Source organism: Nerophis ophidion, linkage group LG13, assembly GCF_033978795.1.
Source record: "Nerophis ophidion isolate RoL-2023_Sa linkage group LG13, RoL_Noph_v1.0, whole genome shotgun sequence".
Taxonomy (NCBI): domain Eukaryota; kingdom Metazoa; phylum Chordata; class Actinopteri; order Syngnathiformes; family Syngnathidae; genus Nerophis; species Nerophis ophidion.
Genome location: NC_084623.1, coordinates 34,014,565 through 34,251,830, shown reverse-complemented (window position 1 = coordinate 34,251,830; position 237,266 = coordinate 34,014,565). Strand labels below are relative to the sequence as shown.

Here is a 237,266-nt window from a genome sequence, read left to right as displayed (position 1 = left end):
TTTTTAAAACAAAGTCAAAAGGTAAAATGTCATCATGGCTTTTAAGTCCTTTTTAATATAAAAAAAAAGTTGCACCTAAAAGCAGTGTGCAAAACAACATTATACTTATTTGATGTTAGAATAAAGTTATATTTCATATTTGGTTGATCAAATAAAAAAAATAAAAAAACACGAGTTCAGACCTGCACGTGCGTTATAAATGGAGTCAAATGTGACACCCATGTAGAAATTCTAAGAAGCAGACACTAGTGAAGGTTTGGCAGGTCACGCTGGAACATCCACTGACTGAAAACAGCTTAGTCCGCAAAATCGTGCAGGGCGACACCTAGTGGGAGTCTGCGTGGGCCCTGGAGTCTGCACACATTTTTAATTCAATATATAATATAAATGACCATATAAATTAAATAAACCATTTCATCTTTGCAGTTAAACCTTTTTTATTAATATTTTATTCATCTAAAACATATATTTGTTTAGTTTTTATATTTAAATTTGAATGTGAATGTTGTCTGTCTATCTGTGTTGGCCCTGCGATGAATTGGTGACTTGTCCAGGGTGGACCCCGCCTTCCGCCCGATTGTAGCTGAGATAGGCACCAGTGCCCCCCGCGACCCCAAAGGGAATAAGCGGTAGAAAATGGATGGATGGATGGATAGTTATTTATGGGTTCTTTAACTTGTAAGATTTTGCTTGTAATTGTTTTCATCTTGTTTTGTGGACTTTTTATATACCTGCACTACTGCCACACCATTTCCCCCATTGTGGGATGAATACAGTATAAATTATCCTAACTTTATAAAGTATAAATAATATTTATTTTTAATGTTTGAAATATTTTTATTTATAATTTGAACACAGGCAACAATGCATTTATTGTACACTTTTGAAGCATATTTTTTTTAAATAATAATAGTGAATTATTTGTTTTTTATATAGCGCTTTTTCTCAAGTGACTCAAAGTGCTCTACATAGTGACACCCAATATTTAAGTTACATTTAAACCAGCATGGGTGGCACTGGGAGCAGTTGGGTAAAGTGTCTTGCCCAAGGACACAACGGCAATGACTAGGATGGCGGAAGCGGGAATCGAACCTGCAACCCTCAAGTTGCTGACACGGCCACTCCACCAACCGAGCTATGCCGCGATATAAATCTAATAACTTAGATTTATGTCGCGCTTTTTAAACACATTTAAAGCACTCACAATTTAATACGTAGTATTAACGACCTGCGATGAGGTGGCTACTTGTCCAGGGTGTACAACGCCTTCCGCCCGATTGTAGCTGAGATAGGCACCAGCGCCACTTGGCCCCGAAAGGAATAAGCGGTAAAAAATGGATGGATGGACGTAGAAATAAATTATTTGTCTTTTTAAATGTATTCATTTAAGTATGTTTTTATGCATTGTATAATCATATATATTTGCATTAAAAAGTTGTGCATTTTAATGTTGTATTAATTTATTTGAAAGTAATTAGTTACTTTAATACAATTTAAGTACAGGATGTCCTACTATACATATGACTTTTATCAATTTTATTTAATTACAAGTAATGTATTGTTTTCTAATGTTTTAATTCAGTTTGGAGGCAGAGACGTGCTGAAGATGACTACAAGAATAGAATCCACTTGAAGTTATAATGTGTCCCTCGAAGCTTCAGTGGGTCACCTGAGGGGGGAAAAAACACGTGTCCGATACAGCTGCTGTCGTTTGACTGTGAAACGCCAAACTGTGTTCATTGGGAAGCACTTCTTTGTGACCACAAAGTATGCAGACCTGGCAGTGCGTTGAGGCTGGCTGAGAAACTTGCACGCGACCCCTCGTATTGGGATGTCGGTGCACTTCGCCAGGTCCTCGACCATCCGCCTACTATCCAAACACCATTAGAGACCTGGCTGAGGAGGCAGAGAAGGAAAAGCTCCATGGCTGTGGCTAAGAGTTAGGGGCTGAATAACAGAGGCGTCAAACTCATTTTCATTGAGGTCCACAGGGAATACTTAAGAATATAAATATAATAACTTTTTACAAAGAATCTGTTTTTGATTATGGTACTGATAGGCTCCAGTGCCCCCCGCGACCCCGAAGGGAATAAGCGGTAGAAATGGATGGATGGATGGATGGATGGTATTTTTATTAATAGATTAGTGATAACTTGCTTGGAAATTGTAAGTCAAGTTGAAAATCAGATGTTGAAGTAGTTTATTTTTGATAACAAAAAAAAATGCTTTGAACATCTTTGAAAATATTTTTCTGTCGAAATTGTTAAGCCAGAAAGTGATTTTTCTCATTGCCAGCGTTTTGCAGGCCACATAAAATCATGTGGCGGAACACCTTAAAATGAAGTTGATTTGGCGGGCCCTGTAATGATATTGCAGACCTATTTAAATGAGGTAGCGGGTCACTTTGAAATGATGTGGCTGACCACGATAATATGATATGAAAAACCTTATAAAAACATGTGCTTACAATAACATGATGTGGGAGCCCACAATCTAATTATGTGGGTGGCCACTATAAAATGATGTGGGTAGCCACAAAAAAATTATGTTGGTGGCCACGATAAAATTATATTGCGGACCACACAAAATTATGTGGGAGCCCACAATAAAATGATGTGAATGGCCACTATAAAATTATGTGGGAACACAGAATAAAATGATGTGAGTGGCCATCACAAAATGATGTGATAGCACACAGTAAAAATTATGTGGGTGGCCACAATAAAATGATAAAGCTGGCCACTATAAAATCATATTGCGGACCACACAAAATTATGTAGGAGCCCACGATAAAATGATGTGGGTGGCCACGATAAATCATATTGCGGAGCACACAAAATTATGTGGGAGCCCACAATAAAATTATGTGGGTGACCACAATAAAATTATGTGGGTGGCCACAATATAATCATATTGCGACCACACAAAATTATGTAGGATGTTGTAGTCGTAATGATTTGTGCAGTCCTTTGAGACATTTGTGATTTGGGGCTATATAAATAAACATTGATTGATTGATTGATTGAGTCCAAAATGAAATCATGTGGGTGGCCACTATCAAATAATGTGGGAGCACAAAATTAAATTATGTGGGAGCACACAATAAAAGGTTTGCGTGTCCCAATGATCCTAGGAGCTATGTTGTCCGGGGGCTTTATGCCCCCTGGTAGGGTCTCCCAAGGCAAACAGGTTCTAGGTGAGGGATCAGACAAAGAGCAGTTCGAAGACCTTTATGAAGAAGAAAAAACATAGACCCAGATTTCCCTCGCCCGGACGCGGGTCACCGGGGCCTCCCTCTGGAGCCAGGCCCAGAGGTGGGGCACGATGGCGAGCCCCTGGTGGCCGGGCCTGTTCCCATGGGGCCCGGCCGGGCAGAGCCCGAAGAGGCAACGTGGGTCACCCCTCCAATGGGCTCACCACCAATAGCAGGGGCCATAGAGGTCGGGTACAATGTGAGCTGGGCGGCAGCCGAAGGCAGGGCACTTGGCGGTCCGATCCTTGGCTACAGAAGCTAGCTCTTGGGACGTGGAACGTCACCTCACTGGGGGGGAAAAAGCCTGAGCTAGTGCGCGAAGTGGAGAAGTTCCGGCTGGATATAGTCGGACTCACTTCGACGCACAGCAAGGGCTCTGGAACCACTTCTCTCGAGAGGGACTGGACCCTCTTCCACTCTGGCGTTGCCGGCACTGAGAGGCGACGGGCTGGGGTGGCAATTCTTGTTGCCCCCCGGCTCAAAGCCTGCACGTTGGAGTTTAACCCGGTGGACGAAAGGGTAGCCTCCCTCCGCCTTCGGGTGGGGGGACGGGTCCTGACTGTTGTTTGTGCTTACGCACCAAACAGCAGTTCAGAGTACCCACCCTTTTTGGGAGCACTCGAGGGAGTACTGGAAAGTGCTCCCCCGGGTGATTCCCTTGTCCTACTGGGGGATTTCAACGCTCACGTTGGCAACGACAGTGAAACCTGGAGAGGCGTGATTGGGAAGAATGGCCGCCCGGATCTGAACCCGAGTGGTGTTTTGTTATTCGACTTTGGTGCTCGTCACGGTTTGTCCATAACAAACACCATGTTCAAACATAAGGGTGTCCATATGTGCACTTGGCACCAGGACACCCTAGGCCGCAGTTCCATGATCGACTTTGTAGTTGTGTCATCGGATTTGCGGCCTTATGTTTTGGACACTCGGGTGAAGAGAGGGGCGGAGCTTTCTACCGATCACCACCTGGTGGTGAGTTGGCTGCGATGGTGGGGGAGGATGCCGGACAGACCTGGGAGGCCCAAACGCATTGTGAGGGTAGCTGGGAACGTCTGGCAGAGTCTCCTGTCAGAGAATGTTTCAATTCCCACATCCGGAAGAACTTTGAACATGTCACGAGGGAGGTGCTGGACATTGAGTCCGAGTGGACCATGTTCCGCACCTCTATTGTCGAGGCGGCTGATCGGAGCTGTGGCCGCGAGGTAGTTGGTGCTTGTCGAGGCGGCAATCCTAAAACCACTTGGTGGACACCAGCGGTGAGGGATGCCGTCAAGCTGAAGAAGGAGTCCTATCGGGTCCTTTTGGCTCATAGGACTCCGGAGGCAGTGGACAGGTACCGACAGGCCAAGCGGTGTGCAGCTTCAGCGGTCGCTGAGGCAAAAACTCGGACATGGGAGGAGTTCGGGGAAGCCATGGAAAACGACTTCCGGACGGCTTCGAAGCGATTCTGGACCACCGTCCGCCGCCTCAGGAAGGGGAAGCAGTGCACTATCAACACCGTGTATGGTGCGGATGATGTTCTGCTGACCTCAACTGCGGATGTTGTGGATAGGTGGAAGGAATACTTCGAAGACCTCCTCAATCCCACCAACATGTCTTCCTATGAGGAAGCAGTGCCTGGGGAATCAGTGGTGGACTCTCCTATTTCTGGGGCTGAGGTCGCTGAGGTAGTTAAAAAGCTCCTCGGTGGCAAGGCCCAAGGGGTGGATGAGGTCCGCCCGGAGTTCCTTAAGGCTCTGGATGCTGTGGGGCTGTCGTGGTTGACAAGACTCTGCAGCATCGCGTGGACATCGGGGGCGGTACCTCTGGATTGGCAGACCGGGGTGGTGGTTCCTCACTTTAAGAAGGGGGACCGGAGGGTGTGTTCCAACTATCATGGGATCACACTCCTCAGCCTTCCCGGTAAGGTTTATTCAGGTGTACTGGAGAGGAGGCTACGCCGGATAGTCGAACCTCGGATTCAGGAGGAACAGTGTGGTTTTTGTCCTGGTCGTGGAACTGTGGACCAGCTCTATACTCTCGGCAGGGTTCTTGAGGGTGCATGGGAGTTTGCCCAACCAGTCTACATGTGCTTCGTGGACTTGGAGAAGGCATTCGAGCGTGTCCCTCGGGAAGTCCTGTGGGAAGTGCTCAGAGTATGGGGTATCGGACTGTCTGTGGCGGTCCGCTCCCTGTACGATCAGTGCCAGAGCTTGGTCCGCATTACCGGCAGTAAGTCGAACAGATTTCCAGTGAGGGTTGGACTCCGCCAAGGCTGCCCTTTGTCACCGATTCTGTTCATAACTTTTATGGACAGAATTTCTAGGCGCAGTCAAGGCGTTGAGGGGTTCCGGTTTGGTGACCGCAGGATTAGGTCTCTGCTTTTTGCAGATGATGTGGTCCTGATGGCTTCATCTGACCGGGATCTTCAGCTCTCACTGGATCGGTTCGCAGCCGAGTGTGAAGCGACCGGAATGAGAATCAGCACCTCCAAGTCCGAGTCCATGGTTCTCGCCCGGAAAAGGGTGGAATGCCATCTCCGGGTTGAGGAGGAGACCCTGCCCCAAGTGGAGGAGTTCAAGTACATAGGAGTCTTGTTCACGAGTGGGGGAAGAGTGGATCGTGAGATCGACAGGCGGATCGGTGCGGCGTCTTCAGTAATGCGGATGTTGTACCGATCTGTTGTGGTGAAGAAGGAGCTGAGCCGGAAGGCAAAGCTCTCAATTTACCGGTCGATCTACGTTCCCATCCTCACCTATGGTCATGAGCTTTGGGTCATGACCGAAAGGATAAGATCACGGGTACAAGCGGCCGAAATGAGTTTCCTCCGCCGTGTGGCGGGGCTCTCCCTTAGAGATAGGGTGAGAAGCTCTGCCATCCGGGAGGAACTCAAAGTAGAGCCGCTGCTCCTTCACATCGAGAGGAGCCAGATGAGGTGGTTCGGGCATCTGGTCAGGATGCCACCCGAACGCCTCCCTAGGGAGGTGTTTAGGGCACGTCCAACCGGTAGGAGGCCACGGGGAAGACCAAGGACACGTTGGGAAGACTATGTCTCCCGGCTGGCCTGGGAACGCCTCGGGATCCCCCGGGAAGAGCTAGACGAAGTGGCTGGGGAGAGGGAAGTCTGGGTTTCCCTGCTTAGGCTGTTGCCCCCGCGACCCGACCTCGGATAAGCGGAAGAAGATGGATGGATGGATGGGATCCCACAATAAAATGATGTGGGTGGCTACAATAAAATCATATTGCGGACGACACAAAATTATGTAGGACCCCACAATAAAATGATGTGGGTGGCCACTATCAAATGTGGGAGCACACAATAAAATTATGTGGGAACCCACACTAAAAGGTTGTGGGAGCTCACAATAAAATGATGTGGGTGGCCACAATAAAATCATTTTGCGGATCACACAAAATTATGTAGGAGCCCACAATAAAATTATGTGGGTGGCCACTATAAAATGATGTGGGAGCCCACAATAAAATGATGTGGGAACACACAATAAAATTATGTGAGTAGCCATAATAAAATGATGTGAGAGCACACAGTAAAAATTATGTGGGTGGCCACTATAAATCATATTGCGGGCCACACAAAATTATGTAGGAGCCCACGATAAAATGATGTCACTGGCCACAATAAAATCATATTGCAGACCACACAAAATTATGTAGGAGCCCGCAATAAACGTATGTGGGTGGCCACTATAAAATGATGTTTGTGACCACGATAAAATTATGTGGTGGCCACAATAAAATCATACCGCGGATCACACAAAATTATGTAGGAGCCCACAATAAAATGATGTGAGTGGCAACTATAAAATGATGTGGGAGCCCACAATAAAGTGATGTGGGTGGCCATGATAAAATGACGTGAGAGCACACAGTAAAAATTATGTGGGTGGCCACGATAAAATGATGTAGCTGGCCACTATAAAATCATATTGCGGACCACACAAAATGATGTAGGAGCTCACGATACAATGATGTGGGTGGCCACAATAAAAACATATTGCGGAGCACACAAAATTATGTGGGAGCCCACAATAAAATGATGTGGGTGGCCATGATAAAATGATGTGAGAGCACACAGTAAAATTATGTGGGTGTCCACTATAAAATGATGTCGCGGGCCACGATAAAATAATGTGGGAGCACACAATAAAAGGATGTGGGTGGCCACAATAAAATGAAGTGGGAGCACACAATAAAATGATGTCACTGGCCACAATAAAATCATATTGTGCACCACACAAAATGATGTGGGAGCCCACGATAAAATGATGTGGGAGCCCACAATAAAATGACGTGGGTGACCACGATAAAATTATGTGGGAGCCCACAATAAAATGATGTGGGTGACCACAATAAAATGATGAGGGTGGCCACAATCAAATGATTTGGGAGCACACAATAAAATAATGTGGGAGTTCACAATAAAATGATGTGGGTGGCCAATATAAAATTATGTGGGAGCCAACAATAAAATGAAGTCGCTGGCCACAATAAAATCATATTGCAGACTACACAAAATTATGCTGGAGCCCACAATAAAATGATGTGGGTGGCCACTATCAAATGATGTGGGAGCCCACAATAAAATGATGTGGGTGGCCAGTATCAAATGATGTGGGAGCCCACAACAAAATGATGTGGGTGGCCACTATCAAATGACGTGGGAGCACACAATAAAATGATGTGGGTGACCACAATAAAATGAGGTGGGAGCCCACAATAAAATGATGTGGGTGACCACAATAAAATGATGTGGGAGCACACAATAAAATGATGTGGGTGGCCACTATAAAATGATGTGGGTGGCCACTATAAAATGATGTGGGTAGCCACAATAAAATGATGTGGGTGGCCACAATAAAATCATATTGCAGACCACACAAAATAATGTGGGAGCCCACAATAATATGAAGTGGCCGGCCACAATAAAATATGTTGTACCGCATAAAAAGTGGTGGGCCACATTTTTCCCCCGGGGCATTGCGTTTGACACCTGTGATCCTAGGACACCAGCGGGGGTGGCAGAGAGAGACACCTGCCGTCGCTCTTCCACCAGGAGATGTACTGGCATTAAAGCAGCGCAGCATCAATGACTGGTGGTCCCCAGCTGATGACCCCGTTAGTGCCACAGAGGTGTGTAAGGCACCAATGCTCCCCAGGCAGACCATCAACCTGTATTTTCTTAAGATGACAGTTCAAACTAAAAGACGAGTGTCAGGCCACGTTTGGCATCAGTTTTCGTCATCATCGTTGTTCGAAATCTAAATGTTCAGGGATTATTTTGATCTTGTAATGCCAAATAAGTGTTTTTCCCGTTTACTATTTAGCTCATTGACCAGTGGTACGCGTGTTACATTCCTTTTGCGCCATATTAGTACAGCTAATGAGTGTGCCATACACTCACTGTGGCTTCAATAATCCATCACTAACATCCGTATTGTCAAACATTGAGGTGGAAACATTTTGCTTTGTGGCTTGTTCCTCTGCTAAGGCTGGAACTTTGTGTTGCCAAGCGACAGCCTCAAAACATTCAGGATTCGGAGAGAATCTACAAAGAGGAGTGGACCAAAATAAAAAGTGTGCAACTCTGGTGATGAGCTAAAGTAGTAGTGTTGGTGGTGGAGGAGAGGAGGGCATCACAAAAGTTTCACACAAAAAAGGTTTGATAGAAATTATTATTTTGACTTTACATTTCAAATGTATTTAATACAACTATAGCATCTTTGGGTTCTTAGTGTGTTGGCATAATTAATTCAATTAGAATACTTGGATTATACAATGATCAGAAGAGAGAACAGAAGTTTTTGGTAAAAAAAAAAAAAAAATAAAGTCTTAGGATTTTGTTTGAATAAAACTGTTACACAGGGAAAAAAAACTTTTTTTTTTTTTTTGGCAAAGCAGTGAGAAAAACATTTTTGCCAAGGAGGTCTCACTCTGACGAACAAGGCACATTAACACAAGAAAACAATTCTTAATGTTTCTTCTTCCCAAATCATCAAACTAAACTTGGTTTGGCTGTCTCATTCATACCAGTACACAAACTATACACACGTTTATATATACTGCTGTAATTATAAATGTATAAGTCTCCATTCAGAAATAAAACAATATCCCATCATTTAAAAGCAAAAAACTATATCAAAATCATACAACAAATAATGATCAGAAATCAAATGGTTCTTTGGCTTGTTAGTGAAGCAGCAGTCTCGGCATATTGCACCCACCTCACAATCAGTTTAAAAAAATAATAATAAAACAATTTTTTGCTAATCCACAAAAATTGCAACTCTGGAAGCAATATTGGGAAACCGTCTACATTAAGAACGTTCATCGGTGTCACAAGTGTTTTTAAGGGTTAGAAATATATTATTATATGAGCTGCATTTTTATTATCATTACATGCCCTGCTGTTCAATGTAAAGTACGTACGTCCAATCTTTTTTTGTTATTGGCCTGCAAAATAATAAAAAATTTAAAAAAATCCTACTGTTGATCCTGTAGTCTAAACCCTATCACTTTTTCAACACATTTACAATTCAATTTTACAGAAAAAATAAAAATGACAGGCAAACAATGTATGGTAGTTACAAAACAGTTACGCAACATCAAATCATGTCTAAAGCATTTGCCTGCTTGAAAATGTTGAGTGAGTTTAACTATGAGATAGGACCCTCTTCTGGATTAATATATGCAGCACTCTTTTAGACCCCGCAGATAGCGTCGTCAATCCAAAATCCGCGAATATGAGGGGCAATGAATGCCAAACCGTACATTTGCGATGGGGTCAACACAAAAAGTACCTCGCTTTTGGATAGTAATCTGCTCCAAAAAGTCCGACAAAGACTGACTCAGACAAAATCCCAAAGCAATTTTTCCAACAAGAACTAAAGTTAATCAATTCAATCAGTTCAAAAACCTAAAAATATTAACACAAAATTGTTTTTTTAATACAATTTACAAACTAAGGTGATATACATATACCATATTTTACGGACTATAAGCCACTACTTTTTCCCCAAGCTTCGAACCCTGCGGCTCATACAAAGGTGCGGCTAATCTATGAGTTTTCCTTCGCTAACAGCTAAAGTATTGAATGGATTAAGCAAATAAATCAAACAATGTACTAAAATAATCTACTTTAAAAAACTGCTAAAATCCGAAGTGTTAAAGTACAAAGAAAAAGAATCCTGATAAACATCTTGAACGTTGTTAGAAAAGGACAACATCTTATTAACCTCATAAAGGATGAAAAAAAACATTGATGACTTTTCTGTATAATTAGTTGTGTTACAGGCATCGTTTGGAAACAATTAATATATGTAAATATTTCATTTCACAATGTACCTGTATATATATATATATATATATATATATATATATATATATATATATATGTGTTAGCCTCTGTGTTTTTTCCTACCTATTTCATCGCTACAAGCCTGTTTCGCAGGGAAACCTGCAAAACAGGCTTGCAGGGATGTATATATATATGTATATATGTGTGTATATATATATATATATATATATATATATATATATATATATATATATATATATATATATATATATATATATATATATATGCGGTTCATAATCCGGTGTGGCTAATATATGAAAAACATTTATTTTTTCCCCAAAATTTGTGGGTGCGGTTTATATACTGGTGGGGCTTATAGTCCGGAAAATACGGTAAATAACTGATTGACCAATGAGGACGGCGATGAGTCAAGAGGGAGGAGGAGATCCCTCCTTCGTACTGTGCTAAAAATTTATTTTTTTGGCGTCTTCGGCCCCACGGTGGATTATTTTGCATCATATTCAATTAAAAACAGAGAGACTGAATCACCAACACGTGGCATTCTCGATTTAGGTATTCGATTACGCAAAATGATAGGCAGGAAAAAAAGTCGATTGTCCTTACGATAACTGAGATGGTAAACAAAAACGTTTGGCTAAACCAAAAGTTGGTCACAAAAAAAAAACAACTACCGTATTTTTTGGACTATAAGTTGCAGTTTTTTTCATAGTTTGGTCAGGGGTGCGACTTATACTCAGGAGCGACTTATGTGTGAAATTATTAACACATTACCTTAAAAAATCAAATAATATTATTCACGTAAGGGACTAGACGTATAAGATTTCATGGGATTTAGCGATTAGGAGTGACAGATTGTTTGGTAAACGTATAGCATGTTCTATATGTTATAGTTATTTGAATGACTCTTACCATAATATGTTACGTTTACATACCAGGCACCTTCTCAGTTGGTTATTTATGCGTCATATAACGTACACTTATTCAGCCTTTTGTTCACTATTCTTTATTTATTTTAAATTGCCTTTCAGATGTCTATTCTTGCTGTTGGGTTTTATCAAATAAATTTCCCCCAAAAATGCGACTTATACTCCAGTGCGACTTATATATGTTTTTTTCCTTCTTTATTATGCATTTTCGGCAGGTGCGACTTATACAGCGGAGCGGCTTATACTCCGAAAAATACGGTAAGTACCATCATTTATAACTAGCCTATTTTATTTTTAACCCATTTAAAAAAGATCAAAATCTACGCCCGCATGCTTTCAGTTTGTTCCCTGTTGGAAAAAATTTGGACACTCCTAATATTTCTGCTTTTTTTTCAGCATTTTCCAGATAAAAATACCCTTTTACTAAAAAAAAAATATCCCCTTGAACTTATATTACTAACAATTGTGGGTTGGAAGACTTTTTAAGCTAACACGATCCAAGCTAACACGATGCAAACTGTTTTATATCCTGGTGACTGCAACAGCAGTCACGATCCTTTCATTCGATTTAAAAACAAATTTCATTTGAAAAGTTAACTTGCGACTTATAAGGCTTTTCAGCTCCATTCTAGTCAATGTCAAATAAAAATGGCTTATTGAAATATTATTCAGACTACTTTGAACTAGGCACCGCTTATGATGACACCAGTTTGGCTAAACGCGACACAAGCTGCAATAAAGAAGCACAAGCAGCCAAGCAGAAAGACGTGTGGAAACATAGAGAAGGTGTCTTTCCGTGTTTAGGATGCATTTAGTCAAAGGGAAAAGCACAATCATCTCTTTTGTCACTTTCACTCATCCATTTCAAGTTTTTCATGCGCTTACAGTAAATGTAGTTGTTCCCTCATTACCGACACCCTGCGTATCATGTGAGTACACACCTGGCTGTATGAATATGAATTCAGTAGTACGTATATAGCCACCTACTTGTCAATAGCGTTGTCCACCATTCACTCAACTTTGTCTACATGCAAAAACAGGCTCTCTCACCTATCAAGAAATGTTGGCAAGGAAAAAAAAAAAAAAAAAAGCACTAAAAAGAGGTAAAAGACAACACCCTGACTTCTGCACAGGAATCCCATTCAGTTGGCTGTGTTGTCCTTCTTTGGTTTGCTTGGTCATGTTCCCAAATAAATCACAAGAAAATGTACAAAAAAAACAAAAACCCACAAAAATATTTGTTATTCGTTGGCCGCACGTATAAAATCACAATATTTAAACAGCGGCAGTATTATTACCAAAAATATAATATATAAACATAAATATTTCCATTAGTATTGCTGCATCGTTTATCTTTTAATTGGCAGCGAGCGCCAGCCGGGTGTGGTGGATGTGGACAGGCTGGTACCGGATTGGCTAAAGCGAGAGCAGGGTCTGAGGTCAAGTGATTGCATAAGGGAAAAAGCACGCCGGTGTCCTTGAGTGCGTTATTTCGTGTGCGTACGAAAGAGTGAAAATCATCTGGAGTTGAGTCTGGGAGCAGTCTGGAAAAAAACGTAAAGGAGAAAAGGCGTCATGGAGTGGAGCAGGAAGTCAAACTTTAATGATTGGTGCCAAACAGCAGCTTAATACGTCTTGACACAAAATGGACACTACACTGAACACAGAAGGTATTGGATACTAAAGGTGACAATTCTTATATATCATACATCAATATCAGGTGTGTGTGATTAGATCGATATTTTTTATTTCTATCATCCGTTCATTTTCCATACTGTCTGTGTTTTTTTTTTACATTGTTGATGGTTAAATATATTGGATATCAACAGAAAAAAGTAAGTATTGGAAGAAGCGCTCCGATACCATCGGTCCTGCAGCGCGTATACTTGTGCATGACTGGACAGCCGGTTAACATCTAAATGTCCTCCATTAAGCACACAAGGTTGGTATTTTCTTGTATTTTAGTGAAGTTATTTACAAAAAGTAAACATGGTAAGCTATACAGTAGGCTACTAGGAGCTAGCCGCTACAAAACAGTTAAACACAAAATAGCACACAAGCTAAACATACATAATACGTGTTCTTAATTAAACAATATGGCAGTCTGAAACACAATATTTATTTTCATTTATAAATATCAAACAATTATGGTTGCATATTCCTTACAGATACAAAGTTCCCAAAGCAGAAACGTAATAGAAAGTTTCCAGTAACAAACGTGTCCGTATCATTTCACTTACTGTACGTCATAGGGATGTCACGATATTAAACTTTCATATCACGTTATGTTGACCAAAATTATCACGGTTATTATCATCAATGTGCTCAAACGGTACTTACACACAAAACATTTTTACCAAGTTTTTAAAATAAATAAACAGTCAAACAATGTACTTTCATTAGCAGAAGAAAAATTCAATCGTTAACATTCAATAGATTAGGGGTCCAGTAAAAGGACCTCAAAACGTATACAGGGATGGAGTGGGGATCCCCTACTTATGTATCTTGTATGGAATTGTGTTTTAAATTAAACTGGTCCTTAAGGCACCTTGTTAAACGTCAGTTTCTGAAAAGGAGAAGGTAGATTTATATCTCTACTGCTTGTTTTTTTGTCGTGTTACAAAATGATGCATTTTTTCAATCCAAACATAAACTAGCTAATCACAGGGAACCTGACTGAGCCTTTAACAAAAAAATATTAGTGTTTTTCATGCTTACCAAGGTTCTGTTTTAAGTAATTTTAACATGATCAAACCTTTTCTAACATTCCAACCTACAAAATAAAAAAGGTGCCGGTATTGTGTCGGATCAATATTAGTAAAGGCAATATCGGTAATGGAAGGGAAAAAGTTGTCACAGGACACCCCTCATAAAAAGTATCAGTGTCAATAAAGTATTTTCTTGGTGTCAGATTGATACCAAAATTTGCAGAAGGTCAGTGACTGTATCACGTCTGGTCGGCCATTTGTGACAATCATTTGGTACTTTAACTTAAATTTAATAATCTATGAAACAGTCAAGCTTTGAATATCGCAGGAATACAGTATAACCACTACTCTTAGGGTACGCTTATCCATCAGCTATTACCTCGCACATTTCAATTATGTAGAACAGTGGTCCACAACCACAGGGCCGCAGCCCGTACCGGTCCGCACAAGAAATACAATTTAAAAAAAATCAACCAAAAAATATATATATTTTTTCTTAAATTATTAAATCAACATAAAAACACAATATATCAATATATACATTATATATCAATATAGTTAAATACAGTCTGCAGGGATACAGTCCGTAAGCACACATGGTTTCAGAATTTGATCACTCACCACAGAAAGATGTCCGTTCTTAGCTTTGGCCACCAACAGTTCGGATCCAGGTGTGAAGTCGATGCACCCTTCTTTTCCTTGACCCACGGTAAATGTTATACTGGAGGGGAAACACAGGACTAGTTAGCTGTCACTAAAAAGGCAAACTGATGGAACATTTGTGAAACAACGAGCTATTAAAATGACAGGGTTACTTCTTTGCATTTTTTAAAACTGTTCTGACGATTCTTATTCCCAGAGACTTTCACGTGTACAAAACATTGTAATATCCATGATAAGCCAATGATGTTATATACTGTAAACAAACAGCCAAAATGAAACAGTTTTTGTCTTTTCAGTAAAAAAAAATGTGGGTAAAAATATTATGAATTTAGAATAGAATAGAATAGAATGGACTTTATTGTCATTATATTTGCATATAACGAGATTAAAGACTCCAACTTAAGGTGCGGTAGTGGGAACAAATATGGGGTAATATATATAACAGAAAAGGTAATAAAGGAAAAAACTAACAATTGAAATAAAGAGACTACTATCCCCAAAAAATTTAAGAAGGGTTGAAGTGTTATTTAGTATGTAAAAACACACTAATGATGTACATTATATGTGTTTAAAAATGGTCCCCTTAAAGTTGGAATATACTCTTGCGTCACGTAGCTTGTGTCCCCTCCGACAATGTCAGAACATCTTGTTTGATTTATAGTTCTTCCGTGGGGGGTGGCGCCAGACGTGTAATTCACTTCCGAAACACCAGGGGTAGTGTGTCCTGAAGAAGCAGCTGAAACTGTCGTTGAATAGATATTAACTTTTTGTAAAGAGTGATGACAACCGCACTATCAACATCTTTGTCTGCACTGTTTATTTGAAACTCTATTAGGCTGTTCGGGACATGGGACAAGAGAGAGCTATCATGTAATTGTAAATAAACAAAAGTGTTCTGTAACTATTTTATCAACATGCTGGTGCCATTGATGTTTGGCAATAGAAGTTAAAAAGAGTGTCTTATTTTGTGACTTCTTCTAGACACAACAACACAATAGGCTGAAAAACTTTATATTTAGAAATAATTTATTAGAGCGCACAATAATTTGTATATGTCAAACACAAACTCCTCTCTTATGTGGTCGAGGACCCATCTTAGCAAAAACTGACCAATCACAGACGCAAACATAGAATTTTTGAGAGGTGCACGCAAGGCTTGCAGGAAGGTACGCAAGAGGAGGGGGCAAGACGGCGGCACTTACGCAAGTTACGTAACGCGAGAGTAAACACCAGGCTTAAGTTCTTACCTGCCCTGGTTGATGTTGATGCTGTTTACTTTGTTGCCACAGATGGCAATCTTGGTCAACGTCTCTATCACATGCTCACTTTGTAGAACCACATCTCCCTGGAAAGATGGTGTAACACCCGGATATTGAGGTATTGTGTTGCACAAAACGCAATGTGGTTGAATGGTATCCGTCCTACCTTCTGTTTGTTGTCGTCACTGGGCACGTGCAAAACAAACAGGCCATCGCTGAGGGAACTGACAGAGATACCTGAACAGGAAAATTGAATGAGTAACGGTATCCCATTCATAGGAAATGAGTAATCTGTCAGTCGTCCTGCAACCTTTAAGAGTATCGTAGTCAATGCGTTGCTTGAGCTTGGCATCCTCGACAATAATGGCACTGCTTGCGGTCAAAAGCAACTGGCGGTGACGAGGCTTGTAGCCCTTCCTGTCATACTTGGTGACTGGCACGCCATACTGCAAATACAATGGAAGAGTAAATAGACCTTGTAGTAACCTGCGGGTCCAGCTAAAACTAAACTCTAACTACTAACCTTCAACTTCTCGTTTCCCAGAGCCTGCAGGACCTTGGGATTAATGTTCTCACCATCTGAAAGGGGGTTGACACGTGAGTACAGTGGGTAGGGCACGTAATAACGATTCGATCCCATGCTAATTTTTATAGGTTAACACCATTAGACATACATTAAATGTCTAAGAATAATTATTTGATGCACTACGAACCAGCACGATTATTTTATGCACACACACCAGCCATGTACTGTAAACGATTTTAAAGCATGAGTGTCAAACTTGTTTTTATGTAGAGCCACATTGTAGTTAAGGCTGAGCTCCGAGGCGCTGTAACAGTAAATTTATATAAAAATGTATGTATAATGGGCTCATTATATTTTTACACAATTGCCTATGCATTTGATTATTATATTACACACAAATTGATGGATAACTTCTTTTGAAACCATACGCCAGGTTGACAAGCAGACCATACTTTTTTTTTTTTTTCAACAAACATTTTTGGAATATACAATATGTTACTACTATGTTTCTTGAATGCTCAGAAAATATAAAAATTAAAGGCACATGCAATATTTCAGTCCAAATTGAAAGAACGAGTAGAAAGATGATGTATTTTATTGATGCACATATTTTCCAGGCTTTTGCGGGCCACATAAAATGATGTGGCAGACAAACTCATGCCCAATGGACTTGGGTTTGACACCAGTGGGCTATATATTCAATAATAGCTAACGTTAGTAGCTAAACCTTGCTAAATCGCTATTATTAGCTTACTAAACACAAAGGTAATGTTCATGTGTGTGTGTACGTATCAGCGTAGTTATATTACGTGCTAAAACCCGGAAGAGGGCGGGTTATAATCCTATCCTTAACAACACTCTGTAAAGTTAGCGCCCTCTAGGCATTCGCCGAAATGTTGCAACAGCCCCTTTTAACTAAATACCTTTTTTTTTAAAAAAAACAAAACTTAATTTAATGTTTTTTTAATGACATTTGTCAATATTCCAACACAGTAAAGGTGTAAACTTACAAAATCAGCAGGAAATAAAATATTTTTCAAGGCTATTAGAGAGGACTTACCAAGTCTTGTGCTGACAAACAGCTTGGGCACACTTTGTGGGTAGTTATCCTTCTTTTCCTTAAAGATCTCACTCGCAATCATCTTCTGCTCCATCTAGCCAAACACATCAAACAGGGAAGCAACCACAATGAAGCTGATAGATGAGAAACTCTATAGACCTCAAACATTACATTTAGAATTTCAAATCGGAATGTTCATCAATGTCAAAAGATCTGGTACAATGTAATCCATAAATGTGCGTAGCAATTAAAAAAAACACTAACCAACACAATGTTTCTATTAGGGATGTTCCGATACAACTTTTTTCACTTCCAATTTGGCATAGATGGCCTTGCGTTTTAGCCGATACCGAAATTTATCTGATAACATATCTGCATGAATCATACATACTATTATTATTTTATAGTGTGGGACATTGCCAACGTCAAGGCCTTTTTCACATTTTCTGGAAGACTTTTCCAGATTTTAGGAGCATAAAACTGAAAGCCTCACCATGTTTCGTCCTGACTATTCAATTTTTTGTATTTTTTTGTATTTAGTGTGTTAGATTCTGCAACTAGTGTTTGGATCCCACTGTACGCAATATCTGAAAAGCATGGAAAAAAGCATTTCACCGTGGTGTAGTCTGCATGTGACGAATAATGAATGAATGAATGATCTTTATTGTCATTGTGCATGTACAGGTACAGGTCCAACGAAATTTAGATAGCTTCCCTAAGGTGCTTTGCATTTAAAAAAAAAAAAAAGAAGAAACCACACAATATACAGAGAAAACACAATATACACAATATGCAATATACAGTATGGCCTAAGACCACGCTAAGAGGCAATGTAAAAAACAAGACAATAAAAAGTATAACGTGACAAGTAAACTGACTAGAGAGGAGTAGTGCTGATTCCCAGTGTGCTGAGGGGGTGGGAGTCAGTATTTCCTATTTCCTATGCTGTGCAGGCTTTTTATTGTGGATTAAATATGTGAATAAATATGGTAAATATTGTCCAGTTGGCATGTAACCAGTGATTGCACATTCCCTTGTCCCGAATAAACTTTGAACCTTGAACCTTGAACCTATGGGCACCACCAGGAAAGTATCCGCCTGAAATGGATTCATGCTGTCTTTAAGTTGTCCATGAAAGTTCTAATTCATCCAGGTCATTGTCATCTCAGGGCATTCAATAGATAGCAAGTGGACTGTTTGTTTCGTCTTCGAAGACGTTTTGCCTCCTATCTGAGGAGGCCTAACACCACCTGTCTCCCACATAGAACGCTGTCCTTTCAACCATTCAATCAATCAATCAATACCTTTATTGTCACTGTCATAAATAACACTTAAATCATACATGTCAATGAGATTTCGTTTGAGCTTTGTCCAGCGGCATAGAAACTGCATTGATGTGCAGGTTGACCATAGTTTCCAGTTTAGTTTAGCATTTGTCTATGAGAACGCGTATAGAGTGGTGTGGGGGAGGGGGGACCGTCAGATGTCTAATGGGTGTTGCGTTGATGCTGCAGCAATGCAATGTCCACAGCACAATTATTGAAGTGGTGAAGAGTGAGGTAATAAGATGGTCGGGGGCAGTAAAGGGGCATGCTGTTCATTTAGCAGTCTCACAGCCTGGGGATACAGACTGTGAGACATTCTGGTGGTCCTGGCGCAAATCGATCTGTACCTCCTTTCAGAGGGTAGCAGGTTGAAGAGGCCATGTGCTGGATGGTATCTGTTCTTCAGGATGTTGTGTACTCGCTTTAAGCAGCGAGCTGTGTACATGGCACTCATCTCTGGGAGTATAGTCCTTGTAATTTTCCCTGCCATTTTAACCACTCGCTGGAGGGCCTGTTGGTTTGCTTTAGTGCAGCTAGCGAACCACACTAAAAAGCCGTAGGTGAGGACACTGCTGATGGCACAGTCGTAAAAGTTTACCATTGATTTCTGCGGAATGTTTGCACATTTTAGTTTCCCTAGAAAGAAAAGACGTTGTTGGGCCTTTCCCACTGTAGAAGCAGTGTTAATGTCCTGCTTCTACAGTGGGAAAGGCCCAACAACGTCTTTTCTTTCTAAAAGAAACTAAAATGCGCAATTCCTGAAAGACTGCAATTTAGGCCACAACAAATAACAGGAGTTATGTGTACTGTTTGTTTACAACTGAATGGAATGCTTACGTTGGGGATTTAAGACTATTTTGGACTGGTAGTAGTCGATCCACAATGATCGTTCTGCCACACAATACCTCAACGCTAACGAGGGGAAATTACACTTCAGCGACTGTCGTTGGTTTTGACAGTAGGATTGCTGGTTTGCATTAAAACAGTTGTTTTTTTCACTACAATAGCGCGAAACCTTCATTGCCAAAACACACCCAGCTTGTATTGGATTAGATTCGACCAATCTAAATCTACGAGCACGAACTGATGAAGCCTACTTGGATGAGAGGCGAAAGGTCTTGGAAGACAAACCAAACAGTCCAGTTTCGATCGATTGAATGCCCTGAGACTTCTTTAAACTGAAATGCAGAAGTAATTGCTTTTTTGACAGTGGCCACAATAATTAATTAAGTAAAGATAATGTTCCAGTAAATTGAATTATTTACTGTGTTTCTGATACAACTATAATTATTTGATACTTGTTTATATTAACAAATGTCAAGTTTTAGACTGCAATTCTTCATTTAAGGACACTTATTACACATGTCTAGCTTGTGTGCCATTCTGTGCCTAGCTGCTAGTTTACCATGTTTTACCATTTTGTAAATAACTCCCTTAAAATACAAGAAAAGACCAACCTTGTGTGCTTATTGGAGGACATTTAAGTGTTACCTGACACAAGTAAACACGCTGCAGGACTGCTCTAATTGGAGCGCTTATGTTATATAGATTTTAGATGCAAGTCAATTTATTCTGATACTTGTTTTTTTGGCTGATATCGACCAATATCTGATGTCAATATCAGATTGTCCTATTTTCTTTTCAATGCACAGTCAATACGTTTCTGAGCATTATTCTATGAACATCACAAGCCAAAGCACTCTATTATAAATTATGTTTGTTTGTTCTTTGAAAATTCCACTTTCCAAATCTTCAAAACAGCTTTGTATTGGATCAGGTCAAAATGAACACATACCTCTGAAAACAAAACAAAATATTTTTTGTCAGCAAAAGAGCCAGCCAAATAGCTACATACTACATACTACCAAAAACTGCAATTATTTTCAGAACAATGAATGCCACTAAAATGTGTTCCCCAGCGCAACCTCAGTTGACCTAATGACTCAGTTAGGGGTGAGAACAGTGGTTCAAAAGAATATAAAAAAAATACCATCCGTACAAATATTTTCCACTTTTTTTTTTTAACTCTGTTGATTACCTCATATATTAACTTATCTTCCCACCATTAATACACTTCTGCAGAGCAAGTGTGTTTTTTATAAGTCAATATTAAATCACACAAACTGAAATACAGATTACTAAATTATACAAACAATTGTGTGGTCTTACCACTTTTACAATTTAAAATATATAATTGAACAATTTATTTCCCATTAATTTGTTTAAGGTCCAAAACATGCATCTAATTAGATCCAGGTAAAATATAGTATAATAGTTTCACACAAATAAAAAAGTGTGAAAACATTTTCTGCTTAGGGCGCTAATTTAGCCAGGGTAAGACACGTGTGTTCTGTTGTTTTTACTTCTTCTTTCTTTTACAGACAAACGATACATGTGACTTCCTGTATATTCTGCTAAGAAGGCAGCCAAGGGTTTTCTTCACTATTCTTAACTTCCACAGGGGGAGATCAAGGTCAAATGCAGAGGACAAATTTCACCACACCTAGTGTGTGTGTGACAATCATTGGTACTTTAACTTGAACTTAGCAACTGACGTTGTGGTCAGAGTTGTAATTGCCACCTTGTCATACAAAACCAACTTTTCCTACTTATTGGTACCTGTTTTTGGAGGTGATATCTATAAAGCAATCTTGCCTTCCTTCATACTTCCTCCAAACAAGCTGTTTGGAATTTGCCCAATTTGTGAGGATTTTCCAAATAGTGACGTCAGCAGATATCTCCATGCACGGTAAAGTTTTACCCAAAGAGCTTTGTGCGAGTCCGCCACTGTAGTCGATAAGTTCCTTTTTTCTCTATCCTCTTGTTGTGGGGCAGACCGGTTCGTACATGCACATGCATCCTTTGCTGTTTCCCTTTCTTATATAAAATAGCGTACAGTTATAACTTGTATCTGTCAGTAGATTTGATATGGAAGCATTAAAAACATGGCTAAATGGGGAGAAGATACAGTCGAAGTGGGGACAAGTAAATGAGACAGCCCAGAAAATGGTATATCCTGAAGAGATGGTCAAAAAGCGGAATAAACAATAAAACAATCTGTAAAACAATATATCCAAAATGTTGACCACAGAACAACCTTACATGTTACATAGACGACAAGGAAGTGTTTTGAAAGTGAAAATCATACTAGGACCCTTTCAACAATGTTTCAAGAGCTCTGCTGCCATCTAGCGGCTAAAATGGCTAAACCCCCCTAAAAAGGACACAATGGCAGTAACTCGGATGGCAGAAGCTGGATCCCTACAAGGAACCCTTAAGTTTCTGGATGGGTGCTGTACCATCTGCATAGTTATGTGGCTGTTGTTTTACGCTGCTTGTCGATAGTGAGGAATACGAAGTACAAGGTGGACCAGGACTTGATAAATTGGTCGATACAGTTAGATTTTTCAACGTTAACAAGATCAAATGAAACGGATTCCACTGTACTTAATTTTGAATGAAGAAGACTAGTTGCATCCAAAAACAGATAAAAATATACAAGTATGTAATGTTTTCTCAAAAGTAGGTAATTCATACTGTACGTCTAATCAGTAACATCCAATAAGTGCTTTTTAAATTTTTTAGCTTAATACGGGCTGCTACTAAGCTTAATATTGTGGCTCAAAAAGTCTCACCTGGTGTTTCCATTCAGGACTGATTTTCTTGCAGTAGATCCACACCATGTTCTGCATGTAAAGCTTGCGCAAATGTTCCGAGGCCTAAGTACACAAAAAATGTAATTACATGTTTTTGTTTGATGGCAATGTCATTGTATGCTTGTTAATCCTATTAGCCTGTAGTGAATGTGACACTGTGACCTTTCGTCTTCCAAATAATTTTCTATTGGGTCCTTCCTTATGGGGTATGGGCTTTATGTGTCACCAAAGTGTAGAGCTTCACTATGTTGTTAAACTGTGGGTAAGCCCTACCTCTGTAAGAGCTGCTGGAGGTGTTGGCCAGCTCTTGTCAAGAACATTCTTTGGCAGATTCCTTCGCAGTGTCATGAGGAAGGAGTACCGCACATAATCCAGAAAATACTCATTCTCCGGACAGCGTTCCTTGTGGCGATAAATGAATCCTTTGATGAACCTAGGTGTAATAATAAAGATACAAAATTACATAACACATTAGGGGTGTGATAATTTGGGCACCAAATGATTCGATCCAATTCCTGGGGTCACGATTCTTGCAATGTATCTAAAACAGGTTACAGGTTTAAAAAGCTCCTTCTGGTTGCATTGAGATGGCCTAAAAACACATTTTTTAAATAGATTACTATAAAAAAAAAAAAAAAAAAGGAAATTATGAATCGATGTAGAATAGGGATCAATAAGAATCGTAATTCGGATGTAAATCAGTTTTTTTGTGCACCCTTATAGCAGACACCAAAACCTGATTTCAATATGGATTATCAATAATACTTCCAAAAGGTCTGTAAAAGCACAACATTGGAACCTGTTTAATTAAGTTAGGGCTGTTTATTTTGACCAACTTGTCAAGGCGAGGTCCAGTGTTCTTTACGGTACTAAAAAGTACATGCTTAAAGGCCTACTGAAACCTACTACTACCCACCACGCAGTGTGATAGTTTATATATCAATGATGAAATATTAACATTGCAACACATGCCAATATGGCCTTTTTAGTTTACTAAATTGCAATTTTAACATTTCCCGGGAGTTTGGTCTTGAAAACATCGTGTAATGATGACGTGTACGCAAGACATCACAGGGTTTTTTAGGAAGTATGAGCGCTGCGCACACACACAGCTAAAAGTCGTCTGCTTTAACCGCATAATTACACAGTACTTTGGAGATCTGTTGTTAGGATGTCGCATGGCTGCAGTTGTGTGACCTCAAGTATGCAAAAATCCAGGAGAGCAGAAAGCAGGTAAGATGATTTTAATTTCATCAAAGTAAAATATATAAACAGAAAGCAGTCTTGCATGGAGATGTTCCCAACATAGGTTTAACTTCGAGCACTGAGGAGTGCTCGAGTGAAACATAAATAGACCTATGTTGATTGACCGCAGCTGAGGACCGCTGCCAATCAACGGCGAGTGTGACAAAAACAGTGCTCAGCGGAGTAAACAGGAAGTATGACAAAATAAGAGCACTGAACAGGAAACAAAGTACAAAACACGAAAAACTATCAGAAAGTAAGTGACAGATCGTTACAGGACCTCCCCCTCAAGGAACAGATACCAGATGTTCCCTGGAAAAGAAAAATGGAAAAAAATGTCCACAAAGTAAGGGAGGATGGAAGGAGGATTTGGTGGAAGGTCGCCAAACCTCGTGTCCCCGCAGCCAGCGAGGGAAAGTCAGGTGGCGACGGCGCGTAGAGCGCCGCTGGAACTGGCGGGGCGGGCGGCCACGGAACAGCCACATCATTGGCCGAAAAAGAGACGAGTGCATCCCGCGAGGAGGACGCCCAGGGCACGGCCACATCCGCGGCTGACGTGGAGGCGGGCGCGCTGAAGCAGGCCCGGAGACAGCAGACAAAGCGGCGGGGGCTGCAGCCAAAACAGATACCTCTGCAGGAGGCGGCTGAGGAGCCGATGTTGGTGCCGGCGTGGAAGCGGCAGACGTCATCAACGGCGTGGAAGCGGCAGACGTCATCAACGGCGTGGAAGCGGCAGACGTCATCGGCGGCGTGAAAGCGGCAGACGTCATCGGCGGCGTGAAAGCGGCAGACGTCATCGGCGGCGTGAAAGCGGCAGACGTCATCGGCGGCGTGAAAGCGGCAGACGTCATCGGCGGCGTGAAAGCGGCAGACGTCATCGGCGGCGTGAAAGCGGCAGACGTCATCGGCGGCGTGAAAGCGGCAGACGTCATCGGCGGCGTGAAAGCGGCAGACGTCATCGGCGGCGTGAAAGCGGCAGACGTCATCGGCGGCGTGAAAGCGGCAGACGTCATCGGCGGCGTGAAAGCGGCAGACGTCATCGGCGGCGTGAAAGCGGCAGACGTCATCGGCGGCGTCAAAGCGGCAGACGTCATCGGCGGCGTCAAAGCGGCAGACGTCATCGGCGGCGTGAAAGCGGCAGACGTCATCGGCGGCGTGAAAGCGGCAGACGTCATCGGCGGCGTGAAAGCGGCAGACGTCATCGGCGGCGTGAAAGCGGCAGACGTCATCGGTGGCGTGAAAGCGGCAGACGTCATCGGCGGCGTTGAAGCGGCAGGCGTCATCGGCGGTGTTGAAGCGGCAGGCGTCATCGGAGGCGTGATTGTTGCAGATGTCATCGGCGGCGTGAAAGCGGCAGATGACGCCGGGCGAGGAGCAGCAAATGCTGGCCGAGGAATAGCGGATGCCGGCGGTGACGAAGCCCGGCGTGGTGCTGCTCTTGGCGGCGTTGGGGCTCGGCGTGGAGCCGGCGTTGGGGCTCGGCGTGGAGCCGGCGTTGGGGCTCGGCGTGGAGCCGGCGTTGGGGCTCGGCGTGGAGCCGGCGTTGGGGCTCGGCGTGGAGCCGGCGTTGGGGCTCGGCGTGGAGCCGGCGTTGGGGCTCGGCGTGGAGCCGGCGTTGGGGCTAGGCGAAAGCCCGCCAGGGACGTAGATGTCTCCGTGGAAGGAGACGCTGGCGGGGATGACAGCGGTGTGTGCCTGGCTGCACCGCAGTGTATAGTGGGCCCCCCTCCACTAGGTGGCTGCCAGACACCGTTCACACATGCGGGAAAACGTGCCTGCTCGTCGGAGTCCCCCGGTGCGAAAACCAGGGACGGGCGGGAGGGGACCAGGAGGAGGGACGAAGACACGTCCCGTGCCGAGTCCCAGCAGGAGGACAAAAGCGACCTCACTGTGGGCTCCACTGGAGCTCTCGGCGAACCAAAAAAGAGAGCGGGAGCTGGCAAAAAGAGCAGCCGGGGAGCAGCCGCTGGAAGCTGCGTAGGAGCAGGGAGAAGCAGCTCAGCAGACGACGGGAAGGATGGCGGCGGCGGACGTGCCGGTCGGAGAGCCGCAGTCGGCGACGGAGCCGCAGGAGCCGCGAGACGTGAAGGAGGAGGCGGGCGCGCCGGTCGGTGAGCCGTAGCCGGCAGCGTTGCCGAGAGGAAGGATGGCGGCGGAGGACGCGCCGGTCGGAGAGCCGTAGCCGGTAGCGTTGCCGCGGGAGCCGCGAGGCATGCAGGAAGTGGCGGACGTGCTGGTCGGAGAGCCGTAGCCAGCCGTTGAGCCGAGAGGAAAGATGGCGGCGGGGGACGCGCCGGTCGGAGAGCCGAAGCCGGTGGCGTTGCCGCGGGGAGAGGGTCCGCGTCTGTAGGCTGGGACCGCACAAACCTGGCCTTCAAGTCCTCCAGGAATTGTGCGGTCCAGAACGTCGGCTGAGGATTGCCGACAGGGATTCTCGCGAGGTCACAATTTTCTGGCTCGAAGTTACTGTTAGGATGTCGCATGGCTGCAGTTGTGTGACCTCAAGTATGCAAAAATCCAGGAGAGCAGAAAGCAGGTAAGATGATTTTAATTTCATCAAAGTAAAATATATAAACAGAAAGCAGTCTTGCATGGAGATGTTCCCAACATAGGTTTAACTTCGAGCACTGAGGAGTGCTCGAGTGAAACATAAATAGACCTATGTTGATTGACCGCAGCTGAGGACCGCTGCCAATCAACGGCGAGTGTGACAAAAACAGTGCTCAGCGGAGTAAACAGGAAGTATGACAAAATAAGAGCACTGAACAGGAAACAAAGTACAAAACACGAAAAACTATCAGAAAGTAAGTGACAGATCGTTACATCTGTGTTGCTAAATCTTTTGCAATTTGTTCAATTAATATTGGAGAAGTCAAAGTAGAAAGATGCCACACAAACACACGGTGATTGCTTGTTTAAAATTCCTGGAGGTATAACTTTACTATGGATCAGAGCGCGGTCAAGCGAACATGAATCACGACGGAATGTCGTCCATCGCTATCAATATCCTCAAACACGAATCTTTCACCCTCGCTCAAATTAATGGGGAAATTGTCGTTTTCTCGGCCCGAATAGCACTTTTTGTTGAGGGCTCCCATTAAAATCAATGTGAATATGTGAGGAGCCATCAACATGTGACGTCATCGTCTGCGACTTCCGGTAGAGGCAAGGCTTTTCTCTTAGCACCGAAAGTTGCAAACTTTATTGTGGATGTTCTCTACTAAATCCTTTCAGCAAAAATATGTCAATATCGCGAAATGATCAAGTATGACACATAGAATGGACCTGCTATCCCCGTTTAAATAAGAAAATGTAATTTCAGTAGGCCATTAAGTTGATGTTGAAATGCATGGTCGCCACCTTTTTGGGTTATCTCCCAGAAAAAGATCTTTATTGTTCATGCCGAATGTGTTGTAGTATTTAGAAATATGCACAAATGATGGAAAACCATGTCAACAAACTGCCTTGGGTTAGAAAAAAATCCTTTAGTATTGCCCATTTTCCTTATGTCTCTCTGGCCAAAGTCACAAGTAAATGTGCAAGGAACTGCTAGTTTGGGTTAAGTTGACAACTGCTTCAGTCAGCCAGTTCGAGAGGTTTCGACATAAAAAGGTTCCACTCTAGACTATTGGTTTAACTTAATGGTATGTACCTGCGGATGGTGTCAGCAGCTTGCCGCCTACGCCGAGCCCTCCTCCGGGCCAAGATTCCCCTCCACCATGCCTGGATGGCAATAGCTGATCGAAAACATTTTTTTATAGTTGTTAAAAACATTACGAAAATGCAAAGCACTCAGGTGACGGTAAAAGAAAGTAAACTATTCCTCACCTGAAGTTCTAAGCTTTTGGTACTTGGATTTTTGGCTGTAGCCCCTCCATCCTGCCTGCAACTTTGTGGCTGAGGGATTACAATGGGATAAAATTATGGATGGATTAAATTAGAGGGGCAATATATTCATTTATATCAGCAGCAACGTCATGGGCCCTCACCTAAACTATGCTTCCTGATCTCTAGGGCCTCCTCGGTGGAAAATAGGGTCTTTGGGAAACGGATGAAGATTTTTGATCTGTAAATTGATTCGATGAGATGCACTTAGTCTTTGAACTAAAATAACTTAACAATAATGTGTGTTTTCCTTATAGAAACATGTGTGTTAATGACCTGCCCAGCTTGTAGTCTTCAGGCCTGTATCCAAGGTGCTTGACCAATGTCGCAACTCCATCAGACAGTTTACCCTCCCAATTTGGCCAAGTTTCGGGGCAAAGGGACTTGTACCTAAATATAAACAAAGATTATTGGTATATTATACTATGTAGACATAATTACACAGTAAAATTTACATTACACGCATCAAAACACTATTATTGTAAACAGAAAATTAATTTGCAAGTGAAAATTGTTTGCAAGTGCCTCATTATAGCCTCGATGTAATCAGCAGGAGACCCTGCATATTTGTTTGTCCCTGTTAAATGAAAAACCTGAATTTTAATGTGATCTTCTATTAGTCCCACTTGTCTAAAATACCAACTGTTGTTTTTAACAACTGTGTCAGTGTGTGGGGTGTGAAGAAGGCAGGGTTCGTTCAACTACAGTGGTATGTCGGTTTTTGTCATTAATCCTATCCAAAGGGTCTGTTGAAAGCTGAATGGTGTGAACATTTAAACAACTTTACCCATTGGAAACTGTGAATCCAAATAATTTGTTGGACACCAAAACATGTGAACACAAAACAGTTTTTATAGTGAATAATTATTGTTTTAAAAACATAAAAGACAAATTAATTGGGTTAAATCAACATTTAACATAACTTTTAACTTTATTGAAAACGCTATACAACAGAAAGTGGCTAACGAAGAGAGGAGTGAGGAGGGAAAGGAATAGAGCCCCACGAACGCCACCTATGTATGTACTGTGCTCAAACTTCTTTTTTTTAATTGAATATGTGTATTCAATGTTTCTTACCTTATTTAGGCTTGTGTTTCGAGCTGCTTGCCTATACAATACCTAATCTGCAATAGCAGGTATGCGTGAAACTGGTTTAAAGCACAACACGTCACATTGTCGTGACTGGCAATATTCCTGGTTTCCCCTTCTCCTTCTATTGTATATCAGCAAGGAGACTAGGAGGAACTAATATTCAACATACTTTGAGCAGTGCAAAGTGGTGGAGCACAAGCAGCATTTCTTAGAATAAGTACCGTATTTTTCGGAGTATAAGTCGCTACGGAGTATAAGTCGCACCAGCCGAAAATGCATAATAAAGAAGGGAAAAACATATATAAGTCGCACTGGAGTATAAGTCAAATTTTTTGGGAAAATGCATTTGACAAAACCCAACAGCAAGAATAGACATTTGAAAGGCAATTTAAAATAAATAAAGAATAGTGAACAACAGGCTGAATAAGTGTACGTTATATGAGGCATAAATAACCAACTGAGAAGGTGCCTGGTATGTTAACGTAACATATCATGGTAAGAGTCATTCAAATAACTATGACATATAGAACATGCTATACCTTTACCAAATTATCTGTCACTCCTAATCGCTAAATCCCATGAAATCTTATACGTCTACTCTCTTACGTGAATGAGCTAAATAATGTTATTTACGGTAATGTGTTAATAATTTTACACATAAGTCGCTCCTGAGTAGAAGTCGCACCCCCGGCCAAACTATGAAAAAAACTGCGACTTATAGTCCAAAAAATACGGTAAATCATATCTCTGCCATCAAGGTGACATTGCATTACCAGGCCCTCTACAAAACTACAACCAGTAAGCTCCATATTACTGTTGATTGTTTGCCTTGGCTTTCCATATGGTGCATTTAATGACACTTTGGAAACATGTACTCTAAGGCTCTTTGTGATTGTGATTTGACAATTACTGTGTGCCAGGTGTGTCCCAATTTTTTGACTGGGGGACCGCATTGGGCCCAAAAAAATTTGGGGGATGGGGGGGGGGGGGGGGGATGTTGTTGCGAAAGTTCAACTCCTACATTGTTTACTACATGATGAGCTCTTTATCGATCCAAAATATCAAGCAGCTAAAAGTCAAACATGGGTAAGTGTAGAGACAGTGTTTTTGCATTTTTCCTTTAATGCCTTACAATGGATTTATATGTACCGGCAATTAATTTTTTTTTATGGTGATGGGACATTTTTTTAAATAATATCCACAAAGTTCAGTGAGTAGGTTTTGTTATGTGTGATCATGTGTGTTAACTTTTTGTGCTGGTTAAATTTTTTTTTCTGCATCATGAAAAGGAAAGGTTATTTTGATTGGGTCATATAGCTAAATGCGCCAAGAAAGTACACATCATGGTCAGTGACCAGAATTTCATACATTGTCCACAAGACAGTGACAAATGTGTATCTGTCAAACCATTTGATATTTAAGAAAGCACCCCACACACCAGGTTGCTTATTGAAGTTGAACTCAGATTGAAGATGCCAGCACACCGCATTTGGCCCGCGTGCCATGGTTTGTAAACCACTGTGGTATGCTATAACTTTTTTTGGCTTTATGGTGGCTCATTGTGCAATTGAACTAAACAAAAAAAGAAAGGAAATTGATAACGCATGTCTAGAAAATGTCCGCCTAAAACGATATTTTAAACCCAGGCATAGGAAAACCGAGGTATCACTGTATTCTAAAGTAAAATGTGCAAACGTTCCAGGCAATTTTCCCTACAATTTTTCATATGTATGAGCAAACGCCAAAACTCCTTGAGCATTCAGTGGTGCACATGTGAGCGACGGCAAACGTGCACAGTTATGCGCTTATCTTTTTATTCAATTTTGTGCGCAGCCTAGATTTGCCGTGCGCAGAGGACGCGTGAGCAGTGTGCAACTGCACAGGCGCGTACCTCAGAGGGAACGTTGGTTCCAGGTGCTTTCCAAATCTATTCTGAAACTTTCCGACCTTTTAATTGTTCTGCCATATTATGTATTTATGCATTGATCAATCAATCATCAATCAAAGTTTACTTATATAGCCCTTAATCAAAAATGTCTCAAAGGGCCGCACAAGCCACAACGACATCCTCGGTATCCAAATTTACATATTCACAGATCTGTCATTAACACATTCAAAAACATGATACTCTCTAATCAACCAAAATATATTAGATTTGATGTTTTATTTTGGTAGGTAAAATAAAATCCTATGTGATGTTTATACAGTGATACCTCAACTTAAGAGTGTTTTGAGATGATAGTTGTATTTTGGGTAATTGTTATGCTTTAAATTGCAATCAAAAACTAGAGTTACAAGCATCCTCACAATTAGTTGGCATAACAAATGTCACAGTAGACCTTGTTAGACCTGACCCAAAACATCAGGTCTCACTGACTAGCATTGGCTTATAGCTACAGGTAGACATAACTTTGTTTGCCAACCGGGGAAGGAAATATGTGAGTGTGAATGAATGCGCGGAGAGGAAAAACTGAAAGATATTCAATAAATTAAAGAAATAAATCATCAAAACCATGATCGAGCATGTGGCTAGCCAAGCAGTTGGAGCATAGCACTTTTAGTCAGCTCCATACTAAAGCAGAATGAGTTGATAATACTAGCCAAAAATGATAAAATAACATCTAAACGGCGGACATTTATCCATGAAAATATGAAAAAGCAGCTGGTAGTGTGTTTGATGGCGAAGCAGCTGGAAGGAGATTCTGCAGAAGTGTACTCTCAAAGGTAAATACATTAATTGAATGTACATGATTATTACATTATTTCACAAAACCATAGTGGTTCGGCTTGGGGGATCTTTTCAGCAGGTAGCTTGTTTTTTTTATTGGCTCTTAAGGCATATCTAAAATTTGAAAAAGTAATTACTTCGATACATTATTAAATACTACACAAATAACTATCGGCTTTATCAACTACAACACAAGATGTCACTGTTTTCTACAAAAAGCTTAGCATGTACAGAGGAAGCGGTTGTAACTTTTGAAACATTGACATTTTCAAACCATCAAAACGCACATAACATAACTAAAGGATTAAAGAAAAAAAAGTATAATCTTGTCACCTCTGCAGGAACACCTCATAACGCCGCCTGTAAGCAAAGCCCGCTCGCCTCACCCTCAGATTTTCCATCAATCCCAGATACTTGACTTGGTGACGGATCAGAACATCGTCAAAACGACCTGCAAACAATAGGGGGGTTGAAGAAGGCTGAGTCAGGTTAAAGTCAGTCTAAGAAAAAACTGTAAAGACTCTCAGAAAGAATGAACAAGCAAAAATCAGGCGTAGGAGTGACGACGGACAGAGAGACATTGTTAAAGAAACAAAAGGACAACTGTAGGGTCAAACAAAGGCCAGTAAAAATATATTGACGAATACAGAAGAGCTTGTATGGTATTCAGTAACATAGTGAAAAAAGTGTTTTAGTTGGAATTAGCAAAAGCACAGGATTAACATGACGTCTATGAAGAAAATATTAGCCATTGGACGTGCTAAGCTGCCTTAACGAGAGGATTTAAATAAACCTGACATAACACTTATTGGCTATTTCAGCAAATAGTTACTTGAAAACACCAACACTCTGCTTCTCACTCCAGTTAACCTCCCTATAAAATGCACAATTGAACATGTGTACTTTCTATAAAACGTACAGTTATCATCCAATAACATAGTACAGTAAAACTCTTTTATGTCAACATTCCTTTGACTCGCTGTTACAGGGGTTGTCGACATTTCAAAAAAACAAAAGTAAAAATGTATTATTCCTAGAGCTGGCCGGCGGTGTAAACTGAGAGCGCGGGGATAAGGGCCCGAGTCAGGGAGCTGACCAAGAACCCAATGGTCACTCTGTCAGAGGGACAGCATTCCCCTGTGGAAGGAGGTGAACCTTCCAGGAAGACAACCATCTCTGCAGCAAACCACCAATCAGGCCTGTATGGCAGTGGCCAGACGGAAGCCATTCCTTTGTAAAAGTTTGCCATAAATCACCTTTTAGACTGTCACACCATGAGAAACAAAATTGTCCTGTGTGATTAGAAAAAGATTGAACTCTTCGGCGTGAATGCCAGAAATCTGGTTTGGGGGAAACCAAGCCAATTGCTTGTATTCCGGAACGTGACTTCTTCCGGGAAGTGAAAACCAGTGGTGGGTGACTAAGCTAAGATGGCTGTTGTACAGCAAGCAGCGCACAAACTATATGAGTACACAAGAAGCTTAAATCCTCCTGCAAAAAGCAGATACAAGCAAAAAATACAACCATACAATAGAAAAGATCCCTATACTTCATTAAAAAAAAGGATTTGTCGAGTGATGAAGATTACGTCGGTCGCGTTCCCAGACATATCGAATGGTTGTGCTCCAGACACCATTTTACACAAAAAAACAGATGGAAACTTTGAAAAGCATGGAAGTCTGCAACTTCTTTGTGTGTGTCAAGGAAATTGGTATCAAGACTCTCCCAGATAAATGTGCATTGTTTTTGTTCGGGTAAGGTTGCATTTCATGATTTAACTTTGCGTCTAAGCTGCCATGTTTGATGCTGTTGAACATGCTGTTGAGAAGTAGCGAGTTTTTCTCCGTCTTTATCAAAATATAACTATAGATGTCAACATTGCGTATGTGCTGAAAACTTCATACATGATTGTTTCCTTTGGTTAAAGCTTAACTCTTTTATTAGCTTTGGCTCACATTAGCTTTCTTTTATTTAGTCACATCGAGTTGGTGTTTTTCGAAACACTTGTAGCAAACGTGTTTAAGAAATACAAATAATATCAAGATAATACTTATATGGGAAGGAACACCTATTAAAAGTACCATATTTCCTTGAATTGCCGCCGGGGTGCTAATTAATTTAAAACCTCTTCCCACTCCTGCGCTTACCAAAGGCATGCAGTAAAAGTAAGCATGCGCTAATTATTTTAAAACATCTTCTCACTCCGGCACTTACCAAAGGTATGCAGTAAAAATTTGAGTGTGATGTAAGCTTGGACCTTAAATCCTACAGAATAGCTCTTAATCTTCTTCCCTTTATGCGATTTCAAATTACCGGTATTGAAATTAGCCTCCTCCATTTTGAAAATGACGACAGGGGAAGTGTCACTCGTGACGGCACAAGTTTGACCAGGCGGTAATACTAAGCATGCGCTAATTATTTTGGGAAGAGAGTTTGACCCGGCAGTAATTCAAGGCAGGCGCATACAATATGCCCGGCGGCAATTCAAGGAAATAAGGTATATCAAACAAACCTTTGACGAAGTGATCAGTGTTCCACTGATCACTCATGCATTCTTCGACTATGCTCCCTTAGACAGGACTGTGAGCTGCATGCTTTTCTCACCGTCGTTTCAACAAATTTTACACTTTTCCGGCCTTATTGATAACCTTTCAAGGTTAAGAAGAAACGTTTATCCTATTAGCAATTTGAACGGTTCGTACAGCAGAAAACAACACAAGCAAAGGGAATGTTTTCTTTGAGAACGCACACAAAAGGGAAAGACGTGCTCTTGTCTCATATGAAAATTGTGAATAATGGTAAAAAATCCAAAAACATACAGTTATCCTTTTAGATACTGTTTGGTAGCAGCCCTAATTTATAGTAATAAAAGAACACGCTGAACCAAGACTCCGTGAACAGGTCGACATAGTTGTCAACATAAACCCAAATTCAAACCCTAATTCTTACAGATTAATCCAGTTGTTAACATTTTAGATTTTTGCTAAAATCAAATCAGTTTTATCTCTTAACAGCAATACTTTTACACTTACTTGCCAAAGGTATTTGGCCACCTGCCTTGACTCACATATGAACTTGAAGTGCCATCCCATTCCTAACCTATAGGGTTCAATATGATGTTGGTCCACCTTTTGCAGCTATTACAGCTTCAACTCTTCTAGGAAGGCTGTCAACAAGGTTACGGAGTGTGTTTATAGGAATTTTCAACCATTCTTCCAGAAGCGCATTGGTGAGGTTACACACTGATGTCGGTCAAGAAGGCCTGGCTCTCAGTCAATGTTCTAATTCATCCCAAAGGTGTCCTATCGGGTTAAGGTCCGGACTCTGTGCAAGCCAGTCAAGTTAATCCACACCAGACTCTGTCATCGATGTTTTTATGGACCTTGCTTTGTGCACTGGTGCACAGTCATGTTGGAAGAGGAAGGGGGCCCGCTCCAAACTGTTCCCGCAAGGTTGGGAGCATTGAATTGTCAAAAATGTTTTGGTATCCTGGAGCATTCAAAGTTCCTTTCACTGGATCTAAGGGGCCAAGCCCAACTCCTGAAAAACAACCCCCAACCATAATTCCTCCTCTACCAAATTTCACACCCACCACAATGCAGTTCAAAATGTATCGTTCTCCTGGCCACCTCCAAACCCAGACTCGTCTATCAGATTGCCAGATGGAAAAGCGTGATTCATCACTCCAGAGAACACGTCTCCACTGCTTCAGAGTCCACTGCCGATGTGCTTTACACCACTGCATCCCACCTTTTGCATTGGACTTGGTGATAGATACTTGGCTTAGATGCAGCTGCTCGGCTGCGGAAACCCAATCAATGAAGCTCTCTGCGTACTGTACGTGGGCTCATTGGAAGGTCACATGGAGATTGGAGCTCTGTTGCAACTGACTGAGCAGAAAGTCGGCGACCTCTTTGTACTATGCGTTTCAGCATCCGCTGACTCCTCTGTCAGTTTGCATGGCCTAGCACTTCGTGGCTAAGTTGCTGTTGTTCCCATACTTTTGGCAATATAGTGTATTCCATCAAATTTAGACTACTGAAACACACTTGGAGTGAACCAGGCCTCTGTGACATTTGCAGTTACTCCAAAATGCTGCTGCTGGCCTTCAGTGGGGCGGTACTGTATAGCTCGGTTGGTAGAGCTATACAGAACTTGAGGGTTGCAGGTTCGATCCCTGCTTCCACCATCCTAGTCACTGCCGTTGTGTCCTTGGGCAAGACTCTATACCCACCTGCTCCCAGTGCCACCCACACTGGTTTAAATGTAAAAATTATATATTGGGTTTCTCTTTGTAAAGCGCTTTGAGACACTAGAGAAAAAGCGCTATATAAATATAATTCACTTTATACTGACGCAAAAAACCCACACCCCTATTCAATATATTAACCTATCACTTGCTACTAGTTCACTTTAAAATGTATTTGAAAAATGTATTGCTTGTTTCAAAACTCTCTTAATGGCTCAGCACCTCCATATATTTCTGACTGTTTAAAAATCTACACCCTACCAAGACCTCCAAGGTCTGCTGATCAATTTCTTCTTGTCGTCCCCAAAACTTGATTATAATTCAGAAAGGATCACTCTTTTCTGGTCTCCCTCGTTAACGACTTTTACATCACGTCTTAAAACATAGTTTTACTCCTTGGCTTTTAGACGAACTTGAGAGTTCTGTGATGTCGGTCCATTTGGTTTTCTTTTATAGATTTACTTTTATAAGTTGAATGTTTGTTTTTATTACAGACTGTCTCTAGTTTTATCTTGGTTTTAAATGTGTATTTTTAACTATCGTGCAGACCTTTTGTGAAAGTTTTACTGTTTTTAAATTGTGATATCAATAATAAAGATTGGATAGCATTGGGTAAAAAGCATTGCCTTGTGTGTATTTAAAGAGATTTTTTAACCTTATTTATTCCACAATGGGAAAATGCGAATTTTTAAATACAGTAAGAAAATAAAAAATAAAAATGAGTAATAAATAGTACATATTGTGCGCTCATGATTGCAACATGTATATATAAATAATAAAACAAAAACACTATCTCAACACACATATTGCACACCAAGTAAAAAACAAAAAATGGTGTGTTGTTTTTTAAGTAATAGGAAGAAAAAGGTGGACTGGTCAACTTAGATGGGTTGTTGACATAAGCGAGACTGAAATGAGCGGGTTTCATTGTAAAAAAACAACAAAAAAACTGTAATGCCAACAGTGTCCTCATGTCTAGGTTAAACACAGATGGTTTGTCACATATATTTTACTTGAAAATGGGTAGAAATAAATACATTACTTAGGAGAAAACCACTATATTAGCCACAGAGTAGATTATTTCCTGAGGGAACTATCCTGAATGAATCAATAAAGCACAACCTATCTATCCAGCAGTTGTAATTTGAGCTGATTATTTTCAATCCAATTGTTTGTTTAAAATTGGAGAAAAAAAACCAAGAAATTACTTCTTACTTGCTTGCTTGGAGTCATTGGGCTTGATGCAGCGGACATATGACGGCTCCTTAGACATGAGGATCTCCATAAGTTTCGCCAGGCTGGCCTTGAACTGGGTCGCTGCCTGGGAAGATGGACACAAGCAAAACGGAACGATGAGAACAGGAGTCTAAATGAGTTAGTGACAGGTCCGTTCGCGCATGAGATTAGCGAGTAAATGGAAGTCTTAGATGGGTGGATAGCAAAGACTGTATTGCTCATGTCAGCAGGGTGGAGAGTGTGAACACTGGCTATGTAGAGTGGAGGAGAGGGACCAGCCTGTGACAGTACCCTGTTCAAGCCACTCTGAATGTGTGTTAAGGGCATTCCTCAGCAAGAAGGCAGCAAGAGAAAATCCCACTCAACAACGAGAAAGGGAACAACACGGCTGCCTGTTCTGTTGTGGGAAAATATGCCGAGATGTACAAGAGTGTGGAATATTACTGTGTCTGGACGTTTTTTGTCACTCAGCTCCTCTCTGTCGAAACACTGGTTTAGGATCTTGTTCTCCGACATGAACATAACCTTAAAATAGAAATATAAAACAACTGTTAACCCCCAAATCAGACAAAAGCCATTCAAGTCAGATATCGCTTATTGTTTTCTCAATCATTCTTACCTCCTTTAAGTTTCTAAAGAGCAGGTCATTGTTCTTGTCCAGAAAACCTGAAGAGAAGATGGATTGATGAATATCAAGTACAATGTGTCAGTTTGTTAATAATATGAATAATACTATGTCACATCTGCTTATATTTAGTTCTACAGCAAATTATATTTGTCATTTCTCCTTCTGTCATTTTCTCAAAATGACATACAGTAACATGTCCCCAACCGTGCTTTCCTTCTCAGTAATGTTTTATTTTTATTTTCAAGGACTAGGATTATATAAGATCTGCTTCTTCCTGCTCCTTTTTGGACACATTGACTTGTTTAAGTATACAACTGTGATGCTTTTTAAATCATGTTAGAAATCAACTAAACCCTAACTATACTCTTCAACACACTACGCCAGAGGTCTTAAACTCAATTTACCTGGGGCCCACCAGAGATAGATCCGGGGTGAGGCTTGGCCGCACAAAGTATTCACTTCTGAACCTCGTGACTAAATGTGTTAACTACTTCTACCAGCAACTATGGTGACTGACAGCTATAACAGTGATTGTAAAAGTACAATTTTATGTAAAAATTTTACATTTTCACACTGGTCAGAGACACTTCCGCTTGGTTTCTGATCTTGGTGGTGCCCAATGTGTGTTTGTTTCTTTGTAATTTTGGTTTGGACCGTTCTTTATATTGGTATTCAAGATTGCTATAATATATTCAACTGTTAGCTGCCGAGGGTGTGCAGGCCGCAATTAAACTAAACCAGCTGTGTCAAACTCGTTTTCATTGAGGGCCAATTTGCAGTTATGCAACAGTGAAATTTAAGGTGTTTTTTTTACGGCTCATTAATGTAAACAGGAAAAAATGTACAGTAAAATCCTGACGACTGAGCTGTCAGGGCTTTTTTTAACTGTAAAATATATGGTTGTTGGTTTTAGTGTATTATTGTAAATTTAAGATGGTACCACTGTTTTTCTACTGTAAAATGTAACCATAAAATCTATTTTCATTTTTACAGTGTATCATTTGATGGATAACGTGCTTTTAAATTATAAGTCAAGCAAGTATTTTAGTATTTGTTTTCATTTTGACCCAAAAAATTTGAATGTTTGATAATATATATTTTTTTTTCATCATTAAATAATATATAATAGTTTGAAATAGTTTACTATATATATGTATACATATTTTTTTCTGTCTGGATGGAGATAGAAAGTAAAATACTTTATTGAGGATTATTATTTCTAGGCTTTTGGGGGCATTATAGAATGATGTGTCAGGTCAGATCTGGCCCCCGGGTCTTGGGTTTGACACCTGTGCCCTAAACTATGAAGTTAAGTACGGGGCCACAAAATATGGGCCTGAGGACCGCAAATGGCATTTGGGCGCCAGGTTTGAGACCACCGCACTACACCTTTGGATTACTGCGACACAAGGTGATGTTTACACCTTTTACTGTAATATCCCATTTCTGGTAAAAAAAAAAAAAAAAAAGTTATGTTATTACTAAAAAGGATGACTTTGAAAAAGTACTTGAAAAACTTTACATGCTAAGTTTGTCATGCAATACATTGCGTTCTAATTGTAGCCTGGTGAAATTGGATGTTTTTCTATCTTTTTGTTTAAGGCTGCGCACATTGGCGCATATGTACCATTGACGTTGTAGTTGACCTCTCCGGCATAATGCAGCAGTCGGAATTCATCACGACCCATTACCTTCCGAGTCTTTGCATCAGCCAGCTTGTGACTGCAGTAAACCACAGAAAAATACATCATTAACATAGCTTAAATCAGGGGGTTGTACAATGTGTGCAGTACCACAGTGATATGAGACCAAGCTTGAGGACATTTGGTAAATTGTGCAATTTGGGAATTGAACTGACGTGACAAAGTGCGGATGACCTCCTACGGTGTCCTCCAGCTTCTCTAAGAAGGTGATGTCACTGGCATCTCCAGGTCTCAGACACTCTTCATCCTGAACAGAAAAAGCATAAGAGCAGTTGGCCAGACACTACAGCAGTGGAATGAAATTAGTGCTGAAATTCTAACATGATAATGAGTTGCTTGTTATCCCTCAAGTATATTGAGAGTTTACCACAATTAAAAGGCTGACACAAATGAACACGACACTAGCCGTTGCTTGCACAATAAATTGTGAAATTTCAAACCTAAGGCAGTAGCGTCATCAAATGTTGCCTTTATATTGAAAATATCAAAACAATGACAACATTTCTTGAAATTTTTGTATTTAACAGAGCTGTTGCTGTTAACTAAAACTACAAAGCTTTCATGCACGCACAAAAACTGTCTTCCCATCTAAAAAATAAAAGGTTGTTATTAGTTGCTGTAGTAGAATCCAGGTTAACACTACTCAGCTTTTATTTTGAATCACTGAAACAGAAGTCACTGTGTGCATGTTTTAATGCTGTATAACTCGGCAGTATTTATGTTGCTGTTGTCATTTCACACTGCGAAACAAAACAAGTTTGCATTGTTCAGTTCACTATGTTGTGAGCTTAATTTAATAGCTTTTGGATAAATCCTGTTAGACCAGTTGACCTGCCGCTTTGCTTTTCTGTTCTGTCCTCTCCCTTACCAGGTAGTCACAGATAATCTCTAGAGAGGTACCAGTATGGAAGATTCGCTAGCTGTTCCAAGTCGACACCTAGAGTGAACCACTATTCTATGCATCAGCTGGTGATGTCTCTGCATTGTCGACTTGCGAGAAGATCCCCCCTACGACCCTCTTCTGGTTACCCAATGGACTGGACTCTTACATTATTTATAATTTCACATTACCGTGAAATATCAAATAATATTATTTAGCTCATTCACATAAGAGACTAGACGTATAAGATTTCATGGGATTTAGCGATTAGGAGTGACAGATTGTTTGGTAAACGTATAGCATGTTCTATATGTTATAGTTATTTGAATGACTCTTACCATAATATGTTACGTTAACATACCAGGCACCTTCTCAGTTGGTTATTTATGCGTCATATAACGTACACTTATTCAGCCTGTTGTTCACTATTCTTTATTTATTTTAAATTGCCTTTCAAATGTCTATTCTTGGTGTAGGATTTTATCAAATACATTTCCCCCAAAAATGTGACTTATACTCCAGTGCGACTCATGTATGTTTTTTTTTCCTTCTTTATTATGCATTTTCAGCAGGTGCGATTTATACTCCGGAGCGACTTATACTCCCAAAAAAACGGTAAATTACTCGTTGCTGAAAAAAATAACGCCGTTAAACTCTAACGCCGTAATTAAAAACACTCTTGTCGACTTAATTGGTTTCCACTGTATAACAAAAATCAAGATAAATTGTATTAAATATTAATGCATTCATTTCAAATTGAAACTAATCTGGCAAAACACACGATATAGTATATTTAGTAGAAATAACTTGAATGTGACATGAACTAATTTGATAACTACAAATTCACATATGCCAATAACGAGCAATCCAAATTAGGATCAGCAACAAATTGCACATCCTCACTGGAAACAAGATGGAAAGATGAGCTCTGTGGTAAAGGTAATGAGAATGGGAGAATTCCTCACCAGAATGGAGATGATGCCTTTAAACTTCTCCTCCACCAAGTCACAGATGATCTTGTTGTTGAAGTATTGGACGGGTTCCCACTGGAAAGACAGAACCAAACCATTCCTAGGAGTGTGAATTGAAGTGAATAAAACGTATATAGTGCTATTCTCTAGTGACTCAAAGCACTATACATAGTGAAACCCATTATCTAAGTTACATTCAAACCAGTGTGGGTGGCACTGGGAGCAGGTGGGTAAAGTGTCTTGCCTAAGGACACAACAGCTGTGACTAGGGTGGCAGTAGCGGGCATCGAACATGGGACCCTCAAGTTGCTGGCACGACGGCTCTACCAACCGAGCAACGCCGCCCCAGGAGACCATGAGTCCATGACACAAAAAACCTAATTGGACTGAATTGTGCTGGCTGTATAAGAACACTGAAACAAAAGAAGCCGATCAATGGTTTCAATTAACATGATTTTCCTGTATGAGTGGGACCGAGATTTACAGGTGGAATGTGGCACCAGAATAAAAAAATAGTTGCTAATGTTACACTGTTCATGCAACACACAATACAGCAATGCTCAAAACCAACACAGTGTAATTGTATGTACAGCACACCCAGCAAGCCAGGTAACCAGGAACACCCACTTGAATGAGAACTGCAGCACAAAAAAACATGCAGCCCTGTTGTACTGCATGTGCTTTTGTGTATGTTCTGATATATACGCCACATGGTGACACTTTTTTTAAAGCTCAATATTTGACTACATAAATCAGATTGGCTTAGCATGTTAAGAATCACCATGAAATTTGGTACACACCAACTGGCAAGCCTGTGTCAGTCAATTTGAGCAAGATTACTTATAAAGATGCCCGCCATCAAACAAAAGATTTTAGCAGGGGCACAAAAGGCTGCAATGTCCATAAGTAATTTTTAATATTTGTTTAATGATTAAAAAACTTTGAGAAGATCTGTAGTACTGTACAAGTATATTGTCTAAAGCATTTGGAGCACAGCACATAAATAGCGCCACAGATACGTGTTTTTTTGTTAGAACTCACTAGTTCAGTCTCACTAGAAAATTACTATTCCATGCTGTACATCCTCCGGTCTCTCTGCAGGGCGCAACAGTGAGTCGTACGCGTTATAATGAAGTAACAGTTAAAAAAAATGAATTGAAGAAAGAAGACATAAATTTGGACTCCCCTGAATAGATTTGGCGATACGTGTTAGTGGCGGTATGTATCGCTTTGTATTCGCACATGATACACACAATAAAAGTAAAAGACAGAAGTCTTTCTTGCATCATGCATTTACTCGGAAATTGGGAGCAAAGATCGAGGGCACTCCCACCAGCTTGTGGGAGAGTTCATTACCGTGGGTAATGAAAGGCAAGATGTGGATGTGTGCAGCCCAGCGTTTGACTAGCAGAGGTCATAACTAGCGAGTGCTTAGAAGATGTACAATTACACCTGTACACTCACTATACAGTATTACTTAGCGTGCAGATACACAATATCACATCTTGTCTCAGCATCGTCCGACCAGAAAAGGGGTGAGTTAATTGACTAGAGAGACAGCGCCCTGTGCTGGATTCAGAGCAGCAATCTCTCCCCTGTATATAGCGTCATCAAACCACTTTCTATTTAAGTGACCTTTTTTATAAAATGGTAAAGGGTAACAGAAAGGTAGAGTACAGTCATGTAAACGGTATGTACACACATTGACTGAGTGCAGTTGTTCATAGCTGTACAAAAATCGCAACACCTTTTGTCATGGTAGAAAACAATTATTCAATAAAAAGCATGCTGCCAAACTGAAAGAAAGAAAAGACTCTGTCTGACCGTTATGCCTTCTGCCTCGTACTCCTCCTGCTCAGACTTGAGGGTGAGCTCAATGAAGAGCTGCTGCAACTTCTCATTACAGTAGTTGATGCAGAACTGTTCAAAGCTGCAACATAGCAACAGCAGCAGAGGTGTTAGTTCAAATGCAGAGCGTTGGATAATCAAGTTTAAACATTCACTCGCTGTTGGGAAAGTGGGTAACTGATTTCTAATCAAATCAATTAGAATGCTATATATCAGTGGTTCTCAAATGGGCGTACGCGTACCCCTGGAGGTACTTGAAGGTATGCCAAGGGCTACGTGAGATTGTTTAAAAATCTTCTAAAAAATAGCAACAATTCAAAAATCCTTTATAAATATATTTATTGAATAATACTTCAACAAAATATGAATGTAAGTTAATAAACTGTGAAAAGAAAAGCAACAATGCAATATTCAGTGTTGACAGCTAGATTTTTTGTGGACATGTTCCATAAATTTTGATGTTAAAGATTTCTTTTCTTGTGAAGAAATGTTTAGAATAAAGTTCATGAATCCAGATGGATCTCTATTACAATCCCCAAAGATGGCACTTTAAGTTGTTGATTACTTCTATGTGTAGAAATCTTTATTTATAATTGAATCACTTGTTTATTTTTCAACAAGTTTTTAGTTATTTTTATATCTTTTTTTTCCAAATAGTTCCAGAAAGACCATTACAAATGAGCAATATTTTGCACTGTTATACAATTTAATAAATCAGAAACTGATGACAAAGTGCTGTATTTGACTTCTTTATCTCTTTTTTTCAACCAAAAATGCTTTGCTCTGATTAGGGGGTACTTGAATTAAAAAAGCTGTTCACAAGGGTTATGTCACTGAAAAAAGGTTGGGAACCACTGATATATATATATATATATATATATATATATATATATATATATATATATATATATATATATATATATATATATGTATATATATATAAAAAAATGTATATATATATATATATATATATATACATTTTTTTTTTTTTGTCCTGTCCAGCTTCTCAGGCAAATCATATAGTTGATGTAGATGCCCATATCGGCTGTTCAGATTTACTTTACAAAAGAGAAGTGTAGGATACTTCTCTTGTTGCCTTATTTGAATTTGACTTTATTAAATGTATTTATATTATCATTTGGTGCAGCTGGGCCGGAGCAGGAGGGGATAGAAAAAGAAAAAAAGGAAGACAGAGGGAGAAATTGTGGGGATAAGAGGGGGATTAGACAGAGAGACAAAAACAACAACAGCAAATACAACAATAACAACAACAACAATAGAACAACACCAGCACATACAATATGTACAAATATGATTGTAAAAGTGATAGCAAATAAGCAGTTAGTGAAATAAATAATATAGTAATGACAATGAGCATTTTTACACTAAAACTGGAGCAATACAAATACCAATAGAAAAAGCGCTATTGATCATGAACAAAACCAATAGTTTACCTCTATTATCAACAATACAGTTGTTCAAATGCAACAATATGTATACATAATGATAGCTAGAAAAATAATAAAAATAAATAAATAAATGAAAAAAAAAAAAAGATGAAAGGGAAGAGAGAGAGGCGACCTATATTAATATTGTAGATTACATATAATAGCATACTATATTTTATGTGGGAATTAACGTCATATTGGTTAGGGCAGTGTTTTTCAACCACTGTGTTCCATGAGATACAGTCTTTTGTGCTGTGGGAGATTATCTCATTTCACCTATTTGGGTCAAAAATATTTTTTCCCAAACCAGTAAATATAGTCTGCAAATTTTGTATTGTTGATGAGTGTCGGTGCTGTCTAGAATTCGGCAGAGTAACCGTATAATACGCTTCCATATCAGTAGGTGGCAGCCGGTAGATAATTGCTTTGTAGATGTCGGAAGCAGCGGGAGGCAATTTGCAGGTAAGAAGGTGTCTAATGCTAAAACCATAAATAAACAAAAGGGGAGTGCCCCTGAGAAAAGGCATTGAAGCTTAGGGAAGCCTATGCAGAACAAAACTAAAACTGAACTGGCTACAAAGTAAACAAAAACAGAATGCTAGATGACAGCAAATACTTACTCTGGAGCAAAGGCGGCGTCCACAATGTACATCCGAACATGACATGACAATCAACAATGTCCCCACAAAGAAGGATTAAAACAACTGAAATATTTTTGATTGCTAAAACAAAGTAAGTGCGGGAAATATCGCTCAAAAGGAAGACATGAAACTGTTACAGCAGTGGTTCTTAACCTGGGTTCGATTGAACCCTAGGGGTTCGGTGAGTCGGCCTCAGGGGTTCGGCGGAGCCAGTCGAGACACACCCGACTCATCCATACTTGCCAACCTTGAGACCTCCGAATTTGGGAGATGGGAGAGGGGGGGTTTGAGGTGCGCGGGGTTTGGTGGTAACGGGCGTCTATATTTTTGATCCCGGAAGAGTTAGTGCTGCAAGGGGTTCTGGGTATTTGTTCTGTTGTGTTACGGTGAGGATGTTCTCCCGAAATGTGTTTGTCATTCTTGTTTGGTGTGGGTTCACAGTGTGGTGCGTATTTGTAACAGTGTTAAAGTTGTTTATACGGCCACCCTCAGTGTGACCTGTATGGCTGTTGACCAAGTATGCCTTGCATTCACTTATGTGCGTGTGAAAGCCACAGAAATGATGTGAATGCGCCGACACGCCGTTTGTATGGCAGGAAATCGGACATGACGACAGGTTGTAGAGGACGCTAAAGGAGAATGGTTGCCCCGGGAGATTTTCAGGAGGGGCACTGGAATTCGGGATTCTCCTGGAAAAATCGGGAGGGTTGGCAAGTATTGACTCATCGTGTAAATAAAAACTTCTCCATATCAGCGTATCGTTGATACGGCAACTGCAGAAGTCACACTGATTTGCAGGTGTGTAATTTGTTGTGAGTTCATGCACGGTTCATTTTATAAACCAGGAAAAAAAAATAACTTTGTCTTGAATTTGAAAAAAAATAATAATGAAATCACAAAAGAAGGGTTTGGTGAATGCGCGTATGAAACTGGTGGGGTTCGGAACCTCCAACAAGGTTAAGAACCACTGTGCTACAGGAAAATACCCCCCAAAAAAGAAAAAGCCATCAAAACTAGGAGTGGAAGACAAGAATTAAAACAATACACAGAGGGAAAAAGCATCAAACTCAAAATAAGTCACGGCCTAATGTGGCAGGTCGTAACAGTACACCTACTTTGAGACAAGAGCTATATTGATAATGGTTGGTTATTGTTTAAAGTCATATCCAACAATTGCGACAACAACTTTTTACTGTCAACTGAGTTTAGTTTTTGAATGTTTTCTGCTGGTGGTGTGCCTCCGGAATTTTTCAAAGCAAAAAATGTGCCTTGGTTTAAAAAAGGTTGAAAAACACTGGGTTAGGTATTCACCTTAGAAACTCGATTAACAATGGAACACTAGAGTAACATTAAAGGGGTCATATCATACATTTTTCTCTATTTTGAAAATACTTTATATCATATCATGTAATGATAGTTCTTTGGTGAAAATGTCTTCAGAGATTTTGCTGTGAAGACCTATCTTTAAGACACTTTCTGGTTGCTTCTAAAAACGGTTTGTTTTAAGAGGCAGAGTTGTTAGATGCAAATGAAGCCCTCCTTACCATACCCCCATTACGCTGACTACACTTCCGATCCCTACAGTATGTTGGGTACAGTAGTTGTTTTTGTTTTGCTAAGACTGTATGAACTATGGACACTGGTGATAGCCCCCGGCCATCTAATTATTACGGACTTGTGCTCTTTACCACTGAAGTAGGCTGAGTTTATTGTGAAGCAAAACATTTTATATAACTTTTTCAAGACTATCAAACTAGTAAATAGTTCACCTGTTGTGCTGGAAGACCTCAAAGCCATAAATGTCCAGCAGCCCAATGACAGAGTAGTGCTTGAAAGAGTCATCCTGTAAATTACAAAAACTTGTTAAAGATACAAGTACTTTGAATAATACTACAATGTGGTTACTCGAGAGGGGTACTCAATTTGGTATTTTAATAGGCACCGACTTAATTCTGTTTGTACTAGCGGGTATCAATTCATGTAAAATCAAATGTTGCCATATTCCAATACTTTTGTTGCACGTGATGCCATGATGATGACTTGACGGGCAAACACGCACTCAAGCAGCCCTCAGAGCGGAATCAGTTGGACTGCTGCAAATTTCAATGCCAACAAAGCAAGTATGTCCGATAGAAACTGCTCAAATGTAAAGTAAGGGTCCACTTTTTAATATGTGCTAGTTCCATGCTGATCCATGCAATTTTCCATGGCAGTTTCAACACCTCCAAGTTTGGTAATTTATAAATAAGATGCCTATCACAATCAAACAGTTGGTGTGTAAAAGGTTCAATACTTACAGTTTAAATACTTTTTGGGTGAAACAAAAAACGAAATTGGCACATTGACCTTAATGGCAAGGAGTACTACCTGACTAGGCAACACACAGTAGCCTATGTACAACTGCCACTTAGGATCTTGAAATAGCAACTGCATGCAAAATCGACTTTATCAGTGTTTTTTAAACAAACGGCCAGAGCCCATTGATAATCCGCGAGCACCCCCAAGAAGTTGCCAAAAAATATCTGTTTCTCAGCTGTGGTTCATATGAGCCGCAGCGATACTCAGTTGTTATACACTTTTTCACCACTTGTGGCAGTAGTGACAACATCAAACATCGAAAAGAAAGCTGGAGCTTAAGTCATAAAGATGTTTTATAAGGTCAAATAAATGACTGCAGTGTACCCCGCCTTCCGCCCGATTGTAGCTGAGATAGGCGCCAGTGCCCCCCGCGACCCCGAAAGGGAATAAGCGGTAGAAAATGGATGGATGGATGGATTTTATTAACAGTTGAGTAAAGAAATGTGCTTTTATTATTTATTATTCATTTAGTTTAATATTTTAACACTACATAATTGTATGTATATTAATTTTGTTGTCAGTTATTCATGAGTTCCTTCTTATGCAGTATATTTGATTAGTACTTATTTTTATAATCAGCATAAGGTTGATGTGTTAAATAAAAAAGAATAATTGTCCATACCAGTTGACAAAGTTTATCCTTTAAAACTAAAGGTAGGTTAGATATTATTATTGGAAAATCAAGAGTAAGATTACTATTTCAGTGTTATTTTTTGGAGTGGGCCGCGAGCCCCTCCTTAGAGAAAAAGTTGTGCCTGAGGTCAAAAAGGTTAAAAACACCCGCAGTATATAATACTGCATATGAAACTGTAAAAAAAAGTGTAAAAATATCAAGATATAACAATTGAACAGCACATTTATCATTATTAGCTCATTGATAAATAATACATAAAAAATGATATTTTATTGTTGAACAAATCAACATTAATTACCACATAAACACACACAAAAGTACAAGAAATTAGTACAGTTGAATACTGGTATCGATTTCCAGGCACTGGGAATCAGTAACAACTCGATTCAAAAGAGAAAGGCACCCATCCCTAGTAATTAATGCAGCATAACTAAACTTTGTATAATCATCAAACTCATTACTCTAGTTTTGTAGAAGAAAAACAGTAAATCTTGGACATGGACACCAGATGAAAGCATGAAAAAACATGGAGGCTATTCTGTTCACAACACTAGAGTTTTACGTCTTTTTCATAAAATTAGTTTTACCTAAAAAAAAAAGTCACAAACCATAACATTGAATACAAGACATACTAAATTAGTTAAAAAGAGTTAAGATGGCTTAATAATTTATATTTTATGCTAGCCGTGACCTTTTCATCAACAACCATATGTAGCCATTAGAAAAATATAACTTTATACTCATGTATAGTTGTATGAATTAAAATTGCTTTAAAAATGTCCACAGGGTGGCGCGCTGTTGTCACTTATGAAAAAAATTAAAACGCTGTCTATAACAGTTGCTAGGAACTGTGTGTTTGTGTGTGTGCGAGTGTGTTTGTGAGTACCGTGTATGCTAGTGAAGCGTTGATCTTGTTAACCAGCCAGGTGAATGTGCGTCCATACACTGCTTTAGACAGAGCATCCCGAGCAGAAGAGGCCTGTTCTAGGTTCAGAGGGCTGATAAGCTGATGACAAATTTGGACAATAAAAGTAAACATTTTAATATTATGTATTATAGGAACACGGACAGTGTGCACGTTTTGTGTTTGAGTGTGTATCCAATCCCACCTCCTCTCCCTTGGCAATTATCTTCTTGTGTGTGAGTGCCTCCGTCAGCACTGCTCCATTTACGCCCAACAACTAGAAAGGCATAAAAACATGAGCGGGCTAGTGTGCTACACAGATGACAGACAAAACTAGACATTAAACTGCTGACCAGTAGTGACATCATAGTTGTGGTATTTTGAATATGTGTGATTTGGGAAACATTTAAGACTGAATGGCGCTCCATGTCGATTTTGTCTGCTGGCAGAATTATGGAAAAGGAAAACAAGAAAATGCAGAGAATCAACTTTTATCAAAATATTGGGTTGTTTATGCTAAAAGTCAAACATAAGAAATCATGTAAATAATCGTAATTAAATATTTTGTTATAAATTACATATATAAAAATAAATAAAATAAAGTACCTGGAACGTACATGTTTACTGCAACTAACACTGAGTCAGCATTAAGGGGTATATAGTTATTTTCGGTAGTATACAGCAGTGGTTCTCAAATGGGGGTACGCGTACTCCCGGGGGTACTTGAAAGTATGCCAAGGGGTACGTGAGATTTTTTTAAATATTCCAAAAATAGTAACAATTCAAAAATCCTTTATAAATATATTTATTGAATAATACTTCAAAAAAATATGAATGTAAGTTCATAAACTGTGAAAGGAAATGCAACAATGCAATATTCGGTGTTGACAGCTAGATTTTGTGTGGAAGTGTTCCATAAATGTTGATGTTAAAGATTTCTTTTTTTGTGAAGAAATGTTAAGAATTAAGTTCATGAATCCAGATGGACCTCTATTACAATCCCCAAAGAGGACACTTTAAGTTGATGATTACTTCTATGTGTAGAAATCATTATTTATAATTGAATCACTTGTTTATTTTTCAACAAGTTTTAAGTTATTTTTATATCTTTTTTTCCAAATAGTTCAAGAAAGACCACTACAAAAGAGCAATATTTTGCACTGTTATACAATTTAATAAATCAGAAACTGATGACATAGTGCTGTATTTTACTTCTTTATCTCTTTTTTTCAACCAAAAATGCTTTGCTCTGATTAGGGGGTACTTGAATTAAACAAATGTTCACAGGGGGTACATCACTGAAAAAAGTTTGAGAACCACTGATATACAGAACAGTATGTTTATTCTCTAAATAATAGGTGTCCAAACTTCTACATGAGAGCCGCAAAAAGAAAATGATAAGGACGTGGGTCCACTTTAATACATTTTGTGTATCAAGGACGCATAACCAATCCAATGTAAGTCAATTTGCACTAAGCTATCTGAACTAAGCATTCACATTTTAGGTCTGTGTTACAGGTAACAAATCAATATAACAATATAGGTCATTAATAAATAATTCATTTATTCTTAACACAATGCCAAGGGCCAATAAAAAATGGGCTGCGTACTGAAAATATTCCCCAGGCCGCACTTTAGACACCCCTGCCTCATATGACAGTGATTTTCGAACTTCAGCGTTAACTGGATCTACTCATTTAGCTGCAGCTTTATTTTTAGCATATCATTGTTTGAAATTTCAATAGAAATTTCAGAAAACAAACATAGATACCAATACTAGTGTGGTATCATAATTAACATACTTCAACAGCGGGCGCCCAATATTCTTAGTTGTTGTACACCAGTGCCTTATTCCCCCTTGTTAGGGAGTGCTGATGTGCGTGCTTGGCGTAACATCTTACCCTTGCCAAGTACTTGATCTGCGTGTCCGACGTGATGAATGCAATTCCTTCCTCTCCACCACCGTACTGCACGTTACCCAAATGGAGCACACTTGCGATTATGTTTAACAGCTCCTACACAAACAAAACATAATTTGGGAGGAGAAAGCATAGGATGTACAATAATTAGAACAAACGACTGGCAATCATCAAATATTGGAAAGAATGAGATATGGAGGGAATGAGATATAAAAGGGGAGGCAATGAGATATAAAAGGGGAGGCAAGAAACAAATATTGACAACATTATGATAAGACTCTTTAGTGCCGATTTAATCTTTATATGCACTCAACAGATAAGATAATCTTCATAAAGCATCACTGCTGAAGGAGAATTAGAAGTACACATATATTTATGAGCTCAACATATTGTACAGACAAACATGTCTTAAAAACTGCTCACATAGAGCCCTAAACTCAATCATTTAATGTCTAAAATTGTGTGCCTCCCTCTGAAGGAGTCAAACAACTACCGCACCCTCTCGGAAACATCCAAACAGTAAAACCCCAATACACACTTACACAAGAGAACACGTGTGTAAACGCAAAAATATATTTCCTTTTTTTTTTTTAAGTTGCATTTTTTTATCAAATCAAATATATTTAATGTCCAACAGCTTTTTAAAAACATTTTAATCCAATTTATTTTAACATGCAACAACTTTATTAAAAATGTTACCTAACTATTTGGATATTTTAAACGTGTGTCTTTTAAGATGTTTATAGATATTTAAGCATTGGATTGTAGCTGAGATAGCCACCAGCACCCCCCGCGGCCCCAAAGGGAATAAACGGTAGAAAATGGATGGATGTAAATATTCACTAAATGTAATATTAAAAAAAATAAATCAATAAGACTATGAAAGTCTAAGTCTTGGAGTCATCTATTTTTCTTTGTCGTTATCTGGTGGGCTTATGGTGTAACTATACTGGTGTATGTCATTTTTATGTTCATATTCAACTCCCTAATCCTACACAATCTCTGGGAGCTGCCAGTGCACTTAAAGGGAGGGACTACTCACACTTTAAAAACCACTGATATATTGTATTATCATGTAAAAAAATAAGTATAAATAACATTTCAATGTTGAGCATTATTTTGAAGCTGTTGCACTTCCCAATGGTGATAAAACAAGATGTACACATACCTCGACCTCATCCTCATTAAAGCCAATCACAGTCAAGGCTTTCCTCACCACCTTCCAATCACTGCGGTCATTGATGGAGCTCACTTTGGGGCAGTTACCCTAATAAAAAAAACACACATACATGTAAAAACCCGAGTAATCAACAACTGTGTAATTACAGTCTCCTCATGTGGGTTATTTTAATTCAAGCTTTTATGAACCCAGGTCCAGAAAAGTACACAAAACAGCTGGTGTGGAAATGTGTGAACATGTAAACACTAATTTGCACAACACATCTGTGGTGTTTTCACTCACTCCCTGATCCGTGTGTGTTTGTGTGCGGGTGAGTGTGCAGAGAGGCAAGGCCTGAAGGCACATTCTCTCTCCCAACCCCCCGAGGAATGAGACCGACACGGAGCCTATTAAGTTAACATTCCCACTGGGATACCCTCTCTCACAAACAGAAACATGTTACAATCCCATGCGCAATTACTTGCAACTCTTCTTTAGGGCTATATCAGGGGCATAGAATAAATACATTCGATGTTGCTGTTTTCATGTTGCTAGATTTACACCACTAAAACTGAAAAAAAAAAGAGAAAGAAACATGTTTTTTTCTTTTGTAGTTATCCTTTAACAACATGCACATATGGTGGGTGGTCAATGTATGTATTCTGGATCGCTAGATTAGATAATTACCTCAGTTATTATTATGCCCTCGACAAAAACTCTTTGCAAACACAGTTGTTCATCAAGTGCAACACGTTTCAGACGCTTATGTTGACAACCTGTCTATGTACACAAACTCATTAAGTCCCAGTCCACTGTGTTCCTTTTACTAAAAAGGCCTTTGTCAACAAGAAATGTGAGCCCCAACGTAGTCATTTCTATAAAAAATCAGTTTGTTTAAGTTGACATGTGTTGTACCAGTCAACTTTATCGTGATTGCCTAACAACGTGAAACAACAAAAGCAACTTAACTACTATTTAGTTAAGGTAATAATACATAGAAGACAGTTACTTTCTGTTAAGTGCAAAGTAAGCTTCAAAATAAAAGCATGGCTGTTATAACCTGGATTCAGAAATGTAGTCAACCACTTGTGTCACAGGTGTCATACTATATGCAAATCAAAATGTATACGGCCCAATTTCAGAAAATAAGAAGACCATGCTACTATAGCATCTTGTGTAATATAACTGACTGACAAGGCCAAAGTGGTATCAATATGATTCATTGTACAGTAACTGTTCTTACTAAGGGTGTCACATTACTACTGAAAGTAGCGATTCGGTAGTTTAATTCAATACGAATAAAAACGGCACCACTTTAATGATTAAACCCTGTTCGTACAAAATCCCAACTCTAAGGTGCATGAAAATATAGTCAAAAGTGATCATTGTAACAACAAAAAGGCATGCTGACAAATGCTTGCTTTCTAGACACATGTTAAGACTTCTCAACTCTTCCGGATTCTGCAGTGGACTCCCGGAAATTGCTGTTGTCTAGCAACACTCTGACTGAACTTCAAAACCTCACGGATTCTGATGCTTTTTTGTGAATATGAAATACTGTATCTTTCAATTATTCATGTAAAGTGTGCTTTGAATTTTTGAGGGATTTGATTTTGACACCCCTGGATTATGTTGTCGTTAGTCAGCCAGTCCGATCGGCGTCGACATAAATACGTTCCCCTGTATGAGCTATAACATTCATTATAATAAAATGCTTGCAAAAAAAAGAAATTACTCCTGCAAAATTGTAGCATCCTTACTTTCACCAGATACTGGTACTGTTGAGCATTCCTCTCTAAGCCCAGGCGTCTCAGCAGGTCTTCCTCGCCTCCTTCAATCAGTTGATAGAAAATGTGAAAATTCCTCTCACCGTGGTTCTGGTGAACCACCCGCGACTTCTCCAGCAGGTAATTGATGATGTGACCTCCCACCGGGGCACCCTGTCGACGGGACAAAGGCCAGGGAGAGATGGGAGAGGAGAAGCTAAAGCTGGGGTACTAAAGTGTAATCATAACATGCAGGTTTTGCAATGCGAGGCAAATATTGTGGGTAGACAAACACATGGATACAGGAGCAGGAGAGTAGAGTGATGAATGTCTCTTCATCAAACAAGGACACGCAACTGCAGGAATTTAATATCACAGGTTATACTATATATATACATATGTATAGTATATATACCTATATATATATATATACATACATATATATACTGTATATATACACATATATATATATATATGTATATATGCATCATATATCCATACATATACACATATGTATTTATAAACACATATATACATACATACATATATATACACATACATATACATATATGTTATATATGTATATATATTTATAAATATACATATACACACTATATGTATATATATATGTATATATACATATATATATATATTTTGCAAATACATTAATCATTCATTTAGAATTTAATAGCAGCAACACATTGCAAAAAAGTTGGCAAAGGGGCATTTTTACCACTGTGTTACACGGTCTTTCCTTTTAACAACACTCTGTAAATGTTTGTGAACTGAGGAGACCAATTTTTGAAGCTTTTCATGTGGAAATCTTTCCCATTCTTGCTTGATGTACAGCTTAAGTTGTTCAACAGTTTGGGGTCTCCGTTGTGGTATTTTAGGCTTCATATTGCGCCACACATTTTCAATGGGGGACAGGTCTAAACTACAGGCCAGCCAGTCTAGTACCCGCACTCTTTTACTATGAACCCAAGCTGTTTTTACACGTGGCTTGGCATTGTCTTGCTGAAATAAGCAGGGGCGTCCATGATAACGTTGCTGTTAATGGTGCCTTCACAGATGTTTAAGTTACCCATGCCTTGGGCACTAATACACCCCCATACCATCTCAGACGCTGGCTTTTGAACTTTGCGCCTGTAACAATAAGGATGGTTATTTTCCAGTTTGTTCCAGAGAGCATGACGTCCGCAGTTTCCAAAAACAATTTGAAATGTAGACTCGTCAGACCACAGAACACTTTTAAACTTTGCATCAGTACATCTTAGAAGAGTCCGGGCCAAGCAAAGCCAGCGGCATTTCCGGGTGTTGTTGATAAATGGGGAGTTTTAACTTGCACTCACAGATATAGCGACAGACTGCAGTTACTGACAGTGGTTTTCTTAAGTGTTCTTGAGCCCATGTGGTGATATCCTTTACACACTGATGTCGCTTTTTGATGCAGTACCGCCTGAGAGATCGAAGGTCCGTAACATCATCGCTTATGTGCAGTGATTTCTCAAGATTATCTGAACCTTTTGATGATACCGTAGATGGTGAAATCCCTAAATTCTTGCAAAAGCTTGTTAAGAAATGTTGTTCTTAAACTGTTTGACGATTAGCTCACATATTTGTTCACAAAGTGGTGACACTTGCCCCATCCTTGTTTCTGAATGAACATTTCACGGAAGCTGCTTTTATAGTCAATCATGGTACCCACCTGTTCCCAATCAGCCTGTTCACCTGCGGGATGTTCCAATTAAGTGTTCGATGAGCATTCCTCAACTTTATCAGACTTTTTTGCCCATTGTGCCAGCTTTTTTGAAACATGTTGTGGGTATATATATATATATATATATATATATATATATATACATATATATATATACACACACACACACATACACGTACATATATATATATATATATATCCATACATACACACACACACATATATATATATATATATAAGTATTTAGTCAGCCACCGATTGTGCAAGTTCTCCCACTTAAAATGATGACAGAGGTCTGTAATTTTCATCATAGGTACACTTCAACTGTGAGAGACAGAATGTGAAAAAAAATCCAGGAATTCACATTGTAGGAATTTTAAAGAATTTATTTGTAAATTATGGTGGAAAATAAGTATTGGGTCAATAACAAAAATTCAACTCAATACTTTCTAATAAAATCTTTGTTGGCAATGACAGAGGTCAAACGATTACTATAGGTCTTTACCAGGTTTGCACACGCAGTAGCTGGTATTCTGGCCCATTCCTCTATGCAGATCTTCTCGAGAGCAGTGATGTTTTGGGGCTGTGGCCGAGAAACACAGACTTTCAACTCCCTCCACAGATTTTCTATGGGGTTGAGGTCTGTAGACTGGCTAGGCCACTCCAGGACTTTCAAATGCTTCTTACAGAGTCACTCCTTCCTTGCCCGGGCGGTGTGTTTGGGATCAGTGTCATGCTGGAAGACCCAGCCACGTTTCATCTTCAAAACTCTCACTGATGGAAGGAGGTTTTGGCTCAAAATCTCACGATACATGGCCCCATTCATTCTTTCCTTAGCACGGATCAGTCGTCCTGTCCCCTTAGCAGAAAAACAGCCCCAAAGCATGATGTTTCCACCCCCACGCTTCACAGCAGGTATGGTGTTCTTGGGATGGAACTCAGTATTCTTCTTCTTCCAAACATGACGAGTTGAGTTTATACCAAAAAGTTGTATTTCGGTTTCCTCTGACCACATGACATTCTCCCATTCCTCTGCTGTATCATCCATTTGCTCTCTGGCAAACTTCAGACGGGCCTGGACATGCACTGGTTTAAGCAAGGGGACACGTCTGGCACTGCAGGATTTGATTCGCAGTCGGCGTAGTGTGTTACTGATGGTAACCTTTGTTACTTTGGTCCCAGCTCTCTGCAGGTCATTCACCAGGTCTCCCCCCCCTGTGGTTCTGGGATGTTTGCTCATCGTTCTCATGATAACTTTAACCCCACGGGATGAGATCTTGCGTGGAACCCCAGATCGAGGGAGATTATCAGTGGTCTTGTATGTCTTCCATTTTCTGATAATTGCTCCAACAGTTGATTTTTTCACACCAAGCTGCTTGCCTATTGTTGATTCACTCTTCCCAGTCTGGTGCAGGTCTACAATTCTTTTCCTGGTGTCCTTTGACAGCTCTTTGGTATTGGCCAGAGTGGAGTTTGGAGTCTGACTGTTTGAGGCTGTGGAACGGTGTCTTTTATACAGATAACGAGTTCAAACAGGTTCCATTAATACAGGTAACGAGTGGAGGACAGAAGAGCTTTTTAAAGAAGAAGTTACAGGTCTGTGAGAGCCAGAGATCTTCCTTGTTTGAAGTGACCAAATACTTATTTTCCACTATAATTTACAAATAGATTCTTTAAAATTCCTACAATGTGAACTCCTGGATTTTTTTTTCACATTCTGTCTCTCACAACTGAAGTGTACCTATGATGACAATTACAGACCTCTGTCATCATTTTAAGTGGGAGAACTTGCACAATCGGTGGCTGACTAAATACTTTTTTGCCCCACTGTATATGTGTGTGTATATATATATATATATATATATATATATATATATATATGTGTGTGTGTACATATATATATATGTATATATATATTTATATATATATATGAATATGTGTGTGTGTGTGTGTGTGTATGTATATATATATATATATATATATATATATATATATATATATATATATATATATATATAATTTATTAATATGTGATTGGGCAGGGGTTTACAGGGGAGTCACAACAGGTTAGGGAAAAATAAATAAAAACATCTTTAAAAGGGAGGCTCACTCTGTTCCACCTTGAAAACCTCTGTGTAAGACTTACACACAGCAGCTGAAATAAGACTAGTTGGACATATTTCATATTGCTGACACTGTAAATCAGGCCGTGCTGCTCACCTTGAAGTCAAACTGGATATCCATGTACTTGCCAAAGCGACTGGAATTGTCGTTACGCAATGTCTTGGCATTGCCAAAAGCCTGAGGGGAGGACAGAGAAAGGGTAAAGAAAACAGACGGGAGAAGTGAGGTTTGAGTGAGAGGAAATGATTGATGTATTTAGCAGTGGGGAAACATAGCAATGGGGAGAAGTAGAAAGAACAACAAAAGACAAGTGTTTGGGATGACAAATTGTAAGATACAGGCAAACCCATTTAAAACAGTCCCGCTTATGCCAACAACTTGTCTATTTCAACCAGCTTATCAAATCCTGGTCCATCATATTACAAGAAGTGCCTGCTTAAAGAGGAACTGCATTTTTTTGGGAATTTTACCTATTATTCAAAATCCTTGTTAGAGACAAGAACACACAATTTTTTTTTCGCATTCTAATTTGTAATAATCTGCTCGTACTAGGTGGCTTGCAATGGTGCTAATGGGAGTAATACATTTTGCCTCAAAATCACTCTGAAAATGCATGCAAAAAGCGCCAGCAATACATTTACATCTTGTGACCTGAGTTTTAACCAAGTATTAGCGATACTGTTTTTACAAGCGTTTAGGCAGACAAATAGTTCATAGCCACACCGTGTTACAGAAAGCTAACTAGTTTGTGCAGCTGCAGCGTTGACATACTGAGCGGCTGCTCATGATCGCCTGTTAGCTGGTGAAAGATAAGTTTTGATTATAAACTATGCCTCTCACCTGGATAGAAAAAGCTTGTAGACACAAATCGAGACGTTGGTCATCTGTGACTTTAAACATACCAAGAGATGGCGAGAAAGACACAAAAAGACGCAGGTTTGTGGCACCGGCTTTTTTTCTTTAACCCTCCGCAAGGTTTATGATTAATTCTTCTTCAAAATACCGGTAGATAGATTTATTTTGAACATCCATAAGTTCGCATCCAAGTGATAGCGGACATTGTACAGTAAATGTGTTTTCTCTCATGAAGTCTGCCATGATTAGTAGTGTTGTTGTTGTCGAACGAAAAAGTTACCATGCGCTGCCAAATGCACTGCCCTATGATTAAAATGAGCAAAGTATGTAAATAGTACATGTCATCATGAATGTGGGTCAGCATGGTGGAATAGGGGTTAGTGTGACAGGCACCGTTTGGAAACAAGATATGTAAATAAATACTTACAAAATCTTTCGTACCAGTATATATCTGCACCTCATAGTCAGATGGGGCCAATACATGTAAACATATTTATTATCTTTTCTAAAATTTCATAGATGCTGCTTAAATATTGGTGCACTCTATAGCCCGGAAAACACGGTGTTTACAAGTTAGAAAGCATTCAAAAAAAGAAAAACATATGTGTGCTTATCTAACATAGGTATTGTGAATCATAGGCAAAATTCCAGAAAAAGGGCAGTTCTCCTTAAATTACTTAATGTACATGGTTATATACATGTACTATACATACATGTTTAACAGTTGTTGTCGTCATGCAATTAAAAAAAAAATTAATACAGTTTTTATAAAGCATATTCTAAATGTTGTTGGCCTCAATTAATACGTATTATATGTATAACAGTGTAGTATCTGTCATGTTGTAGCCATGAACAAATATTCTTTTGGCATGACTTATGTTTCACACAGCGCTAATACTGGCACTACTCTAGCTTAACCGGGAAAATCTCAAAATCACCAAATTTAGGCAGAACAACTTTTTTATGTAATTAAACTTCAACCCCTTCCTCATCAATTTCAAACGACTTTGATCTTTGATATCAATAACACAGCTTTGGCTTGAGCGATGTTGAATGTCAACGCAGACATGGATTTCTAACATCAAAGCGAAATATTATAACTGTGAGTATCTAGTTGACCAAGTTTTTGCAGATCAATAGTTGACCAAATTTTTGCAGATCAATACATGCCGGTAGTTTTATAAATGGAAGCTCATTTCTAATTTAAAGGAATTAGCCGGAATGGACAAAGCTTGAAAGATCCTCCAGGGTGCCGGTGAGTGCTGTAATCTACAATAGAACAAACTCACGACTAATATATTGGGTCAAACGAGTGTGAAGGTGACTATGGGAATTATTTCATTTTTTGAGGGCTATAATAAAGTTAGAAAAAAATATTTAGAAGGTTGTAACCCCTTTTTTTTGCTCCAAATATGAAAACAATTTGATTTATGAAAACTAATTTTACTTTGTGGTAATCCATTTATCATGTTTATGTCTGGCCCTTAATTGACTGCAATAAAAAAGGGAAAACTGGAAAAAATATATTTTTAAGATTTTTAGGTACTTGAAAGATTTACACGTGCAAAAGATTTGTTATCATTGTTGTCAAGAAATACAACAAAATTACAGCAGCAGTACTCTTGGATTAAAGTATATTAGATAAAAGTATAAAACATATGAAAACAGTTCATAATCATATAATTAATAAAAAAATGTGTACAGTTCAAGGAATCCGTATGTCCCTTGCTATTTTGTATTTCGCCAACCGCTTATTCTGAAGTGAATCAGCCAGTCAGAGGGAAGTGGATTTAAATGGTTCCCCCTGTACAGTGCACACAAACACGCACGCACACAATCATTGTGTCTCAAACACCTCTCTCATGTCTCACCTCGAGCACAGGGTTGGACTGCAGTAGTCGGTCTTTGATAGTCTGCACCTGATCACTGGCTGGACAGGTAATTGCATAGTACTGCAGGATCTTTTTTGATGCCTCCGTCTTCCCAGCTCCACTCTCCCCAGAAATTAGGATGCACTGGTCCTTTCTCTCTGTCCTCATAGAACGGTATGAGTTGTCTGCCACTGCATAGCTAAAAGATTGGAGGCAGAGATGAGACAATGTAGCATTTCATGTTTGTTCTGCAAAATATGAGTAGAAATGGGTGTGGAATTTGGGACTTTTATAGGTACCGACCTAATTCTGACGAGTTCACGTAATATCTAAGGGTACCATATTTAGACACCTTTGTTGCATATGACGCCACACCCGGTTGCAGACTTGTCACCGGTTCAAGCACTTTGCAGGCCAAGAGACCTCTAGGTAATGTTGCAATTTTCCATGCCAACAAAATAAGCATGCCTGATAAAATGCGCTCAGAAGTAAGGCTCCACTAGGGCTGGGCGATATGGCTTTTTTTAATATCTCGATATTTTTAGGCCATGTCACGATACACGATATATATCTCGATGTTTTGCCTTAGCCTTGAATGTACACTTGATGCATATAATCACAGCAGTATGATGATTCTATGTGTCTACATTAAAACATTCTTGTTCACACTGCATTAATATATGCTAATTTTAAACTTTCATGCAGAGAGGGAAAATCCCAACTAAGTCAATTCATCAAAACTGTATTTATAAAACAGTTATTAAGCAGTGGCACAGACATTCATGTCATTTCAAAGCAGAAAGTGCAAGTGAAGTGAAGTGAATTATATTTATATAGCGCTTTTTCTCTAGTGACTCAAAGCGCTTTACATAGTGAAACCCAATATCTAAGTTACAATTAAACCAGTGTGGGTGGCACTTGGAGCAGGTGGGTAAAGTGTCTTGCCCAAGGACACAACGGCAGTGACTAAGATGGCGGAAGCGGGGATCGTACCTGCAACCCTTAAGTTGCTGGCACGGCCACTCTACCAACCGAGCTATACCGCCAAGATTGTCAGAGACATTTGAAAACAAGCTATTAGTGGACTTTTGTGCATGATTTCACTAAGATGACATCAAAACAACACTAAAAGTGCACTTTTTGTACAGAACGCCACTACAATAGTTTAAAACAAATAAAGTGCACTTTTGTACATGATGTCACACAATATATTTCAATAACTGTCAAATAAAAATGAGCTGCATAATAGGAAATCAAATCCTTCGCTATGTGGGTGGTTCCTGCGGACATTATGTCCTTCTGTTGTTGACTATTTTTTTCATGTGGAAATGGTTGCTTCTGCATTTTGTTGGTGTGGCACCGAACGGAGATGTTAACATGTGAAGTTTCAAGCACTTATCATTCTCTAGCAGGTGACTTTTCAAATGATGCCAAAAATTAGCAGTGCAGCCAGTTTTTGGAGCAACGCTTTTGCCCCACACTTTATTAGTTACGGTTGTCTGTTGCAAATATCCCCGCTTGAAGCCAAACCACCGCCAGACGATGGACCCCGTGCTGTTTTCCTTGGGAATGAATTCTTCATTTGTTACCAGATTCGCACCTTTTTTCTCTCATATTACCACTACCACCACTCTGCTAGCACCACAGCTAACGTTACCCATGCAGCTATCTCTCTGCTCGGCGAGGGCGTGTGACGTTATGCGCCCGTCATTATGTGACGTATGTAAGAAGGTGCGCTTGTTTAAGTCTCTGTGAAAAGGAGAGACAAGAAAGAGTGGGAAACGCCTGTAGTGTAATGCCCGCAGCTAAAAGCAACTGCCTGAGAATGTATACTTGAATAATCACTATATAGTCATTTTCTATATTGCACAGAGACAAACCCGCGATATATCGAGTTCATCGATATATCGCCCAGCCCGAGGCTCCACTTTTCAAAATGCACTAGCTGAATGAAAATTTACACTGGATATGCCATATACATGCTACTAATTAGCATTAGCAATTTTACATTGTAATTTTATTACCTCTAAATATGGTAATCAACTAAGATGCACATGCTGTATAATCAAACAGCGAGTGTGTAAAAAGTAATAAACTTACAGGTAAACACTTTGTAGGGCTCAATAAAAGACAAGATTGGCATATTTGACCTAATGCCAATATACTACTTCATGGCTATGGCAACACACACAAGACAAACTGAAATGAATGCATACTTGCAAATGAGACTCAGAAGTGTAATAAAACAACATATAACTGAACTGCACAGTTATACTGATCAGCTCAGGGTTAAATGGTAAATTACAATTTTTTTATTATCACTAAACAAATTCACACTGATTACCACATGAATTACACACTATAGTACTAAAATATGGCACAGTTGATTACCGGTATTGATTCCCTAGTACCGAAATTGGTAATGCATCATCTCTACATAGAAAGATTACATAATGTCATGGTAAAAACAATCATTGTGTGATATTTTATTTTATTTGGATAAAAAATAAACAAATATTGCATGTGATGTACAGTAAATGTCTTACTTGGAGTCGCCCCGATAATTGGTAGCCGTTAAACTACTTGTGAGGGAAGTAATTGGATCATTTAAGTAACACGTCTTTTTAAACGTGTTACTTTTATTTTTGCCGTCAGGGGCCAAAATAAAAATGGGCCAATGTGACGCAGGTCAAACAACGATTTTAATCATACAGCAGCACCATGAGTGAGTATAACTCCACACCACCAACATAAAGCTAGTAAAGATCATCACATTCAAAAGATGGCAGCTAGATCGCCTTGCGGACATGCATTACACTCATTACCAAGGAGTGGATGATAAAAACTGGACAGAGAATGATCAATTATGAGGAATTATAAACAAACAAGTCTATTAATATTTAAAAATAGCTGTCATAAAAATATAAAATAGCTCAAATGTACATTGCTGTAGGTGGGTTAGAGTGAACAATTTAAGCGCTTTGTGCTCATGCTGTAAAGCAGGGGTCCTTACGGGCACCAGGTAGCCCGTAAGGACCAGATGAGTCGCCCGCTGGCCTGTTCTAAAAATAGCTCAAATAGCAGCACTTACCAGTGAGCTGCCTCTATTTTTTATATTTTATTTATTTACTAGCAAGCTGGTCTCGCTTTGCTTGACATTTTTAATTCTAAGAGAGACAAAACTCAAATAGAATTTGAAAATCCAAACAAATATTTTAAAGACTTGGTCTTCACTTGTTGGAATAAATTCATTTATTTTTTTACTTTGCTTCTTATAACTTCAGAAAGACAATTTTACAGAATAAAAATACAACCTTAAAAATTATTTTAGGATTTTCAAACACATATACCTTTTTACCTTTCAAATTCCTTCCTCTTCTATTTAAATCAATGTTCAAATATATTTTTATTTATTGTAAAGAATAAAAAATACATTTTAATTTATTTCTTCATTTTAGCTTCTGTTTTCTCAACAAAGAATATTTGTGAAATATTTCTTCAAACTTATCATGATTAAAATTCCCCAAAAATATTCTGGCAAATCTAGAAAATCTGAAGAATCAAATTTAAATCTTATTTCAAAGTCTTTTGAATTTATTTTCAATCAATCAATCAATCAATGTTTACTTATATAGCCCTAAATCACTAGTGTCTCAAAGGGCTGCACAAACCACCACGACATCCTCGGTAGGCCCACATAAGGGCAAGTTTTTAAAATTTTAAAATTTTTGTTCTGGAAAATCTAGAAGAAATAATGATTTGTCTTTGTTAAAAATATAGCTTGGTCCAATTTGTTATATATTATAACAAAGTGCAGATTGGATTTTAAATTGTTTAAAACATGTCATCAAAATTCTAAAATCATTCTTGATCAGGAAAAATTACTAATGATGTTCCATAAATTCTTTTTTTAATTTTTTCAAAAAGATCCGAATTAGGTAGTTTTTCTCTTAATTTTTTTCGGTTGAATTCTGACTTTTGAAGAGTCGAAATTGAAGATAAACTATGTTTCAAAATTAAATTTTCATTTTTTCCGTGTTTTCTCCTCTTTTAAACCGTTCAATTAAGTATTTTTTTCATCATTTATTCTCTACAGAAAACCTTCCGTAAAAGGAAAAAAATGTACAACGGAATGACAGACAGAAATACCCTTTTTTTTTATATATATATAGATTTATTTATTAAAGGTAAATGTATCCCTTCGCATTAATCAGTACCCAAGAAGTAGCTCTTGGTTTCAAAAAGGTTGGTGACCCCTGCTGTAAAGGGTCTGTCACAAACTTCTCCAGAGTCACTGTAAACAAACAGCGTAGATCGCGTTGGACTTCCCCACAAGATTCCGTGAGGAGCGAAAAAAAACATAGCGGTTCAACACATCCAACCTTATTAGCCACCTGAAATGCCAGCATCACTACAACATTGTTTTGAAAACAAAAATGCCTGCTGCTAAAGAAGCACTATATGCACTGACTGGCAAGGACAGTATGTCCATCTGCACAATCACATCGTATGTATCAAAAAGGCAGTAAAATGAATGCATAATCACCATTTAGTCCTTAATGGGGAACAACTGATATAAGTTACAGTATCATTTAACATTGATCCGATCTTACCTGCACTGATCTGTTGTTTCAGCTTGTTCAGACATATGGGACATTTGACTAAATGTGAGAAGATTGGGCCACAGCCACTTCAAGGCTAAGGGTTATTCTGAAGAATTTACTCTGAGGGGTTTAAATCGCTCACCAGTATCATCATTTGCTTACATTTCTTTCCACACCTTCCCGCCCCACTACTTGACAAATTACATTTTTTTTATCCCCTTCCACTCAGGGGTAGCAAACTTTTGGCCTTGCTCTTAAGCGATGTAGTAAAAAAACACATGGGAAAGAGAGCTTGCTAGTGAGAGAATATTTGGTTATGTTGCCGCAAGTCTCCATTAAGAAAATGTCTGTTTAAGTTGCCGCAAGTCTCCATTAAGAAAATGTCTGTTTAATCGCTGACCTAATGGGCCATGAGAGAAGTTCCCTGAGCATTCCTGTGGCAACCTTTCAAATAAACACCACCTTATGGCATGACATCTTCCAAACTTTAAGGAGACACTGAGTGTGTCAAATAGTGAGCACCAGGCAGTCTGGACACAGCTTGACAAAATTTACAAGTTGGGTTCAAAAGTTACGTCATCGTTGAGGGAAAAGCTGCATAATTCTTCAACAGACCTATTTTAGAAAGTAGTGGAAAACCAGAGTTATACTGAAGCACTGTTTAGTGTGAATGATGCCATCATGTAAAGCCAATGTACAAAACCTTATTAAAAACTGGCAGACATACATTTACATTTATTTTGGAATGCATTACGATTGTTATTTATAAATTTCATACTTACATGTGTGGTGAGACTTCGTAGAAGTTGACCCCACGGTACCGCTCCATATGGTTCTTTGTGTAGATCTCCAAATCTTTGTACGGGTTAACTGACACCAGCACAGAGCCAATGTAAGTCTGATTTTTAAAAAAAGGAAAGATACAGTCACCTTTCAACGTGCAATGTTTTCGGGGTTATTATTCTTCACTTCAGAACTAAAAGTAGGCCTTTACTTGTCAATGAAACTACAATGGAAATAATTTAGATGTCGTTCAGTAAGCAAAACTCGCTTACTGATTGCTTGCACAGCAGAGACTGAGGAGATAATAAAGGATTGTGATCGAGGCTAATTTTCCTCCATTTGTGCAAAAGTGTAATATATATATATATATATATATATATATATATATATATATATATATATATATATACATATATATGTATATATATATATATATATATATATATATTTGCATTAACTGCAAGCAAAAAAAAATTGTGCCGTTAAAAGGAAATTAGCTTTAAGTCATTACTATCGCGTCAACTTTGAAGACCCTAATTTTGACATAACTATACATTTGTTTTTGCAAAAAAATAAGAGTGATGATGATGTCAACAAAACTAGAAAACATAAGGACATAAACGACAGGTGTCCAAACTTTTTCCACTGAGGGCCACACAAGTAAAAATTAAACCATGCGGTGGCCGTTTAGATATTTTAAATTTTTAAACCATAAGAAAATATATGGATTCTTTTTTTTTTACCTTTAGGACTCCCAGGGACCGTAGAGGGTCTCCGTCAATAACTTGTTAAAAATAAGTCAAATTATTATTTTCATTTTTTATGTAACGCTTACAGTAAATCCCTATATCAACTTCAGGTTGATATAAAGTTAAAAAAAAAAAGGATTTATGCCTTTTCAGTCAAAGACAACTATGTTTTTTATAGTAAAACTGAAATATGCAGTATTTCCCCCATTGCCCAAAACATTCAGAAAGCAATGTTTGATCTGAACTAATTGGAGCCCAAAAAAGATCAATAATGCAAGACACCATTGATTTAAATGTATTATTATTTCTGAGTAATCACAGTGAAAGAATAAATAAAATCCCACTAAATATCTTTGGGATCCAAAAGGTCCCCCACTCATAAGTGATACATTTTTATTATTATTTGTTTTACTTTCAACACTTAAGTTACAAGATCAACTTCAGATATGTCTGTCGATTTTACGTTTGAACTATTATTTTGTTGGTTTTATGCTCTTTTGTCACAGAAAACCTTGTTTTTATATGGCAACCACACAGTATATGCACATAATATTGTCCACATAAAACATGATAAAGTGATATATTTGAAGTAATTGGAGCCTTAAATAGGTCAATAATTCATCATAAAAAAATACATATTTAACTTTTTTTTTTTTTCTAGCATTGGCAATAAGAGCAAAATAAAGAAAAACTAAAGAAAAACAAACACCCTGCATGGCAGCTTTGAGTCAACATTGCAACTTTTCCCTGTTGGATTTCACCTCATTGTACTTTTTTTTAGTGTTTTTATTTTTTATTTTTGCAATAGCATTTCCAGAATGTGTGGCGGGCCACGAAACAATTAACTGTGGGCCGCAAATGGCCCCCGGGACGCACTTTGGACAACCCTGACATAAACAGAAAACTTTTATTTTACCACTTCTAAAACTTTATTTAAACAAAATTGTCAACCATGTATATTGACCATGATCACAGACTGCACGATACAGACATGCCCACAGACATGTCCACAGTCTTTGGAGCTTCAAAAGTGGGCTACGCGCACTGCACATATCGATACAGTTAAATGCACCATCATGTGAATATTTGTGCCAGTGGAGGCCTCAATAGTTGGGTGTTATGCTTTATTTTGTTTTAAGCGAGCGTTTACACAACCAGGTAAAAACATTTTTTTACATCCATCCACCGATCCATCCATCTTCTTCCGCTTATCCGAGGTCGGGTCGCGGGGGCAGCAACCTAAGCAGGGAAGCCCAGACTTCCTTCTCCCATCCACTTCGTCCAGCTCGTCCCGGGAGATCCCGAGGCGTTCCCAGGCCAGCCGGGAGACAAAGTCTTCCCAACGTGTCCTGGGTCTTCCCCGTGGCCTCCTACCGGTTGAACGTGCCCTAAACACCTCCCTATGGAGGCATTCGGGTGGCATCCTGATCAGATGCCACCCGGCTTTACTTTGAGCTCCTTTCGGATGGCAGAGCTTCTCACCCTAAGGGAGAGCCCCACCACCCGGCGGAGGAAACTAATTTCGGCCGCTTGTACCCGTGATCTTGTCCTTTCGGTCATAACCCAAAGCTCATGACAATAGGTGAGGATGGGAACGTAGATCGACCGGTAAATTGACAGCTTTGCCTTTCGGCTCAGCTCCTTCTTCACCACAACGGATCGATACAGCGTCCGCATTACTGAAGATGCCGCACCGATCCGCCTGTCGATCTCACGATCCACTCTTCCCTCACTCGTGAAAAAGACTCCTAGGTACTTGAACTCCTCCACTTGGGGCAGGGTCTCCTCCCCGACTCGGAGATGGCACTCCACTCTTTTCCGGGTGAGAACCATGGATTCGGACTTGGAGGTGCTGATTCTCATCCCAGTCGCTTTACACTCTGCTGCGAACCAATCCAGTGAGAGCTGGAGATCCTGGCCAGATGAAGCCACCAGGACAACATCATCTGCAAAAAGAAGAGACCTAATCCTGCAGCCACCAAACCGGGTCCCCTCAATGCTCTGACTGCGCCTAGAAACTCTGTCCATAAAAGTTATGAACAGAGTCGGTGACAAAGGGCAGCCTTGGCGGAGTCCAACCCTCACTGACTTACTGCCGGCAATGCGGACCAAGCTCTGACACTGATCGTACAGGGAACAGATCGCCACAATCAGACAGTCCGATACCCCATACTCTCTGAGCACTCCCCACAGAACTTATCGAGGGACACGGTCGAATGCCTTCTCCAAGTCCACAAAGCACGTGTAGACTGGTTGGGCAATTTCCCATGCACCCTCAAGGACCATGCCGAGAGTATACAGCTGGTCCACAGTTCCACGACCAGGACGAAAACCACACTGTTCCTCCTGAATCCGAGGTTCGACTATCCGGCGTAGCCTTCTCTCCAGTACACCTGAATAGACCTTACCGGGAAGGCTGAGGAGTATGATCCCACGATAGTTGGAATTTACCCTCCGGTTCCCCTTCTTAAAGAGAGGAACCACGACCCCGGTCTGCCAATCCAGAGGTACCGCCCCCGCGATGTCCACGTGATGCTGCAGAGTCTTGTCAACCAAGACATCCCCATAGCATTGAGAGCCTTAAGGAACTCCGGGCGGAGCTTTTTAACTACCTCAGCAATCTCAGCCCCAGAAATGGGGGAGCCCACCACAGATTCCCCAGGCACTGCTTCCTCAAAGGAAGACGTGTTGGTGGGATTGAGGAGGTCTTAGAAGTATTTCCTCCACCGATCCACAACATCCGCAGTCGAGGTCAGCAGAACACCATCCGCACCATACACGGTGTTGACAGTGCACTGCTTCCCCTTCCTGAGGCGGCGGACGGTGGTCCAGAATCGCTTCAAAGCCGTCCAGAAGTCGTTTTCCATGACTTCCGCAAACTCCTCACAAGTCCGAGTTTTTGCTGAAGCCGCACACCGCTTGGCCTGTCGGTACCTGACCGCTGCCTCCGGAGTCCTATGAGCCAAAAGAACCCGATAGGACTCCTTCTTCAGCTTGACGGCATCCCTCACCGCCGGTGTCCACCAACGGGTTCTAGGATTACAGTCACGACAGGCACCCACTATCTTGCAGCCACAGCTCCAGTCAGCCGCCTCGACAATAGAGGTGCGGAACATGGTCCACTCGGACTCAATGTACAGCACCTCCCTCGTGACATGTTCAAAGTTCTTCCGGAGGAGGGAATTGAAACTCTCTCTGACAGGAGACTCTGCCAGACGTCCCCAGCAGACCCTCACAATGCGTTTGGGCCTGCCAGGTCTGTCCGGCATCCTCCCCCACCATCGCAGCCAACTCACCACCAGGTGGTAATCGGTAGAAAGCTCCGCCCCTCTCTTCACCTGAGTGTCCAAAACGTGAGGCCGCAAATCCGATGACACAACTACAAAGTCGATCATGGAACTGCGGCCTAGGGGGTCCTGATGCCAAGTGCACATATGGACACCCTTATGTTTGAACATGGTGTTTGTTATGGACAATCTGTGATGAGCACTAAAGTCCAATAACAAAACACCACTCGGGTTCAGATCCGGGCGGCCATTCTTCCCAATCACGCCTCTCGAGATTTCACTGTCGTTGCCAACATGAGCATTGAAGTCCCCCAGTAGAACAAGGGAATCCCCCGGGGGAGCACTTTCCAGTGCTCCCTCAAGTGTACCCAAAAAGGGTGGGTACTCTGGACTGCTGTTTGGTGAGGAAGCACAAACAACAGTCAGGACCCGTCCCCCCACCTGAAGGCAGAGGGAGGCTACCCTTTCGTCCACTGGGTTGAACTCCAATGTGCAGGCTTTGAGTCGGGGGGCAACGAGAATTGCCACCCCAGTCCGTCGCCTCCCACTGCTGGCAACGCCATGTTAACTACAATGTTAACTACAATGTTCTCAAAATGGTCCCTGTTCCCATGCACCTTCACAAACAACTATAATTGTACTGTATGGATCCAGGTTAGACTGTCAGTATTACAAACAAAGCTGGAGGTGAGTCAGGTTACATACATAACATGACCACAGCAGACATATATTGTACATGATAATTCCATATGTCTGACACAGATTAATATCGGTCCTTGATCAGTCTTTGGTTGCGCCACAGTTTCTCTTTCACTTTGCCCCTGCCCTATCATTGCATACCTTTAGTCAGAGACTGACAAAATTGGGGTGGGCGAAAGAGTATACTTGGCATAACCCACATGTCCTCTGCTTCTTCCTACTCCTTTTTTGGATATTTGGATTGTGCAAATATAAACATTTGATGAGACATGTGACTGAAAACAATTAAACTACGACCTACATTCTGTACAAAAGATACGGGCATCTAGATCAACAATATTATTTGCCCATGTTGCTAGACAGGACAGGTTCAAGACAAGTAAAGTAAAAAACTATTATTACAGTGATCAGGAAATAATTGGGCAAAACATCTGATTTTTTCTCCTGTCAATGACCCCTAGGAGATATACCAAGAACATTTTACTGGGGAGATTTATGTCCAACTGAATTGTTAAGGGGGAACTGCACTTTTTTTTTAATTCTGTCGTCATTCACAATCTATATGTAAGACCAAAACACATATGTTTTATTTTTTTATTTCATTCTTACTCATAAATAAATGCGAGCTTATAATGAACCCAATGCGAGTCGCTATATTCTGCCTACAAAGCGTATTAAAAAAACTTCCAAATACTTTCAGCTCTGTATTATATAGACACTGTAAATAAGTGTGGCTGATATATGTATGTTTTGTATCTAACGGCCAAAGTTCAACAAATAGTTATCCAAAGACATTGAAAAGGTGTGTTGTCTGTGTTATGGCGCCATTTTTTGGACGAGTTTGCTCATTGCAGGTGCTGCGAGGTGAATTTTTACAGTATTTCCTAAACGTATGGATTCTTCATTCATCATTTCAACCAACATTTGTAAGTTTTACAAAACTATTCATTCATGCTAAACAGTCCCATGTGTAATGTGTCTGTAGACACATTACACATGCAGAGAAAAAAGGAGGGTGAAAAAAGCATATTTTTGGATCTTTTTCACCATTTCCAATTCTTAATTGGCTGTCTAAGTGTACCAACTTCTTAGTTTATGTCCACATAATGTTACTATCCAGGTGAGATGCATGAATTTTAACCTAGAATTAACGTTCACGACTTCTAAGGGGTAAAAAGCAGCTTACCAGCTGATGTCAACACAGCAGCATAAGAGAGTTGCATCGCTCTGATCAATGCGCCGCTAAATGTATAATAGGTCTGTAATGTTGGTGCTTACAGAGACAATATCGCTAATACTAATGTTATTAGGTCACAAAATGTAAATGGAGTATTGTTGCCGCTTTTTGGATGGTTATTTATTGGGTTTCATGGTCGAAATAGACGCAATGACGTCATGGCTCTCATTGGCTCCCTTGTAAGCAGACTTTTATTTACGTTTATTAAGAGTTAGAATGGATGAAAAACAAGCATATGTGTTCTTGTCCCTCATAATGATTGTGAATTACAGGCAGAATCTAAAAAAAAAAAATGCAGTTCGCCTTTAAACCAACTTACGTGACTGGAGAATATACATTTCATTGACCAATTCAAACTCGACCCAGAAGAAGCATTGAATGACTGCTTTTATGAAATAATAGTATGATAATGGATTCCTGAAAAAAACAATTGTCACCCAAGAACAGCTGTTTGGTAACGTCACGGACAAAACTATACGTTAACATAGTAAAGTTGGTGAATTCACTTGGAAAAAATATGTTTTTTTTCCCATTTAGTACACTGAACTAAGCATTGTGCAGGTATTTATTTTTTACAAACACCAAGTAAAGGTAATATCTGTAAAGCTATTTGACTGATTGTTGTTCTGCAGTTTGACTTTGTTATTAAACACAAAAATGCTCATTTAACCGTATTAACTTACATAGATGAGGTTCTCTTTGAAGCGTTTGCGTAGGTTCTCAATGAAAGCGGCTTCGCTTGTGTAGTTTTCCAGCAGGACAAAGTCCTGCACACCCACTCGATCTCTTGCTGTCAGGGCCGACTCCATCATAGCCCGCACCCCGTCAGTACCCACCACCTGAAGGACGATAGGGAGGGAATCGACAGGGTGAGGAATTTATTTAATAACCGATGCTATGCAACATGTCATCAGTTAATCTGTGCTTGTTCTATGAGAGCAGAGAAACAATTGCAGACACAATTGATGTCAAACACACAATCAATACAAATTACAGTATAGAAAAAGAATGAGGACTTCTGAAGAACTTTAAATTTAAACCATAAATCAACAAAGCTTAAAAGGCAAGTGGCTGAAATCAGAGGACAGAGCATCTATCAATTCAAACACATTTTACAGGAATCCAAGAAGATTCAAGACTTCATAGACTTATAAAAAAAAGTTATGCACTTCTTCCAATGTTTTGTTAACAACTAAAGGGATTTAATTTTGTGAAGAAAAAGAAAGGACGGAAGCCAATGTCAAAACAATGTTATCCTGTCGTGCTCAAGAAACTCAACTTAATTGTAAACAACTACAAATACACAATAAAAACAAACATCGAGAAAAGCATGAAATAAACATTAATCACTCACATGATTAAGCTCATCAAAGCGTCTATCCGTCAGCCTATATTTTAAAAGTAAATCTTGAGTTTTATACAAACGTTTGCGAATGCTGTCTACGTCCATGTTTAGCATGTAACAAGCCGTACTAGCGTTGAACCAGGTTTAAGACTGGAGGAATAACTCAGTGACAGCCTATAGAAGAACATGGCTTGTCAACACACACACACGCACACAAAAACATTAAAGTACAGCAGGTGTTGTTGTGCTAAGTGGAAAAGTAGTCATTGTCCCTAAGGAGAGTCCACAGACAAGAAAGCTGAGGAACAGAAGGCTAGACAAATGAAAAAACCTATTAATTAATACTGCAGGATGAAATAAGGGGTACAAAAAAACAAGTGTTGTACAGAACATTAGAAGAAGGTAGTGAGAGGGAAATTGTGAAGAGGAATATCAACCAACACCACTGGATTACAACTACACTTATACTGAAATTTCATGCAAAAGCACGTTCAACACATGACAGAACCCATTCGATCACATAGTCACTTATTTTGCACGTTATGATCCATCTGGACGATGCTTGATCCTGTCTTTCAAAGGAGAGCTGTTTGTACTGTATGTAGCAACAGTAATATGATATATGCACAACATTATTGGGTGCTAAAGACAAAATTACAAAACGAAAAATCGGACAGGGATGAAGGATTTGGAGTTGAATCAAAAAATAAGTGATGTTAAATGTTTGTCCTGATATTTTTGTCCACATAAGTGTGACACGTGTTGGCCATAACCCTCTCCAAGCCATGATAATGTTGTTGCAGCTGGAATCTGGAGTTTGTAGCTCATTTATTTTACTAGCGGTTTCATGTAGAGAGGTTTTCTTCAGCTTGTCACAATGTTGACTACAACATTTGTACATGATGCCTACATGCACACAATTGCATCAAGTCATTACCAATGAAATATACAATAATAATATACTTAGATGAACTCTTTGTATAAGTGTAATTCTCTTGTCCAACGTATATATTTGTTTCAAGCTACGAGTTGTGTAGTGTTAGAATTAATATTTCTTAATGTATGTACAGTGAATGTCATTTTCTGTTTATCAGAACAGCCAAAATTAGGGGTGTTCTGGTGGGGATCTTTCATGGTGCAAACTCAAAACATTTACAGTGGGAAAAAATCCAGAAATATTTACAAAGCGCACAAGATCTGCAAATAAAACTCGTAAAAAATACAAGCAGTACGTCAATTTCTCTATGCCAACTCCCAACTCCGCCCAGACTCAGCGGAGAAATCATCCTTTAAATCTCCTTGTAGTCGCTCCATCAGGCATACCAATAACATAGTAAACGGGTACTATGATAACACTGTACATTAATGGCCTGATATACTAATGTTTTGCGTGTATTAAAACAAGTGCAAACTTGATAGCACACACAAAGCTGATCTACTAACCAAGTGCACAGAGGATTGCAGCAATCCATTGAGCGTGTCTGTCTTTATGAATTTGTAAAATACATGCTGATCATCAGAAAGCCCACAATACTAGGAGGAAAAAAAATAAATATTATTTAGCACACTAAATATTATTTAGCACACACAGTGTGATCTATTAAGGCTGAAACTGTTCTGTGGCTGCTGTTTGGTGTATGTCAAGAAGAGGAAAAAAAATATATATTATTTAGCACACTAAATATTATTTAGCACACACAGTGTGATCTATTAAGGCTGAAACTGTTCTGTGGCTGCTGTTTGGTGTATGTCAAGAAAGGACGCTCAAACTGGCAGTTGTGCAGAAATAGCTGAGAGAAAAGAGGCGATCGCGTTGCAGCTGCATCCTACATATGCTTGTCAACATATAAGGACTGTCAAAATTTAAAAAATACTTGACATAGCTCTTCAGCTATGTCAAGTAGAAGAAGGGGATGGCGTGGCGAAGTTGGGAGAGTGGCCATGCCAGCAATCAGAGGGTTACTGGTTCAATCCCCACCTTCTACCATCCTACTGACGTCCATTGTGTCCCTGGGCAAGAGACTTCACCCTGGGTCCTGGTTAGCGCCTTGCATGGCAGCTCCCGCTATCAGTGTGTGAATGTACGGGTGAATGTGGAAATACTGTCAAAGCGCTTAGGGCTCCTTAAAAAGGGGTAGAAAAGCGCTATACAAGTACAACCATTTACCATTTACCATTCAGAAATATAATTGAGTAATTGGGCTTATGGAAACATATTCAATTACGTGTTTGGTGTCTGCTGGCGTTTTTTAATGCTGTTTGTTTTTTCCTATAAAAGATATATTAACACATACAGTATCCTATATGATAATAACTTCTTACAATAGGCATTTTATTGTGTCGGAATCATCGCAATAGTGCATCATCTTCCGCTGTAAGATTGGATTCCATTGTATATGGCTGCACTGCAGAACAGCGTTTAAAATGGCCATATAAGTGGTACATAATAGTCTGCCGTAGGGCTGGGCGATATATCGAATAAACTCGATATATCGCGGGTTTGTCTCTGTGCGATATAGAAAATGACTATATTGTGATATTCGAGTATACGTTCTCACGCAGTTGCTTTTAGCTGCAGGCATTAAACTGCAAGCGTTTCTCACTCTTTCTTGTCTCTGCTTCTCACAGACAGATAAAACAAGCGCACTTTCTTACATACGTCACATACTGTGACGCGTGCAACGTCACACGCCCTTGCGGAGCAGAGAGGTAGCGGCATGGTAACATTAGCTGTAGTCCTCGCGGTGCGAGTGGTCAGACGAGAGAGAGAAGGTGCGAATCTGGTAACAAATGAAGAAATAATTAATTCCCAAGAAAAACAGCACGGGATCTATCCTCCGGCGGTGGTTTGGCTTCAAGCGAGAATATATTGAACAATTATGCGGCAAAAGCGTTGCTACAAAAAGTAGCAGCCCTGCTATTTTGTAGCATCATTTGAAAAGTCAACTGCTCGAGAATGAAGAGTGCTTGAAACTCTGTATGCCAACACCTCTGGCCGGTGCCACACCAACAAAATGCCGAAGCAACTATTTCCACAACAACACCATATGAAAAAAATAGTCAATCAATCAATCAATCAATGTTTACTTATATAGCCCTAAATCACTAGTGTCTCAAAGGGCTGCACAAACTACCACGACATCCTCGGTAGGCCCACATAAGGGCAAGGAAAACTCACACCCAGTGGGACATCGGTGACAATAATGACCCAGTGGGACGTCGGTGACAATAATGACTATGAGAACCTTAGAGAGGAGGAAAGCAATGGATGTCGAGCGGGTCTAACATGATACTGTGAAAGTTCAATCCACAATGGATCCAACACAGTCGCGAGAGTCCAGTCCAAGGAGATAACGTCCGCAGGAACCTACCACATAGCGAAGGACATACACTATTTGATTATCTATTATGCAGCTCATTTTTATTTCACAGTTATTGAAATATCTTGTGGGACCATGCACAAAAGTGCACTTTATTTGTTTTAAACTATTGTAGTGGCGTTCTGTACAAAAAGTGCAGTTTAATTTAGTGTTCTTTTGATAAGTCATCTTAGTGACATCATGCACCAAAGTCCACTAATAGCTTGTTTTAAAATGTCTCTGACAATCTTGCACTTTCTGTTTTGGAAATTACCTGAATGTTTGTGCCACTGCTTAATAACTGTTTAATAAATACAGTTTTGGTAAATTGACCTAAGTGTGATTTTCCTCTCTGCATGAAAGTTTAAAATGAGTATATATTAATGCAGTATGAATAATAATGTTTTAATGTAGACACATGAAATCATCATACTGCTGTGATTATATGCATCAAGTGTTAATTCAAAGCTAAGGCAAAATATCGAGATATATATATCGTGTATTGTGACATGGCCTAAAAATATTGGGATATTAATAAAAGGCCATATCGCCTAGCCCTAGTCAGCCACATGTTTCAAAACCTAACACCACAGGTAGGAGCTTAATAACATGAATGTGCAGTAAATAAGTGTTTCCATGGTGAAAGCCACGTAGTACATGCAAAAAACACATTTAAATAAGGCGGTCTAGAACAGTTATCAATTGTACACACAGTAGCAGATCACAAACAACACGCCCACTAAAAGTGCACACAATTTTATAGCTTGCGCACTGTATAGCACGAGGTATTGGGATCTTAGTAGATCAGGGACAAAATAATTAACCTATATAAACACAATACATTGAATACAAACAGAATAGCCATCCTATGGCACTGCAAAATATACATAAATCCATACAAAAACAAACATGGACAAATGTACAAAGGATAGTTACCGTACTGTTCAAGTCATGTCAAGCTCACTCCCACCTACATGACCAGCCTTAGCATAACAGATGATTTGAGCCAGACCACATGGAGCAAGGCACAAGACCACAAATACGGCATTATGAATTATGGGAAGATGAGGTCATTATTTACTACAAGGATCCCAACAGCAATTCATTACTCATTCACTTCTCCACTCCTGTCCCATGCACCATTCAAATACCTTCTTGTTTAACTCAACCGCTTCCCTCTCTATTACTTCATTGTTTCAAATGCCACTTCCAGTGTTTGGCTTTCCTGACCAAAATGTATCACCCCATCCACCCGTTTGCACAAGACACAAACACACAAAATCTCGGGAACACACCAAGTATGCGCCTTCCTGGTTTCTACATGTCGTCATACTTTCCGAATCCCGTGTAGCAAGCAAACAGCTACAACCAGGTTAGCAGACCCAGAGAGTATTCCTTTGCATTTACACTTCTCAGAGGAAAACGTAGATGCTGAGATTGATGGTGTGCTTCATAACTCAGACACATGTATATACTTACTGATGTAATGCTGAAAAACCTGAGCATAAATGTGACATCATCATGTAATTTGTGGTATGGCATGGGTTCTCTCCGGGTAATCTGGCTTCCTCCCACTTCCAAAAATGCAGCACCCCCCGCGGCCCCGAAAGGGACAAGCGGTAGAAAATGGATGGATGGATGGAAGGATGGTATGGCATGTAGGCCAATAAAAAGGCTAAAGGGCACTGTTTCTTTCATGCCAACGCAGGCTGTGAAAGCTCCAGATTTGTTATGTAGCGGAGCCTGTTTTTTAAATGTTAATATCAATGACAATCATCATCATTAAAATTTGATTATTGTTGAGCCCTAACTGGTAAAAATACCAAGCATCAACACACACCCTTATTTCAAATATAAAATACTTCAAAGATGTTTACATAATTAAGTAGAACCTTTGAGATGGAACACAATATGTTCTAGGACACCAGTCGACCCATGATTTGTTCGTATGAAAAAAATATTATTTTCAAAGGAAATAAAGAAAACACTGGTCATCTAGAGCCAGTAACGCTGCACATCCAAATTATACAACATAGACATTAAATTCCTAGCTCAACGTTGCAGATTCTTTGGCTAACATGGCACTCAAATACTCCATCTACAACCTACTAAAAGTCAGCAATTATAATATGTCCCGTACCCAGAATTGAAATCAAACTACTCTCAAAAAGCGACAGAGGATCCCCATCCCAAGATTTTCTACGCCCAGTTTAGTCCATCCCAATACTCAATGTCATAGTCACCCTGGACTAAAGTACTGGGAGTTAAACGGCTTTTGAATTATTCACTTACTCACATTACACCTACACCAATCTGTATTCTTTTTCTCTTCTCACGCTCTTTGTGTAACAAAACAGCTGCAAAAAACAAAATTAAAAGCATAACACACTGCTAGTGACTAGTTCATCATTTGATGCATGCCGAACTAAAATCTCCGGAGGTTTCCAGATGCCAAGTGACATATTGTAACGCCTAAAGTGAACGTTTTTTAACCCTGAGCAATTTAACAGGCACGATTTCCAGATTTCAAATTCGAACTGTATAACAAGGGAATCTAATTCAGAGAGTTTAGAGTGACACCAGATAAGAGATAGAAAACTTGTTTGAAAATTATTCGATCAATAGCATGCTGCCAATCCAAGTTATTTTATAAACATAGCTTTTGTAGATTTAGTTTAATCCAGTAATCTATAACAAACAAACAGTGATGAAATATTTTTGCTTTGTATTTGCAAAGATGGGGCTTCACGGTGGTAGAGGGGTTAGTGCGTCTGCCTCACAATACGAAGGTCCTGCAGTCCTGGGTTCAATCCCAGGCTCGGGATCTTTCTGTGTGGAGTTTGCATGTTCTCCTCGTGAATGCGTGGGTTCCCTCCTGGTAGTCTGGCTTCTTCCCACTTCCAAAGACATGCACCTGGGGATAGGTTGATTGGCAACACTAAATTGGCCCTAGTGTGTGAATGTGAGTGTGAATGTTGTCTGTCTATCTGTGTTGGCCGTGCGATAAGGTTGCGACTTGTCCAGGGTGTACCCCGCCTTCCGCCCGATTGTAGCTGAGATAGGCGCCAGCGCGACCCCCAAACCCCAAAAGGGAATAAGCAGTAAAAAATGGATGGATGGATTTGCAAAGATAAATAAACTTGTAATAAATTTATACAGGTGCACAGTAGCACAAATTGTTGTTTCGCATAATAAAGTGGCATTAGTACAATAGCAACCAAATGACTGAGGAATCCAGTTCTGAAAAACAAAGTTACTTGAAAGCTATTCTGCCCTTCAACTATTCCTCTCGCTGTCTGGCATCTATTTTTCTCTCATTTCTCACTATTTGAAAATGAAAAGGAGGTTGAGGTGGACAAAACATTCAGCGAAATGAATGCTGCGCTTACGGAGAAATGGCAATGTGCCATGGGTTTTGGCAGGACCACGAAATGACCACAAACAAGGAAGTGTAAAAACAGGTTAAGGTGGCTTCTTATCTTTAAAAAAATGGCTTTTGATTAGAACTCAAACATATTGGTAATATATTCACCAAACTAAGAATAACCACAATTTGGCAATCTGAATGCATACACTTAAGACAGTGGAGCCCGCTTAAATCGGTCATGCTTATGTTGACAACCTGTCTCTGTCGACTAAATCATCTTGGCCAGGTACTAATTACTTGTGTGTCTGGCCAAAACCACAAGAAAAAGTGCAAGCAATGGCTTGCTTTGATTTACTTATTACTTATTACAACATCAGTCAGTAGTCCGAGGGGTCGTTAAAGTAAGAGGTTCCAGTCCACCGCATAAACCCCTACAATTTCACACTGCCAGTTTCAACCCCTGTTGCACACTTATTGACACTGTAATCATGATTACTATTGCAACAACCTGCAGGCTCAGTTGGGTTTATTTCCAACACTGAGAACAAGCAGGCAGAACCTGCCAACCACAGGATGAATGTTTGGGCCAAAACACAAATGTGCCAACTAGTGAAAATCATTGTCATATATGGATAAAACTAGTTTCCCGCAAAGCTTCAATGTGGTATGGTCACACCGCAGCATTAGTGTCAGCTACAAGTTTTACAAACAATGCATTATTGACAAAAAGAACCGGCTCAAAAACATTCTTTAGGTAGAATTAATTCCCTAAGATGTCCCACAGTACAAAATACATTTTTTGTGTTTGACATATTATATCTACATTTTCACAATCTTGCATTAAACATTATTTACAAGACCCTAGTACCTTCATTAATGAGAATATAAAAGCTCTATCAACTTACCCGTCCCCAACGATATTCCATGGATGTTCAGCTTCCAAGGTTGATGTGTGATTACATTTGTATTTCAGCTACAAGCCACCTCGGCAATATCGAGGCTGTACAGGGTCATGTGGGAGGAGTGTAAAGGCAGATAATGTAAAGAGCCAAACACAAACTACCTATTTAGTTTACATCAGTAATGACAACTGTGTCAGGAATCTATTAATGTATTGTATTATCCAGACAAAATCTTCACCTAACATTAAGCTGGCAAATCAAGTACGAATGATCCTTGGTTAAGAATGTGAGTTGCAGATTAGAGATGTCAGCATAAATGCACACCATTGAGGGGGAAAAAGAAGACACTTAAAGTCACAGTGACTCTCGTTGCAATACTGACAAATCAACACATTTTTTTCATTAGCATACTTTCTTCCTTTCTCACAGTGGCCGCTGGCGCTGGAAGATGAGGTCCAAGTGTCATATGCTTTTTTTGCTTGATGGTGATAGTTATATTATGAAACAAACACTTGTTTTACTCAACATTTGTAGCAGTATATACAGTATTATCTCATGTTATGTCTCGTTAGAGGAGCAGTACTTTATATTACAAAAAACTCAAGATACCCCTCAACCTTAGTGACTGCCAAAGAATGCTGCCTGGCCACACAACGCCACCATGTGCCTCACCCTGTGGGTGGACCAAACATGCACATGCACTGTGACAAGGACACGCCTTCTCATACATCCAACAAACGCAAGCTCAAATACTTACAATAGCAAACAACTACCAAGTCCAGATGAATAAATGCTGAGGCTGGTGAAGATTGTAGACAGGACCATCACTCATGTCCTTTAGGTTCCAAAACATGTTACCCAGGTTGTTACAAAAAAAATAAAGAAAAAAAGGCGATTGTTACTACTAAAGCTTGCATCTGCTTTTTCTAGAAATACGTCATCTTCCATTTAGGGTACAACCATCTTTCTACACGTTGAAAAGAAAACTACATACATTCCAATACATGTGAAAATTCACAGCAACACCTTTTAAAAGACTGAACAACATTGTCTGCTCAATAGCTGAGTAGTAGGAAGGTATTACCAAAGGTCTGTATTTCATGGTCCCTCGCCTGAGTGATTCAAAAGGGGAATGATCTCCACCAAGCTATCCAGCTATCAGCGTCTGGGTTTCAGCACTGCGTCACAGTTAATATTTAGTTTGTTTTTAAGAATCTCTCTCCTTTGCCCTGAGAGCCAGCTGCCATAGCGTCTCCTCTTACTGCTTCCAATACATAGTTCTCTCACCGTCTCACTGCTCACTTATTCCCTCATTTTCCTTTCCCTCCCTCACTCCAGAGGAAATAGTCTCTGTGTTGGGTGACACATAACTCCCCGCCTCCCTTCCCTCACCCTGCTTAGATGCCCCCCACCCCAAGTTACTCTTTCATCTCCCCTCCAATGTCAGGATGGAAAACTTTCCATAGTTCATGGTCTGTTACTCTGTCCTCTTTAATACACCTTCTCATAAAAAGAGAGCCGACACATCCCAAGACTATCAGTCCAATTTCATTACATGGAGTGCAATTAGTCTGGACTGGTGACACACACACACACACACACACACACAGAGCAACTTTCAGAAGATCAAAGGCCTCAACGGTCAAATACATCTGCTTGTTGATACTAATAAGTAATATCCTACAGCCAATGACGGTGTGTTCTGAGAACACATTCAGTTTTCGGACTAAAAAGCACACATAGATATGTGCAACATATTGACCTGACTGTGATCAGTTTGACTTGAAACTACCTACTACTACAGCCAAGAATTACATAATCAAAATTAATTTAACTCTTAATAAGCATCAGAGGAACATATAGCAAACAGAAAGGAGACTGTGGACGCAATTAAGTCGACATTCCTTAGGATTGGCTGAGTAATGTTGACATTAGCGATTGTCGACATAAACAATATCTCAAGCATAAACCTTTACTTGCAACTTTGGCAAGGGCAATAATAAACAATTTTGTAATATACAGCAGTTTGTTGATTGTTTCCTTCTATTGGTGCAAAACTCAAATACATGCAATTTGTGTCTTACAAAAATTAGTTATTTGTTTTAATTGATTTGGACATAACCACAAATCTGCTTTTGCAAAAACCCGCAAGTGAAAATGATGAAGTTGACGACATTAAAAACACATGATGACATAAACTGGCCACTTTTTAAAATAAATGACCTTTCTCCAAAAGCTGCTTGTCAATACTAACGGGATAGCCTTAAATTAATTCCACTTTATAAATACAAACAACCTATTATGGCAGGGATGCACAGTGGGATGCAACAGCTTTGCCGTGCCTAGTTGCAGTTTCCAAGAGTAGTCAAGTGGCAGCAGGAAAGGTAGATTTTGTAAGCCTCATTAGGATGACTTTCCTTCCTGGGGATCTAAGCGAACAAAGCCCGTAAATATAATTCAACCGTGCTGGGTAATGCTGCCAACTCCATGTCTTAAGGCAATTCCGAACTGTCTTTGATTTAGATTTCGAATATGGTAAGGTATAATGCAGGGATATACTGTATAAAGTTACAATTGAATTAAATGAGAAATTACTCTTGATGGCTTAATTGGGCTAGGCCAGGGGTCTCAAACACGCGGCCCGCGGGCCAATTGTGGCCGCAAGACTTTATCCCGCGGCCTGCACCTTTATATGAAATTTTAATGTTGGGGCGGCCCGCAAGTTTTATTTGAATGGTGCTTTACAGCGTCATACTTACATACCCTCGATTTTTCCGGTAGACTCCCAATTTTCAGTGCCCCTTCAGGGGTAATCACTCTGCCGGATTTCACCCGAACAACAATATTAAGGGGGCACCGTGGAGGCACTGCCTTTAGCGTCCTCTACAACCTGTACAAATAGCGTGCCAGCCCAGCCACATGTTGTATTTGGCCTCTCTAGACGCAGTAAGCGACTGCAAGACATAGTTGGTCAACAGCCACACAGGTCACACTGAGAGTGGCCGTATAAACAACTTTATCACTGTTACAAATATGGGCCACACTGTGAACCCAAACCAAACAAGAATGACAAACACATTTTGGGAGAACATCCGTACCGTAACACAACATAAACACAACAGAACAAATACCCAGAATCCGATGCAGCCCTAACTATTCCGGGCTACAATATACACCTCCCCTCTCCCAACCCCGCCCCCTATTGTAGCCCGGGAGAGTCAGGGCTGCATTGGATTCTGGGTATTTGTTCGGTTGTGTTTATGTTGTGTTACGGTGCGGATGTTATCCCAAAATGAGTTTGTCAATCTGGTTTGGTGGGGCTTCACAGTGTGGCGCATATTTGTAACAGTGATATAGTTGCTTATACGGCCACCCTCAGTGTGACCTGTATTATTCCTCATCTGCGTCTGGACATAAGTCAAGAGAGTTGACATACTGTAAGAAGGGACTCCATTAACTTTCAAACACTTGAGCAGAGCCATTTAGTGAAAACCTAAGTTTTTCCCATTTTAAATTGTAGAGAACCTCTCTAATCCAACGCCCGTGTGATGGGGGGTGAGCCAGCTTCCAATTGAACAAGATCAGCAAGGTCGTAAAAGCCACAGCGCGTTTTAGTGGTACAGGGCACGTGTTATCTGGGCATATGCCAAAAATGGCTGATAATGGGTTGGAGGGAAAGTCTTGACCGTATGCCTTTCCAATTGTGTCAAAAATGTCCTCCCAAAAGGAACATAATTCAGAGCAGGAACAGAACATATGGACATGATCAGCCGGAGATTGTTTGCATCTATTACAGGTATTGCTAACAGTGGGGTAGATTTAGGATAGTTTTGAATTAGTGTAGTGAATTTTATGGATTACTTTACATTGGATGAGACCATGACGGGCACATATCGAGGAGGAGTAGACCAGTTTCAGGGCAGAGTTCCAGAGTTTATCAGATATATTGATGTTAAGATCGCTCTCCCACGAGGCTCTTATCACTGACAAAAAGTTTGGAGCAACTGAGCTTAAGGAGGTATATATCACAGAGATACATTTTTTATGATTTGGGCTCAGAGATAGCAATGTATCTATAAGAGTTTACGGAGGACGATTTGGAAAGTGTGGAAATTGCTTCTTTACGAAGTCCCTCACCTAAAAAAAAAACGAAAAAGGTGGGAGTTTGGCAAATCGTATTTGGAAGAGAGTTCAGCGAAGAATGAGAACACTCCGTCTGTATAGAGGTCTTCCACAGTGGTGATACCGTGATCGTGCCAAGTCATAAATGCGGGGTCAGTACGGGAAGGTTTAAATAACAGTTTTTTAAGTAGCGGGGTCAATATATATGGGCCCATCAACATACTAATTTAAAACAATGCGAACAACACAAGAAAAAAGATTTTTGTGAAAAAAAAGACCTATGAGAAAACTGAAAAATATTCACCTCAAAAGGCTAGTCAATCTGATACTGATACAACTCTTGGAATCGATAATATCGATATTTGAACCGATCCACGCACCCATAGTATGCCTCTAATGTTCACTATGATCAGTTTAAAGTATTCCACAAAATGTATGCAGAGTTAGTTTACACAGTATTTGAACAATGACCAGATACTCTAGGATTTAGTTTCTGACCACTACAAGATACTTGAAATAAAACAATCAAAATGAGAATAAAGTAGAGACAAGGCGATTGCCATTTAGCAATTAAAGATGAACTATGAAATAGTAAATATAATGTGATACAGACAAAGTCTATTTGAACATTTTAAAAATGCTATATTTCTAAAACAAAAATTATCAAAGTGAAAACAATTCCACTGACACCTTCCCTGTAGTGCTCAGGGAGAGTTGGTTTTCACACTGCCCTCGTGTGGTCATCACTGACTAAATAAAGTTCGGGGAGGAGCTTAAAGTTTTTGCTGAGGCAAACAGTTGACTTTTTTTTTTTTCAAAAAGGAAACACACTTTGAACTGGGGTGAACATATTGTGTGAGAGATTAAACTGTGCACACCTCCACCTCTCTCTCACTCCGCCCCTCTTCTTCTATTTTATGTCCCCACAGCCAGAACACTAGGAGCTTTCGCTGCAGGAATCTCAGTAATGTTTTCCAGACTCTCACCTCTGTCATACACACAGTGGACAGACAGTAGGATATAGGCAAGGTTCAAGAAGAGATAGACGGTTCCCAACTGTTAAACACATATCAACTATAAACATTAGTTTGCGTTTGATTTACTATTCCTGACTATTTACGGCGGCACATTAACAGACGTGTGTATGTGTTCTGCAGGCTTAGGTTACATATTTGTGCTGAGTTGGAAGGAGGAGGAGCTTGAACTGACCAATATCTTGTTCAGCTGTCAGACTTTAACCCTACATTGTCCCTTCCTTTCTTTCAAAACAGAACCTTTGAGTATACTTTCATCAATCTGTGTAGATCAGTGGTATTACAATGCCACAATATCAGCCACAACTTCTTTGTTTTCCACAGCAGAAAACAAAAGTACATCCTCAGATGCATCTGCTCATTTACAGTGGTACCAAAGCATACCATGACTGCCGGTTTTAATGTCATAAAGAATCAAACTGGGGATATACGATTCCACGGTGGCCAACAGAGGTAAAGGCGCAGCAAAGTTCAAATACAGAAATGATCCAATAAACAAACACCAGAAAACACAATCACATAAATGGTGCAGGATCAAAAGCAAATGCTTAAGAAAATTGTTGCTGCACGCACGCACACACACACACACACACACACACACACACTTTTAATTAATGGCATAAGAAAAATCTGCAACTAAACAAACAAAACAGAGGTTAGCCAGGCTCTTAGGAGTGCGAGAAGGTCTAGCAAAAGCCTTTTCAATTGTTGGCCCATAGGCCACATCCGGCTCGTCAAAGCTTTTAATTTAGGCTATTTAGGGTTAAATAGGCTTGATGAAACCATTCAAAATTGAGTTGTTTATGTATGCAGTACTCCCGCCACCCCCGCAGGGGGCAACAGCGAAGCATATATGTCACAAAGAAGAAGCATTGGGGTGAGTAGAAGAAGACGGCACTAACGACCATGAAAAAATTCAAAATAAATCGTGAAAGTATGAATGTATAGAAATTGCTGACTTTGTACTGTCTTCTTTTGGTCTTATTTATTGGCAGTTTAACTCTGACGAACAAAGCTTGTTTAATAGATGTAGCACTGAAGTTGACAAGTAGAGGGAGATAAAGCTATACCTTAGGTTTAATTCTGCTGCGCTATATGTCTGCAATATTTATGTAGTTTATTGGGTGACTGTTTATTGGGTGAGTTTACCATGAATTGATTAACGTGGACCCCGACTTAAACAAGTTGAAAAAATTATTCGGGTGTTACCATTTGATGGTCAATTGCAATTGACCATCAATCAACTAATAAAAGTTTCAATCAATCAAAAAAACTGTATTAGCACTAAACATTCTCTTTAATTTATATAAAATACACAATGGATATTACATATGTAAAATACACAAAGGAGGTTATACTTTTGCAATGTTTATATTTTCAGTCTTACAAACCTAATTTAAAGAAGTGTAAAGAAAAAAACTTAGGTAGGTAATTAATTCAAAAGAAGGAAAATCAATCGTCAACACAACTTCAGGACCTTCTGTTTCTTCATTCTGTAACCCATATGTCTAGGTGCATATGCGAGAAACGAGTAGTGAGGGCAGAATGATGAATTTATTATTACTTTGCAATTAAATAATACAGTCTCAAAAGAATATAACCTGCGGAGGCACTTTCTTACAAAACATTAAAATTTCGATGTCCGACCCCTCAGCCCCAGGGCTCTTGAAACTGCGGCCTTCTTCATTATGTAGTTGAAACGCCCTGTTATAGCACGTTCACTTGCAATTCCTTGCTTACTTCAAAATTTCGCTTTTGAGCTTTTTGACAAAGTTTAAACTGTCCAAAGTTGTTTATGGTTAAGAGAAAAAACTAAATACATCTATGTTTTGTAACAGATTTGAGAGACTAGAAGACAAACATTTTTGAGTTTTTTGCGTGATTCTAATTTGTAGTAATCGGCGCAATCTAGGTGGCTTGCAATGTAGCTAGTGGGAGCAATCCATGCTACCCCTACATCACTTTAAACGTGCATCCAAAAACCACCAACAATACTTAATTTACATTCCATAACCTGTATAATAACAAGGCTGTAGGAACATTGTTTTTGTAACACTGAGAAACTGTTTTTATATTGTAGTAATGCATCATCTTGCAACGGTGTTAGCTGTAAGCAAGCTACTACTTCAACAGCTCAATGGTTTTTGAGTTTGTAAGGCACAACACAATGTGTCAGGACACCAATCTATACTGACTGAAAAACATGAACAATCATATTACAGTATATGTAAAGTATTAGCCCACATTTTATGTTTTGTTTGTACACAGCTAGCTTTACAGTGTATCCACTGTAAATGTACTAACAATAGCATGATGTGCATGTATCATGATCAATATTATAGTGACTAATATAGTTACTAATATTATAGTGACTCACTCGATGGACAGCGGTCTGTTTCGTCCAGCTGGCCAGAGACCTCATTTCCGGTTTAGTTTGGGTAAGCACTCCATTTATATTGGGATTGCTTGGCTCCTAGTTCCACATTTGCAGCATCAAGACACGCTGACCTCACTCTCTCGGCGTCCGTCTGCGCCCACGTTTCAGCCTCTTTAAGTTTGCTTCAGTAACAACCAGTTCATCCTATGTATTTTCAGGTTCAAGAAGATAAGGTTATGAATCTTCATTTGTTTAAAAATAGTTGTCTTTGTGGTCCAAGTCTGCCATGATTAGAACACACACAAGCCTTTGTTTTGTTTGAAGTAAGAACACAAATTTGTTGCTAGACATCGAAAGTGCATTGCTCCGAGTAAGGAAACGGAAATAAATGCGCTGAGGAAAGAAGTTTCGGGAATGCATAAAATGCCCAAGTTATGGTAATTATTGTACATATTACATATTGTTATGAATGAGTCAGTTAATACATTATAAATATACTTGCTTTGTGTACATAACTGGTTGATTGAGGGTTTTGAACTTGTTTTAGAGGGATTTGAAGGCTACAACAGTGACTCCCATTAGCCACATCTTTTTAAATGCTTTAATCATCTTTAAAAGCCTAGAAAAAAAAATGTGCGTTCTTGTCTCCCATAATGATTGTGAACGATGGGCAGAATTCTAAAAAAGTGCAGTACCCATTCAAGTGTAGATCAAACAGATTTGTGGTTAATTGATTTACAATCTTATGAATAGAAATCGAATTGGAAAATTCCCCAGCCCTAATCGCTTGTTCTATTTTTTATTTTTTTATATATCATTAGCTTTGAAGCAATAAAAGTTAAATTTTGAGAGGCAAGGAGTCATAGAAACCATGCAAATATTGCAATATCCATCCAATTGATAACTTTATGGCTGTTTATTGGTGCCTTAACCTTTTGGTTAACAAAGCAATTCTTTGTATGGCCCTTATCTGAGATTAAAAGGTAAGAACAACACACGTCAACCGCACTGACTACTCTAAAAGTTATATCCAGATTACATTTCAACAGTAAACCCTGCGATGAGGTGGCAACTTGTCCAGGGTGTACCCTGCATTCCGCCCAAATGCGGCTTGGATAGGCCTCGGGAAAATATAATAAAATGATTGTTGAAACGCGCGTGGTGTACGCAGTACTCACTTTTGTGAGCTATTGTAACACAATGGTACGTCAACTTATGAATATTTTGAGCTATGAACTGTCTCTACTTTTTTTTTCTTTAAGTTGCAAGTATAAATTTGGGTTACGAGCCTCCCAGTCCCCGCCATTGGTTGAAGTAGTTATTGTCCACAGCCCACAGCCAGATATTGACGCATTGCTGCAAACCGGTGGTTGAAGAGCATTAATTAATATTAGGTTACTTTATGAAACTACTGCAGTTGTTTATAGTATATTCTATTGTATTGTATTTCATACATCATTAACTATCTAATAATAAGAGTTTTTAAATTTTAAATTTAAATTGGGGAACATTGATTTGAGGCACGGGCGCGTTCGACTTATAGGAGGCCACAGGAAAGCCAAAGGACACGATGGGGTGACTATGTCTCCTATCTGGCCTGGGGACGCCAACAGATCCCCCAGGAAGAGCTAGACGAAGTAGCTGGACAGAGGGAAGCCCGGGCTTCTCTACTTAGGCTGGTGTCCTCACGACCTGACTTTGGATAAGCAGAAGGAGACGGATGGATGGATGGATGCATGGGTGAGATATTTTGTTGTTAAAAGTCATTTTGGCTTTGAATCACAAAGACAATTGTTAAGTTGACAGAACAAATTACAACTAAGTAAGAAGAGTTATGACAACTTCAACTAGAAAAAAGCATGGAAACTTGTTAAAAATCTATAGCAATAGGTTCAGTTAACTTCAGAAAGTAAGTCAAGGTGGGAATTTCAACCAACATGCTAGTGCCAGCATTGTGACGTCACACAGAGTGTTGAACCTTGAAAATCTAATAAAATAAGTGGTATTGATATGGATGGTAGGGCTGGGTGATATACTGATATACTCGCTATATCGCGGGTTTGTCTCTGTGCGATATAGAAAATGACTATATCGTGATATTCGAGTATACGTTCTCACGCAGTTGCTTTTAGCTGCGGGCATTACACTACAGGCTCTTCTCACTCTTTGCTGTCTCTCCTTCTCACAGAGACGTAAAACAAGCACCCCTTCTTACATACGTCACATACGTATACGCCCTCTCGGAGCAGAGGTAGCAACATGGGTAACGTTAGCTGTGGTGCGAGTGGTACTGCGAGAGAAAGGTGTGAATCTGAACAAATGAAAGGAATAATTAATTCTCAATAAAAACAACAAGGGGTCCATCATCTGGCGGTGGTTTGGCTTCAAGTGGGAATATGTCGAACAGACAACCGTAATTTGTCAGATGTGGGGCAAAAGCAATGCTACAAAAAGTAGCATTACTTCTAATATGTAGCATCATTTGAAAAGTCACCTGCTAGAGAATGAAGAGTGTTTGAAACTCCGCATGTCAACATCTCCGTTCGGTTCCACAGCAACAAAATGCCGAGGCAACCATTTCCACATCCACACCATATGAAAAAAATAGTCAACAACAGAAGGAGATAGAGTCCGCAGGAACCTACCACATAGCGAAGGACATACACTATTTGCTTTCTTATTATGCAGCTCATTTTTTTTTGACAGTTATTAAAATATCTTGTGACATCATAAACAAAAGTGCACTTTATTTGTTTTAAACTATTGTAGTGGCGTTCTGAACAAAAAATTGCACTTTAATTTAGTGTTGTTTTGATATGTCATCTTAGTGACATCATGCATAAAAGTGCACTTATAGCTTGTTTTAAAATGTCTCTGACAATCTTGCAGTTTCTGTTTTGAAATGACGTGAATGTTGGTGCCACTGCTTAATAACTGTTTAATAAATACAGTTTTGGTCAATTGCCTTAGTTGTGTTTTCCCTCTCTGCTGTTTAAAATGAGCATATATTAATGCAGTATGAACAAGAATGTTTTAATGTAGACACATAGAATCGTCATACTGATGTGATTATATGCATCAAGTTTTCATTCAAAGCTAAGGCAAAATATTGAGATATATATTGTGTATCGTGACATGGCCTAAAAATATTGAGATATTAAAAAAAGGCCATATCGCCCAGCCCTAATGGGTGGTCTGGCACAGTGGGTAGAGTGGCTATTTTATAGAATGGCAGGCTGTAAACGGAGGGTTGCCATTTCAATCCCAGCCTGGTTCTTTGTGATAGCTCATAGTTGGTGCTTTGTATGATTTGGCGAATGTGATAATGTATGCAAAAACAGATCTATACACTTTATATAAATACAAACCATTTACCATGTTGAGTCACCTTGACTTACTGTTGTAGGAACTTGTTAAAAATATGTTTAACCAACATAAAGTTATCTCAACTAATGTTTTTAAGTTTACCTTGCATCAGACTGAATGTCAAGTGTCAACTCCTGTTTTGAAGTGTAATATACTATACACTATAAATTGACTCAGCTCAGTCAAAAGAACAAAATGACCTGACTGAGTTAAGTGTACAACCGCCATCTATTTATAGGGTTCTGTTCATGCCCTGATACTCTCCCTGGCAAGAAGATTGTTTCCTGCCTTTTACTGGAATCAAGGACTTAGTCGAGATCGATTGCATAGGTAGGTAGTAAGTATCCCACGATCACCTTTTCTTACTGAATGATGTTGTGAAACTCGATAGTGTAGAACAATGACCAAGTGCAGTGTGTGTATGTAGAACATGCAATACCCATCCATCCATCATAGATTATTCTAATTAGTGCTTGTTCACGGAAAGGGGCTAAAATAACAAGAAACTATTCACAGCACACAGCTGCAAACTGCTAATATGCAATGTTAAAAAAAAGTCACAATACATGCAAACAAACCATCATTTTTTTTAACATTAACTAATTCAGCCATTTGGTTGATGCCGTCTTTTAAATTACATGTAAGTACAAATGTGAACCTATTCCTGACTTGCTAAAAAAAAAAATAGAAATAAACAGAATATAACGTTTGGGCGCTCGACTGCCGGCTAAATTATCAAACTTTATCTCAACAAGTTGCGCGAACAAATTGCCAGCTTCCTGTCCAAACAGCCACTTCCTATACTGAAAAGGCCCACACAAATATTTCTAATTAGATAAGCTAGCAGCCCACCAGGAAAAATCTTGCCGCTCCTAATGAACAGTCCACCCATGCTTCCAATTTAATACTTGGCAATAATTGTTCTCTCTATTGAGAAAACGTATTGCACTCAAGAGAAAACATTAACTAAAATATTACATTTAGACACAGGGATGGTAAAAAAAAACATCTAAATCCCAAACGACCACTTTGAGGGAAGAACATGTGACCTTTACTCTGTGGGAAAATTGGAAGTGGGAACTTTCTCCTACCGCCCCTATTTCTCTTCTCCACACTGAAATGCCTCCTTCCCGTTTCATTTCCTCTGCATACTTTGTGCAGAAGTATCTTTAATATGTCAACTACTACTTTCCACAGCCCATGTGGTCAAAAAAGAAGGTTTAGGGATGCACATCGATTAGAGGTGTCCCCAACAGATATTGATCAGGCAAAAGAATGTCTGATACATGCGGTCAGATTTGAAGAAGATAAAAAGCATTACGGCTACTTTGTGGATCACCTCTAGCTCACACAGCAGGTTATAAAGTTCATTTTAAACAGTCTCCATATTTTTTTCTCAAATTATTTTCTTTTTTTGGTTAACATTTTCTGTCAAAACTAGTCCAAAGTGCATCATCATCCCCTCCTTTCATGTGTCCTGTTGTCTTCTGAGTTTCTGTTTTTCCTGTTGTTGCTATGGTGGTTCTTTCTTATTGAAAGATTTTGAGTTCGGAAGACTAGAGTCTGGGTCAGCAATATAAAGTCATGTGTGTGGTGTGCTTTCTGGATATTGTTTTTGCATACCACACAGATAAAGATTAAAACTGTTCAATGCCTGATATGTTCATCATTATGTGTGGTGTATGTAGTAACAAGTAAAATAATCTATTCACATTCAGAAGTTTAAGAATGTCAAATGTCCCTTAAAAAAAGCAATTGTCCGTATTTGGAAAAAAATAAGTACGCACTCTGAATTGAGCTGTCAAGGGACGCACCGAAAATAGACATTTCTTGCACATTTACTTGTGATTTTAGCCAGTGATAGATAAAGAATAAGATAAAACTCCCTGGATGATCAGTGCCAGAGTTTGGTCCGGACTCCTTTCCAGTGAGGGTTGGACTCCGCCAAGGCTGCCTTTTGTCACCGATTCTGTTAATAACTTTTATGGACAGAAATTCTCGGCGCAGTCATGGCGTTGAGGGGATCCGGTTTGGTGGCTGCAGGATTAGGTTTCTGCTTTTTGCAAAAGATGTGGTCCTGATGGCTTCATCTGGCCAGGATCTTCAGCTCTCACTGAATTGGTTCGCAGCAGAGAGTGAAGCGACTGGGATGAGAATCAGCACCTTCGAGTCTGAGTCCATGGTTCTCGCCCGGAAAAGGGTGGAGTGCCATCTCTGGGTTGGGGAGGAGATCCTGCCCTAAGTGAAGGAGTTCTTGTTCACGAGTGAGGGAAGAGTGGATCTTGAGATCGACAAACGGATTGGTGCGGCGTCTTCAGTAATGCGGACGCTGTATCGATCCGTTGTGGTGAAGAAGGACCTGAGCCGGAAGGCAAAGCTCTCAATTTACCGGTCGATCTACGTTTCCATCCTAACCTATGGTCATGAGCTTTGGTGAATGACCAAAAGGACAAGCAGTCGAAAAGAGTTTCCTCTGCCGGGTGGCGGGGCTCTCCCTTAGAGATAGGGTGCAAAGCTCTGCCAGTAAAACCTCTGTTCCTCCACATTGAGAGGAGCAAGATCAGGTGGTTCAGGCATCTGGTCAGGATGCCACCCGAACTCCTCCCAAGGGTGGTGTTTAGGTCACGTCCGACCGGTAGGAGACCACGGGGAAGACCCAGGACACCTTGGGAAGACAATGTCTCCCGGCTGGCCTGGGAATGCCTCGGAATCTCCCGGCAGGAGCTGGACGAAGTGGCTGGAGAGAGGGAAGTTTGGGCTTCCCTGCTTAGGCTGCTGCCCCCGCGACTTTACCTCGGATAAGCGGCATATGGATGGATGGATGGATGGATGGATAAAGGAGTTAAAATATATTTGAAAGTACCACAGTTTGTTGACATCGTTTTCCTCAATTATAATAGAGGTGTGCATTTTTTAATTTACAATACCACAGCATGTCAAAACAAATGGACCGATTTTTTTCCACAGCTTCAAAAGTCCCCATGTAATCATTATTCTGCGTAACATAAACACAAGTATGTAGTTCTGTTAATGCCTGCGTGGTGATAGACAGGAATTGTGAGGTCATCATTTTACCATTATGGTGTATTTGTTCTCTACATAGAGACGCTCTGATAGCATTTTAAGGTATATCCACTTTGGGGGGTGTTTTCAAAATGCTGGATTCATATCTCCAAAGTGCTCTAAGGCTAAAAAAAAAAACAGTAAAAAAACCTTTGCACGGTCTGTGGATAGGGTATAAAAAGTTTATTCTCCGATAACCACCACAATGTCAATGCGCAAATATTGCCAATGCTATTTTATGGACCCAAAAAATTGGACTGATGAACCAGATAAACACACAAGATAATCTAAGCAATGGCTGATGCACCTGGTTTTAGTGGCGTGAATTTAAAGATTGACCAAAATACCCAGTAATGTTTTTAAAATTAATTTACCACAAATGTATAGGTAATTCTGCAGATGTGAATAATCTACTAGAATTCCAATGTTGTTTTTAAATTGGAAGATTCAAATCTAAATCCATACAATCTGAATGACAACCCCACCCATCTCCATTACATTATCCTCAATAATCCCTTTGCACCTCAGCTAAATCTCCTGTCACAGGAGGACAGAATTACACAGAAGGTGGCCTAAAACCAAAAACAATATGCCTGTTCAACTGAGCAATGTTAAAATGACACACCTAGTTTGAACAAATGTAATTTATTGTTCGTATCTACCAAGCAGACATGTCTGCTAAAAAAATGTTAGTCCCATGGAAAACAAAATAAGCAAAGCAAAACTCCGGTACTTGTCTTTCCGCTGAAACACCACAGGTTTTATAGCACACATAACACATGTCATTATTAATACTCCCAAAACTGAGATTACAGAAAACCTTTTTTTCTCACTTGTGTAAAACCTTCAGAGAGATGTGTGACAGTGAAGCGAGAGAAGGATCTGCCATTAACCCTGTGGCTGCAAATTATCAAATGAAGACAATTTAAGTGCACCTATCAACTATTTCATCCTTGCAGATAAATCTCCAATTACCCCCGACAAACAAAACACACAATCTTGACATTAACCAGACTGCTATTCCATAACATCTCCAGCATTCCTCTTCTCTGTATATTGTACCACTAAAACTCACACACACTATACATATATTTTTAATATTTCAAATATCCAAAAATTATATTACTGTAAATTCCGGACTATAGTTCACTACTTTTTTCCTACGCTTTAAATCCTGAGGCTTATAAACTGTGCGGCTAATTTATGACTTTTTCTTTGCAAAGGGCCATTATGTTTTTTGTTCAACAAATAGTTTTCATTGAACACAAGCGGAAAGACTGAAAATGTGTGTTAATGTTTGTGCAAAGGCGCCATATTTTGGAAAAGTTCACATACTGCAGGTGTTGCGGGGTGAACGTCTTTCCTTCTGTTTAGGGCTTTCAACCGGAAGTACAACTGAAGTTGCGTCTTTTAGTCATCCATTGCGTTTCGACTCGTCTGGATTATTCATTCATCATTCCAAGAAATGTTTGTAAGTTTTACAATACTACTAAAATTATTCATACCTACTAAATTCCCCCATATGTGAGGTATGTAGAGGTGTTTTCATGTATATTTGTCGCTGCTGTCGTAATACTATGAAGCTTGCGTCGTTTACATTAGATTTAGGCTAACAACTTTACAAGTGTCTATGTTAGTGTTACTAACTTACAATGGCATTTTTTTTTGTATTGTTTGAGTTTCACAAATTCCTCAGTAAATTCACCAAAACAGAACTGTGAAGTTTTCAGGTCTGTTTAGCTGATTGGAGAGCTAGCTTCCGCAGCTAGTGGGTTCATGAAGATGACTTCTGTTATCGTCATGAACCCATTGATAAATGTACACGGAAGTGTTTTGTAACTATCATGCCATTTTGTTGTTCCAAAAAACAAGCAGAGACTGAAAAAAGGAGAGAGCAGAAAAAATAAAAAGTAGAGGGGAAAAAAACAAATTGCCTATATGGCAGTGTGGTGCAGTAGTTGTGATGTCACAGTGAAAGAATGCAAGCATGTGGGTGGATACAATAGTGAGGAACATAAAACAAGTAAAATAATATAAATAAGGGAAGAAAAAAATCATTAATAAAGAGGACGTCAAACAGGAAGTTGGTGACAGATGGTGTTACAATGCATGCAAGTCAGAATTTAGAACAAGAGACTAACTTAGACTTAGACTTCCTTTTTATTGTCATTCAAATTTGAACTTTACAGTACAGATAAGAACACAATTTTGTTGCATTAGCTCATGGTAGTGCAGGATAAAAAGCAATATGGTGCAGATATAAATAAATAGATTACTGTAACGATAAATATATTGCACTTTTGGATATGCATCCACTTTTCTGGATGTATTTTATATTGTCTTTATATTCCAGCGAGTTAATCCATTTTGGGAAGAATTTAAGGGGATTAATATGATGCGTTCAAGAATCTTACGGCCTGAGGTAACAAGCTGTTACAGAACCTTGAGGTTCTGCTACAGAAGCTGCGGAACCTCTTTCTATAGTCCAGCAGTGAAAACAGTCCTTGGTGGGGGTGGGAGGAGTCTCTGCAGATTTTCTCAGCCCGGGTCAGGCAGCGGCTTTATGCGATCTCCTGGATAGGAGGAAGAGGAGTCCTGATGATATTTTCCACAGTCTTCACCACTCTCTGGAGAGACTTCCAGTCCGTGGCACTGCCGGCTCCAGTCTAGACAGAGATGCAGTTGGTCTGTAGGCTCTCTGTAGTGCCTTTGTAGAATGTGCCGAGAATGAGGGGAGGGAGCTGTGCTTTTTTCATCCGACGCAAAAAGTGCATGCGCTGCTGAGCTCCGGTGCGTAGGGACCAGGTCATGTTGTCAGTTATCTGCACCCCCTGGAACTTGGTGCTGCCTCCCATTTTCACCGCTGTGCTGTTGATAAAGTGTGGAGTGTGGCTGGACTGGTGCTTCCTGAAGTCGACGATGATCTCCTTGGTCTTGTCGACGTTGAGGACAAGGTGGTTAGTTCTGCACCAGTCAACCAGATGTTTCACCTCCTCCCTGTAGTCCATGTCGCTATTGACACGGATGAGGCCCACTACTGTTGTGTCGTCCGCACATTTCACAATGTGGTTAGTAGTGGACCTGGCACAGCAGTGGACTCAGGACGCAGCGCTGAAGGGAGCCGGTGCTCAGGGATATGGCACTGGAGGTGTTGTCGCCCACTCTCACAGACTGTGGGGTCCGTCTGTGAGGAAGTCAAGCAGCCAGTTGCATAGGAGGGGTACTGAATCCAAGGGGGGACAGTTTGCTGACCGATGATAGTGTTGAATGCCCAGATGAAGTCCAGAAACAACCTTCGCACGTGTGTGTCCTTTCCTCCCAGATGTTCTAAGCTCAGGTGGAGTGCAGAGGAGATGGCGTCCTCTGTGGAATGGTTAGGGCGATAAGCAAAATGATATGGGTCGAATGTGGGGGGGAAGTCTGGAGACAATGTATTCCTTTACCAGCCTCTCGAAGCACTTCATTATGATGGGGGTGAGTGCCACAAGGCGATAATCATTTAGGGAGGAGATTGTGGGTTTTTTAGTGGCAACGTATGATACCACCGATATATATTTACACAAAGGGAGTTCCTCGGGTCAAGCTTTTCCTGTTTGATATGCCTCCCTCCAGCATGGGGCAAAGCCAGTCATCGTATTGCTCTTTTTAAGTACAGTCAACATAAAATGGTTTTAAAATATATTATGTGTATTTTAATAAAATAAAATAATACTACTAATAATAATAATACTCCATAAACGTCATGTAAAGCGTAAATCGGCATTCTTTTCCTCTTGGCTGACGTGCTCAGATTCTGCAACCTCCTACCCGACCTTGCCTAACTCTGTTGCAATTAGTTAAGTGTTAAGGGTCAATTCCTGGCCCCCTAATGAGGGATGGACGAATTTGGTACCAGATCGGTGCATGAAAAAAAATTTAAAACATGCACATATATGTAAAAACAAAACATCAATGCCTTTTTGCTACTATGGAATTTTGTGGCATTCAGGTTGAGCAGAATAGTAATTTAAATACTTCAATTATATTCAAGAGTCAAAATTGTTTATCGTCATATGCACAGTTAGACGGTTTTCCGTACAATGAGGTGGCGACTTGTCCAGGGTGTACCCCGCCTTCGGCCCGATTGTAGCTGAGATAGGCGCCAGCGCCCCCCGCGACCCCGAAAGGGAATAAGCGGTAGAAAATGGATGGATGGATGGAAAATCTTACTTTGCTAGTCCACCCTTCAACAAGTCACACAGTACTTAGCTAAAAATAGAAAATACAAATAAAAAGTATACACAAGGCACAGTAAGTAACATAACATTATTGCAAATTCTGATTGACAGTCAACAGTATAAATATGGAGGTGACCTTGGGTCATAGCAGCAGTTAAAGTGTCTTTAGTGATCAAATGTGAAAGGTGTCTACAGTGATGGTTCACAGATCGGGGGTGGTCAAGGTAGCTGTCTTTTGTTCAAAAAGACACAAGTAAAGACGAGGGGGTGGGAGCTAGCATTCACAAGTTAGCATTCACAAGCCTGTGGGTAGAAACTGTTTGTCAGTCTCGTAGTCCTGGATTTCAGGTTCCTGTATTGTCTGCCTGATGGTAGGAGGCTGAAGAGACTGTGCTGGGGGTGTGCACTGTCCTTTATGATGTTGTGAGCTCTCCTGGTGGCCCTGGTAGAGTACATGTCCTGTAGTGAGGGGAAGGCTGCTCCTGATATGTACTGAGCACTTTTAACCACTCACTGGAGTGCCTTCCTTTCCTTAGCAGTGCAGTTTCCATACCAGAACGTGATTGAGCTGGTAAGGACACTCTCAACCCTACTTCTATAGAAGTTGCTGAGAATTTTGGGTGGCATACCAAATTTTTCTCAGCCTTCTTAGAAATTACAGTCGCTGCTGGGCTTTCTTTATTGTTTGTTGGGTGTTGTGATCCCAGGTGAAGTCCTCGCTGAAGTGGGTCCCGAGGAATTTAAAGGTTTTCACCCTGTCCACCTTGGTCCCCCCTATGTACAATGGTGTGTACTGTGAACTCCTTCTCCGTGGGCCAATAATCATCTTCTTGGTCTTGTCTGTGTTCAAGGAGAGATGATTATCCTGACACCAGGCCACCAGTTCCGCTACCTCCCTTCTGTACGCTGCCTCAGCTCCCCCGGTGATCAGTCCGACGACCGTAGTATCATCCGCAAACTTGATGATACTGGTGTTGTTCTGGGAGGCCACACAGTCATGTGTGAAGAGGGTGTACAGTAGGGGGCTCAGCACGCAGCCTTGGGGGGTCCCTATGCTTAGAACCTTTGTGCCTGATGTCTGGTTGCCGATTCTGACTGACTGGGGCCGGTTTGTGAGAAAGTTCAGGACCCAGTCACAGAGAGTTGGTGTCAGATCAACAGTGAGGAGTTTAGCTGTGAGTTTTTGTGGGATGACCGTGTTAAAAGCAGAGCTGTAGTTGATGAATAATAGCCTGGCATAGGTGTGCTTGCCCTCTAAGTGGGTGAGGGTGGTGTGGATGACGGTGTTGACTGCATCTTCAGTGGATCGATTCTGGCGGTAGGCAAACTGTAGAAGGTCCAGTGTGTCTGGGATGTTCTTCTTGATGTGTGACATGACTATCTTCTCGAAGCACTTCATCACTATTGGGGTGAGTGCAACAGGGTGATAGTCATTCAGACAGGTCACAGTGTTTTTCTTTGGCAGGGGCACGATGGTGGTGGTGGTCTTGAAGCAGGTGGGCACAACAGCTTGTGCTAGTGACAAGTTGTGTATGTCAGCAAGTACGTCAGCCAGCTCTGATGAACACACCCTGAAAGCTTGGCCAGGGAAGTTGTCTGGGCCGGCTGCCTTCCGTGGGTTTGTTCTCCTCAGAACTATACGTACCTCTTCTGTTGTCACAGTCAGTGGTGGGTCCTGTGTGCGCTCCGTGGTCAGAACCCCTCTCGGTTGGTTGGTGTTGAGGACCTCGAAGAACTCATTCAGCTCATCTGGCAGTGATCGTTGGCTGTTTGTGACCCCCTGCTCCCCTGCTTGTAGTCTGTGATGTGTTGCAGGCCTTGCCACATGCGCCGGGAATCTGTGGTGGAGTAGAATCCCTCCAGCTTCTGTCTGTATTGTCCCTTGGCCTCGTTGATGGATTTACGCAGGTCATATCTGGCCTTCTTGTAGTCCTCAGCGTTGCCTGAGACAAATGCAGTGGAGCGGGCATGTAGCTTGGACCGAACATCACAGTTAATCCAGGGTTTTTGGTTTGGGTATATCTTGTATTGTTTTGTGGGAACAATGTTTTCCACACACGTGCTGATGTAGCCAGTTACACTGGAAGCATATTCCTGTCTGTCCACAGTACCATCATCCCTCTGAGCAGCAGTTCTGAACATGTCCCAGTCTGTACTCCCAAAGCAGTCCTGAAGCACTAGTTCAGTGTCTTCATTCCACACTTGAACAGTTTTTCTCACTGGGGGGGGGGCTTGCTTGAGGCGCTGTCTGTACGCTGGATATAGAAAAGCTGAGATGTGATCAGATAATCCAAAGTGTGGTCTGGGTACAGCCTTGTAGGCTCCCCTCACGTTGCAGTAAACTTGGTCCAGAGAGTTTTTTTCCCTTGTAGGAAAGTTCACATATTGATGGTATTTTGGGAGGACACTCTTTAGGTTGCGGTGGTTAAAATTCCCAGCTACCGTGAACGCAGCATCGGGGTGCGGGATCTCGTTTACTGATGACGTCATGCAGCAGCATTTAGGATGCAAATTAGTACTAAAATAAACAAAAACGTAAATGTTGACGGGAGGACGACGCAAAGACGTCAGCCACGGGGGCGCCATCTTGTATGTACATTAATAAATTAATATTAAAGGCCTACTGAAATGAGATTTTCTTATTTAAACGGGGACAGCAGGTCCATTCTATGTGTCATACTTGATCATTTTGCGATATTGCCATATTTTTGCTGAAAGGATTTAGTAGAGAACATCCACGATAAAGTTCACAACTGTCGGTGCTAAGAGAAATGCCCTGCCTCTACCGGAAGTCGCAGACAATGACGTCACATGTTGATGGCTCCTCACATATTCACATTGATTTTAATGGGAGCCTGCAACAAACAGTCCTATTCGGACCGTGAAAACAGCAATTTCCCCATTAATTTGAGCGAGGATGAAAGATTCGTGTTTGAGGATATCGATAGCGACGGACTAGGGAAAAAATTAAAAAAAACGAGTTAAAAAAAAAAACGCCATTGCATTGGGAAGGATTCCGATGTTTTTAAACACATGTACTAGGATAATTCTGGGAAATCCCTTATCTTTCAATTGTGTTGCTAGTGTTTTAGTGAGTTTGATAATACCTGATAGTCGGAGAAGTGTGTCCACGGCCGGATGTTGACACGCAGTGTCTCTGAGGGAAGTCACAAAGCTGCAGCAGGACGGAAGCTCCGCTGATATCCAGTAAGAAGCGACTTTTTAACCACAATTTTCTCACCGAAACCTGCTGGTTGACATTTAGTCTGGATCCATAGTAAATTTTCACCTCCGGGAATTTTAAACAAGGAATCACCGTGTGTTTGTGTGGCTAAAGGCTAAAACTTCCCAACTCCATCTTTCTACTGTGACTTCTCCAATATTAATTGAACAAATTGCAAAATATTCAGCAACACAGATCTCCAAAATACTGTGTAATTAAGCCATTAAAGCAGACGACTTTTAGCTGAGTGTGTGCGTAGTGCTCATACTTCCTGAAACCCTGTGACGTCTTGCGTATACGTCATCATTACACGACGTTTCGAAGACGAAACTCCCGGAAAATCTAAAATTGTAATTTAGTAAACTAAAAAGGCCGTATTGGCATGTGTTGCAATGTTAATATTTCATCATTGATACATAATCTATCAGACTGCGTGGTGGGTAATAGTGGGTTTCAGTAGGCCTTTAATTAAATGATAACAAAGTAATATTTTCAAAAATAAATAAATCCACAACACAATGTCTGAATTATTGCCAACAATATAGAACATAAAGAATGTGCACTAAAAACATCTTGTTTATCAAAGCTCATAATTCCGAGGTTTTGCAAATGCACTCCCACACGCCATATCTGTCATTGGTGCACAAGTAATAGGAGCCCTCTTGATAGTCTTGATCAAAAAAGCAACTAGTGACAAATTTCGAGGAGACCTTTGGAGGCTCTGAAATGAAACCGAGTGCTGCTGTGGGTTCCCCCCATTGAAAAACACTTGCAGACGCCTGTGTCTTGTTAATTACATTAAAGGGACAAAAGAAAGTTTGTTTCTAGTTCTAAACATATATGTTTTGCTTGAATGTTTTTTTAATCCCTTTGTGCAGATGTGTCATGGCCAATTTTGCAAATTCAACAATTACATCATGACGCCATCACTGACCTGTGACATCTTTTGATCACCCCACATATATAGTTCTGGCTTCTGGTTGTTGTAAAACTTACATTTTCTTCCAGTGAAGCAATTCTTTTGTTGAAGCATGATACAATTGTCGTGCTTAAAATTTAACTCTTCAGATTCAGCTTTATAGCAAGTATCTGAAAGTTTTGGGTAAAATTTGACTGCTTTTTAGAACCGACCCTAAAACCCTCCACCTGGACTAAATCCTCAAAGAAAAAAAACCCAGAACAAGATATTGCTGCCAACATTCTTTACTGTCGATACAGGTATGGTTCATCTGCGGACAGGCCTTTTGATTCAAATTTAAAACAATTCTGCTCAGCCTGGATTTTTTTTTCTTACCAGAATACCGACAATGCAAAACATTTTTTTATTGACGCCAAAGTCATGCCAGCAGATGTTGCTTGACATGTACTCATGTACTGAGCGGAAAATAGTCTAATAACCAAGACAAACAAACTATTTTTAGTTAACAACCACTCTATTTTGTCTCAAAAACAGAACGGTCATAGCATCAAAAACATTTACCCATAGCTAATGTTCTAAGACTTATGTTTAAGATCGGGTTTAGGCAAAAAAAAAAAATACTGTCATTTGATTGAGTACTTATCTGTGACGGATACACAACAGTGCATTTTTTTTTGCCATGGACAAAGTAAAGCAGAGATGTAAGATAATACACATGCATTCAAGACAGGCTTTTCCAGTCAGTGGGCAGGTGGTAACTTGCTGGAGAGGTACTCCAAACACTAGGGACATTTTTACCTGGCTATTCTCCATTCCAACTCTACATCGTCCTCTAACAACCCATGTGGATATATATATTCCCCCTATTTACCATCTTTTCAAATCCATTAATCATTCATCTTTTGTCATAATTTTCCAGTTATTCTGCAACTCCCTTCCATTCCCCCTTAAGGAATAGACAGCATTTTGGTCTTATTTTTTCAAGAAGTCCAAATGTGGTGAAGTCTGACTGCTAAAACAAAGCTACTTTTCTGCAGAAAACACAGCTCATGGCATGACAATGATACAGCCAAGTGGACCATTGACCACTAACCACTAAAGACCAAGGTAAACCGTCAGCTGATATTTACACTGATGATAAACCAGCTGCCTTCACACACTGATAATATTGTTCTAATTTGGTGCCTCTTACATTAGATACGACGCAGACATAATATTCCTTTAGAGAGACTACCTGAAAGTTAACATTTTCAATGACTTAATTACAGCCAAAACAGTGATTGTTTTTATAATAGACCTCATACGGATGGTTATTAATACAATTTCAAAATGTTACTAAAGTGGCACCCGTATAAGTCAGCCCCTCATATGTAAAAACCCTTCGAATCCCAGTCCAGCCCTCTTTTCATTGCCAAAAAGTACGCACTTAAAGAGGCCTTATTATGCAAAACCAACTTTTCTTACCTGTCGTTACTATGTTTATTTAGGATCCTCATAAGTCCCGAAAATTTGAAATCAAACCATTGAGACATGGTGGAGCAATTTCTAAAACAATCTGACAGATGTGGCAATAAAGCCTAAAGATACGACTACCATATTTTGGGTATTGAAGAGTGCCAACAGAGATACACGATTTAAGATTATTTAGTATCTGCAAGAAAGTGAATAAAATACACTTGTGTGAAGGAAAGGGGGAATAATCAGGTAAAATAACTGACTGTTAAATTTAATATATGATTTCGGGACTTTGCAATTGGAGTGAAATGACATAGTTCTATTCTCTTAACTTTTAAAAGTCATGTTAGCAATAATTAAAAACTATTTCATGTTGCTGTATTTAACTCTTGGGTCTGTAGTCCAACATTAGAAAGTTGTTCTCTATTTTTTTTCATTAAAAATCATGCAACAGTAAAACGGTATAAATGTGTCAATTTGAAATCATTCTAATAGTCTTTTGGACATTGGCTAAAGAAACACACAATTGACAGCAATTGAATGATAAAGAATGTGTCAGTGAAAGCCATTGAAAGGCTATCGGGTGGATTAATGTTTCAGTAAAGTTAAATGACTCATTCTCGGACAGTGTTAATCCAAATTATATTTGTGAGGATTTGCCAATTGGTCTTATCCAATTAAGCTATTGCAACAACTTGAAATAAGTTACAGCTTCCCAAACAATGAATTTCCTGTTTACTCCAAACACTTCCGTTGTGCAATTATTTGACATTTTTGTCTAAAGGCTCAGCTGCTGAAATAGTCTATAAAAAGCCCGGTTTGTTTTCTTCTTTGCACCCTTAATGCTCATGGGAACTATTCACAGTTAAACAGGTGGTCAAATTCTCCACCATATAGTAAGGCAGACAGGCTTCACTCACCACACAAACACACACACACACACACACACAGGACAAAAAACGTTGGTACTTTAGAAACTGAAAGACTAATGTAGTAATGCTACAATGAATATTTGATTAAACTAGTTAGCAACAAGCTTCAAGTTATATTCTGTTGATTTGGTTAATCGTTTGTGTGTAACTGACACAAATCTAGAAAATCCAGGCCGGCAAATTTTTAAAGACATTATGGAATAACTATGGGTTGTCACAGAATTGTGTCTGCAGTAGCTTCCTGCAATTATGCAAACATGATGGTAGCCCCACAGATTTAAAAAATGCATAAAAAATAGTGCTCAGCAGACAGGACAGAGCTTTGCCGATGGCAGAGAAACTAATATAATGAAGGCATAAATGTTGCTTGACTGATGAAAATCATTAACGGTTTTATTACTTTATGATTATAAATAATTTTGATTGTACAGGAGAGAGTGACGTCAACATAAGTGGTTGTCAACGTAACCAAAACGAAACAAGCCGTTGTTTGCACATTTACTTTCACCAAGACAAAAGGAGAATAGGCAATAATGTAAGAATTTTTTCAAACTAAGGCAATTTGTTGATCTAATTTCCCTTCATTTGTGCATTTTTCTATTTTGATTTGTGTTACTGGACGACCTGCTCTACCTCCTGAGCTACTATCATCCCCAAATGAGAGGACCAGGACTTGATGAGTTGTCCGCATAAATGGGCTGTTGACATAAGCAGGACCAACTTAAGCGGGTTCCACTGTAAAATCAAAATATCTTTATTTGATGTCAGGACAACTGCAAACGCCCAGTTCCACCAAGTAGAGATAATATAATACATGTCCTAAAACATGCAAAATATTTGATGAGGGCATTTGTATGGTTATTGGAAACATGTTCCATACTAAGAAATACTGGAAAAGATTGCAAAACAAGATAACATTAACCTTGCAACTCAGAGATAACAGGGACCTCATTCTCACCGAGCGCTTAAGCTGCAAGATAGTGTTCTGATAAGGAATTCCTCCTTTCTATCTGTGCCAACCGCTAACACTCTCAACCAAATTCTGCAACGCACATCCGTACATGTTAACCTTTGAAAGCAATAAGCGGGTAAAGACCAACCACAAAGTCAAAGTCAAAATTTTTTAGACTTTGGATTAATTATATTTCCTGCTTTGTACTTGTTTTGTTCAAACCAGCCCAGTCTCACTGCCTCTCAGTCTTTCTCTTGCCAAGTCCAAGGCCACACCTGTTCAAATTGTTCTTACATTATCAAAAGGACCATAGGAGGTCTTAGTTAACAGTTAACAAAAACATACCCAGTGAGAAAGGAAGCATTTGCAGTCTTAATAATGACACTGACTTCCTGTACTGTCCCTATAGTCATGGTTATGGAAAATAAGACTGCGTATACACAAACAACACGGCAGATACAGTTTCATTTCAAATACTTTTGACATACATTCTGAGGAGTAAAGTTAGCTGCTTAATTTTACGCATTACTCATCGGTCTAATAAGAACAGCTTCATTAAGGGGAAAGAATTGAGTGTTGCAATACTACATCTTGACCTATGTGCACAGAACGCCTCAGTCAATGATTGGCAAGAGTGAGAGCCTATTTCCGTTACTCACTGGAAATTGAGGGGTAGTTCAAACAGTACTTCTGCCCAGTTAACACCTAAAGTCTGCTACGTGTAGATAGTGTGACGCATACAAAATACGCATGCGCAGTGTAGAATAGTCATAAAATTACTAATGCAATCACTCCTTGCCAGTTATATACAACCGTCAAATTGGACAATGGTCAACCAAAAATATTTGCCAGAGTTTAAAAAGCTGTGGCACGTGCGCTTGAATAAAAATGTATTGTTTACTTAACGTGAAGGCTTCTTCTGCCAAAACTGCAAATGACAGACCATGTAAAACTGACATGCTGTCATGTAAAAAAGCTACAGAAATTAGGGTCATTTAGTTAAATAAAAGCTGAAAGGATAAGCCTGTTTTACAACAAGGTTTCCCAAACTTTACTATGAAAAATGAAAGATTAGTCCACATGATCTTGATAAACTGCAGCCTTTATCTACTGCAATCTGCTGGTAACGTTGTGTTTTAACGACGGCTGTCAAATTAAACACTTGAAAGTGCAACGTAGAAACGCATTGCGATGTGGGTCTTGCTGGACACTGAATAGTTTATTTACAATCATCATTTCCAAGATGGCGGCGCCCGGACGGGCTGCAGCATCTAGGAGCTCTTGGTAAAGATGGAACATTTGGCAAAAATACCGGACAATTCTGCAAATTTCATGGCTGGCTTACAGCGTTGTCACTCCGTGATCACTTACGACCGCCAGACAATTCTGAATGTGGATAGATCGGGCCGTTTTGGACTGAATGGTTCGTGCTTGCTAGACCGGCTAGCTAGCACGGAAATACTTCGCCGGCTACATCCAGCGGCCTGCGAAGCAGTGGAGTATAGTACCAGCGGGGACCGTCAAAGGACCAGACGCAAGCAGTGTGATCGGAAGCAGAAGCGCTGATGTCGAGCGGGGCTAAAATCAAAGCAAAAGGCTAAACCCCACGGAACACCGCTTCCCTCCATCCTGAAGCCGGATTTAAATGGAAGACACGAGCATAGTGGCGTAGGTAAGGAGTCAGTCAAGTTAGAACAAGTTTTCTCTACTTTGACTGTTTCGGAGTCCTACCCCAGCTACCCCACCAAACTCTGGGGTAGCTGGGGTGAATAATGTAGTCCAAAGGAGTTAGGGTTGCATGGGATTCTGGGTATTTGTTCTTTTGTGTTTAGTTGTGTTACAGTACGGATGTTTTCCCGAAATGTGTTTGTCATTCTTGTTTGGTGTGGGTTCACGGTATGGCGCATATTAGTAACAGTGTTAAAGTTGTTTATATCACAACCCTCAGTGAAATATACCCTAACTGTATGGCTGTTGACCAAGTATGCCTTGCAATCACTTGAAGATGGTAATAATGGCTTCACACAACACGTGACCAGCCGGCACACATACAGCGTTGTGTAACAGTGGGCACGAGTACATGTATTAGAGGACGGTATGGGTATGCGACCACGGCCCGCCCTCATTGTCGTTGTCCGAGGGAAAATTGGGGTATATTTACCCCAGTCAATTTATGGGAAAGGCACTGAAGTTAGAAACCTCCCCAAAAAACCGGGGTGGTCAGCAAGCATACAGCCTTTCCCGGGTGGTCAGCAAGTATACAGCCGAGCCACACCAGAGTGAGCAACCCCTGGTATATTATATATATATATATATATATATATATATATATATATATATATATATATATATATATATATATATATATATATATACACACACACCTCGCACAGCGCCATCTAGGGGTGTACAAAATAAGATAAACCTCTACCACAGGATTACTGTAATTACTGTACTGTAAATTAGCAAAAGTCAAGGGTCTGATAATGATTGCAGCGGATGGTTGGGTGTTTCGACCAACCACACTGTCAATTTAGCTGGAAATTGACTTACATAATTGAACGTATGTATGATATTATACAGGTCATAACAGGATGGTTGAGGTTGGAAAAAAGATGACCTTAACAGACCGTCAATAGATGAGCTAAACAAAATAGACACTGTCTGAATGAGCAGTATAAACTGTTTCTAGACCGACCTCCGTGTATTTTTCTCCACTTCCTATTGAGAGAAGAGTGCTTACTTCCTAAGCTGTGCACAACCATTGGCTTTTCTTTGGAATTCATCAAAATCATAGTCCTACAATATCTAAATAAAAATAAATAAAACATAAATAGCTCACTAATTTGTCTTGTCAAATAATAAACGTTAGAGACCACTGGTATACAATATACGGTATAGCAAATACATGCTTATTCTACCATAGTTATACACTTAAAACCAAAAGCATTAGAAAGAAAGACAATTTCAACATATTTTAAAATGTAATGGTTAAAATTGTCCAATTTCCATCAACAGAACAGCAAATGTTATCTGGTAAATTATTTGACTTGATTGGCTCTTAGATTTCTCATTTAGTTTGTCATGCGTGCCTCAATGTAAATCTAATTCATTCCCTTTTGAAAACATTGTATTTTTCTAGGCTCCTCGGATACTGCAGTTCATTTTATTTAGCATGGCTCCTCTCATCTTAGTAGTAGTTGGATATCAGCCCACATCTCAATGTAAAAAGTCAAGGCATTTTATTGTGATGTACTGTATGTGCATCACGTAAAATTTTATAACAGGACAATGTGTTAGAAATGAATAATAGAATGGTTGTGTTGGCGCAAAACACCCACAATAAGGATGTGTTTTATGTCTCTGCATCAAACCTAGGTCAAAAGCCAAAGCAGCCGCGAACAAATTGAGAGAACCAGATGAGCCGGATGGTAACTCAACAAAGCGACAGATGGCTACTTTCATTCAATAGATTAGGTTTGAAGTAGATGTGAATAACAATAAAGCAGGCAAAAATTCACCGATAGAAAATACAATGAAGCGCTGTTAAATAGGGTGGAATCCTGAAAAGAACATGTCTACAATAAATGAGAAGAATCCCACGTTAAAACAAGGGTACAGAAAATTAAATGTACAGTTGTCCCTTATTTATCGCAGTAATATGTTTCAGAAATTATATAATAACCAAATTGCTGCAAATCGGCAATTATGAATTGAATATTGTCAAAGCTAAAGCCTAAAAAAAGTTTACGACCTTCTTATTACGTTTTTTTAACATTATGAGAGCCCTCTAGACATGAAGTAACACCCATTAGTTACCTTTACAATCTTTTAATGCTACCTGAGACTGATCCTATAAGTTGCCATGATACTGAACTGTTCTGATTGGTTTGGTATTTTCTAGGAGCTGATATTACTGTAAAAAATATATATTTTAGGTCATTTAGCCATTTCTAAAAATGCTTAATTTAGGCCAAAAATGTGGTAAAGCCACAATATTTGAAGCGTGATTTGGCAAGAGACGACACCAACTGTTGAAAATGCTGTAAGTACATTTTCACATTGACAGAAAACTAAAGTCTGCTCGTTGACACCAAAATATTCAAACACATTTCCACATGACAATGTTGGGCACAAAAAGCCTCATGGTTTTGCAATGCATTGTGAGTGGGCAGCCATACTTGTTGAAAAAATGCTTTGTTTAGAATGTGAAAGTGAGCAACAAACTGGATTAAAAAGGATCGTACAAAATAAAATAAAAACAAGGGACCGCACAGAGACAAACTTTACCCTATTCCAAAGGCTCGCTACCTGGAAAAAATAATAATAAATGGTGGAATGGACTCATACAACCTATGAGCACAACCGATGGAAGAGGGATACAAAACAAGTAAAAGTGCAGCCAAACTTGTGTATATTTTCATCTAAAGAGTCAGTTTTAATACCGGTGAAGAATTTTAGAATGCAAACTGTCAAACTGTTCAAATTGCGCGTTATCTTCGGCTTTCATCTCTTGTGTGTCCTACATGCGTGAGGTCCCCCGGCCTCGTTATTTCCCTGAAAAAACAAGCCGATTGTTACTTTTAAATACTTTGATCACCACATTACCGCTCCGCAAATTATACTCATTAAGTTTTGTGCTCACACAAGACTAAAAGTAAACAGACAACACGTTTTTTTCCGAAATACTGTATGTTGTTCGTCGCCTGCAGCTCGGTTAGCTAACACTAACATCCTGCTAAAATGCTACTTGTGATACATGATAAATCATGCCTTGGTTCAAACTTACCACTCTGCAAATGTCATGTTCACACCAACATGTACCAGGTGATGGCGCTAAAAGTGATGTTCGGTCATCTCACGGCTTCTATCCAGGCTATTTGCTGTCTCTTTATTAGCTTCATAACCCGACTTCTATTGGCTTTGCTTTCCTGCTTAAAATGAGAAAAAACTCTCCAAATCCTTTTTTTTTCCCTGAAGCTATCATCACCACAATTGTGGCATTTAATTATGGCACACATTTGTGCCCAAAAAAAAAATTCAGCCGAGTCTTCCATTCAGCCATATAAATAAGCGACTCAGACTTTCAAGCCCTATTAAAAACATATTTAAATAGTAAGTCAAAAAGTTATATTCTATTGGTCACACTTTAAAGCCAAAGAGATCATAAAGAGAGGAACAAACTTCACAGATCCTTCATGTTCAAAAATGGCAACAGGGCCAGTGTGGATTTGGATTCATGTGAAGGGTGATTTCCAATGCAACCACAGTTACCACTGCAATACTGAGTCTAAAGCACTAAGTCATAAGGTTTATTCCCAGAAGGGTGGGGCTCACTGTACTTCTGAACTAGCTTTGGAACGTGGGAAAGAACAGAGGATAAACTCTACATTGAAGTAGCTTTGGGTTATGGGAAGGCACAGAGGAAAATATCTGCAGGCTACCACCTCTCATGCAGCACTGTACACGTATACACAGACGCAATATGTCCTGTACAAACACACCCACATGACTATGACCGAAGCATCATCCATTGTACCATTTTTCTTCTTTTCCCCCCATTCAACACAAACTTCTCTTGTTTGTGGTGTGACGCTGTTACAATATCAACACTTTGACCTTTCTGACCAGGTAATGAAGTAATGTGAGCCAACTTTCCATATAATGTAGAGTAGTGTTTTTCAACCACTGTGCCGTGAGATATTGTCTGGTGTGCCGTGGGAAATAATGCAACTTCCCCTAATTGATCCAAAAATATTTTTTGAAAATCTATAATCATAATAATGTGCCATTGTCCTGTGCCTGTGCTGTGTAGAGCTTGGCAGGGTAATCTTGTAATACTCCATATCAGTAGGTGGCAGCAGGTAGTTCATTGCGTTGTCGGAACGCGTCAAGGATGGTTTGTCGTGATAGCAATATGCAGTGCACAGCGGGAGACAGCCTGCAGGTAAAAAGGTATGTAGCGCTTAAACCAAAAATTAACAAAAAGGCAAGTCACTCGAGGAAAAGGCACTGAAGCATAGGGATGGCTATGTAAAACAAAAGTAAAACTGAAGTGGCTACAAAGTCAACAAAAACAGAATGCTGGACGATAGCAAAAACTTACAGCGTGTGGAGCAAAGATGGCGTCCACAAAGTACATCCCGTACTTGACATGACAATCAACAATGTCCCCACAAATAAAGATGGCCTACGCACAACTTCAATAGTTTTGATTGCGAAAACAAAGCAGGTTCGGAAAATAGCACTCAAAAGAAGGCGTGAATCTGCTACAGGAGAACACCAACAAAACAGGAAATGTCACCAAAATAACAGCGCAAGACAGGAACTAAAGCATGACACACAGGAAACAACAATAAACTCAAAATAAGGCCAGACCACCTTGTGGAGTTTAATTTTTTAACCTTTTCTGCTGGTGGTGTGCCTCCGTATTTTTTTAATGAAAAATATGTGCCTTGGCTCAAAAAAGATTGAAAAACACTGATGTAGAGTGTAAAGTATAGCGCAAAAGCAGTGAACACACGTCCTGGAGAGTGCTGTTGCCATCCATCCATCCATTTCTCCAGCTTATTCCCTGGCTACAATTGGGCGGAAGGTGGCATACACCCTGGACAAGTCGTCGCCTCATCGCAGGAGTGCTGTTGCATTTTACCTTATCAGTTGTATTCAAGGCTTAATCAACTCTAATATCTGAACTACTCTTACCAAAAAAAACGGTCCAAAAATATCATCCTATCTAAATGCTTTGGTTCATACTGTCATGACAGATAGCATACTTCTAAGAACTGCTGGTTGAATTAGGGAAAACAAAAACAAAAACACTGAAAAAAATCTACTCCAAGTCGAGTTGATTTTTATATGGTTAAAGCAAAGCATGTTTATCGCTAGGAACATAAAGGTGATACTAAAAAAAAGTGGAATATCATGCAAATGTTTGTTTCTTCCAGCAATTACATTTAGGAAGGGAAACTAATACATGACATTGGCTCATAACATGAAACTTAAGATAATTTGAGCTTTAGATAGATAGATAGATAGATAGATAGATAGATAGATAGATAGATGGATAGATGGATAGATGGATAGATGGATAGATGGATAGATGGATAGATGGATAGATGGATAGATGGATGGATGGATGGATAGATAGATAGATAGATAGATAGATAGATAGATAGATAGATAGATGGATAGATAGATAGATAGATAGATAGATAGATAGATAGATAGATAGATAGATAGATAGATAGATAGATAGATAGATAGATAGATAGATAGATAGATACATAGATAGATAGATAGATACATAGATAGATAGAACTTTATTGATTCCTTCAGGAGAGTTCCCTCAGGAAAATAAAATTCCAGCAGCAGTGTACAAAATTGAGATTGAATTTAAAAAGTAAAAAGTAAATAATAAATAATGGTTTACAGCTTATGAAAACCTAAAATGTAAAATCTCCAAAAATGTTGGGTTTTCAAACAATGTAAGATATGATCATCAAAACATATCTCACTTTGCATGTAATTAGTTTTTTTTATCACATATTAGTTCCAAATTTTAAGTTGAATTGCTGACATTAATTTACTTTTGCATGATATTCAATGTTTTAGTCTCACCTGTAGGGGTTACACTGATACCTCAACTTACAAGCACAATGTGTTCCACTATCAAGCTTGTAACTACAAAAACACTTGTACCTCAAAGCAGCCCCCAACCAAAACACCATGATTTTAACATTTACTGTGCATTTAAAAAAGAAAAAAACAAGCATTTAGACAATAAATATTGTTTGAAACAACTGCAGTAGTTGTATGAAATAATGTAAAACATGTTGGCCCTGCGATGAGGTGGCGACTTGTCCAGGGTGTACCCCGCCTTCCGCCTGATTGTAGCTGAGATAGGCGCCAGCGCCCCCCGCAACCCCAAAAGGGAATAAGCGGTAGAAATGGATGGATGGAATTGCTCAGCATTAACAAGGGATGTGCCGATCGATCGCCAATGTCAATTAATTACTTTTAATATCGATCACAGACATCAATCCCCTTTGAGACAAGTGCTGCGCCACCTGATGGACATCACAGGCCCCATGTTAGACCCCTGCAGTTTAACTATCGGGCAAACCGGTCAGGGGAGGATGCAGTCAACATGGGATGGAACCACATCCTGCATCACCTTGGTTCCCCAGGAACCTACGCTAGGATCCTGTTTGTGGACTTCAGCTCTGCATTAAACACTATCATCCTGGACACCCTGCACCGCAAACTCACCCAGCTCACAGTGCCGGCCGCCACTGGTCAGTGGATCACCAATTTCCTGACTGACCAGAAACTACAGGTAAGGCCAGCACTGGCGCCTCCCGCCTCCCACTCACCACCCTCCAGGGGTGTGTTCCATCCCAACTGCCCTTTTCCCTCTACACTGCACCTAAAGGGATCCTTCAGCGAAACACTTAAAAGTTCGCCGATAACACAACCATCATCGGTCTTATACAGGATTGCGACAAATATACCTATAGGCAGGAGGTGGAACAACTGGCACTTTGCCGTACTCAGTGGCTTAGTGGTTAGAGTGTCCGCCCTGAGATCGGTAGGTCGTGAGTTCAAACCCCGGCCGAATCATACCAAAGACTATAACAATGGGACCCGTTACCTCCCTGCTTGGCACTCAGCATTAAGGGTTGGAATTGGGGGTTAAATCACCAAAAATGATTCCTGGGCGCGGCACCACTGCTCCCCTCATCTCCCAGGGGGTGATCAAGGGTGGTGGGTCAAATGCAGAGAGTAATTTCGCCACATCTAGTATGTGTGTGACAATCATTGGTACTTTAACTTTTTTTTTTTTGGCACAGTCAGAACCATCTGGAGGTTACCCCCTCAAGACTGAGGAGAAACTGGTGAGGACCGTGGACTTCAGGAAAAGCCCCCCATCCCGTCTCACCATTCTGAACAGCACAGTGTCTACTGTAGACTCCTTCAGGCCCCTGGGAGTCACAATCTCATGGGACAATCAGGAAAAAGGCACAACAGAAGATTTAGTTCCTGCGTCAGATCAAGAAATTCAACCTGTCCAATGAACTGTTGGTCATGTTCTGTGCTTCCATCATTCAGTCGTTCCTGTGCACCTCCGTCACTGTCGCAGAGAACAACAAATCATAAAAAAACCGTAAAAAAGGCACCATCAAAAGATATTGGTGCGGTGACGTTTTCTGAAATAAATATCTATTTCTAAACTATATCGGTATACCGCCAAACCCTCCGGGCAGGTAGTAGCACTGCAGACCCCTCATAACCCCGTCACAAACTGTTTAATCGCCTTCCCTCCGACAGACATTAAAAATCACTGTATGCCAAAAAAACTGTCATATTAACAAGGTCTTCCATCAGGCTATCAATCGGATAAACACTGTGAAATAACTCTTGAGTTAATCTGTCACCGTCAATGTACCAACTCATATTATTTTCATCATATATTTGCTTACCTCTTTTCACCATTGCACTATTATTTATTAGCCTTTCACATATTAGTTATATAAGTACTTGTTTACATTTCAAGTTAATTGTTAATATCGATTGTTTACATTGAACAACAGAGCACAGCCTACCAGGTCAAATTCCTTGTGTGTTATTCATACCTGACCAATAAAGCTGATTTTGTTCAAGTATTTATTTTTATTAATTGTGCATCTACATACACAGAGTGCAGCTGCTTGTTTAAGTTAACCTTTAAGCAAATAAACTGCATTTTGTAATGTCTTCAGTATGGTATCAACAACAGGTTTCATTATCAGGTATTAGGATAAGGCTAAACATTTTACACACAAAGAGCAAGCCAGAAGCAGGAATGCTAACAGCTAAGCTAGCTTTAAATAACAACAAAAATACGTTCTCAGAAAAGTTTGAGTGGTAGATGGAACCACATTACAGAAAGTAAGCAATTACTAATATTAAATTACAAAGAAAAATTAATAGAGAGAGAATAATATAACAAAAACTTTTGGTGTGTAAACCAGAAGTACACAGCACGTAAGAGGTCCAATCGACCCTCCGGGCACACACCAAGGGTAGTGTTAGTACTAGATACTAGAGTGGTTAGATCAATAATCTTATTTTCTCAAAACCATTTTTCTGCTGTTTTAATTTTTCAATTTTTAATTATTAATGGAATAAGTCCCTGGATACAAGAGGATTTTGAGGGAATTGTTTTAATGAGTAGTAGATAGTTTTGATTTTGTTTAGTTATTTTGTAGTATTTACTTTGTTTTGCTCAAACAATTATATACAGCGATGGAAGCCCCTGGCTCTGCAGGTGGGAGGAGTGGGGGGAGACTGGCTGTACTGTACCTTTTATAGACTTTATTAAGAACTGGCCCACTTTATGTATAATAAATGAGGATGAGGAACAACAGTTTAAATATTGTGCTGATATTCTTACACTATTGATAGCACTCATCATTAATAAATGTAAACATGTACAAGTAATACATGTGATCGGTATTGAAATCGGCCAATCCCACTCATGGATGATTAGTACCGGAACCGGCAGCATAAATCCCAGATCAGAATTTCCCTAGCATTTACCTTAGGGACCGGACTAATGTGAGGTCTCCTTTGAGCTGCTTCTCTGTTTAATTTTGTCAAGTCTGCTTATTATTTGCTTATTATAAGCAACTAGTTTTCATAGAGTTGTTTGCGTATTTCTCTCGTGACATCTGACAACACTGTCTCTGTGTAGGAACTAAGTAATAACTGTTTTTGTAGCACACAGATGTATTGGAGTGACATAATGGAGGAGTTACTTGACAACAAAGTGATATGTATATCTGTGTACCAAAGCTAATACTCGACTGTCCAATTTGTGGAGTCAGGACGAGGCAGAACAAACTGAAACGCGATAAACACAGCATCTGCAGCTTCTCAATATTTTTAAGGATGAATGTTCCCCGTTTGTGGCCACATGCCACGCAGGCTGGCTGTAGTTTATGTAAGGCAGACTGATGCTACGGAGGGGGTCACTTGCCAGGACTGTGTAGGCTGCTAACATTTAGGAAATGTTTTTAATGGTTTGTTTCTCTAATTTGGTAATCTCCTTCTCGGCACTAACTTTCTTATTACGGTGGTTGGAAGGCAATGCAAACTCCACACAGAAAGATCCCGAGCCTGGGGATGGAACCCAGGACCTTGTTATTGTGAGGCACACACACTGACCCCTGTACTACGTGCTGCCGATGGTATTACTGATAAGCACGGTAAAACTCAGTTTTAAATTGAAATTATCGAAAAATCTGGATTAAAACTGCACTTTCATAAATTCACGAACTGACTGGCGCCAGTTTGCTAGCTTAAATGCTAACATGAAAACAAAAGACAATAATGTCTTTCCACATTAAGAAACAACATACCCTAATAAGTCTGAGCAACTAAGCAAATAAGAAACGAAAGTGTTTTTAAGGTGCGTTCAAGGAACGCTGAACACCACATTACACCACAAAAATAAATAATAATAATACATTTAATTTGTTACACACTTTTTATTTAAATAAATCAGTGCTACAGTACAATCCAAATTCAAAACAATAAAAGCTTAGCCATTAAAACAGAAATAAATCCAAGACTAAAACACTATCAGTAAAGCATAGGAAATAAAACATGCAAAATAGTTGGTTTTCTAACAGTGTGTGTAATACCGCGAGAATAATGATAACCGTGATAATTTTGGCGATGATAACATCCCCAATCTCAAATTACTCATAAATTAGGGAAAACGTAAATTGAGATACCATTGTACTTTCATTTATGTCAACTGTATGAAAACAAATCAAGGGATGTAAAAGAAAATGTTTTGTGAAAAAATAAAAGTTGTTTAAAGTTATTTTACCCTATACAACATAACTGTTATGGGTTTTTTTTTTTTTAAATAAACTGCAACTCTTTAAACAAGCCATTTCTTACTGCTTGCAAGGGTAGACCAAATCAAAGTAAAAATAACTCTCTGTGTAGAAGTAGGCAGACATCTGCAGATCCCACAACTTTGTCACGGACTAAAAATAGCACCTAAAACCATCTCATTAAGATTGAAAAAAATAAGTTAGGAAGGGGGAGGGAAAAAAATCAGCTTTTGTACTCAAGTAATCCAGTGGAAACAAACTTCGCCAGAGGGTTTCTAACACGGGGAAAACCCTTCAAAAAGAGGTATTAACAACAACAAACATCTGTTTTGTTGAAAAAGCACTCCTATCAGCACAATACATCCCACAGCATCCTACAGTTTATAATCCCCGAGCAGAGACTGTCATTTACAAACGAATATTTCACATTTTTAGCTAAGTGGTGGTTGGTTCCTTCTACTATAATATAGCAGCTGCAAGCAGACCCCTCAATAAAAGTAGGCTCTGTCCTCCAGATGACCTTGAGGCAACAGTTCAGCTGCTCCAAGCAGACTGGCCACATGCCCCCCCCCCCAACCAAAAGTTGTATAGTCTCTGCATGCAATGCAACCTGATGTGACCACCATGCAGAGTGGGTCAATCTAAATCATGATGATGTTGTTCTTTTAATTTATCTTCTTGTACGCCTGGGGGTATTTTAGACTTAGAGTCCGATAATTGTGCTGCACTCGAAAGTAAGAAACTTGAATTGTTTTTTAAAACCCCACACAAATGAACAGGTGGACTAGCATGCTGACCAAGTTGTTCTTACCCACTTTGTGACACTTTCCACACACAGAGAACTACAAGGTTCTGGAATTTAATATTCGCCTTGGTTAAAAATGTGTTTGTTTTCAACGCAATGTCCTTTGGGGTGGACAACATGATCAAACAATAACTAATCTTTTCTACAGTTTTGATGAGAGGAAGAGACAGATGTATTACCATACATAGTTATGAATTATAAACTCTACTACAAGGAGACATTTTTTTATTGGTCACACACATGCATTTGAAGATTATGAATAAGTTGCAGAATATCATGTCTACCACAAAGGCCATTACAAAAATGTCTACAAAATGTCGGTATAACCCCAAAACCCCTTCAAACTATTAAAAACTTAAAAAAAAAAAAAAAAAAAAAAACTGTTTACTGGGGCTGCAAGATTTTGAGAAAAAAAACTAATTGCAATTTTTCTGTCCAAAATTGAAAACAGACTTACAATTGTTATATTTTATACATAAAAATACATATAGCGGTAAAAAAAAATGAGTGAAAGAAGACAGCAGACTGTCAATTAACATACTCTTGTCCCAAAGTACCACACACTAGAACAATATGCAATAATTCACTTTCAACCTATTTGTCTTTATGCAGACAGACTTGGAGCTTTGTCTACAAACCTCATGCTCTCAATTGGAATAAATAACAAATAAAACTAAACGGTGATTATAAAGTGATGTAATCATAATATATAATACTAATGCAAGCATTGAAAAGGATATAAACTTGTATTTCTCAATACTGTAGAATTGTTTACGATTGAACTGTAATTGGAAGGGAAATACTTTTGTTGTCCTAAATAAATAAACAAAAAATTAAATGGACTCTGATTTCTTGAAGCAAAATTGTGACTTAAATAAATATTGAACATCTTAAAGTGCATTTGTTTTCCCAGTTGGTGAAACAAGGTCAGATGTTGTCTTTTTTTTTTGTTTCCATCACGTGATCACGCCATTGTCACTTGTTCATTCGTGTTGATGGGATCACATTGCCCATACAATTAGAAGCTGAAATATTACCACAACTGGACATTTGTCATCATATTTTTTTCCTCCTATTTTTTGGTGACTTTGGGGCACTTCTCACTGGCGAGTCGTGAGCAGGGAGGCTGCATGTGCCTTTTTCCAGGGTGTAAAGCTGTCTGCCCAGCTCTTCGCCCACCAAGACAAAGATTGTGAATGACTGAAAAGAGGTTTCACTGTGTTTAGTTCATTCTACTGTTAAATACAGTAAACACGCTCAAGCAGACAATGCAAGGTGTACCTTTAAAAAGGGGTCATATTATGATTTGTTTCTACACCTACAACACTGCTTGTAGTCTATATAATATGTAATGGTGGTTCTTTGCTCCAAATTTTACATAGACTATCTTTTACAGACCATTTCCAAGCGGATTTTTGACCATCTCTTCAGAATGCGCTATTTTTTGGGAGGGTCTTATTTACGTGCCTCCACTTCGACTGCGTCTTTTCCCCGCCATCTTTGTTGTAGTTTTAAGCACTTCCATAGCGAATCTACTGACAAGAGGTAAGTTGGAGCTATACGCTACTTTGTATTAGAAATGGCAACAGCGGATGATATATGTCCATGTACGAGTCGCTCTGCCTCACAACAAGAGAATAGAGCAAAAAAAAGGATCTTATTGACTCCTATTGACGGACGCGGGCAAGGCAATCTGGGTACATTACTACCATATATGGATAATCCAGTGGCGTTTTTCCCAACCCATGACATCACGGGTTGTGCAAATGACTAACGAGTCATTTGGCCGAAGTATAAAGAAAGAAAAAATATTTCATAAATATCTCCGCAAGACTCTATGGTTTGATTTCAAATTTTCGGAACTTATGAAGATCCCAAAAACACAACAGCAGTTGGTTTTGCATAATAGGGCCCCTAGAAATTGGGAGTTTTTCACTTATATTGTTTGCCCTTTTTAGTACCTTACATCATATGTGTTCTTTTAGTGTCTGTTCTATTTGTTGAGTGAAATGTAGTAAGATATTTGCACATTTTTTATTGCATCAATATTTCCATGGCTTTTAATTATTTACACAAGTAACGAGAGGAATGGGCATCATTTCCTTGTACATTTGTATATTGATAATAAAAACGATTCTGATTCTTTTAAATATCACTGGAAAGCCCAGGATGTCCTCTCCACGGCACAACAGTTTTTGGGCTTCAGGGGGTTAACTTCTTAGAATATGTCGAGTGGCAATAAAATATACTGCGGGCATCTGTTCCGTCAGAATGAGCTGCCAAAAAAGCGACCAGTTGCTATTTCTGTTTAAACAACGGTGTTGAAAACAAAAATGTAGGCTACCATTATTTGCGTCAATGTGAACTTGTCCACATGCTTACGGTTAATAGACAATGTAAACTTCCTCACGCTGTAAGTGTCTACATGTTTACTAGTCAGCAAAAACAATAAACTAAATGTAAGTCAAAATAATTACTCACTTGTAGCGCGAGTGACAAAGCCTACAGAAGGTAAGTCTACACAAAGTTGGTCATTTTGATTTTATTTTGAAGGAAAACTTTAGTGTTGATGCGCATGCGTGCGCATGCTCATTGGCGTTGGCTTGGACATTATCTGGACTGGACCTGGTTTTAAAAACCCTTTAAATAAATCTAATTTCATTAACAACCTGGTCTGGTAAAGATAAGGTCCTTTTTAAAAATATTTTACAAAAATACGATTAATAAATAAAAAACATATGCTTGGATAAAAAAGAAAGTAAAACAAAAATATAAAAACGATTACATCAAAAATAGTAAATAATGAAAATGTTAGTGGACCAGCGGCACACACAATCATGTGGGCTTCAGGGACTGTGTCCCTTGCAGACTGTGTTGTCTATGTTGTGGGAACTAGAATATTAGTAGCAGAAATAAACACCCCCTTTTGTGTGAGTGGGTGTGATTTGATTGATTGATTGATTGAAACTTTTATTAGTAGATTGCACAGTTCAGTACTTATTCCGTACAATTGACCACTAAATGGTAACACTCGAATAAGTTTTTCAACTTGTTTAAGTCGGGGTCCACGTAAATCAATTCATGGTAGGATGAGTGTGAATGGAGGAGGGAGGGTTGTTTTTGGGTTGATGCACTAATTGAAAGTGTATCTTGTGTTTTTTCCATGTTGATTTAATAAAAAAAAAAAAAGGTCCTGAGTAGTCAGGATTCAATCTTGGGCTCTGGCTCTTTCTGTGTGGGGTGTGCATGTCCTCCCCGTGAATGCGTGGGTTCCCTCCGGGTACTCCGGCTCCCTCCCACTTCCAAAGACATGCACCTGGGGATAGGTTGATTGGCAACACTACATTGGCCCTTGTGTGTGAATGTGAGTGTGAATGTTGTCCGTCTATCTGTGTTGGCCCTGCGATGAGGTGGCGACTTGTCCAGGGTGTACACCACCTTCCGCTCGATTGTAGCTGAGATAGGCACCAGCGCCCCCCACTACCCCAAAGGGAATAAGCAGTAGAAAATGGATGGATGGGAAAAAAAACTTGTCCACCTGCTTACAGTTAATAGACAACGTGAACTTCCTCAGTGTCTATTTCAGGGGTTGGGAACCTTTTTGGCTGAGAGAGCCATACAAGCCAAATATTTTTAAAAGTATTTCCGTGAGAGCTACATAATTTTTTTTTAAGACTTATTACAACTAAATGCGTGCATTTTTAAGTAAGGCCCACATTTTTTGAGAAAAATAAGTGTCTTATTCTTTTTAATAACATTGTTATTCTGAAGCTAACCAACAATAAATAAAATACTTCTTACCATTAATGCGACTTCTTGAGCAGGTGCGGTAGAAACCGGATGGATGGATTAAAATGCATGAGAATTTTTTATATTTTGAACGTTATTTTTGACACTGTGGTTACCAGCGAAATTATTCATTACTTGCGGTGTTAAGCAATGTCAGCTAAGATTTATCTGAGAGCCAGGTGCAGTCATCAAAAGAGCCACATCTGGCTCTAGAGCCATAGGTTCCCTACCCCTTGTCTACATGTTTACTTTTCGGCAAAAACAATAAAATAAATGTAAGTCAAAACAATTACTCACTTGTAGCGGGAGTGACAAAGTCTACACAACGTAGGTCATTTTGATTTTATTTTGAAGGAAAACTTTAGCATTGATGCGCATGCTCATTAGCGTTGGCACATTCTGACAGAACACCACAAATAGCCCCCAGGCCAAAGTTTGAAAACGCTGTCATACACAGAAAGACATACAAGTCCGGCAACAATTCAACTTTTTCTAAAGGTTGTTTTAAAGCTATTTCTATGGCGTGTCGGTTATTATGACACACGGTAGTGACGTTTGGAATGGACGATGACATGACTTGAAAGTGATTCAATGTGGAGGTGTTGGACCCACGCCGAAGGACACAGCGGTTCTAACGTATTCCCCCAGCAGTCACACAATGGGGGGCTGGTGGGTTTAAAATGTATTTTACCGACTTTGCAGAATGAAAATGCTCTATTTTAAAGCGAGTTCAGCATGGCGTTCAATCCCCCCGCCCCGCCCCCACGCGTTTCTCATTCAGCCTACACTGGCAAGCACGCCACGGCGTCAGAAACGACTCGAAACTTAACAAAAGTAAACAAACGAGGGATTAAAATGTTTTGTAAACAAAGCAGGACTATATTGACTCAACTTAACCCCCCGCTGTTAACACCCCGACAGTGCACTTTATGCTAGCTGGCTTACCTTAAACAGCAGATGTCAACTAAGATGACTTCCTTATTGTTTCCTCGACAAACAGTCCGGTTCTGTGTCGAACCAAACCGGAAGCAGCACCAAAGTTCGGTCCGGTAGTAAAGTGGGTACTGTCAGTGCCTGGTGTCTGTCACTGGTGCCGGCGGACTTCTCCGGCCCCGCCCATCGCTCACTCAACACCCACACCCACATCAGGGCTGGGCGATACTGCAAATGTTCCTGTCGACCCGATACCAGGTAAACACATGCCCGATGTTGCCGATACTAATACTTGTTACTTGAAAAATTTCAATATACCAACTAGCCCAGGGGTCACCAACCTTTTTGAAACCAAGAGTTACTTCTTGGGTACTGATTACTGCGAAGGGCTACCCGTTTGATACACAATGTGCTCAATTTACCTTTAATAAATTCATCTATATCAGTGGTTCTTAACCTTGTTGGAGGTTCCAAACCCCACCAGTTTCTTACGCGCATTCACCGAACCCTTCTTTTGTGAAAAACAGTTATATGTTTTTTTTTCCTGGTGTACAAAATGAACCGTGCATGAACTCACAACAAATTACACACCTCCAAATCAGTGTGACTTCTGCAGTTGCCGTATCTACGATACGCCAATTTGGAGAAGTTTTTATTTACACGATGAGTCAATACTTGCCAACCCTCCCGATTTTTCCGTGAGAATCCCGAATTCCGGTGCCCCTCCCGAAAATCTCCCGGGGCAACCATTCTCCTTTAGCGTCCTCTACAACCTGTCCGCATGTCCGATTTTCCTCCATACAAACGGCGTGTCGGCGCATTCACATTATTTATGTGGCTTTCACACTCACATAAGTGAATGCAAGGCATACTTGGTCAACAGCCATACAGGTCACACTGAGGGTGGCCTTATAAACAACTTTAACACTGTTACAAACACGCGCCACACTGTGAACCCACACCAAACAAGAATGACAAACACATTTCAGGAGAACATCTTCACCGTAACACAACAGAACAAATACCCAGACCCCTTGCAGCACTAACTCTTCCGGGATCTACAATATACACCCCCGCTACCAACATTTTTAGTGCATGTGCCTCACAATATGAAGGTCCTGAGTAGTTCTGAGTTCAATCCCTGGCTCGGGATCTTTCCGTGTGGAGTTTGCATGTTCTTCCCGTGACTGCGTGGGTTCCCTCCGGGTACTCCGGCTTCCTCCCACTTCCAAAGACATGCACCTGGGGATAGGTTGATTGGCAACACTAAATTGGCCCTAGTGTGTGAATGTGAGTGTGAATGTTGTCCGTCTATCTGTGTTGGCCCTGCGATGAGGTGGCGACTTGTCCAGGGTGTACGCCTTCCGCCCCATTGTAGCTGAGATAGGCTCCAACACCCCACCGCGAACCCAAAAGAAACAAGCGGAAGGAAATGGATGGAAGGATGGCAACATTTTAAAGTTTTCTTATAAAATTGTGACTTTTGTCAAGTAAAATTACGACTCTTTTAATAAAGTTGCCAAAATGTTAAGCTTTTCTTGTGAAATTGCAACTGTTATTTAGTTAAATTCCAACTTTTATCATAATATTGCACAAATGTTCATTTTTTCTTGTACAAGTTTGACTTACATTGAGTAAAGTTACGACTTCTATTGTAAAACCGCCAAAATTCAGAGTTTTTCTTGTGAAATTGTGACCTTTTTATATTTGCATAGTATGCATATATTATTAATGTTGTAAATACAAATCTTTACATATATAGAAAGGGTGGTCTTAAAGAGGTAGGACTCAGGAAGGTAACAAATACAATAATTTGTGTGTGTTGATGTGTGTGTGTGTGTGTGTGTGTGTGTGTGTGTGTGTGTGTGTGTGTGTGTGTGTGTGTGTGTGTGTGTGTGTGTGCATGTGTGTGTGTGTGTGTGTGTGTGTGTGTGTGTGTGTGTGTGTGTGTGTGTGTGTGTGTGTGTGTGTGTGTTGAGGGGGCTTTAATTTGGTGGTTAAAGTTAAAAGTTAAAGTACCAATGATTGGCACACACACACTAGGTGTGGCAAAGTTATCCTCTGCATTTGACCCATCACCCTTGATCTCCCCCTGAGAGGTGAGGGGAGCAGTGGGCAGCAGCTGTGGCCGCGCCCGGGAATCATTTTTGATGATTTAACCCCCAATTCCAACTCTTGATGCTGAGTGCCAAGCAGGGAGGTAATGGGTCCCATTTTTTATAGTCTTTCGTATGACTCGGCCGGGGTTTGAACTCATGACCTACCGATCTCAGGGCGGTGGTAGTTAATATAATTCGAGCAGTGGTTCTTAACCTTGTTGGAGGTACCGAACCCACCAGTTTGATATGCGCATTCACCGAACCCTTCTTTAGTGAAAAATAAAATCTTTATTTTTTTCAAATTCAGGACAAAGTTATATGTTTTTGGTAACACTTTAGTATGGGGAACATATTCTAAGTAACGAAGACTTAATTTAGAGTCATTTGGACACTAGGAAAACACATTCTAAATAATAAAGACTTAATTTAGAGTTATTTGGTTACGGTTAGGGTTAAGGCCATGCCGAATAAGGTATTAATAAGTACTTTATTAATGCCTTATAAGAGCCAATATGTTACTATTTTGCATGTTAATAAGCAACTAATTAATGGTGACTATGTTCCCCATACTAAAGTGTTACCATGTTTTTTTTTACTGGTGCACAAAATGAACCGTGCATGAACATCACCTTGTTCAAACAACATAACCAACTGAGTGCATGAACTCACAACAAATTACACACCTGCAAATCAGTCGGCTGTTGCCGTATCCGTAATACGCCGATAGGGAGAAGTTTGTATTTATACGAAGAGTCGGGTGTGTTTTGAAGTGAAGTGAATTAGTGGAGTGAATTATATTTATATAGCGCTTTTCTCTCGTGTCTCAAAGCACTTTTACATAGTGAAACCCAATATCTGAGTTACATTTAAACTAGTGTGGGTGGCACTGGAAGCAGGTGGGTAAAGTGTCTTGCCCAAGGACAAACGGCAGTGACTAAGATGACGGAAGCGGGGATCGAACCTGGAACCTTCACGTTGCTAGCACGGCCACTCTACGAACCGAGCCAAACTGGCCCTCCTGTCCTCCTTGACCTCCGCCGAACCCCTGAGGCCAACTCACCGAACCCCTAGGGTTCGATCGAACCCAACTACTGAATTAGAGTAACACATAGGACAAATATTTTCAATAACTTCAAATACAATATGAGTCAATGCAACGACATCAACAAAATCCAAAGTATTCACTTTTATTACACACAATTGCAACTACGACACCCTGAGTACAGGTCTATAAATGAGACAACAAATAACAACAACATTGGGGGTGATAAACAAAAACGGTAACTGAAAAATATCGATCTCATATTGGTATCGGTGCAATCAATATTAGGACTGATCACCAGCAAGCAGTCCCTCAACTTCCCCAGGAGTATGCTACAGTGCCTCACTTCTGGGACACGAACGCGCACGGTCACCTACATAAATGTGATAAGTAAGGCGGAGACAGAAAAATGACATGATTGCGTCAGAACTTCCCCAAAAGTCTCAATGGGTGTGGTGTGAACATTTCTTCCTTCCTGCTCTTTCACTAAAAGGACATGCTGTCACAGTGGTGCTCAAACTTTTTTCCACCAAGTACCACAATAATGAGCAACATGAAATTACAGTAGCTGAGTAGGCCTAAGTGTTCATCAAAAACAAGGCAGAGGTTTTATTTAACCATGTTGGCCATACTGCAGTAAGTCGGACACGTTTCCAGTGAGGGTTGGACTCCGCCCAGGCTGTCCTTTGTCACCGATTCTGTTCATAACTTTTATGGACAATTTGTAGACGCAGTCAAGGTGTTGAGGGGTTCCGGTTTGGTGGCCGCGGGATTAGAGCTCTGCTTTTTGCAGATGATGTGGTCCTGATGGCTTCATCTGGCCGGGATCTTCAGCTCTCACTGGATCGGTTCGTATCCGAGTGTGAAGCGACCGGAAAAGGGTGGCGTGCCATCTCCGGGTTGGGGAGGAGACCCTGCCCCAAGTGGAGGAGTTCAAGTACCTAGGAGTCTTGTTCACGAGTGGGGAAAGAGTGGATCGTGAGATCGACAGGCGGATCGGTGCGGCGTCTTCAGTAATGCGGATGTAGTATCGATCCGTTGTGGTGAAGAAGGAGCTGAGCCGGAAGGCAAAGCTCTCAATTTACCGGTCGATCTACATTCCCATCCTCACCTATGGTCATGAGCTTTGGTTCATGATCGAAAGGATAAGATCATGGGTACAAGCGGCCGAAATGAGTTTCCCCCGCCGGGTGGCGGGGCTCTCCCTTAGAGATAGGGTAAGAAGTTCTGCCATCCGGGAGGAACTCAAAGTAAAGCAGCTGCTCCTCCACATCGAGAGGAGCCTGATGAGGTGGCTTGGGCATCTGGTCAGGATGCCACCCGAACGCCTCCCTAGGGAGGTGTTTAGGGCACGTCCAACCGGTAGGAGGCCACAGGGAAGACCCAGGACAGGTTGGGAAGACTATGTCTCCCGGCTGGCCTGGGAACGCCTCGGGATCCCCCGGGAAGAGCTAGACGAAGTGGCTGGGGAGAAGGAAGTCTGGGTTTCCCTGCTTAGGCTGCTGCCCCCGTGACCCAACCTCGGATAAGCGGAAGATGATGGATGGATGGCCATACTGCAACATTAGACATGGTTTGAACATTAATACTATCTTTGAATATGGGAAAATAAAACACTGTACTTTGATCAAGTGATTCTTTGGCGTACCACTAGTTGGAGCCCACGTACCACAGTGTGAGAATCCCTGTAATGGATTCCTTTGCTCATGTACAGTATGACTGTTGTAGTTTATTTTGACGCAACTCAGCAACATGTCGTCATTGTTTAATTGTGTACTCAGAGTCAAAACACACCGGGTGGGCGAACCAATTCAAATATGGATGGTATCAATACCTGTGGGTTAATACTAGCGTGATGATGACGTAGCCATTTTTCAGTTCTCTGTTCAATTTCACAAACACAGATTGTGTTTATTTTGATGTGCATATTGTTGCATTGTGGGTATTGTTATATTATGTTATTGGACACGGGAGATTTGGGGAACAAAAAGCCAAATCATTTCAATGAGAGCCAATAGGAGTTCTTAACTATATTTAGTTACTTTGCACTATTGACCTTATTTTGCTCAAGCATTTGTACGTATTAAAAGGGCATAGTTTTATTTAGTTGTTTATATTGTTACATTATACTTTATTGTTAAATTACTTTGAATTTCATCCTTTGCTTTAGTATGATTGTAATCAATGATCAACAAATCAAAATCAAAATCACAAAACCAATAGAGAGCCTGATTTATTTTGTTTCACAAGTAGTATTGTCTTATATTGTTATGTTTATGCATTGTTAAATTATTCACAAATATATGTGTTGACTTTTTTATTCTGATTATAATCACGACCAACAAATAAAGACAACATCTCAAAATTAGTCAATAATCTTGAAAAACAAAACATTCAGTGTTATTGTAATTGTAATCATGATAAACGAATCAAAGTCAAAATCACAAAATCGTGAAATGATCTTGGAAAATTAAAAAATAAAAATAAAAAAAATATATCACAATCGGCAAAAATGTACTTATATTTCTGTGGTATCAGCTTTACACCAACATTTGCTGTATCGCCCATCCCTATATCTAACACACTGCTGACCTCATGCTGCCTTCAGGAGCCTCTTGGTTGTCCTGTAAATATGTATCACAATGCTTCTGTCAATTGTAGGGATGTATCCATATGAACATTTCATTTCGTGGTTGTTTTCACCATAAATATCACGGTTGTCATTAATATCACGGTATCGTTGAATGTGCTCAATAAGTACTCAAACACACGTATTACCAGGTTTTATTTAAAAATTAAATACAATAAATAAGCCACACGATATACTTTCTATACAGAAGAAATGTGATATATAATATCACTTTGGCTGACAAAATATGGCTACTTGAGAGCCATTTATTTTTTAAAGGGTTTGAATATGTTTACATTCTATTTTAATTTTCAAAAGTTTTAGTGGGGGGTTTTTATGATAAAGGAAAAAGGTGTGTTGGGTGCTTCAAGTCCGGGTTTTTGGGGTGCTGAATGTAAAAATTCAGTCACACATTCTAGTAGATATATTTCTCAGATTAAACTCACTTTTCTCAAATGTATCTCATTGTTTTCGCATTGAAGTTTAAATTAAATGTTGATACTAAATATTACATAACTAATCCTAAATCTAAATCTAAATGTAAGCACTAAATGCTAAATGTAAACCTAAAAGTTGAATCAAAACCTATTTCTTAAATATAAACCTAAATTTTTAATCTAAAACTAAATCTAAATGTGAGTGCTAAATGTTGAATATAAAAATAAACTGTGCACCTAAAGCTAATTCTTCAATTTAAAACTGAATCTTAAATCTAAATCTAAATGTGAGCGCTAAATGTTGAATACAAACATAAATGTTAAATCTGAACCTAAATGTTTAATCTAAATTTAAATGTTAAATCTGAACCTAATTGTTTAATCTAAACTTAAATGTTAAATCTAACCCTAAATGTTAAATCTAGGCCTAAATTTTAAATATAAACCTATATCTTGAATATAAACTTAAATGTTAAATTCAAACCTGATGTTAAAGATAAACCTAAATGTTAAAGAACCATTTCAAATCTAAATGTGAGTGCTAAAGGTTGAATTTAAACATAAATGTTAAATCTAAACCTAAATGTTGAATATAAACTTTATTTTTAAATCTAAACTTAAATGTTGAATCTTGACCTAAATTTTAAATCTAAACCTGTATCTTAAATCTAAACCTAAATGTAACATTTAAACTTGATGCTAATGATAAACCTAAATGTTAAAGATACATTTTAAATTTAAATGTGAGCGGTAAATGTTAAATCTAAACCTAAATGTTAAACCTAAATCTAAATGATTACTGTAAACCTAAATCTTAAATGTAAATATAAATGTGAGCGCTATATATCTCGCCAAGTGTAAAGATGAATATTAATAGGATTTCAAATTTCCACCAATCTGACGCCTCTCCGCGACAAAGCCACGCCCACATCTTTGCCTCTCAGTGCAAACACCCCTGCACCTTTTTTACTGTGGAAGAAGGAAACACGGCCAATGCTTTATGACAAATAAAGCCAATAAAGTTGCACATTTTAAAAAAATGTTAGCTCCAAACGTGTTAGTGTGCATGGTGTGTTGCATAAAGACAATTAGAAAATATTAAAACTCTGCACTTCTGCGTTTGACAATGAATGGAATCGATTGTTACACCGAGGCATGCACGGGTCGCGGGGGCAGCAGCCTAAGCAGGGAAGCCCAGACTTCCTTCTCCCCAGCTACTTCGTCCAGCTCTTCCCGGGGGATCCCGAGGTATTCCCAGGCCAGCCGGGAGACATAGTCTTCCCAACGTGTCCTGGGTCTTCCCCGTGGCCTCCTACCCGGTTGGACGTGCCCTAAACACCTCCCTTGGGTGGCGTTCGGGTGGCATCCTGACCAGATGCCCGTACCATCTCATCTGTGTTTTCTTGATGTGGAGGAGCAGCGGCTTTACATAGAGCTCACCCTGGATGGCAGAGCTTCTCACCCTATCTCTGAGGGAGAGCCCCGCCACTCGGCGGAGGAAACTCATTTTGGCCGATTGTACCCGTGATCTAGTACTTTTAGTCTTAACCCAAAGTTCATGACCATAGGTGAGGATGGGAATGTAGATTGACCGGTAAATTGAGAGTTTTCCCTTCCGGCTCAGCTCCTTCATCACCACAACAGATCGACACAGCGTCCGCTAGAGATGCGCGGTTTACGGTCTCATCCGCGGAGTGCGCGGATAAACCGCGGGTCGAGCGGGTGACATGACGAAAAAATTGATTTTGAATAGATTCGGGCGGGTAGCGGTTGAACCATTCAGAAATATTTAATATACATAGTTCAGGGATTGGCAACCTTTACCACTCAGAGCCATTTTGACCCGTGTCACAAAGTAAAGAAGACAATAGGAGCCGCAAACATTCTCGCATATATGTGCTGGTGGTCACCCAGATAACAAGAATAAGGGCGTGCTATGAAGCCATTGCTTTTGACGCCTTCTACAACATGCACCAACTGCTTGCCAGTCCTACAAAATGTTGTATGTGGCTTCCACAGACACACGCACATGACTGCAAGGCATACTGGGTGATACAGAGTACACTGATGGTTGTGATATAAACAACTTTAACACTCTTACTAATATGCGCCACACTGTGAAACCACACCAAACAAGAATGACAAACACATTTCTGGTGAACATCCTCACAGTAACACAACATAAACGCAACACACCAAATACCCAGAATCCTTTGCGTCCACGACTCTTCCTGACTATATTACACACCCCGCTAGCACCAACCCTGTCTGACTGTCTAAATTGTCATTATGCAACACACCATGCACACTCACTCGTTTGGAGCTAACATTTTTAAACAAATGCAACTTTATTGACATTATTTTGGTCATGTTTCCCTTTTCCACAGTAAGAAAGGTGCAGCGGTGTCTTAATTGAGAGGCAGCGATGTGGACGTGACTTTGCAGTTGAGAGGCGTCGGATTGGTGGAATAGTGATGTCATAAAAATATTAATCTTTACACTTGGCGAGATATTTAACGCTCACATTTTGATTTTGATTTAGTTTAGAATTTAAATTCAGATTAAATATTTAGATTTAGATTTAACATTTAGCACTTACATTTAGATTTAGATTAAGATTTAACATTTAGGTTTAGATTTAACATTTAGCTCTCAAATTTAGATTTAGCTTAAGATTTAACATTTACGTTTACATTTAACATTTAGCTCTCACATTTAGATTTAACATTTAGTGAAGTGCAGTGAATTATATTTATATAGCGCTTTTCTCTAGGGACTCAAAGCGCTTTACATGGTGAAAACCCAATATCTAAGTTACATTTAAACCAGTGTGGGTGGCACTGGGAGCAGGTGGGTAAAGTGTCTTGCCCAAGGACACAACGGCAGTGACTAGGATGGCGGAAGCGGGGAATCGGACCTGGAACCCTCAAGTTGCTGGCACGGCCACTCTACCAACCGAGCTATACAGATTTAGATTTAAGATTTAGGTTTAGATTCAACACATAGATTTAAATCTAAGATTTAGGTTTAGATTTTACATTTAGATATCATTAAAGTCAACATTTAATTTAAACCTAAATGTGATGAAAATGAGATAAATCCGAGAAAAGTCATTTAAATCTGAGAAATATGTTTTCTAGAGAAGTGTGACTGAGCTCTTACATTCGGCACTACATACGGTTTACTTGATCTCACACAAATTCACTTCCTGTTGCGTATTACTCCGAGTATTGATCAGTCTGCTGCGATGAGATGGCGACTTGTCCATGGTGTATCCCGCCTACCGCCCGAATGCAGCTGAGATAGGGTCCAGCGACCCCAAAAGGGACAAGCGGTAGAAAATGGATGAATGGATGGATGATCGGTCTGGCTGCCCAAGACAGCACAGCCTGTAGGTTTAATGTGCACAGTTGAATGTATTCATTGCTCACACAGTAATGTGTTTATACAAGTTTAGATTGGGGAATGTTGGCCTTTATCGTAGAAAGACGATCATTTATCTTGTCTTCATGTTAGCTTTTCAGCTAGCTCTCCAGTAAATGGGCAGTCTGATTGGTCCCTGTCTTTATCCAAGTGTTATCAATCACGGTCGAATGATAATTTCATTTCAAAGCGGTAACTAACAGTGGTTAGAAGTTTTACCGCAGTTCATCGTTATACCATTTATCGTTAGATCCCTAGTTGATTGAAAATAATATTGAGTATTGTGTATTTCATCAGTGTTTCTCATATATTCATTTATTTGTGCGGCCCGACACAAATAAATTTGGACAGGCACAAATACATGTGGCACCCATAAACAATTTCTCTCATGTTCAAGTGACAGAAGAAAGTTTGTTTGTAGGTCTGTAATTTTTTGTTTAGCTTTGCATGTTATTGAATCACCTTTTGCAAATGCGTAATGGATAATTATGCAAATGAGGTGATTACATGGTTGGGCGTTGCAGTTCTGTCAAAAAAATTGTCAATCATGTCTTATTATAACATTATTGGATCATATATTATATCAGCACTATTGTGGACAAGCAAGGATGCTCTATCTTTCTTCTAAATCAGGAGAGCCAAACTCATGTTACCTCAGGGGCCTAATTCTGCAGCCACCAAACAGGATCCCCTCAATGCCTTGACTGCGCCTAGAAATTCTGTCCATAGAAGTTATGAACAAAATCGGTGACAAAGGGCAGCCTTGGCAGATGTCCAACCCTTACTGGAAACGTGTCCGACTCACAATGGAGGAAAATCTATTCCCACGCTGGCTGGACTGGTAAAATAATGGCATTAAAACTTAAAAACACTTCCTGTTTACGATTCTCATTTTGAGAGTTTTCACCATTAAAAAGTTTGGAAAAGCATTCAAGAGTTTCCTCAAATTACTGCATTGGTGAAATCCGCAACTGCCGCAACACATTCATGTATCCTCATTCTATTATTACAATTATAATACAAACAAAACAATTATCAAAATGACATCATAACTGAAATCAAGGTAACACAACTACAAACATAATAAATATTTAAGAATGAAATACAATGGAACAAACACAACAAATGAAGAAACACACATTTTTACAATGGAGTTCAAGGTGCGCATCGTGCATTAAATCAATTCCAAGCGCTGTATGGAACGCTAACTAAAAAGATGATAGTCATGTTGACTTAAGTATTTGCATGTTACGGTTTTGTAATTTTATCCGTTTAGTGGATACTTTACAATGAAAGAAGGTATTGTGTGTCAATAATGCTGCCATCTGCTGCTAGCCACAACAGGAGCAGCTGATTGCTTGCACCTGCGCTGATTGAAGAAGCGGCAGCCAATCCACAGGGCACTTAAAGCCAGCTGACACCTCATCTTTCAACAATCTCATGTGTGACATGGGTTACACCTGAATTGCTATTGCAACATCCAGTGGACACATTTAGAACTGCAGTTCTTCTCATTGAAAAATGTAGCTCATTTGTATATTTCCTGTGGCGAGGTGGCAACTTGTCCAGGGTGTACACCACCTTCCGCCCGAATGCAGCTGAGATAGGCTTCAGCACCCCCATTACCCCGAACGGGACAAGCGGTAGTAAAATGGATGGATGGATTTGTATATTTCGCAAAGTGATCTTGTGGGCCGGAATAAACTTGTTCGCGGGCCTGATACGGCTTGTGGGCTGTACGTTTGACACCCCTGTTTAAAAAATGTTTTAATCAATAATGCTATCAGCAAAACTGGCCCTATATTTATTTGATGTTACCTTCAGACTGACATTTGCAGGGTCGCCGACCCCTACTAGACAGTATTACTAATAGTCTAACCTCCATGAGAAAGAGAATACAGTCGTCCCTCGACACATTCCGTTTCAAATATTGCAGCTTCACCGCATCCCAGAGTTTTTTAAAGTTTTTTTAAGTGTGTTCTGCAACATTTTTGTCCTGAATTAAGCCTTTACAAGCATAACTATGGCTAAATGATTTTAAAAATATCAATATTGGAGTAGCCGTGGCCACCAAATGAGACCAAACCAAACAGATCACGCTGATCAGTACCGTAGCCACTGATTGGCTCAGCCTCAGGCAACATTCCTATATTGGATTAAAAGGTGACTCATGGGTGCTATTTAACCTCTAGACAGCTCTCAAAATGTTGAAAATGTTATTTAGAAGGGCGTAAAGTGTTTTTTTTAAGCTCAAGCCTTGAAAATATTCGGTTTATAATTGATGATTCCTACTTTGCGGAAATCCATTTTTTGCGATCGTATCTGGAACCAATTAACAGCGATAAACGTGGGATTAATGTTGTAATCAACTATTCATCCTAGTGTGTTAAAATATGAAAATAGCTTTTGTAAAAAAAAAGATCACGACTGTCAATGAATGTATTCCAGGGGTGTTAAACGTACAGCCTGAGGGCCGGATCAGGCCCGCAGGATGAGTTTGCTATGTATAAAAATTAACCTGAAATTTTTGAATGAAAGAAACTGCTGTTCTAAATGTGTCCACTGGATGTCGTAATAGCAATTCTTTGTATCTTTGTAGATGATGCTACATAATGTTAGTACATCGGTCGAAGAAAATGATCAAACTACATAAATAACATTCTGTATTTTGATTTTGATATAATTGTTTTTATTTTGATGGATTGAAAATAACATCAATGATTTGACTGATGAACATTGTCACATCATTTATTCAGAAAATATACATAACGACAAATAAAGATAAAATACTATTAACGGCAACATGTTAGTGTTTAAAAAACATCAACATTATGATTTGTACAATTTCAGAAGTTGTATTTTTAAACAAAGAAAACTATCTGAAGTTGTCTTTATTTTTAAGTTATCGTGCCGTGATTTTATCAGTCTGGCCCACTGGGAGTAGATTTTTCTCCATGTGGCCCCCGATCTAAAATGAGATTAACACCCCTGATGTATTCTAGTAAATGTTTTTTTTTAAATTAATGTTTTTGTGAAATTTGTCTATCTGTGTTGGCCCTGCGATGAGGTGGTGACTTGTCCAGGGTGTACACCGCCTTCCGCCCGAGTGCAGCTGAGATAGGTTCCAGCACCCCCGAAAGGGACAAGTGGTAGAAAATGGATGAAAGGATGGATGGATGTAACATTTAGTATTGCTTTGTATCCAGTCTATGTGAAGGTGACCTTAATTAGCCATTCAGCTGTCAATACCAACACTGGACTGTAATACACTGACATTGCCAGGGGGGGGAGGGATTGATTCAGCATGTAACTCTCTCTCTCACACACACACACACACACACACACACACACACACACACACACACACACACACACACACACACACACACACACACACAAACACATACACACACACTTACACAGACAGTGTGATTCGACCCTAAAGGAATGCCGGAACGGAAAAAAAAGTGAGGCAACGTACTGGAATTTCTTTGTCGTTTCCTCCCATCCCGACTGCAGAACATTCCACACCTCCCCAATTGTCTCTGACCAGCACACACTTCATTAAACACACATTCCTATGCTATACCTTCTAAATCAATCCTCCCACCCGGGGGAGATTGAAAAAACCCCACTCCCCTTCATTCCTGAGATACTGTAAATAGATAGGAGTCATTAGCTGTCCAGTATAATGTCCTCCCAAATGAGCCGTGAGCAGACGGCATTTAGCCTATATATATATATATATATATATATATATATATATATATATATATATATATATATATATATATATATATACATATATATATATATATATGTATGTATGTATGTAGTTTTATATATATATGTATGTATGTATGTTGTGAAGACTCTTCTTCGGCATGGTAATGCCGGCGTTGTTTTCCCAAGGATGCGTTGAAGGAGAACACAGCAATGGTATGTTATAAATGGATTTATTAAATAATAAAAGGCTATGAACAAAAACACTGGTGTAAAGTAAAAAGGTAAACAAAAGACGCTAGGAAAACACAAGGAAAACTAAAACTTGGTACGAGGACACAAAAGAGTAAACAAAAACATTCAGCATGAAAGCTGGAATATAAAGTGGCTTAGAGTGAGAGCTAGCGAGAAAATACATACAGGAGAATGATGAGAGTCGTCACGGTTGCACGTAGGCAAATTAGGATCCGAGAATGAGTAAACAGAAAAGGTGAGCTTAAATGGGAGGGTGAAAATTAGTAGCATGTGTGCGGGGCAAGACTAACAGGTGGACTGATGCGTAACCATAGTGATGGACAAAAACAGGAAATAAACGGGTCAGACAGAATGAAACAAAGATGGAAAAAACAAACATGTGAAGATCTGAGCAGCAGATCGCAAAATATGTAGTTTTATATATATACATATATAAAATATATATATATGTAAAATGCGTGTGTGTGTGTGTGTCTCTCTATATATATTTATATCCATCCATCCATCCATCCATCCATGTTCTACCGCTTATTCCTTTTGGGGTCGCGGGGGGCGCTGGTGCCTATCTCAGCTAAAATCGGGCGGAAGCCGGGGTACACCCTGGACAAGTCGCAACCTCATCGCAGGGCCAGCACAGATAGACAGAAAACGCTCACATTCACACACTAGGGTCGATTTCGTGTTGCCAATCAATCCATCCCCAGGTGCATGTCTTTAATATATATGTATATATATATATATATATATATATATATATATATATATATATATATATATATATATATATATAGTCAAGGTTTCTGTGGTTTATCCATTATACAGTGCTCAATACCGGGGTAGAGCGGAATATACGTTAAAAACACAGAGGCTATATTAACCCTACAAGCCTGTTTCGCAGGTTTCCCTGCTCATCGGGATTTAATTGCAATATAATCCCCTGACGAGTTCTATGTTCTTATTTGAAACATATAGAAATAGTGCTATCTAATTAATAGTTATTCACATGAGTGAACTCATTTTTGACAGCCTTAATTTATACATTTACTTATCAAACATATATATATATATATATACATATATATATACATATATATATGTATATATATTTATATATACATATATATATATATATATATATATATATATATATATATATAAATTATATATATGTATGTATATATATATATATATATATATATATATATATATATACATATATATATATATATATATATATACTTATATATACAGCCATTTTCTACTGCTTGTCCCTTTTTGGGGATTACATATATATATAAAAATATATATTCTTCAGACCACCAATCACGGACATGACAGCTTCATTCGTAGTTCTGAACAATGATTTATTTTTCAATAAATGTTCTTTGTGTTCTTTTTCAGTCATTGCGTTACGTGTCAGTCCGCGCTCTCTCTCATGCTCGTGCTCGAACTCGTTCTCCATCATCAACCGCCCCTCTCCTTCCCGGATGCTGCTCTTCAACAGACCTTCGCTGCAGGTCCGCAGCCGACAGCGGGACAGGGCAAATGGTTGTCTTGACCAAGATGGCGGTCAGGAGGCGGGGCATGCAGCAGAGCGGAGAGGCGGGGCACGCCTAAAGCGACACTGCAGCCATCAGCGTCAGGTGCGTACACAACACACTTGCGCTCAATCGTTACATCTTCTGCTGCAGCATAAAAAGAGTGGGGGATGAGCAATCATGGCAGAAGTAGGAGAGGAACAACCCGACAACAGCTGCCACGAGCGCGACGAGATCGACCGAGAGAAAGATGAGCCCCCATACCAGACGCAGCCCTCGGACACCGAAAGGTGCGCCACGACGACCAGGAAGAGCCAGCAAGCCAGAAACTGGCACGACAGACTGGCAAGACCTGTTGTTTGTTGAAAGAATAAACACGAGTCAAACCTGCTATGATGCGTCTTGTATCGATCGGCACTGCACCCAACGCGAGGACGGCTGGAAACCCGTCACAAATATTTTCTAATTGATATCTTGTTTGAAACTATATCAATACATCTTACAAACTCCATATATTGCCCAGCCCTTGTTGCAATTCCCGATTTAAAAAGGAGAGAAGTGGGGAATTATTGCGATCAGTAAAAGGTTCGGAACAGACCGATACGGTCAACATTTGAGCGGTCGTTATGTAATATTAGAACTGTTGAAGTGTACTGGGGGAAGTATTCTATTCGTGATAGCGTAACCTTGGCTTTTGCTCAGCTGCACAAAAGGGAGGGACTCACCTAACCCGAGCCCACTTTATCAAATTGGGATGGCTTAGAGTTCAGAAAAAGAGTACACCAAATCGCAATGTGCCTGGTATTCAAAATACTCAGAGAAACTGCCCCCCAAGTTCCTGTCCAAGTATTTCAATCAATCAATCAATGTTTATTTATATAGCCCTAAATCACAAATGTCTCAAAGGACTGTACAAACCATTACGACTACGACATCCTCGGAAGAACCAGAGTAAGTGATGCTCACAGGTACTACACGAGAGGGAGTTCCTCAGACCTCATCCCCCACAAATTCAAGACTTTCATGGGAAAAAATGCATTCTACCATTTTGCCAGCACACAGTGGAATGCACTACAAACCGACCTAAAAACTTGAACTTCCCTACTAAATTTTAACTGCCATAAAATCACGGCTCAGCTCAACCTCGACCTGATCTGAACCAAAATTGATCCCCAGCAACTCTTGGAAGCTTCAAACAGGTTTATCAGTGGTTTAGTGTATATCGATTTTCTCCTTCTGTTCTGCACACTCTTGGAGTCAACATGTGCATAGTCATGTACATTTGTCCTGGGCACGACGTTAAAGTGCATCCGGCAGTGGAGGCTCCTCTATGGGGTCTTCTTGGGGCAGTAGGAGGTTAACCCCTTTACTATTGTTACCCGAGGTGGCCCTAGACAAAGGCCTAGTACTTGACTGCCGCCTAAGCAGGAATACTGTGAAGACCTCAACGGTGGAGCAGGCGGAAGACGGTAGATGTAAGAACTACCACAACGGCTGCGATGGCGGAAGAAGGCACCCCCACATCCATGTGGGCCCAGTTATGGGGAAATACTGTAACAACCCAAGACCTCAACGGTAGAACAGGCACAGGATGATTGCTAACCCTATGGAGCGTCACAACGGCTGTGATGGCAGGGGAAAGCTGCAGCAGAAAAGGGTCCCCAGTCGTCTTGGACTCCATGCCACTGGACCCTGACCTGGATCTGTCAAGGATGGTGTGGTGACTGTCTTTGCACCAGTCTCCCAACGTTCAACAAAGTCACGCACAGGCATCCTCCATAAAGGGATACACCCCTACCAGGAGGATCGTCATACTTGCTTCGAGTGACCGCCGATGATAATGAGTCATGCACTTAGTGTATATTCCCCCCCCACTCTACTCCATTTTTTGTATATTTTGTTTTTCAAATCATCTGACATGTACAGTGGGGTAAAAAAGTATTTAGTCAGCCACCGATTGTGCAAGTTCTCCCACTTAAAATGATGACAGAGGTCTGTAATTTTCATCATAGGTACACTTCAACTGTGAGAGACAGAATGTGAAAAAAAATCCAGGAATTCACATTGTAGGAATTGTAAAGACTTTATTTGTAAATTATGGTGGAAAATAAGTATTTGGTCAATCATTCAAAGCTCTCACTGATGGAAGGAGGTTTTGGCTCAAAATCTCACGATACATGGTCCCATTCATTCTTTCCTTAACGGGGATCAATCGTCCTGTCCCCTTAGCAGAAAAACAGCCCCAAAGCATGATGTTTCCACCCCCATGCTTCACAGTAGGTGTGGTGTTCTTGGGATGCAAATCAGCATTTTTCTTCCTCCAAACACGACAAGTTCAGTTTATCCTAAAAAGTTATATTTTGGTTTCATCTGACCACATGACATTCTCCCAATCCTCTGCTGTATCATCCATGTATTCATTTTGGTATAAACTCAACTCGTCGTGTTTGGAGGAAGAAGAATACTGAATTGCTTCCCAAGAACACCACACCTACTGTGAAGCATTGGGGTGGAAACATCATGCTTTGGGGCTGTTTTTCTGCTAAGGGGACAGGACGATTGATCCGTGTTAAGGAAAGAATGAATGGGGCCATGTATCGTGAGATTTTGAGCCAAAACCTTCCATCAGTGAGAGCTTTCAATGGTTGACCAAATACTTATTTTCCACCATAATTTACAAATAAATTCTTTAACATTCCTACAATGTGAATTCCTGGATTTTTTTTTCACATTCTGTCTCTCACAGTTGAAGTGTACCTATGATGAAAATTACAGACCTCTGTCATCATTTTAAGTGGGAGAACTTGCACAATCGGTGGCTAACTAACTACTTTTTTGCCCCACTGTATACATGTACATAATTTATCCATTTCTTTAACAAAAAATTTAATATACATGTTACAGGTTATATAATTTTTATTTTTGAATGTATCAAATGTGACGAATATGGAATCGAGCAGTGGTTCTCAACCTTTTTTCAGTGATGTACACCCTGTGAACATTTTTTTAATTCAAGTTCTCCCTCAACAGAGCAAAGCATTCTTGGTTGAAAAAAAGAGATAAAGAAATAAAATACAGCACTATGTCATCAGTTTGTGATTTATTACATTGTATAACAGTGCAAAATATTGCTCATTTGTAGTGGTCTTTCTTAAACTATTTGGGAAAAAAAGATATAAAAATAACTAAAAACGTGTTGAAAAATAAACAAGTGATTCAATTATAAATAAAGATTTCTACACATAGAAGTAATCATCAACTTAAAGTGCCCTCTTTGGGGATTGTAATAGAGATCCATCTGGATTCATGAACTTAATTCTAAACATTTCTTCACAAAAAAAGAAATCTTTATCATCAATATTTATGGAATATGTCCACAAAAAATCTAGCTGTCAACACTGAATATTGCATTGTTGCATTTCTTTTCACAGTTTATAAACTTACATTCATATTTTGTTGAAGTATTATTCAATAAATATATTTATAAAGGATTTTTGAATTGTTGCTATTTTCAGAATATTTAAAAAAAAATCTCACGTACCCCTTGCCATACCTTCAAGTACCCCCAGGGGTACACGTACACCCGTTTGAGAACCACTGTAATAGACCTTTTGGCTTTTTGTGCCATGCATTTGCCTTTTTAAAGCATGACATGGATTCACTTCTTTAAGATGTCGATAAAATTCTCAAAAAGAGAAAAAGTCCGCCACTCGACCCGGCCCGCGATCCGACGACAGCGTGTGAACTGACCTTGCAGTGGTGGCAGTAGTTTTCCCCATTTTTCCCCGGCGACAGGATGATCTCCCCTGTTGGGATCAGCTTGATCCTCAGCTCCATCATCGTGCCTTTTTATGATTTACCTCTAAACTAACTTAATGAACTCCCCTGAAAAGCGAAGACCCACGTCTCCAAATCCTGGCCTCGGAGCTGAAAAAAATGCATTGCAAAAATCACTGTTTAAAGGTGGGGGGGAAAAAAGCAAAGTGTGAGTGAGGCGTGTTACCTTCTGTAGAGTAGGGAGTCACACTGAGGGCCGGCTTCCCCTCGCTACCACCAGAGGATGTTAGCACTCGGGCCGAGGGAGCACAGGGAGGATATGGAGCGCAAGATGGATGTCACAGGCAGAGGATGTGTGTCTTGCAAGGCTGACTGCTGTGTGCAGTTTCACATTTATGTGTTGAAAGGAGACGTTTGAGGGGGAAAAAAAATATGATCCCGGAATACCCGAGAAGGGAGTTCATCCCATTTCCTCCTTTTGGATAATTGATGGCGTTGCACACACACATGCATACATACACACACACATGCATACATACACACACACATGCATACATACACACACATACATATACACACAGCAAGTCAGAAGAGGGTTTCCTCCTAGAAGTAGCATCCTGTGGTATGAATTCCCCACCCCGCCCTGTATAGTGACTGTGTGCTCTTTGACGCAAGTGTGCGCTAAAGAAACAACTTCCCTTCGCAGACACAAGGCAAAGGCGCGTGTTGGCACCCGCGCCGTGTAAAACTAAGAAAAGACTCTTCCTGACTGGAGTGCAAAGTCTTGGGGGGGGGGACCTGGACACAACACAGCGCACATGTGACAGTAACGTGAGGACAGCTCCTAGGAGGAAAAGACAGCCATGGCATTTGTCGGTCTCTGTGACAGAAAATATAAACATCTCCACCTGGTTAAATAAACATCACCGACTTGACCTTCCGGAACCGTCTGCCTCGCAGCGTTCTTGTCTGTCCGCGCCGTGGGACAGTCACGATGCAGCAGTATGTTAAAAAATTTACCCAAAGCCAGGTGTGTCCAAACCAAACACGGGCCAACGACTTCAGTTTAGCCCGCGAGACGTCACAAGTTACTAAGCAATGTGGCCTGCGGTGTGTCGACTGCTTTGTTGTAAATAGCTGGCAGTCTAATTGCTGCAGGGTGGACAATGTGAGTAGATCACATCAATGACCATGAATTTTATTTCGAAATGAGCACAGATCAATCAGATATATTTCTGATTGATTACCAAACTTTGAGAAGGTCGTCATGGAAGTAAAAAAGTAGAAGTTGAATTTTCACATACTCCTAATATCCAATTGTATTAATCATTAATTACAAAAATCCATTATTTTAATATCATATCATATATATATATATAATATGTATTAAAATAATGGATATATATATCTATAATGTATGTATGTATACATATGTATATATACATATATATACATATATATGTATATATACATATTCATGTATATATACATACAGTATATGTATGTATATATTTATATATATACATATACATGTATATATATTTACATATATACACATATGTATGTATATATATGTATATATATATACATATATGTATGTTCACGTATAAATGTATATATATGTTCATATATATGTATATATCTGTTTATATATACATATAAGTACAAACCCTGTTTCCATAAGAGTTGGGAAATTGTGTTGGATGTAAATATAAACGGAATACAATGATTTGCGAATCATTTTCAACCCATATTCAGTAAAATATGCTGCAAAGACAACATATTTGATGTTCAAACTGATAAACATTTTTTTTTGCAAAAAATCATTGACTTTAGAATTGGATGCCAGCAACACGTGACAAAGAAGTTGGTAAAGGTGAAAAAAAAAATACTGGTAAAGTTGAGAAATGCTCATCAAACACTTATATGGAACATCCCACAGGTGTGAAGGCTAATTGGGAACAGTTGGGTTCCATGATTGGGTATAAAAGCAGCTTCCATGAAATGCTAAGTAATTCACAAAGAAGGATGGGGCGAGGGTCACCACTTGGTAAGCAGAGTGTCGAACAGTTTTGGAACAACATTTCTCAACGAGCTATTGCAAGGAATTTAGTGATTTTACCATCTACGGTCCGTAAAATCATCAAATGGTTCAGAGAATCTGGAGAAATCACTGCACGTAAGCAATGATATTACGGACCTTCGATCCCTCAGGCGGTATTGCATCAAAAAACTGACATCATTGTGTAAAGGATATCACTACATGGGCTCAGGAACACTTCATAAAACCACTGTCAGTAATTACAGTTGGTCGCTACATCTGTAAGTGCATATTAAAACTCTACTATGCAAACCCAAACCCATTTATCAACAATATCCTGAAACGCCGCCGGCTTGGCTGGGCCCGAGCTCACCTAAGATGGACTGATGCAAATATGAAAGGTGTTCTGTGGTCTGACGAGTCCACATTTCATATTATATTTGGAAACAGAGGACGTGGTGTCCTCCAGAACAAAGAGAAAAAGAACCATTCCGATTGTTATAGGCGCAAAGTTCAAAAGCCAGCATCTGTGATGGTATGGGGGTGTATTAATGCCCAAGGCATGGGTAACTTACACATCTGTGAAGGCACCATTAATGCTGAAAGGTCCATACAGGTTTTGGAGCAACATATGTTGTCATCCAAGCAATGTTATCATGGACGCCCCTGCTTATTTCAGCAAGAAAAGTGTTACAACAGTGAGGCTGCGTAAAATAGAGTGTGGGTACTTTCCTGGCCCGCCTGCAGTCCAGACCTGTCTCCCATCAAAAATGTGTGACGCATTATGAAGCGTAAAATACGACAGCGGAGACCCCGGACTGTTGAACAACTGAAACTCTACATAAAACAAATATGGGAAAGAATTCCACTTTCAAAGCTTCAACGATTAGTTTCCTCAGTTCCCAAATGTTTATTAAAGTGTTGTTAAAAGAAAAGGTGATGTAACACAGTGGTGAACATGCCCTTTCCCAACTTCTTTGGCACATGTTGCATCCATGAAAGTTATTTATTATTTGCAAAAAACAGTAAAGTTTATAAGTTTGAACATCAAATATGTTGTCTTTGTAGCATATTCAACTGAATATGGGTTGGAAATGATTTGCAAATCATTGCATTCTGTTTATATTTACATCTAACACAATTTCCCAACTCATATGGAAACTGGATTTGTAGTATCGGCATCGCGTGACAATATTCCAATCTTACAAAATTAAGGCATATATTTCAAGGTGTCGACAATACTGGCCCTGTATTAAATACTTGTTATCAGATCGATACCAAGATACTGCTGTATCTGCCATCCTATATATGTGTCATAATTGCACATTTTCCATCTTCACATAAGAAGTTATTTTAAAGCCTACTGATGTACATGATATTTTACAGTGCACAGCTGTGAAAATGTGCGACGCAACCAGTCTTCCATGACACATGATATCAGTGATGGGAAATAACAGTTACACACATCCTTTGACCTATGACCCTGACTGGAGGCATTCTTGACAGCCTGGCATCAACAGGAAAGCTGTGGCCTTGACACAAATGCATGCATACACACACACACATACACACACACACACACACACACACACACACACACACACACATTGACTCTGCTCTGCCCTGTTCTATTTTTAAATAGGAACACATAGTCTGAATGGTTTTCCAAGATAAACAAGATTGTTACTTGACACAAAGAGATAACCAATCAAAATTAGTACAAGCAACGACAGAATGCTAATTTAGCCTTATTATAAAACGACCAATAATCATTTCAAATATTCAAAGGGATGTTTTTGTCGGTTTAAAGTCCTGGATGTGGTGACATCATTAGGACCAGAGGGCAGATGCTATTTTTGTTCTTTTTTCTGACTCTGTGTGTAATCTTTATTACTTAAAATGGGCGTAACGCCCATTTGCTTTCCTACGACAAAAGTTTGCCCCGGTTGTTGTATACTGTCTTGGACAAATTTTTACCTAACAAATTCAGTAAGTCTACTTTGTACTGATAGTTTTCCTGTGAAAGGCTGCTCCAAATCCATTAATGTTGTTGTGCACTTCCTGGAAATGACAATTACATGATTACAATGTTCATCTTTTTATCATAATCCCCCAAAAACAGATTAACTCGCTGGAATATAAAGTCAATATAATATACATCCATTAACGTGGATGTATATGCAAAAGTGTAATATATTCATCTGTACAGTAATCTATTTATTTATATCTGCACCTTATTGCTTTTTTATCTGCACTACAACGAGCTAATGCAACAAATTGTTGTTCTTATCTGTACTGTAAAGTTCAAATTTGAATGACAAAAAAAAGGAAGTCTAAGTTTTTGTGGTAAAAATCACTGAATCTGCACATTTCCTGATTAAATACAGACCATAAACCTGATAAGACTGCTGCTGCTAATTTGGGCTGCCTGGTTAGTGCACTTAAAGGGGAACATTATCACCAGACCTATGTAAGCGTCAATATATACCTTGATGTTGCAGAAAAAAGACCATATGTTTTTTTAACCGATTTCCAAACTCTAAAAGGGTGAATTTGGCGATTGAAACGCCTTTCAATTGTTCGCTGTCGGAGCAATGACCTTTCACCCGTGACGTCACAATAGGAAGCAATCCGCCATTTTTTCAAACACATTACACACACCAAGTCAAATCAGCTCTGTTATTTTCTGTTTTTTCGACTGTTTTCTGTACCTTGGAGACATTATGCCTCGTTCGTGTGTTGTCGGAGGGTGTGACAACTCGAACATAGACGGATTCAAGTTGCAACAGTGGTCAAAAGATGCGAAAGTCCCTCGTTTGTTCTGCACACTGTACCGACGACAGCTATGCTACGACAGAGATGGCAAGAATGAGTGGATATCCTGCGACACTCAGCAGATGCATTTCCAACGATAAAGTCAACGAAATCACAAAGGTGAGGTTTGTTGATGTTACTGACTTATGTGGAGTGTGCTAATCAGACATTTTTGGTCACAGCATGACTGCAAGCTCATCGATGCTAACATGCTATTTAGGCTAGCTGTATGTACATATTGCATCATTATGCCTCATTTGTAGCTATATTTGCATCCAGCCTTTCCCTCCACCCACATTTAATGCCAAACAAACACATACCAATCGTTGGTTAGAAGCTGATCGCTGAATTCGTCCCCGCTTCCTCCCGTGTCGCTGTCTGTCGTGATATGGCTCAATAGCTTTAGTTTCTTATTCAATTTCGTTTTCGCTATCTGCCTCCACACTCCAACCATCCGTTTCAATACATGCGTAATCTGTTGAATCGCTTGTGCCGCTGAAATCCGAGTCTGAATCCGAGCTACTATGCTATACCTTTCTGTGCTATCCGCCATGTTTGTCTCCTTTGGCTTCACGCAGTGACGTCACAGGATATAACGACGGTTAAAATCAGGCACTTTGAAGCCGTTTTTCAGGATATTGCGTGGTGGGTAAAATTTTGAGAAAAACTTAGAAAAATAAAATAAGCCACTGGGAACTGATTTTTATTGGTTTTAACCCTTCAGAAATTGTGATAATGTTCCCCTTTAACATTTTGAAGTACACTGCGCTTAGTCTTAGAGGGGAACTGCACTTCTGGGGGGAGTTTTGCCTACAGTTCACAATCATTATGAAAGACATGACGACGGATGTTGTACGTTTTGTAAATACAAGTAGATAAAAGTCAGCCAATGGGAGTTCCACTAATCCATCCATCCATCCATTTTCTACCGCTTATTCCCTTTCGGGGTCGCGGGGTTAATCCGCCCATAAAATCCCCCAAAAAAACATCCAAAGAGCGCCAACAATACTCCATTTACATTTCGTGACATGAATATTAAGCAAGTATTAGTGATTTTGTTATTATATGTGCTCACGCAGACAAACTATTTAGAGTGGTGCCGTGAATACTAGCGTGTCTCTCTACATCATCGAATGGTTAGCTGCTTCTTTGCTCCCTATAATATTTATTGTAGATCAAAAATCCTGCATTTCAATTAGACAGAAGAACCCTGAGTAGGTATTCCGACAAGTTGGTACACTTTGACAGCCATTTAGGACACGAAACTGGCGAGGACGACACAAAAGCCGTTTGCTTTCATCCCCCCAAACTTCATCCCGTTTCTTTGCGAGGATTATGAAACATTTTTTATTTCGAAGAAACTATATGAACATCCTATCAGTCGGCATCCTAATGACAGCAGACCTTGTACAGTGAGTGATTTTTATTATGTTTGTTGGCTCCATGAAGACTGCAGTGAGTAATAATCAGTGATGAAGCAAAAAAAAAAAGCAAATGTGTTGTGTTTTTGAAATGAATAGGCCGTGTATGCCTAAAATACGTAAATATTATATGTTATAACAAATGTGCCTGTTAATAAATTACATATATACTTACAGGATGTGCAAACCCTGTTTCCATATGAATTAGGAAATTATGTTAGATGTAAATATAAACGGAATACAATGATTTGCAAATCCTTTTCAACCCATATTCAGTTGAATGCACTACAAAGACAAGATATTTATGAACATCTCCTCTCTGAGCTGCCACCTTACCGTGGTAGAGGAGTTTGTGTGTCCCAATGATCCTAGGAGCTATGTTGTCCGGGGGCTTTAAACTCCCTGGTAGGGTCTCCCAAGGCAAACTGGTTCCAGGTGAGGGACCAGACAAAGAGCAGCTCGAAGACCTCTATGATGAACACGAACAAAGGACTCAGATTTCCCTCGCCCAGACGTGGGTCACCGGGGCCCTCCTCTGGAGCCGGGCCCGAGGAGGCAACGTGGGTCACCCCTCCAATGGGCTCACCACCCATAGCAGGGGCCATAAAGGTCGGGTGCATTGTGAGCTGGGCGGCAGCCGAAGGCAGGGCACTTGGCGGTCCGATCCTCGGCTACAGAAGCTAGCTCTTGGGACGTGAAACGTCAGCTCACTGGGGGGGAAGGAGCCTAAGCTAGTGCGCGAAGTAGAGAAATTCCGGTTGGATATAGTCGGACTCACTTCGACGCACAGCAAGGGCTCTGGAACCACTTTCCTAGAGAGTGACTGGACTCTCTTTCACTCTGGCGTTGCCAGCAGTGAGAGGCGACAGGCTGGGGTGGCAACCCCCGGCTCGAAGCCTGGACGTTGGAGTTCAACCCAGTGGATGATAGGGTAGCCTCCCTCCGCCTTCTGGTGGGGGGACGGGTCCTGACTGTTATTTGTGCTTAAGCACCAAACAGCAGTTCAGAGTACCCACACTTTTTGGGTACACTCGAGGAAGTACTGGAAAGTGCTCCCCCGGGTGATTCCCTTGTTCTGCTGGGGGACTTCACCGCTCATGTTGGCAACGACAATGAAACCTGGAGAGGCGTGATTGGGAAGAATGGCTGCCTGGATCTAAACCCGAGTGGTGTTTTGTTATTGGACTTTTGTGCTCATCACAGATTGTCCATAACAAACACAATGTTCAAACATAAGGGTGTCCATATGTGCACTTGGCACCAGGACACCCTAGGCCGCAGTTCCATGATCGACTTTGTAGTTGTGTCATCGGATTTGCGGCCTCATGTTTTGGACACTCGGGTGAAGAGAGGGGCGGAGCTTTCTACCGATCACCACCTGGTGGTGAGTTGGCTGCGATGGTGGGGGAGGATGCCGGATAGACCTGGCAGGCCCAAACGCATTGTGAGGGTCTGCTGGGAACGTCTGGCAGAGTCTCCTGTCAGAGAGATTTTCAATTCCCACCTCCGGAAGAACTTTGAACATGTCACGAGGGATGTGCTGGACATTGAGTCCGAGTGGGCCATGTTCCACACCTCTATTGTCGAGGCGGCCGATTGGAGCTGTGGCTGCAAGGTAGTTGGTGCCTGTCGGGGCGGTAATGCTAGAACTCGTTGGTGGACACCAGCGCTGAGGGATGCCGTCAAGCTGAAGAAGTAGTCCCATCGGGTTCTTTTGGCTCATAGGACTTCGGAGGCAGTGGACGGGTACCGACAGGCCAAGCGGTGTGCAGCTTCAGCAGTCGCGGAGGCAAAAACTCGGACATGGGAGGAGTTCGGGGAGGCCATAGAAAACGACTTCCGGACGGCTTCGAAGCGGTTCTGGACCACCATCCGCCGCCTCAGGAAGGGGAAGCAGTACAAACTTTTTTTTGCAAATAATAATAACTTAGAATTTCATGGCTGCAAGATGTGCTAAAGTAGTTTGGAAATGACATGTTCACCACTGTGTTACATCACTTTTTCTTTTAACAACACTCAATAAACGTTTGGGAACTGAGGAAACTAATTGTTGAAGCTTTGAAAGTGGAATTCTTCCCCATTCTTGTTTTATGTAGCGCTTCAGTCGTTCGACAGGCCGGGGTCTCCGCTGTCGTATTTTACGCTTCATAATGCGCCACACATTTTTGATGGGAGACAGGTCTGGACTGCAGGCGGGCCAGGAAAGTACCCGCACTCTTTTTTTACGAAGCCACGCTGTTGTAACACCTGCTAATTGTGGTTTGGCATTGTTTTGGTGAAATAAGCAGGGGCGTCCATGAAAAAGAAGGCGCTTAGATGGCAGCATATGTTGTTCCAAAACCTGTATGTACCTTTCAGCATTAATAGTGCCTTCAGAGATGTGTAAGTTACCCATGCCTTGGCCACTAATGTACCCCCATACCATCACAGATGCTGGGTTTTGAACTTTGCGTCGATAACAGTTTGGATGGTTCGCTTCCCCTTTGGTCCAGATGACACGATGTCGAATATTTCCAAAGACAAATTGAAATGTGGACTCGTCTGACCATAGAACACTTTTCCACTTTACATTAGTCCATCTTAGATGATATCAGGCCCAGAGAAGCCGGTGGCATTTCTGGATGTTGTTGATAAATGGCTTTCGCTTTGCAACAGGTCCATCAGACCCACAAACACTGACTGAGTAACAACAATATGAACATTACACAAGGGTTAAGAGTGTTACTAAAACAGCCTTCTTTCATCTCCGTAATATCGCTTAAATGTGTTCCGTTTTGTCCACCACCAACTCTAAAATCTTTATTCATGCGTTCATTAGGTCTCATCTTGATTACAGTAACGTATTATTTCGCGGTCTCGCTATGTCTAGCATTAAAAGATTACAGTTTGTACAAAATGCGGCTACGAAACTTTCAATAAGAACAAGAAAGTTTGATCATATTACACCTGCACTGGCTCCCTGTACACTTAAAATGCAATTTTAAGGTTTTGTTTGTTACATTTAAAATACTTACCGGTCTAGCAGCCTCTTATCTTGCTGATTGTATGATGCTGTATGTTCCGGCTTTAATCTGCGTTCCGAAAATGCCAATTTATTAGTCATTCCCAGAGTCCAAAAAAAGACTGCAGGCTCTATAGCGTTTTCTATACGGCCGCCCCCAGAAGGAGCTTTTAAGTCCCGCCATAAAACTCATTTATATACTCTAGCTTCTGGATAGATCCTGTTTAGACCAATTGACCTGCTGTCTCTCTTTTCTGCCCTCCATTCCATGCATGGAGAGGATACAAGGTGGTCACGAATAATCTCGGGAGAGGTACCGGTCTGGAAGACCTGCTAGCTGTTTCAAATCGTGACCCTGGGTGGACCACTCTTCTATGCATCAGTTGGTTATGTCTGTGTTGACTTGTCCCCCTACTACCCTGCTGGCTACCTAACGGACACAACTATTCATGTACAAATCCAACAATTGTACTACTCAGCCAGGAGTTGGAGTCCATACGTCTGCGGCCCATTCCCAAGGTTTCTTCTTTTTCTCAGCTTAGGCTTTTGGAGTTTTTTCCTTGCCTGGATGTGGGTTCAGATCGAGGATTATTGTCGTGGTTTGTGAAACAATGCGAAAAAAAGCAATAAAAAATGTATTCAAACTAGAGATGTCCGATAACGGCTTTTTTGCCGATATCCGATATTGTCCAATTCTTAATTACCGATTCCGATATCAACCGATACCGATATATACAGTCGTGGAATTAACACATTATTATGCCTAATTTTGTTGTGATGGCCCGCTGGATGCATTAAATAATGTAACAAGATTTTCCAAAATAAATCAACTCAAGTTATGGAAAAAAATGCCAACACGGCACTGCCATATTTATTATTGAAGTCACAAAGTGCATTTTTTTTCTTAAACATGCCTCAAAACAGCAGCTTGGAATTTGGGACATGCTCTCCTCTGAAGAGGTTGAGGTGGGCGGCGTTGGGGGGGTGGGGCCGGGGTTGAAGTGTGTGTGTGTGGGGGGGCGGGGGGATAGAGGTAGCGGGATCTGTATACCATAGCGTCCCGGAATAGTTAGTGCTGCAAGGCGTTCTGGGTATTTGTTCTGTTGTGTTACGATGCAGATGTTCTCCCGAAATGTGTTTGTCATTCTTGTTTGGTGTGGGTTCACATTGTGGTGCATATTTGTACCAGTGTTAAAGTTGTTTGTACGGCCACCCTCAGTGTGACCTGTATGGCTGTTGACCAAGTAGGCCTTGCATTCACTTGTGGGTGTGAAAACCCTGAGGTATTATGTGACTTGGCTGGAAAGCAAACCCAGAGCCTTTAAGGTTTATTCAATCAATCAATCAATGTTTACTTATATAGCCCTAAATCACTAGTGTCTCAAAGGGCTGCACAAACCACTACAACATCCTCGGTAGGCCCATTATTGGTGCTTTGTATCTCTCCTTATGTCCGTGTACACAGCAGCATTTTAAAAAGTCATGAATTTCATTTTTAAAACCAATACCGATATTTTCCGATATTACGTTTTTAAGCATTTATCGGCCGATAATATGGGCAGTACGATATTATCGGACATCCCTAATTGAAATTGAACTCCTAAACCAAACATGCAAAATGTCTAATAATGTATCTTTGTGAGTTTTACTAGAAACATCAGCTTTTGTAAGGTTTGTAAACACAATTATTTATTCTACTCAACATGACAGTACAAATGTCATACTAAATATCAATCATCAATCTATCAAAGTTTATATAGCCCTAAATCACAAATGTCTCAAAGGGCTGCACAAGCGACGACACCCCCGGTTCAGACCCCACATCAGGGTAAGGAAAGCCTCAACCCAATGGGAACAATGATAAAACCTCGGAGGGGATCATACTGGGGAGTTGTAGTACTCAGACTCACCACCATGAAGAGGGTGGCGTATGTGCGCTAGCAAGACCCAATAATTATTTTTTGTGTTTTCAGAAGCAGTGGGATGATTTGTCAGCAAAAAAATTAATAAAAATTGTGCAGGAATCCTCTGTTAAGTTCTTATCCGGTGCATCCGAGTTCTGTAACCAGATCCTGCTACACATGCAGAATTAGGTCTGCTTAGAATAGAATCCTGCAAACCTCACCTGAAAGTGACCTTAGCTATCTATAACTACACTATCTGAAAGAGGAAGTTTGCAATATTTCAGTTACTTTTGCTATTTTGGTGAAAGCAGCAATACTTCTGTGACATCGCTCCCCACGCTGCAGAACTTTCCACAGGAAGTCAGGGGAGGCTAGAAGATGCAGGTTAGACCTAATCGAACCACAACACACCCTCTGGAAGGCCAACTTGTGTTCTCTTAGAATACACAGAACCAGTCACTGCTGTAAAGTGTAGTAGAAACCGTCTTAGTGTGGTTACAGTCAGGATTAGTTGAACCTTGCCGCCGTTTTCAGGTTTCAGGTTACAACAAGCTGTACAAAAAGCCATAAATTATCATGGTAATCTGACCATGGGGACAACGCCCCCCACAACCTCAGTAGAAGTACTTCCTCCAATGATGTCATACACTCACTGCAGACTCAAGGACAGAATATTATTGAGCCACATAAACGGGGTCTTTTTTCATAGCGTTAAAAAAACACACACGTTTTTTTAATTTTTTATTTAGATTGTTTAATGTTAATTCCATGCTGTGTTTCAGAAAGAACAATACAGATTCCCTATCTGTGGCTCCAGTTAGATATCCAGTAGTACAAATCAGCTCCAAGTTGCACATACTGCAGCAAAACAAGAAGAAAAGCACAGGAAACTGCAATGAAAAATCAAAAAGGAGACTAGTACAAAGTTTGGGAGAAGCAGCAAAAATGAATTGTGATTTGATAATTCTCTGTGAAGCGGAGCCCAATTGACTTAATTTTCAAACGAGTGACCTGATTAGAATTGTTTTTATAATTACTGTAAATTCCGGACTATAAGCCGCTATTTTCCTACGCTTTGAACCCTGCAGTTTATAAATCAGTGCAGCTAATTTGTGGATTTTTATTCACCTGTTTTGTGTTCAACATTGTTTACTAAACTCAAATCAGACATTGAAAATGTGTTTATAGTGCCATCTTTTGGACAAGTTTGCTCACTGCAGGTGCCGCGGGGTGAACATCTACAATATTTCCTTGTGTTTAATGCTGCCAGCTGGAAGTACAAGTGGCGTATGGATTTTTTAATTCATCACTCCAAGCAATGTTTGCAAGTTTTACAGTATAACAAACTACATATACTAACTAAACCGTCCTATGTGTGATGTCTGTATGAGTGTTTTCATGCATATTTGTACGTGCTGTCGTAATGTAATGAAGCTAGCGTCCTTAGCATAAGCCAATATGCTAACATGTTTACAAGTGTCTGGATTAATATTATTAACTAACAATTTCATTCTTTTTCTACGGTTTCAGTTTCACAAATGTGTCAGTAAATTCCCGAAAACGTCACTGTGGAGGTTTTGAGTCTGGTAAACAGATTGGAGAGCTAGCTTCTGCAGCTTGTGGGTGCATGACGATGACTTCTGTTTCGCTTGATCAGCCGTTTTACTGTGTAACATGCACCGTTTGAAAACAATTAGGTATGTAAATAAAACATTTACTAAATATTTGTGCGTATGTAACTCATTTCACGACTGACATATCTGCGGCTTATAGTCCGGAGCGGCTAAAATATAGAAAACATTTTTTCTTCTAAAATTTAGCGGGTGCACCTTATATCCCGGTGCGCTTAATAGTCCAGAAAATATGGTACTGCAAAACGGCTTACAACGACTCAACTGTCAGGCGTGTGTGCACAGTTACAGTATTTTAGCACAAAGTACAGTCCAAAGACACCTACAAAACAGAATAACTATCGTGTAAAAGCACTTCTTTGCCCTTGGATATCGCAAATTTTGCCAACGTTCTCTGAAATACCAACACAAAAAGGACACTTACAGTTCTCCAAAGTGCCCATTTAAAAGTTAAAATGACTCGCGTGACATTTCACTAAAAACAAGAGATAAAATAGCTCCCATTAACTAATAGTCAACATTTTCAGTAATAAAAGTTAATTTCTGTAATTACATTAAGAAAGATTCTCAATACATCCAGCAACCGATAAAAATATTGAGGAAAAGCAAAAACAAAATTACAATAATGAAAACAAAGAACACCTTCAGAACCACATGTACCAGGAGGGGAAAAAACAACAAATACAGGGGCTTTCTTTTCATCTTTCTGACATTGTGTTTCCTGACTGAATTAAGTGGTATTGTTTACAATGACATAAGGACTAATACAAAAAATAAAAAAGAAGAAAAGATAAAGTTGTCAACTTCAAGGCCCTGCTGGGTCCTGGAGTAGCAGAGGTTGAAGAAAGCAGGAGGAGACAAGGAAAGGGACATTGGGGTAGAGAACAAAACAGGAAGGAGTGTGAAGAGTTGGTTGGTTGAGGGGTGTTGAATGGTTGGCTGAGAGTGGCAAAATCTCACGGTGCTTCATCCTCAACATCTTGCAGTGTCTCTTGGTTCTTTTCCTCGCCTGCAAGACAAAAGTAGCATCACCAACCACAAATTCAGTAACATTGTGAAGTAGAGAGGGGGAAACTGCACCGCATAGCACTCATTCCAACATGGTAAAAAGCTGAGAACAAATGAGCACCTGGGAGGTGTCTTCAAGCAGAAGTTGGAGGAGTGCAAAGTGTCAATTGGTGTAGAAGAGGATTAAAAAAACCTGTGCAGCACTGGTCAATTCCTCGCCCGAAAAAATTAAAGCAGTTCAAAATAATAATGGTGTTCACACTAAATAGTCGCACACGTTGACTGAGGTTTACACACTTGACAATAACTGAATAACTTACTGCATTTTTTAACAAATTCCTACGATTTATGCTAAAGTATTAGCGCAGTCAAAACCACTTAAGTAGCGCAAACTAATGCAAGTGAAATGACTAAATGTAAAATTCCTACAATTTGTGTTTTACCTTTAACAATGTGTTTTACCTGCTACATGTTTTATCTGTGTAGTTTCAGCCATTGTATTGTTTTAATATTTTCTAATTATTGTATTGGTCTAAAAGCACAGACCAAGAGTGGCAAAAATAATTAAATCATGAAGCATTAATCCAATGTCAATAAAGCTTTCTATTCTGCTCTAAACTATTCAAGATTATAGCAGTATATAAATATATGTAATATGTAAAAATTTTATTTGAGAGTAATAGGAAAAGCTCAGTATGTTTAATACCTTTTAATTATCATTTCAATTGTTAAAATAGTTCTTTGAGTATAATAACAAACATTAATACACTGCAAAAACTGAAATCTAAGTAAGCTTAAATATACCAAATAAGGGTGATATTTGCTTGATTTCTCACTAAGTAGATTTTATGTTAGTCTTTTACTTGTTTTAAGGGATTCGGCCTTAAATGATCTCAGTAAGATATTACAGCTTGTTGCTGAGATTGTATGACCTATATTGAGTAAAACATGCTTGAAACTAGAGTATCAACTGTTGCAAAGCTGTGTCATCAACACTCAAGTATAAAAATACTTTAACATCATTTCTTTTTTCAAGCAGGAAAAAAAAAATTGTGATTTTGACACAATTGTGTCTCATGATTAAAACAACTTTTCAATGAAACAAGAGAAAAGATGTACTCATATAGTAGTACAGCTGGCGCAGTATAGCCAACTGACAGTTAATATTTAAACATTTAACATGTGAAATTCCAAACAGTTTTGAACAGAAATAGTTCATGCACATTCAGGTAAATTCCTCAAAATTACAATTACATTTTTTTCCGGCCAGGCTGTATATTTGCGCACTAATTGACTGAAAGAGCACGCATTTGGCGCGATGATGTCATGTTATCGATGGGAAAATGAATTTTTAGACCATACGACTTGCCTGATAGGCTAGGAGACTCCGAGAGTAACAAGCGGTTGCCTTGTTGGCTTTCCATTAAGAACAATAAATTAGTTTTTAGTATAAGTTTGCTGGTTTCAAGAAATGTAATGCCAAGTGCATGTCATGTCAAGATAATGGCACTAGAATTTACTTAATTTAAGAATATTTTTCAACATATTGAACAAAAAGGTCTCTTTTTTTCTACCAAGAAAAGTGCACTTGTTATTAGTGAGAATATACTTATTTTATGTTTTTTTTGGGTTCATTGAGGTTAGCCAATTTGACTTGTTTTGGAAAGTCTTGACAACCCAAATGTTCTTGTTCTATTGGCAGTGTTTTTGAACACTGACTTTTTGCAGTGTATATTTTAAGGCAAGTAATGAATGTTTGTGTGGTCCCCTTTTATTTTCAAAAGTATGGGAATACATATTGGTACATTTTGGTATCGGTACAACCCTACTCCATACATAGTGTGGAGCCGCTCCCCTAAGCTAATAATAAACCTTCATCACAGCTAAAAAACAACAACAAATTTTTTATAATCTTCCTAAGTATCATTACCATTAGAGAATGAGGCTTAACACGTTACACACAGGGAGCAAGCCAGGATCTGGCACGTAAATAGTCACCAGTGTCGGTAATCTAAGTAAGCTTTAACTTTTACTTACCCATCTTTTGCAAGTAATTTGGCTTTGCTGTAGGCTTTCGTTAAGTTTTCTAAGCTGTCAACACACAGCTGCGCGCACACAATAACAGATGGTTTGATTAAAAAAAAAAAGATTATCCTTGAATTTGAGCAAAACTAAAATGTTATTCGGAAAAAGTATGATTAAACTGAGTAGCAGTTAGCTACTGAAATTGTTTAAGTCAAACAATGGTATGTAACAAAAGAATAAAAAAAAACTGGGTTAAATATTGCAACTATATTGTTTAATTGTCAATAGCACTCACAATAAATACATTGAGAAATTTAAATTTAATACATGTGTTTGGTATCAGCTAATCCTACTCATGGATGATCAGTATTGGAATTGGCAGCATAGAACTCCAATCAGAACTCAAAATCAAGATAAAAACCCATTAATAAAAAGTGAAGCAATGATGGCAGCATGGCGTATGCAAGCAACACAGTCGAAACTGAAAACCTACAAAACTTCTCTACTTTACCATCACCACAACCCCTTTTTGCATTCATAAACACCTGGTTAAGGCTACCTTGTAACAGATTTTACAACAGAAAAAAACTGAACAAAGTAAAAATAATAATAATCCACAAAGTCAGGAAAGTTGCATTAATTCAACAAATTTGCACAATGATGTGACAGCACACACTAATAGGTCAAAGCGCTAATGCGGTAGAGCTGTTTGAGCGCAGGCCAGTAGCGCAAAGAGGGGAGCATCCAGATGGCCCAGTGTGACTGCACACCTAAAACACTTTGAAGGAAATGTTTTGTAGCACACAATGTCTGCCACTAGATGGTAGCAAGTTGCATGCACACTGCTAATTTATTTAGATCATGTTAAAAATTCAAAAACACAAGAAAACAATCGCACTTGCACTTTAACAGTTAAAATGTCCAAAAGTAATAAAAAGAACCAAAGATTATTCATAAGTGTGTGCAATATTTCATACATAGATAAACTATTCTGGTGCAATTTTCTATGTGCAAACACACCTGTTAATTCTATGTGCAATGTATGTGCAATAATATCCACACTTTACCTAAATAGGTTAGGGAAGAAGTGCATTTTCCTCCTCACTACACCTTATAGGCAACAAATCTGGACACTTGCACTTTAGCACTAATGCACTTTACCATCTCATATAGATTAACTTTAATGGTCACTTTATTCCTGGTCTGTCCTAATCTGAGGTCCATGCAGCAACCTACTGTTATGTATGGGTCTCGACTTTATTATTACATCCAAGTCTATGTATTTTATTGTACTGTTTATGATGTCTGATGTTGGTGTTGTCTTTTAATGTATTTTTTTAATGGTCTTTGATGTACGTAGAATCAACCTGCTGGGATCTGCAGATGGAAATTGGCCTTTGGCTACTACAATCTGGCACATCAGGGTCTCTGCAGGTTTCAACATGTCAAATTTAAGACTTCTTTAAGACGATCTTGAAAATAATTTAAGACCATTTCACATCCATACAGACAAAAAATTAAGACAAAGTAAAATCAGAGGTCCAGAATGAATTTTAAATATATGAAATAATTCACTGCTCCTACACATTGGAAAACAAAATGGTTAAACTAACTAAATACAACAGGAGCTTTGCGAGTGTAAACTAATTGAAAACCATAATAGCAAACATCGTAACAGCCAATTTTCAGATTTGCCGTAGAAGTGTTTTCTTGCAAAAGGTGCAGGGTGCTTCATATCAAGTGTTTTCATGTAACCTCACCATCAGCAATGGTAAAGGGAAAGCACAACAATATATTGCCTGTGAGAGGAACAGTTAGCATCTCCGCTAAAGCTAAATGGTTAACTTTGGTAATGTTTTTTTTCGGTTGTCAGAATTGAGCAAACCAATAAAAAATTGACAGTAATACTGTATCTGCACAAAGTTGTTAAAAAACAGTGTGTGCAGACAGAGTGATTGTCTAAAAAGAAGGAAGGCGATTATGGCTTGCAAGCCTCAAACAAAATTTGGATGTGAATAATGTGGATAAGATTCAAATGTGCTCAGCTCATTTTGTATCTGGAGTGTATGGATAACTTTTTACCTGTCTTGTGACTTTTTTTGAAAACATATTGCTAATACACAAGGATTAGTTTTTATTTAGGCATGCCACATGACATTCGCAAATATCCATTGCTTTCTTCACTCCACAATTAGATGAGTGGAAACACTAAACAGGCAACCGCTTAGGGGGTACATTTATTTTTGTAAAGTTGTGCAAGTGTTTGTGGCGTTTCAGCATCTTTTGATATGTACTTATCCTGGATTTTTGACTTTTACATTATCATTCCATTCACTTTCACCGCCAAGTTTACAAATGCTTTCCTCCTCGATGGCTGCACACCTGGGTACTAAACGCTTCATATGTTTCCATCCACCGGCTTCAACCATGCATCAAATTGATGGTTCAGGAGACACAAATCGTTTAACTTTTACTTACCCATCTTTTGCAAGTAATTTGGCTTTGCTGTAGGCTTTCGTTAAGTTTTCTAAGCTGTCAACACACAGCTGCGCGCACACAATAACTGGTGGTGTTTGATAAATTCTGACCATCAGCACAGTTAGTTCTGCTCCGTAGTTACGTTATAGTATCCTCAAAAATCGAAACATTTCAAAGCAAGATGCATGTTTTAAATGCATGTTGTAAATATAAGTAATGTCAATAGATTTTTAAGACCTGTCAAAATCGTATTTAGGACCTTTAATGAGATTTTAGGAGAATTTTAGACATTTTAAGGCCTTAAATTCTAATGATTTGATTTAAGACTTTTTAACATCTGACAGTTAAAACCTAAACCATGTCCAAATCGCGGATGCAGATGCAGACTCCTTTTGAACATTTCTCGCACATTAACATTGCAAAAGGCACATATTTGCCCCGTTTGTTGACTGATTATTGTTCTGTGTACTTTGTGAACACTTGTAGTTTGAACAGTTTCTTAAACTGAATCATATTGGTGCTTTCTTTAAATAATCCATTCCATAATTTAATTTCACATACAAATATGCTAAAGACTTTAAGTGTTGTACAAGCATACACATTTTTTAAATTAGATTTTTCTCTGAGATTGTATTCCTATTTTGTTGAGAAGAATTGTTGTCAGTCTTGGGTAGCAGGTTATAGTTTGCTTTGTACATAATTTTAGCTGTTTGCAAATGCACGAAATCGTTGAAATTCAATATTTGTGATTCAATAAATAAAAGGTGTTTATGTTGTCTATATCAAACATTATGTATTATTATAATTCATCTTTTTTCCAACACCGTTAGTGAATGAAGCGCACATTTGTAGTTGTTTCCCCATATTTCTACTCAATAGCTGATACGGCAACACTAGTGAGCAGTAAGGAATATGAAGTGACTTTTGGTCTAGAACATGTTTTGCTTTATTCAATATTGACGTATTTCTTGCTACTTTATGTTGTATATTTTGTACATGAGGTTTACAGTTGATTTTATCTATTATTACACCCAAAATTGTGTTTTTTTACCCTTTTAATATCTACTCTGTGTGTTCACAGATCATGGGATGAATGACCATCAAATTGCACTAACATATACATTTACATCAGCAGTTAAAATATGAATGGCTATATATTACTTGTTATTTGAGCACTATAAAATAATGATGCACAAAAAATTTGGCAGAGAGAAGGCATACTTTGATCAACGGAACTTGTTCCTGTAACCGAATGTTGAGAGGACGTACAGTAAGCTATACGCACGGTGTGTTCTTGAGCGGAGGCAGCGTGTCCTCGCTGTGAACGTACTTTAATATATTCGACATATACCCGCGGACAAAGATCTTCCAAATTTAAGATGACACTGACGGCTTTTAATGAGAGAAAGGCTGCGCGAAGCAAGTGCGACGTCGGGTTCTCTGCAGCTCGAGTCACTTTTTGTCGTGGACATGGGGCGACAGAAGTAAAGAGTCTGTAAACACGAGTTCAAACTCCAATAGTACCAGAAATAAATGCTAGACTTGTTGCCAGTCAATTTTATTAAAGAGCGACTAAAAGAACTGGAGAAATCTCCCCCCCAAAAAATCTTAAAGTACATTGTACAATAAGCAGCATAAATTTGAAAATAGAACAAAACAATAATTAAGAAAAATATTTATGTTTATACTATACTTAACAAATTTGTTTGAAATTTATATTAACATTTTTTTTTGCCTTTTTAAAGAAAAAATGCATCGCAGCAAATCATGTGTAGACATCATATTGATCACAACCCTAACTACGCCGCCACTTCCACAGGTATTTTGGCAATTTAGAGGAAACTCTGATGTATACATAGGTTTTAGGTATGTTGGAAGTAACAAACTAGCAACTGCCATATCAATTTTTCAGCTTCAAGTTATGGACACTTTCTTAATTTTTTCTTAAATTAAATGTATCTGCCTTACCTTCTCCCTGCATATCTGAGGTCCATAGTGTTAGGTTGTCACGTAACAACTGCATGATGAGTGTGGAGTCTTTGTAGCTGTCTTCACTCAGAGAGTCCAGTTCTGCAATAGCGTCATCAAAAGCAGCCTTCGCCAACCTGAGTTGAAATACAATAAGTCTGTTGGCACATATTTGAATCCGTGGTCTTTTGCTACCAATTTTGATCAAAATCACTTGCCAGACATCCTAAATTATTGTTCGATTTCATGTCATAAAAAAATCTACCTGGTTGGTAATTACTATTGACTACTTATATTTAAAAAATAAGACTATCAAACATTGGAAATAAAGAACACAAACCTGCAAGCTCGATCAGGTGAGTTGAGGATCTCATAATAGAAGACAGAAAAGTTGAGAGCGAGTCCAAGGCGAATGGGATGTGTGGGAGGCAGCTCAGCCATGGCAAGATCAGAAGCACTTTTGTAGGCCACTAAGCTGTTCTCCGCTGCCTCCTTTCTGCTGTTGCTAGTGGCAAACTCTGCCAGGTACCTGTAGTAGTCACCCTTCCTAGAAATATACAAAAGGAAACATGGCCTTAATTAGGGATAAGCATAAAAATGTGTTCTGGGCAGAAAGTTAAGTTACATTGAAAAACTTCCCCATAGTACAACTCCTCTTGGCAGTAATACTCCGCTCAAAGACAAACATCAAAATGAAAGAAGTTTTCTTAGCTCATATTATAATTAGCATTTTGGGAAGAGGTGAAAAACACTATAAATATTACATATATAAGGAAATATACAACCAGAAAATAGGCATGTTAGAGATATATAAGGCACAAATTCAAACCAGCCCCAAGTAATTTAACATACTAAAATAACTGCAATTATTTGAAAAAAACCCTAGCACACACTATAAAATCTTGGAAATGAACCCTGACACAGAAATGTAAAGAAAAAACCTTGCCTATATTAGAGATTAAATACAAATATTTAATTAGTTATATCCTGAGGATTTATTAAGAAAATATGTTTACATTTTATATTTTCAATAGAAAATAAGCAAATATTAAAAGTATAGGTAAACTGTGTGAACTCCATCCAAAACATAAAATATGTAGCTATGTGCCCCTTCCCCTTTTAAATTATATTATTTCCAATAGATTGTAGTTATTTTTTGTTATTTTGAAATTGTTGTTCATATATTCTTTTGTGAATGAAAAGAGATCTGATGAAAAATAAGAAAATATGTAGTTTTTCCAGATTCATTGGAATTAACTAAAAATGAAAAAATATTACAAAAACACAAATATATTTTTAGGGATTTAATGATCAATGGTGATAACCGTTACATGATTTGACAAAAACAGACTACCCTTGAATCTCAGTAAAACTAAGATAATGCTATTTGTAACAGCAGAGAAAAAAGTTGAACATGAATACAAATAGAGTAGACTTTGAAAGAGTATAAAACACATTTTGGGTGTAATAAGTCTAAAAGCACAGGTGTAGCACAGTGATTACAAACAAAACATTGCAGGAAGCTACTACAGTTGGCATACTTCACACAAAAGCTATAGTTTCTCTGTGATTGTTGGTCAAATACTAATGCAGATTATAGCAAAATGAGGGTAGCAAGTTATTTTTTTGGTCCTACTGTGTATTTTTCTTAGGTTTCTTGCGCCGTCAGGTGCATGTTTTAGAGCCTGCTGAACACAGCATTAATGTAGCATCAGAGTGCGTCAAATACGGCTGCAAAATTATACTTTGACAAAATAAAAGCATGTTTTATTGTAAGTTAATGAGCTGGAGTACATTTCGAACTAAATTTAGACATATTTAGTTTCGAACTAAATTTAGACATATGTGTACCTTTAGCAAGGTACACATCCTACTTCTGTGCCGCTTTAAAATCTGAAGGGACACACTAAAGAAACCTTGTTGTTAGCAGACCGGACAAGCGCAGTTTCTCTTTGTCTGCGCTTAGAAATTTTGTCCATACAATCGGTGACATAGGGGAGCCATACATAGGAAGAGCCATACTTAGAGAGTCCAACCCCCACTGGAAAAGGGCCCGATTTACTGCCGGCAATGCGGCCTAAGCTCTGACACTGATCATACAGTGAGTGGACCGCCACAATAAGATGGTCCCACACCCCATACTCTGAGCACTCTCCACAGGACCTCCCAAGGGACACGGTCGAATGCCTTCTCCAAGTTCACAAAACATATGTTGACTGGTTGTGCAAACTCCCATGCATCCTCTAAGATCCTGCGGAGAGTATAGAGTTGGTCCACAGTTTCACGACCAGGCCGAAAACCACACTGCTCCTCCTGGATGCGTGGTTCGACTATCCGAACCTGCCACTGAGAAGCTTTGAACCACCTTGGCAACCTCATCCCCAGATATAAGAGAGTGCACCACAGAATCCCCAGGCCCTGCTTCCTCATTGGAAGCCGTGTAAGTAGGATTAAGGAAGTCTTCAAAGTATTTCTTCCACCGATCCACAACATCACCAGTTGACGTCAGCAACACACCTTCCCTACCATACATAGTGTTGACAGTGCACTGCTTCCCCCTCCTGAGGCGGCGGAAGGCGGTCCAGAATTGCTTCAAAGCCGTCCGAAAGTTTTTCTCCATGGCTTCTCCGAATTCTTCCCATGTCTTAAGTTTTTGCTTCTGCAACTGCCAAAGCCGCACACCTCTTGGCCTCTTAACTGTCCGTTGCCTCCGGAGTCCCATGAGCCAAAAGGACCTGATACGACTGCTCCTTCCACTTGACGGCATCCCTCACCACTGGTGTCCATCAGCAGGTTCTGGGATTACTGCCACAGCAGGGACCGACCACCTTGTGGCCACAGCTCTTAACGGCTGCCTCCACAATAGAGTCACTGAACATGGCCTACTCGGACTCAATATCTATCCCCTCCCTCGTAACATGTTCAAAGTTCTTTTGGATGTGGGAATTGAAAATCTCTTTGACATGAGACTCTGCCAGACATTCCCAGTAGACCTTCAGTATGTGTTTGGGCCTGCTCGGTCTGTCCGGCATCCTCCCCCAACATTAGAGCTGATTCACCACCAGGTGGTGATCGGTTGACAGCTCCGCCCCTCTCTTCACATGAGTGTCCAAAACATGAGACTGCAATTCTGATGATACAACCACATAGTTGATCATCAAACCGCGGCCTTGGGTGTCCTGGTGCCAAGTGCACATATGGACACCCTTATGTTTGAAAATGGTGTTTTTTTTATCGGCAATCTGTGACGGGCACCAAGTCCAATAAACTCTGGTTAAGATCAGGGGGGCTGTAATGAAATAAACAAAAGCATAGCCCGGTGGCGGTGATGAAAACTATGTTGAATGGCAGCCGCCATTTTGTTATGACCAAATGGCATCTGCTCATAAATCGCGCTTCCAACGAGATCCTGCTTTTTCTTCTCCACTGTGTTAGGTATGTTTCATTTTTGTGCTAATACAATAGCTAACTAAATACACTAAAAGTTTCACATTGATTAATTCAGTTCATTTAATTTAGTTGATGCTCAGATGAGAACATTTTGGGGACAAATCATTTATTGACTCTGTCATTAATGGTGATGAGAATGTTTTTTCATTTGTTAAAATCAGCACTTTTATTTAAATTGTATTTTGGTACTGCAGACCAGAGAGACACCATTTTGCTTTTATTTGAACTTTAGTAATCTCATTTTGTGCTATTTAAGTTGCTACAAAAATGCTGTTTGATTGGAATGTCGTATGTCATGCCACGGTGTGATTTGGAATTGTATTTATTTAATTTCAGATATATTTTGAACATTCAAGGTTTCCCCAAAAATGCAAAGATACCTGCAGCGGTGGGGGTGTGGTCATGGGCGTGGCCAACATGATGTCATTGAATAATTTGTATATGATATGATTTAAAAATAGGGCTTCACGGTGGCAGAGGGGTTAGTGCGTCTGCCTCACAATACGAAGGTCCTGCAGTCCTGGGTTCAAATCCAGGCTCGGGATCTTTCTGTGTGGAGTTTGCATGTTCTCCCCGTGAATGCGTGGGTTCCCTCCGGGTACTCCGGCTTCCTCCCACCTCCAAAGACATGCACCTGGGGATAGGTTGATTGGCAACACTAAATTGGCCCTAGTGTGTGAATGTTGTCTGTTTATCTGTGTTGGCCCTGCGATGAGGTGGCGACTTGTCCAGGGTGTACCCCGCCTTCCGCCCGACTAGCTGAGATAGGCGCCAGCGCCCCCCGCGACCCCAAAAGGGAATAAGCGGTAGAAAATGGATGGATGGATGATTTAAAAATAAATCACTAATGTTTTTTACAATTGACTTTCTTTAATTTTATCTTGATTTCAAATGTGTTTTATTTCCTGTGCCGCACTTCGTGAAACTGTGTTTTGAAATGTCCTATATTAACAAAACTGATTGGATTGGATAAAAAGGCAAACAAATGTATTCATACATTTAAAAAAAAATCTGTTATTAATTAGTATTAATATATATTGTTTGTCGTTTTGCCATATTTTCAATTGTTGTTGCTTATTGTACAGTGTACTTTTGAGAATTTTTGATGTGTCACTCTAGGACTTTGAATTACTTTTATTTATTAAAAACGACCAGCAACAAATATAGCATCTTGTTCTGGTTAAGTTAAGTTAAGTTAAAGTACCAATGATTGTCACACACAGTAGGTGTGGTGAAATGTGTCCTATGCATTTAACCCATCCCCCCTTGATCACCCCCTTGGAAGTGAGGGGAGCAGTGTGTTATTACATTATGTACTTGTATTTAGAGACTCTACTTCTGCCCCTCGATGTCCCTGACTAAAGAGGCAAGCTGCAGCGAGCAAGACATCACACTTGCTTTGCGCTGCTTCTCCAATTGGACTTTCTCTTCTTCAACGCCGCCACTGTCCGCTTAATATTTGCACATATTTTAGGGTATATCTGGGATATATTAAAGTTATCTCCACATCATAGAAATACTGAACGCTTGAGACGATGGCTTGCGTTTTGTTTTCGGTAATCAAAATCTTTTTCGGTGGTCCAGTTTTCGGTACATCACTTGTCAATAGTGTGCAAATAATAGGCTATATACATCCATTCATACTGTAACGACCTGCCGGTGGTAATGTATTATGTTTGTGTGGTTTGGACTTGAAGTTAGTTTTTCACTTGTTTGCAAACACACTGTCTATACCTGAAAGGTGATTGGCGGAGAACGAGGAAGTGTTGTTTTGTGTCTGAGGAAGCACGGACTCACGGAGATGAAAGTGTGTGCACGTCAAGTAAAACTTGTTGGAATCGTGCCGTTTGTTATAATCAGATTGGTAAAAAAAGTTAAAAATAGCATTGGACTTGAAATAAATAAAAATGTTTAACTGGGGCATTGGGGCCACCGGTGATAAACATGTTTTTGGCAACAATGTACCATGGCACTGTCGTTAGTATCATTATCAAGTATCATCACCTCATTACGAAGATGAAGCTAATCATGTCACACAACGAGAGAAAACCAGGAGCAGGAATGCTAATAGCTAAGCTAACTTAGCTTGAAAAAACACCAATGAAAGTGTGTTTAGTAAACATTAAATTACCTCTCTGCAATTTGTAGTTGCTTATGTTTTGAAAACAAATTAAATTTCAAAAGACAACCAGTATTATGACTTGGCATGTTGTTCCCTTACTGCACCAAGATACGTACCTAACCGTGAGGAATACATACTATTGCATCCTTAGTTGACACTAGGGCTGGGCGATATGGCCTTTTTTTAATATCGGGATACACGATATATATCTTGATATTTTGCCCTAGCCTTGAATTAACACTTAATGCATATAATCACAGCAGTATGATGATTCTGTGTCTACATTAAAACATTCTTCTTCATACTGCATTAACATATGCTCATTTTAAACTTTCATGCAGAGAAGGAAATCACAACTAAGTCAATTGACCAAAACTCAATTTATTAAACCATTATTGAGCAGTGGCACAAACATTGATGTCATTTCAAAACAGAAAGTGCAAGATTGTCGGAGACATTTTAAAACAAGCTATGAGTGCACTTTAGTGCAAGATATGACTAAGATGACATATCAAAACAACACTAAATTAAAGTGCACTTTTTGTACAGAACGCTACTACAATAGTTTACAACTAATAAAGTGCACTTTTGTGCATGAGTTTGTGGGCGTGTGGTACCAAATGGAGATGTTGACTGGCAGAGTAAATATTCTTCATTCTCTACCTAGCAGGTGACTTTTCAAATGTTACTACATATTAGCAGTAGTGCTACTTTTGGTAGCAACGCTTTAGCACCAAATTGCGGTTGTCTGTTCGACATATTCCCACTTGAAGCCAAACCACCGCCAGACGATGGACCTCCTGCTGTTTTTTGGGTTTTTGTTACCAGGGTCGCACTTTCTTTCTCTCGTATTACCGCTAGCATCACAGCTAACGTAACCAATGCCGCTACTTCTCTGCTCCGTCCGCGAGAGCGTATACGCATGTGACGTATGACGTGACAGTATGTGACGTGTGCAAAAAGCTGCGCTTGTCTGTCTGTGAGAAGGAGAGACAAAAGAATGGGAAGAGCCTGCAGTGTAATGACAGCAACTAAAAGCAAGTGCGTGAGAATGTATACTTGAATATTACAATATAGTCATTTTCCACATCTCACAGAGACAAACCCGCGATATATCGATTATATCGATATATCGCCCAGCCCTAGTTGACACCCCAATTTTGTGTTCATTCAACGGTCGGTTCTTATCTATCTTGGTTAGTTGTGTTGCTGTAACCTATATCTTAAAATTCAATATGTTTTACTGTTCTAAATATTTGTGTGTCAGTTTTGGCACCCCCAAAAAACAACATGATACTTACATCAAGGAGGTCCTCGAAGTTAGAATGCACACACTTACATTTTGTTGTAGAAGACCTTTGACTCTCCAGCAACAGCAGAGGGGAGAAGGTGCCTTTCCAGTGCATCCAAAATGTCATCACATATAGACTTGAGCTCTTCCTCAACCTACCATGAAAGATGTATGCAAAAAACAAATCATACAACCTAATAGAGTCTTCCTGATACCAACAATTTGGTACAGGTACCAAAATGTATTTTGATACACAAAAAAAGTTTAATTTGGCTTCATTTTGACAAAAATCTTACAATATGTTTAACATCTGGTTGTTATTGCACTAAAAAGAACAATTTTAGAAGATTAAAATAAAAATTGAAAGGCATTAAACAAATTAGGCTTTTCTTGTTGCCTTCAAAAAAATATTTTACACTTTTATATATTAAATACTGCCTTCCATAATCAAGAATTAGGTTAAAATATAATAGAAGGCTTTCTTGACATTATGCTTCATGATTAATGGTTGCCACTCCTGGTCTATGCTTTAAGACACAAAAGCATATTTAAATCCTAAAAACAATACTACAGCTAAAAGTACACAAGCAAAACATGCAGCAGGTAAAACACACATTGTTAAATATAAAACACAAATGATAAGAATTTGTTACAAAATTAAGTAATTTCACTTGCAATAGTTATTTCATTACATGCATGGGCGTTTTGGATTCCGCTAATATTTGGCATCCAACCAAGCAGTTGTGTGTGTGTGTGTATGTATCTATATGTGCACAACGGGAGTGCCTGTTGATCTGACTGCTTATTTTTTAATTGCTTAGCTAACTTTGAATCAAAGGTGATAATACTTTAATCATGCCACCTTTGCGAGGCATGTTTTAAAGCAATGCTTGCAGCGTGGCGCTTTGTGTTTAAAGCGTCCCTTGATCGATTGTTTTGAAGCCAAAATACCTTCATATTGCGCTTCATGCACCCTCTTCATTAACTTGTACAATTGCCTTTATTTGCCATTTTTCCTCCCCACGATGATTCTCGTGCGCTCTGTGAGTGTATGTGCGGTGACACACTCAACATGATCTCCGCTCTGTATGTCACCCCCGGACGGCAGCATGCAGATCAAAACCAGTACCGGTAGTTTTTCAAAGGCAATATAGTACCGTTTTAAATTCATTAGTACCGCGGTACTTTATGAGTACCGATATATTGTACAACTCTACAACCTAAAAAGAGACATTTCTCATACCATACTAATTTAGGTAAACTTACTAATAAAGTTTATGTCTTGTCATTATGTTACTCAGATTTAGACAGTCATCTAAATAAGACCGTAAGGCTTCCACTGAATGCAGGACGGCTACTGAACGAATCGGCCACAGAACAGTACCACCATCCACAGTCCGGCAATCCCTACCGCTGTACTGTTGTGGCTGCGTCGTGCAGCGAAAAAGTGCAAACTTTTATGAGATCTCGCGAATACGGGTGTGATCATTCGATAAGGGAAGATATAATAAAGCGAAGAAGAAACAGTTTATTCTGTTCTTCCAGAGGACCAGAAGCAAATAAACTCTGTCCTGCCGTTGAATAGCAGGTGCTGAACGGCAATACAGACAGCAGTTTTTCCTTGATAAACACGTTTATAGTGTTTAGCAAGCAACAATACAACAGTAACATCATCCCTGGCGAACATGTCACAACAACCATTCCCCTGCTTTCCCGGTCCCCGTATCAGCTGGTATTTGACCCCATATAGCTGCATAGGATGTGCCTGTATATCAGGGGTGCCAGCAATTTTTCAGCAAGCGAGGAAGGCGAGCTACTTATCGACTGACCAATATATATATATATAGCATTTTTAAGACCATAGGGCACACCGGATTAAAAGGCGCATGGGCCTTTAGTTTAATTTTCATACAAAAACTGCACAGGAATATAAGGCGCATTAAAGGGGTTGTATTATGATTTTTTTCTAAATTTAAAACACTTCCTTGTGGTCTACATAACATGTAATGGTGGTTCTTTGGTCAAAATGTTGCATAGATTATGTTTTACAAAGAATCTTCAAGTCGCTTTCTGACAGTCGCTCCAGGATGCGCCGTTTTGTGGGCAGTCTTATTTACATGGCTCACCTTCGGGAGCGTTTTCTCCGTCGTCTAGCGTGCATCGCATCGACGGGAATCGAACAAGTGTCAAAAGATGGGGCTAAATGTTGTAATGACATTCAAACTTTCCGTGGCTCACTAGTGCAACAACAACATCGTCTTAAATGTGTCACTTGAAAAAAAAGTCCGACTGAAACTGTCTAATAACTAAAGTTACGTGGGTAAGTAATGTAAACCCACTAAACAGGTATTTTTAGCTTTCTATAGCAAGTCTACTGACAGATATACATTAGAACTTTACGCTACTTCATATTAGAAAGGGCAACAGTGGAGGATGAATGCCCCATAACAAGATAGAGAAAAGAAGAATCTTATCAACTACGGTGTCGTAGACTACAATGGCTGGTGCGCGCAAATTTTCAGGACTTATGCAGATCTCAAATACACATCAGTAGGTACCAGAAGGTAAAAAAGTAGGTTTTGCATTATATTGCAAAACAAAACACCAGATAATATGTCTGCTAATAGGTCCCATTTTGGGGTCCTTATACACACACCATAATAATACTTGTATGTCTGACTACGGTAGCCAACAATTCATCAAGCAGTGCGGATTCATAGCTTACCAAAATCGTACTAAAACATTTTGAGCGCCGTGGGTAATGTTCTATATCCTCAATGGAACATTTAAAGTTTTGTTGTGTACTGGAATCATATTGCAGTCTACAAATATCTCTAATGCGTGACTACCATCTACTGGTCACACTAGATAGTGATAGATAGTACACATCATGTACCACATAAAATTAATTCGAGGTCAGTAACCACAGCCAGAATAATTACCTATATTAGGCACACGGGGTAATAAGGCGCACTGTCGATTTTTAAGAATTTTAAGTGTGCCTTTTAGGCCAAAAAATATGGTATATATATATATATATATATATATATATATATATATATATATATATACACACACACACACACACACACACACACACCGTAATTTCCGCACTATAAGGCGCGTCTAAAAACCTCAAATTTTCTCAAAAGATGACAGTGCGCCTTATAATCTGGTGCGCCTTATATATGGACCAATATTGAGCTACAACAGGTCTCGCAACTGTGGTAAGCAGCCACCGACTTCATTTTTCCCCGATTCAATAAACACGTAAAAAACTGTCTGATACGGTTATGGTAAATCAAACGTTAGTGCAATCACAATGTAGTAACACTCGAAATAGTGCAAAGCAATAATATATCAATAACTCAACTTTGCTCAAAAGATAACGTCACACAACACAACACACAAAATAAATATGTTAAGCTCACTTTATTACAGTTGTGATCAAAATTATTCAACCCCCACACAATTTTGGTGTTTTGCAAGTTGGACATTTATTCCGTATTTTGTTTACAGTCATATCAAATAAAGATGTGTCAAATAGACAAATGCAATTTAAATTGTAACACTGTATTTTACAAAATATCAAAAAAGGACATTTTTCTTAATATCTCATTGACAAAATTATTCAACCCCCTAGTTACATGCATCTTTAGTGCTTAGTAGAACACCCTTTGGCAGTAATGACATCCTTCAAACGTGATACATAACCAGACACCAGCTTCTTGCAACGATCTACAGGTATTTTAGCCCATTCCTCATGGGCAAAGGCCTCCAGTTCATTCATATTCTTGGCCTGCGTGCTGCAACTGCCTTCTTCAAGTCCCACCACAGGTTTTCTATAGGATTTAGGTCTGGCGACTGTGAAGGCTACTCCAGAGTCTTCCAGCCCTTCTTTTGCAACCACTCTGATGTTGATTTGGAGGTATGCTTGGGATCGTTGTCCTGTTGGAAGGTCCAACGTCTCCCAAGCCTCAGCTTCGTCACTAATTTCATGACATTTGCAGCTAATATATCCTGGTAGGAAATAGAATTCATAATGCCTTGAACGCGCTGGAGATTCCTGGTACCTGAGGCAGAGAAACAGCCCCAGAGTATGATTGACCCCCCACCATGCTTAACAGTAGGCAAGGGGTTCTTCTCTTTGTAAGCTTCATTTTTTCTCCTCCAGACATAACTTTGAATCATAGTCCCAAAGAGTTCCAGTTTTGTCTCATCACTCCATAGAACAGTTCCCCAAAACCTTTGGGGTTTGTCCAGATGATTTCTGGCATACTGGAGTTTATTTTTCTTGTGCCTGGTAGTCAGAATTGGGGTGCGCCTGGGAGTTCTGGCATGGAGGCCTTCATCTCGTAGTGCGCCTTATTGTCTGGGACGAAACCTGCGTTCCCCCATCTGCAATGTCCTGTTGTAGTTCCTCAGCTGTTACCCGGGGGTTTTTCACCACTGTACGCTTCAAATACCAGACAGCAGTTGCACACAGCATCCTCTTTCTACCACACCCAGGTAGTGTTTCCACTATGCCTTTACCTTTAAACTTGCGAATTATACTCCCAACTGTGTCTCTTGGAATGTGTAATGTCTTTGCTATTTTCTTATATCCATATCCTTTCTTATGAAGAGAAATTACCTCCTCTCTTGACTTCTTTGCCCACTCCCTGGACTTCACCAAGTTGCAAATACACCATTGACCATCTACAAGAAGCTGAGCGTCACAGTCTTTTTCAATCAGTTTAATTGTTGCTCGTTATGGTTCTAATCACATCTACAGGAGTTTCCAACACCTGATTGAAAAGACTTTATTCAAATTCTGTTCTCAAGAGTTATGATCTTCAAGGGGTTGAATAATTTTGTCAATGAGATATTAATAGAGATGACACTGTTTGGTATGTTACAAAATATAATGTAATTCAAGTTGCATTTGTCTATTTAATGCCTCTTTATTTGATATGACTATAAACAAAATACGGAATAAATGTCCTACTTGCTAAAACACCAAAATTGTGTGGGGGTTGAATAATTTTGATCACAACTGTAAATTATTCCTCATCCACGAATCCCTCAAATTCTTCTTCTTCAGTGTTCGAATCCAACACTATGAGGGGAAAAGGGAGTCGGCGGCTGCTTACCGTAGAAGAAGAAGCGCACGGTGCATGCTGGGATGTATGACTGCGGGAGGCGTGCCGTTTCTGTGTGTTTATGTAAAGACCCCAAAATGGCTTGAGACACGCTTACGACGCGGAGTTTAAACTCAAGGCGATTAGTCACACAGTAGAACACGGGAATACATCAGCAGCAAGAGAATTTAACATTAACAGCAGCGACACTGACTCGTTTAATGACGACTTCGACGAGATGCCGTATTCGCCTATTCGAACACTGAAGAAGAAGAATTTGAGGGATTCGTAGATGAGGAATAACTTAATAAAGTGAGCTTTACATGTTTATTTTGTGTGTTGTGTTGTGTGACATTATCGTTAGAGCAACGTTGAGTTGTTGATATATTATTGCTTTGCACTATTTCGAGTGTTACTATATTGTGATTGCACTAATGTTTGATTTACTGTAACAGTATCAGACTGTATTTTACGTGTTTATTGAATCGGGGAAAATAAAACAGCTGTTTATTCCTTTTGGGAGTGAACGGAGTTGTCAGAACGCTTGTTTGTAATCTATTAATAAAGTTTGACTGACCTGACTGTTTTGTTGACATTCCCTTTAGCGCAGCTCCATCAGGATTCACAGTAGTGCTGAGAACTTCCACAGTTTCGAACTTACATTATGGAGGAAAAAAATTGTTTTCCTTTCTGTCCAATACCACATGGAAGTGGTTGGTTTTTGGCATCTTATGTGTCTAGCTGCCATACTCGATTCAAACACTTTACAAGAAATACATTGATGGCGAACTCCGTAGCTTGCTAGCTTGTGTGCGCTAGCTTTCTGAGACTCTTATTTTGTTAGCGCAGGCAGGTATCACTTTTATTCTGAAAACAAGAACTGTGCTGTCGGTCTACAGGCTTTTGACTGCATGTACGGCGCGAGTCTGTTTTTCGCCTTCCTATCATCTTTTTTTTTTTTTTTAATACTGACCTTGCAGCATGCAGCGTCATCTCACAAGATCCTCGGGTGCCACGAAGGTCATTGAAGATTGCTAATTTGTAAGACTATTTTAATGCCTGTCGGGTGATTGACTGACACACCCTCCATGATCTACTGGTAGCTCGCAATCGACGTAATGGCTGGCCCTACTGTATATGATTCTTTAATTTTGGACCTCCAGAATCAGCATGTCCTCATCCATGTATGTCAAGGAGGTGAAATTACGTCTGAAACAATTTGAAAAGTTGACTTCATGTCTGTCGACGCCCATTAGGATGCTTCAAAGTATAAAATATGTTGCGCCCTAAAAACGAATGTTCTATTTTGAATGTAAACCGGATAATTTATTTCGGCGTTTGTGCATGACTTCCTGTTCAACACAAACAGATTTTAGCTTAATTGAACAGATTGCCGCATCCAGCAAGTTTAGAAGCTCTGCGTACCTTTAGCCCTGGAATGCAGAACATCAATGACATGCTGTTGACGTTCCGCAATGGAAAAGGACACATAGAATTGGATAAAAATGGTAAGAGTCCGCTACCGTGCGGGTGCCGTTCTGCGGCCGCTTTGCGTCCAGTGGAAATCCAGTGTAAGGCTTCCAGGAGAATTGCCCAATTAGCTATTGAGCGCAGTCTAGCAGCCTCTCCCATCTATGTGACACACTCTGGCCTCTGCCTGAGAAATAGCGAACTCTTATTTCCTTTAATTGATGCAAGAGAGTGCACAACTTGCCAACTATGACTCAGATGCAGTCTATTCAGTAGCATCTCATCATGTGTATTAATAATGAGAACTGGTGATGTCACATCCGTAGATATTGAGAAACTTAGAAATGAGAAGCAAACTTGGTACAATGAGTGCTCAGATGGTAAAAGATTGTCATTTAATACATTATTGTTAGAGGGGAAAGTTTTACCGTTTTCCTGTAATCCTTGACCAGCTTCAGTTTCTCCTCTTCACCCTTGCTCTCGTCCCTCTGTTCAATGCTGCTGATTATCCTCCAGGAAGCTCTTCTAGCCCCAATCACATTCTTGTAAGCCACTGATAGTAGGTTCCTCTCCTCCACTGTGAGCTCCACATCCATGCCAGCCACATTTTTCATGAACAACACCATCTCTGTGTGGAAGACCCATTCAACAGTTATTCACTTGATAACGCCCTGTATATCAGGGATTGCCAACTTTCGTAACTATTAGATGTACAGTGACTTGCAAAAGCATTCACCCCACCTTGAATGTTTTTGCCTTTTATAAATGAAATCATGGTGAATTTAATTTGACAGTAATTTGCAATGAAAGCTCCTTTTATGTCAAAGTGAAAATGTATTTTTGCCAATTGCTTTCAATAAGAAATATATGCAGTATACTCGATATATCACGGGTTTGTCTCTGTGCGATATAGAAAATGACTTTATCGAGATATTCCAGTATTTGTTTTCACACAGTTGTTTTTAGCTGCGGGCCTTACACTGCATGCGATTCCCACTCTTTCTTGTGTCTCCTTCTCACAGAGACGTAAACAAGCGCACCTTCTTACATACGTCACGTGTGCAACATCACACGCCCTCCCCGAGCAGATGGGAGGGCAGAGCATACATGGGTACAATAGCTGTGATACTAACGGTGCATTGCGACTGGTAATAAGAGATAGAGAAGGTGCGAATCTGGTAACAAATGGAGGAATAATTTATTCCCAAGAAAAACAGCACGGGGTGCACCGTCTGGCGGTGGTTTGGCTTCAAGTGGGAATATGTTGAACAATTATGCGGCAAAAGCGTTACTAGAAAAAGTAGCAGCACTGCTAATTTTCAGCATTTGAAAAGTCACCCTCTAGAGAATGAAGAGTGATTGAAACTGTATGTCAACATCTCCCTTCGGTGCCACACCTACGAATGCCGAAGCAAAAATTTCCAGATGAACGTATGAAAAAAAAAAAATCAACAGAAGGCGATAACGTCCACAGGAACCTACCACAGAACGAACGACATACACTGTTTGATTTCCTATTATGCAGCTCATTTTTGACAGTTTTGAAATATGTTGTGTGACATCATGCACAAAAGTGCACTTTATTTGTTTTTAACTAATGTAGTGGCGTTCTGTACAAAAAGTGTACTTTAATTTAGTGTTGTTTAGATACGTCACCTTAAGGACATCATGCACAAATGTGCACTAATAGCTTGTTTTAAAATGTCTCTGACAATCTTGCACATTCTGTTTTGAAATGACATGAATGTTTGTGCCACTGAATAATAACTGTAAAATTAATATAATTTTTCTAAATTGACTTAGTTGGGATTTCCCTCTCTGAAAGTTGAAAGTTAAAAATGAGCATATATTAATGCAGTAAGAACAAGAATGTTTTAATGTAGACACATAAAACCATCATACTGGTGTAATTATATGCATTAAGTGTTAATTCAAGGCTAAGGCAAAAAATCGCGATATATATCGTGTATCGTGACATGGCCCAAAAATATTTAGATATTAATAAAAGGCCATATCGCCCAGCCCTACAGTAAAGTAAATGACGGCTTAAGTAATAACCCCTTTGACTGCAATCCCAGGCCCAAGTACACATCTGAACACTGCTGTTTTAACCCATTCCATTTTGCAAAACAACTATGTCAAGACTTCTCAAGTCCAGCCACAAATGTTTGATTCGATTGACATCTGAGCTGCAAACCTAATGAGGATAAGCATTGTAGAAAATGGATAGATGGATTACAATCCGGGCTCTGACTTGGCAGAATGTGCATCTTTTACTGTATACTTGGGGTCATTGTCTTACTGGTAAATGAATCTTCTGCCAAGGCGTAGTTAGTTACCTTGCAGGTTGGAACAGGTCATTGTCCAGGATTTGCCATTTTAATTTTTGCATTCATGTTCCTCTTTATTTTTACAAGCCTTCCAGAGCCTGAGCTGAGGACATCTCCACAACATGATGTTACAACCACAAGCTACATGTTGGAGATGATGTGTTTGTGGTTAGACTTGAAGCAAATATTCTTTGGCACTATGATAAGATACCAAAATCAGGTGACGAGCTACCTGTTAAAACCCCTTTTGTATCACATCCATTTTCTAATGCCTGGCATCCTATAACAGTTGTATCAAAAACAGATAGTATACCGAGGTTGTCTGGTGTACAGCCAGGGAGCATTTTTGGGGCAAATTTGGTATTCATTTACTGTAATAGCCCTTGGCATATACTAAAAAATGTATTCTTTATCTGTGTATGTTCTCAACCTCTCCTAGGTCATGGTAAGCCACCACAGTTGAATCGAGGTTACTGGACTTTTCCTGTAGTTATAGAGGTTTCATCGGTTGCTTTGATTTAACCTGTGTGGATATAATATTTAATATTACAATAATTTGCTTTGTTACCCATAACATAACACATATATATCTTAGCACATATTGACATACACTAGATTGATTTCAGCATTAACACACAAAATGCATCAGTGACTTTCCTTATCCTTAAAATGTTCTGGATGAGAGATCTATATTTCTTATGTAAGTAGTAAGACAGGAGGCACTCCTTAATAATAATTTAAAAAAGGCACATTTTAGCCCATCTGGTGATTGCCAAGAGGTACTTGAAGGTAGGGCTGGGCGATATATCGCGGGTTTGTCTCTGTGCGGTATAGAAAATGACTAAATCGTAATATTCGAGTATACGTTCTCACGCAGCTGTTTTTAGCTGCGGGTATTACACTACAGGCTCTTCCCACTCCTTGTGTCTCCTTCTCACAGAGTGTAAGCGCAGGTTCTTACATACGTCACATACTGTCATATCATACGTCACATACGTATACGCCCTCGCCCAGCGGAGAGGTAGCAGCGTGGCTAACGTTAGCCGTGATGCTAGGGGAGTGTTGCGAAGGTGCGAATCTGGTAACAAATGAAGGAAGAATTAATTCCCAAGAAAAACAGTACGGGGTCCATCGTCTGCCGGTGGTTCGGCTTCAAGTGGGAGGGAATATGTCGAATAGACAACTTTAATTTGTCAAGTGTGGGGCACAAGCATTGCTACCAAAAATAGCCTTACTGCTAATATGTAGCATCATTTGAAAAGTCACCTGCTAATAACTTTAATAAATACAGTTTTGGTAAATTGACTTAGTTGTTATTTCCTTCTCTGGATGAACGTTTCAAATGATCATATATGAATGCAGTAAGAACAAGAATGTTTTAATGTAGACACATACAATCATCATCATCCTGCTGTGATTATATGTATCAAGTGTTCATTCAAGGCTAAGGCAAAATACCGTATATATCGTATATTGCGATATGGCCTAAAAATATCGCGATATTAAAAAAGGCCATATCGCCCAGCCCTACTTGAAGGATTCTAAGAACATGTGAAAAAAATTATCTGATCTGATGAGACAACAATTGAACTCTTTGCTGTGAATTCCAGGCGCCATTTGAAGCAACGCAAGGACTGTTCATCACTCGGCCAATAAATAGCATCCAGAAAGTCAGGGATGGTGTCAGCATCAAGTGGAGTGAGTGTTTTTCAGCGGGAAAACTTTTTTTCATGTTGCCTTTGTGGGATATTTTGTGAAGAATTTTGAGAGGGTAAAATCATCCATCCATCCATCCATTCATTTACTACCGCTTTTCCCTCTCTGGGTCACTGGAGTGCTGGAGCCTATCCCAGCTGCACTAAATAATTATTCAGCCGAAGCACCGTTTCAGCCACACATAATTGTTTAAGGTCCCCCTCCTCGGACAATTTTTTACAAAGTGCGCCATGCATTTCTTGAATCTCCGGCACTTAGCTCTGTATGGCCTTATTGATTGTTTACAAACTGAAATCGGAGAAGAGGTGATGCCAGAAAGACCGCGGCCCACACAGGAAGTGACGCCAGAAAGACCCCGCTCCACACAGGAAGAGACATCTTAAAGAACGCGCCACAGCCAGCTTAATAATAAAGCGGTTTTGTAACTCGGAGCTAACCGCTGCAAAAATGAAGGCGAGTCATCCAGACACGCCCATGTTTCTCCTTCTTCTACATGTACAGACGCTTGTGGAAATCACACATGAATACTTTAAGAGAAAGCGATTGCAGCTATTTGGGATACAACACTTCTCAGACGGCAAGAGAATTTTGGAATGTCTGTGTCAGCTGTGATTCTACTTACCGAAAAACTTTGTCTATTTGTCGAAGGAGAGACAATGAGAATGCGCGCTCCAGTGGATGTGATAAAAAAGGTAGTGTGTGCTTTGTATTACCTGGCTGACGAGGGAAGACTATGGAAAACGGTGAATGCTTTTGGACTGGCAAAGCAGAATGTATCAGTTATTATCCGCCATGTATGTCGCAGACTCAACGTCTATGGTCCAGAGTATATAGTCACCAAAACGAATGGACAGTGAAGGTGAGGGCAAAAGAGTGAGTGTCCTGACCAGATATCTAGATCCCTAGTTTGATGTACAATGATCTTCATCACATTGTTTACATGTCTAATAAAGATTTGAATAATATATGATGGCTCAGGTGTGATTTACTACAGTATGGCCCACAGCACACTGGGATTACAGTTAATTCAAATACCACAACACTGGATATTGTTCAGATAAGTCAAATTTAAGGACTTGCACTAGAGCTGGGCGATATACCGATATAGGCGATATATATTGCAGGTTTGTCTCTGTGCAATATAGAAAATTACTATATCGTGATATTCGAGTATACGTTCTCATGCAGTTGCTTTTAGATACGAGCATTACACTACAGGCTCTTCCCACTCCTTCTTCTTGTATCTCCTCCCAGACAGTGAGCGCACCTTCTTACACACGTCACATACTGTCACGTCACACGTCCTCGCGGAGCAGAGAGGTAGCAGCATAGGTAACGTTAGCTGTGATGCTAGCAAAGCCGTGCGAGTGGTAATACGAGAGAAAGAAGGTGCGAATGAAGGAAACATTAATTCCCAAGAAAAACAGCAGGGGGTCCATCGCCTGGCGGTGGTTCGGCTTCAAGCGGGAATATGTCGAATAGACAACTTTAATTTGTCAAGTGTGGGGCACAAGACTTGCTACCAAAAGTAGCATTACTGCTAATATGTAGCATTATTTGAAAAGTCACTTGCTAATAACTGTAATAAATATGGTTTTGGTCAATTGACTTAGTTGTGATTTCCTTCACTGCATGAAAGTTTAAAATGAGCATATATTAATGCGTATGAAGAAGAATGTTAAATGTAAACAAATAGAATCATCAAACTGCTGTGATTATACTTATCAAGTGTTCATTTAAGGCTAAGGCAAAATATCGACATATATCGTGTATCGCAATATGGCCTAAAAATATCGAGATATTTAAAAAAGGCCATATCCCCCAGCCCTAACTTGCACACAAAACTGACGTGCGCATTTTCCGCGCATGCGTATTAGATGACGTTGCGCTGGCGGACGGAGGGGCAGGGGGTCTTAAACGGGGCATTGTTGTCTGTGGACCAGGATAAGGTCAGGTGGGATTTACCCTGGATAACCTTAGACGTCTTAGTGTAAACGGGGCCATATACAACATTCACACTCACACACTATACACATTAAGCATGGCACTACGGCTAGGCAATATATCGCGGGTGTGTCTGTGCGATACAGAAAATTACTATATCGTAATATTCGAGTATACGTTCTCACGCAGTTGCTTTTAGCTGCGGGCATAACACTTCAGGCCCTTCTCACTCTTTCCTGTCTTTCCTTCTCACAGACAAGCAGGCGCACATTCTTACATAAGTCACATACTGTCACGTCATACGTCACATACGTATACGCCCTCGCAGAGCGGAGAGGTAGCAGACTGGGCTACGTTAGTTGCTAACGTAGCCGTACGAGAAAAAGAAGGTGCGGAACTGGTAACAAATGAAGGAAGACTTAATTCCCGATAAAAACAGCAGGGTTTCCATCATCTGGCGGTGGTTCGGCTTCAAATGGGAATATGTCGAACAGACAACCATAACTTGTCAAGTGTGGGGCAATAGCGTTGCTATAAAAAGTAGCATTGCTGCTAACATGTAGCATCATTTGAAAAATCACTTACTAGAGAATGAAGAGAATTTCATAACCGTAGTAACATACCACATAGTGAAGGACGAATACTATTTGATTTCCTATTATGCAGCTCATTTTTATTTAACACTTAAAATGTCTCTGACAATCTTGCACTTTCTGTTTTGAAAATGACTTGAATGTTTGTGCCATTGGTTATTACTTTAATAAATACACTTTTGGTCAATTGACTTAGTTGTGATTTCCCTCCCTGCATGAAAGTTTAAAAGTAGCTTATATGAATGCAGTATGAAGAAGGATGTTTTAATGTATACTAGGGCTGGCCGATATTGGCTTTTATTAATATTGCGATATTTTTATGCCATATTGCGATATACGATATATATTACGATAATTTGCCTTGGCCTTGAATGAACACTTCATGCATTATAATCACAGCAGTATGCTGATTCTATGTGTCTAAATTAAAACATTCTTCTTCATACTGCATTAATATATGCTACTTTTAAACTTTCATGCAGAGAGGGAAATCACAACTAAGTCAATTGACCAAATCTGTATTTATTAAATACTCTTCATTCTCTCATGGGTGACTTTTTAAATGAAAGAACAAATTTATAGTGTTGCTACCTTTTTGTGGTAACACTTCTGCTGCATACTTTTCATATTGCTGTTGTCTGCTGAATATCTTCCCACTTGAAGCTAAAGCACCAGACGATGGATCCCCTGGTCTTTATTTTGGGCATTTATTGTTCTTCCTCCTTTGTAATCAGTTTCGGACCTTCTCTCTCTTGTAATGTCACAAGCTCTGCTCCGCTCTGTTTGTACGACCTCTCAGCTAACGTTAGCCATGCTGCTACCTCTCTGGTCGGCGAGAGTGTATGACGCTAGACGCGCGACAGTATGTGACGTATGTAAGAAGGTGGGCTTGTTTTCCGTCGCCGTGAGAAGGAGAGACGAGGAGGAGTGAGAAACGCCTGTATTTTAATGCCCTCAGCTAACGTTAGCATGGCTAACATTAGCTCTCGGCGAAAGCGTATGATGCTAGGCGCGCGACAGTATGTGACTTATGTAAGAAGGCGGGCTTGTTTTCCGTCTCTGTGAGCAGGAGACGAGAAGGAGTGAGAAACGCCTGTTGTGTAAAGCCCAGAGCTAAAAGCAACTGCGCGAGAACATACACCTTATTTCCTTGAATTGCCGCCGGGCATGTAATATGCGCCTGCCTTGAATTACTGCCGGGTCAAACTCGCTTCGCAAAATAATTAGCGCATGCTTACTATTACTGCCGGGTCAAATTCGTGACGTCACGAATGACACTTCCCCTGTCATCATTTTCAAAATGGAGGAGGCTTATTTCAACAATTTGAAATCGCATAAAGGGAAGAAGATTAAGAGCTATTTAGTAGGATTTAAAGTCCAAGCTATTGAATACCGGTATGCTAAAAAGAACAGTAAGCAGCTATGTTTTATTAATATACCGGTACCACCTGTGGAGCCGACGGTCAGACAGACAGGTAGATCTAGCTAGCTGTAGCAGCCGTGCCCAAGATACCGGCGAGCGAGCGGAAGAGCGACCTGGACTAATAAGGTTTTATTGAAAAATAAACAAAGTCAAACTGCTCAAGCCATGTCCTTTCTCGGTGGTCCTGGGATAAAGAGATCACCCATGGAGCAGAACGAGAGAGGAAGTCGCCCACACCCGAGCTAACTGATAGCAGCGGTCTGAAAGCAGTTTTCTGAGATACTTTTTAAAACTGAAGAAATATAAGGAATACTTCTATAAACAAGTTATCGATGCTTTTGATCAGAAGGAGCTGGCATGGATTTCATTTATAAGTAAAGGTAAGACCATTTTTCATTTATATTTTATTTACCGGTAGCCTTTATAACCATGTATAAGCCCATTGAGATCAAAGATCTTTTTTCCAAGGGAAACCTGGCCAAGAGGGCAGCAGCAGCAAGGTTACATTAAAAACAGTAAACAACACATAAAACATCACATTTACAACATCAAAACTTGCTCATGACACATGTGCATACAGACAAGGTAGACTGCAATCCTTTCACAGAAGCTGTAAACTCATTTAATGACTCATGGGTCATTATTGTCACCGATGTCCCACTGGGTGTGAGTTTTCCTTGCCCTTAAGTGGGCCTACCGAGGATGTCGTAGTGGTTTGTGCAGCCCTTTGAGACACTAGTGATTTAGGGCTATATAAGTAAACATTGATTGATTGATTGATTTAATGTAACAAGGGTTTGAAGTTGAATATTCGATTGTAAGTTATTCCAAGCCTTCGGTAGTGAAAATAATAACCATAATAACGTTTTTTTTATTAAATGTGCTTTTCATGATGGTATCCTTACATCACACTCAATTTTTTACAACATGCCATTGGTAAGCGCAGGGGTGAGAAGAGGTTTTAAAATTATTAGCGCCTGCTTACTTTTACCGCATGCCTTGAATAAGTGCAGGAGCGAGAAGAGGTTTTAAATTAATTAGCGCCCCGGCGGTTATTCAAGGAAATATGGTAATCGAATATTACGATATAGTCATTTTTTATATTGCAGAGACAAACCTGCGATATATACCCATATATCGCCCAGCTTCAGTGTATACACATATAATCATCATACTGCTGTGATTATATGCATCAAGTGTTCATTCAAGGCCAAGGCAAAATATCGTAATACGGTGGGGCAAAAAAGTATTTAGTCAGCCACCGATTGTGCAAGTTCTGCAACTTAAAATGTTGACAGAGGTCTGTAATTTTCATTATTAGGTACACTTCAACTGTGAGAGACAGAACGTGAAAAAAGAATCCAGGAATTCATATTGTAGGAATTTTAAAGAATTTTTTTGTAAATTATGGTGGAAAATAAGTATTTGGTCAACCATTCAAAGCTCTCACTGATGGAAGGAGGTTTTGCCTCAAAATCTCACGATACATGGCCCCATTCATTCTTTCCTTAACACGGATCAATCGTCCTTAGCAGAAAAACAGCCCCAAAGCATGATGTTTACACCCCCATGCTTCACAGTAGGTGTGGTGTTCTTGGGATGCAACTCAGTATTCGTCCTCCAAACACGACGAGTTGAGTTTATACCAAAAAGTTCTATTTTGGTTTCATCTGACCACATGACATTCTCCCAATCCTCTGCTGTAGCATCCATGTATCCATTTTGGTATAAACTCGTCGTGTTTGGAGGAAGAAGAATACTGACTTGCATCCCAAGAACACCACACCTACTGTGAAGCATGGGGGTGGAAACATCATGCTTTGGGGCTGTTTTTCTGCTAAGGGGACAGGACGATTGATCTGTGTCAAGGAAAGAATGAATGGGGCCATGTATCGTGAGATTTTGAGCCAAAACCTCCTTCCATCAGTGAGAGCTTTGAATGGTTAACCAAATACTTATTTTCCACCATAACCTACAAATAAATTCTTTAAAATTCCTATGATGTGAATTCCTGGATTTTTTTCCACATTCTGTCTCTCACAGTTAAAGTGTAACTATGATGACAGACCTCTGTCATAATTTTAAGTGGGAGAACTTGCACAATCGGTGGCTGACTAAATACTTTTTTGCCCCACTGTATATATCGTATATCGCAACATGGCCTAAAAATATCGCGATATTAAAAAAAGGCAATATCGCCCAGCCCTACATGGCACTAAAACACCTTTGTAGTAGACAACAGAAGATTTATTTAGCAGGTTTAGAAACGTATTACAGAAAGCCATGCTAACTTGAATACATTCCAGACAGGTTGCCATGTCCTCAGTAGACCATCAATCGCTCTTTAAATACGCTGCTCCAAATCCCGTGAGTGAGTCATGGCACATTTATTTTAACGTTACTGGGCAACGTACGATCGAAGCACAGGCATGCGTCTAAAAACAGCCGCCGCAAAAGACCTGTAATGGTATGACAGTCGAACGGGGTGAACCGCATCAGGGAGTGGAGGCTGATGGGCTCGTTTTTCGACCATCGAGCTACACTTTGCAGCCAGGAGAACACAGCCCATCACCTCCCACTTCCACACAATGCACTTAACGAAGCTAACCTTCAGCGGCGCAAAAAATCTGTTTAAAATGTTTGATTATTAACACAGTGCTGATTACTATAAGGAATGTAATTGCAGCATGTAGATAATGAGTAGCGCCAGTGTGGAACTAGAGAGTGAGGGTGGTGCAGGGACACCAGTGTGGAACTAGAGCAGGGGTCACCAACGTGGTGCCCGCGGGCAACAGGTAGCCCGTAAGGACCAGATGAGTCGCCCACTGGCCAGTTCTAAAAATAGCTCAAATAGCAGCACTTACCAGTGAGCTCCCTCTATTTTTTTAAATTGTATTTATTTACCAGCAAGCTGGTCTCGCTTTGCTCGACATTTTTAATTCTAAGAGGGACAAAACTCAAATAGAATTTGAAAATCCAAGAATATATTTTAAAGACTTGGTCTTCACTTGTTTAAATAAATTCATTAATTTTTTTTTACTTTGCTTCTTATAACTTTCAGAAAGACAATTTTAGAGAAAAAATACAACCGTAAAATGATTTTAGGATTTTTAAACAAATACACCTTTTTACCTTTTAAATTCCTTCCTCTTCTCTCCTGACAATTTAAATCAATGTTCAAGTAAATCTATTTTTTTATTGTAAAGAATAACACATACATTTGAATTTAAATCTTCATTTTTGCTTCTGTTTTTTCGACAAAGAATATTTGTTAAATATTTCTTCAAACTTATGATTAAAATTCAAAAAAATTATTCTGGCAAATCTAGAAAATCTGTAGAATCAAATTTAAATCTTATTTCAAAGTCTTTTGAATTTCTTTTAAGATTTTTGTTCTAGAAAATCTAGAAGAAATAATGTTTTTTCTTTGTTAGAAATATAGCTTGGTCCAATGTGTTATATATTCTGACAAAGTGCAGATTGGATTTTAACCTATTTAAAACATGTCATCAAAAATATATATTTATTGTGAGAAATCATTAGGATGATCAGTGTTTCCACAAAGATAAATAGCATTAATTATTAATAATACCATAGAGTTAAAGGTAAATTGAACAAATTGGCTATTTCTGGCAATGTATTTAAGTGTATCAAACTGGTCGCCTTTCGCATTAATCAGTACCCAAGAAGTAACTCTTGGTTTCAAAAAGGTTGGTGACCCCTGAACTAGAGAGTGAGGGTGGTGCAGGGACGCCAGTGTCTAACTACAGTGAGGGTGGTGCAGGGATGCAAGTGTCTAACTAGAGTGAGGGTGGAGCAGGGACGCCAGTGTGGAACTAGAGAGTGAGGGTGGTGCAGGGACGCCAGTGTGGAACTAGAGAGTGAGGGTGGTGCAGGGAGGCCAGTGTGGAACTAGAGAGCGAGGGTGGTGCAGGGACGCCAGTGTGGAACTAGAGAGTTGGGGTGGTGCAGGGACGCCAGTGTGGAACTAGAGAGTGAGGGTGGTGCAGGGACATCAGTTTGGAACTAGAGCAGAGGTCTCAAACTCAATTTACCTGGGGGCCACTGGATGCAGAAACTGGGTGAGGCTGGGCCGCAAAAAAAGATTTCTCAAAAGAATCTAACATGCACTTTTTAATGAATTCACCATCGTGGAATGGCTTTCCCGCCCTAGCAACATTCTTGCCAACTCTCGCGATCTTTCCAGAAAACACCCGAATATCAATGCCTCTCCAGACAATCTCCCAGGGCATTCATTCTCCCGGTTATCACCCGGACAACATTATTATGAGCGTGCCGTGAAGGCACTGCCTTTAGCGTCCTCTATAATCTTCCGTCTCATCCGCTTTTCCACCATACAAACATTGTGCCGGCCCAGTCACATATTGTATGAAGAGTTCTGCAGACTCACGGAAGCGACTGCAAGACATACTTGATCAGCAGCCATACAGGTCACACTGAAGGTGGCCGTATAAACAACTTTATCACTGTTACAAATATGCGCCACAATGTAAACCCACACCAAACAAGATTGACAAACACATTTTGGGAAAACATCCACAACGTAACAAAATAATCACAACAGAACAATTACCCAGAATCCAATGCAGCCCTAACTCTTCCGGGCTACAATAGGGGGCGGGGGTTGCATTGTAGCATCCCAGATGAGTTAGTTGCAAGGGGTTCTGGGTATTTGTTCTGTTGTGTTACGGTGCGGATGTTCTCCCAAAATGTGTTTGTCATTCTTGTTTGGTGTGGGTTCACAGTGTGGCACATATTTGTAACAGTGTTGAACTTGTTAATACGGCCACCCTCAGTGTGACCTGTGTGGCTGTTGATCAACTATGTCTTGCGGTCGCTTCCCGCGACTACAGAAGCCAAATACAACATGTGGCTGGGCTGACACACTGAACAGTTTATATAGGACACTAAAGGCACGGTGCCTCCTTAATTTTGTTGTTTGGGGGAATGGATACCCCTGGAGGAGCACCGACAATTTGGGAGTTCCCCGGAAAAATCGAGGGTATGCTAGCATGACACTGTAAAGCGCCGTTCATACAAAACTTGCGGGCCGCACCAACATTAAATTTTCACATCAAAGTCGAGCCACAAAATAACGTCTCGCGGGCCGCAATTGGCCCGCGGGCCGCGTGTTTGAGACCCCTGAACTAGCGAGTGAGGGTGGTGCAGGGACGCCAGTGTGGAACTAGAGAGTCTGGGTGGTGCAGGGACGCCAGTGTGGAACCAGAGTGAGGGTGGAGCAGGGACGCCAGTGTGGAACTAGAGAGTGAGGGTGGAGCAGGGACGCCAGTGTGGAACTAGAGAGTGAGGGTGGTGCAGGGACGCCAGTGTCGAACTAGAGTGAGGGTGGTGCAGGGAGGCCAGTGTGGAACAAGAGAGTGAGGGTGGTGCAGGGACGCCAGTGTGGAACTAGAGAGTGAGGGTGGTGCAGGGACGCCAGTGTGGAACCAGAGTGAGGCTGGTGTAGGGACGCCAGTGTGGAACTAGAGAGTGAGGGTGGTGCAGGGAGGCCAGTGTCGAACTAGAGAGTGAGGGTGGTGCAGGGAGGCCAGTGTCGAACTAGAGAGTGAGGGTGGTGCAGGGAGGCCAGTGTGGAACTAGAGAGTGAGGGTGGTGCAGGGACGCCAGTCTGGAACTAGAGAATGAGGGTGGTGCAGGGACGCCAGTGTCTAACTACAGAGTGAGGGTGGTGTAGGGACGCCAGTGTTTAACTAGAGTGAGGGTGGTGTAGGGACGCCAGTGTGGAACTAGAGAGTGAGGGTGGTGCAGGCACGCCAGTGTGGAACTAGAGAATGAGGGTGGTGCAGGGGACGCCAGTGTCTAACTACAGAGTGAGGGTGGTGTAGAGAGGCCAGTGCTTAACTAGAGGGTGGTGCAGGAACGCCAGTGTGGAAATAAAGAGTGAGGGTGGTGCAGGGACGCCAGTGTGGAACTAGAGAATAAGGGTGGTGCAGGGACGCCGTGTCTAACTAGAGAGTGAGGGTGGTGTAGGGACGCCAGTATGGAACTAGAGAGTGAGGGTGGTGCAGGGACGCCAGTGTGGAACTAGAGAGGGAGGGTGGTGCAGGGACGCCAGTGTGGAACTAGAGAGGGAGGGTGGTGCAAGGACGCCAGTGTGGAACTAGAGAGTTAGGGTGGTGCAGGGACGCCAGTGTGGAACTAGAGAATGAGGGTGGTGCAGTAACGCCAGTGTGGAACTAGAGAATGAGGGTGGTGCAGGAACGCTACTGTGGAACTAGAGAGTGAGGGTGGTGCAGAGACGCCAGTGTCTAACTACAGAGCGAGGGTGGTGCAGGGACGCCAGTGTGGAACTAGAGAGTGAGGGTGGTGTAGGGACACCAGTGTGGAATTAGAGAGTGAGGGTGGTGCAGGGACGCCAGTGTGGAACTAGAGAGTGAGGGTGGTGCAGGGACGCCAGTGTGGAACTAGAGAGTGAGGGTGGTGCAGGGACGCCAGTGTGGAACTAGAGTGAGGGTGGTGTAGGGACGCCAGTGTGGAACGAGAGAATGAGGGTGGTGCAGGGACGCCAGTGTGGAACTAGAGAGTGAGGGTGGTGTAGGGACGCCAGTGTGGAACTAGAGAATGAGGGTGGTGCAGGAACGCTATTGTGGAACTAGAGAGTGAGGGTGGTGCAGGGACGCACGCCAGTGACTAACTAGAGAGTGAGGGTGGTGTATGGACTTCAGTGTGGAATTTGAGAGTGAGGGTGGTGCAGGGACGCCAGTGTGGAACTAGAGAGTGAGGGTGGTGCAGGGACTGGGAGGCAACTCCTGACAGCTCACGCTCTACTGATCCGCCATTTTGTTGTAGCCCTTTCGCTAAAAGGTAGCCGCTGTAAAGTAACTTCACTTTATACTTGTGGGTCAATGCCAGTAGTGCGTGTTTGGTAGTGATATTTCCCGGACATATATAAATAGCCATGCAAATGCACCTGCGTTGATAGCCACGACTAAGATTAGGCCACCTGAGAACATCCCCGCTCTGTTAACAGCAGCCATGGAGCTAGCCAGCAGGAAGGCGAGTAGAAGTCTGCTTACCGTCGTATCGCTCGGCTTGCTCGGCGAGTTTAGCCTGATAAACATAATCCTCTCTGTCTGCCATCGTGAATAGAGCTGTAAGAGGGGAAGTGTTGAAAGTCAGGAATAATGTGCAGGGTGATGCCTAAAGAAACCCAGTGGGTGGAGTGATGATGTTCCGCCCAACCGGCAGGGAGAAGGAGTAAAGATGGCTGCCGGTTACATCCGGGTATTTACATACGTACTGCCTGTACGGACATGCCGGCCGCTCTCTTTTCTTGCACCGATGATGTTTTGAATTGTGTATGCAAATCAGGGGCGTCACTAGGCATAATTTAGTGGGGCTCAAGCCCCCTTAAAATATTCTTAAGCCCCCCTAAATAATTTGGCGTTATATTTTATTTCTATTTATTTTCTTTTTTTTACAAATACATGCCGAAATACTCATTTGAAAGTGTCCCGAATAAGAGTTTAAAATAAATAATCATATAACCTGTCATTATTCACTCCCCTCGTAGGGTTGAAAGCCATTTTACTGCGTCGGTCCATCCCACTGGTGCACGTCACTTCCTGTATGGAGTTCGCGCGCGTCTGACTGTCTGGTTCAGGGGTCGGCAACCTTTACCACTCAAAGAGCAATTTTGACCCGTTTCATATGATAAAGAAGACAATGGGAACCGCAACAATTCTCACAAATATCTGCTGGTGGTCAACCAGATATCAATAATAAGGCTTGCTATTAAGGCAGTCTTAGACGTCTTCTACAATATGTACAAACTGCTTGGCAGTCGGCCCTGCGATGAGGTGGCGACTTGTCCAGGGTGTACCCTGCCTTCCGCCCGATTGTAGCTGAGATAGGCGCCAGCGCCCCCCGCGACCCCGAAAGGGAATAAGCGGTAGAAAATGGATGGATGGAGGGATGGATGCTTGGCAGTCCAGCAATATGATGTATGTGACTTCCGCAGATACACGTACACGTCTGCAAGGCATACTGGGTGATAAAGTTTACACTGACGGTTGTGATATAAACAACTTTAACACTCTTACTAATATGCACCACACTGTGAACCCACACCAAACAAGAATGACGAACACATTTCGGGCAAACATCCTCACGGTAACACAGCATAAACCCAACACAACAAATACCCAGAATCCTTTGCATCCATGACTCATCCTGACTATATTTTACACCCCCGCACCCCAACCCTGCCCACCCCAAATGACGCACGGGGGTCGTTTGGGGTGGAAGAGTCATGGATGCAAAGGATTATGGGTATTTATTGTGTTGAGTTTAGGCTGTGTTACTGTGAGGATGTTCTCCAGAAATGTGTTGGTCATTCGTGTTGGGTGTGGGTTCACAGTGTGGTGCATATTAGTAAGAGTGTTAAAGGCTTACTGAAATTAGATTTTCTTATTTAAACGGAGATAGCAGGTCCATTCTATGTGTCATACTTGATCATTTCACGATATTGCCATATTTTTGCTGAAAGAATTTAGTAGAGACCATCCACGATAAAGTTTGCAACTGGAGAAAAGCCCTGCCTCTACCGGAAGTCCCAGACGATGACGTCACAAGTGTGGGGGCTCCTCACATATTCACATTGTTTATAATGGGAGCCTCCAACAAAAACAGCTATTCGGACCGAAAAAACGACAATTTCCCCATTAATTTGAGCGAGGATGAAAGATTCGTGTTTGAGGATATTGATAGCGACTGACTAGAAAAAAAAAACGCGATTGCAATCGTGTTGCATTGAGACGGATTCATTTGTTTTTAGAGACATTTACTAGGATAATTTTGGGAAATCCCTTATTTTTCTATTGTGTTGCCAGTGTTTTAGTGAGTTTAACATTACCTGATAGTCGGAAGTGAACGTCCACGGCCGGGTGTTGACGCGCAGTGTCTCGGGGAAGTCGACGCAAGCTCAGCTGATATCCGGTAAGAGGCAACTTTTTAACCACAATTTTCTCACTGAAACCTGCTGGTTGACAAGTGGTCAGGATCCATGTCCGCTCTGATCCATAGTAAAGTTTCAACTCCGTGAATTTTAAACAAGGAATCACCGTGTGTTTGTGTGGCTAAAGGCTAAAACTTCCCAACTCCATCTTGCTACTTTGACTTCTCCAATATTAATTGAATAAATTGCAAAAGATTCAGCAACACAGTTCTCCAAAATACCGTGTAATTATGCCGTTAAAGCAGACGACATTTAGCTGTGTGTGTGCGTAGCGCTCATACTTCCTAAAAACGCGTGGCGTCTTGCGTACACGTCATCATTACACAACGTTTTCAAGACGAAACTCCCGGGAAATATAAAATTGCAATTTAGTAAACAAAAGGCCGTATTGGCATGTGTTGCAATGTTAATATTTCATCATTGATATATAAACTATCAGACTGCGTGGTGGGTAGTAGTGGGTTTCAGTAGGCCTTTAAAGTTGTTTATATCACAACGGTCAGTGTACTCTGTGTCACCCAGCATGCCTTGCAGTCGTGTACGTGTATCTGCGGAAGACACATACAATATGTTGCTGGACTGGCAAGCTTGCGTCCTGTCGGCACGCAGATATCATTGCGTGAAAGGCAGGCGCGATGACATGTTGAGGACGTTAAAAGTAAAACCATCCCCTCAATGTTGTAGTCTGAGAGAAAATCGAAAAACTTTGACCCCAGATGATGTCCGAGAGAGGCGACGAAATCCGGAATGCCCCCGTAACAGTCTGGGGGGTCGGCGATTATGCAGTTGAGCAGCATCAGAGATGCCAAAGAGCCGCTTGCGGCTCCGGAGCCGTGGGTTGCCAACCACTGGTCTAGTTTAACGATCACTTTGCGCATCACCAGCACATCTTTGCTTGTTTGTACTTTATATATAGGGACGGCGTGGCGCAGTGGGATAGTGGCCGTGTGCAACCCGAGCGTCCCTGGTTCAATTCCCACCTAGTACCAACCTCGTCACGTCCGTTGTGTCCTGAGCAAGACACTTCACCCTTGCTCCTGATGGGTGCTGGTTGGCGCCTTGCATGGCAGCTCCCTCCATCAGTGTGTGAATGTGTGTGTGAATGGGTAAATGTGGAAGTAGTGTCAAAGCGCTTTGAGTACCTTGAAGGTAGAAAAGCGCTATACAAGTACAACCCATTTATTTATTTATTTATTTGTTCTTTTTTGGCTTCACTGTGTAACTGTGCTGTGACACTGCTGCCTGTGTCGATTGGTGATGCGGGCTAGCTAGCACACCGAAGCCGGTTAGCATTAGCAACCTGACGTACAGGTGTGGATTTATTGTGTTGCTGGATGCTTCGGCATATAGACCATCAGAATGCCTCCGCCAAGGAAAAGATTCAACAAACCTGGCTAACGAACTGTAAGATCTTCATCAAACTAAATGGGACGTTGGAGGAAGCAAAAGTCTTGGTGGTGAGAAAAATAGAAGATTTTGATAAGTCCTGACATTGATGCAGTACTTGGTATAAATGTAGCTTTGTGACTTTGACATCATCTCAATGCGACCCACACCAAGAACACAGACCACACCAAGTATTCATATGGACATCTTACAGAAGATCCTACAACATCATAACTGGAAATGAGTATCAAGAGCACGCCCCAACAGAGACTGATATGGAGATAGACCCTGATAAGTATTTTTTCTCTGCGATTGTAAAAAACTGTAATTATTTTACCTGGGAACAATATGAAAACAGCGTAATATCAGAAGATAGTCTGTCAATAATACATTTCAATAGTCCAAGCATGTACACTAACTTTGAGGCTATCAAGGATTACTTGAAAGAATTTACTCATCCATTTAGCATTATTGCAATTACTGAAACTGTATTTTGTAAAATACAGTGTTACAATTTAAGTGGCATTTGTCTATTTGACACATCTTTATTTCATATGACTATAAACAAAATACGGAATAAATGTCCAACTTGCTATAACACCAAAATTGTGTGGGGGTTGAATAATTTTGATCACAACTGTATATATATATATATATATATATACACATGTATATATACATATACATACATATATATACATGTATATATACATACATATATATATATACATACACATACATATAAATACATATATATATATGTATGCGTATGTATATATATGTATGTATGTGTATGTATATATATGTTTGTGTATATATATATATATGTGTATATATATATATGTGTATATATATATATATATATATATATATATATATATACACATATATATATATACAGTTGTGATCAAAATTATTCAACCCCCTCACAATTTTGGTGTTTTATCAAGTTGTACATATATTCCGTATTTTGTTTATAGTCATATCAAATAAGAATGTGTCAAATAGACAAATGCAACTTAAATTGTAACTGTATTTTACAAAATACAGTTTCAGTAATTGCAATAATGCTTTAGTACTTAGTAGAACACCCTTTGGCAGTAACGTGATACATAACCGGACACCAGCTTTTTGCAACGATCTACAGGTATTTTAGCCCATTCCTCTTGGGCAAAGGCCTCCAGTTCATTCATATTCTTGGGCTTGCGTGCTGCAACTGCCTTCTTCAAGTCCCACCACAGGTTTTCTATAGGATTTAGGTCTGGCGACTGTGAAGGCTACTCCAGAGTCTTCCAGCCCTTCTTCTGCAACCACTCTGTTGATTTGGAGGTATGCTTGGGATCGTTGTCCTGTTGGAAGATCCAACGTCTCCCAAGCCTCAGCTTTGTCACTGACTTCATGACATTTGCGGCTAATATATCCTGGTAGGAAATAGAATTCATAATGCCTTGAACGCGCTGGAGACTCCCGGTACCTGAGGCAGAGAAACAGCCCCAGAGCATGATTGACCCCCCACCATGCTTAACAGTAGGCAAGGGGTTCATCTCTTTGTAAGCTTCATTTTTTCTCCTCCAGACATAGCGTTGATTCATAGGCCCAAAGAGTTCCAGTTTTGTCTCATCACTCCATAGAACAGTTTCCCAAAACCTTTGGGGTTTGTCCAGATGATTTTTGGCATACTGGAGTCTATTTCTTGTGCCTGGTAGTCAGAAGTGGGGTGCGCCTGGGAGTTCTGGCATGGAGGCCTTCATCTCGTAGTGCGCCTTATTGTCTGGGACGAAACCTGCGTTCCCCCATCTGCAATGGCCTGTTGTAGTTCCTCAGGTGTTACTCGGGGGGTTTTCACCACCGTACGCACACAGCAACCTCTTTCTACCACGCCCAGGTAGTGTTTCCACTGTGCCTTTAGCTTTAAACTTGCGAATTATGCTCCCAACTGTGTCTCTTGGAATGTGTAATGTATTTGCTATTTATATCCTTTCTTATGAAGAGAAATTATCTCCTCTCTTGACTTATTTGACCACTCCCTGGACTTCACCATGTTGCAAATACACCATTGACCATCTACAAGAAACTGAGCGTCACAGTCTTTTTCAATCAGTTTAATTGTTGCTCGTTATGGTACTAGTCACATCTACAGGTGTTTTCAACTCCTGATTGAAAAGACCTTATTCAAATTCTGTTCTTAAGAGTTATGATTTTCAAGGGGTTGAATAATTTTGTCTATGAGATATTAAGAGAAATTACACTGTTTGGTATGTTACAAAATATAATGTTGTAATTCAAGTTGCATTTGTCTATTTAATGCATCTTTATTTGATATGACTATAAACAAAATACGGAATAAATGTCCAACTTGCTAAAACACCAAAATTGTGTGGGGGTTGAATAATTTTGATCACAACTGTACACACATATATATATATATATATACATACACGTATATTATTATATATGTGTATCTATATATATATATACATAGATGTGTATATATATATATATATATATATATACACATGTGTGTATATATATATATATATATATGGGGAGGAGAGATTGCTGGAGCCTATTCCAGCTGCACCCAAGGTCTTTGATTTGTCAGTGTAAAAAACATGCATTTTTCTCATGAGTTGTACTTTATTTACTAGTATACACATCACATGCTACAGAAAATAAAAAAAGTTAATGACAATTGCCTCAAAAGAATATAGTGTTTTAATAAAATGACACAGCGGCTATTGACAGTTCCCAGTGGCATTTTTGCTTAAGCGTGGTTTCTTGTATAAATATTTAAAACACTTATTGGTAGCTTTAATTCAATAGTCAAGCACCTGTACACTTCTTCAGTAGATCAATAAAAACAGGCATGTTGACAGATGCAAAAAATTAGTGTAAAAGCATTAAGTGCGTTCAATTATAAAACCCCACCTAATTTAATCTCAGAAGCACGGTTTCCCATGATATTGACCTCTGAATAATGTTGTAGTTCCACTCAAAGGGTGACTAGGTGAAGGGGACAGAAATGTGGGCCCTGGTGAGAAACCTCCATTCTTAATCTTAAATACAGTCCTGCCTGTGTAGTGAGAGTGAGCCAGGTCAAGATTGTCAGGACAGGGAGAACTTGAAATGAGAAGTCGAAGTTACTTAAAAAATAAAGACTATACTAAGAAAGATCACATGCAATAGTACAAAGTGTGAACAATGGTATATACTTACGATCAAAATCAGCTGGGGAAGAAAACCTCAAAACAAAAAACATGAGCCAACTAAAGAATAGTTTAACATGAAACTAAAAGGTTAACCTAATAATATAAATACTACTTGGAGTGTGAATGCTAAAATGTAATACTGCTGTTGGTTCTCATTTCCAAAGTGTGAATATTTGACCATTTGGGTTAATTTTGATCAGCTCCATGAAAATAAAAACGTGTCAACTTTTGTGGGACGAATCCGTGAAATTTTTTGGGGTCGACAGTGCAGAATCCTTGTGTGCAGAATCCTTGTGACTCTTTTTATCTTAGTACAGTTTACGTCGACGTTAGTCAGGCAGTCCAAGGGGCATCATCAACCTAAACAAACTCTAAATCAAACTAGTCATTGCTTGCTTATTTGCTTGTGGATTTGACCAGAGACCAAATACCACTTTGAAGCTATCGAAGTTTGGGTGTATTTTATTTGTTGCAGTGGTACCTGCCATGCTTGTGCCGGTGTGGCTCGGTTGGTAGAGCGGCCGTGCCAGCAACTTGAGGGTTCCAGGTTCGATTCCTGCTTCTGCCATCAAAGTAATTGCTGTCGTGTCCTTTGGAAAGACACTCACACTGGTTTAAATGTAGCTTAAATATTAACATAATGGATTTCATTACATAAAGCAGTCAAAGAAAAGAGAGCTATATAATAGTTTTATTTTTACTGAACGAGAAGTCAATGCAAGTCGGGTAAGCTGTGCTAGGTTAACGCTGCTCTCTCAATACAGTGGAACCAGTTTAGGTCGACATGTTTTGGATTGCAGACTTGCGATAACATAAGCTGTTGTCGACATAAGCGAAAATGGTCATGGCTTGTGACTTAGACCAGGAACATAAGGAGAATGGGCGATCAAATATTTTTTAAACTACGGCAGTTTGTTGACATTGTTTTCCTCCATTTGTGTTCATTTTAGATGGATGCATTTTGATGGTTTGCAGAAAGGGTCGATAAAAGAGCGGTCTACTGCGATATAATAAGTGGCTTTTCCTTTACTGTTACCCCGCACACCCCCTTTTTTTTTTTTTTTAATGACTTTGATAAGGACAAAAATCACATATGTGCATTAATGATGTTAGTCTTCCAAAGAAGTGACCCTTTTGGGTCTCAAATTTCATATCCATGAAACAAGTATTTTTTTAGTAATAAGAGCATGGTGGACCACAACTTTGATAAGTTGTTGACTTAAACAGGTTTGACTGCACTCTAATATTAACTCCAATAAAACAAAGTAAAACAAAAACCTTTTCTGCCAGGGCTAAAAGTGATTAAAGGGGTCATCTTGTGATTTTTTTCTACATTTAAAACACTTCCTGGTGGTCTACAAAACATGTAATGGTGGTGCTTTGTCAAAATTGTGAATAGTTTTTGTTTTACAGACCATCTTTAAGCTGTTTTCTGACTCTCTCTTCAGAATGGGCGGTCTTACCGACGCGGCGCCCTCGTCCAGACCAAGCCACCTTCGACTGAGTCTTCACCCCGTCAGCCATGTTGTAGTTTTTAGCGCTTCCTTAGCGAGCCTATTGACAGATACAAGTTGAAACTGTACGCTACTTTTAGTTAGAAATGGCAACAATGGAGGATTTTAGCATGCATGTGCATTTACGAGACAGTCTGCCCCACAACAAAAGGATAGAGAAAAATAAGGAACTTACTGACTCCACCTTTGGACTGAATAAAAAATGGCTCTTTGGGTAACTTTCTATGGAGATATCTGCTGACATAACAAAGGCAAAATACACTTATACTCTCAAATTCCAAACATATCATTCGGTGTAAGATTTGAAAAAGGCAAGGTTGTTTAAAAAATATCTACGCCATGCCATCATGGCTTGATTTCAAATTTTCAGGACTTTTGGGGATCGCAAAAACACAAAAAAAGTTGTTTTTGCATAATAGGACCCCGTAAAACTGAATCAACCAATACAGCAAAGGTCTACATTCAGTTAATTCATTCATTCATCATTTAGGGTTCATACTGAAAGACAATGTACCAACGAATGTACCGTATTTTCCAGACTATAAGCCGCTAGGTCTGTGAATCTTTGGGCGCCACATGATTCTGCATTCAAAAATACTACTTTTTTGCTAACATTGGGTGTCGGTTCTATGATCAACTACATCCCTCTATAAATAAACAGCTCTGATACATTTCTACATTACTAAAAAGAAAACTGGATTTGTTTAATAAAATGCTACACAAACATTAAAGGGGAACATTATCCCAATTTCAGAAGGGTTAAAACCAATAAAAATTAGTTCCCAGTGGCTTATTTTATTTTTCGAAGTTTTTTTCAAAATTTTACCCATCCCGGAATATCCCGAAAAAAAGGCTTTAAAGTGCCTGATTTTCGGTATCTGCGAAGCCACCGTCCATTTTACTGTGACGTCATCCAATGATGCCAATACAAACATGGCGGATACCACAGCAAGATATAGCGACATAAGCTGGGATTCAGACTCGGATTTCAGCGGCTTAAGCGATTCAACAGACTACGCATGTATTGAAACGGATGGTTGGAGTATGGAAGGCAGATAGCGAAAACGAAATTGAAGAAGAAACTGAAGCTATTGAGCGAATAGCTATTGACGTTATTCGGCCATGTCTGCCTTAGCATTGCCGGTAAAATGTGCAGACCAAACGATCGGGACTTCCGCATCTTGTGACACTGGAGCAACTTAAATCCGTCGATTGGTAAGTGTTTGTTTGGCATTAAATGTGGGTGGAGGGAACCGCTGGATGCAAATACAGCTAGCCTAAATAGCATGTTAGCATCGATTAGCTGGCAGTCATGCCGCGACCAAATGTGTCTGATTAGCACATAAGTCAATAAATAGCATGTTAGCATCGATTAGCTGGCAGTCATGCCGCGACCAAATGTGTCTGATTAGCACATAAGTCAATAACATCAACAAAACTCACCTTTGTGATTTTGTTGACTTTATCGTTGGAAATGCATCTGCTTTGAGTGTCGCAGGGTATCCATTCATCTCTGTGCCATGTCTGTCGTAGCATCGCCGGTAAAATGTGCGGACCAAACAAGGGACTTTCGCATCTCTTGACACTGGAGCAACTTAAATCCGTCGATTGGTAAGTGTTTGTTTGGCATTAAATGTGGATGGAGGGAAAGGCTGGATGCAAATATGGCTACAAATGAGGCATTACGATGCAATGTGTACATACAGCTAGCCTAAATCGCATGTTAGCATTGATTAGCATGCCGTGCTAATCGATGCACATTCTACGTAAATCAACTTGAATCCGTCCCTGATCGTGTTGTTACACCCTCTGCCAACACACCGACGAGGCATGATGTCTCCAAGGTACCGGAAAAAAGTCGAAAAAACGGAAAATAACAGAGCTGATTTGACTTGCTGCGTGTAATGTGTTTGAGAAAAAAAATGGCGTTGACTACCTAGGTGACGTCACGTTTTGACGCCATCGCTCCGAGAGCAAATAATAGAGAGGCGTTTAATTCGCCAAAATTCACCCATTTAGAGTTCGGAAATCGGTTAAAAAAATATATGGTCTTTTTTCTGCAAGGTATATATTGACTTTTACATAGGTCTGGTGATAATGTTCCCCTTTAAGTAAAGTCAAATACAAATAAGACAACATGAGAAGTATCCAACATTTCTCTTTTCTAAAGTCTGTACAGCAGATATAAGCATCTACATCAACAATATGATTTGGCTTAGTGGCTGGACAGGACAGACTAAAAATATATTTATTTTTTGACAGCCCTACAAGCCGCTACTTTTTTTCCTATGCTTTGCACCCTGCAACTTTTACAATGATGCTGCATATCTATGGAATGTTCTCAGCTATGGGCCATCAGGGGCGTTCTTGCATCCATCCATCCATTTTCTACCGCTTATTCCCTTTCGGGGTCGCGAGGGGCGCTGGCGCCTTCTTGCATATTTTGTGTAAATATCTCATTTCACAACGTACAGGCCTATAATCGAGTGCGGCTAATGTACTGTATGTAAAACTTTTTTTTATTTAATTGGTGCGGTTTATATTCCAGTACGCTCTACAGTCCGGAAAATACAGTACTAAGAAATGTCTGACATTTTGTGAAAACAAGTATAACCAACTATCTTTACGTTCTTTTCCGACTGTACTGATGGCCATGGCCTAAAACAGGAAATTGAGGAGAGTGAACTATTATCTACCAGCTCAAACACAGGATGAAAAAAGGAGGAGTTCTGCAAACAGTGTACAGGCGTGTCAGTACAGTGACAGTGAAACTTTGCAAAATGTGTGGACCACCTTTTGGTTCGCATTGAATCAGATGGTGAGACCAGGAGGTGAATGTGTTGCACTGTCAGGAACATGTCAGTTTGTAGTATTTCGTAGTGATTGAGCGAAACTGTACTTAGTGGAGGTAATAGATGTGAGGTGGTGGCCATTAAAAACAAGCGGGAAAGCAGGGTCTAATACTAGTGTCCAGTTTGCACCCGCTCGTCCACTCTCAGCTGAGTTCGTCCTCAGCGTTATGCTGGTCCAGCAGTTTGACATGTGTGAAGGGAAAGTGGCCACACTTTCCTTTACATTCCCCCTCCCACTGGCCGTTGACGTTTATTTTGGTCACTTTCACCCTATCGCCCACCTGGGGAAAAGAAACAAACTGTTAGAAAATGTGACAAGGCATTAAAATGAACGAAAAGAACAAAATATGATGCTGGTTCAGCCAGTTCCTGAACATTAGCAAGCTAAAATTGCTTGGGGTCATAAATCATTAAGGGATTGCACACTTTGCGGGTATTCCCAAGTCCCAAACATCCCAAAACGTATGTGCTCATCATTGGGAATTGATGCCTTTCAAAGCTGATTAAAAACACAGATCTCATACGGCTGACACTATTTATTTTTTTTTGTCCCCTTGGACAAGTCGCCACCTCATCGCAGGGCCAACACAGATAGACAGACAACATTCACATTCACATTCACACAGTAGGGCCAATTTAGTGCTGCCAATCATCCTATCCCCAGGTGCATATCTATGGAGGTGGGAGGAAGCCGGAGTACCCGGAGGGAACCCACGCAGTCACGGGGAGAACATGCAAACTCCACACAGAAAGATCCCGAGCCCGGGATTGAACCCAGGACTACTCAGGATCTTTGTATTCTGAGGCAGACGCACTTACCTCTCTTCCACCGTGCTGCCCTATGTATATGTATATATATATATATATATATATATATATATATATATATACATACATATGTTGATCCTGAATATAAGGAGGATGATCTACAAGTTTTATGTAGCGAATTACAAACAACAAACATAAAACAATAGCTTACTGTACAAGGTGTGCTCTTACTTCAATGATGACTGATAGGATGTCCATATCTTTCCATTTACGTGATGATCCACACGAAGGGTTACCAAGGAAAAGTCTCTCTGCAGACATCATCTTTGTTCGTATGTGTTTATCTCCAGCTTCGTGTATAAACTGAATGCCATAGATGAAGAACTTCTAAATTCATGGCTGAATCCTACCATTATCCAAATGAGAAGCATGATTTATATTTTACAATAACTTTGACAAACCGAGACGCGATGATGCAGGAGCAGCGAGACTTCATCGTTGGCTGACAGTAAAAGCAGCAGAAGGCTACTTAATTGTTTATTTCATTGCACCGGTAAAAAAAAAAAAGTTTGTCTGTGTTAGCGCTAGGGCTGGGCGATATATAGATGTATACGATATATCGCGGGTTTGTCTCCGTGCGATATAGAAAATGACTATATCGTAATATTCGAGTATACGTTCTCACGCAGTTGCTTTTAGCTGCGGCCATAACACTTCAGGTTCTTCTCACTCTTTCCTGTCTTTCCTTCTCACAGACAAGCAGGCGCACATTCTTACATAAGTCACATACTGTCACGTCATACGTCACATACGTGTCCGCCCTCACAGAGCAGCGAGGTAGCATACTGGGCTACGTTAGCTGGTGACGTAGCCGTACGAGAGATAGAAGGTGCAGATTTGGTAACAAATGACGGAAGACTTAATTCCCAATAAAAACAGCAGGGTTTCCATCATCTGGCGGTGGTTCGGCTTCAAATGGGAATATGTCGAACCGACAACCGTAATTTGTCAAGTGTGAGGGGGAAAAGCGTTGCTGTAAAAAGTAGCATTACTGCTAGTATGTAGCATCATTTGAAAATTCACTCGCTAGAGAATGAAGAAAATTTCATAACCTTAGTAACCTACCACATAGTGAAGGACGAATACTATTTGATTTCCTATTATGCAGCTCATTTTTATTTGACACTTAAAATGTCTCTGACAATCTTGCACTTTCTGGTTTGGAAATGACTTGAATGTTTGTGCCATTACTTAATAACTTTAATAAATACACTTTTGGTCAATTGATTTAGTTGTGATTTCCCTCTCTGCATGAAAGTTTATAAGAAGCATATATAAATGCAGTATGAAGAAGAATGTTTTAATGTATACACATATAATCATCATACTGCTGTGATTATATGCATCAAGTGTTCATTCAAAGCCAAGGCAAAATATCGTAATATATATTGTAAATCGCGATATGGCCCAAAAATATTGCGATATTAAAAAAAGGCAATATCGCCCACCCCTAGAATTTAACGCATATAATAACATGGCTCATATTTGGTTAATATTCAGGTCATGATATGTATAAAGAGTATTTTTGGAGGATTTTGAATGGTTATTAAGAGGGTTTTGTGGGCAAAAAAAGAGAACCCCTATTGACTACATTGTCAGCAGACTTTTTATTTATTTACGACTTAGAATGCATAAAAAAGGAAAACAATTTTTTTGTGTATTTCCACTATGACTGATCTGATACTATGGTCAGAGTGCAGAAGCATTACTCCAGTGACGTCAGTCTCCGGGAATAGCCGAAGGTATTCAGAGCAAAATATTCAAAATGGCTGACTGAACTTATACATTTTGGGATGTAGAACATTGTTTTTACATCATTTGCGGATTGTAAACACGATTGAATGTGGTTTACTGGACACAATGAAACACAATTAAGCATATAAAGTCAACTTGTTTTTCCACTCTACTGGCACTTTAATCCCATGATAATATTGTACCGTGAGATTTTGATACCATTATAACTCTAAAAATTAGAATGCAAAAAAAAAAAAGTATGTTGTTGTCTCATTAGGATTGTGAACAATAGGCAAAATCTAGAAAAGTGCAGTTCCCCATTCAGGCCAATATTTCAATAAAACATCATGTTCTGAATTACTGAGAAGAATCCTCTAACACCAGAAGGAAAGTTAAAAGAACTGTACTAAGACACCAGGACAAGGAAACGCAAGGTAATTATTAACAGTCCAACCCAGTGTCTCCATGCTGAGTCACTCCAGTGACCTACCGGGGCGAACAACATAAGTAACCTTGCCCAGGTTAAAAGCCAGTCATGTCTCGCAAAAGAGGGAGTGGTATGAACAAACTTGTACAATGGAACTCCTGTCTAAAGTTGAAACAGTCAAACAGAAGGATACAATGTAACAATACAAATACAAGGTAACAGGTAATACAAGGTAACAAAGGATCAGTGTTGATGACATCTACCTAAGTCTCACAGTCCTGTTACCGCTCTGTCTTAAGATCCCAAAGAAAACAGCTGTGCTTCCCAAACAAACTTTTTTCCTCCACATCAGAGATTGCTCAGTCGTAGCCCTGGGCTGGCTCCTGAACAATTTGCTAGCCACACAGTGACCAAGAAGGTGAAATCAAAGTCATTTTATATTTACAGCAATGTAGGGCAGCAACACTTTTTCGATTTGGAAAAAAGCTTTGTTTTATATTCTGTTGCTTGTGTAACTTAAAATGTTTTATCAAATATGCACTGCCCGAAATGTTATGTGGACACAGTTTCTGCATTACTGCGCACATGAGAGTGGTGGAGTGTAGAGCAGTGATTTGGATGGTGGCAAACAAAACACCACAACGTGAGCTTAAGCAGTCAGTGAGACTTAAGTCTGTCACAGAAGTTGCCGCTCCTTTTAAATGTTGCGTTTCAACTTCTATGCTAATGTTAGTCATTTTTCTTTATTTTGTTCTTCTGGGCTGCACTTCAAGTTGTGTAAAGGGGGAGAGGCACAACGCTGATTAAACATTTCTTACGTCATGATGAGCCTGACTTTTGCAAAGGTGGACATTAGGGATAATCGCGCACAAACACGACAGCCACGCAAACAGTAGGGCTGGGCGATATGGCTGAAAACTGTATCACAATCACATTTTGATTTGATATTGAAAATTATTGATACTTTTTAAGACTTATTTAAGTCTGCCAGTAAATACAGTAAGTTAATTTCCAACTCACCAAAAGTGCTATTTGTCAGTAGGAGAGGGTGTCTATTAGTCAGGTAGGATGAGCACGGCTAAGGTAATAAAATAATTAAAGTAGATGTTGCCACACGCAGTCTGCATTAAAACCGAAACAACAAGACAAATTTCTGTTATTGAGTTGACTGTATTAAGATATTACAGGTTCTCTTCTCACTCCATGCAGAGAATCCATCAGGGAGACAGAAAGATGGTGCAACCTAACTTGGTAGTTGATACAGTTACGTGTCCCTCCCATTGCTCAGTGACACTTCCTGTTTCCTAGGTTCCCAAAGCGCGAGTGTTTCGTTTAAAAAATGTTGACTTTGATTGCACAAAATCCTTGAAATTGCCACAAATGCGACATGACTGACACCTACTACAGTTGAAGCCATGTTTACTTACGTAAACACTGCTGCACATGTCACATAATGTCTATCGTCGACCAAATTGATATCATTTATATGGTATATCGTGCAACCCTAAACCCTACACATAATTTAGGTTTAAATGTCCACACACCAACACTGTGTTTTGTGTCATGGCAATGACCCAATGTTTCCACTACCGAGCCTGGATAGCAATGTGTTGATACAGAATGATCATCTGTGTAGTAATTATGATGGGAAGAGTTTGACAAAGGAACAGATCATTTAGATTTCCAGCATTTAAAATGTGATCATTTAAAAAACAAATTAATGGCCTTGAAAAAAGATTGTGGTTTACTGTAGAAGTTTAATTGTATTTATACCAATTAGCATCTTATAAGATCACAGTACCGTGCAGAAGGCCTTCTGAAACTTTTCAAACCTGAACTTAATTCAAAGGCCTACTGAAATGAGATTTTCTTACTTAAACGGCGATAGCAGGTCCATTCTATGTGTCATACTTGATCATTTCGCGATATTGCGATATTTTTGCTGAAAAGAATTTAGTAGACAACATCGACGATAAAGTTCGCAACTTTTGGTCGCTAATAAAAAAGCCTTGCCTGTACCGGAAGAAGCAGACGATGTGCGCGTGACGTCACTTGTTGTAGAGCTCCTCACATTGTTTACAATCATAGTCACCAGCAGCTAGAGCGATTCCGACCGAGAAAGCGACAATTTCCCCATTAATTTGAGCAAGGAGGAAAGATTTGTGGGTGAGGATAGTGAGAGTAGGGAAGAAAAAAAAAGGCGAGGGCAGTAAGAGCGATTCAGATGTTATTAGACTCATTTACTAGGATAATTCTGGAAAATCCCTTATCTGCTTATTGGGTTACTAGTTTTTTAGTGAGATTATATGGTGCCTGAAAGTAGTAGGAGTGTGGCCTCGTGTGTGGTGACCGCAAGAGTCTCTGAGGGAAGCCACACAGCTGCAGGAAGACGCAAGCTCCGCTCATAACTACGGTAAGAGCCGACTCATTACCACAATTTTCTCAACGAAACCTGCCGGTTGACATGTGGTCAGGAACCATGTTTGCTTGACCGCTCTATTCCATAGTAAAGCTTCACCTTCTGGAATTTTAAACAAGGAAACACCGGCTGTGTTATGTTGTTAAAGGCAGCTGCAATACACCGCTTCCAACCTCCATCTTTCTACTTTGACTTCTCCATTATTAATTGAACAAATTGAGAAAGATTCAGCAACACAGATGTCCAGAACACTGTAATTATGCGATTAAAGCAGACTACTTATAGATTGGATCGGGCTGGAAAAAAATGTCCGCAACAAACCGGTGACGTCAAACGCACGAGTCATCATACCGCGACGTTTTCAACAGGACACTTCGCGGGAAGTTTAAAATTGCAATTTAGTAAACCAAAAAGGCCGTACTGGCATGTGTTGCAATGTTAATATTTCATCAGACTGCGTGGTCGGTAGTAGTCGGTTTCAGTAGGCCTTTAAGTCATGGGTGTCAAACACATTTCACCTCAAGGGCCACATGAAGGGAAATCTGACAAGATAACTTAAGAATAAATACAACTTCAGATTGTTTTCTTTGTTTAAAAATAGAGCAAGCATATTCTGACAACACAAAGAGTTTTTTTTTTTTTTTACATTAACATGTTGCTGTTAATAGTTTTCTATCTTCATTTGTCGTTGTTTATACTTTTGGAAAGATAATGTTCATCAGTCAAATAATAAGTAGAATTGAGTCTGGCAAACGCACCCATTGTTGTTATTTTTTAATTGATTAGAAGATGAAATAGTAATATTAAAATCAAATTACAAAATGTTGTCAACGTAATTTACTAATTTTCCTCATCTGATCTACTAAACAGCATGTGGTTTATTCTGTACATGTGTAGCGTGATATACAACAAAACTTGTGAATTTGGACTTATTTCATTAATCACACAAAGTTTAACAGGGGATACATATTAATTCAGTGTATTTATGTGCACCCGGAAAATGTGTCCCCATTAGCAGCTACATCTTTGAGAATCAAGGCAGGAATTAACAATCCACATGTTGTATCCTATCACTAATAACATGCATGTGAGCACCTTTTGAAAAAAAAAGAGGAAGACTGACAAAAAAAATTAACGTTTCTATTAGCATGAAGTGCTGCCATGCAAACCCCGAAAGAACATTTAGAAAATCAAGACTACATTTCCTGCAATTGGGTGCATTTCTACACTATATTTTACCTTTAAAATTATTCTCATCAACCAACCTTTTTTGACACTTACATGTCCCATGTAATGTACCACTGATTTTTTTTAATAGATAATTTACCAACATTGTTATCATTAAAAATGTAATGTCAAATTCTATAACATGCATGCAAAGAGCTCAGAAAATGTTTCCCATTTTGCAACTCTATCGTGTATCCACACCTCCTCGGGTAATATACTACCAGTGTTGTGACCTCGGTTTACAATCAAATTATGTTGAAAATATACCCTCTCGCTGGCTACTAATAAATACTCTAGAACTACAGCTGATTCAGAACTAACAGTGTTCGGATTGTTACCATCCAAAAATGATTAAAAAACGAAGTAGACAGCAGTCAACGTTGTCGCTCAGACAGCGAACAAAGGCAACAAGTAAGATAGCTAGATGACGCTAACTTGGTTCCTAATCGTCTCCCTGTCCTGCAATTCAGTGTGGTGTTTAGACAAGAGGAACAACAAGTACCTGCGGCTGAGGCAAACGCTCAACAAATTTTGTTCACGTCATTTTTTTTTTCATATTTCTTTAAAAAACGTAGAAATTATATTTTGAAGCGATAGTGTCTAAAAATGCGGATTTTCCATGTTTTGGCAGACATTTCACATACCTGTAATAAGCAGCACAACTACATAATGTTCAAACACGCAAATGTAGCCTCTATCTTTGTAAGGCACATAGCTCTACCACTCTTGCTGCAGGGGATACAAAGAATTGCTATGGCGACACGTAGTGGACACATTTAGAAGGCAGTTTCTTTCATTCAAAAATCTTAGCTAATTTCTAAACTAAGCAAACTAATGGGCCGAACAAAACCTGTTTGCGGCGCTGCTCCGGCCCGCAGGCCCTATGTTTAACACCCGGATCTAAGTGGTATCGAAAACCAAATGAGTTGATCTACAGAAAAAAAAAGAATTTGAAAGAACAAATTCATTATTACCTCTAAAGCCAGGGCCGTCTTGTCATAAGCATTTGGCACCCTCTTCTGTATAGCCCTGGCATAGACAGGTCCGTTCTGGAGGTTTGGGAGTGGGGTAGGCTGGGCATACTGGCTGGGATCTCCTAGTAGCGGTGCTGCAGAGCCGTCAGAGTTCCCCAACATTCCCACTCCTCCTGGTGGACCTCCAGGTACACAGGATGCAACCACCGCATTAGGAGATGCGGGTCGGTACTTCTCCACGTACGGAACTGGGATCATCCCTGCTCTGCCCTCAGAGTTCTGAGCATTCCACCACTGCTCTTCTGGCTTCTCGAGAACACGGAGAATATCACCCTTCCGAAATGGAAGATCCTCTTCGTCGTTGCCAGGAAAATCGAAAAGCGCTCGTACGTACTCATCTTCCAGACGGGGTGGAATGGCTCCACCAGGGCCGACGCTGATATAGGAGGTGTGTTTGGACTTGTTGATGGGTTCTATTAGTGTGGTGGTATCCAAGTAGTGGATTTTGTAGAATTCCAGCAGAGCAGGGAGTGCGTCAAACTCTTGGTCGCCGATACGGAACCTCAGATGGGCCTGACTTGCTGAATGGGGGATGATAAAAATATGATTGTTATTGTTCTGTACAAACAAACCAGTCCTAAACATCTAAAGTGGCATGTGGGCCCATTTCATAACATCATGGCGAAACATGTTGTCGTATTTTTGTCAATATAACATGGTTTAAGTTCAAAAGCCTATCATAAAGTGTTTTTATACGCCAATTGATTAATGTCTCCTAGGTGTGGGCAACACCTAAACATTATGGCGGTGGTCAGATACCAAATAAATACAAGGCCAATATTTCAAATACCAATATTTTAATAATTGAATTACTTTGGGACCCTTGTAATGGTTTATGCCGCTGCCTTTTGTGCAGATACTGTGGGCTTGATTCTGGGCCAAACTCAGATAAAATGGAATGGTTGCATCCAGAAGGGCATCCGATGTAAGAAGTCAAACACATGTGATTGACTCACTGTGGCAACCTGACAGGAAAATATGTAATATTTTTTGTTCTGTTGCTTACAATGAAACACATGACAATACAACATAGGACAATGTAACTATATCAACAAAATATTACGAGGGTTCCCTTTGATTACATATAATTGCCCGAATGCAGCAGTCTCCAGCACCCCCCACTACCCCGAGAGGGACAAGCGGTAGAAAATGGATGGATGTTTAAACACAATAAAGTAGATCTAAACAAATGGCTCTAGTTTAAATCCTTTGTTTTTTTTGGCCCCAAAGCCCTCCTGTGTCCATCAGTCTCTGAGTCAGTAAAGAGTGCTTGCATACTTAGCTTTTTCACAGCATCAGTGCTACTAAATTAAAAAAAATAGTAGCTCAGAATTTTTTTTGTGGCACAAAGTGAAGGAAGAAGACTTAATTCCCAAATGTAAACAGCATCTTTTGGCAGTGGTTTGGCTTCAAGCGGGAAGATGTCTAACAGACAACCGTAATATGTCAAGTATGCGGCAAAAGCGTTGCTACAAAAAGTAGCAGCACTACTAATTTGTAGCATGACTTGATCTACAAACAAAATGCACTGACCTAATCGATCGTGGCATCTTCCATTTCTAGATCAACACCGTATGAAAAAATTGTCAAAAACTGAAGGAGAAAACGTCTGCAGTAACCTACCACATAGCGAAGGACATACACTATTTGAATTCCTATTCCATCCATTTTTTACCGCTTATTCCCTTTTTGGGGTCGCGGGGGGCACTGGCGCCTATCTCAGCTACAATCGGGCGGAAGGCGGGGTACACCCTGGACAAGTCGCCACCTCATCGCAGGGCCAACACAGATAGACGGACAACATTCACACTCACATTCACACACTAGCGCCAATTTAGTGTTGCCAATCAACCTATCCCCAGGTGCATGTCTTTGGAAGTGGGAGGAAGCCGGAGTACCAGGAGGGAACCCACGCATTCACGGGGAGAACATGCAAACTCCACACAGAAAGATCCTAGACTGCAGGACCTTCGTATTGTGAGGCCGACGCACTAACCCCTCTGCCACCGTGAAGCCCTGAATTCCTATTATGCAGCAAATTTTTATTTGACAGTTATTGAAATACCTTGTGTGACATCATTCACAAAAGTGCACTTTATTTGTTTTAAACTATTGTAGTGGCGTTCTGTACAAAAGGTGCACTTTAATTTAATGTTCTGATAAGTCATCTTAGTGACATCATGCACTGACATCATGCACTAAAGTGCACAAATAGCTTGTTTGAAAATGTCTCCGACAATCTTGCACTTTGTTTTGAAAAAAACAAAAACAAAAATAAATAAAAATTATATATATATATATATATATATATGTAGGTGTGGGAAAAATCACAAGACTACTTCGTCTCTACAGAACTGTTTCATGAGGGGTTCCCTCAATCATCAGGAGATTTTAATGGAAGCCTTCACATACAATGGTTTATATAGGGCACAGAGTGGGTGGGTACAGGCAGGTGTAGGGTGTGGTGATTGGCTCATAAGTTACCTAGGAGGTGTTTCCGTCTGTGGCGGCATGTTGAAATGATTTCACTGCGCTTGTTGAGTGATGATAGATCTGGATGATATATAATAAACAGTTTCTCTTTTAAGCATAGGTTGCATCTTTTATTACCACTGTTGTAAGGTTTGCCATGTTATTGAATATTCAACATTATTGTCTTTGAGGTTCCAAATGTGCTTGCTGAGTTCTGTAGAATTCCGCAAAGCCTGGTTTCTAAAGGAGGCATTGTAATTATTCCATCTTGTTTTGAACGCTCCTTCGGTTAATCCTACATACGTGTCGGATGTGTTAATGTCCTTGCGTGTTACCTTTGCTTGGTAAACGACTGATGTCTGTAAGCACCCTCCGTTGAGACGGCAATCAGGTTTCTTGCGACAGTTACATTCCTTATTGGTTTCAGAGTCGTTTAGTCTGGGGGTGGGCAGTCCTTTTGCAATTGCTTTGTTGTGGTTTGAAATTATTTGTTGCATGTTATTCATACAGCTGTAGCTCAATTTAATGTAGTTCTTGTTGAATATTTTTCTTAGGGTGTTGCCTTTGGGGAAGTGTTTGTCGATCAGAGTGAGGAACTTGTGCCCGATGTTGGTTGAGACGTTTTTGCTGAATGGCGGATTGTAACAACCTCATCATAGCCGCAGATAAAACCACAAACTTCTACAGAATGGACATACCAGAACATAACACTTTACAGGACAAAAGCATCACCAAATCATACAAAAAAGCGCAACCCAACACTTTACAGAACATCCACCTGGAAAACAAGCGGATCGCAACCGAACTGGACATTGAGGACGGGGTGGATGCCATAGCCAACAAAGAAGCCTTCATCACATTGAAGGACCACAAACCCAACTTCGCAAGTAACCCAACATGCCGACTAATACACCCAACTAAATCCGAAATAGGAAAAATCAGCCAAATAATCCTCGACAGAATCAACACAAAAATCAAGGACAAAACACCACTCAACCAATGGAGAAATACAGCAGCAGTAATCAAATGGTTTAACAACATCCAAGACAAACAACAACACAACTTTATCTCCTTCGACATCGAAGAATTTTACCCTTCCATCACGCAATACCTACTGACCCAAGCACTAAACTTCGCCTCGGACTACGACTCAATCACAGGCAACGAAAGAAACATCATCATCCACGCAAAAAACTACATACTCATCCACAACAGTACACCATGGCAAAAAAAGAACAATTCAACATTTGACGTTACTATGGGGAGTTTTGACGGAGCAGAAACGTGCGAACTCGTTGGGAGTTTCCTCCTCTCCCAGCTTGCTAGCCTCAACCTGAACCTTGGTATTTACCGTGATGACGGACTAGCAGTGTGCCGCGCCTCGCCAAGGAGCAGCGAGAACACCAAGAAGCGCATATGCCAAATCTTCAAAGAAAACGGCCTACGGATCACGATTGAAGCCAACAAGCAAACCGTCAACTTCCTCGACGTCACTTTCAACCTGAGAAACAACAGCTACCAACCATTCACGAAACCCAACACAATACTCCAATACGTGCACCATGACAGCAACCACCCACCCACCACCACGAAAAGAATACCTACCGGAATTAATAAAAGGCTATCGATGCTGTCATCTAGCAAAGCTGAATTCGACCAAGCAACCCCCCCGTACCAGAAAGCACTTGATGAAAGCGGATACAACTTCACCCTCACCTATGAACCCACTCCAGGAAACCATCCAAAAAAGAGCAGAAAACGAACCAACATCATCTAGTACAATCCGCCATTCAGCAAAAACGTCTCAACCAACATCGGCCACAAGTTCCTCACTCTGATCGACAAACACTTCCCCAAAGACAACACCCTAAGAAAAATATTCAACAAGAACTACATTAAATTGAGCTACAGCTGTATGAATAACATGCAACAAATCATTTCAAACCACAACAAAGCAATTGCAAAAGGACTGCCCACCCCCAGACTAAACGACTCTGAAACCAATAAGGAATGTAACTGTCGCAAGAAACCTGATTGCCCGCTCAACGGAGGGTGCTTACAGACATCAGTCGTTTACCAAGCAAAGGTAACACGCAAGGACACTAACACATCCGACACGTACGTAGGATTAACCGAAGGAGCGTTCAAAACAAGATGGAATAATCGCAGCGCCTCCTTTAGAAACCAGGCTTTGCGGAATTCTACAGAACTCAGCAAGCACATTTGGAACCTCAAAGACAATAATGTTGAATATTCAATAACATGGCAAATTCTTGCATCCAGCACACCTTACAACAGTGGTAATAAAAGATGCAACCTATGCTTGAAAGAGAAACTGTTTATTATATATCATCCAGATCTATCATCCCTCAACAAGCGCAGTGAAATCATTTCAACATGCCACCACAGACGGAAACACCTCCTAGGTAACTTATGAGCCAATCACCACACCCTACGCCTGCCTGTACCCACCCACTCTGTGCCCTATATAAACCATTGTATGTGAATGCTTCCATTAAAATCTCCTGATGATTGAGGGAACCCCTCATGAAACAGTTCTGTAGAGACGAAGTAGTCTTGTGATTTTTCCCACACCTACATATTGCGCTCTACCACGGTATCGAGCACTATTCTCTGGATAATCCAATCAAGACATATATATATATATAAAGATATATATATATATAAAGATATATTGCCTATTTGCGCGTTATCAACAAGTGCTGTACCGAAAAAAGACTTAGATTACCGAAAACAGTGCTGCCGAACCCAGATGTAAACAAAACGCACACCATTATCTGGAGCGTTGTCAGTGTGTCTGTGATGTGGACGTAACCAGATATGCCCGTGGGCAGCGATGTACAAAATATATTAGTTTAAATTTAAGAGGACAGAGTTAAGAGAAAGTTCAACTGGAGCCGCGCGAAGCAAGTCTGACGTCATGCCCGCGGAGAACTAATAGGGAACGTGTGCTGGGTTTAGACCGTCATAAGACCAGTTAGTTTTACCCCACTAACGTGTTGTTGCAATAGTACTGTCTCAAAACAGAAGTACAGTCTCTAAACATGACTACATTCTATAATATCACCAGAAGAAGATGCTAGATTTGTTGCTAGTTGTTTTGTACTTTAAAAAAAGTAATTCAAAGTCTGTAAATATGCAGACTTTTTTAAGCTTTTTAAAGAAAATCTTATAAAAATTATTTGATGTCATAGTGACGATGCCCCCCACCACAGATATCTCGGCAGTTTAGAAAGAAACCCGGACATACACGCACGCACACAAGTATGTGAACCCTTTGGAATTACCTGGATTTCTGCATAAATTGGTCATAAAATGTGTTTTGCTCTTCATTGAAGCCACAACAATAGACAAACAGTCTGATTAAGCTAAAACTGCACAAATAAATATAGGTTTTCATATTTTTATTGAACACAACACGTAAACATTAACAGTGCAGGGTGAAAAAAGTCCCTAGGCTAATGGGTTATACTTGTGTAGCACTTTTCTACCTTTTTAAGGAACTCAAAGCACTTTGACACTATTTCCACATTCACCCATTCACACACTGATAGAGGGAGCTGCCATGCAAGACGCTAACCAGGAGCAAGGGGGAAGTGTCTTGCTCAAGGACACAACGGACGTGACTAGGATGGTAGAAGGTGGGGATTGAACCAGGAACCCTCAGGTTGCTGGCACAGCCACTCTCCCAACCGCGCCACGCCGTTACTTAATGACTTCTCCAAGAGCTGATTGGAGCCAGGACTCAGACAACATGGAGTATAATCAATGTGATGAGATCATGTGTTGGTTGAAGCTGCCCTGTCCTATAAAAAACACACACCTGTGATAAGTGTGCTGTTCTCAAGAAGCATTGCCTAATGTGACCTATGCCTTGCACAAAACAGCTCACAGAAGATCTACAATCAAGAATTGTTAACTTGCATAAAGCTGTAAAGGGTTACAAAAGTAGCCCTAAAACCTTTGATGTCCATGTGTCCAAAGTAAGAAAAACAGTCTAAAAATGGAGAAAGTTTAGCACTGTTGCTCCTCTCCCGAGGCGTAGTCGACCTGTAAAGAGGAATGTGAGAGCACAGCGCAGAATGCTCAGTGAGGTGAAGAAGAATCCTAAAGTGTCTGCTAACGAAATCACTGGCACATGCTGACATTATTGTTGACGAACCTACAATACGTAAAACATTAGACAAGAATGAAGTTCATGGGAGGACACCACAGAAGAAGCCACTGCTGTCCAAAAAAAACATTGCTGCATATTTGAAGTTCGCAAAAGAGCACCTGGAATTTCCACAGCACTACTAGCTAAATATATTCTGTGGACAGATGAAACCAAAATTTAGTTGTTTGGAAGGAACACAACGCTATGTGTGGAGGAAAAAAGGCACAGCAGACCAGCATCAAAGCTTCATCCCAACTGTGAAATATGATGGAGGTGGCATTATGGCTTAGGGCTGCTTAGGTGCCGCAGGTCCTGGACGGATTGCTTTCATCGATGGAAAAATGTATTCCTAATTTTTTTCAAGACATTTAGCAGGAAAACCTAAGACCGCGTGTCCGCCAACAGAGGATAGGTAATGCAACATGACAACGCTCCCAATCATAGAAGTAAATCAGCAACAGAACCCTTTCCTGACCTCACCAAATTGAGATGCTGTGGCATGACCTCAAGATAGCGATTCACACCAGACATCCCAAAAATATTGCTGCACTGAAACAGTTTTGTGAAGAGAAATGATCCAAAATTCCTCCTGACTCTTACGCAGGTCTGATCTGCAACTGGAGGAAACGTTTGGTTGAGGTTATTCCTGCCAAAGGAGGGTCAACCAGTTATTAAATCCAAGGGTTCACATACTTTTTCCCCCCTGCATTGTGAATGTTTACATGTTGTGTTCAATAATGCTGTGTTAATTTTTTTGTCTGGTATTAGTTTAAAGAAGATTGTGTTTGTCTATTGTTGTGACTTTGATGTAGAGCTGTTTCAAAATATAAAATGTTTAAAAATAAACCTTTTCATTAAAGCAAATTAATTGTGCAGTCAAGGTATTAAAAACTTAAATTATATGTCTACAGTCCACTTATTAATGACAAAAAATTATAGCTTGCTATGATTAATTTTGAATTAACTATGGACAAAATGTGATTAATTGTGACTAAATATGTTAATTGTTTCACAGTCCTAATATATATATATATATATATATATATATATATATATATATATATATACACATACATATATATGTACAATGTTAGCGCTAGGAATTTTCACAATGGGTGCTATGGACCCCTTGAATTTATAAAAATGGGGTCCCACTTTTTTGTAACCATTTTGAAAACAAATGATAAATGTATGCATTATGTTGTTATATCTCATATTCTAAACTGTTTTGCAAAAAGACAAACTGGAAATTGTGACGTATCATGTTGTATGCTTGCATGTTCGAAATAAACTCAACGCATACTCCTACTCATAAACATTACTTAATTCATTAAAAAAAATAATACAAAAAAAATAAAATATTTATGCATATGTATTCAGTTATTAACATTCATTCACTTTCTTCTTTCCTTCATGGATCAAAACTTTACCGCTGCCACCCCAAAATCAAAGTTCTCTGGCTGACGAGGACCACTGACATCTGATGTCTGCATATTATACACTTTTATGGGCATTACACCAATCAAAATCAAGTACAGCAAATATTTACCCGAACAACCATTTTCTTGCTGCCAAAAAGGGATTTGAAGTGTATTTCAACAAGTAAACAGTACAGTATATACATGATTTTGATATATGTGATGCTCATAAGAGAATTCTAGTAAAATATGCAGTTAAGATGCATCAGTATCAAAACATTACTTTAGATCAATTTTTGGCAGCAGCTAGGTGGTTGTTTGGATAGATTTTAGCTCTAATAAGCATATTTCAACAAGTAAACAATACAGTAGGTACTTGATTTTGATATGTGTAATGCTCATAAGAGTATTCTAGTAAAATAGGCGTGTGTAAATATGCAATGTGTAAATATCAAAATATTACGTTGAATCACTTTTTGTCAGGCAATATTACATTTAATGAAAATGTTACATAAGTTAATACATCAAAACACTTTATTAATATTTATTTTGTGCACGAAGAAATAACAGTTACAGTTGGATGTATCTTCCAAACAAGAAAGAGGTTTTATCACATCATCATCGGACTAACAGTAGTGCTTTAAATCTCATCAATACCACAGAAAAGGCAAACTGTTATTTTCCGGACACGATAAAGGCCTAAATAATGTCAAACACGTAGCGTTACAATAACCACGAAGATAAAGTGTTTGTCACACCTATTAATCCGCTGTGGATTTACGAAGTCAAGCAATGCAGGTTTAGCGAGCAGTGCGCTTCCGCAAAGGAAATCAATTGCTGGCAGGCAGTCACATTTTGGCACACCGGCAAATACAAACAAAACAAAACATCGGTGATAATCGAAAAAACAAAACAAGCAAACCGGAGTTTTGAACCGGAAAAGGCAGGGTCGGTAAAAAAAAAAAAAATCTGCATCTTCCGGAAATGCGCGTCCTTTCTGATTTCCATCTGTAAAAAGACACAAAAAGTGCGATAATGCTAACATTTTATGTATATATGTGTAAATTAGGGGTGGGCGATATCAATATACGCGATATATTGCGGGTTTGTCTTTGTGCGATATAGAAAATGACTATATCGTAATATTTGAGTATACGATCTCACGCAGTTGTTTTTAGCTGCGGGCATTACACTACAGGCTCTTCCCACTCCTTCTTGTGTCTCCTCACAGACAGCAAGCGCACAAACTTACACAAGTCACATACTGTCACGTTATACGTCACATACGTATACGCCCTCACCCAGCAGAGAGTTAGCAGCGTGGCTAGCGTTAGCTGTGATGCTAGCGGACTCGGAGGTGCTGATTGTCATCCCAGTCGAGTGGTAATACGAGAGAAAGAAGGTGCGAATATGGTAACAAATGAAGGAAGACTTAATTCCCAAGGAAAACTGCACGGGGTCAAAAATGCTTTGCTCTTATTAGGGGTTACTTAATTTAAAAAAATGTTCACAGGGGGTACAGTACTGAAAAAAGGTTGAGAACCACTGATCTATAACAGTGGTTCTCAACCTTTTTTCAGTGATACCTTATTTCATATACATATACGTATATATACACACATACAGTGGGGCAAAAAAGTAATTAGTCAGCCACTGATTGTGCAAGTTCTCCCACTTAAAATGATGACAGAGGTCTGTAATTTTCATTATAGGCACACTTCAACTGTGAGACAGAATGTGAAAAAAAAAATCAAGGAATTCACATTGTAGGAATTTTAAAGAATTTATTTGTAAATTATGGTGGAAATTAAGTATTTGGTCAACCATTCAAAGCTCTCACTGATGGAAGGAGGTTTTGGCTCAAAATCTCACGATACATGGCCCCATTCATTCTTTCCTTAACACGGATCAATCGTCCTGTCCCCTTAGCAGAAAAACAGCCCCAAAGCATGATGTTTCCACCCCCATGCTTCACAGTAGTTATGGTGTTCTTGGGATGCAACTCAGTATTCTTCTTCCTCCAAACACGACGAGTTGAGTTTATACCAAAATGGATACATGAATGATACAGCAGAGGATTGGGAGAATGTCATGTGGTCAGATGAAACCAAAATAGAACTTTTTGGTACAAACTCAACTCAACAGGACAATTGATCCGCGTTAAGGAAAGAATGAATGGGGCCATGCATCGTGAGATTTTGAGCCAAAACCTCCTTCCATCAGTGAGAGCTTTGAATAGTTGACCAAATACTTATTTTCCACCATAATTTACAAATAAATGATTTAAAATTCCTACAATGTGAATTCCTGGATTTTTTTTCACATTCTGTCTTTCACAGTTGAAGTGTAACTATGATGAAAATTACAGACCTCTGTCATCATTTTAAGTGGGAGAACTTGCACAATCGGTGGCTGACTAAATACTGTTTTGTCCCACTGTGTGTGTGTATATATATATATATATATATATATATATATATATATATATATATATATATATATGCACACACAAACATTATTTTATATATATATATACACACATATATATATATATACACACATACATATATATATATATATAAACATAGATACATACATATATACACATACATACATAAATATACACATACATACACACATATATATACACATACATATATACACATACATACATATATACAAATACATACATACATATATACACATACATACATACATATATATATATATACACATACATACATAAATAAATATATATATATATATACACATACATACATATATGTATGTATATACACATACATACATACACATATACACATACATACATACATACATACATTCATACATACATATACACATACATACATACACGTACATACACACATATATATATATGTATGTATATACACATACATACATACACATATACACATACATACACATATACACATACATACATACATACATACATACATACACATACATACATACATACAAATACATACATACACATACATACATACATAAATAAATATATGTATATACACATACATACATACACATATACACATACATACATATATATATATATATATATATATATTTATATATATATATATACATATATACACACATACGTACATGCACGTACATACATACACATTTCCACACACACACACAATACTAACACTATCCTCGGTGTCGACACCTGAATCGCTCCTCCTCCCCCCAATGTCCTATTCTCCACAGTGGAAGGATGTTGTGTGCATCGCCACTGGTGCAAGTCATGCAAGCGGGCCTTCTCTCCATGCATTAACAGAAGAAACATGAAAACGTTGTCTTACCTGGACCGGACTGTCGGTTATTGCTGATGCTGTTGATGATATAATGCGAGACCTTGGAGTTCTCCGACACTGAGAGCACGTAGTCGCCGGGGCTGGTGAAGGAGTTCCGTACCAGGAACACGCCGTGTCGCTGCCCCTGCAACAGAGACACAGCCTCCTGTCGACCCAGCCGATTCCAGTACCAGCTGTCGCGGTCCTCCGCGTCAAAATTGCCGGCCATGATAAGCACTCCGAAGCCGAGGCGTCAGCGGGCCTTTCCTGTGCTCCCTCCCGTGATCCACCCGCCGAGCCTTCAACTCATACAAAACTTTAGCGCCGAGAGCACGTTTAGGAAACAGACGACATCCGCAGATGGCCGTTTGGGCATCAAAACTCACTGACACACAACCTCAAAAGAAAAAGAAAACGATTCCTGTCAGGTTGAATAAGAGAATTCCGCGCTATTAATAGATAAAATACAAGTTTTAGGGTCCAAATTCCACATATGCTACAACGGCCGACGTCAACTAAGTTCAAAAACTGAAATGGCGGATACGGGAAAACCAAAAAAAGACTGTGTAACCGGATGTGACGAAATATCAGTTCAGACTGCTGCATCAGTAGCAAGTTAGCGTCAACCACACCGGAAAACACAACATAAAACTTCCGTTTGCAGCTACATAATAAAACGTGTATGTTGATGAGCTCACGAAACATTGCATACATTTAATTTATTTAAAGGGTTTCGATGTCGAACGGAATATATCAACGTTGTTTTCCCATGTGATGATTACCAAAGGTTTTAAAAGAATAAGCTTTTAATTTGTTGGCATTTCCCTGGCAGGGCATTTGTGTTAAAACAGAGAACCGGTAATACAAACAGTAAAGTAGCAAGCTGCAATTCAACAATGATACCCCTAGATGCCCGTCCAACACAGAATAGAACAATACTCATGTTGTACTGTTAATTTAAAAAAATACATTTAAAAAATATTGTTTTACTTAGATTTTAAAGGCCTACTGAAACTCACTACTACCCACCACGCAGTCTGATAGTTTATATATCAATGATGAAATATTAACATTGCAACACATGCCAATACGGCCTTTTTAGTTTACTAAATTGCAATTTTAAATTTCCCTGGCGTTTTTTCTTGAAAACATCGCGTAATGATGACGTGTACGCTTGACATCACGGGCTGTTAGGAAATATAAGCGCTGCGCACAAACACAGCTAAAAGTCGTCTGCTTTAACTGCATAATTACACAGTATTTTGGAGATCTGTGTTGCTGAATCCTTTGCAATTTGTTCAATTAATATTGGAGAAGTCAAAGTAGAAAGATGGAGTTGGGAAGCTATAGCCTTTAGCCACACAAACACACGGTGATTCCTTGTTTAAAATTCACGGAGGTGAAACTTTACTATGGATCACAGCGAACATGAATCCCGACCGAATGTCAACCGGCAGGTTTCGGTGAAAAAATTGTGGTAAAAAGTTGCTTCTTACCGGAGATCAGCTGAGCTTGTGCCGCCCATAAAGCTGCCATCAACTTCCCTATCACACTGCGCGTCAAGACACCCGTGGATACACCCTTCCGACTATAGGGTACTGTTAAACTCACTAAAAATCTAGCAACGAAATAGAAAGATAATGGATTTCCCAGAATTATCCTAGTAAATGTCTCTAAAAATATCGTAATCCGTCCCAATGCAATCGCGTTTTTTTATTTATTTATTTATATTTTTCTAGTCCGTCGCTATCAATATCCTCAAACACGAATCTTTCATCCTCGCTCAAATTAATGGGGAAATTGTCGTTTTCTCGGTCCGAATAGCTGTTTTTGTTGGAGGCTCCTATTAAAAACAATGTGAATATGTGAGGAGCCATCAACATGTGACGTCATCGTCTGCGACTTCCGGTAGAGGCAAGGCTTTTCTGTTTGCACCGAAAGCTGCGAACTTATTCATGGATTTTCTCTACTAAATCTTTTCAGCAAAAATATGGCAATATCACGAAATGATCAAGTATGAAACATAGAATTGACCTGCTATCCCCGTTTAAATAAGAACATCTCATTTCAGTAGGCCTTTAAGGGTTTACAATACATTGAGTGAAAAATTTAGAGCTAATAAAAAAGAACATTGAGTACAGTATCTGATAAAATGTAAATATAAATCTAAAATTGTAATATTTTAAATTACTGGTTGCACTTGTCTTTTTTTGGACAAATAATCAATCAATCAGTGATTATTTATATAGCCCTAAATCACTAGTGTCTCAAAGGGCTGCACAAACCACAACACAAACCACAATGACATCCTCGGTGGGCCCACATAAGGGCAAGGAAAACTCACACCCAGTGGGACGTCGGTGACAACGATGACTATGAGAAATAATGCATGTTTTATTTGTTTATACTGACTTTTCAAAAGGTACTCAGAGACACTTACACACAATGAAAAGAAAACATGAGCACAATCACAAAAGCACTGAGTTTTGATAAAACAACACAACTAAACAACTGTAAATCGATATAAAGTTGACACAATTAACTGCCAAAACTTTCTGAGCTCTTAATTGGTTGCTTAGTTGGTATTGCACTCATCAAATCATTTTTGGACAATAGTGTGATGTAGGGGTCGGCAACCCAAAATGTTGAAAGAGCCACATTGGACCAAATATAAAAAATAAGCCTCCAACAAATAAAAGCCTTGTATAAGTGTTATAATGAAGGCAACACATGATGTAAGTGTCTACAGTATATCAGCCTACTATCAGAATGACTATGCGTGTCAAAGGCTGATGCAAATCTTCGTTGACTAAAATGTTGACAGTAATCTACACATTTTTACAGTATTGGAAAAGATTAGAAAAACAGAGGCTTCCCAGAGGGTGAGATAACTCCTGGCATATAATGGCCAAAGGTATAAATGTGTGTGTGCAAAATAAAGGAAACGGCAGGCTTTGCAAGTTGAGTAATGTTTGCTGTGGTCTGGAACAACACGAAACACAACCAACTATCAGAAATGCAGCCAAATTTACATGCAGATATTGTGTCATGAGACATGCAAATATAAATTAAATACAAAAAACACATGAGAAGGAAATAAAATGAGCTCAAATATACCTACAAACGTGGCATAATGATGCAATATGTAAATACACCTAGTCTAGATATCACGTTAGCATTGATTAGCTTGCAATCACACAGTGACCAAATATGTCTGATTAGCACTCCACACAAGTCAATTATTTCAACAAAGCTCACCTTTTTGCATTCATGCACAGCACAAAAAGTTTGGTGGACAAAGTGAGACATAGAAGGAGTGGCATAAAACACGTTTTTCCGTGGCAGTGTCGTAGAAAGTTGTACTTGTAATCAAACTACTCTCATTAGTAAAGCATGTTTAATAGAAATATTCTAACAGTTAGGAAATTTTGTGTCATGTTTGTCCTTCTGAAGCAGGGTTCGGAAACCCACGGCTCTTTAGCGCCACCCTAGTCGCTCTCTGGAGCTTTTTCAAAAATATATGCAAAATGGAAACGATGAGGGGAAAAAAAACATTTTTTGTTTTAATTTGGTTCTGTAGGAGGACAAACATGACACAAACCTCCCTAATTGCTATAAAGCACACTGTTTATACCAAACATGCTTCACTGATTCGAGTATTTGGCGAGCGCCGTTTTGTCCTACTAATTTTGGCGGTCCTTGAACTCACCCTAGTTTGTTTACATGTATAACTTTCTCCGACTTTCTAAGATGTGATTTATGCCACTTCTTTTTCTATCTCATTTTGTCCACCAAACTTATAATATTGTGCATGAATGCACAAAGGTGAGTTTTGTTGATGTTATTGACTTATGTGGAATGTGCTAATCAGACATATTTGGTCACTGCATGACTGCAAGCTAATCGATGCTAACATGCTATTTAGGCTAGTTGTATGTACATATTGCATCATTATGCCTCATTTGTTGCTATATTTGAGCTCATTTAGTTTCCTTTAAGTCTTCTTAATTCAATTTATATCTCATGACACACTATCTGTATGTAATATGGCTTTTAATTTCTTGCGGCTCCAGACAGATTTGTTTTTGTATATTTGGTTCAATATGGCTCTTTCAACATTTTGGCTTGCCGACCCCTGTTCTAAAGAAACCATATTAAAACAAACATTTGTATGATTTTTTTTTTTTAAACTCCAGGGAGCCACTAGGTTGGAGCTAATGAGCAGCTGGTTGCTGACCCTAATGTATTGAGATGCACCTGTATAAAGTATATGATTTGTGCTCCAAAAACATATACACCTGCAAAAAACTCCTTTTTACCACACTTTCTACTGATGTAATTGTGTTGAAATATTGTTTTATTTAATCTGCATACATTTATTATTATTTAAGTCATTTTTGATAAACTCGTATAAAGGAGTGCGGTCCATATGTTCACATTTACATGTATTTTTAAAAAGAGATGAGGATATTTCTATTTGTAAAAATGCCCAAAATGAACGTCAATATTGGAATTGAACACAAAAGTAGCAGTTTGATTTTCTGTCACATGATTTATTAGAATTGAATCAATAGTATTACATAGTATCACTTGTGATTGATATCTAAAGTGAATTAAGAGGGAGACTGGCATAGCAAAAGCATGAATAACAGATAGTTGTTTATATTCTGTAAATAAACAAACTCATCGAGTCATATTGGCTGCGGTGACAAACACAAAGTTATAGTTTCTGTACAGCAAAGACTATATGGTGTGGGAAACTGCTTGAGGGTGGGGTCACCAAACTATTACAACATTAGAAATGTGGCTCAATTTTGAAATCCAGCCTGCACTGAAAGTCATAGTGGTAGAAAAAAAACATAGACATAAGAATTGGTTAACATCGAAACAGTGATCTTGACAACAATTAGGGTGACGGCATGTTACTCGCACCTGCTACAGAGGATGGGGGACTGGTTGCTACAGAGTGGCCAGTTCACGTCCCAAGCATTGCTGTGGTGCCCTTGAGCAAGAACTGAACCCCAGAACTGTTGCTCTAATGTCTCGCAGTGCTAAGCACAATCTCTCCTGGGGATCGATAACAATAATAAAGAGTACACGTGAAGAAGTACATATGTCAATTTCTCACTGACATGCTGACCAGGCCTGTCTTTGATTGATAGTCACAAAACTGGCTAAATTAACCTGAGAAAAGAGTCTCAAAGCTTGCATCAAGACTAAGCTTGTGCAATATTGGGTGAAATTGATTTGAATCGGCGCCACCTCTCATGTTTTGTGTTTAACCCAGCAAATGGATCTCCAATGACACTGATGCAACACACGGGTTCACAAGATATAGTGGTTGTCATGCAACTGCAAACATTTTTGTTTTGTGTAAAGCAGGGGTGTTTTTAAAGCGAAAGTAAAGCAGGCAATGAAACCTGACACGCCCTTTCTATTGATCACTAATCAATCAAAGCGTTACAGGCAGTTCGGATGCAGAGGGGCAGTGGGAGGTAAGCCAAAACTGAAATCAAGTTACCAATTTTGTGAGATAGACAAAACAAATATTGAGAATGATACACATTATTTGTTGTGCACATAGTTGATTTTAAAGGTAAATGGTAGTTATTTAAAATATATTCAAAGACATGTAGATATATGTTTTTAATTATATAATGTTTACATTGTATGTTTTAAAAAGGGTTCACCATGAATTGATTTACGTGGACCCCGACTTAAACAAGTTAAAAAACTTATTCGGGTGTTACCATTTAATGGTCAATTGTACGGAATATGTACTGTGCTGTGAAATCTACTAATAAAGTTTCAATCAATCAAAAAACTCATTATTAGGGATGGTGAAGTGAACATTTTACATCACCTGTTATCACAATCGCAGGCGACGACTACTAACCGTCGGGAATTTTACTGCTGTTCATCATTAATACTCATATCCGTTACATTCCTGTTCATTACACTTTTGAGACTTTAATAGCAAAAAAAAATCCAACATTTCCCTTCATAAATGTAGGGATTTTTTAAATCAGTTTAATCACACTTTTGAATTTGGATGAATTGTGGTTATTCACAGTAAACTAGCTTGCATAATCTAAATTAACCTAAAAACAACAACTATATGTTGATATAAATGTAATTTTATTGTTAGAATGTCATACACAAATATTTTTTTAAATGTATTTGCTCAAAACTTGGTAACAGCTTTGTCTAAAGTACTGTCTGGGTGTATTTTGAAGTGAAATTGCACCAGTGTAGGCATTGACCGCATCAATGACCGCATGACAACCCACGCTGCCTTTTAGGTAGCCATCCGCGGTTAATGTAAAGGAGCATGTAAATCTGTGTTTATGCATGCTTAATGCGATCAATTTGTGTGATTAATCACATGAGTTAATTGGGTCTTTTTGACCGCCCTGGTTAATACAGTATGCCGAAATATGATAAATAACTGAGGTCACACACCTGAAGAGGTTTTTTTGTTTTTAAGGTAAGTGATAAAAATAAACACTTAAGTGCAAAAAATTGCAAAATCCACCCCTGAAGTTGTAAGGAATACATAAAGGGTCATTTAATACCTGATTATATGTACCGTATTTTCCAGACTATAAGTCGCAGTTTTTTTCATTATTTGGCCGGGGGTGCGACTTATACTCAGGAGTGACTTATGTGTGAAATTATTAACACATTACCGTAAAATATCAAATAATATTATTTAGCTCATTCACGTAAGAGAATAGACGTATAAGATTTCATCAGATTTAGCAATTAGGAGTGACAGATTGTTTGGTAAACTAGCATGTTCTATAGCAGGGGTCACCAACCCGGTGCCCGTGGGCACCAGGTAGCCCGTAAGGACCAGATGAGTCGCCCGCTGGCCTGTTCTAAAAATAGCTCAAATAGCAGCACTTACCAGTGAGCTGCTTCTATTTTTTAAATTGTATTTATTTACTAGCCAGCTGGTCTCGTTTTGCTCAACATTTTTAATTCTAAGAGAGACAAAACTCAAATAATTTGAAAATCCGGGAAAATATTTTAAAGACTTAGTCTTCACTTGTTTAAATAAATTCATTTTTTTTTTTTTACTTTTCTTCTTATAACTTTCAGAAAGACAATTTTAGAGAAAAAGTACAACCTTAAAAAGGATTTTAGGATTTTTAAACACATACACCTTTTTACCTTTTAAATTCCTTCCTCTTCTTTCCTGACAATTCAAATCAATGTTCAAGTAATTATTTTTTTTATTGTAAAGAATAATAAATACATTTTAATTTAATTCTTCTTTTTAGCTTCTGTTTTTTCGACGAAGAATATTTGTGAAATATTTCTTCAAACTTATTATGATTAAGATAAAAAAAAAATATTCCAGCAAATCTAGAAAATCCGTAGAATCAAATTTAAATCTCATTTCAAAGTCTTTCGAATTTCTTTTAAAATTTTTGTTCTGGAAAATCTAGAAGAAATAATGATTTGTCTTTGTTAGAAATATAGCTTGGTCCAATTTGTTATATATTCTAACAAAGTGCAGATTGAATTTTAACCTTTTCAAAACATGTCATCAAAATTCTAAAATAATTTTTAATCAGGAAAAATTACTAATGATGTTCCATAAATATTCAAATTAGCTAGTTCTTCTATTCCTTTTTTTCGGTTGAATTTTGAATTTTAAAGAGTCGTGATTGAAGATAAACTATGTTTAAAAATGTTATTTTAATTTTTTTCACGTTTTCTCCTCTTTTAAACCGTTCAATTGAGTGTTTTTTTCATAATTTATTCTCTACAAAAAAACCTTCCGTAAAAGGAAAAAAAATGTACGACGGAATGACAGACAGAAATACCCATTTTTTTTATATATATATAGATTTATTTATTAAAGGTAAATTGAGCAAATTGGCTATTTCTGGCAATTTATTTAAGTGTGTATCAAACTGGTAACCCTTCGCATTAGTCAGTACCCAAGAAGTAGCTCTTGGTCTCAAAAAGGTTGGTGACCCCTGTTCTATATGTTATAGTTATTTAAATTGTGACGCTTGGCGGGCACTGTGATGCGAGTGGTACTCTTCCTGGATGCAGATCGGGCTCGGACACAGCGTACAGGTAAGAAATAATGATTTATTAAAACTAAAAATAGACTAGGAACAAAAACACTGGTGCTAAGGCAGAAAAGGCAAACAAAGAGCTACTAGCATGTGAGGTAGGGAAAGAAACAGAATACTTGCTCGAGGCACAACAGGCAAAACAAAACGCTAGCATGGGAGCTAGGAAACACAAAAGGCTAAGCACGGAAGCTAGCAAGTCCAAAACAGGTAGCCGAGTCGTCACTAGTGAAACAAACCGTATGTACACTAAACAATGAGGAGAGAACGAGTGAACGGAAAAGAATGGCTTAAATAGAGTCTGATCAAAAGCAGGTGTGCGCACAAGGCAGGTGAAAAATCAAGTTACCAAGGTGACGAAAACAAACAAGGAAGTGCCACCAGGAAACTTAAGGCAAACGTTAGCAGAACATAATAACAAAAGCACTCAAAAACCTGAACATATCATGATCCGGGCAGCGGATCGTAACATGAATGACTCTTACCATAATATGTTACATTAACATACCAGGCACCTTCTCCGTTGGTTATTTATGCCTCATATAACGTACACTTATTCAGCCTGTTGTTCACTATTCTTTATTTATTTTGAATTACCTTTCAAATGTCTATTCTTGGTGTTGGGTTTTATCAAATAAATTTCCCCCAAAAATGCGACTTATACTCCGGAGCGACTTATACTCCGAAAAATACGGTATTTAATTTGGATCCCCATTAACCGTTAGCTGCAACAGAAGACGGTGTTCTTCTTTCTGGGGTTCCTGGCTGGGGTGGTGAACAACTTGACGGAAAATGCTCGCATAGATTATGTTAGCTGTTGTTTAAAGGGAATAACGCCTTTCCATTCAGTACAGTGTAAAAGTAAATTTAAAATGCATTTCAGTTGCCATGTACTTGCCAATATATACCTAGAAACGTATACGATAGCAGTTTGTACAAAGTGTTGCTATGCATAAACACACACACACACACACGCACACACACGCACACACGACACAACAAGAGCAACATCAATACTCCGACCTTTGGTGCGTCTCAGTTACATACAGTGTACGTAATATTCCTGATAATATAAACACAGAATAATACATTGTAAACAGCTTTAATTAGAAAGGGGTATCTTGTAAAACATTAAATAAAAATAGCATAAAGTAGTAAAAATAACAAATACCTTTGTTGACTGGGAAAGTGAAATACCCCCTCTGCAACCTATCAGTCGTTTTTGGCAACCTCTTAATGCACTTTTTCATTGTCATATCATCCATCTTCATTTTTCATTCTTGATTTGCAACAACACAGTTTGGCATTTTAATTTATTGATAAAGGATTCTTGCCTAAACCATGCCATCAATGAGAGATAGCCACAATTTGAGTACGGTTTATCATCCTAATGTAACAACCTTAAGAGTGCACAGTTTGTGCTGATCAAAGCTAAAACCAGTAGATTGTCTAGTTAACAGTTGGGTTGGGAGGATTGATCCAAATATCGATGTATTGATAGCGATGGTGGTATCACAACCGAACTGGCATCATGAAATCAATATTTTTTAGTTCTCTTCTATGTTTATTTTTACAACTATCTGTGTGTCATATTGTTACTTTGTTATATTTTTGGTATATTTTATGTATATGGTACACAGTAAGGCTTTTGGGGACAAAAAGCCAAAGGATTTGAATAAAAGTCAAAAGTTGTTGTTGCCGTTTACTTAATTTGGAACTCTGACTTTATTTCTCAAACAATAATCATGTCATTTTTATTGGTACTGTATTGTTACATCGCCCTATTTTGTTTTATTCGTATTTTGTTAAATTGTTCACAAAAGATCTTGTTGAGACATATATTGTCCTGTGTTTTATTTTGATTATTATCATGATCAACTAATTAAATGAAAAATAGCAAAAAGCATTCAACAATTTTGAAGTACTAATTAGTGGTTACTTGTTAGGACGCACATATATTTTTTCCAAGCCGACATAAATAGCAAAGTACAGCTAGTATCGCCTCAATGGAGCGTTTGAAAAAAAAATCCAAGCTATTTTTTAATGTTCGTGTATCTATTGGCATGGTGTCGTAATTACTCATATCGGCCCGATATTTATCGTGCCTCTCTAGTTACTCGAAATCAGATTGAGATAAACATATTCAATGCCCCCCACTCTGAATTAAAAAGTTTGGAACTACAACTCACACAGAATAATACAATCATCGTCGAACACAAACAGACTCAAATGAAGCCTGTGGTTTAGGTTACATTGAGAACTGACCACCTCATTCACATAATTTATAAAAAAAATAAAGCTTATACATTAGCAGCTTATACTTGCTTTAAATTTGTATCGGGTAACATCACAATCAGCATTAACAAGTCAAGAGCTTATTGGAGTAATTTGCAAAAACATCACTTAATCATGTATCCAATTTTTTTTTTTTAGTTATCGTAACTTTTTACTAATGCTGTAATAGTCTAAGGCTGACGAGAGAACGGACGATACAGACTAAACTACGGAATAGCCCGCAGATGTTTGTTTCTTAAAGGAAAACTGCACTTTTTAAAATAAATTGAGATTTTTGCTCATTTTTCACAATCCCGATGTGAGACAAAAACACACGTCTTTCCCTTTACTGGGCGTTTTAAAGGGGAACATTATCACAATTTCAGAAGGGTTAAAACCAATAAAAATCAGTTCCCAGTGGCTTATTTTATTTTTCAAAGTTTTTTTCAAAATATTACCCATCACGCAATATCCCGAAAAACTGCTTCAAAGTGCCTGATTTTCACCATCGCTATATCCACCCGTCCATTTTCGTGTGACGCCAATACAAACAAACATGGCGGATAGAACAGAAAGATATAGCCACATTGGCTCGGATTCAGACTCGGATTTCAGCGGCTTAAGCGATTCAACAGATTACGCATGTATTGAAACGGATGGTTGGAGAGTGGAGGCAGATAGCAAAAACGAAATTGAAGAAGAAACTGAAGCTATTGAGCCATATCGCGACAGACAGCGTCAACGAGGACAAATTCGGCGATCGCCTTCTAACCAACGATTGCATCTTTTGACTACTGGCGCAACTTGAATATGTCGATTGGTATGTGTTTGTTTGGCATTAAATGTGGGTGGAGGGAAAGGCTGGATGCAAATATAGCTACAAATGAGGCATATTGATGTACATACAGTTAGCCTAAATAGCATTTTAGCATCGATTAGCTTGCAGTCATGCCGTGCGCAAATATGTCTGATTAGCACATAAGTCAATAACATCAACAAAACTCACCTTTGTAATGTCGTTGACTTTATTGTTGGAAATGCATCTGCTTTGAGTGTCGCAGGATATCCACACATCACTGTCGTAGCATCGCTATCGTCGGTAGCGATGCTACGACAGAACAGAACAAACGAGGGACTTTCGCATCTTTTGACAACTGGTGCAACTTTAATCCGTCGATTGGTATGTGTTTGTTTGGCATTAAATGTGGGTGGAGGGAAAGGCTGGATGCAAATCTCCTGTCCAAAGGCAAAACCTAGTAACTCACTTCTAGCTGATTTTGAGAAAACAAAGGAAAACCAATCTATCTTAATGTTGTCTTACAAAGATCTACAAAGTCATGAAACGTATAGATGTTTTCTTGAGCTTTCATTTTCTTGCCGATTGAGCCATGGATTGAATCTGCTCTCATGAACGTGTGCCCTTTCTCCAGATATTTTATCCCAATCTCGGATGGGCCCCATTCTGCGTTTGCACATTGGGCAAGAGCCGTGTACAGCGTCCAGTTATTATTTTGACCTCCACAGTTATCTGCCCAAAAGAGTATGCAAGGGGAAGAATCAAGAAGAATACATTTAATGAAGGTGCTTGCAACGTCCTGGGCCAATCTTCCAAATATCCCCTCGTGCCATAATATCACATAATCAGGTTGACTGTCGGCCCCCATTCGTGCAAATGCCTCATTAAAGACAATAAGGCGACTGACAAAGAAGCTCCGATTGGTCCCTTGAGATACTAGGTTTTTCGGTTGTATCTACGCGGTTATGTGGTAGTTGCTAGGTCCTGCCATGCACGTAACAGCTTACTTACGGAACAAATTATAATACCGCACACACTAATGTAAAGCATGTCACCTAGGAACTCCAAAATTATTATCAGTTCAGTTTTGACCAAAATTGAGTTACTGGGTTTTGCCTTTGGACAGGAGAAATATAGCTACAAATGAGGCATAATGACGCAATATGTACATACAGTTAGCCTAAATAGCATGTTAGCATCGATTAGCATGCCGTGACCATTGATATGTCTAATTAGCACACTCCACGTAAGTCAACTTGAATCCGTCTCTGTTTGTGTTGTTACACCCTCCGACAACACACAGACGAGGCATAATGTCTCCAAGGTACGGAAAACAGTCGAAAAAACGGAAAATAACAGAGCTGATTTGACTTGTGTTTGGGAAAATGGCGGATTGCTTCCTGTTTTGACATCACGAGTGAAAGGTCATTGCTCCAACAGCGAACAATTGAAAGGCGTTTAAATCGCCAAATTCACCCTTTTAGAGTTCGGAAATCGGTTAAAAAAACATATGGTCTTTTTTCTGCAACATCAAGGTATATATTGACGCTTACATAGGTCTGGTGATAATGTTCCCCTTTAAGACAGTCAAAAACTGCAAGCACAAGGCCGCCAACATTGCAAGTAATGAGAATTGACTTATACCCGCCAATGAAGTACTTTACAAAACATCCAACATGTGACATACATGCTGTAACCATGGGGTAGCAGGCCCATTCATGAGAACATGGAATAGTTACAGTACTTTGGTCTATTTAAGCATTACCGCAACTTTTTTCCTGGCGTTGATTTCAGCAACTAACGCAACAACCGTCAACAAAAACCGCCAAGAGCAGGGATGTCAAACTCATTTTAGATCGGGGGCCACATGGAGTAAAATCTACTCCCAAATGGGCCGGACTGGTAAAATCACGACACGATAACTTAAAAATAAAGACAACTTCAGATTGTTTTCTTCGGTTAAAAATAGAACAAGCACTTTCTGGAAATGTGCAAATCATAATGTTGTTGGGTTTACTTTTTATTACACTACAAGTTGCGGTTAATAGTATTCTATCTTTATTTGTCGTTATTTATACTTTCTGAATAAATTATGTTATAATGTGCATCGGTGTTAATTTTCAATCTATCAAGATAAAACAATTATCCATCCATCCATCCTTTTACTACCGCTTATTCCCTTTTGGGGTTGCGGGGGGCGCTGGCGCCTATCTGAGCTACAATCAGTTTGAAGGCGTAGTACACCCTGGACAAGTCGCCACCTCATATCAAAATCAAATTACAGGATGTTTTGTGGTTTATTTTTGTTTTTTACATATGTAGCATACCGTATTTCCTTGAATTGCCGCCGGGGCGCTAATTAATTCAAAACCTCTTTTCACTCCGGCGCTTACCAAAGGCATGCCGTAAATGTAAGCATGCGCTAATTATTTTAAAACCTCTTCTCACTCCAGCACTTACCAAAGGCATGCAGTAAAAATTTGAGTGTGATGTAAGGATACCATCATGAAAAGCACATTTAATAAAAAAAACTTTATTATGGTCTTACTTTAACTTATAAAGGAAGTAAATGCCAGCTTCTTCTGATCAAAAGCATTAATAACTTGTTTATAGAAGTCTTCCTTATATTTCTTCCGTTTTAAAAGTCTCTCTGTCTCGATGGAGATATTCCTTTATTACCTCCTGCTTCAAATGAAAGTCCAGTTTAGAAAACTGCTATCAGACCGCTGCTATCAGTTAGCTCGGCTCCTCACGTGCGGGCGACGACAGAATTATCCTCGGACAACTCTCCCTCCCGTTCTGCCCCGTGGGTGATCTCCTTATCCCACCGCTGCCACCAGGAGGTGTTATTGTATAAATAATACACTGGGTATTTATGACTGGAACATGCTTTATTTCAGCCCGGTTGTTTACATAGCCAGCAAAGGAGTAGTGGTGTTACATCCTAAAAGCACCGTTGTGCACCCCCCGTGTCAAATCCGTTCCCAGCACATATCACGTCACTCGTTGTCACTTTTTCTGCAGCCGAGTAGTCACAAGAAGGATCACTAGCGCTCTCTACCACCAGGAGTCATTTAATGACTCATATTTGACACACGCAGCTACGGTATATTAATAAAACATAGCTGCTTACTGTTCTTTTTAGCGTAGCTTGGACCTTAAATCCTACTGAATAGCTCTTAATCTTCTTCCCTTTATGCGATTTCAAATTACCGGTATTGAAATCAGCCTCCTCCATTTTGAATATGATGACAGGCGAAGTGTCACTCGTGACGTCACGAGTTTGACCAGGCTGTAATACTAAGCATGCGCTAATTATTTTGCGAAGCGAGTTTGACCCGGCAGTAATTCAAGGCAGACGCATACTATATACCCGGCGCCAATTCAAGGAAATACCGTAATCTACAATGATCCAAAGAATTGCCATTGCGACATCTAGTGGACACATGTAGAACAGCAGTTAATTTCATTCAAAAATTCCGGTTCATTTTTATACTCAAACTAGCAAACTCATCCCTCGGGCCGGATAAAACCTGTTCGCGGGCCTGATGCGGGCTACGGGCCGTATGTTTGACACCCCTGCCCTAGAGAGTGCGTTCTGTGTTTGCTGTCACTAATCTTGGCAGACTTCGAGAAACAACAATGACTACTTGGGGACAAGTGATGATCCATTATCTGTTTAAGATTTAATATACATGGGACGAGCTATAAGTTATAGAAGCAAGGTGATGAGCAGATCCATTTTCAGGGGAACACTAACTCATCAAGAAGTACTAGTGCCAAGGTCTTACCGTTTCATCAAGAAAACAACAGCATAACAAATCAGCTACTTATAATGTCCTCTCTCATTGGGATGCCAACTAATGAGATGGTTGTATCCTTCAGCACCTTGTAATCAGACAATATTTTGGGTACAATAAATGGAATCTTGAATCCTGAATCTGAACAATAGTCAGGTGACTCTTCTAAAGAAGACTGCAGATAACAGTCGAAACATGTCAGGTAAAGATTCCATCTATCCATCCATCAATTTTCTACCGCTTGTCCCTATCTCAGCTGCATTCGGGCAGAAGCCGGGGTACACCCTGGACAAGTCGCTACCTCATCATCTATCCATCTATCCATTTTCTACCGCTTATTCCCTTTGGGGTCGCGGGGGGCGATGGTGCCTATCTCAGCTACAATCGGGCGGTAGGCGGGGTACACCCTGGACAAGTCGCCACCTCATCGCAGGGCCAACACAGATAGATAACATTCACACTCACATTCACACACTAGGGACCATTTAATGTTGCCAATCAACCTATCCCCAGGTGCATGTCTTTGGAAGTGGGAGGAAGCCGGAGTACCCGGAGGGAACCCACGCAGTCACGGGGAGAACATGCAAACTCCACACAGAAAGATCCCGACCCCGGGATTGACCCCAGGACTACTC

At 39.8% G+C, this 237,266-nt stretch overlaps 3 protein-coding genes across 6 annotated transcripts; all 3 read right to left on the bottom strand.

The window, feature by feature from the left end:
• Positions 1-8,907: 8,907 nt before the first annotated feature.
• LOC133564478 (unconventional myosin-Ic-like) lies at positions 8,908-143,444 on the bottom strand. 4 transcript variants are annotated; one of them, XM_061918822.1, is made up of 34 exons: positions 81,972-82,172; positions 81,645-81,722; positions 80,891-80,985; positions 72,598-72,753; positions 65,942-66,057; positions 60,556-60,754; positions 57,926-58,006; positions 53,980-54,159; positions 52,229-52,327; positions 51,043-51,156; positions 49,347-49,418; positions 49,124-49,243; positions 47,015-47,088; positions 43,133-43,238; positions 41,303-41,383; positions 39,613-39,704; positions 39,382-39,476; positions 37,746-37,792; positions 37,571-37,651; positions 37,106-37,211; positions 31,975-32,092; positions 28,098-28,211; positions 27,926-28,002; positions 27,765-27,833; positions 27,589-27,673; positions 22,965-23,124; positions 22,671-22,754; positions 17,711-17,804; positions 16,648-16,703; positions 16,435-16,570; positions 16,291-16,361; positions 16,113-16,210; positions 14,824-14,923; positions 8,908-13,038 (listed from the first exon to the last, which is right to left on the bottom strand). In XM_061918822.1, exons 3-34 carry the CDS (start codon positions 80,909-80,911, stop codon positions 13,012-13,014), a joined length of 3,129 nt encoding a protein of 1,042 aa, XP_061774806.1. In that variant the 5' UTR covers positions 80,912-80,985; positions 81,645-81,722; positions 81,972-82,172; the 3' UTR covers positions 8,908-13,011. The 4 variants fall into 4 exon arrangements, with proteins under 4 accessions (XP_061774806.1, XP_061774805.1, XP_061774808.1 ...); XM_061918821.1 differs by lacking the exons at positions 80,891-80,985; positions 81,645-81,722; positions 81,972-82,172 and adding exons at positions 142,859-143,035; positions 143,112-143,444; XM_061918824.1 differs by lacking the exons at positions 80,891-80,985; positions 81,645-81,722; positions 81,972-82,172 and adding an exon at positions 123,975-124,149.
• Positions 143,445-154,794: 11,350 nt separating this feature from the next.
• ywhae1 (tyrosine 3-monooxygenase/tryptophan 5-monooxygenase activation protein, epsilon polypeptide 1) lies at positions 154,795-191,889 on the bottom strand. Its single transcript, XM_061918820.1, has 6 exons — positions 191,694-191,889; positions 177,058-177,257; positions 170,088-170,194; positions 163,517-163,723; positions 163,177-163,313; positions 154,795-156,706 (listed from the first exon to the last, which is right to left on the bottom strand). The coding sequence occupies exons 1-6, from the start codon at positions 191,755-191,757 to the stop codon at positions 156,654-156,656; spliced, it is 768 nt and encodes a 255-aa protein (XP_061774804.1). The 5' UTR covers positions 191,758-191,889; the 3' UTR covers positions 154,795-156,653.
• Positions 191,890-197,636: 5,747 nt separating this feature from the next.
• Positions 197,637-222,242, bottom strand: crk (v-crk avian sarcoma virus CT10 oncogene homolog). Its single transcript, XM_061918819.1, has 3 exons — positions 221,678-222,242; positions 210,204-210,784; positions 197,637-202,875 (listed from the first exon to the last, which is right to left on the bottom strand). The coding sequence occupies exons 1-3, from the start codon at positions 221,895-221,897 to the stop codon at positions 202,738-202,740; spliced, it is 939 nt and encodes a 312-aa protein (XP_061774803.1). The 5' UTR covers positions 221,898-222,242; the 3' UTR covers positions 197,637-202,737.
• Between the last annotated feature and the right edge of the window lie 15,024 nt (positions 222,243-237,266).

What these genes read in the sequence shown, in the direction of transcription:
- LOC133564478 (XM_061918821.1), bottom strand. Translation starts at nt 142,948, where the DNA reads ATGATGGAGCTGAGGATCAAGCTGATCCCAACAGGGGAGATCATCCTG. An exon ending in TACGAAGTCTCACCACACAT is followed by an intron (nt 60,755 to 65,941) that starts GTAAGTATGAAA and finishes CCAATCTTTTAG; the next exon opens with CTATGCAGTGGCAGACAACT. An exon ending in CTCCAGCAGCTCTTACAGAG is followed by an intron (nt 22,755 to 22,964) that starts GTAGGGCTTACC and finishes TTGTGTACTTAG; the next exon opens with GCCTCGGAACATTTGCGCAA.
- ywhae1 (XM_061918820.1), bottom strand. Translation starts at nt 191,757, where the DNA reads ATGGCAGACAGAGAGGATTATGTTTATCAGGCTAAACTCGCCGAGCAA. An exon ending in GCAAGCCGAGCGATACGACG is followed by an intron (nt 177,258 to 191,693) that starts GTAAGCAGACTT and finishes TCTTCCACACAG; the next exon opens with AGATGGTGTTGTTCATGAAA. An exon ending in AAGGTCTTCTACAACAAAAT is followed by an intron (nt 163,724 to 170,087) that starts GTAAGTGTGTGC and finishes GTATATTTCTAG; the next exon opens with GAAGGGTGACTACTACAGGT.
- crk (XM_061918819.1), bottom strand. Translation starts at nt 221,897, where the DNA reads ATGGCCGGCAATTTTGACGCGGAGGACCGCGACAGCTGGTACTGGAAT. An exon ending in TAACCGACAGTCCGGTCCAG is followed by an intron (nt 210,785 to 221,677) that starts GTAAGACAACGT and finishes TCCCCCATTCAG; the next exon opens with CAAGTCAGGCCCATCTGAGG. An exon ending in AGACGGCCCTGGCTTTAGAG is followed by an intron (nt 202,876 to 210,203) that starts GTAATAATGAAT and finishes TCTTTTCCCCAG; the next exon opens with GTGGGCGATAGGGTGAAAGT.